Source organism: Sphaerodactylus townsendi, linkage group LG01, assembly GCF_021028975.2.
Source record: "Sphaerodactylus townsendi isolate TG3544 linkage group LG01, MPM_Stown_v2.3, whole genome shotgun sequence".
Taxonomy (NCBI): Eukaryota; Metazoa; Chordata; class Lepidosauria; order Squamata; family Sphaerodactylidae; genus Sphaerodactylus; species Sphaerodactylus townsendi.
The window spans coordinates 100,617,346-100,842,796 of NC_059425.1; the positions used below are offsets into that span (position 1 = coordinate 100,617,346).

A 225,451-nucleotide genomic window follows, 5' to 3' on the forward strand; every position below is an offset into this window, starting at 1 on the left:
CTACTCCATTGCAAGTTATAAGCAAAGATCAACCACCATCCCTCAGACAAGAACAGTCTCAGAAATAAAGGCAGGCTATAAATGGAGTGAAGAAAATAAATTCAAGAGGGAATGTCTGGAGAAGAAATAATTTAATCCTTTTCTGGTACATTACTTCTCTTGCCCTCTAAAGTCAGTATTGTAAAGTACTGGAAAGCAATAACTTAGGCTCCTTATTGGAAAGCAATAACTTAGGCTCCTTCTACACAGTGCAGGGAGAGAGGGTTGAAGGCGGGATAAAGTAGCCTGCTCTCCTGTTTTCCCATTTACATGTCTCCATGCAGGCAGTGACTGGAACCCGCAAAAACAATGAGGGCTGCAGTTGCGCCTTCGCACTGAGGTGCGGTTTCCCCCCCTTACCTCTGTCACTGTGTAGCCATGCAGGCAGGCTGGCATAGACTCTCACAGCCTTGCTGCCATCCCTGCGTCCCCGCATAGCTATGCAGCTGTGAGGCGGGGACCTTGCAAGCAGCTGCTACCTGCATTAAAACAAAAGAATTGCGGAAAGTGCAATTCTTGAAAAAAATGGGTTGGGGTGGGGGGAAACACAGCGCCCGTGCGAAGTTCCCCCCCCCCCCAAAACAGGGTTTTTTCCCGTCCCCAGCCCAGGTTTACTGACCCGTGCGGAAGAGGCCTTAGAGAAACATTTCAGAATCATCTAGACTATGAGTTACCATTGTTTGATGAGGATTATAATATTAACTCCCATTGCTATGAGTATTCCTTCACTTGCAATGCATCATGTAATAAGCTATGAATAGAATTCGCACATGCAGTTGTGGTCTTTTCTTTGTCAATGGTACTATTCAACATGTGCATATGAATGAGCTATATGCCATCACCATGCTTGGGGATGCATATTACTCCCATTCTGCAGACACTCCACTGGCTGCTAATTCTTAATAAGCTCAGTTAACGTTACTATCACAAACAAAGTTCTCCATTGCCTTGGTTCCTCTTATCTGCAGGACTGCCTCCCCCCCCCCCCCACCCCATGGTCCACTTAAACTTTGATATGTCAGCAGGTCATCCTGGAGGTACCAACCTGCAAATGGGCAAAATCAACAACTGTTCTTACGTACGCTTTCTCGACAAGGCCGCTACCTCACAGAATAGCCTGTTCAAGGAGTCAGGCTCCGATTCTCCTGGCTTTCTGCAAACCATGGAAAACAGAATTATTCAATATGATTTTTCTGAACCGGTAATAGGGTTGACGTTGGTCTTTTCTGCTCAGCAGAAATAAAACGTCCTTGAGGCAGTTTTAAAAGATCTGTTTTTTTGGCTTTTTGTGTTTGCTCTGTGTGAACAAAAAACGTGTTGTCAGCCAAAATGATTCTTTTTTCCTGCCTTCCACCCAATGGAGCTCTTGTCAGCTTCGTAGATGCACCTGCCATTTTCTCCTGCTTCTGCTTCTCCATCCTGCCCACCATTTGATAAAGGTTTGCAACAGAGGTTTTCTCTGCTAGCAGCTCATCCACGGGCAATTTCACTATAAAAAAATACATGAATAAATTTTGTTTTGCCTGGAGATTCCGTGCATGTGTGGTTTTTCCTTTTTGTTTTGAGGGAGATGACTGTAAAGCTACAACGACACACATATGAGCATATTTCAGATTCTTGTGTTGTGTCATTGCAGCTTTGCAGACATCTCCCTCAAAACAAAATGGAAAAACCGCACATGCACGGGATCACCAGACAAAACAAACTGTATTCATGTACTTTTTATACTGAAATTGTGCACAGATGAGCTGCAAGCGAAGGAAACCTCCATGGGAAACCTTCACTAAATGGTGGAGGCAGGAGGCTTCTGAAGAGGACAGAAAACAATAGGTGCAACTGCAGCAAACATGAAAGTGAGAGCTGGGAGGCAGGAGAAATAAAGGTCTCCTGCCTACTTTTGTTTGCACAGGCAAGCAGCAGATGTCTTCAAAGAAAAAGATGACTAGTTCAGTGATTTTTAAAAAACTCAGGTTGAGAGAAATAAAACGTCCTGAAGACGTTTTGGGGAAGAATGCTGTGTGAACCTCTCCCCCAAAACGCTTTTTATAACCTCCTCAAGACTTTGTATTTCTGCTGTGTGGAAAATACCATTGTACAAAATGGTTCATGAACTCACTTGGATAAATTATTAGAGACTGAGGTATATTCTACTGTGTAAGTAGGATTCTATTATGTAATTTTTCCACCCCTTAATGTGTCATGTTAATTTATATGCTATGTTTCAGTTCTTTCTGGTTGGTTCTAGATTTCTACAATTCTAATACATTGTTTACTGAACGTGACTTCTGTGCTGGTTGTATTGATTCACTATGTGCTCCTCCTCTGAATTCTTGTGAGAAATGAGGAGTATAAATGATGTAAATAAATACATACATGAATGTGCTCACCAAATTCTCCAAACCGAACCAACATGCATATTTTGCATGAATGTACAACTTCTGCATGCACAAATAAGCTATTGGATTTTTAAGTGTTTTGGTTCATTTATATGGAAGCAAAATATACATGTTCCCCTGTTCAAACAACTTTGTGTCAACAGAAGCATCACAGATACCACCACAGATGCTGGGTTCCTTGTATGCATGGATGCCATGTCTGAAATGGCTTGAATCTTGAGGAGCGGCAAATGGGTTTGGCTCCAAATTGACCATATTAATTTCCCCACATGAATTAATCCTGGTTTCTGATGCTCTGAATTATGGGGAAGCATAGTCTTAACAACCCTGAAATGTTTCTCAACTGCTGTTTTCCAGTACTTTACAACACTGACAAATGTTACAGAATTCACATGCTAAAAACACCACTTCCCTTTTAATGAAAGGGGCATGCTTAAGTGAGTTGAACTTCCTTCAAATGACTTATATCAAGGGGGGAAGGGGAAGAGACCTGGCTCAACGTGAAACAAGCAAGTAGTAAACTATGTCCAGCACGCTGATCAGATTACCACAATACCTTTCATGTTAAGGAATAGCAGGGCTCTGAACTTTGAGGAAGGCAGATAACTGCAGATAAAATCAAAACGTTCTGGCACACAGTCAAAATAGCAAGAGGGGAAGCTAAGCTAAAGAATATGTTCTGCTTAAGCAGTCATCCTTCACGCTAAACAGTCCAGTGCTCTTTGCTGAGCACCAGCTTCATGGGTGGTTCAGTTTGTCTGTGTGCTGTATGTGTGTGTACACACACCCACCCACCCTGTAGTAATGCACTGCTGACCCAGCAGCACCGTGGTAGAACGTTGGGACGCCAACGGACCTACGGCCTTCTGGTCGCACCGCACCCCCACTCCTCATCCCCCTATGAGTCACGGGTCATGAACTGTCTGGCTCAATCACCGGGCGCAGGGACAATGGTCTTGCCCCCAGGTGAGGATTAGGCTCAGACGCTTACGCTCCTCTCCGCACGTAGCCAGGTGAGATCATGCATCACATGATGATCTCCCGACCTCCCGCCTCCCGCTCTCCCGGAACTCCCCCCGGTCCTCCCTCCTACACGCCCCCGATAGAATAACAATAAAAGGTGCCAGGAACCAGCACGCGGTAGACTCGCTAGGAACCATCGGACCTCCGGGCTCCCGCTGCTGGCGACATCTCCACCTGGAGATGTTATCTCCGCGTCTCGCTCCTCGTTCTTACGCTGACCACGTGGGATCGGACCTTCACAAGCTGGTGCGCCGAAACCCGGGAATCCTCGAACTCCTTCCACCCTGCTCACCGTGCGCCTGGGAAGGGCTTCGCTGATACCAAAGTCAAAAGCTGGATCGTAGCGAGATCCCAGGGGACCACCGTTTCGTATTATACATCGCTTCTGTCCTTCTGGATCGGCGCGATCCCAGAGACATCGCTACAGCGTCCCAGGACACTCTCTCGTCCGGGACGGAACACCCGGTGAGTATGCGGGGAGCTTGCAAAGCAGGAGAAACTTTGGTGACAGAAAGCACGTTGATCTAACTGAAAGCGTTAGCGAATGCAATGCTGCAGAGGTCCCCGTAGAAGAGAAGGGAGCTGCGCAAATTGGTTGAGGAGATTGAAGCTCGAAGTGTCCATGGTACCCAGAGGGGGGGGGGACACATTGAATCTTAAGCGACTGGGGAAAACATCGGGCGCACTTCTCTTTTCGCGACAGAGCCTCGCTGGCGCCGATGTCGCTTCTACTGACGTGTAAAGAGACAATGTTTTGTCGCCATCAGCCTGCAGACCTATGGCTCCCTTTGCTGTAGGTCAGCCTTCCTTTCGACATCTTTCACCTTCAATTTCAACCCTCGGAATTTTCTATCCACTAAATTGGACGCCTCGTCCTCCTTCTGCCCCCCTTGCTCCTTCGCTTCATTTCAAACTCTCTCATGTTCAGCCGCCTCCTCCCCTTGCTCCGCCTTCATTTTTTCTCGCCTCGGCCATCTGTGACCTCCGGGCCAGCGCCATTTTAATGGCGCTGGGTTTCAAACTCTCGCGAGAACGTGATAGCCAATTATCTGCAGAAGAAAGAAACCCTGACGGAAGAAGACGATGCCGGATATTCTTTGCATTGTGCCCCTACCATTTTGCACAGATACCGTAGGGAGGGTGGCCATTCGCTGGTTGTCGAAAGTACCGCCTCCTTTAAACTATAACATCCTCACCGAAGCTCCGCGAAAGCGATGCGAGACGAGGGAATCACTAGCCCCACGCGGAGAGGCATGCTGAGGCAATCGCGAGGAATCACCTTAATGGTTCCGGACGACTGGAAAACCACCTTTCGCATGCGTCTTGGAGCTCCCTGCACAATTTGTGATCTGGGAAAGCGAAGTGCTCCGGCCAGCAATGTATCAGTAGGGGAGCGCCTCGGGCGGCGCCTACACAGCCGCCAGCTCTAATACCGGGTTTCATAAGCTGCCAACCCTTCAACGCATCAGATTGTCCTGCCTGAGGCCACCCTTACGGTCAGCCTCTGGAGTGCTTCTATAAGGCATTTATCAAGTCCCCAATGCCGCCAGCCAACCCAGAGTTTCTTCCACCATCCTGCAAAACCCCAAGAGCCCTATGCCGAAGTTTGTGAACAGGCTCCAGGAAGCGCCAAGAGGCAGGTAGATAGCGAAGAGGGGCCCAAAACGCCTCCTCATGCGCCGCGAAAAGAGAACGCTTCCCACGGCAAGTGCCGCGAGGGCAATCACGGGCCTGGGCAAAAATCCTGAATCCTGGCCGACATACTTAAAGCTTGCCAGGACATCGGATCCCTCCGCCCACTGCTAGCTCTCCTCGCCGCAGCACTTCCACCGGGCGGGAGGCAGCCTCAGCAGGATGACTGCTTTAACTGCGGCAGACCCGACATCTCTCCAAGGGGAGTGTAGGCAGCCCGTGGGGGGGCCTCACAATCCCGATGGAGGAGGGTCCCTCCCCCAGGAGGAGAAGGCCACCTCAACCCCGGTGCCCACATTGCCAGAAAGTGAGCTTCCCCCACTGGAGAAATCGACTGCCCGTCGGGAAACTCCCGCCCGGGCGCCTCCCTCAGCCCAGGACCAAGGGAGGAGAATACTAGAGCAGACCCAAAACACCAAGGCCCCTGCCAAAACCACCCCTTCTTCGCGTGGCATCTCGGGCTCGCATGCACTCCAGCCCATCTCCTTTGCAGGTTCCCCCACGCAGTAGTTCTTGTCGCCTCCCCAACTCCAGTATGACGCAGCCCATCCCTACCGGGACTATTGGGCTAGTGCTGCCAAAGGCCTCTGCCGCTGAACAGGGACTGTTCATCGCCCCCGGAGTGATCGCACTCCACGCACCAAGGACCCATCCATCTCCAAGTTCTGGACAAACATCCCAAGCAGGTGAGTTGCCTGCCGGAGCCAAAGCTGGCAGCCAGTTGATTCTCTTGCCCCATGGCGCTGCCCGCTGCCAAGCCACTCCAATAAAGGCTACAAGCCCCAGCAGCCAACATGGCGCAGCCTTTTACACCACCGTCAAGCCAGAAGCGGTGGAGACGCCTATCGGGAGCTCCCGCCCATACCTGGAGCTCTGCCATAGAAGGATGTGGAAGTTCAAGGGCTGCCTGGTGGACACCGGCGCTGATGTTACACTGGCCTATCAGAGCAGCCGAAAGTGGGTTCTCCACCAGTGGCCTAACACCGAGGCTTGCCCGCGACATCTGGGGTGGGGAGACAAACCGAAGGAGACGGAGCAGTCCGGGCCTGCCACACGGTCAACAGCCCAGGACTCGAAAGGCAGCTCACAGTCCGGCTTCCATCATTTTAGACATCCATGTCAATCTCTGGGGAAGGGACCTCATGAGTCAGGGTTAAAACGACTCTTGGCTCTGGGATGGGTAAAGCCGCCACAGATCATTGATCCCAATCGTGCCTTCCAAAAATTACTTTCTAATTTCCGTGAAGAAAACTGTTTCCCTCTCCTCTCCTCTTCTCCTTCTGTTTTTCACCAGTAGAGTAAGCGGAGGGCCAATTGGCTGACTGGGTCTCCCTGGATTAAAATCTGGGCCCATTCTGATACCGGGCAGCACTGTCAGGACAGGCCCCAGGGTTAAAAAGGGGCTGCCGCCTATTATGCCCCCTAATACCCAAACCCGCTTGGGTTATGGAGCTGCTCCAGCCTGGCAACTTTATCAGTACCACGTTAAAGGCCAGGCGCTTAGCCGAAACCGCCTCTTAATGAGCGTGTCTCAGCAGGCGGCAATTCCTCAAGATAATTCGATCACAAAATTTTAGCACCATCCAGCTTCCTGGCGCGTAGCTTCACCAAGGTCACGGTAAGTGCAAACCCCTTGCAAAGAAACCCCCCCTTTTTTTTGTTTGTGTGCGGGGAATCTGCCTTCTAACGCCTCGATTGTATCATTCCTCCTCGATGCACTCCATCCCCCAAAAAAGGCGCTGCCTAAAAGCCCCTTTTGTGTTAAGGCTGATTAAGCATGCATACCCACAATCCCCCCCAGGACCCGCCTGTCCTCTCCTCGAGGCTCGGACCCTCGCCTTGACGCACTCCTTGATGACGCTCTGAAGCCAATTCCTCACCAGGGTCGCCACCTCCTGCCCTCCCTGTCAAACAATTAAAGAAAGAGGGAGTAGGCGGCCCCCCAGGGAGGATTGGCTGTATTAAAGCAACCTTCACAGGCTGCAAAACAAGCCTTCTTATATTAAACTCTAAACTCTAAACCCCAACTCAAACAAAAAAACTCGATCCCCGATCTCCCCGCCATCCACTTTCCTCTAGAACTGAGCTCTTGGCGGGACCTCGCCCCCTCCCATAACCTGGGGAAAGGGGGTGTGTTTCAGTCCTCTTCCTACAGGTCCTTTCGTGGACTCCGCATTCGGCCATGACAGGCCAACCCATGGAATGGCGCCAGGAGGAAAACTAACCCTCATCCCGGAGATGGAACACATCTACCTCTAAAGGATCCCGGCCGCCAGCGCATTCAACAGGGAACGCTTGCCGCCAACGCCCAAAGACCAATGTACCTGGGAGACGCCAAGGCGCACCACCAGCCAAGCTCCTAGAGCTGCTGGGCGCCCAGCAAGCATCTCACCCTCGGTGATCACCTCGAGAACCCTCTGTGCCGCTCTCTTTGTGCAATCATCACCGCCAACTCGGGCGGCCACCATCCTTTTGCCTGCTCTGTTGCCTCCTGCCGATGGCGACGTGGCCACCCCTGACGAAGCCACCAGACCAACATCTGGGAGCAGCGCTTGCTGCCGCTGCCAACGCCTCTATCTTTTTCTGCTCGCTGGGCCAGTACTCTAGGGAGTCGGGAGCCTGCAGCTTCCTGCTCTGCTCCTCGCCTGCAAAGCGCCCGGAGACTTCCTGGCGGAGTCTGGGCTAAGCCTCCCCTTCATGAATGCCTTCCCATCCATCAGGTACTCTATGAGCACCGACTGGGGACCCGCCTGTCCAAACCCTCGCTGGCGCTCTCTCCCTTGTCACCAAGAGACTGGGTCGCTAACCACGGTCTAACACCTGCGCCTCGCATCACCGGGCGCGAGGCCAAACGGGAAACCGTAACCCGGCCCATTCGCCGGCTCGCCAATTGGGAACTGCACACACATGGAGGACATTCCCCCCCCTTGTTCGAAACATCCTGCTCCCCCCCAGGGGCTGGTTCTGGACCCGCGTGGAGGAGAGAACGTTTAATTACATTCCCGCCCGACTCTTCTGCCGGAACTCTTGTTGCCTCAGTCGCCTCACCATCGCCCTACCCCAGGCTCCACCCTCAAGCCCGGGATGCCGCCGCCGCCGCTCCGCTCTGCCTTTCGGACCCCTCCTGTCGGAGCGACGCGGTCGCTCTCTCCTCAAGCGAGAGTTCGCCTCCCTCGCAACTTCCTCTAGTGGGAGTCCCCGACGCTTCTTACAATGCTAAGACTATTGGCCGGGCTGGCCTGTGCCTCATGCTAAGTCCATCAACTCTACCTCCATTGCTCTGGATGCTCTGGCTCCTCGAAAGCAGCAGGAACTTCACGTCAAGTTTACCCCAGTACAATCGTGGCCGCTATTGATTACTTATTGCTATTACATCACCAAGGTTGTGAGAATGTACATAATATGTGTTGTTTTAATCTTTCTGATAATTCCCAATTTATTCATATGAAAGTACGTGTGAGCTGCAAGAAGTTGTATCTAATCTGAAATATGATGTTTTGCTCCTTTCATTGGTGGTCATCAGCCCTCTGGAGCTGGCTGCCGGAGGATGGTTGAGTGCTATTGTGCAGCTCTGCATTGGTTTAACTGTGTGCCTCAAGTTATCGGATCTTGTTTCGCTCAATGTGTGCTCTAATATTGCCTGTAATCGCAGGGTGTAAGAAGCCCCTCGAATTTCCCTTACCCTCAAGCAACTAAGTTCTAATGTTACACAAGCAGCTCGGTCAACTTGACCAGACGGCGGAGACAAATGCTTCCCTTTAAATCGCCCCTTTAGCATTTCCTCTCTCGGGTCCCCTCTTTTCTAAAATGTAAAAAGGGGAGGAGATGTAGTAATGCACTGCTGACCCAGCAGCACCGCGGTAGAACGCTGGGACGCCCAACGGGACCTATCGGCCGCCTCTCTGGTCGCATCAAGCACTCCCTTACCTCATCCCCTATGAGTCACGGGTCATGAACTGTCTGGCTCAATCACCGGGCGCAGGGACAATGGTCTTGCCCCCAGGTGAGGATTAGGCTCAGACGCTTACGCTCCTCTCCGCACGTAGCCAGGTGAGATCATGCATCACATGATGATCTCTCACCTCCCCCGGGCCTCAAGGCTCTCCCGGAACTCCCCCCCCGGGTCCTCCCTCCTACACTGCGAGAATAACAACAATAAAAGGTGCCAGGAACCAGCACGCGGTAGACTCGCTAGGAACACGGACCTCCGGGCTCCCGCTGCTGGCGATCTCCACCAGATGTTATCTCCGCGTCTCGTCTCGTTCTTACGCTGACCACGTGGGTCGACTACACACCCCTCTTTTAGTGAGCTCTCAAACCAGTTTCTGTTTACCCCACCAAGGCCTGCATGGCAAAGGGCTCTCATTCTATGTGTGTAGGCTGTGGTTCCAAGGGCGTGTAAAGCAATGAATAGAAACCTGTTGCCAAAACTATCCGAAACTGCCAGAGTCTTCTGAGTGCTAACTGGAGAGATAAGATTAATCCTACATCCCAAACTCCAGAGAAAACTACAGTACTTGAGATGCCAGCTGTAGGTTGCAAAATACCTAGAGATTTTAAGGTGAAGCCTGGGGAGGGGAGGGACCTCAGCAGTTATTAATTAAATTCTAGCCTTCAAAAAATCCTTTAAAAATCCCCCCAAAGCATAAAAAGCTGAACATATTGAACAGCTTGAAATGAGTCCTCCAAAAATTCTCAGGCTAAAAGCAGACTATAAACATATTAAAATCATTATTTAAAAGCCTAGCGTAATACACAAAGACACAGAGGCCCAACAGGAAAGAGGACTGAGGGCACAGCTTATAGCTTTTCAGCAATTCCTGTCAGGAAACATACGCTGCCACCTTTTTGAGGGAAAATAAAACTCTGAGAGGATTCTTAACAGTCAAACAAACAATAATTTATTTACAGGATTCTTCTCAATTTTATAGTACAGAGTGGTTTTATACTTTTCTTTTTCTTAGGTAGAGAAGACTTAGATGTTACATTCAGATCTTAGTACTTTAGCTGTTTCACAAAAAGGCTGTTTTAGTTAAAAAATATAGCTTCATACACTCAGTTATCTCTTTCAGGGAAAACCTTCCTACACGGTCCTGAACAAAATCCTAAAACACCCACCCTTTACTCCTCAGGGTTTCACACTGGGCTGGGACAGAGCAAGCCTGGGTTTTCTCTAAACCGTCTCTTGACTCTGTCAATTATACTAACACACCCTCAGGAACTCTCTGGTCCCATATCTAGGTGTGGTCTCTTCAGAGACTATACCAAACCCTTCGTGTGGCCTTAGGAATGTCCCCGTGAATAGGTTTCCCTCTGTTCTTTCACCAGCACCTGGCCACCTAGCCTCTGCTGAAATAAGGATCTTTTTCTCTCAGGCCGTTTCCGCACGGGCGGAATATGGCGGCCTGGGGACGACAAAAACGCCGTCCCCAGGCCGCCATTCGCACAGGAGGTCGGAGGGCAGCGTGGGCGGGTCTTAGGAGTCCAGCAGGGCGACAAAGGCAATGAGGTGAGTGGGGGGGGACGGGGAAGAGGCGGCTCCACGCTCCCGTGCGAACGGCCCCCCCTCCACCGGCAAAATTCCTGCCGGTGCAGGGGCACCCTTTCCACAGTGAGGAAAGGGCCAAAGAGAGTGGAAAGTGAAAGTGGGGCTTCAGAAAATGTATCCATACAAGAAATCTTGCTGCCGTGAACATTGGCCTCCATTACACAGTAAAGACCTTGTGCATAATCAGCCTCTCTCTTTCCATGTTTGCCTCTTGCCTCACCTCTAAAGGTTGTAAGGAGGATCTTAGCTTGTGGACATGACTGTATGGGAGGAGGTGGCGTGAAAGCTAAAGCTGACAATGGTTCTATTGACATAGAGGAGACCCAAGTATTCATTTGTAGCCAGGATTTAGCAGCACTTTCAAGCTATAAACCTGTCCCTGGAGTCACTTTGTCATTGGTCAACTATGAAGGATTATTTCAAGTTCTGACCTCCAGGATCCTCAGCCAATCACTTTCAGATGGTGAATTGGAAAGTAGCAAAGAAAAAAAAGGAGTTTGGCAGTTTTACAGCTGGCCAGCTGATAGCTGGATTTTTGTAGGAGAATGGTTAGGAGGTCTGTTGTTTGGCAGGGAGTCCGACTTTAGGTATTTTGAAGGTAGATATGGTTTGGGTACTGTTCCTTTCAAGAACAGTAAAAAATTGTTCTGTTCTGAAACAATCAAACAAGAAACCTACTTTTTAATGGTTATACTTTCTCATCCACCAGCTCTTCAGTAACTTCGTTATTGCAATACTGGGGGTGCTGAAGGGAAAAACAAGAAACAACCATGTCATGAATACCACTGGTGGCGCTAGCTGTTTCTTAATTGTTTTCATCAGGACTACTGTGTGGTTCCTTCAGTTTGTAATTGCCGCAAGTGAATGTTTGTTGTCCGAAAATGGACTAGGGAAAAAGTTGGTCCCAAAAGCCTTAATTATAAAAGTAAAAGTGTAAGAGAGAAAAAGAAATTTGCAGGGTGTGAAACTTGCATGAGGTGTCATGACATCATTAGCCCACTTGTCTTGCCTGAACTGAGCATCAGTTTATTGGCCTTTGTGCATTCTTTTACTGCATGTAAACTCACAAGCCTCTTTGTCCATTCGTTCACCTTCTCCAGGTACCAGTTCAGGACTTCCACTGATACATCTTGCACAGCTTTTTAGGAGCAACAGAGCATTAGAGCGCTTGATTTAACTTTCCACATACTTTGGGGCATTAAATAATTTAACAACTGGTTGTTTACAAGCACCATTTTCACAACAGGTTCTGCCGAAGTGGTGTGAACCTGCTGAATCCCACCACTGCTTTGGGGGATTTCTAAGATCACAGGGACTAATAGTTGTAGGGAATACAGCGAGGCAGCCTATTCTCATGGACTTTTCAACCGGGCAGTACATACAATCAGTGTAAGGGGGGCACTCTCACAATCTCAGAGAACATTCAGCATTGATCAAACGCTTCTTTGAATCACTTCACAGAGTATATTTTAATGCTTCTTTGTCTAACAAACTCTATGTGCATTCGCATGAAGCTGTTTTATACTGTCTACGTTATTAAGCAGCAGCTGAGATTTTAGGAAGAGCTCCTCATGTGGAATTCTGCTCATAGTGCTCTGGATCCAACCCTATACATATTCCATCTCATAGAGTGCCCCAGTGAAGCCAAGTATCATCTTGTATTTTTGTTTGGACTAAATCAATATAGTAAAATAATAGCATGCATTCTTTGACCCAGATTTTTTGCTGGAAAAGCTGGCTGTTTCTAAAAATTCCTTTTATTATTTACATCCACCTCATAAATTGTGTCCCTTTTGTACTCAGCTGACCTAACCATGCTGATCCAGGCTTTTGTGATATCCAGCCTGGATTATAGTGAGGCTTCCCTTGGAGCAACCCACAAGCTACAATATAAAAAGCAGCCACCTATCTTTTAGCGGTTGTTGGATGATATACAATCAATCTTAAACTGATTTCAGTGGTTTCCTATTTACTTCTGGCTTCAATGCAAGGTGCTGGTTCTTATTTATAAAGCCCCATATTGCTTAGGACCAACACAGCTGAAGGACTATCACTCCCCATATGAGGTCACATATCAACATACATCTGTTCTGCAAGTAGAGATGCCAACCGCAGGTTGTAAAATTTCTGGAGATCTGGGGGTGGAGCCTGCAGACTGGAGAGTTTGGGAGGGAACTTCAGTGGCATATGTTATCATATAGTCCACACTATAAAGCAGCCATTTTCTCCAGGCGAACTGATCTCTGTAAACTGGAGACAGAGGCGCAACTCCAAGGGGGCGGGAGGTGCATGATGCACCGGGCGCGCACCCGTGTGGGGGTGTGGCGAGGGCATGGTGGGGGTGTTCCGGGGTGTAGTTTCTGTTGCAGTATCTTATATACCTTGTTAATATGGTGGTCTCATCTAAACGTTAGCAGCCCCATCTACAGGCCTTGCTCATAATGCTTTGCATTTGGTAGATTCAAAGCTCATAATATCTCTGTTGCTGCTCTGGTCTTGTTGAATGGTCTGCTGAAGAAAGTATGCAGGGCAGCCTAATTTATGTTGTTTTATGAAGCTTATAAATCTGACCTGTTTTATGGATTTTGCAATTAATTTTGTGTAGTAACCTGATGAAGAATGTTAAGTTGTTCAAGATTTTCTATTCCTTTCCTGCATCATCAACCAAAAAGGAGACTGCAACCAAGAAATCAGAAGGACATTGAGCATGGGAAAGCAGCTATGAGGGAGCAAGAAAAGATCCTTAAGTGTAAGGATGTGTCACTGGTGACCAAGATCAAGTGAATTTATAGCATACTATTCTCCATTACTATATATGAGTGTGGAAGTTGGACAATGAAGAAAGCCAACAAGAAGAAAATCGATTCCTTTGAAAAGCGATGCTTGAAGAGAGTGTTAGTTTCCATGTGCCGCTAAAAAGACAAGCGTGTCCCAGATCAAATCAAACTGGAACTGTCTGAAGCTAAAATGACTAAACTGAGCTTGTTGTTCTTTGGTCACGTTATGAGAAGACAAGAGTCACTGGGAAAGATGATAATGCTAGAAAAAGATGAAGACAGCAGACAGTGGTGTACTGCCTATAGGGACATGGGTTAACCCATGTCCCCAGTGTACACGTTTTGGTCATGTGGGGGGGGGGACGCCAGCTGGGCCCCCTACACCCAGCCTCTCCAACAGTGCAGTGACTCGACTGGCACCCAGTGGCTCCCCCTGTGCTGGGATGCCACTTGCTGGAGCCCAAGGTCAGGCCCAACCACACGGCAGTGAGGCCTCTTCTGCACCAAGGGATCATGACAGTATGTGAGGCTGGGCCCAGCCATGCAGTGTGGAGGCCTCTCCCCCAACGGGGAATCACACCGGTGTTGTCCAGCTGCACTGGCAGTGCCTGGTGGCCAAATGGCGCTGAGGCTGGGCCCTGCCACGTGGCTGGGAGCCCCCTCCCCCATGCCAATCTGGCTCGGAAGAGCTGGGTTGGCGGGGGGAGGTGCCCTAGCCCTGCCCCTGAGCCGCCTCTTACTGTGGTGTCTGTCCAAGCCTCTTATTTCTCTCCAAAGGTGTGCAGGGGTGGGGCTCAGGGGTGGCTTGGACAGGTACCATGGTAGTAGGCTGGCTCCTGGGCCACCTGCCTCAGCACCCTGCCCTCCTCCTCTCTACAGGCCAGCTTCTGCCTTCCTCAGGGCCTGGGGAGGGCAGGAGGCGGCCTACAAGGAGGTGTGGAGTGGTTTGGATGGGCACCGCCCAGTAGCGGGCCTGCCACTGTGGTGCCCATTCGAGCTCCCCCCACCCCCAACCCTGAGCACCGCCCCCAAGCATGGGGAGGCGGGGGGTGCCCAGAGCAGGTGTTGTTCCCAGCGCAATTTCCCCCCAATACGTCTCCGACAGCAGAAAAAGAGGAAGACCCAACATGAGATGGACTGAGTCACAACCCTCTCTTTGCAAGACCATACCTGAGCAAGTCAGTTAATGATAGGATCTTTTGGACATGATTAATTCATAGGGTCATAATAAGTAGGAAGTGATCTGATGGCATTTAGCACCCACAACAACCTGGGTACTTTTGCTCTTGGATTTATTACAGTGTTAACTGATTGTCTGTTGAGTGCATTGCCTGTATACACTCTGTCCAGTATATCTCAGCCTGATCTTCAGCAAACCCTGATAATAGTTAAAAAGAAACGAACAGTTAAACTGTTGGGAGACCTAGTTTTGGAACCCTACTTTGCCATGGTAATTTGCTGGATGACCTTGGGCCAGTTGCTCCCTCTCTCAACCAAACTTACCTCACAGGGTTATTGTGGGGATATATAGAGCAGGCCACTTTAGGTCCACATTGGAGAGTAAGGCCACTGGTCAGAAGAGAAGAACACCAAGGCAGTCTATACAAGGGCACAGTGATTCAGAGTCAGCTAGATAAGATACAAGGAGAACTGTCATCAAATGTCCCTGTCTGTATAATTTAAGTTAGAAACATCTGTGGGAAGGCCTGCATTGGATAAGGGCCATGGCCCTAAGGGAGAGGAGGAGGAAGTTCAACTGTACAGTTAAAGCAAATTCTGCTCCCAGGCGTGCAATGTGTACCATCACAGAAAAACACACATGTGTAATGTAGTAGAGCATGGATGCCTCTATGACTACAGATACTTGTGTGATGTGGCACTCACAAGGTTCTGGCCAACCTTACCCAGGCCTGGGAAACACCCCATTTTCAGACGGGGCCCATTCAAACTGATAACTAACAATGAAGAGAAACACCAGTGTGGTTGGGATTCCAGGGAGAAACACACTGATGTAATTCCTGTAATCCTAAATATTTCATTTGAGTAGTTCAGAATATTCTTGGTTGATCTGTCAAATAAAATGCATTTCTTTTCTGCCTGAGAGTGCAACCACAACTGCATGTTTATCATCCAGTGTCAGCTACATTGTTGTGATGATGCACACTTGTAAAGCAGCCATTCCAGGACAGATGCTGCAGCCAGAACTTTTAATATTTCACACTATCCCAATACACAATATTTTCCAAAGGCAGCAACTTTTTCCTGCAGATGCAAGCAATCAATGATGTCACTGAATGAAGAGATAATTGAATGATGATCATGCATATCTCTCAGGAAAGTTGAAGACACCAGAAAGTGTATTACAACATGGAGGACTTGGATGTTTGCTGCCAAGTCAGTCCATATCTACATAAAAACATTAAAAACTTGTTATATAATTTTACATGCATCATCTACACAATAGTAATTCTTCATCTACTTGGATGGACCAACCCTTCTCAGTAGTCAACACAAAGTTGGCTTTTGGACTTTTCCCTTATCACCTTTTGTCCTCTTCACCATGCCTCAGGGTAGAGCCCTGGTTTCTGTCTCCTGTTTCACTCTTGACAGAGCTTGGCCCACAAATGGCCCTCAATAGTATAAACTCTCAAAGCAGCTTCTGATAAAGTATGCGAGCGAGTTGATGGAGAAATACTTTTCAAAAACAGAAAAGAATGAAGGCAGTGAAGGAAGTGGAGTTCCTTGTGCAAAGGAGCTTTTCCTTAGCTGGTCGATTGATTATGGCAATGGCCACCTGATTTGCTAATTCTATTAAATACTTAAGTACATCACTATAACAGAAAACTAGATAAAATGATTTTGTAATGCAGACAGAACTGGACAATGTGAATCAAATCTCTATTCCAGCTGGTATTTCTCAGACATCTTTACCAATAAAATAGTGATTTAACTCAAATGAGCTGCTTCAGAGATGTCTGTTTGGTCTTGATTTTTTGCCTTTGTGGTAGAGGACAGATATTTTCCATCACACGACTTCCCAACTATGTTCTTTGACAGCATTTTGTGGTCATTTGCTACTATATGACCATTAATGCTGCCAGAACTTAGCTCTCAAGCAGTGTATATTTAGAGTATAATGTTAGCAGTTTGAAAGCTGTGTGGGCCCTGGAAAAGAGACTTCTAACACTTACCCTACTGGATAACATGGGGATGACTTCTGCAGAGGATGGGCTGCAACTCGCTCCTCCTGTATAGTGTGTATATGAAAAGCGAAAGCTCCTTTTCTGCCTCAGGCATCATTTTGTACAGAGAACAGGCAGAAGAGCTGGGGACTTGCCATCCACATGGCTAGAAAAAAAAGGCTTAATGACCATGAGGGTGTCTGGGAACAGGTAACAATGCTTACTCACATTTAAATTGAGAACCCCAGGACAGATAGACTGAAGAATTCAGAAAGTAATTCAGTTTTGAATGGGGCTTAGCAAACTGAGTTTTTTAAAAAAATTCTGATTTTTAAAAATTTCAAGCCAACTTTTAAATCGAATTTATTTGTTTGTTTATTTTAGATTTATAACCTGCTCTCTGTCAAAGCAGACTCAGAATGACTTCCAACATTTCAGTAAAAACATATATAATATAAACATGGACAAATATGCTGCCTTAAAAAAATCCAACCAGGGTAGGCAATTGAAGTAAAAACATCCCTCTTAGTAACCCTAGTCCACAATACAAAACAGAGGGGAAGGAAGGGGAGGGGGGAGACGAGTCAAGATAGAACAGACCCAATTGCTGCCCTCAACTGTAACCCTGGCAGAATAGCTCTATATTACAGGCTCTGTGAAACAGAGATAAATCTCACGGGGCCCTGGTCTCACTGGACAGAGTGTTCTACCAGGCTGAGGCCAGAGTCAAGAATGTTCTGGCCCTGGTTGAGGACAGCCGGACACTTTTTAGGCTTAGGATAATGTCTCTTTGGAGGACATATAGAGAGAGGCAGTCCAGCAGGTATAATGGTCTGTAAGTACAATTTTGAAGCAATTTTGTAGTACTCTGACATAGTCATGTTACATTTAGTCTTCCATTTCCACCTTGTTGGCTTTGCAGTAGGGGTTTAGTAACTGCAACCAAATGGCCTTCCTTTCCTTGTTTTAGCTGCCAGAACTCTCTTAAGTGCCATGGATCCTTGGCTGTCAGGATCCTTGGAACCAACATGTTCCAGGACATTTTGCACCTAGGCTGCACATCCCCTACACATTCTAATATGTATCATGGGAGGGGGGAATTCTTCTGCAGTACAGAATACAATCCAAGCCAGTGATGAACATAAGAGCCCTGCTGGATCAGACCAGCGGCCTATCCAGTCCAGCATCCTCTCTCACACAGAGGTCAACCAGTTGTCATGGAGGGCCAATGCCATGCAGAGAGGCTTTCCCCTGATGTGTGTTTGTTTATTATTTCCATTTATAGCCCATCTTTCTCACTAGGACCCAAGGAAGATTATATGTATGAGACCACCTTTCAATCAGTCACTGGGCCGTGAGTTTCAGAGGGCTGCAGCCTCTGAACATGGAAGTTTCCATTACTCACAATTTTCCAAGTTCTGCAACAACCCTTTTGGGATATGGTTATCAGAACTGTACACAGTATTTGAAATGTAGCTGCACCATTACTCTGTACAAGGATATTACAATATCGCTTGTTTTATCCTGAATCCTTTTCCTAATAATCTCTAGCATGGAGTTTGCCTTTTTTACCACTGCCTCACACTGAGTATCAAGGTATGCACTATAACCCCAAGATCTTTTTCAATCTTTATCTCACCAGAGTAGGACCTATCAGCATATATTTAAAGTCAGGCTTCCCCCTTCCCTGTGTGCATCGCCTTCCATTTACCTACGTTCATGAACCTCATTTGCCATGGTGCTGCCCAATCTTTCAATGTAACTCTTACAACTTTTAACAAACCTCTTTGGTTTTCATCAATCTGAATTATTTGGTATCATCTTCAGACTTAGCCACTATACTGCTTATCCCCAATTCCAACCTATTTATGAACAAAGTAAATACCTCTGGTTCCCATTTCAACCCTTGTTGGTTCCCACTGCTCATTTCTGTCCATTAAGAGAACTGTCTGTTCATTTGTATTCTCTGCTTCCTATTGGTTAACCAATTTTTTATTCATAAGAAGACCTATCCTCTTATCCCTTGATCATTAAAGCTAACACAAGGTGACAGAATCCTTTTAGATGCCTAAGTATATAATGTCTAATCACCCTTGTTCACATACTTGTCTGTTCAAAGGACTCCAAAAGGTTGGTGTGACAGGACTTCCCACTGCAAAAAGCCATGCTGATTTTTTTAATGACAGGTTTTATTAAATTACCTGGAACAGACATTAGACTAACTAGCCTGTAGTCCTTCGGAACACCTCTGGATTCTCTGTGTCATGATTTTTACAAAGATCAGGTACACAGTATATCTCACTGAAGTTTATAAGCCAAGCATGGTGGATCAATTATTGGTTCTACTTTCTCACTAAAACATTATGCTAAAAGTGACCTTTTTCATCTATTGAAAGTGCTGCTAAAATATCTCCAATTTTTGTTCCATAATGGATATTCCCTGAAGCTGCTGAAAACCTATCTGACCCAAATTCCTCAAATAGCTCAGACTATGTCTGGACTGTCTCTTTTCATTCGTCGTTTGCTTGTTTTTTAAAGGTACCTGTGAAAAGACAGAAGAGAAAAGATTAAGTTACATTGGCAGAAAAAGAGATCATCAAAACAATTCAGAGCTTCATGCACATTCTAATACACATATGCAGCTCACGTGCATATAAAGCTTATTCACACAGTCAGGCTTTCCCATTCACTTCAGTGGAATGAACAGGTCTTTTCATGCCTGAAGATACCTTCTGAATTTTATGTACACAAACTGGTGCAGGCAGAAGCTCCTTGCATGCATCAGGAATGCATAGCTCAGTCAGAGCTGTTATGTACAAGTAAATCCCTGTGTTCTTTCCGTATTCAGTTCCAGCCATTCTTGTATTTAAAAAATGCAAGTACATGAATGCAAGGAGAACCCGGCCTAACCCTAACACCTTCTCTGAAGAAAACATTTCCAGTCAAAATTGTTACTTGCTATGCTAATGTCAATCCCAGACCATAGTTATGTTAACCTGCAGTTGTTTTTGCAGTGTATCTGCAGAATCACAAAATCTTAAAATCCTTTTTGGTTAATCCAGAAAAATCCTATTTTTAGCAAGGGAATTCTTTTAGACCGTGGGGGTGATAAGGAGGGATCATCATCCCAGATACAAATTAGTATACAGTGGAAGAGAATGACTACAGGGCCTCTGACTGTACTCTAATTATGAGTGTCTTGATTTGGCTTTGACTGTACTCTTATTATGAGTCTGTCTTATTATGGGTCCGGCCCTTTGACTGCAGTGGCCCACAGGCAGCATCATATATATAACATTAAAATACATATTGAGGATCCAGCCATGTTGCCTAACTGGTATCACCTTTAGTGTCTCAAGGGTAAGTGGAATGATCAAAACTAAGTTTGTTTTACGTTAAGATGTTTTCATAAAACACAAATTGAAATATGAACTGACTATTAAGCTGCAGACTCCAGCTAACTTGCAGAGAGACATTGTATATAGGCTTGGCTCCACACTGAAAATGTGGATGAAGTTTGGAGAATATCTGCATCGTCAAGTGAACTATTCAGAACATAAAGAGCAATCGACATCTCCAGCACAGATTTCTTGTTCTGCAGTGTGTCCTGCTAAGATCCAGATCTAACTTGTAAGTTACTTAACATTGTACATATGTATAAACACACAAACTGGAAACAGAAGTAATCTGAAAAAGGTTTGAGAGAAACTTTCATACTGTGGTTTATGAACATGCTACTTGGTAAGGAGCGATGGCTCATGGATACAGCATTTTCTTGGCATGCAGAAGGTCCCAGGTGTAATTCCCAGCATTTCCAGTTAAAAAGGATCAGGTACCTGATGTGAAAGATGCTTGCTTGAGTTGAGACCTTGGAGAGCTACTACCAGATTGAGCAGACAGTACTGACTTTGATGGACCAAGGGTCTGATTCAGTATAAAGCAGCTTCATGTGTATTTAAACTTTTGTCTAACTGACAGCTTTGGTCAAATAGGTTTTTTTTTTTTGCAACAATATATCATCTTGCAGGGGAGTGAGCACATACCACAAACAAGTGCGAGGAACTCTCTTGTGTTTTTTCTCTCCACTGTAAAGATTTTCAGGATGTCTGCTGGATTAGTGAGCTTTTGTATACACTACCAGGTATATGCTGCCATGAATTCTCCAGTTACAAACTTTTGCAATAACATCCTACTGTTTGTTTATTATACTGTATCCCATTTTTCTTTTTCAAATGAAAAACCCAAAGCAGCTAATAAAGAAATTATGTACCAGTTAATAAAAGCAACATTCCTGAAGAAGAATCCCTGCATCTTGCTTCCCTTTTTACAAAGCAACTAGCTGCTGTGGCCAAGAGAAAGGGCCTCGTTCTTTCCTCCTCTGCTTCTGCAAATGGGCGGCTAGTAGAACCCAACAGGAAATGTCTAAGTGACAATACAAGAAGATAGTTTACTGGAGCCTGTAAGGCACATCCTACCAACCAATTCTTGATTTTCTCACATCTCGGTTTCTTTCTCAGTAACCTGAGAATTGCCTTCAGATCACTGATCCATTTAGTTCAGCACGCTGTGACTGACAGTAGCCTCCCTAGTGCTCCTTGAAAAGAAGTTCGTAAAGATAACCCTCTGGACATTGCCATGCCAGCGTCTGACAGTGGGATATATACAGCTCTTGAATACAAAGGTTCCATTTTGAGAGATCACAATTAAAATTTTGTAGCTATTCATAGATGATTTATGCTTTTGAAAAGTCATCATTGCTAATGGTCCATTACTCACAGTTACTACTTTTATAGAATAGTGAAAAGACATTCTACTTCCTATAATTGAAAAGGTGTACAACCTTAAGTGAACTACTTCACGTGCATGAAATAAACCAAGCCACAACTGCCACAAATGTGATGCTCAATGAGATTCTTAGCAACATCCTTCTGAAGCACGTTTGGTACCAAGTTACAACCATGAGTGATGCCACAGAGAAAGGCCAAAAGTAGCTGCTCCCATTAGAATGCACAATGAGAGGAAAAACAAGATACTGTAAATATTTATTTAAATACTGATATCCCATCTTTCCATAATCTATATCCAAGACAATTTTCAAAAATCACAATAAAATTTCAAGAAACATAACAAGACAAAATTATAAAACATGTATCGAAACAAAGCAGCTATTATGAATAAAATAACATATTAACAATAAAACCATCATTAGCAACAAATACTAAAAACCTAAAATCACTCACTCAGTACATTACTCTAGTTACCCTTTCAACATAATCTGATTTTTAACTCTTGAGAAATTTTATGATTTTTAACTCTGAGAAATTTTCAAGTGGAGCTACTTTAGAGCTCTATAGTTCTAATATTTAAAATATTCCTCTGACTCTAAGCTGAAATGAATAGTTAACTTGCATTTACAGCTAGTGGCCAATTTGTAGGCATTAGGATTGAGTAATGTGGGTTTTTAAAAGTAAACATTATGCTACTCTTAGTAGTCTCTGGTTCAGTTTTTGTATGCTTTTCCCCATGGTCTTATGGATCGACAGGATACCATACACATTAGAATGTTCATAGTCTGCTTTACTTCTACATTCCTTCTATTTTGCTTTTTTATGCAATAATTTCAGTTCTTTATATGATTAAGCCTGGGCATATTTTTCTGCTTTAGCATTTTCCAATGGTTTGTACACTAAAGTATTGAATTGCTATAAGGGACATTAAATAGAACAGCAATGTTAAAATTGAATGAAGCAATGTAAATAAGGAACAGATTGCTGACAGGGATAAGCAATCACTCTTTGCCGAATCTAACATTCCAGTGCTGTAATTGGTCAGGGGAGTGGGGGTGGGGGGGAATGCTGATAATTTTTCTTGTTCTCTTTAAAACAACATACACATGGACATGAAAGAACTGCCAAGTGCCCCCTTCCCCTGGTGCCATATACATTTTAAAATCAACTCTGTATAATTCTGGTGAAGGAGCATTTCAATGGAGAAGTACAGAATTGCAGGAGTACATAAGTTCACATTCCATACATTTTAGATTTGAAGGTGCTCACTGGAGACAGAAGCTACTCAAAAGGGCATCTGGTTACATTGGCTTAAGATCAACCTAGCCATTCAGTGGCCAAATCAACCATCATTCAATTTTAGTGTATCTTGTAATCTCTAAAGTACATCTTAGAATTCCAGAGAATTGCTGTGGGTGAGACCTTTGAATAGCCACCTCACATTAAATTGTACAGCCAGATAACTTCTAAAGAGGTTAGTGAATTCTACCACTCTGAGAAGACATAGGAATGAAAACAAGAAAATAAATTTTCAGTCTCCAAAGGGAGGTTGAAATACTTAGCTTTATTCATTCCTGCATGAATAAATACATTCTAATCAAGGTTTGAAAACTATAGTCCAGCTCCACCATCTGATTCTTTTACAAGTACTTTCATCTCTGCATCAAAACATTAAGATTTGAGATTTTTATTCAAACAGTCCAAGATGCTTCTTAATTATCCTGAAAACATTTTCGTTTATTTTGTAATTATTTTATTAAACTTAGTACCACACTCTTCCTTGCCAATGACCAGACTCAGACAGGCTAACAAATCAAAAGTGGCTAACAGGATAAAAAAAGTATCTTCCCCTCAAGAGAAAGAAAACCAGACATTCACACAATTAAAGCAGGGTTCATCTGGCTAGGCTGGTAGCTTTTACTTTTATGCTTTCCCATGTCGTCATGGGTACCTACCCTCGAAGTCTAAACAACCTGAATCTTGCAATTTAACTACAGCAGTTTTTCAAGTCCCAAGACAACAGATAGAGGCTGATCAAAGTAAGATGCAACTTAGCTGTAGAATTTTTGGAATTTGACTTGCAAAAGGCTATTGCAACAGTAGTGGTAGACTTTACAGTTTATGCCTTAAGTCTCAGTGAGAAAGGGAGTCTATAAAGTAAATACAAGCATACAATTTTGAGGCAATTCCCTATATTACACAGGGCCTTGCCCTAAGATTAAGTACCTTTGTTCTAGAACCAGGCTTAGTGATCGCTGTTCAAGATGTTTCTGTTGTTTTTCCTGCTTAAGTTGGTTTAGGCTGATCCTTATTCTGATAGGCCTTATCAGAAACAGCACAACTGGCGTCTTTATTACATGGTGAAATGATCCAGGAGAAAACTCTTTCAACTGATTAACAATTGTTAGTATTACTGGTATTCGAAAGAAAAACCTACAGTGCTCTTCTTGGGATCAATCTCTCCATACCCTCCCACCCACTCTGTAGCCAGTTATACAATCTTAAATCATCACAGGTGCACAAAGCAGCTGGGAAGGATTACCTGATAATCTGCAAAGAATGTAGTGTTGTGTCAGCTATCTCAACTCATCTTATTCTTGTCTGCGCAACAAAGTAACAACAGCACAAACAACTGATGTTTGATTTTATGACCGCTGATTTTATAGAAAGACAGGATTTCCTGCAGGAGATCAGACGTCCACCTAAGGTCAGTATGTTTACTTTAAGCTTGTTGGCACCGTGCACCATAAGCATATTAACTTATTCTGAACTCTGTCACTGAACAGGCAGAGTAGTCTTCTTCAAAATTGCCTCAGGGCCAGAACTCAGCTGGAGAGCAAGAGGAAGGGAAGATGATTTGCTGCTGGTGGCCTTGTTTGAGTACACCACTGCAAATCTTTAAAAGAAAATTAACTGATGTTGTTTTCAAACATAATCTGATCCTGAAGAGCCCTAGTATAACCAGTATGTAGGCTGGTGATTGGACATCTGGATGGCCACTTTTTGTGGGTTCTCTGTGGACCTTGACTGCTGGATAGTTGATGAGGTTGACTGTGGTTGCGATAGTCTTCTGAGTCAAACCAAGCAACATCAGAAAGTCTAGATATAGATGGTATTTCCATTTGTTGCACTGGACTTTGGGCAAACCTCTTAAAACTTTGGAGTACTGATGCCTGCAAGACCTTATAGGGATAGAAAACACATGAAACTTCAAGGGACCAGATTAGTCATCATTGCAATAACCACTGGAAAACAAAGCTATAAAAGTCTGCCCACAAATAACAACATGACTTATTCTTTTCTACCCAGGCCAAAGAGGGCCTTTCTAAGCACTCTGAGGGGTAATCACTAGACCATTAAACTCGGTGAGATGTCTGCAGTGTAAATGGCATTCTCCAGGGACTGTGATAACTGCATGTGTGTGTGTGTGCACTATTAGCTACTATTTTCCAAAAAACCTGGGAAGAGGGCTTACTATTTAAGAAACCCACACACACAAAACCTGACTCAGCCAACAGCCTGAACTCCACTATGGAAAGGGGTTTGCACATTCTTCTCTGCTAGTTTTCCTGCCTTTATGTATCTTTAAAAATAAACTCTGGTGTAACATTACATACATACTCATCAAGGCACTTTTTCCATCATTGTCTCTTCCAGTAAAGCATGTCAGTGTAATTTCTTCAGAGACATTTTATCCCTGCTTTGTTTTGTCTGCTCCCCTTTCTCAGTATTTTCACAGCTTCACTCTCTTCCCTAAAAACCCCCACCAAAATAAAAAACCCCGATGTCTTTCACTGCACACCAGCCCTCAACAATCATTAAATTACAACAGCTTATTTCCCATTCTTCCTTATGGCTTTCCATGTCTTCTTATGGGGGAAATGTTAGAACCATATCTTGCTTCTCCTTTTTCTTCTCCTTCTATAGTGAAAGAGGGAAAAACTCTCACTTTCTCTCTTCATGACTGAACTGCTATCCCATTGTAACTTATTATTACAATTAACTATTGCTGACCATTAGCAGAGATCTAATACACAAGTCTGAGGGTCAAATGGAATGAAATTAAATGAGTGTAATTTTCAAAAATTATAAATAATCTTAGTAGATGGGAGCTGATTGTATTGGGGCAAAGGCTCTGGAGCAGGAAGATTTAATTCTTCCCTGTGTACTGTTTTCTCAGTATACTTTGCAGTTCTCCAACACTACTGTTCATTCTCTTGGGGGAGGGCATGCAAACACACACAGATACCATATAGATCTCCAGTACTCTGTCTAGCTTGCGCCCTACACAACAACTATGGAACTTAATGACCTTCCTGATGGGTAACATCTATGACAACTTGTACATGTACTGACATTCATGGCATGGTGCTTTTTCCTCTGACCAAAGTGACAACTAATGATGTGAGGTGAGAAATCAAGCCACAATGCTACAGCACTAAGACAAAGCAAAGCCGTCCTGTTATGGCAGAAGTCTCCAATCTTGTTGACCTTACAAGCACTTTTGGAATTTTGAGAAAATGCAGTGGGTGCCATCACAAAAACGGCTTGATTAGAGGAAAGGGGCTGATTGAAAAAATGGTTCAGCATCATCCTGTCACAGAAACACTTGCTTCTGAATGAGAGCTCCTGTAGCAGACACTAAGGTGATGCCTTCTGGGTTCTTCTAAAGCCCCTCAAGCTCTATGGAAGTGGATGAAAGCTAAGACTGTCCTTTGAAGACTGTCCGCTATTTGATTTTCAGTGTCTGAAGAAAGGGGAGGGAGTCCATGTGGGGTCACAGAAAGAGGTTTGCAAGCCTGGAGATATAAGAAATTATGTTTGTGTTCAGGCTGAGGCTGTTCTTCTATAATGCTGCTACCAGGGCTTTGCTAGTCACTTAGCTGGTAGGGAATGACTCTAAACTGTGTTTCATTTAAGACCCTTTGGATTTATCACCAAGGCTCAATAAGCAACTGGGGCCCAGGAAATTTATCAGTAGACACCATGATATCAACAGACACCAGGTTGATAATAACTGTGTAATGAAGTAGAGCAGGAAGAAAAATCACATACAAAGCAATACAAAACTCTGGCTTCAGAAGAAATCAATTAATATGTTAAATGCTCTTTTGACAAGATCTTATCAGAATATTTGTATTTTTAATACTTGTGCTCAGAATATTTTGGATACTTGCTAAAGATCTAACAGTACACAAACTACTGGAAAGATCCAAGAACTCAACTAAGGTTAAGGCAGAGAAGTCAGGCCTAAAGCTGTTGTACTTCAGACAGAAGAACAAGATGTGATCACAGGAGTCAACATAAGAAGGGCAGTTCTCAATAGTAGAAATGGAGGCTGAGATATTTTTGATTTGCCACTTTAAGCTGTAACTCTGCAGTAACAGTAGAGTGTCTGCACAAAAGAAAAAAAAGAGCAGGGATATTATTTTTCATCACGGAGAACATCCCACCATCTTCAGGAACAATATGTTTTCAGTAGTAGCATATGGAATAAATGCAACTGAAAAGACAAGGGGGGGAAAACCCCAAAATGATGGGGAAGAAAGAGGTGTGCAGAATGATTTCACATGTTTCCAAGACACAAGGACTGACCACTGGGAAAATCTGTGGTAAGCTGTGCATGAAGAAAAGGCCAATAAAGACATTTAACAAGTGCTGACTGGAGAGTTTTAGAGAGTGCTTTAATAATTGTTGTGATCAGGGCTCCCCCTAGTGTCTACAGGAATACACTAGAACTCAAGAAACAATTTAAGGAATTCCCATTGTCAAGACAACTTCCATTTGGTTTGACTCTGTTTAATATACCATTGTATTGCAGTAATCCAAGTGTTTTGCCTCTATGTTACAATTACCACATTTTTTACAAGAAATATTTGCTTTGGACAAAGATTGATAGAAACTGAATTGATCAGTAAACAAACTTCTCTTCCGTTTTCGACCATCTTTGGAAAGGTCCATAGTAGTATGGCAGTTAAAGTATAACTAACAATAAATATTATATTACAATATTGAACTGTCTGTGGTTGACAAAGAAAAGTTTTGTAGAAATCTTTTCAGCATGTCACTATTTCAGCCCCTCTGATTTACACTGGTCAAAATCTTGGTTGATGAAGAGTTCTGTACCATGAATCAGAAGAGACAATGAACTTTAACTTGAATTAATATTATCTAGCAAAAAACTTTAAAATTGGTATGTTATTGAGAAACAATTTCACTACCCTTTCAAAAGTATATTTACAGCAAATTTTCTCCCAGCTAGGTATTCATTTTGGGAAATAGTTCTGCAAATACATGAAAGCAAAACAAAAAGTGAACAGAGACGAATGATCATCTTAGCTTTTTTGCTGAATAAACAATTCTTGTTTCTGTATAACAATTGAAGCTCTTGTGCTGTAAATTCCAGATAATATTTTTTCCTCTAAACAGAATGTTGGTACACCAAGAGGTAGTATAAACAGACACTTTTCTTGAACTGTTGGAAGGCAATTTTATAGAATGAAAACTCTGGCACTTAAATCTAAAAGGGGGGAAGGGTAAAGGGAGTGTTTTTCTAGTGAAAAAAGTAGCACCCTGCCTGCACACAGCTAGGCATGATTTAAAACTATTGGTTGAGAACAGGAGTAGAACCAAGGACAAGCTCAACACCCCATAATCTCTCAACAGGAAGGAGGCAGGTTGAAGAAGCCACCTCTTGGCATCCTTTCATGCCATCACTTAGCCTCTGTTTGCACCTCCAGTAAGAACTGTGCTGGCAAATCTGCCCTTTCCTCTAAAGCTCTCAGAGGTCTCCTCAGCTCTTGTTCTAGACTCAGTCCACATAGATTTGCTGCATAGTTGGAACAGCTGGAACTTGGGTAACTGAATGCCCCTTCTGCAAAAGGTGTGGTGTATACTCAATGGTTATTGGGCAGCATGAAGAGATTTCATATGTGCCCCACCCCAGATTGGCATGCCTATACCATCTGGTCTTTGTGTGGGCTCAGCAGGATGGCTTGTGCTCTGTATCCTTTATCTAAAACATACCTGTTTAGTGATACTCTATTGGCATTTATTTAGTGATAATCTGTATGGTAGAACAGTTACGAGTTTTGTTCTATTAAAATTAAAGAACAAATACAGCACAATCACTTTTATTCAAAGACTCTGAGGGAATAGTGGTAGCGCAGAAATCCAAAAGTAGCCAGACATTCATATAAGGGGAAATGTTGTTTATATATAATAGCAGTACAGACTTGAGCTGCAGGAGTCAAAAAGTGAATTCAGACATGGAACTGGGGCACAGTATTTTTTTCAGAACTGCACATTTATTTTAAAAGGTACACACACACATTTGGGCAGCTGCTGTTTACCAACAACAATATTTATATTATTATGCAGAAAACTGATGCAGAAATACAACACAGATGGATGATGTGAGCATGTGGGCAAAGAGGTCATTTTGCATGCTTTGAATAGAGTTCCTGCCATCTCCTGCCCTTTTGAACAATGTGGTTTCATTCAGTGACTGTCTTCTTTTTACAGAATCTATACCAGGAATCCAAGCATTCAGAGTGCAGAGTACAATTGTCTTGTAACATTCCTACAAAAATTGACCCAGTGTATGTAAAAATGTGACAAAATATCACGATACTTGCGGTATTTGTGATCAAGTGGGTACTGACTGCTAATAATTTCAGAAGACAAAGTGGACATTCCTATTCTTTATGGAAGTAAGGTAAGTAGGCATTTTCCTTTGAGTCAGGGTATTGCTTGAGCGCTGGCTGAACAATTTATTCCTTTTCCTTCCATGATGAAGAGGCATGCACAACGTTGTTTGACACTGTGATATTTATAAGACAAAGTTGGGGTCAAAGTTGCTGAAAACTTTCCAAATTCCATTGCTGTTCTTCTTAAAGAGCTTCACTGCCACTGAATCTCTAGTCAGATCAAGCTTCTGTCTTGCATACATGACACAATCACTCCCTCATATACACACACTCCTTTGCCAGTACAAAAAATGTGCATTATTCAGGGCTTTCACAGAAAGTTTCCAACAAACTATCCCTTTATTTGAAAGGAGCTTTCCATGCCCAGAAGGGACATAACCTCATAACCTTAAACATGTTCCAAGCTTTGCAGGACAAGTACAGAGAAACATTTCAGCCACGTTGAAGATCAAGATTGGCATCCCCACTTCCATTCCTCATCCTCTTATTTTACTCATCAATTGCCCAGTGTTGTCCACTGAGCTTAGAATTAATCAGGCTGGTCCACAAAAGTACATACTTTCCCACAGAGTTACATAGATGCCTTGAAACCTACACTCTGAAGTTTTTATGCCTATATAGGGCTAATATTAGTATTCATAGTATATATTTTTCCAGTTCTGGAAAATGCATTTTCTTAAGGGTTATTTTTGCAGAATCTGTCTGTGCCCTAAAGAATACTGAGAAATCTTTTGTTAGGAAATCTATTAGAGATGTACACAACTTTGAAAAGATGCATTGATTATTTAATTAATGTATTTATTTGATTTATCAACTGCCCTCCCCCTAGGGGCTCAGGGCGGTGAACAATTTTAAAACATGCTTTAAAAACACGGTATAAAATCAATTCAATATATACTCAATAAAACCAGAACCACATAATGCAGATGGCTTATTTCTCTCCCCTCCCCACCCTTGTGCCCACGGGAGGTTAGATGGAATGGTAGATGTACTTAACCAGGCTGGCCAAATACCTGGCGGAACAGGTTCATCTTACAGGCCCAGCAGAAGCTCTGCAAGTCCTGCAAGGCCCTGGTTTTCTTTGGGAGCCTGTTTTACCAGGTGGGAGCCAGGGCTGTAAAGGCCTGGCCCTTGTAGAGGCCAGCCTGATCAATTTTGGGCCAGGGATCATCAGTAGATCCTCCTCCAAGGAGCAGAGGGGCCTAATGGTGCAATTTGGGGAGAGGCAGGTATGCAGGTCCAAGGCCGTGAATGGCTTTAAAGGTCAAAACCAACACTTTAAATATTGGAGTCAAGAATTTTCGATAGGTGGCCAGCACCGAATACAGATGGTAGAGGGACTGGCATAATTGATCCCTGCTCCGAGAGTTCCGGTAAGGAGCCTGACTGCCACATTCTGCATGAGTTTCAATTTCTGGATCATGGCTAAAGGTAACCCTGCATAGACCGAGTTATAGTAATCTAACCTGGAGGTGACCATTGCATGAATCACAGTGGCCAGATCAGAATGGGAGAGGTACGGAGTCAGTTGCTGTGCCTGCCGCAGATGGCAAAAAAGCCGTCTGGGCCATCTGGGTGACCTGGGCCTCCAGTGATAATGCTGGGTCCAGAATCACCCCTAGGCTTTTGGTGGATGAGGTCAGTTTTAAAGCCTCACCATGCAGCATAGGCAGGCCAAAGGACACCGGACACTCCCCCTGACCCAGCCACAGGACCTCCATCTTTGTAGGATTTAACTTCAGCTGACTCGCTCTCAACCAACCAGTGACAGCGTCTAAACAACGCTGGAGAGCATCAGGGGCTGAAGATGGGTGGCCCTCCATCGTGAACATGAGCTGCATGTCATCCACATACTGATGACACTGCAGCCCAAAACTCCAGACCAACCCTGCCAGGGGGTGCATGCAGATGTTAAAAAGCATCGGGGAGAGGTTCACTCTCTGCGGCACCCCACAAGCTATGGTATGTTGCCTGGAGTTCTCTCCCCACAACGCCACCTGCAGTCCCTGGCCTTGAAGAAATGAGGCCAGCCAACCCAAGGCTGACCCTTAAACTCCAATACCGGCGGGGCAGTGGACCAAAAGGTTGTGATCTACAACATCGAATGCTGAGATGAGATCTAACACCAGCAGCACCAAATTGCCTCTGTCCAAGAGGAGCCGGAGTTCATCCACAACAGCAACCAACACCGTCTCAGTTCCATGACCAGTGTGGAAGCCTGACTGGAAGAGATCCAATACATTTGCATCATCCAGGAATCGTTGGAGCCGATCTGCTATCGCTTGCTCAATTACCTTACCCAGAAATGGAAGATTCAAAACTGGGTGATCCATGCTGGCAGGGTTTGATGGGATTTGTAGTCCATGAACATCTGGAGAGCCACAGGTTGCAGACCCCTGGGCTAGTCACAGCTTTTCGGAGCTCTCTCAGCCCCACCCACCTCACAGGGTGTTTGTTGTGAGGGGGGAAGGGCAAGGAGATTTTAAGCCCCTTTGAATCTCCTACTGGAGAGAAAGGGAGGATATAAATCCAAACTCTTCTTCTTCTTCTACTAAATTATTTGAACTTCACTAAGAGTAAAGATCTTTCAATAAAAAAGAAACTCAGCTTTCTTGAGGACAATATTATTATAGGTACTTTGCCAATAGTGTGGGATATTTACAAAACTTATTTTAAAAGTCTATTAAGAGTTACCAGTTTCCAATCTGAATTCAAAATAGCTATTGTGGATTTTCTGAGCTGTATGGCCATGCTCTGATACTTCTAGCTCTTCATGTTTTGCCCGCATCTATGGCTAACATCTTCAGAGGCATGTCACCATAAGATGTGTTTTTCACCATTCCACATTGTGGTGTGTTCCATATAGTTGGGTTTCTATTTTGTCAAAGGGGGATAAAGTCCATGTGCATGTGTCTGGGTGAAGTTCATTTGCAGTTGCATTTGTATGTAGCCTGGTGGTTTGAATGCGTTGACTAATCTCAGAAACCAGAGTGAGGTGAGGTGACTGGGGTGGAGATGGAGTGAAGGAGTTTGTAATATCTGTTTTATGCCTAATAAAGGTTAAAAAAATATCTGGTGGATTGTTGAATGCTGTTTGAAAAGTCCCCTGGCTTTTGGCCTTGGTATTTTTTAATACTGATAGCCAGGTTTTGTTGTTTTCAGATTCTCTTTCTTTTTGTTGAAACTGTCTCAGTATTTGTGAATTTCAATACCTTCCTTGTGTAGTCTGACATAGTAGCTGTCGGAGTTGTAAAAAATGTCTGTATCATCAAATAAGATTCGATGTCCAGAGCATGTTCAGTTACTGCTGATTTATCAGACTGTTTTAGTTTTTCCTGTTTTCATTCTTGTCAGAATGCAAATCCCTATGTATACTTGTTCACAGCTGTTTGGTATGTGTGTCTAGAGAGAATCCATTCTGTTTGCTGAGAGACTTGGTAAAAATCTTTCCCTTTCTCTCATGAACTTGAATGGTTCAAAAAGAAGGTGTCAGTGATTAGAGAGGAACTTGCTTTCCTCCAAGGTCAGTGTGTCAATTAGTTTGCATGAAGTCATCCTCATTGTTTTCACCCAGATGAAACCAGTTTCCTAGAGGGCTAATTAAATAAGTTTCACTTTAGGAAAGAGGGGAAAATTGTGTGCCCTTTCATGAGAATGTTCTCATTAATGGATATCCTGATTGGCTAATTGAAGCTCATTTGGTGTGGTCAGTCAGAGAAACAAATGAGTTACAACAGTGTTAGTAATTACGTTTATCTTGGACTTTGTCTTTACTCTGCTTAAGCTTTTGCTTCCATTTTTGATTGAAGAACTTTGCACATGTTTTACAGCTTTAATAAAATTTTAAAAATACATTTTGTGTTTTGAAGTTCTGGCAGTAAGGCAAGACAGGATAGATATACTGAAGAGCTTAGGCTGATGAAAAGGGAGCTGCGACGTTGGCAGAGAAATCATGACAAAGCTACAAGAACAGCTCATAGGAAAGCCCATGAGATGGCAGTAGAGGTGGCAAATAAGATATTCTTTGCATCCTCAACTGTAACTGCAAGCTCTCACCTAGCACAATTATTTAATGGGATTTGGTCCTTGACATCCCTGCCAATGGGATCTAAAACTAATGAATTGGCACTTGTGAGGCTTTTGCAAGCTTCTTTGCAGAAAAAGATTTGGAGGTACAGCATTACATCCAACCACATCTGTTAAAAGCCTGGGTGTGACTCTGGAGTCCTCCCTATCCATGGAGGTTCAAGTCACAAATGCGGCAAGGATTGCCTTTTATCATCTTCAACTTGCTAAGCAGTTGACCCCTTACTTATCCTGCCCTGACTTAGCCACAGGGATCCATGCAACAGTCACCTCCAGATAAAAGTACTGTAACTTGTTCTATGTGAGTCTGCCCTTGAGACTGACTTGGAAGTTGACACTGATCCAGCATGTGGCAGCGATACTTCTCACTGGAATATCAGTGAGAGAGCACATAACACCAGTGCTGAGACAGCTGCATTGGTGGAATTCCGAATCAGGTTCAAGGTTTTGGTTCTAAACTTTAAGGCCCTGCGTGGTCTGGGATCCTCATATCTGTGGAACTGCATCACCTCATATTGCCCATGGATGACACTTTGATCCGCTGATAAAAATTTACTGGTGGTTCCCAGTCCCAAGGATGTGCAGTTGGCCTCAATTAGAGACAGGACTTTCTCTGCCCTGGTTTCAGCCTGGTGGAAATGTCTGCCAACGACACCAGGGTTTTGTGGAATCTTAAGCAGTTCTGCATCGCCTGTAAGACAGAGATGTTGATTGAGGCCGTGGAAAAATAATCTGCATATAAATCGTTGGGCTTTATTACAGGGCTGCACTGTTGATTGTCCCACTAGACACTTTTAAAAACTGAACAGCATTTATGGCTATTGAAAACCCCCTATACACCCACCATTTTCAACCTGATATTATTAGCAAAGTCAGTCATTTCAATAAAAAATGAATACTAAGATATAGTTGGATTTAAAACTTTGCACTATTGTACTAGACAGCTATATTCTTCTGCTTCCAGTATAGTCTTAACTATCTCACTGAAAGACACAAACTGAAAACACTTTTCTCAGTACCACTCCCACTGATGTTACAATGAACACACACATGGATATTAAAAAAAACTGAAGGGATGATTATACATCACTTAAAGTACAGAAGGATACACGCATGTACACAAAAGACAGAATGTACTCTATATCCTTGAGAATTACAGGCTTTTATTGATTTGTATGGAATTCAATTATTTTCAAAAACCTTTCACAATAAGTTTTCTTGGGTGTGAGAATAAAAGCATTCATTCAGTATAGATTCTCCTAGCAACAGACTCAGAATAATTCCTTTTAAAATGTTGGGAATTAGACTTGATTGCTTTTATCATGAAGAATCTCTATTTCTATACTTAAAAGAACAAATGTGCTTTACTGATCTGGATCATCAAATTCTACCACAATAAGGATGTAAGTCATCACAAAAGCCAGATGACAAAGAATGTTCGTAGAAAGAAAAATATTCCACATGTACTTTTAAGAGCAACAACATTCATGGATTCACAATGATGGGAGTGCATTCTAGATAAACTGCAACACAACTGTACCTCCTAAGAATACAATAAAGTAAACAAATGTACCATTTTTTAATAGCATTTTGAAAATTATAGCCAAGAGGTGGGGGTTTTTTGGCCATTAAAATTTTTATTTTAAGGGTTTTTTTTTAATTTAAGTCTTATAAATTTGCCTGAGAACTGTGGACAAATAGTGCCTACATATGTAGCATACCCTTATCTAAGTTATTTAGTAAAAAGAAGTGAATCAATCAAAGCTGTTCACTGTACCTCAAACATTATGCCACCTAACAGCAATACTGCATGGTGGCAGGGTAGTGCCAAGTGTTCACTGTATTCTTCATACAATTAATAAAAAAGCTTTTTAAATTTTTAAATCTACCCTAACTGGATTAAGAACTGTAGTGCTGTAAAGAATCAGGGTTTAATATTTCCCCCATATGCTGTTTTCCCACTGTAAATTGACACTGGCAAAGCAGTTATTTGTCTTGATAAGAAAAAACAAAGATACCCTTTCCATGGTAAGAAGAAAAGGGAAGACCCTTTATCTGGAGAAGGATGTTCTTTGTTCTGTAAAGAATTGAATTATTACTGAACTAAAATAAAATGTTTAAATGAATTGTTAATTATCTGAAAAAAAACAGTGAATAAGTTAATTAATATTTCATCCAAATATAGGCTGTTTCATTTACAACTAACCTAATGTACACATATACTACCTTATTTTCACATAAGCCAAGAACCCGTTCTCCCCACCCCCACCCTCCCACTAGAGATTTTCAGACAAGCATGGCACGTTTTAAAAGGCTGTCATGGGCTGAAGGCATGTGACAGTGATTTTCATTCTGTAAAACAAAAAACACTGGACCAAAACAATATCATTTAAATGAACTCCTTTCCTGAGCAACTTATAATTTGGAATGTTCTGAAAAGTTACAATAAATAAGTCACACGATTAACAAACGAAAATGTGCTTCTAAATCATTTAAAGTAAACTCTAAAATCTATTCCATGACAGATAAATGGCCTGTTGCACTAGGAGTCTTAAAAGCTTATGTGCCAAATAAATTTATAAAGTACCTTTCAGGGAGTAGAAGACAAGCTGCCGGTACAAAAAAAAAATACACCATTAAAACCTAGCAAGTAAATCAACTGACAGCTGTTGCTTTTAATTTTGCAAAGTATTCATGACAGAAAATAGTATTAAATAGACTGATTAAAATGTATTTAAGTGGCAGTAAAATAGTAGAAAAAGTTAGCATGTTAAATGACCCAAGACTCTTGCAACATGGATAAAAAACTGAGCATTTTTAAAAAGTGTGAATATTAGTTTTCTTCCCAAAATAAAACTAGTCCACAGTGTGTAAACTAATCATTAATCCTCAAATGTAATTTCATAGAAACCACTTAAAATACACAATGCAGCATCTTGGTTTTTATTAACAATTTCCAGCTCCCAGTGTGTTCCTTAAGAGTAGTGCATTGGAAACACAACATTAAAATGTAGCTAGGGATAAGAAAATTTATCCATTGAGTGTTAACCAATTATGAGTGTTTAATTTTGACCTGAAAGTAGCAGAAAATAGAATACAATCAATTGTGGTGGGTTATATTATCACTTGCTTTTGACAGGTTCCAGGACGAGACTCTGCTGGAGATGTGTTGACAAACTGCAATAATAATAGCAGTAACACCAAATGCGACTTCTGAAATACCCTCCCCCACAACTTCCTTGCTCTTAAGAGTAGCTATTTCATGCTATGTACCACACATGGTGACACTGCTACTCAGCACCTTATGAAGTAGACATTTGTTATTCTCATTGCCTTAATGAATATCTGTGACGCCTACACATCTGTTGTTGTTAAAAGAGAAAATGTTCATGGTTCTCTTGATAACTTTAATAAACCTGTTCTGTACCTCCATAACCATTACTGAATGCACCTCCAGGTTTTTTTAAATTAACACCACAGTATTCAGTATCTGCTTTTCATTAGTCCAGAGTACGAGATGTATAGCAGAGGGAGACAATTATCTTCAGCAAGTGCATCCCAAAATTACAATCAGTTAATGAGATAAGCAGCTCAGACAATTAGGACATTACAGAAATGTTCTTTTAACCAAGAACAAGCCACATACCTTTTCCCAGCTACTTCAATATTCTGGCTCTGCCCATTAAAAATGTCTAGCAACAAGTTAAGAATTAAACGATAAAGATTTCTTCCATTTTTATCAAAAAGTAGCACCCATGCATTCTTCAGTCTAGTAACAGAATCTTAAACGAAATATGCTAAACTCCATGAATCATACTATTCTTTCTAGCTTTCCTCCATGTCAAATGTTGCTAGACTTTTCTTCATTATTTTAGCATAACAGTATTTAGAAACTGACACAGATTCGTAATACTATTGTTCCAGGTGCTAAAATAAGAATGCGTACTCATTTAGATAAATACCATCACAGAATGGTATCACGTTTGTAATAAAACAAGAGATGGTATTTTCAGAAATCTACCATAGTCACTAGGATCATATGAAGCCAAGAAAAACAAAAATAACTTTTAAACACATGTAAAACCTCTCAAAATGAGGTCTCTCTCTCTTTCTCTTCAACCTAGGGAGAAAGTGTCTAGATGCTGCTGCACTTCCTTAAGGAATTTCATGATTCGTTTTTGAAAAATCTGGAACTTGTTAACCGTAGGAGAAAGTGATGCTTGCATCACCTTTTATAGATGTCTTCCAACCACTTTTCATCATCTTGCCCCTCATCTTCTGTTACTGGCTCTTCAGTTTCCAGCGGAGAAGGAATGGCAAATTCTGGCCTGGGGAAAGAGTTACTGCTTGAAGATCTCAGTCCAAATTTGCGCTTTAGCAGATGAAACTGCTCCTTGACATAATAGTAAAACTCGTATTCATATTTCATGCGCTGGTACAGGATCTGTATGGCTTCTGGAGAAGGGACGGTCTTTTTCACTGTCACAGTCAGATTGCCAAGTTTCCTGTGCTCTGTAAGAAATTTACACACATATGCAAAGATGACTTTGACCACATCTGTACACTAAATATACCATGTGTAAACAGCATTATGCAGCTAATTAAACAAAATAAACGACAGAAAAGTAACTGCCCTTTTATTCATCACTGTGTTAAATTTGCCAGCAACTGTAACCTTACATTTCTATGTGGGAAACAATGTGTCCTCCTCTTCTAGCAGTTTTCACTTCCCTCCTCCCATCAAAACACAGTGCTTAGACAGCTAAGGCTTCCAAGGCTGCAAACACTTCAAAGAAGAGATCTTGGCTTCCCAATTTGATTTATAACAGAATTCCACAGTCTAACAAGATTCATCTCAGGTTACCTGGGAGTGGGGCACTTAAGGGATCATGATAGAGCCAATCTTCCTGCCTTGTTCCTCCTGAAGTGCTGGTGGGAGGAAATGGGATGGGGGAGACCTGTAACCCCATTGTTGTGCCTAAATCACTTTGACAAATGCTGGTGTGTCTGTCATGTCACTTCCAGTTTTTACCAGAGCTGGCATGAGCATACCAGCATGATGCCTATGCTCCAAGCCCTGCCCTGAATTTCCTCCTGTGGAGCACCAGCTGTGGCCTAGATCATTATTAATACCCCTAGCATTCCACTAATGGTAAAGCAATTTTCAGAGATGAGGGTGAGAATGAGCAATAGTCCTTTTTTAATCCTTCTTGCACAGAATGGCTGTTGAAGGGCCCCAATAGAACTATTCAATCATTAAAAAGTGAGTAATATGCATTGTTCCTGGGGTGAAGAGCAAGAAAACAAATACCCTTCTGAGCGTCCCTTGAACCTTCTGGTTCGAGCATGCATCCTTTTCCTTTGAAGGCCTAATAATTCTAGAAAATAAAGAAGCAAGTGTGCAGCCAATTAGGACATTCTTTTGAATGCAGCAAGCTGGAGGAAGCTGGAATGTGCATCAAGATTCTTGGATATGTGAGATTTCAACACAGACTTTCATGTCGGACATCCAATTGTTCTGTGAAATATCTGTATGGCAAGAAGCAAAATCTGCAAGATGCTTCTCACAATGTCTCATATAGAAACTTCCTCCCTGAACTATTATGACACAATTTGGGCTTTTGTCTTCCCAGTTTTTCATTTTACTTCCCAATAGTAATATCTTTATTTTGACGCATTGCAGTAACCATCTTTTTGAAAACCTAACAGCAAAAAAGAAAACAAACCCAAAGCCTTTGCTCATAATTGTAAACAATGCTCCTTTGCCCTGATATATTTATGCAAAACTGGCAAAGCTTCTAGCCTCAACATTATTGCCTCCTTATTTGTTTACATTATTTTATACTCTTTAAAAGCCTTTTTAAAAATAAAAATCTAAAGTAACTCACAAATTTGCTCCTTGAAGCAAACTACCCCCCCCCCCCCCATTTATCAACTGCACCTAATGGAAAAATGATGCATGCCTGGCTCTGAGCCAGATTAAATACTCTGAAAATGCTGTGTAAACCCAGCTGTTCCACCAGAAGACGGGGACCCACACTTTATGACCTTCCAGACAGTTAGCCATATGGAGGGCAACAAACTGCACTATTTACTTTCAAGACTTTATTTTTGTTTTACAGTGTTTGCTTTGGCTTTCACTTTAGGTTGTTTTTTTAAAGTGTACTATAGTACTGTGACCAGGGGATATTTAAACCAACTGAAGTACAGTTTGTCTTTCTGAAATCTAAGCTGGAATTAAAAGTGGAATGGAATCACGGAAGGTGGGAAAAAACAAATAAGGCAAAATGGTGACAAATATTTGTCAGGCAAAGCCAAAAACAAAATCACTCTCTCACAGCAGTGGAAAAACTACAGGTAACACTGTAATAAATGTTGTATAGCCTTTGTTTCAAAAGGAAAAATCTGTGAGATTGCTTTGGTTAATTAAATGCACCTCTTATTATATGTCGAATCTAAGCAATTCAAAACAAGCAATATTATTAATTATCTGATACAATATCATATTAAGAAAATTAATGGTATTAGTCCTCCATATATATCATTCTTTGTATTCACTAGGGGAACTGTGGGAGCTAGTGAAAGAAAGAAAACAGCTTTTTATGTAAAGATCCCAAACTTTATGCCCAATATCCCAGAAAAGCCTGTTTTTGATAGCAGAGGAAAAATACATTAAAAAACATAAAACAGAAATACATTAATACACTTATAGAAAGGTGGTGTATTGGCAGTGAATCCACATACAGCACATTCAGATTGAATACATCTTCTCATGCTAAGAGTCTGATTAAATATGATGGGGACATTCATGTGTTTTTATTCATGTTGCACATACCACTCCTGTGAGGATAGGAGCTATTTTTTCATTTATAGGTGATATGGGGAACGAAACTCTGTTTCCCTATCCTGTCTTGCCTTACTGCACTTTCTTGTTTGCATTTTTTTTCTCTTGACCCAGTTCTGATACAGGAAGGGAGCTGAGTAAGAAGAAAAACAATTCAAGCAGTGGAGTGTGGCAAGGTAACACACAGGAAAGAGCAAATAGCAGGCCTGTTTCTCTAAAATAGTTCTTCCTGCTTTATATGCAACTGAGTAAAAATGTAAACAAATGCAAAGGGATGTCCTGTCATGTTTCGGTTGGCTGTCAGACACTGGTCTTCATCAGAACTGCAAATCCTGCTTTTCATTATAAAATGTTTGTGGCCAGTTAAATCCCCGTGATCTTGCTTGTTACACATTTCCTCTTGCATTACTGTTACTTCTTGTTGCTTGTTGACATAATCTTTGACTTTGACATAATCAAACATTGACATAACATTTGACTTTTATAAGTAGTAGTATATCTGATCTGTTTTTCTTAAAATAGCAAAACTGTAAATCTAAAGTGCAAGTAGAGCATTCAGCAGTAAAGCACTGTGTTGCATATAAGCATTAGTGATAACTTCTTTTCTTTCTGAAGTTTCTTCTTAACTTTATAAAACACCATGCACCTTTATGATTTTCTTTTTACAATAAACACCTTTTACTTTTGAAGATAAATCTTGATATTTTCATTCTGCAACTACTTAGTCTACCATTCTAGCTTTGGGTTTCTGCTGCTCCTCATTTAAAAAAGGCCAAGAGGAAAAACTTCCAGCAGAGTCACTCAAGACAGAATGATCACAGCTGAGGCACTAGATTAAGATGCAACAACCTGCTTCAAGGATGATCGGCCACATCAGAGGAAGAGAACAGACAGTTCCAATGGTGCTGGGGTTGGAGAAATCCTTGAAGGTGCTACTGGGCAGCAAAATAATAGAGGATGGCACTAGTGGCAGGTCTTTAGTAGACAACAGAAGTGCCACTTCAGCTAACCCTGGTTAGTATTGTGCAGAAGAAGGAAATGATAAGAACTTCTGACCACCATTACCTGAAAATGATGAGACATTGATTGATAGGGTCACCATGAGTCAGAAGTAACTTGAAGACACTTAACACACACAGACACACAATATGGTATTGCTGCTTGACTAAAAAAATCAACTGGTAGTAGCAGTACTAGTGGTTTTATATCTTTTGGGCTTGATTGGCTTGAAGAGAGCAACATTAGTTTATGGATGTAGGGATTTAGTGTGGAATGCCCTTTGTATGTTTCCAGAGATCCAGGTTCTTGACACTGGAAAAGACAGATCTCTATATAAACTTGAGCTTACTTCTGTTTTGCCCCGAACTGTACGATAGATGCAGACAGATAGGAGAGGAACTAACACAGACATAGGGTGAGCATTCCAGTGTGGATTAGACATTTGAGATCTTCAGAACAACATTCCCCACAGAAGCAAATTTTACAAAATAAGGAAAAGCAATTGCAAGAAACTGGTTCAGTGCGGAGGAAGGGGCCGACATTCTCCTGAAAGCTGCAGCCCTTGCATGCATCAGTACCAACTTGTAGCATCAAAAAACATGAGAATGCTCAGGACTTTTTCTTAGTGAAAAATTGTGAGATGCATTATAGTAACATGTTTCCAACTTGTTTTTCAGAGCTACACAGAACAATATTTTTGCAGAACGTAACTGAAGGTTACCCATGGAAACCCTTCTATACCAGTTCCAAGCAAACTTTGCTGAATACGTTTTGCCAGCTCTGGTTTCTTTTGTGGCATGTTGCTCCTTGAGTGAGCTAGACTTATATTTGCGGATATTAGATTATATGTGCAGAAGGTGAACACAAATGAAGCAGCCTTATACTGAAGCAGCTCATTGGTCCATCAAGGCGAGTATAGTCTTCTCAGGGTGCCAATGATTTTCCAGGATCTCAGGCAGAAGTCTTTCACATCACTTATTGCCGATCTTTTAACTGGAGATCCTGGGGTTTGAACCTGGAGCCTTCTACATGCAAAACAAATGCTCTGCCATTGAGTCCCAGACCTTCCCCAACTAGTACAACTATTCTACGTTTTTAACAAAAAATACGATGATATATGAATAAAAGCATATTTCCTATAAACTGATCTAAGACTTCCTATACCAAATAAGAAAAGGTCACAGCTCCTGTGTAACATAGGCGTCATCCCTATGCCAGCAGTAGCTGTGTGGATGCCCCCATACCACTACAGTTCAAATATGGCTAACTTGAGGCCAGTGTGGCAGCAATTAGGCTCCTGTACTATTGCTCATCATGTATGAATTGGGCCAACCCAAGTTATGCAACGGAATCTTTATGTTACATGGCAGTGCAAAAGGTTTTTCTGGAAACAAAACACTGGACAACAAGTAGGCCCCTTAGCTCTCTCAGACACACTTCTACAAAATACTAATAGTAGAGAGAAAGATCCTGATTATCAGCCATCATCATTTCTTCAGACTGGAAGAAGGTTTCATAAAAACAGTCAAAATAAGCAGTGTCAGCAGCAATTCAGAAATTATGGCATTGCAATCTCTGTTACAGTGATCACACGGCTACCAAATCATGGGACTTCTCCCACCTAGTTCTTCTGCCACAGTACCTTCATCACATTGTGACAATACAGCATACTTAAAAGGGGCACTTTAGTGAAGCAGGTTTTGATTAAGAGTAGCACGAATCATTCCTTCCACTACAGTTTGAACATTTGACAGTACTTAGTATAAAGGAAGTATGAGGGTGGTCAAAAACTGGGGACATCTGGCACAAACAAGAAAGCATATCAAAAGGAGAAATGAAGTACTGAATCTTTAAAGAACACCGCTTTTGGCACTGAGCCTGACTGTCCTGGCCAACTGCCAGCAATATAGAAGCAAGGCTCTCCTCACTGAAACCCTGTTAAAACTGAGGAAAGTTGAATTCGGAAAATGAACCAAGTAAACAAAATTGCATGGGAACACTGAGCAGCTCAAAGCTTAAAAATTCTCTAATGCAGGGGTCTGCAAACTGCGGCTCTGGAGAGTCGCAGGTTGCATACTCCTGCTCTAGTGAAGCAAAATGTCTGGGGGTAACACCTCCACCCCCCACACTTACCCTAGGAGACTGCAAGCCCCACCAGATGGTGTAACCCCCATCTCCTATTAGCTAGCATTGGAAACAATGGGAGATGGGGGCATCCCTTTTGGGAGTCCATAACTTTGGACCCCCTGAACCAAACTTCACTTAACTTGGGTGGTATCATCAGGAGGGTCTCCTGAAAAATCCCTGAAATTTTGGTGCTGCTAGCCTAAAAGCTGCGCCCCCTGCAGGCCAAAACCTGAAAAAACACTGAAAAATACAAAAAACACACAAATGAACCTGCAATTTTTGTGGCCCCCACTGTGTGTGTGTGGGGGGGTGCCCGGGGACATAGGGTACCCCATGTCTCCTAGGTAAATATGCCACTGCTTGTTATTGATATGGACTCTAAGTCTATGGGCTCTACAGTTTGCCTTCATTGCCATGCCTGGCTTCATTCATCAACCTTGTCGCAAGATACGAAGTTCTCATGTGTAGGGCCCCTTGGACATAGAACTTCATCCCAAGGAGCTCTAACTTTCCATCCTCCTTATACAGTGGGGAGGTATGTGATACTGACCTCTAGGGGCAGGGTATAGCTCTGGTCACCACAGAATTTGGAGCGAAGAGCTTCAACAGAAATTCACACCCCTGTTCCTGGATCTTATACATATTTTCCACTTTCTCTGTAGAGTCCCATGTAGATGAGGGCTACGACCAGAGGTAAGATTCAGGGGGTTCCGAAGGTTCTGTAGAACCTGTTGTTAAAAATTTTTTTACTTTTTTAATACTGACAATATGTTTTATTAAGTATTAATATTTTTAATACTTAAAATAAAAAAGTGATATTAAAATATTTTTAATACTTTTTAACAGTCATTATTTGAATCCCACCACCATCTGTTAAAATATTTGAATCCCACCACTGGCTACAACCAATTAGAATTTGCAGTGTCCAGAAATGCCTTGGACTTTGGCAGTGAGGGGGTTCTTGTTCAAAGAATAAAGAAGCCTCACAATAAGCTCCAAAGCAGGCACTGCAGTCAAATTGAGTGCATTTGCCAAGTGAATTATCTGTTCAGAGTACATAGTGAGGTCACCTGATAGCGAAACCTCTGTCACCTGACTAAATTCATCCAGGTCTGATGCTATATCTAAGACTTTATCCAAGTATCTTTTAAGGTTGTCCCAGATATGGTCTGGTCACACACTGTCTGGAGAAGCACAACTAATGTGCTGTCAAGAAGAGTACTGGTGAAGAGGAAAGTCTTGGTGTTGAGGAGAATCTCAGCAATGAGGGCAGTCGTGTCGTCTAGGAGAGTCATGGCGTTGAGGGAGTCGTGGAATCAGAGGGAATCACTCCATCACAACAATCTCTGCCAACGAGGGCTGACCGAATTCCAGTGTTGAGGGAGAAAAACTCACAAACTGCCCCTTGATGAGAAAGGGGACTGGCTCCTACTCTGACAACAATAGTACTGAGACAGATGGTATGAACTGGGATAAGACCATGCATCCCAATGCCGATCATCTCTTGACTCTAATCTATAGTGAGAAGACTCTCTGGATTGGAGATGGCATGGGGAAGATTCCCATCTTGGAGGCACTGATGCCGACAGCACTACTTCCCCAACTTCTGTCACCAAGGGAGAATTGTGAGCTCTCGCAGCATCATCAATCTGAGCAGGATGCTGATCCTCCAAGTAGGCAAGTAATTGACTTCAAGAAGACAAGAAGCAAAGGTTGTGTGCGTGTTGGCTGTGAGTTTCTACAGAGTGCAAAATCCTTCGACCGATGGAGGAGTTGTGGCTTTGACATGACCATCGGCATTGCCAACAGCAGGAATGGGATCCATATCAATTATCTCCCCACACTGAATGCTTTTGGTGCCATGATGACAGACATTAGCTGGGGACTCATGGAGTCGGGTCAAAGGATCACTATGATGTGACCCTCCAGTCAAAGACTCTCAGCGTCAGGAGATCCTGAGCTACAAAAGGACTTACCCAACAAGGAATTTAGATGCCTCAGAGGTGAAGGAAAGCTGATTGAAGGATGAAGACTCTAATTTGAAGAGCTGCAGTTGTGAACAGGCAATCTTCTAGAGCCATCCATGCTCTCTCTAACTGGAGGGGGTGACTGATGCTGACCCCATCCAGTGGCCCATGTGTAGAGGAAGAGACAACTTCTCTCCTCTCTGCGTGGGTCAGGACTTTGAGAATACTCACAACTCGGAGACAGAAAATCTTTAAAAATATCTTTTGAAGGTTTTATTGACTATAAAGTCCTTTAATAAACCAAAAATACTGGCAGGCAATTAGTCCTTGGGATGAAGTTCTATGTCCATGGGGCCCTAGGCATGAAAACTTCGTATCTTGCGACAAGGTCAATGAGTGAAGCCAGGCATGGCAATGAAGGCACACTGTAGAGGCCATAGACTCAGAGGCAGTGTACTCAACTTTCAAACCACCCTTATTGTCAGGAAGTTCTTCCTAATGTTTAGGTGGAATCTTTTCTTTTCTCCTGTCCTAGCCTCTGTTCTCCAGAGTCAAGGACAAGGAAGACAAGACTCCTTGTTCTACTCTTTAGGGCAGCACAAAACAAGCTTGCTCCATCTTCAACATGACATCCCTTGAAATATTTAAACATGGCTATCATGTCACTCCTTAACTTTCTCTTCTCCAGACTAATACCCATCTCCCTAAGTCTCTCCTTGTATGGCATGGATTCCAGACCTTTTGCCATTTTGGTCACCCTCCACTGGACCATTTCCAGCTTGTCAATATCCTTTTTGAATTATAGCATCCAGAACGGGACACAATATTCCTGGTGAGGTATGACCAATACAGAATAGAGTGGTACCATTACATACATCAGTCTAGACACAATATTCCTATTGATGCAGCCCAGAATTGCCTTGGCGTTCTTGGCTGCTGCATCACACTGCTGATTCATGTTCAGTTTGTTGTCTACTAAGACTCCCAGATCCATGTCACATGTACTATTGTCAAGCCAGGTGTCACCCATTTTATATCAGTGCATTTCATTTTCTCTGCCTAAGTGCAGTATCTTGCATCTATCTCTATTGACCTTTATTTAGTTAGTTTTGGCCCTGCCTTCTAACCTGTCCAGGTCATTTTCAATTCTGACCTTATCCTCTGGGTTATCAGCTACCCCTCCTAATTTGGTATCAATGTCAAATTTGACTAGTATTCTCTCTATTCCATCATTCAAGTCACTGATAAAAATATTGAATAGCACTGGGCCCAGGACAGAAGCATGTGGCCTCCCACTAGACACTTCTCTCCAGGATGAAGATGAGCCATTGGTGACCACCCTTTGGTTCTGTCAGTCAACCCATTACAAAGCCATCTAACAACAGCCTTGCTAGCCCACGTTTTACTAGCTTGCTTGCAAGAACATCTTGGGGGACCTAGTCAAAGGCCCTACTAAAAGCAATGTATTCTATGTCCATAGAATTCCCAGGTTTGTCACTTTATAAAAAAAAGAGATACGTCTGGCATGACTTGTTTTTGAGAAACCCATGTTGAATTCCAGTGATCACAGAATTCCTTCAGAGTGCTCACAGCTTGTCTATTTAATGATCTGCCCTGGAAGATGGTATCCCATCCAATAATGAGCTCAGCAATCTGAAGATCTGAGCTTCTCTACCTGGAGACTAGAATATGAATTAGTGCTTCCACAAGTCTTATGCAAATAATATAAAGGCACAGGAATAAAACATAACCCAGTGGTTTGAAATCCATTACCCTTTTCGTTGCTATGCCCTCCACTGACTGTATAGGTTGCAGACAGATAGCATATTAAGTAAGCAATCAACAGTGCCGACCTGAATTGGAAGAAAAGGAAAGTAGCCCAGCAGGATGTGCAAAGACCTCCAACTCAGTTGCATAAATAAAGTATCTTGGGACTCTGATTTTAAGTTTCTGTATTACCCGCCTCCCCCAATCTGTTTTGCTTATGGTCCTGTTGAAAGCAAAAGAGATTCCCTTTCTACTTGGCTCTCATCTTCTAGGAAACACGTATGAGGACTTTGGCACTTTGTCATAAAGATTTCCAGACTAAACTCCTTGAGATGACTGTCTCATATGTCTGCAATGTTGCTGACCATGTCAAACTAGGTGAGACAAGAGATGAGTGGCATGACCAGGGGCATCAAGCCAAAGTTTTAAGAAACAGGACCGCCTACACACTGTTGACTGAACACACATATCCATGCTTCTGTACTGCACAATTAACAAAAGGAATAAAATGTCTAAGCCAGCACAAATCAGACTATAAAGCATTAAGTTGTCTCTTGCTGCTAGACATTAGTTAATCAGAGTTCATGCAATGCAGGAGCTAGAGAAAACCAATAGTCAGATGAATACACATATAGCAATAATGACTGTGATTCAAAGGTCCCCACAGGAAAGGATTTCTTAGCAACTGACCATCTAGGACAAGACTTGATTGCCACCTACTGGACATTAAGGTGAATAATTATCCTATATTAATAATGAAGCATATTGTAATATTCCATAGCTTCCCCCCGCAGCAGTATAAATCGAGAATCATATTGTAATCATTTCTGTATAACCAACAACTTCCTGATTCAATCAAAAGCAGTAGAAAAAGACAGATTGTACTATTCTGTATACATAAAATCTTATAATTCAGATTCTTCTTGTCTTTATCTATACAGGCTGACTGCATTCTTGGGTAAGTCATTAAACTAAGTTGTTTAATGTATTCAGGAGTCTGTGTTATAACTCACTGTATTGCCTTTAACTGGCAGATAAATCAAGGAAACTTTAAGTTGATTCATTAAATTGAATTAAGGCCACATGTTTATTTTAAGGATATTTGGCTCTGGTAAATTACAATAAGGAAAAAAGAAAACTTTAACCTTGCTATTCTTTTATAGTTTCGTTGTTTGAATGAAGTCAGTCTCTTCAGACATGCTACATGGAAAGCAGGATACAAACAATTTTTTAAAAAGCCCAATATGCATCCAAAAACATATTGTATTGTAATATTCACAACACCACAGGCTTTCTGAGGAAAATTTAATCCATTGGCAATCTTCCAGAAATAACAATTTTGACCACTATGGATGCAGAGACTCTGTATGCCAATGACCCCGACAAAGATGGTTTATGAGCCATCAGAAACACTATCTCTGACAATACCAAAGTTAACCTTGCCACCAAGCTTGGCCGTTTTGTTCTTCCCCACAATGACATATTTAGTAATGATTTATTCCAAGATTTATTGATGACATTTTAACCTCCTGTATACATAGAAAAGAACCCCTTGGATTCAGGACTGAACTAGTACATCAGATTGTTATCCCACCACAGATGCTATTTTTCTGCATTTCCCACCTGTATTGACATCTTTTTGCTCTAATCAAGAAGCTTATGTTTTGCCTTGTACCTCTCCATCCTATCTCCAACTGGGCCTTCTTTGTAACATCCCTCACATCTTCTGATCTTGATAGAAGGGATGATGGACCTTCATTCTCATTAGTTTCTGATGAAGTAACCTTTGACTCCTGAAAGCTTATATCCAATTTTTGTGTGTTTGTTTTTAAGGTGCAACTGGACTCAGATTTAATTTCTGACTGTCAGACTTCAGTTAAATGTACAGCAGCAAGGCCAATAAAAAAGTGGTGTAACCCTATTTGGCCCCAAATCTGCAGCATAAAACTAAGATTTTTTAAAAATAAAATGTCCTCCCTTTTCTTAAGAAATTACACAAAAGTGCAAAAATATAATTTTAGAATACAGAAAAAACACAAAGCCACTGGCATTTAGAAGTAGGTAGGAAATATTCATTTCTATGGAAATAACATAAGACGATCCTTACAGAAATTTTATTCATTAAATGGTATAGATAACTTTGCTGTTATATTCTTGTTGCTGGAAGTCACCTTAAACAGTAAGGCAATGTATACTTTTAAAAATCAATATAATAATTAAATATTTCTAAGGCATAGAGGGTCCCTCAGAATCCTCGTTCGAATGGGACTCATCTTTGGATAAAGAGGCTGGGAAGTTTGCCTGATCAGAAACCACCAGTGTTTCAGCAGGCCTGGAAAAAGTCACTTTAGAACAAGAAGAGTTTGCAGAAGCATTGTTGTAATGGTACGGTTCCCTGGATGAAAGCCTACAAGAATATTAGTGGCAATTTCATGGTCAAGCTCTGATCTATAGCCTCTGGACCTTTAGGGAGAAGGAAAGTAAATCTCCACAACATCTTTGTCTGAACTGTCTGTCATATCCAATGGAAAGAGAAGGCATGGGATGTCTAGCTGAGTGGCCTGCCAACCAACAATGATGTGGCAATGACCAACATCAATGATCACCTCAGTGTGGGCTGTTAGAATGTCGATAGGGAGACAACCTGCACAGATGTGGAGTAGATTGCCCTGATGAGAATGATCGGTGTCCATGGGAACACTCCTCTGAGGAAAGGGAGTACCTGTCTGATAAACCTCGGCAGCAAATAGGTGAGTGGTGGTGAGCAGGGGAATGACAGACCTCTTACAGCCGTCTGTCTTGGGGAGACCTGCTCCCATGTGGGGATCCACTCCTTTGAGATGTGTTCATTCAAGGCAATTCACTGTTTTGAGAATAGCTGAAAGAGCAGTAGCCGGTGAAGTCCTCAGTGGAGGTACAATCATCATCCCCAATTGAGATGCGTCCGCCAAGACATAGCAAAGGAGCCAGCAGCAACAGTTTGATGAATGACCTCCTGTCTGAGAATGATTGGTCTGGTCAGTGTCGGGGTGAGATGGACTTAGAGAGAGATCACCAGAGAGAGGATCTTGACATCGATCACTGTGGAGAAGAGTGTTTTGGCTTCCTCGGTGGGAAAGTCTGTGGCTTTCCTGCCTTCTTAGAATCTTTACACTTCAGCTTTTTCTTAATATTTTTTGAAGGAGGTTTGGAGCCTGTGGCTCCGCTGAAATAGCGAGAGATGCCTTCACAGGAACAGGGATTGAGACAATTGAGCGTGTTTGTGTGCCCTTAGCTTTGTCTTGGTCAGCCTGAGGAGCCTCCATAGATTTTTCCACAGGGAGGTCTGCAAGTGGGAAAGGCATTCCTGCCTCGCCATGGCATGAGAAGGGAACAGGCATGACACATTGAGAGGATATGTGCTTCCTCCAAGTGGAATAAACACTCTGCACGTTTATCATTCTTCATCATTTTCATGTAGCAATTGATACACTTTTTGAAAAGCGCCATGTCCTTCTCCGTGTTGGCAAAAAAAAAAAAAAAGACAGGTGGAAGAAAAATTGAAAATCTGAAGAGAAATTATCTCTAACAAAAAAAGGAAGACGTCCTCTAACTATGATGGCAGAAAGAGAACTGAGGGAAGGAGTACCTTGACCCTTCTTGGGACTGTTTAGGTGGGAATATGCTCCACTTCCATTTCCAAGGGACAGGGGAGCGCTTCTGGAACCTTGCAAGAACCTGATCTCCGCAGCCGGCCTGCACCTGCGCAGTCCCAATGTGGGGCTGCACAGAGACCATGAAGATAAACGGGTAAACATCTCAAAAACTATCTTTAAAAAATACAGCTTAAGGTCAGTCTATGTATTGTGGGTATTATGGTTATTTTTGGTCTAAGCAGGAGGACTGAAAAGTACGATCCTTTGAAAGCAGTGGTTAGACTTTCACAGAGTGTATACATTGGGAGTCAGAGTGGTGTAGTAGTCAGAATGTTATACTAGGATGTGGAAGACCCATGTTCAAATTCCCACTCTGCCACTGAAGCTTGCTGGGCGAACTTAAACCAATCACATACTTTCAGCCTAATTTATCTCACAGGGCTGTTATGAGGATAAAATGGAGAGGAGGAGAACAACATAAGCTACTTTAGATCCCTTCTAGAGAAAGAAGTGGAGTATGAATAAAACAAATCAATCAATTATAAAATTCAATCCCAGTCAAAAAAATTTCAAGCATCACAGGAAGTCACCAGTTGCATTCTGCATTCTGCATTCAGATGTCCCTGGAATGCCACAATCCCTTCTCACTGAGCTGTGGAAGAATGAAAGGGGCCAGAAAAAGGCTCCACGGAATAATTTCATCCCACTTCATAAAGATGACCACTCTTGGAAGTTTCACTCTACTAAACCTCTGCTCATAACTTAGAAACATCTGGCATCAGGCCTACCATATGAGTTTTAAAGCAAGTAGTTAGATTTTCTATGTAGTTAAAAATCATTGGGGGAGGGAGCATTTTATAATCTGATTCTGTTCTGTCTCTGCCTTCACAAGTCTGTAGTTTATTATAAATATCATCACAACTGCCAAGCCTCTGAAAATATACCAAGTTTGCTGCTAATTGTGTTACACACAGCTGTGAAAGAGGGGTGCATTATTAAAGCAGTTTTTAAGAGTCACCTGAATACAAGTTTGAACTCAAACATCAATGGAAAAATTTAGCTGAAGCCATCAAATTTTGGACTGACTCAAGTTACAACCATGAAAATTTTGCTGAGCATGGTTTCTTGTGAAACACTAATGTCTTTTGGAAGATGTGGATGGGGCTGCTTGTAATTCAGCTCAAATTTGAAGAAAATGGCAAGCTTTTGGTAAGTCAGAACAGAAACTCAGACTTGTGAAAATATTTTAAACCACTGCTTGTACACGTTGGCTAGTTATTTAATAGATTGATGCACATATAAACCAGAGTAACTGCTGGCAGCAATCCCCTCATTTCAATTTAGAATATATCCATTTACTGCTTTCTGAATTCCTGTGGCGGCCACAAGCATCTCCTTGGTGTCCCTAGGACAGAACCACACTGATAGGAAGCAAACAGACCACTTAACCTGTTCCATTTGTACAAATAAGCAAGATCTTCTCTTCAGCAAGACTGAGGAATTTTTCCCCATCTACGGACACACATTTTTTGTGAGTAGAATTGGTGGAACTAACGTGTGAATATCCATCTTTAGCATGTAGGATAACCTAGCTCTATGCACAATATGGCCAATCCACATCATACCATTTCAAATACTAAAATAATCACTGAAGAATCAAGGTGAAGGGCACTGTCAGTATGTGCTGCTTGTTCAACCCTTGCATGTCCGATTCATTACTGCTGCATCTTCTCCATGCATTGGAGAAGACAACAGCAGAGAAATACCACGATTTTCATGGTGTATCTCTGTTCTCCCTGATGGGAGACGGCAGGGTTTTATGTTTTTTTTCCAGCTTCCCACACCATGGGAAACCCTTTGGAGGGGCGGTGCCAGAGATGCACTGTTCCACCTGCCTGTTAGCTCTGGATTGGGCTGTAAAGCATTTTTGCTTCCTGATCTGTCCCTGTTCCCCTGATTATGTGCAGATGACACTTCCTCATGACTGAGTAACTGTGAAGATTCACCCCATGTCAGGGTCAAGAAGATGGATCAGAAGCAATGATTTTCCAGCAGATTTGAGTCCTGGTACTTCCCCACCCCACCCAAGAAATGCAGCGCTGGTTACACTTGTCAATGACTGACAATCTCACTTGCCACCACTGCTGATTTTAAAGTGTCTGCGATATCTGAATTCCATTGAGAAATTAATCCTTGTTTAAGAACAAAAATGGATGAGTATGAAAGAACAGTTGGGAGAATAGTAATCCATGAATTGTGTCTCCAGATAAACAAATATTTAAAGTAAATATAAAACAGATCTGCTTACTGCTGCTTTGGAATTAGACAGAATTAGTTAAGTTTGGCTATAGTCTGAAAGAATTTACACCATTACATTCTGAGGCATATTTCTATCCCAACCCTAATTCCAAATGTTATCTTGGCATAAAAAGGTCCCAAATATCTCAAATATTCAGAGAGTGAACATACACTTTTGCATGATGAGTGATGTTTCCCTTTGAGTAGATCCATCTCTGCTTATTGAATTATTCATATCCATTTGGTTACTTTTTAAAGCTATCATATTTATTTTCAGCATAGAATAGCTGAACTTTGTTTAGGACCTAACATATTAGAAAACCAACAAATGTTTATTAAATTCTGAAAAAAATCTAATATTAGTAATAGTAACTTCTTATGTTGACATCTGGGATATTTTTGAGGTTCCACGGGGAGAATATCAGCACAGCTTTGATGTTCATATGTTATGAATGCTTGAACCTTCGTTGCAAGGCACAGAGGCTAAGATTACTTTCAAGCTAACTTACTATATACACTCACAAGGTTTTAGGAGAAATATGCGCAAACATGTGTACTCTCTCTCACATTGTATCTGCATTTTATATGCATTTGTAATTTCATACTCATACCATTTGCAGCTGGTGAAGCAAACATCATGTGAGTGAGTCCAGAGGAACTCAAAAGACAAGGCACTGATGCTCATATGGAATTTATTTAGAGAAAGGGGAAAGGACTTAAACTGAGCAGCTATGTTATTTTAAAATTGGTTTTATGTTTTATATGTACAAGCCAAAGCTAGAATTTCTTAGTTGGCATTTGCTTGCATTCATCATAAAGTATGTTATATGAGGAGCTGCTGCTGCTGCTGCCGATAGCAAAACAGCTGCTACTTGAAAAGTCAGGGACTAGTGCTCTCAATGTTTTTTTCCGCCCTCTGGAAGTAATGTCTGACAAATGAAATTCAGCATTTTAGTAAAATAATTAACATTGTATTCAATTTTTTCTAGCGCTGCCAGATTTAGCAGGAAATATATTCCAGAAAGTATATGCAAATTAGAGCCAAGTCAACCCAAATAGTCTGACTGAAAACATACATAATTTAAAAAAAGATTTGCTGATCATGCATAAATTGCATTTGGCGATTGCATCATTAGCTGTATAAAATGGTTTCTGTTTTCCAAGAAAGTACTGCCTAGCTGAACAGTCTCTCTGGGTCATGGTCTAAATGCAGAGATAAGTATTTGAGATTCATAACATTTCTCCCTTCTCGTTTGGCAAAACAAGAAGCCACATTTGGCACTAACCCTATTTGGAAATTTGTGTCACAGGTCCAAGCTCTTATTGAGTGGGGAATTATTTTTCAAAACAGAAGCCATCAACAGACCCACCATTCTTTGGCACAGCTCTTCTATGAGTGCACTCAGGCATGCTTCATACAAAGTTTTATTTATTGCACTTGGCTAAGATATCTAACAAAATACGTGCATTACATGTTGGATGTGAAGCACAAATGCATGTACTTTTCACCCCTTGTTTCTATGGAATATATATATCTGTATGCCTAATCCATTTCCAGTAACAGCTTCCATACATTTTACAAAGGACAAATTGTACAAAAACAAGTGCATGTGTACTTTACATATATTGCACAGTATCTGGCTTTATGCTTTGGTTATTGTACCCAAGTCTTCACGAAACTGAAATTCCTTAAAATCTTTGGAGAAAATTGGAGGAGGCATTCGAGCTAAGAATGGGAGGGATTTTTTGCTTTGTTTTGTTTTGCTTTGGATTGTTTGCTTTAAACACACATTCAACTTCAGAGTAACTTTATCGCTGCTACCTCAACTGAAATTCCTACTTGGAGAATACGAGAAAATTCTCCCCAAAGGAAAACACTGCTCAGCACTGGAGCAGATGATGCAGTAGGGGAAATCTAGCACAGAATAGATAAAGAGGTAGTACTGGAATACCTGGCTACTCTAAATGAATTAAAGTCTCCAGGGCCTGATGAACTTAAAAGAACTGGCAGAAGTAATTTAAGAAACACTTTGAGAATTCCTGGAAAACAAATTGGCACAGGGCAAATGTTGGTCCCGTCTTCAAAAAGAGGAAAAAAGAGGTCCCAAACAATTACTGCCCAGTAAGCATGACATCAATACTAGAAACAATTCTAGAGAAGATCATTAAACTGATAGTCTATCTACAAGCACTTAGAAGGGAATGCCAAGATCATTAAAAGCCAACATGAGTTTCTCAAAAACAAATCATGCCAGACTTATCTCTTTTTTTGACAGAGTGGCAAGTTTGGTAGATGAAGAGAATACTGTGGATGTAGCATACCTTAATTTCAGAAAGGCCTCTGACAAGGGCCCCCATGATATTCTTGCAAGAAAGCTAGTAAAATGTGGGCTGGAAAATGCTACTTTTAGATAGATTTTTAATTGGTTGGCTGACCAAACCCAAACGGTGCTCACCAATGGCTCATCTTCATCCTGGAGAGAAATAACTAGTGGGGTGCCTCAGGGATCTGTCCTGGGCTCAGTGTTATTCAATATTTTCATAAATGATTTGGATGATGGAATAGAGGGCATGCTAATCAAATTTGTAGATGATACCAAATTCAAAATGATCTTCACAGAATACAGAGCAGGGGCAAAATTTACAAAATGAATTTCAACAGGGAGAAATGTAAGGTACTACACTTGAGCAGAAAAAAAATGAAATGCACATATATAAGATGGGGGACACCTGGCTTGAAAAAGTACATGTGGAAGGGATCTGGGAGTTTTAGTAGACCACAAACTGAACATGAGTCAACAGTATGATGTGGCAGCTAAAAAAGCAAATGCAATTCTGGGCTGCATCAATAGCAGTATAGTCTCTAGATCAAGGGAAATGTACCACTCTTCATCAGATCTCACCAGGAATACTGTGTCCAGTTTTGGGAGCACCACCACCGACACGCTGGAGCATGTTTAGAGGAGGGCGACCAAAATGGTAAAAGGTCTAGAATCCATGCCCTATAACAGTGGTGGCGAACCTTTGGCACTCCAGATGTTATGGACTACAATTCCCATCAGCCCCTGCCAGCATGGCCAATTGGAGTGCCAAAGGTTCGCCACCACGGCCCTATAAAGAGGGAGACCTAGGGAGCTGGGTATGTTTTGTCTGGAGAAGAGAAGGTTAAGGGATGACATGATTGTCATATTTATATATTTGAAGGGGTGTCCCCATTGAAGATGGAGCAGGCTTGTTTTCTGCTGTTCCGGAGACTACAACACAGAGTAATGGATTCAAAGAATGGGAAAAGAAATTCCACCTAAACATTTGGAAGAACTTTCTGATGGTAAGAACTGCTTGACAGTGAAATATGCTGTCCCAAAGGGTGGTAGATTCTCCTTCTTTGGAGTTTTTAAATGGAGGCTGGATGGCCATCTGTCAGGAGTGTTTTGATTGTATGTTCCAGCATGGCAGGGGATTGGACTTGATAACCCTTGTAGTCTCTTCCAACTCTAGGATTCTATTCTAGTCACAGCCATAGGGATTCTATTCATTATTTTCATATTAAACTGTTGATATACATTAGAAACTAGTAATAAACACTGAAATGCTCAAAACACATTAAAAATTTTTGCTTCTTCCAAACTTTCTTAAGGACCAACAAGGATAATGGAATTTTCATAATTATCACCTTTAGATTGTAAGTGGAACACATTCAAATAGCCTGCACTAAACCTTCATGCACTTTTAATATGCATCTAGACACTTCTTCAAATAGCAGCAAGAAAAATGTAGTTAATACAATTCACATGTATTCTGACTGATGAACAGCTATGGGTCCAGTTCAGCTCTTCCCAAATCTGCTTGCCAGAGGAAAGTACTCCTGACCTTCTGTTGAGGATGCCCAAGTCTTGGAACTGCAGACATCTTAGGGAGGTGGTATTAATGATTAATTAATGGGCAGTAGATAAGTCCTCTGCCTTACCTCAGTTCTCTGACATGCACAGAGGTAATGGGAAAAGGATGAGCAGACAGAAGCAGCTCAGCATATAACACGACAGAAGGAGCCCGCACCCTGAGTCCTCTGACAGACACAGGGGGTAAATGATGACGACAAATTCAGGCAAATATTTTTGGGTCCAAATAGCAGGGAAAGGCTTATACCACATTTCAAGAATACAAGCACTAAAGGTCATCCTTCTCTCTGAAGTCTTTGGTTCCTGTACTCTCCCCTAGCCTCCTGGTGGCATAGCCGTAGCAGGTCCAGCTGTTCTCTTGGCTATATACCAGTCGCAAGGAACATGCTCTCCTTGGATGCTGACAGTTAGAGACAGAGGCCCTTTCCCCACTTACCTTAAGCCCCGCGCTACTCTCCACAAGTAGTGCGGGGTCCCACTGCACTTCCCATGTCAGGGGCGGCAACAGCGCAGCCGCCCTGATGCTGCCGCTCTTGCGCCTGCTCAGCGCGCGGCATCCCTGGCGCTGGCGAAAACGGCGCCTTTGGATGAGGACGCCCAGACGTGTGCCAGGGATGCCGCGCGCTCAGAGCAGCGCGCAGCGACGGCGGCAGCAGGAGAAGTGGGGAAAGGCCCAGATAGGTGTTTCTTACTTGGGCCCAGTTACTGACTAATGATATTTGGTGTCTCCTCTCCTGTACCCTGAAAGCAGAAGAGCAGCTGAATGTGGGGAAGGAAAGGCCAAGAATGATTAAAGCCTGTCTCTAAGTCTCACCCAGCCACTGTTGTCAATCTTTTCAATTATGTGTTGATACAGAAGGAAGTTCTGGACTTGCAGCTATTAAGATCTCAGTAAATGATCGGGGGTGTGTGTGTGTGTGTGTGTGTCAATATTTTGGAAATGCCTGAAATGCAAAGCTGGTGTCTGAGGTAACTCAAATAACTATTCACTTTTACTTTATCGCTCTCTGTGTGTGCGTGCATGCGTGCGTGTGTGTGGCCATCACCTATCAATGGAAAATGGAGCATCATAACCATTACAAACATAAGCAGAAATTTAACACATACCCAATCAAACTGGTATGCTTTGCAGACATGCTTACTTAATTCAAAATTTATAATATCATCCTTCTATGGAATTACAAATCTCAAAGATGCAAGAGGAAGAACAGAAAATGAATTTTAGTTTTATATACCGGTAAGTGTTTTCTTTTTGATGAATAGCATGTAATGAGAGAACCAAATAGTAGGGATATGGAAATCTAAGTGTGCCATTTGATGACAAAAGTTCTGAAATGTTAACAGAAATGTTGGGAGATGATGCCACCTCCTGGTTAAATCAAGTTACTAGTGAGTGAAAGGATCAACACATTTCCACATATCCCACAGATCTGGCTCATCAAAGCTTCTTTATTAACTGTCCTTCAGTTTTTGGAGTTTAGTGCCTACTTTCAAGAAAATGAGTAAGCTTATCTTTAAGAAGAGAATATTTGTACCAGAATATTATAACAATATTTCCAACATTTTTGTAGGGCCATTAGTGTGTGTGTGTGTGTGTGGGGGGGGGGCACACAGGATCCCGCATGCCCTAATTTGTGTTTAAGATAGTACAGAAAAGAGGCTTGTGTTTTCCAAGTTCTCAAGAACTATATAAACCTGCTTCATTTAGCTCATTTTATATCAATAAAATATGTATTTTCACTGTAGAGTAGAAAAGGCTTAGGATGCCACCGAAATATGTCTAACACAGATTCCCTGAAGTTCCTGTCCCTTACCCTTCCACAAAGTATTAAGAATGACGTTACTTAGGATTCAGATAGTTCTGTATCAAATGTAGCTCTGTGCTGTCAGGATGCTGCAACTGTACAGGAGGCTTTGAGACAAAAAGGAAAAACATTCTTCTGGGTTTGGTATCAGGGGAGTCAAGATTAAGTTATCAAATACCCGAAATAAGACAATCCCTTTGGTATGCAAAACCAATTTCCAATGCAGTAATGATGTGGGGATCCTAGAACTGCCAAAGGTAAGCAGAACTCTCTCTACCCAGTGTAATCATTTGGGAAAGATCTCTCACTAAAAAGAGCCCTTAGGTGACAAGCGATCTGCCATTTTGAAATCTATAATAACATTTGTCCTTAATGTTTACACACAGTAAACACATTTTACAAGTCTGCAGTTTTAATTGCCACTGTTCCTCCCCATTGCTGTTTCCATGCATTTTACTTTTTTCTCTCTAATGCTGACCCACAGGGTACAGAGATCTATTTTCTTCTGGAAAGTCTAACAGAGTCTGTATTGTTTAGAGAACATCAGGGTAAGCTGGTCTATTTTAGCTTCAATTAGTTTTCTTTTTTTTTCTTCAAAAATAAGATCTGCAGTTTTAGCAGTCAATTGGGAGAGGTCAATTATTATGTTGTCAGCAACTCTCAGGTATCAACTTTGATTTCTTTATCCCCTTCTTGAACCAAAATACTTAAATCTCCCCTCTCATCTTCACAGTTGGTTTCAGAAGCATAATTAGCTAAGGGAGCACATTAGTTCAAGGTTGGAATGGCATAAGATGGAGAGGAATTGTTTGAAATTTAAAAGTCATCAATTTTTGTCTGTTCGCATATTAGTGATGAAAAAAATCTTGTGCCAGGCAAGTCAGCAAAATAAAAGATAAAAATTCTACTGAGAGCTGAGGTTTGCAAAGTTGACGAGAAGGGTGTTGAGAGATCCGGCCTTATCATTAACAGCTTTAGTGTGCAATCCAAACAGTGGGGGAGAGGAAGTGCTATGGTGGTCAGGGACAGCAAGGTGGAGCCCGACCACATCCACAGGGGTTCCGGGCAGTGCAGGCAGAAGGGAAATCCAAATTCTTCCCACTGCCTGAAGAGCCTCATTGAAGAAACAACTTAAACCACTGTTTTTATGATGTAAGTCTGACGGCCTCGCTGGAAGCATTCCTGGTGCAAAAGTCTGGTGGAAGCCAACTAACACCACCCCCGAATATCCCTAGCCGCACCAGTGTCCTCCTGGCTCTCTTTTGGGTCTGGCACTACAGCCCTCAGCAGGGCCCGCCCGCCTTCCAGTTTACCTTTCCTGCTGGTGCACTTGTTACTTAGACTGGTGGGGTGGGCAAATGGGACTAGTGCAGGTCCTGCAATGGTGCCTAAAGCTGCTTGGTCCCTCTCCAGAATTGGGCTGTTAGTTTTTTAAGCTGACCTGCTTTAACTTGTTTTATTAAATTTTAATTTCTTATTGTATTAATGTAGTATACATATTTGTATGATTATCTATTTGTTTAACCTAATTTGTGATGGCCAATGGCTTTGTACAATAAATTTTACTTGATTTGATTTGCTATATTAGGGCGAAGTTTGCCCAAGGTTCTCATTCTATCTCCTTGACAGTGAAAAGTGGCATCAAATCACAACCAACTTATAGCAACCCCATAGGGTTTTCAAGACAAGAGACAAACAGAGGCTGTTTGCCATTGTTTTCTGGATTTTCTTGGTGGTCACCAATCCAAGTGACTCTTGACTTCACTGATGGTCACCAATCTAAGTATTAACCAGGACCAACCTTGCACAGATTCTGAGATCTGACTAGATCAGTCTAGCTCAGAGGGAAAACTGTAAGGACTAAATTTTATGTGGGCACACACAGCTCAGCTTGGAAATTTTGCTGAGGTGGTATGCTGGAATGTAGTGGTGGTGGGGACGTCCTTTTTTCCAGTAGATCCTACTGAAGAACTGATTAAAGCCTGATGCACTAATGAAAGTCCACTCCCAACAAGTAAAACTGTAACATGTAATCACAAAACCAACTGACAACTGATGGTTGCATTACTAGTTTTGTCTCTCCCTAGATATATACTAGTTTTGTCTCTCCCTAGATATATTGCATTGTTATGCTTTCTGTTTTGTTCATTTTGTTGTCACAACATGATGATGGCATCAGCCCAGGGCCAGATTCCTTTGGGGGAAAATCGGGCTGTAGGCACCTTTCCCCTCAAGCTGGGGATCCTTTTAAGGAGTTTTGATGTGATGATTTGCCAGGGAGAAACTCAATTTGGGGATTGTCAGGGCTCCCTCACCCCAAGTGGCAAAGGAAACCTGGAATCCTACATACTGCCATCCCATGATTCCTTCCAAGCAGGCGGGATGGACGTCATCCAACAGGCATGTTGGATGAAGTCTGGATCCATTGCCCCACACTGCTCAAAGAATCTGTCAGCTGTAACCAATAAAGTTGTGGCCATTTTACTCCAGCAATGTGCCATCTATCTTTCTTGCATGCTGTGAAGGGGCGGGGGGTGGAGGTCAGTGAGAAGGGTGGGGCTTCACTATCCTTCAGCCCCCCCCCCCCCAAGATCCTGGGCCCACAAGCTCTACTGTGATCTGTGTTAAAATCCTGGCTTGGGGACCTTCGTATATTTATTCTCTCTCAAACCTCCTCGCAGGGATGTTGTGAGGATAAAACAGAGAAGGAGAGAGACATGCAACTTTGAGCTACTTGGGAAAGGGCAGGATAAAATATACTGATAAATTGCCTAAGATTGACTAATTTCTTCCTTTCAAAGGCATTTTGTTTAAATAATATTATATCTGTAAAGGTTTCCTAAAACACTGCAAAACTAAACTTCAAGTTATTTATGCACCATTTGTAATAGTATCATTCAAATATATACATATGATAACTATTACTGTATAAATACCATAAAAGCTGTGCAGTCTATGTACTTGATAAATGTTGCATTAAAACAATCCACTTTAATATATCTTGTATTATTAATAATAAATACCAACTACTGCAGCAACTTTCCATTTGCAGTGTGCTGTATTTTAATTACCAAACCCAGGAGATAAGAAAATGTTGCAATTTGCAACTTAACCAATTTGCATGTAGTTTCTTTTTTTAAAATTGAACATTTATGATTTGGTTATTGCTTGTATACCCAGTTACATGTGGTATCTTATAAGCAAAAAACTCACTTCCAAAGAAATAGAAACCCCAAACCTAACAGTGATAATAGCAGATGTCTGAAGAAAAAAAAAATTACCTGGGTTTTTGTAGATGCTAAGCACATCCTTGAAATAATGAGGTAAGAATCTTTCTAGTAAAAGCAGCACGTCCTCCAATTCTTCCAGAATCCCCACGAGTAGAAAGTTTTCATTCACATTCACTTTTGCTCTTTCGAGGGCCCACTCACCAGGCTCCCTTAAAGAATGTTAAATAAAGTCTTCTTTAAATTGAACTTTTCCAAGCCACATTTAAATAGTTTTGAACACCTTGTTAAAAATAACTGATTCTTCTTAACTCTGATCAAGAAATTGTGATCCTGACAACACACAAAGATGCCCAGGCCAAACAACTTATATATTCAGTAAAGAAACAAAGCATTTGAAAGATCAATGCAACAAACAGCAGCCTATTGGTTGGGAACTAGCAACAACTGTATTTTCTGTTGTTATCAAGTCACAATTCAATATTAATTACTGGGCATTACAGGCTAAAAAGCCAATGAAGATTTACTGGGAAACAACAAGAGGAAGCTTGATGGGCTTAGGGAACTGACCACAGTGGCTGCATGCCAACAAAACTCAGGTGCAAGGCTTGGCACTCTTGTTGCAGGCAGATCATGGGGTGTGCCACTGTTAGTTCACTCCCTAATGTTTTTAAACCTGAAAATACCCTTTGTTCTGTGCCAACAAAAAATGCAGTGTACCCCGCAGGCAACCAATGATCAGAAAAAACAGGTGCTCTCCCACTTCAGACATGCCCACAAAGATCCAAGCAGCTCAGGATGCTGAATAAGGCACAACCAAACATCTCCCTTTCCTATGGCAGCCAAGCCCTCTCCTCAACTTACTATCATGCCCCCCAGCCCTTCTAGAACCCCAGGAGATATGCCCCACAACTCACAAGGTAAGATAGGCAGCACAAGATGCTATCTGACAGCTCCCCATTGTGTGGACTTAGAATGAGCCATGAGGCAACTTGGTGGTGGGAAAAGCACAGAGAGGGCACTTAGTCCTCCTGGGTGACCAATTTGCACCAACACCCAACAAGGAGAATAAAGTCCACAATCTTTTGGTGATCTCTCTCTGTTCTGAATCCAAACAGGACCCTCCTCAGCCAGTCACCAGTGAGCAGAGGGAACCTGTGACTGTGCAGATTTCCCATGACTTCTCCCCCTTCCCCTTCCATGGTGTGGATGTCTGCTGCTCCAGGTGGATAGGTAGCTGGCGTGGTGTGTTTATGTGTGGAAGAATGTCATGCCAAAACTTGAAGGTGCTTCAGGTGGCACTTGACCAATTAAGGGATGGTTTGCCACTGACAGCAAGTCAGCATCCCTGGCCACATCCCTTTCTGCCTCTCGTTTCTGACAGGCAATGTGGCTCAACCCATGTGCTGGGCAGTTCTAATTGGTTCTGGCTGCCCTGTCTATCATGGCCTCAGTGCCTTGTCACAACACCTCCAAGGAATGCTGTGGCACAGTTGCTGGGGATGTTGATGCTGTTGCAGCCACTGAAAGCCAGCTACTGACACTTTTTTTGCTGCCATCCACTGTGCAACCAAGCCCATTAGGGAGAAGACTAATGGTGCAATAGTTACTCCAAGAACAGCCAACATTGTGCAAGCACCCCACATAATTGCTCTACCGTCACCTAATTTTTATTTTCAAGGCTCAGCTGATCACTTTGGGGAGAAGAACTTACCAGTCAAATTGTCTGGTGGTATTGAAGATTATATAGGCCCAATAATACATGGATAATATAGCTTGCTTGCTGATGTGATATCACAGATCTTTTGCATGATATTTTGTCCTTCGGAATAACTGTGATATTGGGCACTCCCTTCTAGTTCTAGTAAATGTTAATTCAGCAATAAATAACTTCATAACACCTAGGGTGGAAAGAAAACGGTACAAACCTGCACCTTGGATGCTGTCCACAGAAATATGGAATAATATAAAATAACCTGGGATTGGAACATTCAGGGTAGTTCTCAAGAATACATACATTAATATCCTAAAAAAAGAAAAAGGGAGAGGAAAGAGAATACAGTCAGATGTTTCCTACAGAGCTCTCTGTTGTCTTCCACAGATCTGAGTACAATTCTTAGACTCCAAATCCCAACGACCAATCTTGTCATCAAAACGTTTTTTCCAGAAAACCGTGCTAGTCTCATACTGTATTAACCTTGCTTTAGAGGAATATAAAATACTTAACAAGCTTTTAACAACAAAGCATATGGTTTTAACAGCATGTTTGTCCAAGGATTTAGCACAGGTGCCAAAGCATATTTGATGACTTCAGAAAGTTTTAACTAAAGATTAACCTAAAATCATGGTATGATGAACAACAACAACAACAAAAAGTTATGCTTAATATTAGAAGAAATACCTGTTTGACTTCAGCATAATCTTTATTAATTCTACATTATGTATATTAACATTTTAAAATTCTGTTTTGAGCATAGCCATTTTCTGTGAGTAGATCCATTATTGGGGTCAAACCACTGCCAGAAGAAACTGATGTTCAAAATAACCAGCAGTCAAAACACCAGTTCTTTGCAAAATAAGTTACTGTTCAATGCCTTCTTAATGGTGCTTCCTTTAATAATACAGTTTTTACCGATACATGTAGGCAATCTTGTTAGGCTGAATACTAGAATTTATCCATCACGACGAACACTTTTTTACACTGTCATCAACTGGGTAAACTACATTGCTAAAGAGGAAGTCTAGCATGATATGCAGACTTTTGTTTAACTGTATGCTAACTGTGGTCTTTCTGAAATTGTAGTCTCAGCAACTTCCAAATAAAAAAACCCCAAACCACAGTTGACTGGGGGACCATTTTGTTTCTAAATCCACAGGAATTGAAGTTTGCTTGCATACAAATTAGCAACTTATTTTTAAAGCTAACAAAGGACACATAGCTAGTAAATTAATGATCATTTTCAGATCATAAAAGAGGTATTTCAGCAATACCAGATTTGCTATGAATGTTTATGTTACAGCTGTTTTCTTCGTCTTTGGAACACAGCCACGCACAGTGAACAACTTGCCCAGTACAGAGTGTACTATTTCAGATGTATTATGACTATGAAGGCTATGCCAAATATATACATTTATCTGCAACCATTTATTATAAAAACTTGTATGAATATGGCAACATCTAGAATTTCTGAGATGCATCTGTATAATTTTCTGATGAAATACTGTAAGAGACAAATTTTAACATGAACTTGGAAATATACATAGGCTGGCCCTTAAATTCGGAGTCTTAAATATTTATCTAGTGATCCTTTGTCCATGGCCTGATGGCATACTAATGATTATTGATCACACATATAGCTCTTCTAACCCCCAAATGACAGCTGTTATGCCATGGACCAATTTATTGATGTCACTCCCCAGTATTTTTCTGGAAGGGAAAACACCCTATAAGGTCCCTCCCCTGGTAGTTAGGAAAAATAATTACTTAAATGTATTTGGATAGGAGGCTACCAAGGAATAGTAGGGTCTTGACGCTGAGGAAGGCAATGACAAACCACCTTTGAAAATTTCTTGCCTTGAAAACCCTGCAGGGTCTCTGTAAGTCAGCTGCGCCTTGACGACAAAAACGGTATTTACTTGACCCTTTCTTCTTTTTAGATTCAGCATTAAAAAAAATCTCTTTAAATACCCTCTGTCAGGATTATGCTGACTGTGTTTGATGTTTCCTGTGAGTGAAATGCAAATGTTATTGCTATTGCAATGTCCCTCTCTTCCTTCCTCTCAACAACCTCCGGGCACCGGTCTACCTCTTCAAAGAGGTGCGAAAGGTTCCCAAGTCCTTTGATGTGTTGTAGTATTGTCGCAGTAACCATTTGGTGTGGCCTGCCACGGGGGGAGGGGGGCTAGTGAAATAAAGTAGCGAGATCTGAGCGTCCCGCTCAGATCCAACTTTAGTATGTTACTCTTCGTATCTAGAATAAACGCTGTAGAACCTTTTCACGGTCTCCGTTATTTCTATGCTCGAGAGCCTGACATTAAGTTGGATCTCCCAGTTTGACCCGCACTCGGATCCATGGCTGAAACGGATGGAGCTGCAGGCGGGCCCCTCACTGGCGAGCTGGTTGGAGTGGCTGAGCGAACCCCAGACGAGGACGCAGTGCCCCACGGCTCGAACGAAGTGGACGAGGTAGAGAGTTCCCTCGGTCCCAACAGAAGTAACCCCCGTGCTGGTGCAGCTGGGCACCAACCTTTGCAGCGAAAGTCACGGAGTTGCCGTTACTCTGGGGTCCCCTCTCGAAGCCGCGTGCTGGGGAACCAAGGAAGCGGGGAGACGGGAGTTCCCTTGGCTCCACGCAGTCAATGGACTGGGACATGTACTTTGGAGTGGGATCCGGGCGGCACCGGAAGCGAAAGTGGTCGCGGACCCAGGGTCCGGAACCTGGGGCATGGGCCCCTGAGAGAGGTACAGTTGCCGTCTGCGGGCCGAGAGCGAGCTGAAAGTGCGACTGGGGGAGAGTACAATTCCCACTGGCGCAACATAGAGCTCCTCTTGGCCCGCAAGATAGCCAGCCGCAGAGCGGGATCGTCAGGATCCGGGCCGGGCTGTTGCCGGCCGGGCCAGCTTCTCTTCCAGAGGAGGGGAGCCGGGCCGGTGCCCGGGCCCCAACGCATCGGCGTCCGGGCAGCCGGGCCATCGGGCCCCTCCTGGGTCGCTAGAACCGCCACCGCCCTGCAGCCCGGCAGCCCAGCGCGCTTTGAGAGAGCCAGTTTTGATGGGACGATGGAGAAGCTGGCCCGACTCCACTCGGACCAGTCGAGGTGCATATGGAAAGGCACAGCAGTGACTCACGTGGGATGAGGGGTGAGCAGGTACATGAGGTGCGGGGCTCCTGGAGGGGAGCGGCGGCCCGTCTGTTATGCGCGAGGACTTTACAAGAGCTGGGCGCTTGAATTGGCACGTTCCCTTCCCCGGGCTTCATGTTGCATTACCCTGTGACAGAGGCTGCAGAGTGGGATTGCTGGGAGCCGGCCCATGGCCAGCGGCCGCCACCAGAGGATGGAGGGACTGCCCATGCCCGCACTCCCCCCCAACAACGCAAGCCGCCTGGGTTGCCGGAAGCTTCTAGAGGCTTCACGCCTGGGCCAGAAGGGCACGCCCACCGGACCGGGCCCGGTGGGCGGCGGTTGAAAATCCATCTCGCCCGGGTTGATAGGAGACGCTGCCCAGCACTTCTCGGCGTGCAGGTGGTGAGGGCCCTCCCTGGGAGGGGCGGTGGCCGGGTTGGGACTCTTGGCGCTTTGGTAACGGCCGGGCACTCGAACTCGTCCCCCCACCTCGAAGCTTCGCCTGTTAGCTCTGCAGCGGCGGCTCGAGGAACAGTTTGGGGGGAGGAGGTCCATCCCCAGTCACAGCGGATCTTGAGGGGGCCCCAACCCGTGAGGAAATACGTCGCTGAGTCCCGCCAACTAGCCAGGGTGGTTCAGGGCTGGCCAGAGCCGGTGAAGGCCTCCTTCTTTCACGAGGGGCTTCTCCCCGAAAGATGGCTCCAGTGGGTCCACGATGCCAGTGAAGCAGACATCCCTGGTGGGGGTGGTTCACACAGGCGGGGATGGCAGAGATCCGATCCAGCGCGATGGAGTGCAGCTGCTGGAACAGCAGCCAGCGCCTCAGGCTCGAGACCCACGCCGCCCAGCTTCTCCAGCTTCTCCGGTGTCTGCCGCGAACGGGTGTGTGGCCCGTAAGGTCGGGGGCAAACCAAGGAGCCCTAGGGTGGGGGAAGTCCTCCGTCCCAGATGGGATCGGGCCTACGTAGCAGCACTCCGTGCAAGGCTGTAGGCTCGACTCCGAGGGAGGCGTGTGGCAGGTGGCCCGGATCCCAGCAAAGAGTCGGTTAAGCGGTTAAATCCACAGCCACCTGGCTCTGATGCGCCGCCTCGATGCCAGGCCCCTTTGGAAGGGTGCGAAATCGACGGGTGAGTGAAAACCAGCGTCCTTTCCTTTCTCCCAGGGACTGTGTTGAATCAGACTTGTGGGATTAGTGTGCAGACGCAGGCCCTTGTTAACTCAGGTTGCACCCACCATCTAATGCAGCCGGCCCTTGTAAACCAGTTGGGGCTGCGGCGGGTTCCCCTGCACTGCCCCATTCTGTCTGAGCAGATGGATGGGGCCACCTTGGGGGGTGCACCGGCCACGCATCGGACAGTGTTGGCCCTGACCCAATGCTGGGGACACTGGGAGGAGTGGCAGTTCATCATCGCGAAGGTGGCCAACTATTCCCTGGTGCTGGGGGTGCCTTGGCCCTCCAACTCGTTTCGAGTGGTTGATCCCCCTTGCGGTGACCATATGTCTGGGTCCCCGCAGATGCAGGCGGAGGTCTCCCACGAGCAGGCTGGAAGCGCACTGGTCGTCTCAGCCATCCCCCAGCCCTACCGAGAGCTCCAGAGGGTATTCGAAGAGACGGAGGGCGACAAGCCAAAAACGAACAGAATCCATATTCGGTTTAGACCTGAAGCAAGTGGTGTTCAATGTGTTGGGGTGGAGGGGGAAGGAAATCGCCAGCCCGAAGTGTTTCCGGCATGTGTGACTTCGCAGGAGCCAGCAGTTCAAATGGGCTCCATGGCAGTCATCGGGCAGCAGAGAGTCAGCGGGGAGGATGCCATTCCCCAGGGACAGAGACTCTGGGCTGGGGGTATGGGAGGTAAGCCGTGGAGTCGGGGACAACCCATTCAAGTGGGTGGCTCAATGGGGACGGCATCGGATCTACCCCCCATCGACATGGAACTACGGAAGGGAACCCTATACAAACATTGCGGGCAGATGTATGTTCAATTGCCTTGTGAAGTTGATGTAAAATTAATGGATTTGGTGGGATTACATGTAAGTTTTAAAAAGTGTAATGGGAAAATTCGTGTTTTGACCCGTGAGAAAGGTAATAAGGATTTCACACTTGGTACTGGCTTACTCTTTAGAAATGCTCAAATGAATGTTTCCACTAACCCCCAGGGAAGTGGTTTTTGTGATGGCTCCGCCATGACCTTCCATCCACGTTTGCTACAATTAGCGAACTGGAGACTCCCTTGCCGTCTTCGGGTCCTTGTTTGACCCAGTTTTCCCTGCTCTCTGAAGCCGCTGTTGACAGAGCCTTAGCTGCTGTTAGACCTACTACCTGTCCTCTGGATCCGTGCCCGTCCTGGCTTGTAAAAACCTGCCGGGCGGAGCTACGACCCCATCTGTTGAGTATCATCAATGGTTCTCTTGAGCAAGGAACCTTCCCGGATGGGTTGAAAGAGGCAGTGGTCCACCCACTCTTAAAAAGACCATCGTTAGATCCAGGAGATCTGGCCAACAGTACCGCCCGCTTTGAATCTTCGTTCCTGGGGAAGGTAATTGAGAGAGTGGTGTTGGAGCAGCTTCAAGGTTTTCTGGATGACACATCGGCTTTCGACCCCTTCCAGTCCGGCTTCCGTGCTGGGCATGGGACGGAGACTGTTCTCGTCGCCGTCACAGATACTCTCCGTATTCAGCTTGACCAAGGCGGATCGGCGCTGCTGGTGTTGTTAGATCTCACCGCAGCGTTTGACGTGGTCGACCACGATCTTTTGGCCCACCGCCTGGCCGCCTCCGGAGTGCGGGGCACTGTCCTTCAATGGATAACCTCGTTTCTCCGGGGCCGGAATCAGCAAGTGAGGTGCGGGGACCAAGCCTCCCGGAAGTGCCCGCTCCAATGCGGTGTGCCCCAGGGGGCATTACTGTCCCCGCTGTTATTTAACATCTACATGCGACCCCTTGCTCAGTTGGTACGGAGTTTTGGGCTGATTTGCCACCAGTACGCTGATGACACACAGCTCATTCTGTTGATGGAGGGGGGAGCAGCCGCTCTGCAGCTCTACAGCATTGTTTGAGGCGGTTGCTGGTTGGTTGGGCGACAGAGCAGGTTAAAACTGAATCCTTCGAAGACGGAGATCCTCTGGCTTGGCCGTGAAGGGGGGGAGGGGATTTTCCAGCCGCCGGTGTGGGAGGAGGCCACATTGGCACCGACCCCCTCCGCTTCAAGCAACCTGGGGGTCCACCTGGATTTGTCTCTCTAATGGAGACCCAGGTGGCCCATACAACCCGGGCTGCTTTTTTCCACCTTCGTCAGGCCCAGTCCTGGCTCCCTTCCTCTCCAGAGCGGACCTAGCCTCTGTGATCCATGCAACGGTCATCTCCAGACTTGACTATTGTACCTCGCTCTACGCGGGCCTTCCCTTGCGTTTGATCCGGCGTTTAAAACTGGTCCACCATGCAGCAGCACGTCTGCTTACAGGCAGTGGCTTTCGGGAACATATCCAGCCTGTGCTGCGGCAGCTGCATTGGCTTCCAGTAGAGTTCCGGATCATCTTCAAGGTGTTGGTACTGACCTTTAAGGCCATTCGCGGCCTGGGGCCATCGTATCTTCGAGACCGCATCACCCCATATGTCCCTAGGCGGCCTCTCCGATCGGCGGAGGCCAATTTACTGGTGGTCCCTGGCCCCTCGATAATGCGGCTGGCCTCCACACGGGCCAGGACCTTCACAGCCCTGGCCCCGGCCTGGTGGAACGCTCTCCCTCCAGCTATCCGGGCCCTGCGGGACCTTGCAGAGTTCCGCAGGGCCTGCAAGACGGAGCTGTTCCGCCGGGCCTTCGGAGGATCCAGCCGCCAATAGTGCCCCCGACATTGGCCATTAACATCTGGGCCGCTAATCCATCATTGCGACTCGCCATGCCTCCCTTTATCGTAGGGAGGGAGGGATTTTATTTGACCGGGACACCGGACGACAACCAACTAATTTATATCTTGAATTTTAACTTAATTTTAATCTGGGTTTATATCTGATAAATGTACTAGGAAATTTTATTGCTGCTTTTATATGTTATTTTAATTGTTATTTAACTGTATTGCCGACATGTTGTGCACCGCCCAGAGCCCTCCGGGGATGGGGCGGTATAAAAATCTAATAAAATAATAATAATAAAATAAAAAAGATGACTTATGGGGTGAATGGAGAGGGGAGAAAGGGTCAACTCCGGACGCCAGCCCTCCAGAAGAGCAGCAGGAGGGGGTGTGTGAAACAACTTTGCCAGAAGGGAGTCCTGCACAGAGCGTAGATGCTCTCAGTGAATTGCCTTTGCCCAATTGTAGTGAGCTAGTAGGGGAGGGCAATGTTACTGAAGGGTTAACTTCTCTACTGGACAGTGATTTGCAACAGGAGCCAGAAGTTAGCGAAAAGCCTAGCACAGCAGGATACCTGGAGATGCAAGCAGGCCCCTTGAAGGAGAGTGTGGACTTTCCACAAGGTGATGCAATTGAGACTACACAACCAGTCAAAGCAGTCTGTATTGACTTGGCGGATCCTGTCACTGCCAAAAGCAGCAGCTTTCCACTTCAAGCTAAGGGGGATGGAGGTAAAGTGCACAGAGGTTTCTTTTGGCCGGACATACACAAAGATTTGCTAGAATTTTGCGAAAATTGTGATGTGTGTGAGAAGGGGGATTTTCCACAAGGTGATACAACTGTAATTACTCAACTAGTTGCATCAGTATGTGTAAATGCGGAGGGAGGGAAATTCTCTGTGGATGCAGACTATCGGTATGCTGTGGGTTGGTCTGATGTACGGAAGCTGCAGCAGCATCAGTTCAATGTAATTTGCTCGGATTTCAAAGATGAGGTTTACTTTGACACGGAAAGCAAAGTGATGCAAAGTGTGGGTAGGGACATGTTACGGATGTTGCATCTTGGAGCTACCAGGAAGAAAACTTCGAAATGGAGAGATGCTACTGTGGGTTCTCCAGAGAAGAAGGTATCTGACTATGGTCGAAAGGAGCATAAGTCTTGTAGTTCAATGCTCTTGAGCATTGCATTGTGTAGTAGTCTGAAAGTATGTATTAGTCTGAAAGTGTGTTTTGTATTAACATGATTTTCTTCATTCTGTATTGTGATGCTATCATAAGGACTATGTTATGCATGAAAGGAATTTTAGTTAGCTCAACTCTGTATTAGAGATGACGGAGGTGAATGCAAAACATGTAATCTTGTCTATATGGATGTGTAGTCTTTAGCCTGCAGATTCCCTCTCTGAAAAGGGGGCGTGTGATGGAAAATAGTTAGCTGAACTATGTATTAGCTAGCAACACATGACACCATGCCAACGGTATTATTTGGAAGATGTGGAATGTGATCATGGAGCTTACAGACTTCATCTCACCAAGGGGCAACTCAACTGCCCTTACACAACCAGCCAACGCCATCGATGTGGCCGATCCGGTACCTGTTGAAAGCAGCAGCATCCCGTTTCACGCTAGGGGGCATGGGAAAAGGGCTCTTGGGGAGAGTAAGCTACTCTTGGGGGGTAGCTTGTTTCTTAAACTAGGTAGAGTTTTAGGTTGGTGCAGCCGTTTAGTTTTGATGAGGGGTAGTCTCAGTGATTGTTATTGATTTCATTGCATTGTTTCATGTATGGCTGGTGGAGTTAATGTATCACTGTACTGTCTCAAAATATTGGGGGCGAATTGTTATGCGCTGTTATGCTGATGTTTTGACCATTACTCTGTACTTACGTCTCTCTGCGTTTTATTGACTTATGATTAATGTTGTGGAGATCATGGATTTAGGGACTGTAAGTAGCAGGTCTCTGTATTAAGTAGAACTGACCGTTGGGGGGTAATTTTTGTAATCTCCTCTTCGTCAAATGGGGGGGGGAAGGTCTTAAGGGGGGCGGAATGTCAGGATTATGCTGACTGTGTTTGATGTTTCCTGTGAGTGAAATGCAAATGTTATTGCTATTGCAATGTCCCTCTCTTCCTTCCTCTCAACAACCTCCGGGCACCGGTCTACCTCTTCAAAGAGGTGCGAAAGGTTCCCAAGTCCTTTGATGTGTTGTAGTATTGTCGCAGTAACCATTTGGTGTGGCCTGCCACGGGGGGAGGGGGGCTAGTGAAATAAAGTAGCGAGATCTGAGCGTCCCGCTCAGATCCAACTTTAGTATGTTACTCTTCGTATCTAGAATAAACGCTGTAGAACCTTTTCACGGTCTCCGTTATTTCTATGCTCGAGAGCCTGACACCCTCCTGGTAATTTCTGATTTTTTTTTCTAACAATGCATTTTGTGCATGCCTTTCCTTTTATTATTAAGCTCACTTTACCAAAGATCCTGAGCAGAAAACTAATACAACAGAATAAAATAAAACTTGTGACAGGATAAAAAATAATTCATGGATTTAAGTAATGAAGAGGTAGAATGGACTATATCAGATTCCAGGGGAAGTATCACATTTTGAAAAACTCTCCTATGTTAGGAACTTCCTGCAAAACTCGCTTGTGCAAGAAAAGACAGAGCGCACAGACTTTTCCTATGCTGTGCAAGTTTTCAATTCAAAGGAATATTTGAGTTGGAATACCCTGTATTTGGTCTGCACAGGTAGAGATCATGCCACCACTTCATTCATCTCTGCGAGAACTTTATGACAAAATGACAAGATGGAGTTTACCTCTGGACACACAGGAAGCAATTACACACTCTATTGAGATAGCAGCCATCACTTGGTAGGTTACTGCCACCATTTCACACGGTAACTGGTAACAATTTTGAACATTCAGTTTATGAAATGATAACTAGGGATATCACTTGAATAACAAAATATGTGAACATACTCTCAAGGAGGTAAGTGGAGTAAAAACCACCACGTGAAAGATACGTTGTAAAAGCCTGTGTCTCAATTGTTTTTCAAAGTCATTTTATTCTTAACCACTGTTGTGTAAAACCTGAACAATTAAAACTTTTTTAAATGAGCAAAATATGTTTTCAACTTTTAAAGATTAAATAAGCAATCAGGTTTCTATAAAGTTCATTAGCCAGAAGGAATATTCAAAAAGACTCATAAATCATACTATAAAACAAATCTTGATATGAATAATTTCCTGGTTCAGGGCCTTCAGAAATTGAAGTGGATGTAACTGTGCAATCAAGCTGTGCCATTTTTCAAGGAATAAATTATGACAAAAACAGAACAGCCAAACTCCAAGTGCATAATAAGATTTTGGATTAGTTATCATTCCTTTCCTTACACTGTTTAATGTTAGAACTGAAGAAAAAGGAGACCTGACTCCACTAATGCCGCTAGTGAACTGGTAATCTGCTTGTGTAGAATACTAATTCTTCTGTAGTTTCCCCGATATACATAATACAGAGAAGGATTTTCCTCTAATCCCATTGGTTTTGGTGCAGTAAATAAAAATAAGATAACATCCCTAGGATGTCCTATGGTAAAATTTGAACCTTAGTTATTAAAAAACACAACAACAACAACAACAACAACAACAACAACTACTACTACTACTACTACTACTACTACTACTACTACTACTACTACTACTACTACTACTACTACTACTACTACTACTACTCTCAGCTTTATCCTTCCGTCTAACACTGTCCTCCTGCCAAATCCAGAGTCTGGGTTTCTGAATCCATGTATTTTCTGGTGAGAACCTACTGCAGATTTGAATAGGAATTTCAATTCATGGAAAGACATAGGCAGAAAAGATGAAAATAATTTCCAACAGCAACTTCCACTGATATGGCTGAGGCTAAAAATTAGTCTTTAAAAATTGCGGAAGTCCCAGTACAAATAATTCTGGTTTGGCTGTAGCTTTCACTCTAAGTACATATCTTATCCCATTTTAGAAGAAGAAGAGTTGGATTTATATCCTCCCTTTCTCTCCTATAGGAGACTCAAAGGGACTTACAAACTTTTTTCCCTTCCCCCCTCACAACAAACACCCTGTCAGGTGGGTGGGGCTGAGAGAGCTCCTAGAGCTGTGACTCGCCCAAGGTCACCCAGCTGGCGTGGGTTGGAGTTTGCAGGCTAATCTGAATTCCTCAGATAAGCCTCCACAGCTCAGGCGGCAGAGCGGGGAATCAAACCTGGTTCCTCAAGATTAGAATGCACCTGCTCTTAGCTACTATGCCACTGCTGCATACAATTAGACAGTGTTGATTCACTATTTACAAAACATGTCCCAAATGTTTCTTTTTTATACTGAACAAACCTATAAGAGAGTGTTTGACTTGGACTGGGGAGCCTGTGACAATAAAATGGAGGCATGTATGCCACTCTGGTATCCTTAGAGGCAGGGCAGTCTAAAATGTGATGGAAAGGAAAATGAATTTAAAAATATGGGAAATCAGGGAGCATCTCCTGCTAGCAAGGTGGCTGTTCTTCACATATAGAGTGTGTCATTTCTGACTGATGGAAAATCCTTAAAATCTACTATCACAACTTAAATATTTTTCTCAGAGAAAAAACATTTACAAAACAGGTAAAACCTGACCATACACATAGACAACCATGTATAATATGAATTAATTACAACTGCTTTCTTAAAAACATTACAACCTTCTTCCTTAAGTAGTCAGCATTTTCAAGCTCGATCATCTCTTCCTGCATCTCTCAATCATTTCCGGTCTACATTAGTGAAAACCACTTTCTTGCCTTCTCCTCGATTCTGGCATCACAACATCTTTGTTTATCTTTTTTACATATGTCCCAGAAGCAGGAATCCCAGAGTGTGAGGAATCAGCCATAAATCCCCCCCCCCCGCTTTTCTGCTTCCTTCCCACTACCCTGTTTAACCACTGGGAGCGTGGGGTAAGGCACTTATAAAAACCTGGTTTTGCTTTCTTGAAATGGGGGCGGTGGGAGACACGGGGGACAGATTGCCCCTCACTTCACCCTTTGATTCCCTTGGCAGAGCCTTCTGTATTGCGAAGGATAGCTTGGCTCAGCTATTAAGCTTGAGGCATACAGAAAACTCCCAGTGAGGTTAGAAAAACTTTTAAAAGACACATTACATTTAAAATAGAAAAGATCAAGAAGTACAAAATAACAAGCATTCTCACAGCAAAGACAAATACAAGTTCCTTAACACATGTGAATTTAACTATCCTTGTCTCTCACTAGTGTCTCCCTCAAAGGGGAAAAAAGTTCCCTATTGACCTCATTAAAAACCCTGAGACCTGACAGGGCAGAACTTTTGACAAGATGGGGAAAATGACAACAAACATCTGGTTGCCAGGTCTACAGTTTATTACAACATACTGTCAGTTATTCCATGCTCTGTATACTCTTATCTAGACATCCTGAACCATCTTGGATGTACATCCCTATGGTACTTGCAATGCAAGTTCTAGCCAATTACACATATTCTGATTCTCAGGGATGCTAAGAAGGAGTCTTGGGTAGAGGACAAAATTTCTGAGGCCCAAGTCAGCTGGAGGGCCTCTGAAGCCAGCATCATTCTGCATTCAGTGAATACATTTCAGTGAACACATCTCAATTTATTTTACTTCTAATGCAATTCTGCACTGCAGTTACTAGAGGCGCAGGGAAGGCAGAGCTCTATCCGCTTGCTGTGCTTTTCGACAAAGTTTACTACAAGGAACCAAACACTTGCATATCCTGCTAAACCCATCAACCAAGCCAGAATTGGAGCAAGGCAAGACCAGCCAGCAAAGCTTATGGTTACTATAGTCACTGTCAAACTGAAGCCTCCTGCCAAGACTGTTATTGCCAGCAGTTTGTTTCCCTTTCTTTCATTCCATCCAGCTCCATAGTTTGCTCATTTTGCTACCTGATTTTGAAAGGGAAGCCCTCTTCTTTTCCTCTTTGTCCACACTTTCTTCCTCCTCCATTTTGCTCTTCCTTTCATGATCCATTTTCAGCTTTCTCCTTTCCTATTTTTTCTCCTCCAGCCCCTGCACCTCTCCACTTTATTAGTCTTGGTCTCAATTCCCCATATCCCTACCCTGATTGATAATTTATAACTTACTTTTTCTGCACTTTATAATTCCCGAAGCCTAAAAAAAGCCCAAAATATTCTGAGAGACCCGTCTCATCCAGCACACTCTCTTTTTGAACTGTTACCATCCAGCAGACGATACAGGTCTATCAAAACTAGGACAAAGAGGCTTAGAGACAGCTTCTACTCTAGAGCTGTGGCTATGCTAAACTCTGCGGCTTCGTGTTGATGTGTTTGCGGCTGTGTAGGGATGGGTGGAGGAAGGGGAAAGTGAGAATGGGGTATGAGTCTGAAATTGTGTGCATCGAGGAATGCTGCTGTAAATTTCGTTGTGCGTGCACAATGACAATAAAATGCTTATGCTTATACTTAATAAAAGTATTGTACACAGATGCAGTGGCAGGATTGTGGTGGTTAATATTTCCCCATGATCTATAAAACTAGTAAATGATGCTCCCACACACCTTACATGCACAACAGTGGGATGTTAATCTGTTTTAGAAATTACACATGTGGAACAGAAATTAGAATGTTTAATCAGTGGGTTGTATTGGAAGGACATCTGATATCCCCTTGTAAATGCTACTTTGCTACTGTGGACATTGAAGTGTCAATGTCCTATATTGCTCCACATATATGTGTGTGTACAAATACAAATTCAGACACAGGGAATTTGGCATTCCAAGCTTGATTGGGTGGATATTACCAACTCCTAAAATGATAAAAATAAGGTCACAGCACCTGTATCTTTAACAGTTACATATAAAAGAGATTTCTGCAGCTGCAGCTTTGCCTACTCCTAGCATGCCAAGCTGCACCTGTCAAATTCCCCTGTTCTGCACAATTATTAATAGACACAGTAGTCTTTACATCTTGTCCCTCTAGTAACAGCATGATTTCAAAAGCATTTCTACCCAACACACTAAAAATGGATTAACAGCGGTTCTGTTACCCCACACAGACCGGTAGTTCTGTGTGAGCGGCTACAGCTCTCAAGTGGAGGATTCTCAGCAGTTGGAATACTTTTCGGGATTCTTTGTAAACAGAAGTGACAGTTAAAAATAAATATCAGTATGGGTTTTATGCAGAGTTTCCCAAAAAGCTTCCGTGCCAAAACAAACAAAAAGTTCCCTCTTGAAAGTTTGTACATATTGCATTCCCGCCCAGACAGCAGTCTTTACACTAGGCAACCCACAAGAGTTTCTCTGTATATTACAGGCACTTTACATTTTATTATATTTCTTTCCCCTTCTGCTCTCTTTCCTTGTTGTATATAATTGCTGATTTGTAAACTGTTGCCAAGGTCCTTATTGGATGATCCTGCTCCTTTTGTAAAATTAAGTATTTCATAAACAGCAATTGATACAAAGCTGCCCTGTGTTGTGTTGGAGGGACCAACTGAAGCAGCTGGACTCCCGGTAGCTTGTTTGGTGGCCTCCCCTTTCCCTCCCTTATGTCTGCTGTTAGAATAGAATAGAATAGAATAGAATAGAATAGAATAGAATAGAATCTTTATTGGCCAAGTGTGATTGGACACACAAGGAATTTGTCTCCGGTGCATATGCTCTCAGTGTACATAAAAGAAAATACATTTGTCAAGAATGTTACCGGTAGTCCTACCCCTGATGCTCTGCCCATAGAGCATCCCAAGTCCTCTTGGTGCCTAAGGCAGGCTGGAGTCTCATCTCTATCTCCCCAGGTCTTTTCCATGAGCACCTGCTGGCCTCAAATGCCTCGGAGCTTTGCGTACTAGCATCTTCACCTAGCATCCTGTTGGCCATTCCATATCTTCCCAGGACCTTGCTGGAGCTGGGTACGGATATTTTGTCTTTAATGTCAGCAAAGCATCCTCCCCCACTCCTCCCTGGCCAACACCTCATTCTACACCGCTGGAGCTGATGTCTTTGGAACCTTTCCCACTCCCATGCTAGTCCCTTCGGCCACTGCCTTCCCCCTCCCACCATCTCCCAGAACAGTTTTTAAAGTCCCATTGGCAATGGCTACTGATTGCTGTTATGTCTGACAGAGCAGTGTAAGACCTCTGACTGTTGACTGGGCTCCTCAGGACAAGCCGCCCAGAGACACCAAGTAAGCTACAGTTTAGGACCTGATTATGAGGGGCCCTTAAATATAAATTTCACTGTTAGAATAATATACTATGGGGCTTCTTAAGCTTGACTACAGGTCTAAACTGGATGGTCTTTTTCACCAGTAGAACACTGTCTTTAGAACTTAGGTGAACTATTTATTGTGGCTGAAGACCATATTGTCTTTAGAATATTGTCTTTGAGATGTGTTTGGCTTCTGTTTACTGCCTTTCAGGTGTCATGCCAATACATTTATCTTTAGCTAGGGTTTTAATGGACGGGTTTCTTTCTTTTAAAAGCGATGGTTTGCTTCTGAACTGCAGGTTGTTTTATGTACACTACTTTTGAGTGCTTTGTATTTCTGTCTTAATATTGATAATTCTATGGTTGTTTTTATTATTTTACTGTATTATTTTATGAATTCCCTTGAGCAGGTATCTGGAGAAGAACCAAATACATTTTCTAAATAAATAAATGGCACTTTGCACATTTCTAGGTCAAGATCTAGTCTGCCCTGTGCATGATCAAAAGGATTTATTCTAACTGGAGGAGGGGGAGGAATGGGGTGCTAATTCTTTTTTGTGAGAGCAACAGAGAGAGGCAGACATAAAGACTGCAGTAGGAAAAGAGGCCAAAACAATCGCCTTGATCATCAGCCACACGTCGAGGGAAATTTAAACACTTTCTTAGAAAAGTACATTATTCAACTTTAAAAACAAATTCCATTTTTTAATGTTAATTTAAGCAAGAATTTTGTCTTGCTTACGAATGTAAGGAGATGGCTTAAGGGAGCCATATGGTGAGCAGATGCAGTGTAAGCCTGCATGCATGGCCTGCCAATGCTACTCAAGCCAAACATTTTGCAGCCAGTGCTATTCCACCATGGGTTCCACTTCAAGGAGGTGAACATTCACTGTGCCAAACTGTGTGGGTGTTGTGTGAAATGGCTAAGAGTCCACTGGAGACCAGAATAAGGCTTGCAGCACTATTTTAGTTCCCAAACTAGACTGCTGGGGTATTAGGTGGCTGCTTTCTTTCTACAATCCTTTTATTATAGCCACACTTTTATTGTTCCAACCAAACTTAAACCATTCAAAAAAACAAAACAAAAAAAAACCCATTTCAGTTGTCCAATTCCATAAATTGCTAAAAGTTATCAAAGCAGGAGCACTTCCACAGGGAAGCAATGAGGCTTAGGGTCACAAGTCAGGGCTGGACACGGTTTAGTTGTCAGCCTACGAGAATATCCATAAAATGTGTATTTTAGAGAGGCAGAATGGTGTAGGGGTTAAGAGTGGTGGGCTCTATTTTGGAGAATTTTGATCCCCTGCTCCTCCATATAAGCAGCAGACTCTTATCTTGTGAATTGGATTTATTTTCCACTCCTCCAGATGAAGCCTGCTGGGTGACCTTAGGCTAGTCACAGTTCTTCAGACATTTCTCAGCCTCACCTACCTCACGAGGTTTCTGTTGGGGGGAGAAGAAGGGAAAGGAGTTGGAAATACCCTTTGAGATTTTTTACAGGAGAAAGGTGGAGTATAAATCTAAACTCTTCTTAAGAACATAAGAAAGAGCCTTTTGGATCAGACCAGAATCCATCTAGTCCAGCACTCTGCTACTCGCAGCGGCCCACCAGATACCTTCTTCTAGTGGGGGAAAATATCAGAATTGATAGCATTGATTCAAAAATGTGAAATCAGTGATACTGACATGTTTGCTCCCCCAGGTGCAAGGGCCAGAGTGGATCCAACATTGGGTGGCCCGAATCTAGGAATAAGGGATTATAAAAAGGCTGTGAGATCATTCAGGCCCATGCATTCCCTGGAGCAAATTTAACTGCTAATAGTGGATATATCATCAAGTGCAGTTAATACAAGAGAAGTCAAGTTAGATCACACCTATGTTCCATTTAGTCCAGTACCCTAGTGCAAACAACGGCCAGTCAGAGCCACATGGAATCCTACAACCAGAGCCCATGGACAACAAAACATCACCAGCTAACATTCTAGTATATAAGAGAAACTGTCTTGGGGGGGGGGGGGGCTCTGAGATATATAACTCCACACTCAATTTTACCAGCCATTTACTCCTCACTCAAGCAAGAGCACCGCCTAGAATCTCTGGCAACTAGGACCCTGGAGGTTTACATTAAAATGACCCATTCATTTCCAATCCACATTGGACCATCCTGAGAGAGTTACTTAGCTGATTATCAGGTATTTTCTAGGCTTTCTACCCTGTCATTTCATTATTGCTGTAGCACTATGCTTTAAGGATATCTTCTTGGCAGGTCAGTCTAGATCAGGGGTAGGGAACCTGCGGCTCTCCAGATGTTCAGGAACTACAATTCCCATCAGCCCCTACCAGCATGGCCAATTGGCCATGCTGACAGAGGCTGATGGGAATTGTAGTTCCTGAACATCTGGAGAGCCGCAGGTTCCCTACCCCTGGTCTAGATGTTCTCAGGAGATATTGAATGGGGGATGACTGGTTACCAAGATATTTTCTAGAGAACCCTTGCTCTAAAGGTATTATCCAGCAATGAAGACACACCCACAATGAAGACACACACACAAAAAACTATGCTAACTTATTGCTCACCCCCAGAACCAGGTAACTGATGATCAAAGTAGCACTGGTTCCAAAACAGATTTGTGGGGGACTCTTCCAATCACCTTCCTCCATTATACAAACTGTCCATCTATTTGTCTTTTCTCTCCTTTTTCCAGTCAGTTACTACCTATAAAAAGACACATACTTTTATTCCATAGTTGTCAGGTTTATTTTGAACTTTTTCTGAGGCATGCCATCAAATGAATTTTTGAAAATACGTAATGGCTTCAAAAAACACTTTCCTGGTCACCTTTTTTCATAGCACCATTGGCTAAAACCAGACTCTCTTCTGAGAGTCTGACCTACTTAGAATTGATCCCCCAGTGTCTATCAAATTTCCCAACTTTCCGGCTCCTAACACTGTCAAAGAATTCTAAGAGACTGGTGGGCCAGGACTTTCCACTACAGAATCCCATTTCCACTAGAGAAAGCCTTACTAAATTTTCTCCAGCAAAACTTGATTTAATGAGCTACTTCAAGCAGGTGTCTGAAACAATGACATATAAATTCCTTAAATAAACAAACAAATGTTGTTTTACCCAATGCTTTTTATCAATTTACCTGGGGCATTAATAGGTATATAGTTTTTTAGGTTTGCTCTGGTCCCTTAAAAAACCCCTGATGAGATGCAAATTATTTTTCAGTCTTCCTAGCACAGAAACTGCGGTTAACCACAAGTTCTTAATTAGATCAGCAATTTCATCTTGAGTTTTGTAAGAACTCTTGGCTCTACTCCCTATCCTGGTAATTGTTCGGTTTTAATTTGTCAATTAGTCCTAAAATGTGATCAATTAAGATACTGCATGTCAGAAAGAAAGGAAAGTTATATCTATTACAGTGCACAAGTAATTTCACTGTATGCACATTACCAACACTATGGGTAAAATCTTACTGTTCCTAAATGTATCACTATCCTTTCTAAATACTATCTCACATGACTTTTTATGTTAAATAATGCTGCATAGAGGCTTCAGTCATCTTTGGTTTCCATTATTGTTACTATAATAACTCTATTGTAGCTGGCAAAATGCATTTCTCCAGCTTGTTCAACAGTAACTACCATATAGATTATAAGCCGTAGAAATTTCATAAGAGTTCATTATATAGCAGGGCTGTGATGTGACCAATTACAAATATCATAACTCTCCCAATTTATTGTATAGGAAACCACTCAGATTCTGCCTGCAATTCTGCCATCTAAAGCATAGTCAATTCCCCCCTCAGTCTGGTAACCCTTCAGTAAACAAGTCATTTGAGTATTATGAAGGACATTCAGTTTTTATTTATTTATTTATTTGATTTATATCTGGCCCAATCCCCGCAGGACTCATGGCAGGTCACAATATTAGAGCAATTATACACATTAAAATCATTTCAGTAAAAACAACAACCCAATATTAAACAATTAAAACAATAAAATTAAAACAATAAAACAACATCCAATACAAAACAGTTGGTGGGTGTCAGAAACGGATGGCAGTAGCTAATAAATAATAATTAATAATCCCCACCATCACCTCTTCCCCCTTCCCCCCAAAGGCCAAAAGGAGATGATCTAATTCTATTTGATCTGGCTGCTAGGTGGAAAAGGCCTGGTTGAACAGCCACGTCTTGTAGGCCTGCGGAATTGCGACAACTCCTGCAGGGCTCTGACATCACTTGGTAGCTTGTTCCACCAGGCTGGAGCCAGGGCCGTAAAAGCCCTGGCTCTTGTTGAAGCCAGCCAGATATCTCTCGGACCAGGCATTGTCAGAAGATTCCACTCCGAAGAATGGAGGGGTCTTTGAGGGCAGTGTGGGGAGATGCGGTCTCGAAGATATGTAGGTCTAACATAACTCACGGCCTTAAAGGTCAGCACCAAAACTTTGAAAATGATCTGGAACTTGACTGGCAGCCAGTGCAGCGCTTTAAGGACCAGTGTAACATGGTTTCGACTGGCTGCCCCAGTAAGCAGCCTAGTGGCGGCATTCTACACGAGTTTAAGTTTCCAGACCAAAGACAAAGGTAGGCCAGCGTAGAGCGAGTTACAGAATTTTCTCTAAATTATCCAGCACTTCTCAATTATGTTTTCAGTTTGACCTTCAAGGACCATTTGATGTATTCTGACATGTAATCTCTGAGATTATTTCCTTTATTAAAGTATTGTCAGTTCCAGTTTTTTTAGACAGAAATGATGAGAAACATTCTTCAGTTAATGAGAAACATTCTTCAGTTTTAAATGCATTTCCTTCCCTGCTTTTTCCTCTTTAGACCTGTTGCCTTTATTATGGACTAGCGGTACCCAGCCACGTGTTGCTGTGGGTTATTGTGGTGAAATGGGAAAGGAACAGACGCTGACCCTTCCCTCTCCCTCCGCTAGGGTGGGTTGGTCATATCCAGATGCTGGGCCCCCTCCCTCCCCTCCCTTGCATGCCACCCCTCACTGTCTCCCCTCTCTCACTTCTGTTCCCTTGCATGCCTCCCCCTCCGTCCCTTTCCTCCCACTCCCTCTCTTCCCTTGCATGCCACCCCTCCCTCCCTCTCCCTCCCTTCCCTCTCCCTCTCCCTCGTGTGTATGTGTGTGTATGTGTTTCACTTCCACTCAAGTTACTGCCCATGTACTGTTTCCATTGCTCATATCTGGCCATCTGAGCTGCCTGAGACATTCTAAGGTGACAGTTACACACAGGCAGCTGCATGTCCTTCACCATGGAGCGCCAGGAGAAAGGTGTTTTACCTGGGCCAGGAGTGAAATTTCAGGTATGTGAACATCTATAAACACTCTCACCTGGCTGATTACGGTGGCTGGGAATTTTCAGAGGAATTGGCCCAGCAGTTACTGAGTTATACCATCACTAACAAATACACGGTTTGCTTTATATATATATAGATTAAGACCTTAGTGTTACATACCAGCCAACATTCATTGCCTTGTTTCAAGCACTGAACAGAGATTTTTGCCTTTTGCTGATGGTGACATTGCAATAGCAATAAAAATCAATGTGTACTTGTACCCAGAAAGCTGCCCAAGTGATTGTTACTAAGAATCTGTAGGATCTTTTCCTATAATTTTGGGTTTCTTTGATGAAGATGTTCTAATAGTGGCTCTATCATGAGTTCTGAATGACAACCTGCCAATGTTCCATCAAAATCCATGTTAAAGCTGGGTAATTTGCTTATTTCTAGAAGTAATCGGGAGATCAACATAGATAAGTACACTGAAGACACAAAAAAGATTAGAATGGAGTACATGTGTTGCACACCGGATAGAGGAACATGTTCAACTGGGGAATGGACCATTTTTTTTGTTCAACTGGGGAATGGACCATTTTTGGATCTCCTTGCCTTGCAACCATCTGATTCAAACAGCAAACTGGTAGAGTTTCATTTTCTTCTGCTTTGCAGCTGCCTTTACCTGCACAGTAAAAATCTCCCCCAGGGTCAAATTACGACTCTCATGAGGCTGTGTGAAAATGTGCATGGACAAAGTAAAGCCAATGAGCTCCCTCCTCGTGACCACTTATGGGGCAAACCACTTATGGTGGATGTTTAAGCTTGCCCAGAGTCCTGTTTTCCCTATGGCAGTCCTTCAGCTGCATTTGGCTGTTTTACAGAAGTTTTAGTGAATTCCTTTTAAATTAAGTTAAAAAAATAGGTAACACCAAAAATAGGTAACACCAAACAAACCTCACATTGGGAAAAAAAAAGATGTGTTAGATGTAAAGGTGGAAAAGCAGACGGCTTTGCTTTCACAGCGGGGCATCTACCAGTGCTGGGTGAGGAAAACTGAAACAAAATCTAAAAGTTTCCCTCCCGCTTTGGTTCAAGAGCTTGTATGCCTTCCTTCACAAGAGTAAATTTTAGAAATTTCAGTACTACATGAACACCTGCAGAAAAATGCCAGTGGCGATTTCTTTCTGTTTATTTTTCTTCAGATCGAAACCATGTTTTTCCCTTAGACATTATGACAGATGCAAAATAAATGTAACAGTTCACTATAGTATTGCTTTTCCAGCAGTGTTACTGACAGTGAAAGGGAAATACTTGTAGTACTATATATACTCGCGTACAAGTTGAGTTTTTCAGCACTTTTTTAGGCTGAAGAATGCCCCCCTCGACTTATACACGAGTCAGTGATTCCCCCCCGCGATGCCCCCCCCCCCACACTTACTTTAACAAATGGCTTGAGAAGAGGCCTGCCTGTGTTCCCTTCCAGGCTGCAAACTGGAAAATGTAGTTCCCACCAACTTGTTTGAAGCCTGGAAGGGAACAGGCAGGTCTCTTCTCAAGCCTGCTCCATTTGTTAAAGTAAGTGTGTGTGTGGGGGGGTGCTGCTGGGGGGGCGCCGAGCAGGGAACCCCCTCTGCTCCAGGAAAAGGCGGCTGCCCTCTCCCTGGGGCAGAGGGGGAATGGCGGAGGTGCCCTGCTCTGTGCTGCTGCATTTCCCACCCTTGACATGAGTCAATACGTTTTCCCAGTTTTTTGTGGTAAAACTAGGTGCCTCGACTTATGCTCGTGTCGACTTATACAGGAGAATATATGGTAAGTCAAAAGATCGTAATGGACTGTGTCAAAAGCTGCTGTTAGATTTAATAGTAACAGCAGAACTGACTGGCATTGATCCAGCTGGACCCAAAGCTCATCTGTAAGGACAACCAGGACTCTGTTCCATAGCCAGGCTGGAAGCTGGACTGGAATAGGGTCCAAAGCCACGGTTTCATCCAGAAACACCTGCAGCTGATCCACTACCACTCTCTCAGCTACGTTGCTCAGAAATGATAAGTTTGAACTGAGTGATAGTTGGCCAGATCGAAAGGATCCAGAAATGGCTTTTTAAAAAGAGGTCATACGACTCCCTCTTTCAGCCTTCTGGGGAATAGCCTCGATCTGAGGGAAAGACTGACTATTTCCAGCAGGGAGCACCACAGTGCATCACTGCTGGCCTTAACCAGTCACAATGGGCAGGTCAAGAGGACAAGGGGTAGGCTTCACAGCTGCAAGTATTCTGTCCACATTAGTCTGGGATAGAAAACTGAATTTGTCCAATATAGGACCTGAAAATGGTCGAGGGGCCTCTTTTCCTCTACTGTATCAAGATTTGCTGGGAGGTCACATCAGAGGGTGTTTCCCCACTTACCACGACCCCCCTTATGCCGTGCACTGCTCTCAGCGTGCGTCATTTCTGGCGCACATCATTTCTGGCACTCTGCGCGGGGTCATCAAAAGGCGCCGTTTACAAGAGTGCCAGGGATGCTGCGTGCTGAAGGGAAACGAGAGCGGCAGTGTCGGGGTGGCTGCGTTGTCGCCGCCCCTGTCGTGGGGAGTGCCGGGGGAACCCGCACTACTTGAGGAGAGTAGCGCGGGGCTTAAGGTAAGTGGGGAAAGGCCCAGAGTGACAAGATTTTATTTGCCAAAAAGCTTGCAAAAGTCTCACAACTAATGACCAAATCACTAATCTTATTAGGTACATCAGAAAGGTATGTAAAGGACTGTCAAGTCAGAATCCACTTCATGTGCTAAGGTCTGGAAAAAAAATCATTTTGCCTTCTTTCATGTGTTAGAAAGTTCAAAACTGCGGCTGTCATTAACTGAGGTATTTATCTCAGTGGTGAACAGAACCTAAAATGGTACATAAATTGCGCCTGGGGGCATGACTGGTTCCCCGTGCCTCCCCCCCCCCCCCCGGCTCCTCATGCCCCACTTACGGCAGCCAGCAGGGAGGCCAGGGGGATGGGACTCGAATGGGTGCCACGGCAGCAGGTCAGCTCCTGGTTCTCCGCAAAATGTGTGCTCGTTAGAAGGATAGTGTTACCTCACTAATTAGAACCAGCTGAAATTAGTTGCTTTGAGAATGGTTGAGAAAGTTTCATACAACAGTACACATCTTCTGGGAGAATACTGACAAGAACTCTAAGAACTAATGTGCAAAAATCTTTTTCTACTTCAGGAATATTTGCTGGCCTTGTGGCCGTAATAAAATCATTCATTAACCTTTTCCATGAATCAAGTCTCCCCTGAGCTTCAGCCCAAACATGCTCTTGTTCAGACATTCACTTCAACCTGCTTAACACTGGTAGCTGATTGAGAAGGGCAGTTGTTTAACTTTCCCCAAAGTCAGTGCAAGTAGTGAACTTATGTGACACTTTACAGCAGCTGCTTATGTCAGATCTGGCTTTGGATAAAAAAAAAATCTGCAGGCTTTTGAGTGAAGCCCTGATAAACACAATCATTGAAACACTTAAAATGAGCTTATCCAGCATTTTGTACAAATTGATGTTTTCTCTGGAGCAGAGTCAAAGCTTGAAACTATATTTACACAACAATCCTTACTGGTCAGTGGAATTTTCCAAAATAATTTCAGATATTTAAAAGGCTTTGCACTTTCAGACAAAAGTCTATCACACTTCCTAATACAGCAGATACTGAAAAGTTTAATCTTGGTTTCTGACACAGTAAATTGGACACACATGAGTTGGTGAAGGAAAAATGTTTGAAAAATCAAAAAAAATTAGTTCTAAGCTTTAATTAAATAAGTTTCAGCAAATATGATTAATCTTGAACATGTAGAAGTAACCAACAAGCATTTCACATTTTTTTTCACCATTATAACCAAACAGGTCCCCAGAGTAGCTCTTAAGAACAGAACTGTAAATAATTTCACATAAAACGAATATCAAAACCCCAGACTTAAAATATACAATATACTTTCACAGAGTCCGGATCACTCCACAACGGCCTCCTAAGGAATGGAGATCTTTGCAGCTTCTTAAAATAAAATCACAAGGAAATTTACCTGATGAGCTTTTCTAGGGAAGAAATTTCACAACAAATGTTGTCCCCAGTGAAAAGACCCTGCTGCTCCTTGTCTCTTTTTACTTCAGAAAGATCTGATTGCTCTAGCAAAAGGTTCCATAATCACCTTAGAAATTGAGGGATTCATAAAAGAGGATTGTTCTTTTATGATATTTTTAAAAACTGAGAGGCAGCCATCCCTACACAGGTTTGCCCTTTAGGATATAAGGAGGGGTGATAAAAGTCAGTTTAAGTTCATATTTGTCCATACACTGTGTCAGACTATTAGGCACCTTCCGCACAGGTCAATAAACATGGGTGTAGGACCCTAAATAAACCTTTTGGGGGGGGGGCTTCGCACAGATCCTGCCCCCAAATGAGTCTGCCCTGTGTTATTTCCCCCAACCAGTTTTTTTTTGAAAATTGCTAAACAAGTGAGTCTTTTCAAAAATCTCAGGTTGCAGCTGCTCTCAAGTAAATGACCAAGCAGGAGGCGCTTGATTTGTCTCACTTTTCCTTTTAAATTTTTTTGCGGCTTGCATCTGTGTAGCTATGCAGGTGCAGATGGTCTTATTGTGGGGCATTGCCATGGCTATGGGGTTTCATTTGTGCATGCCTGTGTAGCTACACATGTGAAGGAAGTGATAAAAAAAATTGTCTCTGTGCAAAGGCACGACAGCAACCTGCATTGTTTCTGTGGGCTCCAATTGTTGCCTGCACGGATGCATGTGAATGCAAAAACAGGAATACGGGTTACTTTATCCCGACCAGAACCCATTATACATTTGCTATGTGGAAGGAGTCTCAGTCTGTCAAGCCAGTAGGCCCATGCTGTTCAGGGGGAAATATTTTCAAAAGACGCTTCTCCAATTCCTTTCTCACTTAACAAATCAGTGTCTCTCTCTTTGGCCCTTTCCGCATGGGCGGTTAATGGCGCCCTGGGGACGGCAAAAACGCCGTCCCCAGGGAGCCTCATTATTCGCGACAGGGCGCATGCTACTGCAACTGCGCCGCCCTCGCGCCGCTCGACCGGAAGAATAAGTCGGGCGTTTCCTTAACCTCGCAGCTAAGCCCGTAGGTTGTTGGGAAACGCCGGCTTGGAGCCGCTGCCGTGTGAATGGCAGCGGCTTCCAGGCGCCTTCCCTCCCCCCTCGACCGGGCAACTCACCTGTCCTGCGGCCCTCAGGCGCGTCGCCGAGGCCTGGGGCACGCCCCCTTAGCCCTGCGACCCTGGAGAGGTCGCACAGGGCAGGAGGGCGTGTCCCCTGGCCTTGGAGACGTGCCGGAGGGCCGCAGGACAGGTGAGTCGCTCTGACAACGGCACAGCTCTGCGCCGTCGTCCCTGCCGTTTCTGGGACCGTCCATGCGAACGGTCCCAGAGGGGTTGGGTTGGCGTGGATTGCGCCGACCTGACCCCTTCCGCCTCCGTGCGGAAACGGCCTTTGTTTGTTTCTCTGTCTGTGCCCCTGCAGATGTTAAATTGTATATAGATGTTTTCTGACCAAGCCTAGCAAACTCAGGAACTGAAAAACTCTCCATTGGCATATGTCTGAAGATGATATGTGAGAGGCTGATACAACACATAAACTGTTTTATTTCACTTTTACATTGAAATGGTCGAGTCAGATTTTCAGGGAAGTTTAGTTTTCAACTTGGCAGGTGAAAAGGCAACAGGAATAAGGGAAACTTTGTATAACTATAGATAGTTTGTCACAAAATATACCACTTTTGTTCTACCCACAGATGCTTTAACTTTTGAGAGATATCACTTGGCTGCCACTCCTTAGATGCAGGCATAAACTTAGTTGACACAAAGTTTTAAAGTCTGTGGAGGCAGGAAAGCAAAGGTTCCAATTTTCCTTCTTTAACACTTGATAGGGATTATTCCCCATTAATTGAAACTATTTCCCACACATGTTTCACTTCCCTATTTCAGGATCCTCCTTGATTGTTTACTCTTCTTCTCCACTTACCACGCCTTCCTTCCTAACTGCCACTCTCAACTACCACTCCCTCATGTCAGCAGTAAAAGTATTTTAAACTCCTCTGTCAATTAGGGTTCTCAAAGTGGTATAAGGCATCTGCAGTTAACTGTCCATCACAGCAGCTTTACAGAACACATCCATAGGTCGCTTTAATTTTCTTCAGAACTAGTTGATCAACTGTTCACAATAGGATCTGCTTAAAATATCTCTTTCTGTACCGGGAAGTGTCATGTAACATTTGGATAATGATCATGACTGTCCCAAAAAAAACATCTTTACCATTTACAACAACCAACTTTTGTTACCACAAATTTTACTGGCAGCAGGCCAGTACTTTCCTCAAACAAAAACAACAGTATCCTTTGAGCAGGAGAACTGACAAGCAAAGACTGCCAAAAGGAGGAGGATGACAATCCAAGAAAAAGATCAGGCTTTTGAATACGACATTGGGCACAGTGAGAATTTATACTGAAAAATTGTTCAAATTAATGCAGCAAAATTTAAAACAATAGAGGCTTCTTAAATACTCTGCTCCATAACAAGACTGTCCTGAAGTCTTACATGATGGATTTAAAAATCCGCCTGGCTGCCTTAAGCTTTATGAAGTATTGCCTAGCTTTTCAACTTCAAGAGAATGCTGTTGGGAGGTAGCCAGCACCCTTGAATCTCACTTAACATTAAAGCAGAACGGATCCAGTGTTTTGTAAAGTCTTGAGGTACAAAGTGTACCAGCAACATTTTACTTTTTCTATAGTAAATTTCTGATGACTTTGGCATCAGTATGCTTTTCCAAAACCTTCTGCCTCATGTGCAAACCAAGAAAAAACACACACTCAAATTACACATAACAGAAAGTGGTTAATACGCTTTCCAAAACTCCTATAAATACAAAGTCTCAGGGGCTGTTTTTAAAATATCAAAATATGCAGAAAATGAAATGCTGCTTATATTTTTAATTATAAGGCAGATGAGAAAGTAGTCTAAAGGAAGAAGTATAACACAATCCAACAGAGTATCTACTACAGCTATATAGTCTTGCTTTTCTGTACACAAGTTGAGTTTATTTGACATTTACATAACATTTCTAATAATTGAATTTATTTGATGTTTAGGCCAAGATAGATGTTTCTGGATATATAGAGAAATCTAGAGCAGGATGGTGTTAGCATATTTAAGCTACCCAGCTCCAAACTGTGAATACCAAAATTAATTTGCCCACAGAGGCACTATGGTTTAATTGAATTATAATTATTTCCTCTACTTTCCCAGCTGTCCAGTGGCTAAGACACAACATCCCTAGGTACTAGGAGCTCTAGAAATACAATGCTGAAGTTTCATGGTTAAGAAGCCAGACTATAACAAGTTTAATATCACAAGATGCACCCCCTGCCTTGGATACTCTAAATTGGGTGGAAAGGTAGCACAGAAATGTTTCTTTTAAAATTAAATAAACATAAAAAGAAGCCACTTCCTCTCCCATAAGCTCTGTCCAGAGTCAAGTGGCCCCTATCTTCCCAACAGCAGCTCAAAATCTGTGAATTCTTATATATACCGGTAGCGCAGGACAGATAACAATATTGGTGACTAGGATAAAGGACTCGATCCATCTTAATAAAACATTACAGAAAAAATTCTGTGCATATGGGTGACAGTGCTAATTCCAAATCAAAATAGATACAATAAAACCTGTAAAAATCACATATTTCACATCTTGTTGGAAACCACCCCAGGCAAGCTTGGTTGGAAAATGCAGGCTAAATAAAAAATATTGCAATTTAATCTAGCTAGTCTGGAAAACTATTAGCAAGGAGATGCAAATAAAGAACTATTAACTATAATACCTTGAGCATTCTAGATTGACTACTAGAATAGATCACATTTCAATTTTACACACACACAACATAACTAATCTGTTTTTTTCCAAAAAATTTTTTTCCAAATATGTCTATTGTTATCTCTCACTCATTTGATTATTTTTTAGTTCTGTTTAAGAGACAGTTACATAATAAATCAATGAGATGTTCTGACATCAGTATGTGCCAAAATGTCATCTGCAGGCTGTTGAACCAATTCAAAGGAAGTGCTGCTTTGACCTCCTCCAAGAAATACTGTCATTATCAGGGCAGCAGGGAAAGAAAATGTGAACCCATAAATCAAAAACAACAATGCTCAAAGCAGTTTCCACAGTGATCTGGGTTAATGCACTGAGTGGAACCAATTGTACACAACTGAATGTCAATTTGTCACAGGAAAAAAAATTCAATTTGTAGCCTGAAATGGATTTCTATTAAATACTTATAAATTATGCAAACTGGATAATTTCCTTTTCCAGCATGTTAGACGGTATTTTCCTGGAATATAAAATGCATATAGTGTACTTGGGGGCAAACAGAAAAGCTTGATTTCAAAAGCCAGTGTGGTGAACTCATTAAAATGAGAGACTAGAATATGGGAGACCAAGTTTTGAATCTTAACTCTTTCATGGAGCTCACTTAGACCAGTCATGCTCTCTCAGTCTAAGCTAATTCATAGATTTGTAGTGAGGATACAATGGAAGAAAGGAGAATGCTGTATGTCTGAACATTGATGAATACTTATAGCCCCATCCGGTGGAGGGCGGGGGGGGGGGGGAATGGAAGGGCTGAATCCACTGGTGGAAGTGTTGTGGGATTCTGCTGGTGGAAATGCCCTTCCCAGAGTATTTACCCCAGCAGAGGGACAAAACCACTGGTGTACAGATGCTGCCAGCCTCCCCCAGTGCTGAGATGTGGCATAGGATGCTGCGCCAGCACCCCAGTGCCTTTGCCACCACCAGAGCAGTGGAGGCAGGCCAGGGGAGGAGCTGACATTAGTTGGCTTCCTCCTGGCCATTTGCTGATTTATGCCGGTGGTGGGGAAGCCAGACTTGTGCAACCCTTTTGGCTTGCATAAGTTCATTCAGCCCCATAGAGGCTTCTTGGCAGCGGGGAGGCTGTTTTGTTTTGCTAGCATCCCCATGCCGCTGGGAAGCCTTTCTGGGAGTGGAAGGGTGGTGCGGTTGCCGCAGCAGTGCCCGCTGCACCACTTTGATGGGGCTGAAAATACGTCTTCAGTATGAGTGAAATCTGGCAAAAGCATATCTATATGTTCTGAATTAACTGCTTGAAAAAGCAAGTTTTAAAAACAAAAGCTTACTAAGTATCTCTCCTCTTGTCTCATGCTTGGTGTGCGGATCATGTGGTTCTGCTCTCCCCTCCAGTCTCCAAATCGACGGAAAAAATAGTTAGATAAAAAACGGTTGATGGGATCTCTAATAATATTGATGTATACTGGTTGGTCTCCTCCGAACCTGGTAAATGACAACAAAAAAGATATTAGAAGATTGCAGATATCTGCTTATAACGTTTCAAAACCCACTGTCTGAAGATTTTTTTTTGAAAAGAATAACATTAAAAACATCTGCCACATCAGGAACCTCAGGGACCTGATGAATTGTGATTACACTGAAGCCAAGTCCTTAAGACCTTCTTAAGTCTGAGGGCTATCAAAGCAGAGATTACATAAACTAGACAAATCTTAAAACCCACATGGCAATTAGCTAATTTTATTCCACAGAAGGCACAAGACAGTTGTTCATATAGGGGATAAACGTGTAAATATACTTGTAAATAGAGTTTAATCTAACTTCTGTGTGCCTGTCTGCAAAGCAAATTGTTAACATGTGAGCACAGCGTGATGCTTAACAAAACAATTAATTGAGACGTTGAAAGGGTGTGTGTGTTAAAGCCTATCTTTTCTAAATATACAATTACCATTCATCCATATGTTAAGCATAAGCATAAGCATAAGCATTTTATTGTCATTGTGCACGCACAACGAAATTTACAGCAGCATTCCTCGATGCACACAATTTCAGACTCATACATCATCATCTTCCACCCATCCCTACACAGCCCCAAATACATCAATATGAAGCAGCGGAGTTTAGCATAGCCACAGCTCTAGAGTAGAAGCTGTCTCTAAACCTCTTTGTCCTAGTTCTGAGGGCCCTGTATCGTCTGCCAGATGGTAGCAGTTTAAAAAGAGAGTGTGCTGGATGAGACGGGTCCCTCAGAATATTTTGGGCTTTATTTAGGCTTCGGGCATTATAGATTTCTTCCAAGGAGGGGAGAGGGCAGCCGATAATCCTTTGTGCAGTGGTGATCACCCTTTGGAGCGCCTTCCTATTCGCCACTGTGCAACTGGAGAACCATACACAGATGCAGTAGGTTAGGACACTCTCTATAGCCAACTTTTAGCGGTAAAAAGGGACACCAGGAGTTTTCCATCCAGTTGCTGCTTCCTTAAAAGTCTCAGATAGTACAGTCTTTGCTGGGCTTTCTTAACCACCGCGGCAGTCTGTACTCCCCAGGTCAAATCCTCTTTAATCATAACGCCCAGAAATTTAAAACTAGCCACCCGCTCCACTTGATCTCCATTTATAGTCAAGGGCTGAATTTCTGAGCCTATTCCTTCTATAGTCCACTATGAGCTCCTTTGTCTTGTTAGTGTTAAGAACCAGGTTATTTTCCCTGCACCATGAGAGCAGTCGGTCCACTTCATTCCGATAGGCAGACTCATCCCCTCCAGAGATGAGCCCCACCACCGTTGTGTCATCAGCAAATTTGATAATGGTGTTACTATGATGATAATGGTGTTAATTTTGATAATGGTGTTACTATGTTGGAAGGGTGAAATGTACTCTTCAACATGCGGAAGGGGAACACTGAATTGAAAACATGAATAATTTTTGGCATTCCTTGTTTTGAAACAGGAGGCCACGTATTGAAGGAACAGTAAGAAGTTTTTTTCTTTATCAAGTTAGGGCTGGCTTATGGTGACTCTGTGGGATTTTCAAGGCAAGTGAAGTTCAGAAGTGGTTTGTCATTGGCTGCCTGTACCCTGGTATTCTTTGGTGGTCTCCCTTCCAAATGCTAACTAGGACTATTCCAGCTTATCTTCTAAAATCTGGCAAGATCAGGCTAGTCTGGGCTATCCAGGTCAGGGCTTTGGACAAACACCAGAGCAGTATTAACAATCTACACTTGAAACATCTGCCCAACATGACAATAAATAATCAGAAGCCAAACCGATGTCCAATTCAACAGAATCCTCAGGCTGAGCATAGTTATTCACAAAAGGTTTCACTGGACGTCGTATAACTGCTGTGGGACAAAGACAATGGCTAAGCAATAGAAACAGGAATGCTCATACCAATCACTGTTACATACATGAAAAACTTTGCGGAGGTGAGAGGACAGATTTTTAAAAGGCTTGAAATGTTGAAAACCTAAATGCTAGAACACAAAATTTATCTTCAGCAGCATCAATGGGATAATGCTCTAAAAACTTAAAATGTAGTGGCAGAACTATAAATAAACAAAGCCACTAATTGTGTGTGTGTGTGTGTGTGTGTGTGTGTGTGAAGAGCCGTCAAGTCACCTCCTATTCATAGCAACCCTAGAAATCAATGGTCCATTCCACACAGCACGAAAAAGATGTCTGTGGAACATCTAAAAAAAATGCGACTGTCTTTTTTCACTCCTCACACCCAAAATAAGATGTCTGGGGGATGTCTTAAAAAGAGATGGCTTCTGGTGTGCTTTCTAGACAGCAGAGGCATCAGAGGGGGAAACAGGCTGTTTCCTGCTTGACCATTTTGCTCCCTGGTCAGTTTCACCCTCAACTTTCCCCAACGTTTTCTGTGCACCTGAAGGGATCCCCCCTGCGGCCATTTGCTGAAGTTTGCCCCAGGGTGTTTGCTCTGCAGGTTTCAATCCTGGGTGCTTTTTCAGCCCAAATGGTATATAGTTGTACTCAGCAGGTCCTGGCAATTCTGGCAATATACAGTTTTACCATTTTTTTAAATTTTGGGTGAGCTATCTCCATAGCTATATAGACACAAATACAAGAATCTTAGCCACTTGGAAGACCCGTCTACCTTCTATTGAGAAACACTGGGTACAATTTAAGTCAGTCCGTGAAGGGCAGATCAACCCAATCCTTCTCAATGGGAGGTAGATAGGTCTTCTGAGCAGGTAAGACTCTTGCATTTGTATCTATGTAGATAGCTCATCGAAAATTTTAAAAAGTAAAACTATCTATTGCCAGAATTGACAGGACCAGCTGAATACAACCAGGTACGTTATGGGCACCCAGGATCAGAGCCTGCAGAGCAAATGTCCTTTGAAGCATTCTCAAAAAAAGATGCCTTGAGCTAAAATTAGGTGTCCTGAAAGCTGTGCGGAGTTTCTTCCCAGGATGCCTTTTTTTTGTGTCCCCAGAATGTCTTGTCAAGGCTGTGTCCCCATGATGTCTTGTTAAGGCTGTGTGGAAAGGACCAATGTCTTTCAAAATGTCCTATCATTAACAACCTTGTTCAAATCTTAAAACTGTGGCTTCCTTTACACTTTCTTTATAGTGAAAATCATGCTGGGCCTTCCTCTTTTCCTACTGCCTTCTACCTTTCCAAGCATTATTGTCTTTTCCAGTGACTCCTGACTTCTCATAATGTGACCAAAGTTTGCCAGCCCCCTAACTGATGGTGATTCATCCTTAAAATGGATTTTCTTCCAAGTTTGGTTGTGAGAGTGGCCAGGCTGCTTAAACAGACAGTTTCTTTCTCATTAAGCATCCATTAAACAAAGAAAGGGGGCTGGTTGAAAACAGAGAACCAATACAACACAAAAGAAATCAGTTAGGTAAATCCATTCAAGCATGTTCAATTCCCACTGAATTCAGTGAGATAATGCTGTTATCCTATTTGAACTCACTTGAGAGTAATTGGGCTGTCCAACATTTAAATGCCATGACATTTAAAGTCACCTGGCTTTTTTGGATTGTACCCAATATGTTCAGCATGAATTACATATTAATGAAATATAAAATCATCAAAAATAAATTACAATCTGGGTTTGCAACCTGAAACACTACTTTATTTGCAGATCAGTTGGCTGTGTACTTCTTTCAAACTTTTGCTCTATTTGGCATTTGTACCAGTTTGTAGATTTTCCAGTAGCAGAGCCTGAAATATTATAAACTGTGTTTACATGATTATTCAAAAAGTTCAAGACTGAACAAAAATTTCCATGTGAAATAGCAGCTGTCTGACAAAAAGAATACCAAAGCTTCCAACAATCCAGAGTTCAAACATATTAACAACAACACAGATCAGCAAAGCAAAATTATTCAAACCACCAGGTATGGGAAATAAAATCCTGTAGGTCACATGTATCTCCCAGTCTACAAAGATAGGTAGAGTGCTTTGGTGAATCAGTTATACGAACGAAAAAAAAACCAGGGATTCACTATAAGCTTGTTTATGTTTCACTGAATGCTACCTGCTTTTTAGTGTTGCCTTTTAAGTCCCTCACAGTAAGACAATATAGGGAAAACCTAGAATTTTGGGGAAAAATACAACTGGGCATTAAAACTCTCCAAAATGATTTTAAAAGAGCACCATAGCTTTAAGCAAAGGATTTCCTCAATGGCTGTTGGCAGCAATCACAGTGTTCTAAGGCTCCACCTCAAATTCTCCTTGAATCCTAAGAAGAACTGATCTCTGTAGATGGGATATCTGTTGTGATTCCAGGAATACTCCAGGCTCCACCTGGATGCTGGCAACCTTGAAAAAGAGAAGGAAGCAGGGAAAGAGGAGAAGCTATGTGACCTTTCAGAAAAGGGAAATAGTAAGGGATGGGGAAATGAGATCCCCCCCACCCCAAGTCCTCATGGGATCCCATTTGTAGAAATTTCTGTTTCACAGATTTTCTTTAATGCAGTTCACTGATGTAGCAAAGGGGAATTTGATTAAATCTGGGTAGGAAGAGGTGAATTCAAATTGAGGGAATACCTTACTCCCCCAAGGTGCATGACCCACTATCTCTCTGTCTCCCTCTCTCTTCTTTATGCTGTTTTCTCATTTTTCTTTCTTTCTAAAAAGAGGTCAAGGCTCATAGTTGCTGAGCCAAATGCCCCAAAGCAAGAAATAGTCCAAGGGGTGGTGGAGATGGACTAGGAGGGAAGGGCTTGGAATACTTGCAGACATTTCTGCTCACAGTCTGCCTCCTTGTCCAGATGCAATGGCAGCTTTCCCTAAGCTGGCTGCTGTTCCATGAATAAAACTTATAACCCTTCTCCATTTTTTAGCCAAGGCATTATATTTGAAAATTAAAAGCTCTATTAACAGCTGTTACTTAAAACCACTTAGTAATGCAATGATACTAGTACATGTTATAGATAAATTGATAACCTACTGAACACTACTGAATCTGATTTACATAGAAAGGAAAACTCTGCATGTACAAACCATCTTAAAAGAAATTCTTCATTGCCCAGGTGTGACAAATTATCCTTGGAAAGCAATCCTCCAATGTAATCTAAGAATTCTTATTGATGTGAATGAAAAAAATCTAGCAACAACATCCAAACAACACTGCCAACTAATAGGTGAAGAATAATATGCTGAAGGTTTGTTTGCATTTTCCATGAAGGATGTCTCCTTTAATCACTAAGTAAAGTGGTTTTTCTTCTGGTGAGGTTTGAGGAAGCTAACTAATCCAACATAGGTACATTTAGTATTCATGTCCAAGAACTAAGTTCAAGGAGCATCAAGTTTACTTATTTTAAGCAGACACTTCCTTACAAGAAAGCCAAAGTTTGTATTATAATATATCTAAACAATTGAATCACAATCTGTTAATGAAAAATGTCATCTGCCAAAAAAAAAATTGGAATAGACTCCAAACAAGCAAAAAACCCCAAAACATAGTGATATAGATGTTGCACTTTAAAGGAGGGGCATATTTTTTGTTGCTGTGGCCCCCTGGAGCAGACTGATAAGCTGCAGTTTTGCAGTCAAACCTCTGAGTTTAATCCTGACAAAAGTCAGTTTCAGGTAGCCAGCTCAAGGTTGATTCAGCCTTCCATCCTTCTGAGGTCAGTAAAATGAGAACCTGGCTCACTGGGAGTAAAGTGTACATGACTAGGGAAGGCAAAAGCCAACCCTCCTGTAAAACAAAGCCAACCTAGTAAACATCATGATGTAATGTCACCGATGTTTGCACAGGGGCTACCTTTATCTTTAGTATATGTAACTGATTTTAAAAAATGTTAACAGCATGTTTATTAGAAGGCATTATGGACTGCATGAAACTGAAGTACAGACGCTTACAAGGCAGCTGGAGTAAGGGAGCTGAGAATTTCCTCACATCCACTGACATCAGTAGGTCCTGACATCATGCAGGTCCTGACATCATGCAGGTCCTGTCATGATGAAGCTAAGACAGGTTTGAAGGGATGAACATTTACACCGATAGTCCTAATGCTACGGAATGAGTTTCCAGTAGTAACCCTGAGCAACGCATATATTCATTCTTAAGAATACAGAAGTCGTTCAAAGATACATTCACTGCATCCCAAATGAATTTTTAAGGACAGAGAATGTATAGTGAACAATATCCTAAAGTCACTCCTGATGTTAGAAAAAGGGTAATATCCATATGCTGGGCTTATTTTGGGTTTGCCCACTGCTCTGTTTAAATAATTTTAAGGACTATGTTAGCATTGTAAAAAGCAGTTAAAACTGCATGTTGTCCATGAAATATATATTATATTGTGTTCATATGTTCTTTGATTTATCACACACATAGAAAGATGAGATGTAATTTAAAAACAACAACAACAACCAAGTACAGTCTTGGAATTATGCTACTAGAAATCCTGAAACAGCAGACCAAAGAAAAGCAGTGTTGAATACTAATCTCACTGTCTTTCAATAGTTTGTTTATTTAAAAGGAATTGGTTTTCTTGAGTCAATGGAATTAAAGGAGTAGAACAATGCGATACTAATATATCTATTATATCTATTTCTATATATCTATTTCTCAACCACGCCATAAAGAATATGATTGACTGAGTAGCAAAATGGGGCTAGAGGCAAACCGGGGGGGGGGGGGGGAGGGTTAGGGTTCTCTATAAACGTGAAAGAAGTTTCAGCTTGCAGAAAAATCCCCCAGGGGGTTAAAACTTCCACAAAGAACAGAAAGTACCCATAGCTTTAAAAAAGAATGCCCACAGCGCTTTCAGTCACTGTTGGGAGCTGACAGGGTTTTTTATTTGAAAATTAAAAGCTCTATTAGCAGCTGCAATTTAAAACCACTTAGTAATGCAATGATACCAGTACATGTTATAGATAACCTTGCTTGTACATACACATACACATACACTCATTAAGGATGTACTAGCTGCCCATCTGTTTTCAGGTACAATCCAAAGGCTCTTAGGTACCCTTGAACCAGGGTAATTGAAGGAATGCCTCCACCGGTATAATACAGTCCACTAGATAAGATCCTGTTCTGAAGCCTTGGCTGCATCTTAACTGTTTTGTTTTATTATTTCAATTATACAAAGCCCTGGATAGGTGTCTGGAGAAGTGGCATTTTATAAACAAACAAACAAATAAATAAATTTCCAGACCAAATGCCCAGTCTCAACCTCAATTACCCCAACCAATGAGCTAGGCAAGCTAGCAGCCTACTCATTCCTCTCCCTCATACCCGAGGGAGGCCCCCAATGACAATGAAGCTCCTAGGATAGGGCCTAAGAGACAATCCCTGGAGACAAGAGCACACTCTGATGCCTTCCTTAAGAGCTCCAGACTCACTAGTGACTGCAGGTGATGTCATTACTCAGTGCTGGCCAGGCTGCAGAAGTGTGGAAGATTGAGACTCAGTCAGCAAACATCTGACCTACCACCAGCAGATGTCTCTGTGGCCAAGACAGCTTGGGTCAGGACCATGCCAGTTCTGGGCCCAGGGAAGGTTGGGAATTGGCAGGCCAGCAGAGACTTCCCAGGAGCTGGTCAGTGAGGAGGAGAAGGGCAGGCCAAGTTGAGGCCTGCAGCTGGGAAGGGTAGTGCCCAGATGGTAGGAGCAGATAACAGCAATTAGAAAGGGATGGGGGATTATAAATAACAACTCCAGAACCAAGCTGGGGAGGAGTAGAAAGGACCTTATACCTTAAGTCAAGGAGGAACAGTTTGCCTCAGGTTCTGTCATCCTGATCCCCCTGCTATTCTGAGGCCTGGGGAGCCCCAGAGCAAAAGGACACTGTTGTGAGATGAGGGGTAAGAGACACTGTAAAGGTTGTATTGATGCAAGAATGCATTGATGTCCCTGAGATGAACAGAATATGAGAAAGATGCACTTCTCTGAACAGAAAAGACAGGTTACTAACTAAAGGGAAAGAATCTTTGATTTTGACACCTGTTGATTGGAGAGACCATGTTCCAGAGGGCTTGAATTCCAGAATATGGCAACCAGATTGGCTAAGGCCCAAGGAGTCCAATGAGGGGAGTCTGAAAAGGATGCTGTTTGGGCAGCATCTTGGTTTGTGGTTTTCAAGACAACATGGTAATTCATTGCTATGAGGGATGATAGAGGGGAATGATGCTGGAAGTTGCTTGCCAGTGAGCCCTGAGGTGGGAGAACCATGCAACCAGCAAACACCAGATGTCCAAGGACTATAACTAGCCACTAGTTTTCAATTGCTTTATTTTATCCAGTTGTACCCAGAACCTGTTAGCTACCCTGAGTCTGTGTCTTGTAGTAATTAAGTTATCTGCATACTTCTTTACTCACAGCCTTGCATTAGGCTACACCAGGGGTAGGGAACCTGCGGCTCTCCAGATGTTCAGGAACTACAATTCCCATCAGCCTCTGTCAGCATGGCCAATTGGCCATGCTGGTGAAGCTGATGAGGTAATATGCTAGTTCCTAATTTCATCTGAGCTATCCCTGACCCTGAGCTACAAAACACTCCTTTAGTGTTAATCTTGGGCAACTCTAAGAAGAGGGCACACTGTCAAAGAAGGGCAATTAACAACTTTCTGTACCAGCTCCCTGACTGGACTTTGAGTTGGAAGTGGAAGTCTGGAGAGGAAGTACCCTTGTATTTACCCTTGAGCTTTCTCATACCCTTGAGCTTTCTCATAATAGATACAATAGAGGAGGCTAAGGGGATGGTGCTGACAATGGAAATCTTCATTAAAGAAAGCATAACTGAGACAATGAACAATATTTTACTATTTCTTACATTCTGAAAGAGGCACACAGCTACACATTCACTGATATACAATCCGCCTGGACATCTAAGTTGACCATGATTCCATTTGCTAACCCCACACCACATACATCAGGCCTGATTCAATGTACAAGCAAAGCAAGTAGCTGATTAGGACACCAAATCATAGGGGTGGCATGGAAAGAGGCACATACTCCAATAACCTCTGTCACCCTATTCAAGTATAAACCACTTGGTTCTGCAGCCTGCCCAGCACCTGACAAGTGGCATAGCAGAAGAGTGTTTGGCACAAAAAAATGCATGAAACTGCCATAGCCTTGTTTGTGCTGCATCAGTCATCTACACCCACACCCACACCAAGCTAATGTTGCATGCTAAACCTCCACTGCCAACACAATGTGGCCTGTCTTCAGAACTGGGGAATGTGGGAAGGAAAGACAAGCCTTCATTTTACTGAGAGTTGTTCCTCTCCATTTCCCCTGGCCACTTGTAGTTGCCTTAGCTGAAAAAGGAGCAAGCATGATTTGTGACTACTTCAGTCATGAATTATGAATCCTGTGTACCTCTTACCATGTAGTTTACAATTGATTATGTTTGGCATTGGAGAACACAATAATGTTTAGTGCCTGCTGAACTAGTGTGAGTAAAAACTTTTGACTAATGCCAGACTCACTGTGCAGCACAAGGCTACCATGACAATATACAATGTTGGCTGTGGTACAGTTAGTGGCAAATGTCTCACTGGCATCAAGGGAAGAGGAATTTCATCCACAGTAAGCAAATGAGCTCCAGAGACATCAACATCTTTCCAGAGTATATATTACCTCACCATGACACATGCAGATTATATTATAAGCATCACCACCCTTCCCTTGTTTACATTTGCATAACATGGCAACGAAAACAATTGCATAAGCTAATTTTTTTTTTGCTGTATTCTCCTCCCTGTGAAACAGCTGGAAGAAATTAAGGAAGCCAGAACCCAGTCTCGTATCACCTGTCGGAAGCCTGATGGCATTGTAGCATTCTGAGGATCAAACCCTGTGGGTGCATACACATCTCAGTGAATTGTTTTAAGTCAAATATAAGCCCACACTTAAGGGGAAAAGTATGAAAAGGGTTAAATGCCTTACTTTTAAGTTCTGCCTGATTAAAATATTTTCCTTCTTTCATAACTCCAAATTTTGCTCCTGATTTGCAAATCCCTCTAAAGCTATTTGAGCTAAGAGTAACATTTTATTTTATACAGAAAAGTGACACACACTCTTTTGGCATTTAAAAAAAATTACGTTTGCTGTAGTATATACACATTTCAAATTCTGCAGACTGTTTTTCCAGCTTTTTAGGATTTCAACTGTTACAGCTATTGCTCTGTATACTGTTAAAAGGAAAGTGTAACTGTCTTTACCCTTCTTCCTTCATACAATTAAACCAAACAAACAACCATAGGCTGCTGAGTATGAATAATGGTACATAAGTATACCTCAATACTGTTGACCACATCCTCCAGCTAGGATAATGACATACGAGAAAGTCTAACATAGCATTCAGAGGGTCATTGTAAAGATATCACAAGAATGTCTGACAAATTAGATAAATCACTTAGATAAGGTCACTAAAATCTATTCTGTTTAGCTTTCTTTTATATCATTTTACTTTAGACCAGCGATGCATGCAGGTCAAAGTGCTGAAAACCATAATCTTCCCGGCAAGAACATAAACATTTCAGTTCAGCAAAAGTTGCTGCCAGCACTTAACTACTAAAAGCAGCCTTGGCCAGGGAACGAGTGGACATTTGTTGCTGGCACCTTCTTCTACAATCTGATTGGCATCAACTATTCCTCAGCTCGATGGGTTTTAAACCTATTTAACTCTATAGGGTGGTATCACATTTATCATCATAACCACATGTGATTAGAATTGGAAAGCTTCCTATTCATAGGGTTTATACTTTAATGGGGAGGGAAAGTTAATAGCAAAAACTTTGCAAAGCTGAACATGCTGAGAAAAATAAAAATTAAATGGAAATTTGGCTAGAGTTCTGCTTAATGCAGAATGCAGTTTTCTGTTGGAAAGGTTATGAAACAAAAATGACCTCTACGGAAAAGAATGCTGAGCATACAGGCAACTGCAATTTTTTTAAAAAATGAATGAATATTATTGTATACATGGACTCTACCACCTTTTCCTCCCACCCACCAAATTTTCCAGCCTCTTTCAACCACAGACCTAGCTCTGAACAGCTTAGCCCTTTTGACTAAAACTTTTAAGCACCAAGGGAAGTGCTTTCGTTATATCTGTGGATCGTCCGCCCCTTTATGATGCCCCTGTGTCATCTGAATGTGCCTATTTTGGCTATTTGTTGGTCCCCTCCCAGGGTGTAGGCCAGACGCCATCAAATGCATTAAATATATCAAATGCATTAATTACATTTAATATACAGTATGTATCATGTGGTGCTACATAAATTGCTACCGATTTTAGATAATTTTATTGGATTTTATTATATATTTGCTATGTTTTATATTGATTTGTTGTGCATCGCTCAGAGCCCTCCGGGGATGGAGCGGTTATGAAACTGAATAAACAATCATCATCATCATCATCATCATCATCATCACCACCACCACCACCACCACCACCACCACCACCACCACCACCACCACCCTGGGATATCCTGGAGTCATATGGGCAGGATCAGACATTCAAGAGCCACATCAGTAAGTCTGGCCCAACAAGTTTTGATAATAATACACAACTAGTATTTTTCTGTCAATTTAAATAAAAAATTTTTTTAACTGAAGACATTTCTTACCTTGAGAAGTTGAGGAAATGAACATGCCTAGTGAATAAATAGGGTTGTTCAGCAGTGCTTATATTTTTAATCAGTTCCATCTAAAAAACAGGAACATACAAAATATAATCATAATGTGAAGCTCCAAAACAAAGCTATAAAAGATTTTTTTTCATGCAGTTGATTAGTCAATACCTGAAACCAGAAGAAAGAATGAAACAGATGTCCAAGTTATGCCGGGATTTAGGGGAAGCTGGCCTGCTAAAAATACATGCAAATTCTAAATACAAAATGTTTTGGTTCACCATTTTGATGCAATTTACACCAGTATCTAGTTAATTTCTCTTCCTCCTGATGAATGCTGTGATTGATTTTTTACTTTGGGCAAGTCAAACCATCTTCTCAAGCTGTTGTGTGAAGCAGGATGACAAGTGAGGCAGTGAGAAGTGACAGAACCGTGCAAGAAGAGATGCTCATTGTGTAGACATAAATATCACTGTAGATTATAGTTAAAGACTGCAGAGCATTATTCCTGCTTCATGCTTCAGTGGACAGCCTAACCCTCCCTAGACCTAGATCAACTTATTTGTTTAAACCATCTGTATGCTGCCTTTGGACCTGACCAGGGTTTCTAAGGCATTGCATAAAAACATTTGAGAAGTTAAATACAACATTAGGTCAATAAAACGCATAAATGAATAACATAAGACCCAGCGAGAAGGCCATGCCAAACAAAACAAAAAAGTCTTCACCTACTAGCAGAAGACACCAATACAGGGAAGCAGATGAAACAGTGGCCGTTTCCCCACTTTTAAAATGACGTCGGTTTTGTCTAGTCCCGGACCTTTTTAGCGCGAGGGTCATGTTCCCCGGGCTTTCCCACTGCCCCGCGCTCTGTGCGGGGTCATCGAGAGGCGCCGTTTTGAGCAGCGGCAGAATGATGTGCGCTGAGGGGGTTGCAAGAGCAGCAGAGTCGGGGCAGCTGCATTGTCGCCGCCCCTGTAGTGAGGAGTGCAGCTGGACGCTGCGCTACTTGGCAAGAGTAGTGTGCAGCAAACAGTGAGTGGGGAAAGGGCCACAGTTCCCAATTTTTGGTGCCACAAAAGTTTTGGTGTCTTTCTCAGGTTACTACCTGTCTAGCCTCAAATTGCAGGACCTCCAAAGATGACCAGAGTGAATGGGTAGGTTCATGTGGGATGGTCCTTAAGATATGTTGATCCTAGGCTGTACAGGGCTTTAAAGGTCTATATCAACACCTTGATTGGAACACAGAAGCAAACTGGAAGCCAGTACAGATGAAACAAGTTATATGATTCCTAAGTGATATGGAGTGAGATGATTCCTAGGCCTATGATGGAATTAATAAATGTTGCTCAAAAAGGGACAAAACTTTGTATTTAAGTGTTTAAGACTCCTTTCTAAAAACAAACTGTCAATATTACAACATTATTTATTTATATAGTATGAACAATTCTATGTCAAGTACAAGGAAACCCAACCAATTTAGGCTTTAGTCTATGGTTTGTTTTTCACAGATCTCTTTCTTTCTCCTCCCTATTTAGGCATGGCTATGTTTGTCATTTCATCAAGTGTTATTTGTTTACTTATACATTATAATAAAATTATTATATATTTTATTAAACATTAATACTATTACGCTATGAAAGAGCACAGGTGAAACAAAAATGTGACCATGCTGTTCTTTTAAATCCATGATTGTTCATTTTTGGAGTGTTCTGAAATATGTCAGGCTTCTGAAAGCGCTAAATGAGATGTGTGCAAAACATTCCAGCCATTCTTGCAGCTCTGATTTCCTGACTTCTGCTCTCCTCAGCTTATTCTAATTGGTTATATGAAAGCTTCAAGTTGTATGAAAAATAACTTCTGTTACTGTGCCTTTACTCAGAGGCCACAGTAATTGTGAATGATTGTATATATAGATGAATCCAACAACGCAGGAAAAAAAATAACAAAACCAGAAAAATTAACCAAGCACAACCAGAAATAATTCAAAGTTTATACAAAAACAGTGATTAAATAAATTCTATGCACATTTTAGAATTCCTGAAAAAAATCCAGTAAGATTTGTACAGTAAGAAGTAAATATATTTGTAAAATAGCTCTAATCTGGATATATTTACTAAATACAAGAAAAAGTGTTTAGATGCATTAGTAAACCTGTAAATCTCTGAGAATATATGAGCTTAATTACTGATACTTGAATGGTGAACCTGTAAAAAATTAACATTATGCATACAGATTGTTGTTCTTATAGGCTGGTCTGCTGACACACAGAATACACAAAACATGATATTTAACTTTAAACGTCTTGATGTTCCTTTCAACTGCATCCCATGAGGGATACAGTAAATTTAAGAATCAATACATGAGTGATGAATCTTACCCCATCTGATTCCAAACTTTACCCCCAACTGATTCCAATTCAATAATGAATTGACAGCAAACCCAAAACTTGGATGTGTCTGGGGTGGGGGTTCTGGGGAGGGTGTGCTCAGGGAAGGAGGTCTTTCCATTTCTAGTACTGGTTAGAAACAGCAACTAGACAGCTTTACCAAGGACAACTATAAATCCATAATTTAGTACTCACCAGTAAATTCAAGAGAAATAGGCATTTTTCAAAACATACGTTTTTAAGTCCTTCTGAGCATAATATTGAAAATAAATTAAATACATAAAATTGGGTGTGCTAAATGTCATTCAAATTATGACCTGCCTGTAGGCATATTTCCAGACACTAGCTTGCTATATATGTCCCTGCAACCTTTCTGTATGTGCTTTCCTGTAGTGGCTTGATGATTGGGTTAGCAGATTTTTCTCAGCGTCACAAAGCTACATAATTTATCTATGAAAAAAATGATGCATAGATTTTTATGCGATTATTTACACTTCCAAGAAAATGAAGGGCCACTGAGATGGGAAAAGTTGTGCTTCCTTATAAATCAATAGCAAGCACTGGTGGATAGCAGAAATCAATACAGATCAGTCAAACCAAATACTCGATAAGGTGGCCGGCAGGCATTTGATGGAGGCTCTTCTGTATTGTTGTTGAGTGTTATGGCATCTTAATTTAACAAAAATAAAATGACAGTGCCAAGAGGACTGGCTCATCCCATTCCTCATGCTTACTCTGGTGTGTCTCAGAAGCAGTAGCTTATGTAGGGGGGCAGAAGGGGTCTCAAGTCCCAGGCACCACTTCTGGGGGGCACATTTTGTGGCTGCGCCCTGCCCCCAACTGCACCCCAGTCAGGAACTTCCCATTCAAGAGCACAGTTGAAGACTGGCAAGCGGAGCTCACTCTGTTCTCAATCTCCAGATTGCAAATGGGTCCAGCCGGACTTGCCCTGCCCCCATATCCACATGGAAGCTGGATCTCATCAGATCTAAGAAGCTATGCAGGGTTGACTATGGCAAGTACATTTATGTTTGTTTTTTAAATTATATTTTATTTTATAAATAGAAATTAACAAAACAGAAAAGGGAAACCAAGATCGTCATATTTGCAGTTAGTTCAAAGGCTAAGACTCTATCCGCACATGCAGAATGATGCACTTTCAAACTACTTTGAAGCTGTGCGGAATGGCAAAATCCACTTGCAAACAGTTGTGAAAGTGGTTTGAAAACACATTATTTTGTATGTGCGGAAGGGGCCTAAGAGACAAAGGCATGTTTTACATATTATATCATATAACAATGAACAACAGTTACCAATAATAACTATAGAAATTCTAATATTCTAAAATATAAAGAAGCACTTCTATTACAACTTTCCAAGGCTGTTTCTGCACGGGCAAAAATCAGCGCCCTAGGGATGGTTAAAACACCATCCCTGGGGCGCTGTTCGCACAGCAGGTGCTGCTGCATTGGAGCAGCACTGTGCTGGGCCCGCCTCCCCGAGCGAGGTTTTTTAAAATCGGTGTCTTCCCGCTGGCACGGTGCGAACCGCACAGGCGTGAGGTCGCCACTTTTGGCCCCTCCAGTATCTGCGAGGGACTTACCTTGCCTTCTTCTGCAGCTCTGGGTGGCTGGGAAGACACGCCCATGGTTCCCTGTGACCCCCGAGGGTCGGAGGGCAGTGTGGGCATGTCTTTCCAGCTGCCCAGAGCTGCAGAGGAAGGCAAGGTAAGTCCCTTGCAGACACCCTGGGCGGCTCAGTGTGGAGCTGCCGCTCCGGGCAGCATCAGCGTCAGGACTGCCCATATGGGACCATGCAAATGGTCCCGATGCCCCACCGGCTTCATTTATGCCGGTGGGAAGCCGCTGCCTTTGGCTGTGCGGAAACCGCCCCAGATTTTTTCAATCAAATAAATATTATACTGAAATATTCCTGTTTTTCAAAGCAGGATTAATCATTTGTTTTCCTTCTAACCCTTTTCAATCCAATATATAATATCATCAAGGTTAATTAAAAAATTATATACATAATTTCAACTGTATCTTTCACTTTTCACCATTCTTCTTCTTTTTTTAGCAAGTTTGTATTTGGATGGGAGACCTCCAAGGAATACCAGGGTTGTGACATACAGGCAGGCAATGGCAAACCATCTCTGAACATCTCTTGCCTTGAAAACCCCACCAGGGATTGCTATAAGTACGCTGTGATTTGATGGCAAAAAAGTACTTCGTTTTAAAAGGCTAAATTCCTCTTTTTGAGCTAAGAAATATAGTTGGTAAATTATATGGAGCTACAGGAATGTAATAGCTGGTTTTGAACCATTTCAAAATTGACTTTGAAATTCTAGATCTCAGCTCTATGAACAACAGCAGAATTTTACAACGTTAAAAAATAGGATGGGGGACAGGCTCCTTCTTAAATTCCTGGGATGTCCATGAAAAATTCTATTTGCATTTCTAAGCAAAATATCACTTATTAATTGGAAGTAAAACTGCTACTTAATGTCTTCAGTTAACACTTTTTTATCCTCTTTAAACACCAAGAGAGAATTCTGACTCAGTAACTTGTTTGTGATTTGCTTTCTTACAGGGTTGTAATTCATCAAATTCAGTCTATTTAATTGTCAAAAACAGAGAAAAGTCACTTTAATACTTCCATTAGCTAAATGGCAATAGACAACTGCGGAAAGCAAAATCCAGATAATAACTTAAATTAAATCAAAAGTAGGCAAGACCTATATGCTATTTTGACACGTGCCTGAACGATCAACTTACTTTACTTACCAGCAGAAAATGTAGAAATAATTACAGGCTTTCAGATATTTCTACAAAAGATATTTCAAATTCATGAAGCACTGAGTGTCATAAGCCATGATACTAAATGGAAAATTCATGTCCTGTGGCAATGCATTTAGCTCGGGAAAAGAAATAATGCCCTACCTGGGGGATTCCAGAGGTGTTTGGCTAATTAGTACTTAGAATGATGGACCAGATTTGGATTTTATTTAAGAAGGTCATTCTTATTCTATCTTTGAGAACCTGATCTCACCAATTATACCTTTAAAGCTTTGGAATGGAACTGCTGTAATTTGTTGTACTTTGTGACACTTTATTTATTCTAATTATCTGAAAGGAATTCTACCTTGGCAGACATAAATTCACATATAAGACACTTAGGTACAGTAATAAAACTTCTTTGTAGAATCTTTTTTTAGGTCTATTGTCTTTCACCTAGGGTTAGTTCCAGTTAATTCTTTACCAGTGCTTTCATTTCATTTCATTTATTATTTTTATTTATTTGCATTATTTATAGTCCACTTTCCCCACAGAGTCTTAAAGTCTTAACGCATTTACTGCAATGCATTTTTAATAATACTTATGCGTCTAGCTTATTACCTGTGTAAAATTATAGTATCCTATTTCACAAAGTAAAAATTGATGGCCATTTTTTTTTTGCCATCAAGTCACAGCTAACTTACAGCAGCCCTGCAGGTTTTTAAAGGCAAGAGATATTCAGAGGTGGTTTGCTTTGGCCTCAAGACCCTAATATTCCCTGGAGGTCTCCAACCAAATACCAGCTAGGGTCAGGCTGAGAGTGTGACCAGCCCAAGGTCATTCAGCAAACTTCCATGGTGAAAGTGGGGAGCTGAACCTGGGTTTTCCAGATCCTAGTCCGACACCTTAATCACTACACCGTGCTGGCTCTCAACTGCTAATACACTTCATATATATACATCATCATATCAGGAACCACATACCTGTTCATTCTTGGTCAGTCTGGTTTTGTTATGTATGTCTGATGTAACCAAGTTGAATCCATGTCTCTCAGACAAAATTCTTAACAGCAAAACCACTGTGCGACTTCCACACTTTCCAACTCTGTTGTATACCACTTGGCTAGGGAATGGAAGAACCTAAATTTAACAAGGACATTAGATACTCAGAACCACTTCAGATGCAAAATATCAAAATATGTGAAATATATTTCACTTGTAGTGAAACTAGCTATGAAACTTAAAAGGCTGCAGACCATTCAGTGTTATAACCTTCTGCAGTACACAGAGATGTCCTATTACAGGAAGGTATGCCTGGACAATGAGAATCACTATGCTTGACAAACGAAAGTATTAAGTTGATTCATGGCTTTCGCACATTACCTAAACAAAATGACAAATTCCAGATGCATAGTAGCCATGTTAATATGCTGAAGTCAGCATAACCAAGTCTTGTGGCACCATCAAGACTAATGAATTTAATGTGGTAAACACCTTCTTGAGCCAGAGCTCAAAAAAAAATCATTATATTCCTGTTCTCTGAACAATTTTTCATTTAGTAATAATAGCAAACTTAATTTGAAAATGTATGAGATAACAAACCTCCCAACAAAATTACTAAACTTCAAAGCCAAAAAATACAAGGGGTGTGTGTGTGTGTGTGTGAGAGAGAGAGAGAGAGAGAGAGCATACATTCATGCTTATCCCATCATGATACTTCAGTATATGTTGAATGACCTACCAATTTTATATCTCAGCGCTTTCCAACATAGCCAGATTCACAAATCAAACTCTCAAACATCAACTAAAATATTTATTATTATTATTATTATTATTATTATTATTATTATTATTATTATTATTATTTATATTATTTATATTTATATTTATAAACCGCCCTCCCCCGAAGGGCTCAGGGAGGTGAACAAACAAATAGATAGAGCACAATAAAATCAATAATCATTAAATAACGGCTCGATATATATATTAAAACCAACCCCATTAAAATGCAGCGTTCTAACATCAGGTATATCGATGGTGTCCTACTAATGAATCCCCTGAGAAAAGAGTGGGGAAGAAGAGAAGAGAGACTCAGTGGTTTAAAAGCTGAATTAAATAAATAAATAATCTAGGACACAGCAGGCAGACTTTACGGAAGCAACTTAATTTTTTCGTCCAAGAACCGTGGGAGATGTCCATCACAAAACAGCAGCTCATGGATAGGATTAATCACAAAAAGGTGGCTTGCACAAAATGCACATGTGGGGAGTATCTTCTGCTGTTCTCCAAAAGCAATCCCACACTCAATTCTATCTTGCCCCACACTTCTTAAAGAGAGCCATAATACTATACCCAATTGAAAAGAAAATGCAATTGCAAACATTAACTACAACTGCTAACCACAATGAACAATTCAACAATAATCACTAACACTAATCGCCAAACTTTTCCCTTGGGAAAGAAGCTCCAAACTGAAACATGTCCAACTCCTGTGAGTAAAGACTGAACTGGAGGACGAGTGCTCCCCCACCCTCAGTCATGTGACTCTGAGCAGGAAAACCCATTGTTCAAGTACATGACTGGGGGAGGGGAGAACTTACTAGTCACCTAGAGCTCCAAAACAAGCTGAGAATAAATCTCTGCAGTTGCATGCACAGTCCCATATGTGTCTGTACAGAGGCCACAAAGATGAATATAGTGTTACCGCCCCCCCCCGCCCCCCTTGTTCCCAGCTCCCTCCAGGGAGGCCAGAAGAGACTGCCCTGCCCCAGCCTCCGAGAGCTGCTTTTACAAGAATTGAGGCTGAGGGTGGGGCTTGGGGAGGCGTGGGCCCACCCCAGGGGTGTATGATGGCCACGCCCCCTTAGCCCGGCCTCAGTGCTTATAACAGCAGTTCTTGGAGGCCAGAGACGGCAGTCTCTTCTGCCCTCCCCTCTGGGAGGAACTGCCGGCTGGGAGCTGGGAGCAAGAGTGGTGGCGCGGGGCAGGATGTAGCAGCTGGGCGCCCTCGACCCTGCCCTTGTTGATGATGACATGGGTGGGGTTGACTGTTGGCAGCCGGGAGGGGGACTGCCAGCTGCCGGCTGGGAGCTGGGAGGGAGCAGCAGCCAGGCTAGGGGGTGGTGGGGTGGAGTCCTGCCCTGCTCCTAGGCATGGGGGGGGGGCACCTGGAGACAATTTGTTTCTGGGCGCCATTTCCCCCCCAATAAACCTCTGCTGGTTATCCACAAGTTATCTTCTGTCCTTCTCTGATCTTTTGTATTTGCATGTGTGAACCAACCAAATTTGCAGTGGACACTAACCTCTATTATAACAGTGAAACTCAGAATACAGTACAAAATATAATTCATAACTGTTCAGAAAGATGTACTTTATTGAATAATATATAGTTACAAACTGGCAACAAAATCAAGCCATACGATTAACCATGCTTCCAGGACGGGCAGAGTGTGAAATGGTTTCTATTCCAGTCTTCATCTGTAGCACTGAGCTTTCCAAAGCAACCTTTCCTAGTGTGCCTACCATATCACATGGCTACAGTCTCTAGAGGACAGGCTTGGAAGTTAATAAGTCTTTTCTCATAGAAAGGTGGCCTTTGGAAAATCACAGCTTTCATTTACTTTTCAATTTAATTTTTAATATTTTGAATTGCTACCACCTCATTTGGCCCCCCCTCTGACACTGAAAGTCATCTGGCTGAATCTGAATTATATCTTCATGAGCAGCCAGGGGCAATATCATTTATTCATGAGCAATGTCTTGCATATTGTAAAATACTTTAATAACACTAACCAATAACTATGCTTTATATCATCAAAAATTCTCATCATCTTTAAAGACATGCCTGTAAACAAACTGTACAACTTAAAAATAGCAACAGTAAACTACAAAAGAAAAAAAATTAAAAGCAAATCTTTATTATTTTGGACAAAACCACCAACAGTACTAGTGGAGAAAGCTGGCACAAGCTTTGCAAAAGGAAATTATACTCAAAAGTCAGAAAGAGTCGGATTGGCATCCCTTGTGCACATTTGATCAGTTTTATGTAGTATCTGCTTGTTGGGAATTATTTTGTGAAATTCATTTATTTGCTTTTCAGTTATGCAAGCTGTGGCATATAAGTTTGGGGCAATCCAGAAAAATTAGTATTTTTTATTTTTAAAAAGTATTAGTATTTTTATAAAAAACGCTGTCTTTATGAAGCAATCACCAGGATACCTCCAATGAAAGATTATTATATATTTAATTTCATAGCGCTCTATGAGCACTGAACCACTGAATAAAATTTGATAATCCCCCACCCCACCTTGAGACACATATTTGGATACTTCAAAACCTCATTTTGAGTTCACTCACCATGTCCTAAGTGTTACTGACACTTACTGTATATAAGCAAGCAAAATAACCATTTTAACAACCCCCCCTCTTCCAAGAAAACAATGGGAGTTGGCAGGGTGGGAAAAGAGAGAGGGAAGAAGAGGTGGGAATGCATGAATAGGGCTACATTAGTATTCTGCATGCTGTTTTCTCCATATTGATATATCAATGTTGCACGACACCAAATAACAAATATAAGCTTGCAAATATTATTTGCCCACTCATTTCCATCCTCTGGTAGCAGGGAAGGGAGGCAGTGATGGTGGGCAGACAGCCATGAACTTTGTGAACCGTTGTTTTGCACGCTATTCTGATCCCCAATCCTTTTTCCTTACAGACTGCGATACTGGAATTGTGTTCTGTGGCCCGGACCAGCTTGTCCATATGGAGGTAGCACGAGGGTGGTGGGCTTGCTTCTCTTTGCCTCTCTGGGTAGCCTGGCAGGAGGTGCGGGAATGTTATGGAAGGGGGGTGTCGTGCAAGGGGTTGTGCGGAGAAGGCGGGGGGCAGGGAGCGGGGGTGGAGCACGGGGCCCATGGGGGGGGGGACTCGGAGTCCGCCCTGGACTCCATTTCCACAGCTAAAACTCTGCAGTGAAACATCTGACATAATCCCCACTCTTCCCTCCTGTTCTTAAGAGAAGACTCAAGGTTTTTCCTACATAGCAAAATATCAGACTTGCAAAAGGACGAGGGAGGAACTGAAAATTTCACACTGAAAATATATTGCTACATACCACTAAGATGCTTTAGCTGAAAAGAGGGCTATGAAAGAGAAGAGAGGCAGGATAAGTGTAAGAAATGTTTCTGCAGTGTTGTAAATAGCATCAGCAAATGGCCCTACTGTTGCAACAGCACAATTCTTGTCTCCAGCCATTTTCTTGCCCAATGCAAAAATCCAAATAAGATGTAATTTACTTCCCAGGATTCCAAATTTACACATCTTTATGATACTAAGCTTACTGATAGTCCTCCTCTCAGCAGTAAATAAAGCAAACAAGAAAATAACATGCCAGCTCAGATATTAGTAGTGATTTAGATCACAGCTGTGGCCAGACATGCTTAATACTTCATTCTGTTGACACCACAGAAGTGGCTGTCCGGTGCCTCTACTCAACCAAAAAACTGTTTCTGAGGACATGCAGATAGATGAACATTCAGATGTCACAGGTAGACCTCTGTTTACCTCTGACAACATATGTTATGTTCATGCGCTCTGTTCCATCTCCCCCTACCCCACCTCTCTCATGGCCAAAGCACAACCAGGGTCCCATTTGCCACAGTGTTTGAATGCAGCCACCTGGGCAAGCTGAAAACCATTTTATCTCCACAACCTGGAATTCTAAAACTTGGTTTAACCTCAGTTTAGAAACTTAGTTTTAAGGGGGACAGTTTTGTCTAGCTGCCTGTATTCAGGTGACAAACTGGAGCTTGACTCAAGGCTTTCCAGCCCAGAAAGTCTTCAATCAATTTCAACCTCTATTTTGCCTTAGTTTTTTTCCCTGAAGAAGAGAACAGGCTCATCTAGAGATGGTAGTAGGCAAATCACAGCATCTGTGCTGCTGGTTGACATGGACAGAGAGGTTAAGAGGTACCTGGCTACATTAGATGTGTACAAATCCCCTGGGCTGGACGGTTTGCACCCAGGAGTGCTCAAAGAACTTTCTAGAGGCCTTGCAGGGCCTTTGTCCATCATATTCAAGATCTCTTGGAGGATGGGAGATGTGCTACAAGACTGGAGGAAGGCAAATCTTCAAAAAGGGAGGAAGGATGATCCACAATTTACACCCAGTCTGTCTGACCTCCGTCCCAGGGAAGATACTGGAACAGATTTTAAAGGGGTCACTCTGCAAGCATCTGAAGGGCAAATAGTGACCTGGGAAAGCCAACCTCATTTCCTTCTTTGATCAAGTGATGAGTTTACTAGATCATGGGAATGCTGTTGATGTTGTTTACCTTGATTTCAGTAAAGCTTCTGACAGGGTGCCATCTGATGTTCTAATAGGTAAGCTGGAGCACTGCAGACTAGACTCCAGAATAGTTAGATGGATAGGGAACTGGTTGGAGAACTGAATACAAAGAATAGTTCTCAATGGCATTTCATCTGATTGGACGGAGGTGTCCAATGGGGTGCCACAAAGCTCATTCTAGGCCTGGTACTTTTCAATACTTTTATAAATTATATGGATGAGTGGGTGAAGGGACCACTCAATAAAATTTGCAGATGACACCAAATTGGGAGGAGTAGTAAACACCCTGGAAGACATAGAATTCAGAGAGATTTGAATGCACTGGAAAAGTCAGCAGATGTGAACAAGATGCAGTTCAATAAGGGCAAGTGAACAGTTTTCCATATGGGTAACAAAGTGAAAAGCACACATACTGGGTAACACTGTGTGTGAACAAGATCTAGGGATATGGATGGACTGTATGCAAAATATGAGCAGCCATGTGATGCAGCAACAAAGAAGGATGGGGTACATGAACAGGAGCATAACAGCCAAATTGCAAGATGTCATAGTCCTGCTGTTCACCACATTGGCCAGTTCAGCAATTATTTTGTAATAGGATTTAAAGATAACTATATACACTTATATACATACATCTATATACATTTAGTTTTTAAAGCTTCCCAACTTAAATATACTTCCCATGCTTTCATGGGACACAGGCGGAAACTATCCATGAATTATGCTAGCCTTCCACTGTTACAGCATAAGTTTGGGAAAATAGGCTGGTAGCACTGAAAGAATTTGCAGTACATTCTGTCACAAGCTGAAAAACAGCATTTACAGCCTGTTCTGGTGCTGCAAAATATCAATTTCCACAGTGAAATGGGTTCCATTCAAAACAGTACATACAATAAACTGGAGATGCTTACAAAGAATTTGGCTAGATACAAAAGGCAAAAGCGCCTCACCTTACGAGGAGGTGGACCGTGGTCATCCAAATAAGTGGAATTTCCTAAATGGAAGAAGAAAAAGGTGCAAGGAATTAGTGATAAACACAGGATAATAAGAATGAATCAATGGCTTAGATAAAACCAAGGAAGTACTATTATTATTAACATATAAGTAGAGCTATACTTAGCTCTTAGATTTCTTAAACAATGACTGGATTTAGTAATATCTAAACAATTCATTGTATTTTTATGCTGTCCTTCTCCCAAGGAAATTAGATTAGTAGACGTTGTTATCCCTTCTTCCATTTCATTATTCACAACAATATTCATAACAACCTTGTGGGGTATGTTAGGCTGAGAAAGAGTGTTCAGTGGCTGGCCTAATGACAACAGGTGAGCTTCAAGGGTGAATGCAGACCTACATACTGGCCCCCCTTGGTCTGCATCCAATACCTATACAACACTGCTTAAGGTTCTTCCAACAGAAGTCTTCTTATTCTCTTTTCCTGTTCCCAGCTATTCACTGGATTTTGTAACAAAAACCAAAGCGTACTGTCAGTGCAACTCTACTTTAAAATACTAGGACAGGGGGTACAGGTACAAGCAATCTCAAAACGTATTTTCTTTATAGCAGCAAATAAGAAAATGAAGGGAGAGGCAACCTCCATCCTTCTCCTCTTCATGTAACCAGATGGACATGTAAAGACTGTTGGGAGGAGTAGGGGGAGAACTTTGCACTCTGGTGCGCTTGAGAATCACCACAGTTCCCACATGGGACTGCACAATGATGATAACAATGAACTCATTCCATTTGCATGTCATAAGGGAGAAGGAGACACCCCAATTTGGAATACAAAATCTTCAGAATGACAGGAAGGGCAGAAATACTTTATTAAACTATCCCACCTTCTAATTCAATTTTCAATAAGGTCTACGGAGTGGCACTATGGTTCCTGGGAGTAGCATAAGTGTTATGGGGCAGGAATGACATCCCCTTTCTGGAATTGGAATGACAGCCCCCGGGAGTAATGGATATGGTCTGTGCCTAGAATGACAGTGCCCAGAGCAGAATGACAGACACTTGAAGTATTACAAGTGTTCTGGTCCTGGAATGCCAGCCTCAGAGTGAAATGACAGATCCTAGAGTAGAACAACAGCTTCTGTGATTGAAATCAGTGTAAGGTATTTCATTCCACTCTAAGGTTTATAATTGCCAGTGCAGAACATTGATTTCAGCCACAAGGGCTGTCATTCCACCTTTAGGCCGAAACAGAACCTTTTCATCTTACATTCTCCCTTCCCACTCCACTGAAAGCGTAGATGTCTATCTCATACAGAAGGTGAGACCTTTACAGTTCCTATACAGTGCTGATAATCTAATTGAATGTTTAAATTAATTGTTTATGATAATGCAATTTTTTCAGGATACAGCTCTTTGTCAAAGCTATACAATGTATTAACTATTACTTAAAACAAAGTAATACTCTTTATACTACCCCAATTTCATCAGTAACTGTCCCTGTGCAAGGGGCAATACAATCCAGAGAGAGGGCAGCTACGTTGCAGCCAGGGATGATACAGCAACAGTGCAGCTAAGACATCTGCTAAACATTTTGCTGTGCTCTGGCCAGCTCTGTGATGATACTGAAAAAAATTGCAGGGGAAAACAGATGTTGATGCAGAGGAGCTGGTGTGAAGGGAGCAGGACTGGGTCTATGATTAACAGGTTGGCTGATAGTTGGCGGGGGGGGGGGGCAGAGAAATGGGGAAGGAGCAAGATGCCGAAGTCATCCCAGGGGCAGGGGAGGAGTGGAAAGAGGCAATAGAGGGCTGAGGGGTTCCACCTACATGCATCCCAGAAGAAGGGGCAGCAGGCAGGAGATCCTGCCATGGTTGTGTCAGTGCCCCTGGGTACTGCTCCCACACCATTTCCTACCGCCATCGGAAGTGCCCCTTCACCAGTTTTGATGCCCCTACCGCTGGTGTAAGTGGCATTCACATCGGGATCATGCTGCCTCCACACCACCACCACGCTTTGTGGACTGCACTGTAGTTATTTTAGAATTTCTGTTCTTTGGGCTGGCAGTTTTTTCTGTAGGGAAAAATGTGGTATACATAATTCCAAGCCTGCATTCAACTGAAAAGTCAACATAATTCACTATTTAAAGTCAACATAAAGGTGTTCTATCAAATCTATATAAGAAGACTCACAAAATGGATTGTAAATAAACTATAGGATAATTTCATAATTCCCAAATGGACATATTATGGCAATTATAGAAAAATGTTACACAAAATCTGATGTAAAGCAGAACCATTGTATTTTAAAAGAACCATTAAGCAGTTTGCACCTTGATGTTCTCACAAATATATTTGAGCAACTTTTAAAAAGGTTTCCAGTTTTGAATAGTCAGTATTATGCTTTAAGTTTTATAGCCCAGCTCTTTATTTAATTATTTTGCATTTCTATTTTCCAAGAAAGCAAACCCTTGTCTTTCCTCCAGCCAAATTTCCCCACCTATCATCTTTGTTATAGTTTTTTAATACAGGAGAGAACACAAAACTTTATGGAGGAGAACAGCACAGGAACGTGTAATCTAAAGGTAGATTTAAAAGATACACAGGACAAGGTCAAACAGAAATCAAGGAGTTAATATCAAGAACTGCAATCAAAGGCCCACAACTGAGGGACTCAGAGCAAATTATGACACTACAGGAATAGTCTGGCACTTCTAAAAGGTGGTGAGGAAGGAGGTCATGATGGTGGTGGGGCAGAAGTTATGTTGTCAGCATCTCTCATGGGATCTCCCATTTTCAAATATCCTTTGACAGCGCACTCTGGGAAACAGAAACCATGCTGATGCTCTAATGCAGTGGTTCTCAACCTGGGGTTGGGACCCCTTTGGGGGTCGAACGACCCTTTCAAAGGGGTCGCCTAAGTCTCTCTGCATCCATGTTCTCCATCTGTAAAATGGATAAATGTTAGGGTTGGGGGTCACCACAACATGAGGAACTGTTTTAAAGGGTCGCGGCATTAGGAAGGTTGAGAACTACTGCTCTAATGTAACAAGTCATTATTTATCTCCTCTTATTTATCCACTATTATGAAATGTGAAGAATAAATTTGAAAACTCATATTGGTTTGTGATATTCTTGAAGTAAAAGACAACCACACAACAGGGTCAGGAAGCCTTGAAAAAAGAACAGGAGGCAGATTTATAAGAGCAAAGATCACAGGAGGCAGAAAGACATAAATGTTTGGATAAGAAGATTTAAAAACCCTAGAGGGGTCTATAAAAACATGTCTGAAAGCCCTGAGATGAGGAGTCTTAGTTATCTCAGCAGCAGAGTGATGAACAATAAAAGACTTACAGTGGCAAGCAAAAAAAGTATGCATGTAAAAATAAAGAGTCAGCATAACGCAATAACCAGAGTTTTGGCAACAATATCTATGAGAAAGAAGAAACATTTTCACGTGGCAAAAGAAAAAGCAAATCTTGCTAAAGGTTTAAATTTAAAATGATTAAAGAGGAGAAATGTTTTGAACAGTTCAAACCAAGAAGACTGGATAGACAGCACAAAGATTAACAGGAAATTAATATAGATTCTGTAGTTTAAACAGCCCGGAAAAACCACCACAACCAGCTGAATTCGGCCATGAAAGCCTTCGACAATACATTAAACAGCTAATGTTGAATCTATTTTTTAATTATCTAGGTTTCTAGAGATATGAAGACTGACTTGGGGATGAGTGGGTGAAAGAAGGTCACAAGCACTTTCAGATTACAGCTTGTACAGGAAATACTTTTAAAACTGGTTTTGATGGGTTTTTCAGGCTGTGTGGCTGTGGTCTGGTAGATCTTGTTCCTAACATTTCGCCTGCATCTGCGGCTGGCATCTTCAGAGGTGTATCACAGAGAAAAGTCACAGTTTCTTTCTAAAAAATTTCATCAACCAGTAATCATCAACCAGTAACAGGAGTCCACTAAAACTCTGCCTTCTCCCACTCAGGATCTGGCACCACGACAGCTGCCCAGAAAGGAAAGAAAGCAAACTCTAACACAAAAGGGAGAAATAATAACAATACAAGGACAAGACCACCCTTGTAGACTCTACAAGAGATAGTGTCTCTTGACAGTGCACTGTGCCCTCAGAAGGAATTTTCTATTGCAGACTAACATTTAAACATTTTACATATTTACCAAAAATGCTTACATCAGCATAAGCCTTCACAGAAAGTGAAGGTTAACTGAAAACAAGCCCAGTTAAGTAAAAGGTGAACGAAAAGCAATTTCTTTAAGTCAGTCATGTCTAATTTGATCTTTTTCATGTTACCCCACCACCTTTCCCTAGAAAGGTGCCCATTAATAAGCTAAGGCTACTTCCATTACCTTCCATAGCAAAGAACAAGCTATATAAAACATCTCTTTTGTAGTAATGGTGCTCCCACTATTAATCTAGCTGTTCTGAGGAAAATCCCCTGCACAAAGGGACTACAACAAGTAAAATATTTTAGTATTAGAAATATTTCTTATTTATTCATTCTGCCTAGTTCTTTTTTAAATTTTATACTGGAACTTTTCACATATAAAACCTAAGCCAATTTTTTTTTATTGGGAAATGTCCCAGAAACAAACAAACAAAACCAAAAACTAGCAGTATGTGCCAAAGGGAGGAAAATGAATCTAAAAGAGACATGCAAGATTAAAATTTAAAGAGATGATAATTTCCAAATGTACAGGCCATGGCCTTCTAGGAATTATTACAAAACACAAGTTATCAGTTTCTGATTGTTTTAATAGTTCGGACTAGGGATGGAATGACAAAACCAGCAAAAGAAGTAATCATCAGGTGTGTGCATACGAAGAAAACAGGCTGAAATCCTGCAACTGTGTCAGAAGCAATGCAAGGAGTACATATATCTACTGGAGGTTTTTCAACTGGTACCCAAATCCAAAAGGAGAATTTATGAAATATCTGGGCTTCAGTGTGGTGCAATGGTTAAGAAAGATGGACTCTGATTTGGAAAACTGGGTTTGATTTCCAACTCCCCCACATGAGCAGTGGACTCCAATCTGGAAACCAGATTATATTCCCCACTCTTCCACATGAAGCCTGCTAGGTAACTTTGGGCTAGTCACAGTTCTCTTAGAGCTCACCCAGCCTCACCCAGGTGATTGTAAGCTGCTTTGAAACTCCTTTCGGTAGAGAAAAGAAGGGTATAAAAACCGGCTCTTCTTCTTCACACACTTCTAGCCCCTTTCCAAACGGCTAAAATCCCAATTAGCTGTTTGGTAGACTAAAAATCATAATTAGCTGAAGTCTGCAGCTTGGTCTTCCTCTGATGGTCCCGTTATGGTCAGTATAACTACAAATTTTAATTCTGGATTTCTTACACTTTAAAAGGTGGAAAATTGGAATTCATTTCAAAGATGTCAGTCTAGTGTTTTCCATGATTTCTCTACTTCTTAGTTAGACTCAAGTAGTAGGTTCAATTCAGGCTAAATTGGAAATATCCATATAGATTCCACCCCATTTTTTCCCCATGCCCCACTATCTCCTGTGAGCAGAATGTTGTGGATATCAGCGGGATGGAGTTGGAACATTCTACAACAGGAAAATTTAGTTTGGATTCAACCCAAATAATAATGGAATAACTAGAACAAGAAAATAAGAAAGGCTACATACCTCCCACTTGGCCATAAATTACTTTGTTTTTGACTTTGGGGAGCATGCAAACTACTAGGGAAGGCCACATAGTATTAACTGGAAACATTGAGTCATGTTAGTGACTTAAAACAAATGTGTCCAGGAAGAAAAGAATTTCATTTTATTAGAAAAGCAAAGGCACACTGGATCTGACCCGATACAAAATAACTCCCATCATTATGAATATTTAAACACTGAAACGTTTATATACTGGTATGTGTAAAAAAGAGAAATCTTTCAATTTTCTACATAAAGCTTGGGAGCAGGTAATCCTCATACTCTAGATATGGTTACTTGTATGCACTATAAGTATTTATATTGCAAAGCATTATCAGATTCTGAATTCAAATCAGGGGTCAATCCCCCCCTCAAACTCTGATTTAGTGTGGAGCTACTTTTTAGTTTCTTAATATTACATTTTCAGAGAGGACTTTTTCCAGTTCAGTTTGCCATCTTGCAATAAGGTAGGCAGAGAGAAACCCTGCAAGCCAGACATTACTCCATTCTCTGCAGTCAAAACATTAAACTGAATATTTCCTCTGAACTACACATGTTAATAATCTAAACTGATCCAAATGTTAAAAAGTCATAAATAATTATACTCCACTTTTCTGAGAATGGTATTGCATCATAAGCACTGAGAAGTGCACCTGCTTCTTTCGTTTTGTAGACACATGAGTGAGTAATGAAGTTTTATTAAGAGATTAGAAGCATACCAGATATATTTTGATCTACTCAAGTTTAGCTGCTTGTTGGGTGTATGTCTGGGAACACTGAGACCAGTCTTAAAATTCCACAGTGCAAACAATATAATTACTAGCCATGTTCTTTTTCAGAGTCTTTCCTTGTTTTTTTTTAGTTTGCAGAACCACCGCAATATATTACGACCATACCAGAACACTTTAGAAAACCTCTCACTTTAGAACACCTCTCATGAAGATTCTATTGTATGGACTCAGTTTGTTACACTCACACACTGCTCATAAGTTCTGCCCTTCGTAAGCAACTTCTTCAAATAGACTTCTGAGTATATGTCAAAGAAAACTATCTGCACATTGCAAGAGAGACTTGGGCTCAGAATTGTATACTACAAGGTACATTGTAGGCAGGCATTAAAAACTTACACAATTCATTGCCTTTGAATAACTTGGGTTCTAGTCACATACTGAAGATTTAACTATAGGCTGAAGTGAAAAATGAAGAATGATGTAGCAATATAGGAGTCCTTGACTTACCTTGTTTTCTGTCTAGCACAGGGGTCTGCAACCTGCGGCCCTCCAGATGTTCATGGACTACAATTCCCATCAGCCCCTGCCAGCATGGCCAATGGCCATGCTGGACAATCAGAGGTCTAGCACAGGCTGTCTGTGCATGTCCACTACAGTTAAACAGAAAACAGCGGTAATGGAAAGGGAAACGTATGAGCTGACCTAATACACCTTACAGGTCACTTATTCAGGAACAGAGGTGTAAATATTATCAAAGTTGAAATCTCTGTTATTCAGAAGTAGTAACTAATTTCCTAATCTGCAATAGAAAGTGTAAAAGAACCACTGAGAGGAAGCAAGGTAAAGCAAACTGGCCAATAAAACACACCGGGCAGATTATACTTTAGTGGGAATATAGCATTACTTATTAAATTTGTGTTCTAGCCATCTGCAAACTTGCACATGTAGGTATCATCCCATTCTAGACTTGCACATGTAGGCATCATCCCATTCTAGAATCCCATGAAGCAGTTTACATGAAGAAATTGTAATAGATCCAGGGTCACCCAGTGAGCTTCATGGAATTTGAAGCATGCCTCCCAATCTGATACTATCCCACACTGGCTCTACAGGCTACCATCTAAATATTAATTGCTGTACATAGAACTATATCTAGGGGTCAAACTAAAAGTACTGCACATTAACCTGTCAACGTTAAGTTCTTTAAAGCATCATTGATTTCACTGGTAGAGTTAAACATGTGGAGCTGGATCCTCCCAGCTTTCCCACTCTATCTTGATCAGTCCTTCTATTCATTGCAGTTTCCAATCCATGAGGCTTTTGCTCACGCTGGTCCTACAATCCACTGTCTCTATGGGGATCCTCCTTCTTTCACTAGTGAGAGAGTCAACAGGATTCAACCTATGCTTAATATGTCTGATTAATATCAATGAAGCATCAAAATGATAACTTTGGATGAATTGTGCCCTTCAATCTTAAATGAGTCACAGCAATATTTGATTTTGTAGTATTTAATTTCCTTTTCAAAGACATATATGTGCAGCAATTTTGCTGTCATGAGAAGCATCATGATGACTGCTCTGTTCATTTTTTTTACATAAATTCAGAAATCTGCATACCTTAATAAGACACAGTTTCAGCAGATGCATAATACTTGGATTTTATGGATCTGAATAAGTTAGGTCAATGATCTGCCACTCTGCATACAGCATTTACTCTTCTTGTAAGAATATAAAAAAGCCATCAGTCAAGAAACAGATATACAAGCCTCCCAAGAACAAATAGGATAAGCTGATTGTATGTCTTAAAAACATGCTTGGCTACAGTTTAAAGAGAAGGGGTACCTCAGGGCTAAATGGGCCTGGGTTGTGGGAAGGGGGGTTGTTTTTTGTTTTGATCCAAAGGTAAGGGCTTCAACAGAAGCAAGAAATCTGCCAGACAGAAGACTGACTCTGTGTTAGATCAATCCTAGATAATCAGCTCTGCATTGAACTTCTTAGGTTGGTAAAAAAAACATCCAAACTGAAATATCCAGAGTTAGGGTAGAGCTCAGTTTAGTGGAGTGCAGGTAGGTAAGAGAAAGTGGTTTTGAAGTCAGAAGGATGCTAGAATGACCATGGGCGCAGAATTCTTTAATCCTGAATCCAGTTCATATAGGTGACCTAGAAAGATTCTGGTGGGCAGGACCATCTAATGTTTTCTACAGGTACTACCCATCAATCAGAAAGCCTTGCTCCAGTTCTCTCTGCAATGATTGCCACTCATCTAGGACTATACCGTATATACTCATGTATAAGTCAAATTTTTCAGCACATTTTTAATGCTGAAAAAGGTCCCCTCGACTTATATGCGGGTCATTAAAAATTTTTGTGTGTGATTTACTTTGCCGGCCAGCAGGGGGTGCACTTTTTATGCTAGAGGCACCAAAATTTCAGGGTACCCTCAGAAGACTCTCCTGATGATACCAGCCAAGTTTGGTAAGGTTTGGTTCAGGGGGTCCAAAGTTATGGACCCCCAAAGGAGGTGCCCCCATTCCACATTGTTTTCAATGGGAGCTATTAGTAGATGGGGCTACCCTTTTGAGGGTCCATAACCTTGGACCCTCTGAACCAAACTTCACCAAACCTGGCTGGTCTCATCAGGAGAGTCTCTTTATGATACCAGCCAGGTTTGGTGAAGTTTGGATCAGGGGATCCAAAGTTACTGACCCCCAAAGGGGATGCCCCATCCCCCATTGTTTACAATGGAAGCTAATAGTAGATTTTTCATTTCTGATAATATCCCTCTTAAAATCTAAGTTGGATTACATTTGAACATACAGATGATGATGAGGAATCCAGTTTTGAAGGATTTTAACTCTTGTGTTTTAGCTTGGTTGCTGGTTGAGCTAAGGTTTTTGTACTTTTAAAGTTATTGTTGATACCATATTGTTCTTGTTGACCCTCTTTTCCACTTACAGAGCCAGTTTACTGTTTTTCTTTGAAATAAATATTCAAAAACATTTAACCTACTGATGCCTCAATTGATGCTGCATTTCCCACCCTCGACTTATACGCGAGTCAATAAGTTTTCCCAGTTTTTTGTGGTAAAATTAGGTGCCTCGACTTATATGCGGGTCGACTTATACACGAGTATATACGGTAGCGCTTTTTCTTAGCGATCCTAAGCAGAAGCCACACTATCATAGTACCTTCCTTGTTCCTCTCAAGTACTACAAGGAGAATCCCTTCAGTGCTGGAGGGTGAGACTGAAAGTAGGGAGGCAGCAGAACAAGGTTGGAAAAGGGTTACTGGACGTCATTTTCAAAACAAATTGCTCTGACAACTAGCCAGAGACTCTTTCTAGACCTCCTATATATTCCATATAATGACATTACCCTGCAGGTATACTGGCAGTTCTGCTCTCTTCTGTTAAACAAGGATCCCCTTCCTAACCTCATGCTTTTAAAAAAAGTGTGTGAGAGCTTTAAGATGTACTCCATACATAACAGAAAGGAATCTTCACAAAATAATTATGTTAGGTGATAACACTATCATTTTAAAACATTATCAAGTAGGAGATTTAATTCAGAGGAGTCATCTTCTGCATTTGAAAAATCTTCCCCCCCTTTCTCTCTTCACCTTCGCTGTTGCCCTCAATGCCTGGAAAATGGATGGGAACCTGGCAAGTGACCTTGACCTGGTCCCCCTGGGTTGGCAAGTGAGAAACCAATCTGGATCTAGGGGAATTGGAAGGGCTGGTCAACCTGGGTCTGTGTTCCCCCTCTACCCCCTGCACTGATGATAGCTCTCGACTTCTTTGGCACAGTCTGCCTTAGAAACATAGCAAAGTCCAAGGGAGAGATTCATCAAGATGTCTGCTGAAGGCACAAGAACAACATCAGGCAGAGGTGCCTCTATCCCCCGCCAAGCCAGCAGACTCACATAGTGGGATGCTCCAAGGTTCACCCAACAGATCAAGGGTCAGCTGATAGAGAGCAAGCACTAGACAAGAGAAGAAAAAAGCAGCGCACTGAAGAGCGCTGCCAGTTGGCCCTTCAAGAGTGCTCACACTCCCAGAGCGAGACAATGGCCCGTGCTTTGTCCCCTGCTGCAGCTGCACAGCAGACTGCCTCTAAAGATCCTGTTCTGATCAGGCAAGATCTCCCCAGGGAAGGGGGAAGTGGGAGGGGCACTGAGACGGAACCATCCGCCATCTTAGCTAACGCAAAAAAGTGGGAAAAAAGGAACAGTGTTTGTTGTCCTAGCCCCTATCTTCAAAAAAGCCAGCGTTCTAAGTACCCTGGAGGATACAAATGGGCGCGAAAGGAGGGGAAGATTGGGGGGGAGGGGTAATAACACACACACAATGTGACAAAAACACAAAAAAACCCAACAATTAATGGAGAACAAGCGGAGCCCACTCTAAAGATTCCTCTCCCTTCAGAGGAAAAATACTGGAGCCAAAATGGAGTTGGAGCCCGGGACAGGAGGTAGAAAAAATTTAGTTCCTGCCTCCCTAAGAGAAGGGTATGGAAACACCCTCTCAAGATGGCCTCCGCCTCCAGGAGAAGATCACTGAACAAGCGATCTTTTCCCTGTAATCCGGGTTTCAAACACTTCCTGCTTGCCTATGCAAACTATGACAACAGGAAGCATCCAATTTCCCCGCTTCCATTCATTATTCACTTCCATTCCATTCACAAGTGGCAGCCACCATGTTTAGATGGGGGGTGATTCTCAGTTGCAAGGGGGAATATCTGGCTGCCCACCATTCCAAAGTCCCAAGCATGGGCAGGGGTGGGGGGTGGGGGGAGGAGATACTTGTGCGTTTTTTCTTTTGTTGCCTGAGCACTGTGTGGCCACAGAGGTCCCTAGCTCTACTATACATATATAGTACAGCTCTACTATAGCATGTATAGTATACTATAGCTCCACTATACATGCATCCTGGGAAGGGGGGGGGGAAGCATCCCTGTGCAAAGAAGCTGCAGCATTTTCTGCTGCTTCCTGGACAGGTAAGCTTGTTAATATGAAGGGGGAGAGTGGGAAACGGATTCATTTATAATGAGTTACATGACAGTTATAAGCAAGGTGGTTTTCTGTAAAAGCACTGGAATACAACAGGATTGAGCAAGCCCACCATTAAAGAAATGGAGATTGTTTCTTCTGATGGCTGAGGATCACAGGAATGAAGAAGGTTATATCAGTCCAAATGGTTTCTGGAAAGATTAGGGACCAAAAAAAAATATCTCTTCACACTTTATCCCATTCCAAAAGCTAACAGACATACAAAATTTAATGAGAGAAGTCTGCAAGCCAGGAGAATTAGGTAGCCAATAAACCACAGGCATCAGAAGAGACTAACAGAAATATCACACAACCCTGCTTAAACATCACCAAGATCCAGCAAAGCTGTGGACAAGAGCATCACAAATAAAATAAATGAGCCTTTAAAGTATTAAATTAGCCCAAAAAATGCATCTTGACATGAGTCAAACTGATGCTATTCACCCCAAGATACTTACTGAACAGGAGATAGGGCGGAACAGACAAGATAAAAACAGTACTATATTTAAGTCCTGTCTACTCTCACTTTTCCTTACCCATTTGCTGTACACTTTGTCTTTTTTACCGGGCTGTCATTTTTTTAATTCAACTTTGCAAGACTCTCTCCTTAGGCATGATAAAGACTGTAATAGACTAGAACCTAGTACTGAACACTCATACTTTCAAGACTTGGGTGCATTTCTGACAAAGAAAAAAGCAATACACGTAACATGACTGATGAAAGAATGTGGTGAGAAACATGTAGTCTTATGGCAAAATTCTTTCAGTAAAGCTCTGCCCTATCCTTACTGACAAAAGACAATGAATATCTCTGACTAATAATAGCAACACAGAAAAAAAGCCATGAACAACATAAATGCAATTAAAAAAATTTCTTTACTCCAGACACAAGCAACATTCCTTAGTAAAGTCAGGATTTCTTATTTTTAATTTCCTGTTTGGCATACTCTCTTGCCCCTTTTAGATGGCCACTGTTTCTATAGGGATTATCAACAGCTAGACAAAAACTACAGTCTTAATATTATGCACTACTACATGTAATTATTAAAATAATATTGCTTAGAACACCAGTGGCCTTAAGTGAGCTCATTTGAAACTGAAGCCTCCTCTAAATTTCATATATACCAGGATATTCCTTACCATCTCAACCTCAACAATGTTTCTCACTGCACACAAACTGAAGATTTTTAAGCTACCGGTAAGTACAAAAGTTCTAATGAGGAAACAGATATTGAATGATAGAACAGGAATAGTAAGTACCACTCAGCAATTTCCCACATGGGATAAAAGGGACAGCTTTGTTTAATAATCTTATATTCTAATATCTAAGTCATCAAAAGCATTAAATACTTAAATCAGGGGACTAGAACTGTGAACGGGTAAAACAGATCTTTCTGTAAACCTGTAAAGGGCTCCAGGTTTGCAGAAAAATGTGAAATCTAAATACATTGGAGGACTTAAAAAACCTGAAAATAATAAAAGAAATGCCTCCAGTTTTAAGTAATGGATTCCCTCAGTGGATGCTGCTAGGCAACCACAGTATTCCAGGTTGGGTTTCTGAGGGAGAAAAGGCAAGGGGAGAGGGCAGGGTCCTCTCCAGACCTATTTTGACCTCTGAAGAAAGATTCAATGGGGCCAGTCATGACTAAGATTGCCAACTCCAGAATGGGCAATTCCTGGCGATTGTGTGGTGTAGTCTGGGAAAGGCAGAGTTTAGGTAAGGGAGAAGTCTCAACAGGATATAATGCCATACAGTCCATCCTCCAAAGAAGTCACTTTCTCCAGGGAGACAGATCTGTAGCTGGGAGTTCAATTATAAGTCTCCAATTCCCACTAGGCCTGGCAGCAACCTCTGGATTACTTGATACCACCAGACCTACATGACTCAACCAGGCCTGGTGGCTTGCTGCTATTCAACAATGCCCAGTGTATTGCATAGCTTCTGGGAGACCCAGGCCTGAATTCCCATCTTGCTGTGGAAGCTCACTGGGTGATTTTGGAATAGTCACATACTTTCAGCCTAACCTGTCTCACAGGGTTGCTCTGTGAATAAAAAGGAGATGAGACTGATGAACCCCCCACAGTGCCCTGTGAATGGCCCCACTGCCCCAACAGCCCATGGGGCCACGTTCGCATGGGCACGCTGGCACAGAACCCTTTTACCTTGTCTACTGGCCAGTGTCACACTGGAGAGGCCAAAGGACATGCCCCCGTGGCCATGACAATGCCTCCAGGGCCGGAGGTAAGAGGGATCTGTGGCAGCGCGGGGAAAATGCCAACTTCCACCCAGTGCTGTTCGCTCGACACTGAATGGAAGTCGCCGTTTTCTGAAAACCCCCGTTGGGGAGGGGGAATATCACCGCTGCTGTGCAATTTCCCACACACACAGCGGCATTTTCACCGGCCCCACGCCTGTCTAAATGACCCGTGCAGAAGCGGCCTAATGTAAACTGCTTCATTCCTACTGTGGAGAAAGGTGGGGTAAAAGTGAAATAAATGAATAAAGTAGCTGAAGATGGGAGGTAGATAAAAGGTAGGTTAGTGAATGGTTGAGAAGGAGAGAATGAGGTAGGGAAAGGAGGCTGCTGGGGAAGGATGAGTTGAAATGGTGTGGGGGGAGGGATAAAGGAGAAAGTGAGGCGTAACCCTGCCATTAAACTGGGCCACAGATTACCTGGGTAGAGGTTGCCAGGTGAGGGAACTTAATGCAGAAGGGCAGATAAGGTTGCCAACAGCCAATCTACCTTTATCTCCTTCCCACTCCAGGTTAGGTAACACATGGAGATTTGTGGGCTGGAGATGGAGAGGGTATGGTTTGAGGACAGAGAGACCTCAGAAGGAAAGACAACTGAGAGACTGAAGAGTCTCTCACCATAACCCCTAATCTAGTAACTTTTGATTCAATTAGTAAAACTATTATTCCAGCAAATACTTAAATTTTATACACTGGGTACAGTTCTATAACAATATCAAGAGGATGGACAATTTCAGGTGAATGCTTTTGTTTCAAGAACAAGGCTAGCATCAAAAAAGCATTATGTCCAAAAGCATTAGCATCGTGCTCGCTAATAACAAGGGTAATAAACTTCATCAGCAGTTTAAAATTAGTTGTATACTACTAAGAAAGTGCCTCCTCCCATAATATTATTATGTCTAAAGTCTAAAAATTACCTACTTTCATCACTGTTAACTCACCACACTCTACCATTCTGTATTTCACTGGTTTTTTTAAAAAAAAATCCGTTTTCTTCAGGCAAAACCCTTTTCCCTTGGTTCTTTCATCACTGCCACCCTTGAACTCCTTCTGTGTCCCCCAATCATCTTCCTCTATTGGACATTCCACCACATTTTAGTTTCTTCAAACCACCTTTTTTTCTCACACGGCCATAAGAAATCTAGCTGCTTATACTTCAAAAACAGAACACCCAGAAAACACTTTGGGTGGCCCTAAAAACAATGGCCTCGCCATACCAGGACCAAGGTATTACCATTAATGTAGTTCATAAAATAAATAAATTTATAATTACAGGTTTCAACCTATAACATATCACAAGGAAAATTAAAGGTCCTCCCTCCCCGTCCCCCACAGTTTCTATGTGTTTTATACAATGGGTTGACTCTACAGTCTTTCATCATCCATACTTTAAGTAGGCTAACACTGAAGTATAGAAATGAACAGAGGTAAAAAGGTGAACATTCTTTGAAAAGGTGCAACAATTAGGCAAGTATACTCGCAAGATTTTAAGCATATTATGCTGCATTGTTCAAAAAAGTTGTATGAAATCCTTATACTCTCTCCTCAACATCCAAAATATTCTGCTCAACAGGTAGAATAAAACATTTGCTACAATACTGTTCAGTTCCTTTGTTCTTTTGTTCATTTACTATTAACCATTTAACTATTAACGGGAGTTATTTTTTGCTTTCTACTGCACTCAAAAAGCTGGCTTTCATTAAACTTAAACCATGGTTTAATGGTTTATATGAACAATTTTCCTGGGAGAAGTTTTGCAGTTGGCCATTGAAGTTTTGCAATGCAGTTTATCATTTGGGTTTTCATACTACTATATTAATGCTTCACCCAGGGTAGGAATTAGCAGGTTTCAAAATTCTGCCCTTTCATATGCTTTTATTTATTCCCCACTGGACAGATCCTATGGTGAAATTTAACATACCCATTCTGCCTTTGACAACTTCTGGCTCTCAAGACATTAAACAGCTTGGTTGTGGTGGGTTTTCTGGGCTGTGTGGCCGTGGTCTGGTGGATCTTGTTCCTAACGTTTCACCCTCATCTGTGGCTGGCATCTTCAGAGGTGTATCACAGAGGGAAGTCTGTTACACACTGTGTCCATTGAGAAGGAAATGTTTAGTGGGGTATATACTCTCCATGTCCCAGGGTGGGGAACCAATCAGTAAGTGTTTGGGTAGAACTTGCTATGCAAAGATGTGGTTGATAGTATTGTATTGCGGGTGGGGGTTTTCAGTCCAGGGAGTGATTCACATTTGCATGCCCTGCAGCAGCAGCAGCAGCAGTATTGGACAGTGCAAATCCTGTGTTTGGGTGGAGTCCACTGTTCATGAATTTAGCATGCCCTTGGGGTTTGGATTTGGTGTTTTTAAGTACTGGTAGCCAAGCTTTGTTAATTCTCAGAGTCTCTTCTTTCCTGTTGAAGTTGTCTTGGTGTTTGTGAATTTCAATGGCCTCCCTGTGCAGTCTGACATAGTAACCTTGTGAATTGTCCAGTATTTGTGTTTTCAAATAAAATCTTATGTCCAGTTTTGTTGAAGACATGTTCTGCAACTGCAGATTTTTCAGGATGATTAAGTTGACTGTGTCTTTTGTGCTCCTTAATACGAGTCTGAATGCTGCATTTTGTGGTTCCTATGTAAACCTTTCAACACCTGCAGGGTATGCGACTGACTCCTGCCGAACTGAGGAGGTCTCTCTTGCCCTTTGCTAAGCATAGCATCTGCTGTATTTTCCTGGTAGGTTTGAAGATGGTTTGTAGGTTATGTTTCTTCTTCAGTTTCCCTATTTGATCAGTGATTCCCTTGATGTACAGTAGAAATATTTTTCCTGTCATGGGCTGTTTCTCCTCAGTCCTTTGAGTTTCTCTTGGTCTTAAAGCTCTTCTCATTTCTGTTGTGGAGTAGCCGTTAGCATGCAGAGCCCAGTCTAGATGATTGATTTCATCAGGGAGGAGGTGAGGTTCACAAATTCGTTTTGCACGATCCGTCAGAGTTATACCCCATTTCTGTTGTGGATGGTGGTTGGAGTTTTTATGTAGATTCCAGTCTGTGTGCATTGGTTTTCTGTCTACTGTGTGGCCCAGTTGATGGTTGGGTTTTTCGTTAGGAACAAGATCCACACAGTTGAATCTGGCCGTGAAAGCCTTCAACAATACATTAAACAGTTTGTTAGATTTCTATTCCTACCACTATCAATTCTCTGTGAATTGATAGCTTATTTATATTCACGTGAGCTTCCCACTGTCTCAGGGATCCCTCTCATGGCTACTTTCAGCAACCGAAACATTTATAAATTATTCTTTCTGCTCAGAATCAAGCAGCATCCCATCTAATCTTTCTGAAACCAAAAAATCCCCAAGAAAATCACACTATCATCCAGATCGGCATCCAGTTGTACCACAAAAAACCTTCTCTACATCTTGGTCACAGGAATAGTAAAAAAACTTTCTGGAAAACTAGTTGCCATTGTGAAAGGCTGCAACTGTCCTGCCAAAGGATATTTTTAAAAAAACCATCATAATATATCAGCATTACAAACTGGTATACCAAATACGTCATGCTATCTCCTGATAAACAATTATAGCAACTAGCTTTTAAAACCTAGATCAATGTTTGAAATAGACTGATTGTATAATTAGCTAGGGTAAGTCGTAAGAGGACAGTGCAGCACTTGGAGGACATTCAATACACTGCACTCAAGCAGCACTGGAAAGAAAATTGCACATAGCACTCAATACCCATGGCCTACGGCACTGGAGGCGCAGGTCTTCCCAGGTCCCAGCAGGACAGGTGTCTCTGAGTTTGATTGGGGTAACCTTGCAGGACCCCCACCAGGGGGACCTGTAGCACTAGCTCCTGCTGCGGGAGATGCTAACAATGTTCCCTTTCAGGGCATTTCCAGGACACTATTGCAACTGTCCCAGTACGTGGGACTGATAGGCAGCAGCAGCGGGGGTGCTCAACTAGAACCACTATAACAAGTATCTTTCATGTTCATTTGTGGGCCGGTGCCTGCTCTCCCCTTCTCGATCAGCATGACTGATGAGCTCTGTTCCAAGAACCTGGGCTAGGAATTCTTCTCTAGCTAGAAGTAAATCCCCTCTCTGGTTAGAGTCTGAAACTCCCTCTCTCCCAATACTTACTTCCTACCAAACCACAAGTCTCTCCCAGACACTTTCTTGGGATCTCAGAGTTGAATTTTTTCAATTATTTTCTGAAGCTCTAAATCATTCTAAAACTCCACCCACGCCCAGCCTGTCATTCAGACTCTCAGGCTCTGTGAGGGTTTAATGCTGGCAGTTATGCCTCTGCCTGTTGCTAGATCTGTCACAACAGCACGTACTGTAACTATGGATTTGTGGACCACTTGTATTACTGCAGAGACCCACAGGATGAGAACCACGGTTTTAGATCACAACATGACATTGTTAGCTGGAAACAAATATGCCTAATTTATTTTGAAAAACAGGGAACAACAATACAATGAGAAATGTCCTCTAAATCTCAGAAGATATTCCAAGTTGTTCTAATGACTCTGTGGAAGAATCTCTCTCAACCTGGCTGTATCCTGTTTTAGAATGTAATTCTCAGTAATGCAGAGCAAACAGCTAAAGTACTCATTTTACATAAATTATAGAAGAACACTGTGTACGTATATACACGTTTCTACCTTGGGCTGCAGATTAATGCACTCCTGACCACACTGAGCTATTTTGGGAACAAACAATACAAAAATGTGCATCACTAACATGCATAGCCAGGAGGTGGACCACTGCCAGTCTAGAGATATTCATAAGGTTTTTTAAATGTTTATAATCACATGCATTATGTCAAGAACAGAGCTAACAAATGGGAATAAGGGATTTATCCATCCCACTCCATAGCACCAAGATCAGGATTCCTCAGCTTCCTTTCCAACCGTGAGGCCCCTGCCTCAGTTTCCCCTTGGTTCCCCTCTCCTGGGTTCCACAGGGTAGATTGGAGATCCTGGAGGAAAATGCTGTAATGGCTAAACAAACTCTGTAAACGGTCAATTTGATGAGAAATTTGATGAGAAATAGGAAATTTGAGGCTGAATTGACCATGTAACAACAACAACAACAACAACAACAACAACAACAACAACAACAACAACAACAACAACAACAACAACAACAGAAGAAGAAGAAGAAGAAGAAGAAGAAGAAGAAGAAGAAGAAGAAGAAGAAGAAGACTAATTTGTTAAAGATTAAGATAGAAGAAATTGTTTATTATTGATGCTTTAGAGCCAATAGACAGAAGGTCGTGAATTTTAAAACTGTGTAACATTCTCTCTAATGATGTTAGTTTTGTAATCTTGAGATCCAATGTGCTAGAGTTAATACTCATACAGTTCTTGGGTAGCTGCATTTTTTATTTTCCTTTTTTCTGCTCTATAATTTCTTTTTTGTCTGTTAATTATAACGAGAAAATTAATAATTATTTTTAAAAAATAGCACCAGGGAAAAGGATAACCCCCACACACCAGTCCTGCAGAACTAAACAAAATCAGATCTTCCAACAGGAGTTTTGAAGTGAAAATAAAAACAATGGTTGAACTGATCATGGTGCTATGAAGCGGGATGGACAAATCCCTTATTCCCATTCGTTAGCTCTGTTCTTGACATAATGCATGTGATTATAAACATTTAAAAAACCTTATGAATCCTGATCTTCCCCAGCGGGCAGTCCTCAGATGATCAGGAGGTGGCAGCAGTTTACCCAGAGAGAAAATGCTAGCCCTCCTCAAGAAAAGTTGGCAACCCCTGGGAGAGTGCAGAGAGCGGAATAGGGCCTGCCAAGCAAAGCAAGCCTGTTTCGCCACAGCCTTGAAAAACAAAAACTTTTTTCCTAGTCAGCATAAGCACCAGACGGTGCTAAATAAAACATGAAGCAAGTGGCCTAATAAACACTAACATTTATTCCAGCAAAAGCTTTTGTGAGTCATAGCTCACTTAATCAGATACATTGTGACCCACTACTAGGTCTGTACTTTTACACTAAAAGCTACAAACATTAGAAAAGACCAGGGACAGATATTAGAAAGAGAGGCCCATTTAAAGCAAGATCTGATCAAAAGAATGATTAGACCTCTAAGAATAGGAGAGGAGCACTCACAGTCTTTAAAAGATAGTCATATAGTCACAACAAGTAAATGGAACTTCCACATTCATTGATCTTGCAGAGTTTATGGCATTTAAAAGAAATTCTTTTCCAAGGACAGTCAAGAGTTTGTTTTTAATGTCATGACCTCTGCAAAATTAGTTTTTGCCAGATACTGGAAAAGGAATGTAACTCAAAATAAAGATAAGTGTTGGAGAAACTAAAAGGAATGTGTGCAATTGAGGAAACTGTATGTTGCATGGTAAAAAGTCCAATAAATGGAATGTAATTCTGACTAGCATGGTAAATGAACATAATGTCTGTATGATTTGTTTACAGAATGAGAGATAAATTTGGAAAGTGTTTTTTTATTGAATCAAATTTTTATTTTAAAAAATCTGTGCATTCACGTTTTGCACCTTTGTGGAAGCTGATTTTAGAAACTTTTACTGCCCAAGAAAAGGCCCCCAAATTACCTCCCCATTAGCACAGAGACACATCATGTGTGCTCAAAGGGGAGGAGCTACACCACTCAAGCTCAATTCATTTCAACTGAGGACGTGTTAACAAACCTATCATGACCTGATCCCCTAATTTAGGGTGTTTGTCCATTTGTCCAGGTGAGAATAAAGAGGCAAATTATAAATATGAAAACACTGCCAGTCCTACTGCTACCATCATAGAAGCACATACAAAAAATCCTGTGTTAAGCTAAACCATTTACTCAGTGGAGGAAAAAGCAATAAAGGTGCCCAATTAAGACAGTGTGAACATGCAAAACATACCATTATACAACTGTATACAACACATGTGAGAATCAAAAATCCCTTAGTAACAGTCCTTGCTGCAAAAATAGGGAACTTGAGTAATACTGTACTCCTCTGGAACCCGAAGTATTCAGAGGAAAGACATTCAATAACATCGTTCGCGATAAAGCGTTTTCATAAAAATACTTCTTCAGTAGAATGCTGCTGAATGCTCAGTGTTGTAAATAATCTCTGCACTGTGATAAATAAACCAAAACATTATGCAATTATCCACACAAAAGTATTTTAATTCTTAATATTATGCACATACACTTACAATCAGTGGCATAGTGCCCACGGTGCAGGGCACCGCCGCAAGACGCACGCATGCCCTGGGCGCAGTTCCCCCTCGCTCCACCCCTGCTTACAATGGATAATTCAGTATCACATAAATGTAGCTTGCTTAGCCATTCTCAAGGCAAGAATTCAGGACACGATCAGGTGTAACATACAGGGAATTACCCAAACATCCTTTAAATAGGTTATCTTCCCACAGGTGAATGACATCCAATTAAGGTAAATATCTATGTTATGCGATTAAACAAACTCCATCTTATTATTATACAAAATTATATGTGAAAAACACACAAGACAGATAACATTACAGTCATGATAATACACTTCAGTTTTTTTGTTGTTACAAAAAACAGGATAAATCAAATTCAGTATTTAGTCCATTATTATGAGTCCAATCTACAGATCCTTTTTTCCTCACGCAAAAGTTGTGTTCCAACATCCACTTGAAAGTTCTTCGTATGGTCATATGCATACACAATACAAAATTTGAAGTCTCTAGGACCATGACTGAAATTCAAAAAATGTTTGACCATAGGTTCAGATACACAAGCATGTTTGATCTTACTGCTATGTTCTAAAACACAAGTCCTAATGGGATGACATACAATTCCTACATAAGGTAATTTAAATGGGCAAAAGATCACATATACAGAACATTTGGTGGAACAATTAGTAAATGAGTTCAGTTTCCTTTTTATATTAGGAGTATATTCTATAAGTTCTATAACAGAAGAGAAAAACTGTCTTCCAAGGCAATCCCCCCCCCCCCCCCACACACACACACTGGAACTCAGTGCTCCACTAAAAGGGATTATGAGTTCTAACTCTCAGTCTTTTCTCAATAATTAGGATGATTAGGTCCTGCTGTTGCAGGAGGTAGTGATGCTAACATCATACCTTGAGACCTTTTATGAGGAATGCAACCCTTCAGACTCTGTATCATTACTGACAGACATTGGAAACAACCACAAATCACTAATCCCACAACAGCAAGACAAACTAAAATTACAAATAAATGTCCAAGCCAGTTAAGATCAGGAAGCTAAGAGGTAAGTAGATTCCAACGACCCTGTAGGCTGAAAGTGCTGAGTGGTCTGCCAAATGGATCTCCAGACCGGGGCAATCTGCTTTATTAAAAATTATTTTACCTATTAAAATTTCACCATAAGAATCATTGATAAATTCACAAAATTCTTGCTCAATAAGGGTGCAGCCCCTGCCCTCCTTTGCAGCTAAAATCATATCTAATGCTATTCCATTTTGCAGAGCTAATTGTTGGGTTTGTTTTTGCTGTTGTGCCAATTATATGAAAGTTGAACTCGTTTCATTAGCCAAAATTTCTAAAATCCCTTTTATAAGTAAAAGCTGGGAGCTTGCATCACCTACAGCAGAAAAGAAAGGAAGGTCATGTGAATACACAGAAGGATGACTTGGAGGATATTTTCAGGTAAGCAGCTGTCTTTATTTCTTTGTGGTCTCTGTGGATTTCACAGGTGTAGATTAGCAAAGGGGCCTACCTGGAGGTGAGTGAAGGTTCTATTCAGGAGAAGAGAGATTGACAAATGGCTTGCTCCAAGGGAGCATGTCTGTGTGCTTTTACGCCCAGAAAAGTGGTTGCCCATGCACACGTGGCCACCTGACAGACTTAAGTGTGTGGTTTTTCATGGCAAAAGCATGTGATGCAACAAATCTGACAGAGTGAACCTTAGGTCATCGGGGGTGGGGTGGGGTTTATGTGTCAGCTGGTAACACAGCTTGATGTTACAAGAGATCCATCAAAAGAGCCACTGTGAGAACAAAGGTTGGCTGGAGTGGAGTAGCTACTCATCTCTGAGGACCCAAAGGAGCTTACATTGTTCCCTTCTTACAATGTTAATCCCCACAACTACTTTTTGAGGTACATTAGGCTGCGTGCGTGTGACTGGCCCAAGGTCACCCAACAATTTTCCATGGCAGAGTAGGGATTTGAACCTGGGTCTCCAGCATCCTAGCTCAACACTAACTACTAGACCACACTGGATCTCACATATATTACTTAACAATCCTTACAGAAGCCCATTAATGTAGGCCAATATTGAGATTTGTGCATTGCAGATGCAATGTGATTTCAAAAACAGAGCTTGCCTTAAGCCTTACAGTGACAGCTGAGATACTTTTAAGATTACTCCCTTAGCCACTGTTCTGCTTCAGCTCAGGCTCAGATTTTCAGCCTGGTGTCCAAACATTTAGATGTAACAACTACGCAGCACTCATAGGAGGCTTTGTATCTCACAGTCCACTATGTCCAAGTTAAAAACAGACTATGTAAACTCCAAATTTCGATGATATTACAGAGATAGAGGGGGGTGTTGGCAGAGCAAAGAATGAAGCTTAAAGGCAAGACACTTTAATACCTACATATTTATCCCCCCTTTTTTCCAAGGAGTGCACACCGCACTAGCTTTCATGAAGCAACACAGTCTTCCCCTTTTTAATGTTCTTTAACATGGCCTTGTATAATCTGAATATCAGAGGTTATTTAACAGAATGATTTGCTTTGTAGTGATTAATCAAAATTCTCAGTTTCCAACGCCAAATAATTATTCCCAACCAAGTCCTGCTACTAATCTGAGACAAGATGACCAAAAGCACCCTAATATTTTGTTACAGACCAATAGCTCATGAACAAGCTGTCAGGAGCCACGATTTTTTTTTTAAACCCTCATTACTTATAGAGGGTTTTTTCTCCTCTCAACACACTCTGAAATACTGAGCTTTCCTTTGCCTTAACCATGTAGGTCTACACCTTGCCTACACACCACTTCAGGAAGGTGCAGTCCAAAAGGGTTTCCTTCTAAAAAAATCAAACATAGTGAATGTATACTTTGGCACCAGAATGAAATCTTTGCAGAAAAAAGTCAGACCACCTGTGAGTTATTTTCATTAAACAGGCTCCTAATCCTCTCATGCATGTCAGAAACATTGGACTGCTTTAATAGCTGCTGTTGTACAAGAGGTACACTGATATATTTGCGTAGAACTTAGCCTCTCTAACTTTGCGGACGGAAAGTTCTCTCGATTGCAGTTTCGTTTCGGTTTGGCTTTCTTCAGTCGACAGAATTAGAAATCAATAATACCTACTGGATTACATCAAACATGACAAAAAATATACCTGACAAAGAGAGTTCTGACATATGAACACTTACACCCTGGAAAATTCTTCTGTAGGGTGCTTATTGCACTCACATTTTGCGATGCTGCTAGAGACAAACATAACAACCCACCTGAAACTATCAAATAGAAAGTGATAGAAAGAAAATTATTTTATGCAATACTAACAACAAATCAGGATGGTGTTTATATACAACTTTAATCAGTCAACTGATATCATCCACTTTATCTGTATTGTAACTGGCACATGTGAGAAAGGAAAGTTATGCCACTTATACCAGCACGCAAAAATTATATTTGTGGTGGCTATTCATAAAAGATTCAATAGTTTCATAGAATAACAGCTGCTGCACCAGTCACAAAGATCAATGGGGTCCTTTTAGTGTATTATACCACAGGATATTTTAACCTGCATTATAACCACTGTAAATTATGAATGTATCATAAAATAAGAAGGAAGTCCTATATACTGGTCTAGGCATCTTGAGACTTAAAACACTGTAATTTCACGAGATGGTGCACCACATGCATATTTCTTTCCAAAGTATCTTTTCAAGATGACAGAGAACTTTCCATCATTTCTATGATTAAGTGATAATAAAAATCTATTTCACATGTTCCAGTTTAAATTGTAGGTTAAAAATCTACACTGGGTACCTGGTAAACATGTAATGTTTGAAGCACATGCATATCTCTTTTCTTCACCTCATATACATAATAGAAATATGCACAATGAAGCTGGACCATCCATGGCTTCCTGTATCATGACTTCAAAGTGCACATGAAGCATATGTTTTAGGTGTTATAGTACAAGCATACAATGCAGATCCATAACATGACATGAGGACCAGAGGACAAAACTGCTGACTGAATAAGACATCGCCTTATTGCCTAGTAGCATTTACATTGTCTCTATGTGATACTTGAATTCAAATCTGTTCTCTCAAATATATATAAATATACACTTGGAAAGGAAAACAAACAGAAACTAACTGTAATATCTGGAAAACAATATTTGAAATTGAATAACAAAAACAACTGTGAGTCTAATTTTAGCATTCTCATACCTTTTAAGAAAGCTAAACAAGTTACCGTATATACTCGCGTATAAGTCAACCCGCATATAAGTCGAGGCACCTAATTTTACCACAAAAAACTAGGAAAACTTATTGACTCACATATAAGTCGAGGGTGGGAAATGCAGCAGCTGCTGGTAAATTTCAAAAATAAAAATAGATGCCAATAAAATTACATCAATTGAGGCATTAGTAGGTTAAATGTTTTTGAATATTTATTTCAAAGAAAAACAATAAACTGGCTCTGTAAGTGGAAAAGAGGGTCAACAAGAACAATATGGTATCAACAATAACTTTAAAAGTACAAAAACCTTAGCTCAACCAGCAACCAAGCTAAAACATAAGAGTTAAAATCCTCCAAACTGGATTCCTCATCATCATCTGTATGTCCAAATGTAACCCAACTTAGATTTTAAGAGGGATATTATCAGAAATGGAAAATCTACTATTAGCTTCCATTGTAAACAATGGGGGGGATGGAAAGCACATCCCTTTGGCGGTTAATAACTTTGGAGCCCCTTACTCAAACTTCACCGAGCCTGGCTGGGTATCATATAAAGAGACTCTCACCTGATGAGGACCAGCCAGGTTTGAGCTGAAGTTTGGTTCATCAGAAAAGGCCCAAAGTTATGGACCCTCAAAAGGGTAGTTCCATCTACTAATAGCTCCCATTGAAAACAATGGGGAATGGGGGCACCTCATTTGGGGGCCCATAACTTTGGACCCCCTGAACCAAACTTTCCCAAACTTGGCTGGTATTATCAGGAGTGTCCTGCAATTTTGGTGCCGCTAGCATAAAAACTGCGCCCTTTGCTGGCCGGCAAAGTAAAAACACACAAAAAATGTTAATGACCCACATATAAGTCGAGGGGAGCTTTTTCAGCATTAAAAATGTGCTGAAAAATTCGACTTATACATGAGTATATATGGTATATCCAAGTTTCCTGTTAGCTATTCATACAAGTTGTACTCATTTAACACGTCTACTTCTCATGTCATTTCTGACAGTCAGTCTGATGAAGTAAACAGATATACAGACTTTGATTAAGGAAGCCTGGATTCAAATTTCCATTAGCTCCTGGCTGCTAACAGATTTTTTTAACCTGTTCTGACAAAGCTGCTTGAGTCCATTGGTATTACAGGGCTCTGCTGCTCTTTACGAAAATGGCTTTCTCCTGTTTCCAATTCTTCCTTGCACTTCTGAATTTCTGGGTGAACTGTCTGGAGTGCTTCCCAAAGGACTGCTTTTTTCCTGCCTTTTCCACCCAGCATTCTTTTTCAGTCTTCTAAAATTTTTTCTAAGATTTGTGCTATTGTGTTATCGAAACACCACTGACATGTCAGTCGCTGTAGCTAAAACAGAATGCCATGTGGAAAAAGTCAGGAAACAAAAAGTGGTGCTGTTTGAACTGGCTAGAGTGTTTTAGAATGATTTAGAAATGGTTCGTGGAAGGCTTGGAATAGGTTTTATGAACGTCCATCTCTGTATCGCTTTCCTCGGAAACAGGTCAACAGCAGAAGTCATCCGGTTTAGAATGGTGATCTGAAAGGGACCTAAGTAGTGCAATAAAGGCTTTCCAATTAATCCTGGTTCTTAACTATTTCAGCTGTTTTAATAGCCCTCTTGAATGCCTGCATTAACAACAGCATGTGATGTAAAACTAAATAGAGAGGCTTCAGTTCTAAGCAGTGGGAGTGAAGTTGTACTAAGTAGAGAGAGGCAATTTGCTTGCATTCTCCTTCCCTCTCAGCAGCATTTTGTGACCCACTGAAATTGTGCTTCTGCAGATCAGAGGTGGAGTTAATGAGGAGTGTGAACTAGGAAAGGAGGAATCAGCAAAGATCTCCCAGAAACCCATTCTGGCAGAGAAGCTGCAAAAGCACAAACTTCAGGATCTAACCTGCAGAAAGGTGAGCATTTGTCTGGGCAAAAGTCTAGAATGGGGCCCCAGAGTTTTTAAACATTGTCTCAGAGTGTTATTAGTTTTTAAACATTGGCTCAGAGATGTGTTAGTATATTATTACCAGCCTTGTAAGTGATTTCAGGTTATAAAACTGGCAAAAGAATCATAGCTTAATTTTTCAAGCATTTTTTCTCTGTAATTTACAGTTTACATGCAACATTTAGTTGTCAAATTAAACCAGCATTTTGGCATACCCAAGTATATTTATTTGAATCAAGACACACATTTTGCTGCTTCTCAGTAATTTTTTAAAAAACAGCTAGGAATAACAGAATACCACATATTTTAAAGGATGTTACTGCTGTAAACCAATAGTGCACACGTACATCACCTAATAATACAAATATTACTAATTTAACGCTATTTGTATTACTGATTTATTAAAGGCAGTGGTGATTGATAAGTCTTCTCTCCAGGTTTGACGCTAATGGTGCTGCTCTAATGGTTGTAAAAGTTCCACAATGGCCACAGGGAAACGTCACACCTCAAAAGCGTACAACCTAGTGATCATGGTCAAAGAGCCCCAGGTGTATTGGATTAATGTCAAGAATGGTTACTCAGATACCCTCCTCTTTTCTAAGGTGATGCCTTTCTGTTTTAGGGTCAGGACATTATTTTTTTACTTGTGCTACTACAGAAGTGACTCCTGTCCAGCTCACAGAGTGAGGGTCACCCCAACAGCGGTTGGAGCAGTGACTCTGGGGCCCCCTCCTATACTTTTGCCCAGGGCCCCACAATCACTACAATCACCCCTGTACATGTTCCTGTTAATACAAGATAAAAGGCAGCAATCTGACTTTAACACATCGATGCACCTACCCTTCTTTCAGATTTATTACAAGGAATTGCAGTCATAGTCCAAAAAACACAAAGGTGCTCTTAAGAGCACACTATGAACACTGAAGATATGCTTAAGCAAACTGCCTATCACTTTCCTTATTAAAAGTAAGACATATACATCCAGTTCCTAAATAACATGTATCAAATTAATCCATAATATGAAACTGATTTGCTTTGTTGCTTTAATTCAAATCCTCTCCAAATGGCCTGAGTTTTATCTAGTTTATGTATCAGTTTCACTGCATAAAATCCATTCTGATGAAACAAGTTACAGCAAACATGGGCTGAAAGAGCTCTCTGAAGACCAAGCTAAACAAAAACAGGTAACTGTGGCTCCATTGTGCTTAGCCATCTCCACAACCCTGTAGCATCTCTTAATCATTAAAAATAAACTGATGATAATATCATCTATTTTAATCTATCTAAGCACATATTTCATATTTCCCTGTAATCCTCTCAAGCTTCTGAGTACATCAGCTTTCATTTAAAAGCTTATTTTTACTTATTATTCAATGTCCTCTTTACCCATGAGTGCAACATTTTCTTATTTACCATGTTTTCAGCTCGCTTTTCTCCAAAAAGAACTCAGAGTGGGTATAATGTTATCACAATCTGCTTTTCTAAAACATCAGTTCCAATATTTCCATTTTTAAAAATTGTTTTCATTTGTTACAAGACAACTGGAGAATAATGGAAAAAGCAGTATATATAAATATATATAAACCACAGTCCTCTCTTCCACATAAACATATTTTGGACTGAGCTGTAATGCACCCAAAAATAGGTCTGGGTTGCCACTAAGTTCCTCTACTTTAAAAAAAATCCAAAAATGTACTACTTAAATCATGCAAGTTACATGCACATATGGTAAACAGAATTGCAGCAAGATTCAGCTGTTGTTCCAGGAGTCAAGTACATGATGATGGAAGCACATGTCAATTTGTTTTTACTTTACTAAAAAATTGTACATCTCCCACTTTCCTTAAAATAGAGGTAATTTCTGTGTATTTGGTAGGAACGTTACATTCAGTTATATGCGGAAAAAAATAGTACCAGAAACTTAAACTTTACTCACACTGACAACCAAAAGGCAACAGTAGACACAGCTAAAAGATCACTGAAAGCAGTGATCTTGCTAAATTATTGTGCTGATCAAATTTGTACAATAGCTCGGTTGCCTGGGTATTTGAATACCTAAAGAAACCATAAGAAATGTTCTTATACACACGGTGAAATGTCACAATGGATAAGGGTTTTGAGCATATTGTATACTTAATACAGAGATTCCATTTTTTCTGTGGTAATGATCAACAATAGACTATATTGTTTTGCAGAATTTTTTCTGACAAGCACATTAGAAACTTTGTAATTTTTGTCATCCATTGTTCACACAGGCCTTTATAATCTAATAAAATACGAATATATGGCAAAAGGATATACATTTAGGTTGATACTCCTACTACAACAATCTCCTGTTTAGGAAAAATAAATTCTTACTCTTAACAGGCACCTTGTAAGATAAAACTCCTTTGGGATTAAAGGGAAACTAGAGACGGTGAGTATATTACCCTTGTTAAAAGGGCTGAAACAAAATTCAATAGCCTAAAGACCATTTTATGCGATTGTCCATTGTTACAAAATGCTATTCGTGGTTAATCTCTAAATGAATGAATATAGCCTTGAGTTAAGAAACATTTAAAGCCTGTTTTAGAATGAATGTCACATCACTAAATCTTCTGCAACAAAACTGTGAGAGAAGGGCTGAAAATCTTAGCTCCACAATAGGGAGATTTTCCAAAACATTAGTTCTGAAATTTAAGTAATTATACAGCTGTAATCAAATGTGAAAAACAAATATCTAGCCTTTGTACACTTTACTGAAGGAAGCCAGAAAAGTATTAATAATGGTTCGGAATTCTATAATTAGGGCCTTGTACCCCTGTATACCAACACCTGTATACCAAACAAAGCAAAGCTTAAATACACATTAGATTGCATCAATCAAATATTTATTTGCCTGACATTTTAATTCTATAATTAAGGCTTCCAAAGCATCTGGAATACAGGAGATAAATAATCAGAGTGGCAAGAGGAGATAATGGAATGGATAGCAAAAAGGACCAAAGCATAATCTAGGACCACACAACTCCTGTTCCTGGGTACCAAAAAACCCTTACTGTTTAGACTTCTCAAATACCCATATTTTTGTGGGCAAGGGATTTTCTGAGTAAGTGAAGGTTAGAAATGTTTTTCTTTCTGTAAAACTATTGCAATGAATATTCCAGATTGAATGCAACTGGAAAATTCCTGTGGTTTAGCCCCAGTGTACTTCTTTATAGGGTACACTTTATTGTTCTGCCTTCACCTCAGTAGAGAATAGGAATTTCTATGAATGAACAAGAATGGTTATTTGCATGGAGTTATGAATTTATTTATTTAGTATATTTTTAGACCGCCCTCCCCAGTGGTAAAGGAATTCTCTATGACTGAGGCATTAAAGGATTTTGCCATAGCAGAATTGGACATGATTGCCACATTATATACTTTTTAAGAAGACATGACTATGTGGGGAAGACCTGGGTGTCAATTTACACAACTCTTGGTCTCAGTCATAAAAAAGTGTTATAACTGCAATTTGTAGTCTGGAATCTAAACACTGTATTATTATCTGTATTATTATATCACTTTTGACTACTGAGGAAGGCCAGTTGGCCGAAACACATCTGTTTTTAAGTGTCAAAAAATGTTCCTTAAGACCCTTCTGTGTACTGTAATTGTGATATTGTGTGCATAAAGTAGACTACCGTGGGCCTTTTATAAGTGTAGATTATTTTAATTTGTAATGAATACATATTTATTTTTTATATTTAGCAGTCTTATATTTAGTGGTCCCTTTTAACAATTTCTTGATCTTTCAGGTTCTTAATTCCAGTTTTGTAGGGTTCAGTTTGTTCCCCCTTTTTGTAATGCTAACAAGACAGAAAGGTACAACCCTGTAAGGTCTGTGTGTTTTGATTTGAAGAACATAGGTAAAGAGGGAAAATAACAACTCAATCCAGATCGGGTGGGCAGGCAGGGACGGCACATCTCCAACACCGTCTCAAAAGGGCTTCTCCACAGTGCAGGAAGCCCCCACAACCCCTCCCCCCAGAAACTGATGACAAGAATCTCCCATAGGGGATAAAAAGATACGCCATGAAAAAAGAAGTATGTCTCCGAGGCTGGCTCTGCTGGCACACAGGGACTGAGCAGGCAGTGGAAGTCAACTAAAGTTGACCCCACCTCCTGGCCCACCACCAGAATGCCCACCACCACTCCAGTGCAGTTTTCTGAGTGAACAGGCCTAGGCATGGGTAGCAGTTTCCAAGTTGAATGCTGTGGAGGTGTGCGGTGCCCGCCAGGGTAAATATCCTCTCCACTGGCAATGCCCCTTGCACCAGTGGAGTGGGCACCCACACTGGTGCAGGGCTGCACCACATCCAGAGGTGGGTCTGATCCCCCCTTTGGATTGAGCTACAATAAAGTTATTTTTTATGTTTGTTTATAATATTCAATTGATAAAGCCTGTTTGAGCAATAGCCACACTAACAGAACTATAAAGCTTGCATACTGGCACTTAATTAGGATGTACATATAATATATTTCGGTTTGTGATGTAAGCCATCATTTGAAGATGAATGATCTAAATTCATCACATTAATGCCCTGCAAAAACAAATTAACTGAGAATTAATCCAGAGCTATGTTACATCGGAACACATCCAGCAAAGCAAATTACATTTTTTTACCACACCTCTCATAAATATTAAGCTGATGATCTTAAATTTAGCACTGAACACAGATTAAACATTTAATAGCGATGTTGGCCAAATCTTTAGATACTTGAATCTGGTGATTGGAGCTGAGAACAGGCAAGCCAAAACTTTCTATAAACCTGAAGAGGGCCTCAGATTTGCAAAAAGAAACTCGCAGATTTGTAATTAAGAGTTTGCTGTAATATTCTTAAAGGACCCCCCAGTTTAGAATTAATTAATAATGATAGTTGTTATTGTCCTAAATATTATAATACAGTATAACAACATTGTGCATTTTACAATTAATTAATTTTAATCTTATTGTGTGGCTCAAGATTTCTGGTAGGAGAAGCTTTGCCAATAAAGTAAAAGACCTTGGACTCCAACCTCCAAAGAGGCTATTTCCTCCTGGGGAGATAGGGGGTGTGGGAACAGGCCAGAATGTGTATAAATTTGTTTAATCAAGAATTATGGGAAGTCATAGAACCAAGGATTTGCAAAGAATCAAAATGGGAGCTTCTGTGTAAGTGACCAAGGCCTGCAGTTTTGCAACAGGTCAAAAAGGCATGTTACCAGCTTGCTAGCAGAGATGCAAACAAGCAAGATAACATCTTTGACATCTTGGCACTGAGGGCCTACGTGACAGAAGACAGATGCAATTTTATTACTTTGGTTTTCGGGTTAGAAATGAATGTGATTAGTTAAATTACAAAGTGTTTTACTATATAGTTAAATGAACACATAAATGATAAGTGATTCACATTCACATGTATTAGTATTTGATCATAATTCTATTGTCTTAGAATCATTGTATAATTGTTAGAATCATGTTTTAACATTTCATGCTGGTAAAGAAAGGTTTATGATCTAAAATTATGTTAAGCCAGATGCCTTTTAGGCATAGCTCTCTCTCTCGGAGCCAACCAAGAATAACAAGTTATTCTTGAAGACAACAAGCTATTTTTATTGCTGCCCTCTGTATATGCACAGAGAGACAGCACGCACTAACAGCATGCAGCGTGTGACGTAGAATAAGAGGTTGTCTTACTGTGACCAAAGACAGATCTGACCAATAGGGTTTGAACACACATTGTATCACGTGAAAGAGGTATGAACTATGATAATTGTGTGACGTGTGTATTTTTTTGTGTCTAAAAAACTTGGTCCCTTTGTATCAAAGGGTGTGCCTCTTGACCTTAAGAGGACACCCTGGCCAGATTCTTATGCTGTCCAGTAAACTTATCTTCTGTTTCAAAACTGTTTCTTGGGTGTTTGCTAATTCTAAGTTTTTCTTAAAACTAACTCAGCTGTGTAGGACCAGAGAGCGGCCCTGGCCCCACAGGGGGCTGTGAAGAACGTGTATATATTCCTTTAAATTTACTTAGAGATCATTTATCTTGTATATTGTGTCTTTTATGAGGCAACTATTTGGTCTTGCTAATGTTGTAAACTGCGTTTGTGTTTAGTAAGTAGTGTTATTCTTTAGATAACGGAATTGGCTTTTACAAGGCCACATTCTGAACCGGACAGATAGGACTTAATTGCCAAAAATGCTCAGGTGGTTGCCATCTCCCTCATCGACTCTATTCGACACCCAGTTAAGAACATAAGAACATAAGAACAAGCCAGCTGGATCAGACCAGAGTCCATCTAGTCCAGCTCTCTGCTACTCGCAGTGGCCCACCAGGTGCCTTTGGGAGTTCACATGTAGGATGTGAAAGCAATGGCCTTCTGTGGCTGTTGCTCCCGAGCACCTGGACTGTTAAGGCATTTGCAATCTCAGATCAAAGAGGATCAAGATTGGTAGCCATAAATCGACTTCTCCTCCATAAATCTGTCCAAGCCCCCTCTTTAAATGCTATCCAGGTTGGTGGCCATCACCACCTCCTGTGGCAGCATATTCCAAACACCAATCACCGTTGCGTGAGAAGAAGTGATTTTTTTTCCACTTTTTATTAGTTCTAATTCCTTCCCCAGCATTTTTCAATGAATGCCCCCCCCTGGTTTCTAAGTATTGTGTGAGAAAGAGAGAAAAAAAATTTCTCTCTGTCAACATTTTCTACCCCATGCATAATTTTATAGACTTCAATCATATCCCCCCTCAGACGTCTCCTCTCCAAACTAAAGAGTCCCAAACGCTGCAGCCTTTCCTCATAAGGAAGGTGCTGCAGTCCCTCAATCATCCTCGTCGCCCTTCTCTGCACTTTTTCTATCTCTTCAATATCCTTTTTTTGAGATGTGGCGACCAGAACTGAACACAGTACTCCCAAGTCTTGATGGTCAGCATCTCACAGCTTTATATAAGGGCATGACAATCTTTGCAGTTTTATTCTCAATTCCTTTCCTAATTATCCCCAGCATAGAGTTTGCCTTTTTCACAGCTGCCATACATTGAGTTGACATTCCCATGGAACTATCAACTAAGACGCCCAAATCCCTTTCCTGGTCTGTGACTGATAGCACTGACCCCTGTAGCATGTATGTGAAGTTTGGATTTTTTGGATTTTGGATTTGGTTAATTACTGATCAAATTATCTAGATGAGCCAATTCTATAAAACCCTTGACACCATTTTAGGGAAATTCATTCCAAAAGAGATTCATTCATAAGGATTCTTCTAAAGATTTTCTCATTGTTGTTCTTGCTATTCTTCTGCTTTAGGCTGAATAGCCTTTTGTATTGTTTTTATATTTGAAACTGTCTAGAGCTGAGAGAGAGCTTATTTTATCATTTCTTTTTCTTTCTTTTTAATAAAAAATTTAAAATCTCAGCTGTTTGACAGTATTTGGATAAAGAACCCTGGTTTCGGTATGTTACTGGTAAGGAACCCGGCTTTGGCTAACCTTTTCACAAGGGCCCAATTATGTTTTTATGGTCTATGTAGAATCAACCTCCTATAAGTAAAAAAACTAGAACAGCAGCCAGCAGGGTAGGTTAAATCCACATTTTAAAACACATTTGTTTTTCAACATCTCCATACAAAATCCTTGACAAAATAACTTTTTGATTTGTAGGAACTTTCTGACATGGGAAAGTATTTTAAAAATGGCATTTCCTGCTTGAAGCACTATAGATTGTTCTACTGTTTCTCTCTCTTCATTGTGCTATGTGTACAGTTCAGACTAAAATTGTCCTTTAGATATAAAGGACAGATATGTTATCAAATCAGTGGCTAAAATTGAAGAATGGACATAGCTAGAGTTGCTCTAAAGTTCATGTTGATATACTCTGTTCTAGAGAAAGATGATAGTTCAGTCAGTTGAGGTGCAGTAGTTGAGAAAATTGCATTAGAAGATAATCCCAAACGAATATCAGAATAATCATTCATTTTTATGTGCAGCCTTTGTCAAAACCATTGTTTTGTGCATTATTGAATCTGGTACTTTTATACAGGAACATTTATGCCAAAATGTATTTTTACTTTCAAACGGATGCGGAGAGCATCCGTTAGTAGGTACTAGGACCCAGACAGAGCATTCTACAGCAAAGACAGTCTGGCATGCTTTGTTCTGTGGAGAAGGAATATACAATCCTACGATCATCTTTCTATGGAACAGAGTATACGTAGGAAGCTGAGGTTTCTGATCCTCCCCACCCATAATTATAATTATTTAAAATCAGCTTCTGACCCTTTCGATTGGAAGCTAAATTGTTGCTAATTCAGCTTCACTGCCTTTACATGCAACAAGTCTTTGGTATAGAAATGCAAGTTTTATACAACTGCTATGATCTGCACCAGACCAATGGAACAATTCCATTTTAGTTTTCTTAGAATAAAATTACAGAACATAGCCAGTATTGTTATTTAATCATTTTAATGATGTGCAAAAGGAGCTGATTCCTGTTCTCTAGAGGCTCACCAGTAAATCCTGCTGCTCCTCTCACCCTCCTCATTCTAAAAGAGAGGGATCTCCTTTGCTGGAACAAAATGACTTCCCTCCTACCCTCTTCCAAAGTTAAATGAAAACCAGACTGAAAGCAGCAATTGACATCTTGCTCATGCTCCCACGCTTTGCTTTTTTTACTTTAGTCTCCACTGCAGGGTAGGGGAATAAAGGACAGGGATAACAAATCCCAGGATGTCATTAAGAGAAGAGTCCTTGTGAGTCCAGAGTGAGCCCATGGTTTGCATGCTGTTGACATACTGATACAGTAAAGTAGACATACAAGCAGTCATGGAAAGCTAATGAATATTGACAATGCAGCTTCAGACACTGTATGCACAAACAGGAGCAATAGCTTGCATTTCTTGATCTCTGAAGAGTAACTTTTGCAACACAACCTGGGGAGCTCTACAAGTTGACTGTAGACCAGCTGTATGAGCATCTCATGAAGGGAATGGCAAGGTTCCATTTTGAACGCTATGAAGAAATATGCAGTGCAGGTTGCATAAAGCAACTGAGCTGCTCACCTTTAGCTGGGTGCTATTCTAAAAAACCTTTCCCCCAAAAAGCTGAGCACTGAAACACTAGTGTCTCCTCACAACAAAGTTATTGGAAACCGTGCCTTTGGAAATACACAGCATGATGTGCAATAAAAAAGAGTCCCCCCCTGAACCTATTTTATGATGGGATCATATGGGGAGGGGAGATCCAAGCGTCAACAGTTTTTATTTTTAAATAATGCTTTAAATCCACTGGTAAAATCCCTTCTGTAACAGCATGATGCCTTCCTTTCCCTTTCCAGTCCAAACTGCTCCCCCATCCCCCCAAGGCTTCTCCTGGGAGACAGTATCAAGAAGGAGACAGGGGTCTGCAGAGGGTTAGGGTTTCCAATCTTTGATCTTCAGTTGGATCCTAGTCAATGCCACTTACACATATAAGCAAAATAAAGGCTAATTGGTAAGTATTTCATTCAGCTTTTGCTGACTACCTCTTGACTATTCTGGTATCCAAAATACATCTGAACTCTTAAAATTATTCAAGGCCAAAAGTAATAAGGTGAATATATTTTATCAACAGTCGGTATGCAGAATATTAAAGACAGATGACAACCCCACCTGGCTTGGAGATGTACGGCTGTTTGAAAGGGGATGCCTGAGGGAAAGATACATCCCTTGCCAAGGCTGAAAGTTTGTTTGGACTTGTAACTTTTCCTTTGTTGCTTCCTTGTAGTTCATGTACTTTAAATTAGCCTCAAAGTAAAGGCTTGGAACAGGACGGTTTTGCCCGAGCATGCTGTGCTTCCAAAAGTTTATCACTATGTGGCTTCTTGCTGGGAGGTCTTTATATACATTAGAATACCTGATACAGTGTGTTGTCATCATTACATCACAAGTCCCAGGTTGGATCCAAAAGTTCTGTTCAATTAACCTTAAAAATTCTGCCGTTAGAGCAAATCTCCAGGCACTGGCAGCAGACCAACTGTATTAAGGGCTGAAGAGAATATTTTAATCCAATGTAAAATCTGGTGTAATTCAAACTGCAATTAGGGCTCCACGTTCAGAAATGAATACCCATACCAACAAAAGCTCAATTACTTGACAGCACAATGTATGTGCACCTGCTAATAGATCCCACAGTTTTTGCTCTGTTGTGTACGTAATAGTTCCATCAACTTCAACTTAGAAGGGTGCAACTCTGGCTTCCCAGGATACCTTTACAGTGGTTCAGCTCATTTCTCCAGGGATGGGGACAGATACCATGTTTCCCCAAAAATAAGACAGTGTCTTATATTAAATTTTGCTCCCAAAGATGTGCTATGTTTTATTTTCAGGGGATGTCTTATTTTTCCGCTCCACAGCTGCATGCTCTAGTGTTCTGTTCGACGGGCATGCTTCCAAACAAAAACTTTGCTACGTCTTACTTTCAGGGGATGCTTTATATTTAGCACTTCAGCAAAACCTCTACTACGTCTTATTTTCGGGGAAACAGGGTAGTAGCAGTTGGGGAGAGGTCCTCAACATACAAATCACTGGTGTGCAGGGTTCCACAAGTGGCAATCCTCTTACAGAGCAAATGCAGGTTCACTTATATGGCTGTGTGGTTGTTTTTTTTAAAGTACAACTCACGCATAGTTTCAAAGCCACAAAGACAGGAATCTTTGCAACCATGCCAAATTTTCAGCGATCTGATTGGCTGTTCCTTGTTGCCCACGCTCTGATTGGATCTATTCATTGCTCTCTGTCTCATTTGCTTCTATTGGATCCTGCCCTTTGAAGACTTCTGATTGGTGGTGACTTTCCATAGCAGACTGGAGTGACCCAACAAATACCTCCCCCTCCTTTTTCTCGCGAACAGTACAGCACATCAATGGAAAAAATTCCCCATCCCTTATCCTTCTTAAAATTAATGATATAATCAATAAAACTATGATGGTAAGAAAGGTGAGAATCTTCCCCACCCCCCTCACAAATGCCCTGTCATGGCTACCCTCATGTGCATCATACCTTTGCATTTTCAACAGACAAGGAAGGAAGGAAGGAAGGAAGGAAGGAAGGAAGGAAGGAAGGAAGGAAGGAAGGAAGGAAGGAAGGAAGGAAGGAAGGAAGGAAGGAAGGAAGGAAGGAAGGAAGGAAAAGGGCACTTCATGAAACAGACTATAATGATTATTTCACTGTACTTTGATGAGAGAAATTGTGAACAGCATCGCTGACCAGGGAGGAAACATGCTTGGTGAACTTCACAAATGGCAGGTAGGCAGAGAGTAAGCCTAAAATGGAGGGGCAGCAGTAAAAATTTAAGTAGCAAAGTAGAAGGGGGGAGTGGGAAGCTTCAAATTGTGCGGGAGAAATAAGACCTTTCCTGCTGACTTTGTTTGCACAGGGCAAGCAGGAACGTCTTTATCCTGGCTTGGAGAAAAAAGATCACTAGTTTAGCAATTTTTTAAAAAAACTCGGGTTGAGAAAAATAAAATGACATGAAAACAGTGGGGGGGCGGGGGGGAGAGAGCTGTGCAGAGTTCTTCCCAAAAACACTTCTTGTAACGTTCTCAAGATGTTATATTTGTGCTATGCAGAAAAGACCTTAGGATTACTTTTTACAAAGGTTGTTGTGCTTTAACCAAAAATGAAAGTCCTGTCTTTAAATAACTCTTCTTTGCCTATTAGAAGTTTTAATGTTATGTTTGCAAATTTTACTTCTGGATTTTAATTTGTGTTGAAGTCTGGCTGTGCTTTCTCTTGGTAAATTTACCCACCCATTTTATTAGAAAATATCTGAAGTTGAAATTAAAACATTTGATAGGAGCATTTTAACACTTAAATAGCAAAGTGTCTTTGAGATCTGATTAAGTTCTGCCTCAGTGTTCTTTTGGATGTGCACGCAAATTCTTTTCATATCACTCCCACCAACGGTACGGCTCAAAGTTTCATAGTTGTGCCCTGATTATGAAATGCCCTTCTTGCACCAATCCACACCATGCTGGATTTTTAAAGCTTCTGGTGGCAGAAGAAGAGTTATTCTTTCAATCTTCTTGGAAAAAATTATCGCAAAGCAAATTGAGAATGTAATAGCTATTGAACTAATCCAGAAGCAACAAACAAACAAACAAACAAACAACAAATAAAATCAATAAAAGATAATTCTGAAAGAACCCAGAGGCCTCCTAAGCACAGCTTTAACATAATGCTGAAATACCATCAGGAGAAAAGCAAAGTGATTTTCTTTGGAGCGTTACCGCCTTCGCACTGTGTTGAAAGCCTCGTTCTGTGGCAGGGCTGGTAGCAGGAAGAATGTTTGTAACATTCTGTGTCAGAGGGTTTTATGGTGCAGGTTGGTTCTCATGGATGTAACTGACCTTGAAAGATTATATCAAAACAGATGGTAATCTATTCAGTGCAAAATAGACAACACTCTCAGAATGGGTTTACAAAGAATCAGCTTTTCTTGGAGTGAAGAAGCTTCTGAAATGCTAGTCTTGCTGTTACCATGTTTTTTTCTTTAGCTTTCTCTCCTGTGCCATAATGTCCAGCCACCTGCTAATGTTTTGCTTATGTGCCGAAATGGTGATTCATTGCTAATGACTGACAAGTTGGATCTCATTCTGTTTTCTTCGTCCACCTGCTTGTCTCCCTTTTTTAATCTAAGCTATTTCAACATTTACTTAAAACATGCCTGTAGTCTTAAAGGTAGAGGGCAACTAGGAGAATTGAATGAAATGTGGTTTTATTGTTACCTTCGGCGGAAGAGAGAGTGTGTAGAGAGAGATAGGGTGATTGTCAGAGTTTTGAAAGCAGCTTGTGAACTGCGTGACAAAAATTGTTTTAATCCTCAAAGTCAGTCAGGGGAGATATAGTCTGAAGGCAGAGTGGGCCTTAGACAATGGGAGAACAGCCAAAGGGGCCTGTATTCTTAAAGAGATCTCAGACTGAGAAGAAACAGCCTTGTTTCCCTGGGGGTTGCCATGCATTGCGAGACCCATCCCTCAATGGGTCTCTTGGGAGTACTCTATGGGAACGAAAAGTGCTCCTATTCGAGCCTTGGGGCCGATCCTGTCGGATGAATTTAGGTGTGGCCTAACTCTTTGCTGAAGAGTGCCCCCCCCCCGGTAGGAATAGCCTGCCACTATGTGTTTGGAGTGGAATCTGCTTGCCACGGGCGTAGCCAAGGATTACGTTGAACAACCACTCCGGGTGCCATGGAACAAGGGCGTCATGGAACAAACTACCAAAGTGAGGGCATCGTTGGTGGCATCTGCTAGGAAGGTGTTAGCCAAGAGGACTCATTCTACCCCTTCCCTGGCCACTTGCTCCTCAGGGGGAAGGAAGTCCAGTATCCTTTTGAGCCAGACCATGGTGGCCCTGGCCACCGTGGAGGATGGGGTCAGTGCCTTAATGGCAGACGCCAACTATTCATGGGATTTCCGCAAGACCGAGTCTGACCTTTTGTCTAATGGATCTTTGATATTTCCCTCACCCTCCTTGGTGATCAGGCCACATGAGTGTAAGGCCACAACTGGGGAAACTACCGGGGGGATTTTGAGCAGGCAATGGATATATTGTGGTACAGCATACAGCTTCCTGAATGAGCGTGAGACTCCCTCATGGGAGGCAGGGCTCATCCATTCCCTCCTGATGCGTTTCTCAAAACACTCTGGGATGGGAAAGAAACCCTGATCTAGCTGTTCCTGAGAGAAATAATCAACATGCCCCCAGGGACATCCCTTAATGGGCTTGGACTGGGCCTGAGAGGAAGCAACCTAGGGTCTTCTGCATCCTCGGGGTCCTGGAGATTTATGGCAGTAATAGTTATGGCTGATTCCGCATGGGCCAAAAACAGTGGTGTGAAAATGGTGTGAAAACAGTATAAACCCTTTTGCACCATTTTAAACCCTTTTACACCATTTTCACACCATTTTCACACTGCTGTTTTTGGCCCATGCAGAATCAGCCTTTGTTAATGTGGAACTGTAAATTCTCCTGTTTGAAAAAATGCATAGATTAATCTGAGGATTTCTGTGGAAGCTACTCTGAGTCTGAGAAAGGATCACCATCTTCCCCTTCCTCCATTGAGCTGTCCCCTTCATCCCCTGGGAATTGAAGGGACCCTGTTGTTGATGGGTGCTGGATGGCTCCCTAAGGGTAGTTTGGGAGGCTCTAGCATAAAATTCAGGTAGGGGCTCCTCCTGTTGCTCCCTAAGGATGTTGCTTCCTAAGGAGGGTTTGGCTGGTATTGGACTCAGGAAATTGGGCTCTATAGGTGGCCAAGTAGTATTTAAGAATTTCCTCCAGCATAACAGTCCTAAACCTGTTAATGAGGGCTTCTGTAGAGGCATTCTGCTCAGAGGAAGCATTACTCAAAAGTAACGTGTCAGCCAAAGAGAGGCCCACCATTTCCTCTCTTCCCCCTGGGGACCCGAGATCTTGCCTTGTTCAGAAGGGTGATCGCCTGGGGGATTCCTCGCCTTTTCCAACATCAGGCACTCTGTTGCTCTTGGAAAGCTGGTGGGGCCGGCCTGAGCACAGCCGCTAGACAAAGCGCCCTGGGAAGGTGTTTGACTGGGTTGAGGAGCAACATGGTGCTTCTTGTACTCAGTAGCGGTTATGCTGCCCGTTGGTCAGGCTGCTTGTTTCTTTCGCGGCCGCAAACATTTGCTCTGCGAGGGGGGTGGCTTGGGGCTTCCCAAGTGAGTTTGCGGCTCCTGATCTTGATTCCAAGCTGCCCTGGTCACTTCAGCTGCAGAGTGGGCAAAAATCTCCCTTTCAGGGGAGAAGGAGCTGGTCGCCATATGGAAACTGGCTGAGGAGAAAGACGGCAGTAAAAGAAGGCTGAGTGGCCTTGGGAGCCGGTATAGCTTAGCTTGCTCTAAATGCACAAATGATCTTGCTCCAAAAGAATCTGAGGTGGCCAAGGGCTATAGGCACAACAAACAAAGGGACACACTCACAAAGAAGGCAGACAGAAGGAGTCAAAGATCAGTTTCTTTAAGAGCCTGAAGAAACCATGCAGCCCCTGCAGAGGCAGGAATTAAACTGGGGAGAAGATGGCTTCCCAGGCTCATACAGGAAGTGACGTTAAAGCTTTTCCTGCTTCCTAGCAAAAGGGAAACGAAGACCTACACAAGATGTCCTCCATCTCCATGAGAAAAGAATGCTTTGGCCATACAAAGTGAAGACATGGCGCATGGGAAGGCCTTGGACTCTATAACCTGCTTGTTTGGTCTTCCATGAAACTGCTTGGCCAGTTTGTGAAACAAGCTGTTGGACTAGATGAATCATTGGTTTGATCCAGCAGAGCTCTTATATTTTTAAACATTTCCTACTATGGCAATCTTTACCATGTTACAACAGGGATCAAAACATTATCTTAGTTAGTCTTGACCTTCTAGCTTGATTTCTTCATTGCCCTTTCCCTCCAAAAAGAGATTTCCATATGTTTCTGGCAGCAGGAGGTCTATTCCCTCAATAAGTAGAGTTGCTTTAACAGCTAGTTCTTTACAGTTCTAATCAGCTGACACACTGGTGTTCTGATCCTGCAAAATGTGTAACTGTCATGTGGTCAATAGGATTTGAGCTAGCTGGGAACCCCTTTGCTTCATTTGCCTTCTTACTGGGCTCTGAGACAAATTCAGATTTTACAACAACTAGAACAACAATTATGAATAAAAATAGGACTAGTACATCATTCTCAAGACTGAGAACTGAAGCAAACAGGAACAAAAAGGATAAACACTCATTACAGTAGGAAGACAAGTTCAGAGGACATTTCAGCTTCCTTTAGCAACAAAAATATTCCGTGCAAAACAGTTCAGCTCAGATAAATTAATATTTTTTCTGAAATTCAAGCTAAAAGGATTTTTAAAATATATAATATTCTCTATTACCATTTTTTGTCTGTAAATCACTGTTTAAAATCTACATTGGGGAGGGGGTACAGACTGAAGAATTCCAGGGTCACAGTCTGATCCTCTTACTGCAGAATAGCAATGGAGTAAATTTTTTCAGGATAATTGGTCTCTATCTAAATACATTAATTAGTTCAAAGACTAACCAAAAACTGGAGGGAAAGCCCTACAAAATCAATCAATCAATCATTAAATTATTAATGTAGCCTTTAACAACAAAATATGTATTTTCCAAAGCAGTAATCCCTTCAAGAGATACACCACCTAGAATTATTAGATTATGGGATCAGGGGCAGCACTATCATAAAGAAAATACAGCCAACACTAGCAGTGATCAATGGCCATAAAGAAAAGCAAAGAGGTGGATGTCAAAAGTTCAGCCAGCTAATTAGAGAACCTTAGGGCCGCATGTTATATGGAACATGTGATCAGACCATTTCAGACTCACATTACACTACATTGACAAAACACAGCCAGCTGAACATCCCACAGCGCATAGGTTCTATGGAATTATTTATGGAAACCAAAGCAAACAGTACCACGTGATTCCACAAAGTGAACTACTCTCTGAGAAACACATGAAATTCTGTTTTTCTTCCATGAAGAGAACCCAATCACCATGAACAAGGAGGAAGAAAGAAATCTCAAGCACTGAGATAAATGACAATGTGCTTCTGCTGGTGATTAAAAAAAAGCTTTCTCTGCTGCCATAAATAATAACTCATAGGCCTTTGCGGCAAGACCCTTCACCTTTCTAAACATTTCTGGCAGGTTCAGGCAGCCTCCTAATTATACTGGGCAGGATTTCCTGCCTTTTCTATGATTGAGTTGCTTTGATGATAGCATATGAGGTGTTTTATGATTGTCTGCTCAGCCTTAAGAACTCCAGAAAGGTGAAAGGAGCCAGTTTTTCTCTTATGGCAACCCCCCCCCCCCTTTTCAAGGCACCAGAGAACTCAGGCAAGTTCAACAAACAGAAGTAAATTTTATTAAACAAACAAGATAGGATCAGGAGATATTTCAAATGGATAGAAATCAGACAAGAGGTAACTATTTACAAATATCAGTTTTGGCACAGGCACAGTTCTTACAGTTCTTAATTCAGCTTTTAAAATTTTTTCAGTTGCTTACATGTAATGAGGTGTTCATTACATTAAGATGATTCGGTTAGATGTTACTGGCTAATAAATTCATGATGACTTCAGGTTCTAACAGGATGGTACCCTTTCACATTGTACACATAGAGCCTTGATACTTTTAGCTCCCCTTTCCACATAAATCTCCCTCCTGAAGTAACTTCACCCAGCCACCTTATGTAGAGAAACTGGACAAAATAACATGGAACTGATGGCATGGACAAGAGCTTTTAGATACTGGTCTCGAATTCATTTTGAGACCTGTCCTACCAGGCTCTTATATCAACTTTTGTCAGAATCTGCTTCTGTAAAATTGCTAGTAGACATAGATAAGAAGCTCAACAACATAGGTCTAACAACTGACCACTTTCAAAACATGTCTGCCATAAGAATCTATAATGAAATCAAATCCGCATTAACTGAATGAGAGAAACAGGGAATGATGCGGGGGGCGGGGGGAGTTGCTCCCCACAGTCTTTAGGAATCGCCTGGTCAGATTATTGTGCTAATTATTTTTATATCCTGAGAGATCCCAAAAAACACAGTGCATACCCACTAGCTCGTTTCAATGCTCTGCCTAACGCCATGACATTTGGCAGATATAATAATATCCCCTATGAGAATAGGCTATGCCAGTGTAAAATGGCTGTTGTTGAGACTGTCCGACATGTACTTTTAGAGTGCCCTATCTATGATTCCCTTCGCTCCATGTATATCCATCACTTAATAGAGAGGTTAAATATTGATATGTCATCTATTATGAATTTTCTGCTCAATGGTTCTTCTGACCTCATTTGTGAAAATGTTCCGAGCTTTCTGAAACATTACCTGGCCAAGCGTAATTATTTTTTTACAAAATAGTCATGCTTAATTTATCTCTCATCGTGTTATATATATAGGGGGTTGTATGTGGATACTCAACGTATTCTTAATGTACTTAATGGGTTCAGTTAATGGATAAATGTTCTTTTTTTAAATACTGTAATTTATAATGCCAATAAAGGCGTCTGTCTGTCTGTCTGTCTGTCTGTCTGTCTGTCTGTCTGTCTGTCTGTCTGTCTGTCTGTCACTTCACCCAGGAAATATATTCTCTTCCCTTTTATTTATGGTCACCTGTGGAAAGTCTTAACTACTATTCTACCTTCAGCTTTGACCATTACATAAAACTCTCAGTTCTCCTGTCTGTGTATAGTCTGCTTTCTACACACATTGAACTCAGTATATTTCAAGTCAGTTCAACTCCCTGACTGAAATTCCTTCAGAGTAGATATTTCACACATGCAGTTAAGAGACGTGATGTTAACTCACAAAAATCCAGATCCAAAAGTTCACCAAAGCTTTTTCTCTCACAGAGATACCTCCTCCCTCTATGAGTCAGCTGATCGCTCCCCAATCAGAGCACAGGTCAGCTTACTCAGTCAGGGCGCTTTCCAGTTTCTGGGATGTTTTTCCTCACTCTGGTCCATTCTGCACTGGCGGAAGAAGTGGCTGGCCACCAACATAATTCATGCCAGTGGAGCCACGGGACCAATTGCATGGGATCATGCAAGTGGCCCCGAAGCTGCTGCAGGCTGCAGAGGCGACTCTGCACAGAGCTGCCTCCAGTCTCTTTTGTTTTCCTACCTTTTCTTCCCTCTGAAGCTCCGGAGGGAGGGAGGGACATGCCCACACTGCCCTCCGACCCCTGAAGAGGAAGTGCCTACAACAAACATGCAGCTCCTAAAAGCAGCACCCTCACTCCGGTGCCCTTCAAACGGTGCAGCAGGAAGACGCTACTTTCTAAAAGACTCGCTCAACTAGTGAGTCACAAAAACGCTGTTGTGGGGGGAGAAATAACATTGGTCTTACCTGTGAAGGAGACTTCTCCATTGAGCAATTGAGGACATCTGGGTTCTGTTGATCTCCATTCAGGAAGGCAGGGGTTAAATTAAAATTTCTCCCAGGCTCCTCCGCTTTCTGTAGGTCCGCCTTCTCTCTCTCTCGCTCTCCAGTTCTGGTCTCTCCAAAAAGCAGTACACGACTGAAGAAACAAAGGCTCTGGAGAACAAACTTGTAGATAAAGAAATTCCCAGGCAAACGGCCTCCCATAACAGGGTAAAAGTTAACTAGTCCAGGAAAAAATTACAACAAACTAGAGAACGATAGCACCTAAAAATTCTATCAGTAAAAAACGGAGGGTTGATCCCTGAGAGATAAGATCCTCTGCAGCAGGAAAAGTAACTTACAATGGTATGAAAAATTTTTTTGGAGAGGATGTGTGTCCCTTTGGGTGGGCAGATGTCCTCAATTGCTCAATGGAGAAGTCTCCTTCACAGGTAAGACCAATGTTATTTCTCCATTGAGCAAGAGGACATCTGGGTGACCTCCCCTAGCAGTGTCACAGTACTTTAAAGGGTGGGGTCGAAATCCTCTCCTATGATGTGCTGTAGCACTCTGCGGCCGTAGTCTGCATCGGCCGCACTGTAGATATTCAACCTATAATGTCGAACGAACGTGGAAAGAGAAGACCACGTTGCTGCTCTACATATTTCAGCCACGGGCACGTTATTGTTAAAGGCTGCGTTGGTGGAAGCATTACGGACAGAATGAGCCGTAATCCCAGCCGGAATTGTCATTTTCTGTACTCTATATGCCTCGGCTATACATTCTCTCAGACATTTACTAATGGCGGGGGAGGAGAGTTTTTGACCTCTATTATGGTTAGCTATCGAAATGAACAAGGCCTCTGAGCGTCTGAACTCTTGGGTCCTAATCAGAAAGGCCTTCAAGGCTCTCCTGACGTCAAGCTTATGCCAATATGCCTCCTTAGGGTGTTTTGGATCTGGGCAAAAAGTAGGGAGAAATATCTCCTGTCGTCTATGGAATGTAGAATTAACCTTGGGAATGAGCGCCAGGGGTCCGATGCACGCAAGACCACCTTATCCTTGTGAAATACACATAGTGGGGGTTTTATTGAAAGCGCTGCCAGCTCAGAAACCCTTCTGGCAGAAGTGATGGCAATTAAAAAGACTACCTTCATTCTGAGGTGTTTTAGCGGAATGTCCATGATGGGCTCAAAGGGAGTTGCAGTAAGTGCATGTAAGACAGTGTGTAACCTCCATGTTGGAAAATGGTGGTTGACTGGTCTATCTTTCAAGGAGGCTCCCCTGAGAAACCTGACAATGTGTGGGTGAGAGGTAGGAACAAAACCTTCTAGTCTAGGAAGTACTGATGTCAGTGCTGCCACCTGTCTGCGAAGGGTATTGGTTCACAAGGCCAGATTCCAAAACCCTCCTGTAGGAAGGCTAAGATGTCACTGATCTTGGGTTCCGTAGGCGGGACCTTTTTTCGCCAACACCATCTGACAAAAGCTTTCCACGTGGTGTTATAGATTCTCTTGGTGGAAGGCCTTCTTGAAGCTAGGATAGTGTTTAATACGGCTGTGGAATAACCTCTAGACACTAATTGTCGCCTTTCAATCTCCAGGCGGTCAAGTTCAACCGCTTTGGATCTGGGTGAAAGATGGGACCCTGACTGAGCAAGTCTTGGTGAAGCGGGAGAGCTAAGGGTTTGTGTACTGACATCTGTAAAATGTTGGTGAACCATGAAACGTCTGGGCCACCAGGGTGCCACAAGAATGGCGTCTGCTTGTTCCTCCTTGATCTTCCGTAGAGTCTGGGGATCATGGGAAAAGGAGGAAAGGCATAAAGAATTCCGGGAGGCCACCTGGAGGATAAGGCATCCGTGTTTTCCGCTTCCGGGTGTTGGAACCGAGAGATGAATCTGGGAAGCTGTCTGTTCAGATTGGAGGCAAAGAGATCCAGTACTGGAGCTCCCAATCTTCGAGAGATCCAATGAAAAATCTCCTCCTTCAGGTGCCATTCTCCTGGGTGTATGCACTGCCTGCTCAACCAATCTGCCTGAATATTTAGGTTGCCCTGGATGTGTTAGAAGCTGGATGGAGTATAAAGTGGGTCTCTGCCCATTGGAACAGTAGAGTGGCTTCCCTCTGTAGGTCTGCCGACCTGGAGCCCCCCTGTCTGTTCAGGTGCGATTTGGCTGCTGTGTTGTCCGTCCATTACAAGAGCGTGGAGCTCCTACCAACAGGTGTTGAAAACATTTGAGGGCAAGACGAATCGCTCGTAGTTCCAATACATTGATGTGTAGACGGGTTTCCGCTTTCGACCAAGTGCCTTGAGCTGGAATGCCCTCTAGTGTCGCTCCCCAGCCCTGAAGGCTGGCATCCGAAAACATCTGTTTGGTGGAGGGTATCCAAAACTCTTCCGATGTTTAGGTTGGACTTTCTTGTCCACCATAGGAGACTGATTTTGACTGGTCTTGGGGCGACAACTAATCGATGAATTTTGTTGGAGATGATTTCCTGAAAGGTAGTAGAAATCTCTGGAGTGGTCTGGACCTGAATCGTCCCCACTGAATGGCCTCGGAATAGGCTATCAGTAAGCCCATCAAACTGGCAAGTGTGAGAATCGAGCATTTGTTCTTTTCTTGGCAAGAATCTGATGTATTCTTTCCCTCAGGATCTGTTGTTTTGAAGTGGGACTAGGAGATCTTGCATGACTGGGTATCTATTATGAAACCCAGATGTTCCAGTTGCTGTAGCGGGTTCAAGGAGCTCTTTTCCCTGTTTACTATGAAGCCGTGTTTCTCTAGGCATAGTATGGTCTCCTGAACGTCTGCTAGTGCTTGATCCCGAGAGCTCGACCGGATCAGTATGTCGTCGAGATAAGGATGTAACCTGATGTTTCTTTCCCTGAGTAGGACTACTAGGTTGATGAGAAGTTTGGTGAACACCCTTGGAGCAGTGCAGAGTCCAAGCGGGAGAGCAGCGGAACTGGAAATGATCTTTTCCTACACCAAACCCGGAGGAATTTTCGATGGTTCTTGAATATGGGAACATGTAAGTAAGCGGACAAATCGATTGAGGTGAGGAACTCGCTGGGTTGGAGAGAGTCCGCGATGGAGCGCAGGGTCTCCATTCTGAAAGCGTCTCAGTTTGACAAATTGATTCGACGGTATTTTAGGTTCGCTAAAATTGGACCGCCACTCTCCATTTTTCTTGGGTACAGTAAAGAGGATAGAGTAAACTCCCCTTGCTCCCCTCTGTTCCTAGTGGTACATGTTCTATAAGCCTCTATTTCTAAGAGATGAGAGAGATAGCTTTTCGAGTTTCCTGCTTATCTTTTTTCTGGAAGTTTGGATACTGGAGACATCATGAAAGCGATGGGTAGAGGAAGAGAGAGGAATTCTATAACATAACCGTTTTTTACTATTTCCAGAGACCATGCGTCTGTGTGGGAGGCTTGCCACGTCTGGCAAAACTTTAGGAGTCTTCCCCTCCCTCCCACCTCGTAGTGCTTGGCGTCATGCTTTGGATTGGCGATTGTCTTGGATTGTAGCGCCTTAGAGCCTGTGATTTCTTCTTTATAATTGAAGCCCTTCTTGGAGTTTGCTGTCGAGCTTCTTGGTTCCAGTAAGGACGTCGAGAAAAGCTGTCTGCTTTTGAATTGACTAGATCCCCTGTTGTGGACGAGAAGCTGGAGTAGGATGACTGCTTTTTTCTACTGTCCGAGAAGAGTCTGAAAAAAGCTTTGGCAGATGTTTTGGCTTCTCCCTTGTGGGTCTACTAAGAATTCTTCAAGGTCTTCCCAGTGAACAGCTTCTCACCCTGAAAAGCGCACTCCGAGACCATGGATTTGGACCTCCAATCAGGTTTGCCACGCTCTCCAGCAGCCACTTAACAGTCTACTTCTAAATTGCTTAGCCTCACTGCGGAGGCCCATAGAACGGAGCTGAGAAAGGTGACTGAATCCAAAGGTAGCATCAGCGCAGTGAAGCTGGCAGCTTTTAGCTTATTCTGTTAACTTCCCTCTATGGCTTTGCAGTGCTCGTAGGGGGTAGAAGTTCCAGCACCTTCCTTGCCCAAAGCGATGGATGCTCTGGAAACAATGGAGGCAGTAAAGCAAGAAGCTCTGATAGCCATGGCATGGACTGCTTCATGAGTTCTCTTGCAAAATTGCTCCTGATCTCCCTGTCTTGAAAGTCTTTAATCTGTCCCTCTGCCATCCCTTTGGATACTAGGCTACTGAGCTCTGCAGCGCAGCTACAGGGCCATCTATAATGGGGACTTGCAAAATATTGTTAGCATATACAGGTAAACTCATTATAATCCTATGTAAGAAATTGGGGCCTTACCGCTTGTTGGCTGCTGGTTTTTTTCCCATTGGTTAATGACTTGTGTCTCAAAAAATATTCTGGAAAAGGAAAAAGCTAACTACTTGGCATTAGGGTTGGAAGGAAAAGATTCCCATCCCCTTGTGGAGAGAGATGTGGACTTGCGCTTCGAGGGAGCCCTCCCAGCACTTTGTGCTTCCCCAGGTGGTAAGGGCAGCAACAGCTTTTGCCAATAATGGTATTGGTAATCATCCATCTGGAAAAGGCGAGAGGACGCTGTGCAGTGACTTTCTATATCCTCTGCATCCTCACCCTGATCTGATAAAACTTCCCCTTCCCTCCCTGCTGGGTGGCTCTGAATCTGAAGAATTCCCAGAGGGGCTCAGGAATTAATCTTGGCCTTTTAAGGAGGCTGCTTTTGGTTTGCCAAGAGGGGCCAGCCTCTTTTATTGTCTCTAATTACTTGTTTTAGAAAGAGAGATCCTATGGAGCTGGAAGGGGGAGGGCTGCAGCTGGACAAAGGGACCATTTGAGATCTGTAAAGTTCAATCATCTCCTCCCTCATAACTGCTCTTTCCCTGGTTGTAGAGCCTTCCCCTTAACAAAGTCAAAAAAATAACTCAGACTTTAGTTCTCTCAATGAGAGAAACACTTACAGCTTCCCTCCTGTAGACTCTCCTGTGGACTCACTCACCTACCTGTTGTTGGTGCAGCCATTAGTAGGAGTTCCCTGACCCGGGGACACCCAGGGGTACATTGGAGCTATTAATGCCTTGTGAACCTGTAGCCATGGCTGCCAGCCATTTCTTGCGCCGCTTTTTTGGCGCTTGAAAGAATCAGCCCGGGAGGAGCCCGTCTCGCATGGCTGCGTCTCTCCCCTCTAGAGAAGGCTGGCGGTCAGCGTCTGTTTGGCTGGAATTCTGCATTGCCCGCTCCGTGCTGGGGCGCTTTGCAGAGAATCCTTTCGCTGTCTTCTTCTGAAGACAGCAGAGTCTCTCCCCGTTTCGGCATTGCTGAGCGATCCGGACCCGAGAGGGGGAATGAGGAGGATGAGTCCACCCGCCTTTGAGAGCTTAAAAGGATCAACGACGTGACTGCTGATCAACGCTAGCCGGGAGGAAAAAAGCGCTGAGCCGTTTAAATTCAGAGGAGGCTGCAGCGTGCTGCTCCCAACTCTGTCTCCTGGACGCCTTAGAACAGAAAGAAGAATTTCCCTTAAAGAGAGAGTCAGCGCCCAGTGGCTGCCAGAACAGCCACTGCAGCCTGTCCTTCCTGAGGCAGGGAAACAAAACTGGAGAGCGAGAGAGAGAGAAGGCGGACCTACAGAAAGCGGAGGAGCCTGGGAGAAATTTTAATTTAACCCCTGCCTTCCTGAATGGAGATCAACAGAACCCAGATGTCCTCTTGCTCAATGGAGAACACCACTGCTGCTGCACTCCAGCAGCAGAAGCGGTGCAAAGTCCGTCCCCCCCCCCCCCACAATGGCATTTTTACTGGTCCCACACTGGTCTTTCTGGCCTGTGCGGAACAGGCCACTGTTGTGATAGCCCCTTCCTCAACAGATTAAATTCCACTGTGTTTTTTTGTGCCATCTACCACAGCCTTCAATGGGGCTCTACGACAGTGGCACTGTATCTGATTCAGCTCAAGTCTTCTGCCAGCAGTACTCCAGTCCTCAACATCTCAGATAGTTCAGGATTCCATGCCTCTCCAAGAGCCTCTATAGGAACTCTACTAGGACTTCTGACATTCCCTATAACATTCTGGAACACAAATGGGTCTGTAACAGTGCAATCTGGAGAACGCTTTCCTGGGAGTAAGTCCCATTGAGTAGATTTCAGTTGTATTCTGAGTAGACCTGCTTAGGATTACTCTGCAAGTCTCTGAGTGCAAAATGAGCCCTTTGGGAGTAGGCGGTCTATGAAATATAATAACCACCACCACCACCACCACCACGCTGGGCGCCATTCCAGAAACACTAGGGCAGCACTTGAAACATCTTCAAATTGACAAAATTAACATTGGTCAAATTCAGAAGGCAGCCCTGCTGGGATCCACATGAACACTACGCCGATACATTACAACTTCCTAGGCCTCTGGGTGAGGCTTGAATTGTAATGAAGGCCAACAACCAGCTAAAGATCTGGCAGCTGTGAAATCTACAACAACAACAACAACAACAATTCCAATAGTAGTTGGTGCTCTAGGAGGAATCCCAAGAAACCTTGAAAAGCATCTGAAAAGCCTCAACTTGGACAGAACATTAGTCCACATGCTGCAGAAAGCAGCACTTCTAGGAACTGCACACATTCTACACAAATACCTCTAATATCCTAGATCCTTAGGAAGGACTCAATATTCAGAGATGAATTCCAGACACTTGTGCTGTGTTGTTATGTGTAGTATAATAACAACAACTACAACCACCACCACCACAACCACCACAACCACCACCACAACAACATAAGATCAGCTAAGAACTGGTGGGAACATTGTCCAGAGAAAGTAATGAAAAATGAGAAGGTCAAGATCCTGTGGGACTTTCAAATCCAAATGGACAAAGTGTTGAAACACAATACACCAGACATCACCGTGATCGAGGATAAGAAAGTGACCATCACTGACATAGCAGTCCCGGGTGACAGCAGGGTCATTGAAAAAGAACACAAGAAGGTCACTAGATACCACGATTTGAAAATCAAGCTTCAGCGTCTATGGCACAAACCAGCTGAGGTCATCCCAGTGGTAATCGGCCAGCTGGGTGCCATTCCGAAAACACTAGGGCAGCACTTGAAACATCTTCGAATTGACAAAATTAACATTGGTCAAATTCAGAAGGCAGCCCTGCTGGGATCCGCATGAATACTACGCCGATACATTACAACTTCCTAGGCTTCTGGGTGGGGCTCGAATTGTAATGAGGGCCAACAACCAGCTAAAGATCTGGCAGCTGTGAAATCTACAATAATGATGATGATGATGATAATAATTTTGTATCATCATCATCATCATCATCATCATCATCATCAAGCACACAACACAGGCCTGAAAAAGCTCTTATACAACATTAGGCGATCAGGATTACAGGTTTTTTATGCGTATGAACATTGTACAGCACTCAAATATATGACGTCTTCATGTTATAACCAATTCCCAGAAACAAGCTGGGCTCAAACTATGTAAATATCTGCATGGAAGGGGATCCACTCTATATGGAACTTTGTTATTTTACTAAATTACAGGTGGTTTGGGAGGATTGTTTTTTAAGAACTGTCTTCTGTTTTGCTGTACAAACCTCATAATTACTTCCTCTGAGACAGTCAAACCATTTTGGCAGATCTTATTTTGAAGTAAAATCAATAAGGAAGCTGAAAGAAAAGTTTCTGAAATGATGCTACTTTGTTTTTTATAACAAAAATCCATGTATATTCAATTTCCAACCGGAGGAAACTGTTTGCTTCAACCTTCTAAGCACAGTTTACAAAAACCAATATAATCACAGCAAACATAATCAGATTTATTTCTCAATAAGTTTGGTAAATTAAACTGATGTAACATAAGCATCCTCACATGAGATTGAAGATTTCAAGTTCAACTACTCAAACGCCTTTTGCCTATCTAAAATTTGCTGGGCAAATTCAAAGCCGGCAACAAAATAATTTTGCACAAACCTTAACAATTAAAAAAGATATGACAATTACATATATTCAGACAAAATCACTGGTCTAACTAGTTCAGCACTTTTCCTTTCCAGCACTTGTTACCCAAGATCCCTTAGCCAGCGATGATTGAGACTGATCCTGGGACGTGAAGTATATATATATATATATATTCCATAAGTTATAGTCCCTTCTACTTAATTGCTAGATACAAAAAATTACCGTGTGTGTGTGTGTGTGGTGGGGTTAAAGCATGGTTAGGCATACTAAAAGATCAACATGGAAATATATTAACTGAATATAACAAAATAAAGAAAATATGGGGAACATAAATTGAAGAACTACACAGAAGAGGTGAAAGGATGAAAGAGTCCTTCCAAGACGAATTCTTTAAAGAACCTGCAATTTTAGAAAGTAAAATGAAACTTGCAGTCAAAGCAACTGGAAGAAACAAATCACATGAGTAGGTAGGATATAAATAGAGCTATTTCAATGCACAGAAACATTCCATCAAAATCTTAACAATAATAAGCCAACAAATATGGAAAACAAAACAACGACCCACACATTAGAAACATTCAATCTATATACCAATTCCAAAAAAAGGAGTTGTAAAAACTGCAACAACTATTAGACTATCACCTTAATTTACCAAACAAGTAAAGTGATGCTCAAGAAATCATACAATTAGGATTGTTACCATATAGGTTCAAGATGGATTCAGAAAATGAAGTGGCACTAGATATCCTACTGCATATTTACATGAGTTACTGAACCATATGAGAGAATTTCTGGGGGGGGGGGATCTACTTATGTTTCATAGACGGTGTTAATCAGGAAAAGTTTTTTTAAAAACAGGTGTGCAATAACAACTGATTGTTTTGATGCACAACTCTGGACAAGTGACGACAGTTGGGACAGAATATGGAGAAACAGAATGGTTCCCAATTGGCAACATTGTCAGACAAGAATCCATTTTATCTCCCTATCTGTTCAATAGGGAACTGGCATGGTGCAATGGTTAAGGTAATTGGAACGAATCAGTGTACAATGACAATATGTCAGAAAAGAGAAAGCAACATTGCACACCAAATAACAATACTTATTTAACAATATGATCACTTTGTATGCACTTATATCATTTTCTATAATGTGAACTAACGCCAGAAATTGACTTATTAAATATCTAACTTATCACAAATATCCCATTATAAATATATCATGCATGTGAGGGATATAATGACAATTCCTATTATACACTATGGCAAAAAGGAGTTGTTGCAGTTTTCGATAGGTACATGTGCCAAAGCCTGACCAATCCAGAGATTCTGTCTCAGTTTAATGCAATATATCTTTTAGACAGACTACCGGTATGTGTAAAATCAAAGCCTTTATTTCTTACAATAGGAAACCACATAAGTGAAAAAGGTACCTTTCCTGCAGTTTTTCTGATATGCGAACATGCATATTTTAAAGTCAGCAACCTCCTTCTTATCTATTTAATCTCAGCGAATAGACCACATGAGAAGGGCAACAAGGATGATTGAGGGACTGGAGCACCTTCCCTATGAGGAGAGGCTGCAGCGTTTGGGACTCTTTAGTTTGGAAAGGAGACATCTGAAGGGGGATATGATTGAAGTCTATAAAATTATGCATGGGATAGAAAATGTGGACAGAGAGAAATTTTTCTCTCTTTTTCACAATACCAGAACTAGGGGGCATACATTGAAAATGCTGGGGGGGAAGAATTAGGACTAATAAAAGGAAACACTTCTTCACGCAACGTGTGATTGGTGTTTGGACTATGCTGCCACAGGAGGTGGTGATGGCCACTCACCTGGATAGCTTTAAAAGGGGCTTGGACAGATTTATGGAGGAGAAGTCAATCTCTGGCTACCAATCGTGATCCTTCTTGATCTGAGGTTGCAAATGCCTTAGCAGACCAGGTGCTCGGGAACAGCAGCAGCAGAAGGCCATTGCTTTCACCTCCTGCATGTGAGCTCCCAAAGGCACCTGGTGGGCCACTGCGAGTAGCAGAGTGCTGGACTAGATGGACTCTGGTCTGATCCAGCAGGCTAGTTCTTATGTTCTTATGTTCACGTAACAACAAACAGGATTTCAACTTCTCTTGCCTTGACTAAAAAAAAAAAAAAAGAGGAATTTTCATAGTATGGTAGTGAAAAAACATTACAACTCAAATTTGACATTATTACAACTTCAGATGAACAAAACATACTTCTGCATATTTAGGAAGGAAAATTAAAACAGAAACATATAATCCTATGCATGCAGTTCTAAACAACAGCTTTTTTCATGGGTAAACCCCTAACCCTCCCTCCCCTTCCCTTGCATGCCACCCCTCCCCCTCCCCCCTTCCCTTGCATGCCACCCCTCTCTCCCCTCCCCTTGCATGCCACCCCTCTCTCCCCTCCCCTTGCATGGCACCCCTCCCCCTCCCTCCACTAGGGTGGGTGGGCCATGTCCAGATGCTGGGCCCCCTCCCCACCCTTGCATGCCACCCATCCCTCTCCTCCCCCTGCTAGGGTGGGTGGGCCATGTCCAGATGCTGGGCCCCCTCCCTCCCCTCCCTTGTGTGCCACTCCTCCCTCCCCTCCCTCACTCCCAACTGGTACCATACTGATACCATACACACAGTGTGCAGGCACATAGGACACAACAACATAAAACCTTCCCCCTTCCCCCACCATGGAAGAAATTTGAGATAGGAAACTGGTAACAAAAAAAAACAATTCTTAGATTGCAGGTTTTACTATAAAGACTTCACCAGTAAAGTGAGAAGTCCACATGTTTTGGCTAGGCTTCAAACCAAATCAACAGTATTTTTCTACCAAAGTAAGTTTATACCTAACAACAGATAAGAAGGATGACGTAATGGAAAATCAAAAAGAACTCTTTGTAAACCCCTTTTTAAAGGGCATTACTCCTGGGGCAAAGAATATTGGAAACTTTTCCTGGTGGTCATGAGAATATGGTTTTTGACCTTTCCAGGGGCATGTTCTCTTATGGTCAGCATCCCTTCAGGCAGTCCACTGTGCAGCTACATCCCTTCTCTTCTTCTGAAAACGACATATGCCCATATTCCATGATTAACCAACCGCTTTTAAATTAAATCACAGCTCAAAAACTGAAACAAGCCTCTTTTCTAACTGCCCGAATAAATCTGATCAGTAGCAATTTCAACATTCAGTGGCTTTCCAGGAAATGACCGAGCTTCTCTACTTCCTCGTTTCTTATCTACTGGGGAAAATACTTGTACACTTACATACTAAAATGTATAAGATAATTTACAGTGGCATCCATACAATAATTATGTAACAAGCATAAAGTTTATTTCATCTGCACAAGCAATAGTTTAACAGGGAGGAATAGTTCCTTTATTCCTATCATATTGGTAATTAAAACAAATCGGCAGTTGCTATTCATTACTATGAAACAACAACGGAATTACTATGAAACTGCATCAAGCACCTACATTTAACTCACACAATTACATTTAATATTAATAAAAACAGCACAGTGTCTAGATGGGAAGTTTAATAAAACCAAGTACACTTTCCACATTAGACAATTAGTTTAATGTAATTAAGTGAACTTTCCAAATTAACTTTATTTTCAGAGCAGTTAATGCGGAAGGTGCACTTAACTGCATTAAACCTACCATCTAGACTTCTGATTATCTGACATCAACAAGAAACCCATGCCCCCTTTCTCCTCTCCTCTTATTCTGTTTCTACCATAATTCAAAATGAGGAGAAAAGCAGACTGATATAATTTGTCTCCACAGCAAAATAATACTGTCTACCATGCTGGGAACATGAAAGTGAAAGATCTTTACACAAGCACATGACATTTCACCACGTAGGCAACAAACCTGGCTTTTGAACAGTTGGCTTTCTTTGAGGTACAGTTTTTACCAACATCAGTGACATTGGTTTGTTTATAGTTTTTGAAACAATTCTCAAACCAAAATGTTTTTAAAACAGTGGTGCTGCATTCTAGAATACAATGGTACACACCACACCTAATTATGCCAATGTTCTCCTTTCTGATTTTACTCAATCATTCTTTTCTTGAGAGTCTTCCCTTCATTTCATCAATCGTCAAAGTACACTGCTGGTGCTTGCACAAAATTAAAATTTAATCCTTCACCACACTTCACTTTCAAATATTTCAAAATACCCTCCTTCCTTTTCCTTGTAGTCTTCAAACTGTACATTTGGATTATACTGTTTGGCTTTTGGTGTCACTTATTTCTCCTTCAGGAAACTAGAAGCTCAGATTCTCCAACCCCCCATGGTTTTGCCAGCCACATACTTGAGAGCAGTTCACATTCCTTCAAGGAAACCTTCAGTGTTAAATGAATTCAGTGGTTACAGGGTTAGAAAGTACCAGAATTGACAATGAGATGTTAATGCGGCTTGGAGCAAAAAAAGAGAAAACTTTTAGAAAGAAACCTTTCCTTCTGTTTCACTCAACAAAGACAGATACTCTCTTAAAATATGCATATTTTATTACTCTGAGGAAGACAGGCTATACGTGCAGTGCAGATCATACAGATACACAAACACACACACACACACACCTCTATCCAAGTGTGGATTGGAACTAACACCTGATCCTCCAAACTATCTCAGTCCCCTAAGAAATTGTCTTTTCCAGTACATTACTAAATTTGGTGCAAATCACAGTAAATCTTACAAAATTTGGTGTGCGATTTAAAATAGATACTGAAAGAACTTTAAAATAAAAAGCTCCCTTAAAAACTGGTTAAGATTTAATTTAACCTGTTGAATCATGTTCCATGAAATAGGTCGACCTCTGATGTAGTTCTAACACGAATTGGGAGAGTCGAAGTATTAGACTTTGAGGGTTGTTTTGAGAAATTTAGTTGTCCTTGCTCTTGCCGTTCTTGCAGTAGTAACAGGAGGTTGAGGTTGCAGGTCTCATCTCTGGATTGATTTCATAAGGCATGGCTAAGGAGCCCATAGGCAAGGAACTGTCTCTGGAATAATTTCTATTACTTGGCATCATATAATTAGATTCTCTTAACTTGCTGTTATTATTTGTCTTGCATGTGTTGCTGTCCAAAACATTAGAAGAGAATTATTCAAGCAGGCTATCAAGATTTTAAATTAAACAATCCAATTTCTCAAAGACAAGTTGAAAAGATCGTGCAGAGAGTAAGGATTGATCAGCTAGTTCAAAACATCTCAGTTAGGAGACTCTCTTCAGAGGAAGAGAACTTCACATCTGCATGCTCTGAAGAACTATGATCAACACTAAGGGTTAACTCTGTAGGAGCTTCTGCCGGCTCTGCTGACTCATTATTGCTAGCGCTCTCCTCAAGAGGAGAAAGTGGTTCTGAGTAAAAACAGCAGGGAAAGATAATTCAGGTTGTAAAGGAGACAGCTAAGTAGTTTGCTTCAACTTAGGTTGGTCAGAAGCATTTGATGAGTCTAACCTTTTCTTCTTTCTTCTTTTTTATTAGGCATTAGGTTAATTGCTTAAGAGGCTCCGTGTGATGATAGCAAGCTTTCCAGTAATGTGTTCTGTATAGTTGCCACAGCAAAAGAAGAACTGAAAAACAAAGATAAACCCAATAGGCTAATGGCTGGAGTTGTGATGTGCTGGTGATTTGGGGATGATTTAGTGTAAAAATCATGAGGATCCGTATTTTTCAAGCAGGTTTTTGCGCCACTGCGGTGCTACAGAGCGTGGGATGCTTGATTGTTTTGGTGCTGCCTGTAGACTAAGACATGTTCTAAGGTTTCATGGTGCTTTCATTTCATTCCAATGTAAAAATCATATGAATTCATGAGGATCTGTTTAAAATCATCTGGATCCGGCTTTTACCCAGATTTGTGAGTTGGGGCATGTTCTATGTGATGGTGACTTTGAAATGACCTGCTGCAAAAAAACCTTTCTTTGGTCATGGTGGGGGAGGGCAGCCGCCCATATGAGGGGAGGCCTCCCCGGAAAATTCAGATTTTGCCCTGGGCTCCATTTCCCTAGCTACGCCTCTGGGCCAAACTACACTTCAAAGATCTTGCATTGCATCCTCAATATGTGATTTAGCATCAGTTGGTAGCTTCTGAGAGTGGCGACAGAAAATACTAAGGATCAATTAACTTCTTACACATACTAGAGCTCAAACTATAAGTCAATTAACTGCCCACTGCAAATCTGTGGATCTGATAACTTTTCTTTGGCCGAATCCCCACTGAAAATTAAATACAGATACAACCAGGTTTCAAAAGAAACAGCACCTTTTCATTGAGGTTTTACCCTCCCCACTGCAACGTGTGTGTGATGAGGACATCCATCTCAATCACACTTTCAAACAGTGCAGCAATCCCTACTACCGCGCGATCAAACGTGCGATCTGCTCAGCAGCTCTTCCTTCCTTGTCCTGATTGGCTGTCGTGCTGCGTTAAGGTGGGAACTTGGAGTTTTTTGAATGAAAAAACCATGCTAACGTTGACACGAACATGGTTCTCTCGTGCACACGTTTAAGCGAGTACTGTTCTCTCATGCACACGTTACAACAATAGACTCAGCTGGCATGACATTTGAAACCACATTAGACCCCCTGAACCTTCCCATCAATCTGGATTGGAGACATGATTTTTTAAAAGGTTCACATTTAAGCAGATTCGGGAAAAACACGGGATGGGGGGAGCACCAGAACTTCAATGAATCTGTGTTCGGCAGTTCAGCTGTGGGGAGTTCTTCATGAAACCTGGATATTTTGGGTGAGTATCCCAGGATTAATTGGCAGTGGGGATATCGCCTTCTTCAACAATTAAAAAAAACCACATTCATCACTGCTGGACAGAGCACCTACTAAAACAGAAGATGAAATTGTAAGTGAATAAAGCAGCTACCGGTAGCAGAACTCCAAGGGAAGATAAAGAAGATGAAAGGCAATAGGGGGGCTGGGACTACACATTTATACTAAATCCATCAGGACACTGCATAAGCATGCCACGGAAAAAGGATGCTGGAGGAGGAAAAATGGCAACAGGAAATGAAAAAGTTTGCAAAGGCATGTACATGAGATCACTATATTTCTAATGGCATGTTAGTTTCCTAAAAAATGATGCTTTTGGGTAGGAAAACCACATATACTTTGCTCACCTTCACTGAACTCCTAATGTAGAAAAATATGCACATGTATTCACCCCACAACGATAATGGCAAATAGATGACTTGAATACATAGAAGTAACACTGAAGGCCAAGCTGCCATTCAAGTAATAGTAAGTGTACATGCAGTGACACTACACCTGCTGAAAGAGAAGAGCTAAAACAATTCCAATACGGAAGCAACTGTCCTTGTAACTGTAATTTCTAGTGTCTGTCAACTTTCAAGTGTGCTCTTGTAATGCTCTTCAAAGTTCATTGTAGTCACATTATTGAAGCTTAATGTCAATTAACTTTCTAGCGATCCCTTAACTCCTTATCACTTTGTTTTCTAGCCTTTATTTTACCATTAGAACTAGCCATAAGAACCACAGTGATTTATTTTGCAGTTAGGCTGAGGGTGACCTGCAGGACACCCCCTCCTTCCCTCTCCCTCACACACACTCAGCTGCAAAGTCCTCACATGGATACTAACAACAGTGCAACTGAACAACGGGGCAGCTGCTCTTGCTAAATAAAATGGGTTCATTTAGCCCGAAAAAAATGGGAGGGGGGAGGGAGGGTGACAACTTCCAAGCATCTAAAATCATATAAGGAGGACAGAAGGAAAATAATTAATTTTAACCACCATATAATTAATGCTGAACAGAAAGATGCAGATTTGAATGAGGGACTTATATTAATCATTGGGGTGGGGTGGGGGGTTGTAAATGGAAAAAAGCATCTGACGATATTATGCAGAGTTTCCAGCGAGAGATGGGCCAGGCATGTATAGTGAATATTTTAAGTTTACCAATCAGTATATTTCACACTGTCTTCCCTTCATATATGTTTATGTGTGAACTGCGAATTCCGGAAGATGCTAAGACTCTTAAACAACAGAATGTATCAGCAAATGGTTGAGGAGCATCATGGTCAAATACAAACAATTTACCAATTTGCATTATGGGACACACAACTGCCTTGGTAATTGAAGAAAATAACTTATCCATTGAGGAAGATAACTTGATCGCGCTCTCTGGCCCCTGATAGGGTGCATACAGAGATGTGACAATATTCTTCCCACATTGGCCTGGCCATCAGACCTGCACATGAGTACAATGACTGCATCTGCTATATTCAGGATACTGGAGTCAACTTTTAAGCCCCCCCCCCCCGCCCCCCAGGCATAAAAGCATGTAAAGTGGTTCTCCCCTCCCTCAGAGGAAGCCCCCGCCCCTTGCCATCGGATGAAGGCGGCTCGTGGTTAGGCAGCGCCGGCTTCATGTGCCAGCCTAGAAGGCGCCCCAGGGTGCGCTTTGCTCTCGCGGCCGCCGAAGAAGCGACAGCATCCCGTCTTACCCAGATAGCGTCTCAGGTCCAGCAGAAAGTGAGGAGGGCCCCCGTTGAGCTGGTAGAAGAGGGAGCCGAGGCAGAAGAACAGCAGGACGGCCATGCAGAAGCCGTAGTCGCGGAGGGACAGAAAAGGCAGCAGCGACAGGGGCCGCCTCCGCCGCCAACCCGCTCCCGGCCCGGGACTCCCCGCAGCCGACGGGGGCACATGGAGCCGAGGCGGCGGCGGGGGCAGCAGCTTCTTCTTCATCGTCTGCGCTTCCTCCGCCGCCGCCTCTTGCTCACACAGCCCGCCGGGGAGGAAGCATCCTCCATCCGCCTGCTCCTGCCCGGCGCTCGAGAGGGGAAAAGTTCGCCGGGCGCTCAAACGGCTCCTCTTCTGCCCATCGACGGCCGCCTCTAGGCGCGGCTGGAGGCGGTCACTGTCCCCGCGGCGGCTCCTTGGCGTGGTTGCCTTCCTTTCTTCCCGTCTTCCTCCTCCTTCGCCGCCGCCGCTTTTTCGCTCCCGCGGCTTCGGTGTCGGGTTACAGCTCAGGCGCGGCGGGCCGGTGTTCGCCACTAGCGGCGAAAAGTTGTTTGCGTCTCTCACTCTCGGCCCGCCGCCACCTCCTCCGCCCGCCTCGCCCCGCCCTCCTCGCCTTGCCACACCAGCGACTCCTGGGGGAGGCCTCGCCGGGCCTGCCTCGCTTCGACGTCCCTTGGAGCTGCCCAGGCTGCCAAGCCTGACGCCCCAGACCTCCGGCTGAAGCTTTCGACTTTGACCCCGCTCCCCTCAAGCGGCATTCAGCCAGCAGAGTGCCTTCGGAATCCTCTTGCAGTGTGCAGCGCCCCCCCCCCCCCCCCAGGTTTATGGAAGTGCAGTGCGTTGCCTTGCAGCTCATTTGGGGTTGTTTTCACACATGGCGCTGGGAAACTTGGCTTCTAACAGATACAGAACTGTAGAAAGGTGCAGCTGGATCATGTAGTCCAACCCCCTGCCCTGCACAATGCATCAAAGTCACAACTACTCTCCCCCCTCCATACACACAAACCGAGTGACCTCTGCTGCATCCATAGAAGATGGTAAAACATCTCCACTATCCTTGGGCAATCTGGCCTGAAGGAAAATCCTTTCTTGATCCTAAAGTGGTACTCAGCATTCCCATGGCATGTGAGAAAGTACTATGACAGCTAAGCCATGCCCTGATACAAACCTTTCTGCTCCCCCCATCATGATGTGCCTAAGCTCACAGAATCGGCATTGCTGCCAGATGCCCACCTAGCTTCTGCCCACTGCCTCCTGAGAAAGCCTGTTCTGCTGACCAACTGCTCTGTCAAGAAGTTCTTCCTAATCTTTGGCAGAAAATACTTTCGATTTAATTTTAACCCGTTGGTTCTGTCCAAACTACTGGGGCAACAGAAAACAACTCAGCACCATCCTCATCTATGTGATAGCCCTTTACGTGCTTGATGGTTATCATATCACCTCTCTGTCATCTCTCCAGGTTGAACATACTAGGTTCCTTCAACCTTTCCTCATAGGTCTCCAGATCCCTTACTATCTTCATGTTCCAGCTTGTCTACATCCTTCTTATACTGTGGGGCCCAAAACTAAACACTTGGGGTGGTCTAACCAGAGCAGAGTGATACCATCACTTTGCATGATCTGGATGCTATACTTCTGCTGATACAGCCCAAAATTGCATTTGCCTTTTATGTTTTTTATCTTATCATTTTCAGTGTATAGTCTGCTAAGACCCCTAGATCCTTTTCATACAAACTACTGTCAAGGCAAGTGTCCACCATCCTATAATTACAGATACAATTTAAATATAGGTTTGAATAAACATTGGACAGAGTTTTATAATGTTTCTCAGTCAGGGTTTTAAATACTCATTTCCTTATTTAAGTAATCCTGAATAATTTGCCCCTACAAATACAGATATGAATCTGAGTGTGCTCAGGTTCTAAATATAATGATATTGACAAACATTCTCTATAACCTGCAGAACTTGGATATCAGGAAAAAATGAAATATTCATTTTGACTATATTTTAAAAAAATCTTTCTTCAGTTTTACTATTTCAGTGTTGTGCTCCAAGAAGTTCTTTAGAAATTAGGTAGTAATGAAATAAAAAGGAGCTATTGTCACATATGTCAACCCTTATATTTCAAATATGAACGCAAAACACTAAAGCCTCTCTTCTCCAGTTTTAGCTACAGATATACATCTGGAAGAAAATTTCTAGGAAATTGCCCATTAGATGCTGGAAGCAGTTTCAGAATTATGCAGGAATTCTAAAACAAAACAAGAAGTTATACCAAATTAAAACCCAAAGATGCAATGAAACTAGCATAAACATAAAAGCATGTTTATAATCCAGGAACAGATAAATGCTTTGAAGTGGGAAAACACTGGCATTTTGTTTACCTATAATACTCATTTAATTGTGTTCTCATTCAGCATCTAAGCCTCCATTTGGTCTATTTTATTTTCATATAACCTCTGTCCACAGTCATGTACTTGGAGCAAGAAGTATTACTTGCTTTAAGCATTACCAGATGCTTAACTTGAAAGTTTCAAACTGCAGAACTTCTAAAAATCCAAATCACCCTGTCATCAGGGCCAGGCCTGCACAGTGTAGAATTCTTGTTCTGTTGCATTTGTGCATCTCTGACAGTCCCCACAAGCTCCAATGCATAAATTGTATTTCTGATGCAGTTTATAAAGAGACATGCTTCAACAGACCACTTCATGAATCATAAACATTAATCCATAGCATAACTTGATGCTCAATCCAGGTAAGACTGAGTGCTAAATCAGACATATATTGATCTGTATCTAGATCATACTTCTTGTGAAATGATCAGGCTTTATGTAACCAGGAGAAAATTCAGTTTACAGGCATGTGGGGGCCCAACTTGGATCAGAACAACCATGCAAGGACAATTTAAATTAACCCCTCTCATAACTTTTTGTTGTTGCTGCCACTTCAAATGGATTCAGGAGCCAATTATGCATAGAAGGCTTATCTTGGGGCTCTTCTGAGGCTCTTTAGTGCATAGTGGGCTTGCATTTTTCTGTCAGATGTGACTTGATGTCGCTCTAAACACATATGGTTTTACTTGGTGACTGTTGCTTTAATTGCTGCTGTATTTTTTTCAAGTTGACTTGGTTGGTTGGTTTTACATTTTATTTTAGGTTTTATGGGTTATTGATTATGTGTTTCGTTTTATAATTGCTCTGTGAACTGCTTTGGGACTCTCATACAGAGGTAGTATACGAATATTTAAAATAAATACATACACATCTTTTCATACCCATCAGTCTATGTTCCCTTGCACCATGAGGCCTTAAATGTAATTAATTCATTTGGCATTCTGTTGGTTTAATACATTAATTTTTTTGAATATTAATAGGTTGGACCAGGACAAAAATCTGTATTTCTTGTTCAAATACTAGCTCAGCTGTAGCACAGGTTTTCAAAGGGAGATGCAACACAATGTGTGGTATCTCTTTTCAAGGCTGAGATATTAGAATGAATGTTGGTATCAGTGAGAATGAATTCACGCTCAGGTAGTTAGGTCTGCAACAAAATATGTCAAGCATAATAAGTTAAGCATAATTCGGAAATAAAGATCGAGCATGATAAGACTGTTGTACAAATGATGTACTTTTAACTTATAGAGAGACATGTGCTGTTCCAGTTAGCATATCTGTATCAGACTTTAAACCTGCCAAGTTTACTACAATTGACTTTGAGTTTTATGTAAAATAGAGCTGTAGATTTTGAGGCATTAAAGCATATTGAAACTTTTATATGTTGTCTGGGAAACATTCTAGGACATTCTGTGGTTAACTCAGTATTGTGTTATAATATATCATACGTACTTGATACGTATTTTTGTCTTGTTCAGTCCTTAAAGCTATAATTTCTGAATTATTTTTTCTCCCCAGAAACATTCAGCAGGAAATTTTCCAAAACGAATTTCTCACTCATACTGCAAATCAAATACAGCTTTAAGCATTGGGGTGGCTCAATCAAAATATTAAAATGCCCCAGACCAAAGGATGCTTGTCTAATGCCCAGATAATGTTGTTCCTGCCTAACCTAACTTACTTTGTATAACTTACTGGTATATATTTCCCACAGCCATAACTGGAGTCATCAGATTGCACCTTTCCAAAATTAAACTCAAAAATATGCTAGAGCTCCCTAGTTTAAACAACATAGAAAGTGATGCTGTGGGGTGGGGGAATCCACCCTGAAGCAGCATCACTTTTAATGTAGTTTAGACTAGAGAGCCCAGATTTTCTCTTTAAATCCACACTGAAGTGGGTTGAATCTGGGAGAAATAAAGGGAGAATCTGGGGAAAATTTGGGAGTGCCTGTCAGGGAAGCAGTGTTTAAGCTAGCAGTACCAAAATTTCAGGCTATCTTCAGGAGACTCTCCTGGTGACACCACCCAGTTTTGGTGAAATTTGGTTCAGGGGGTCCAAAGTTGTGGACCCTCAAAAGACCCCATCTACTATTAGCTCCCATTGGAAACAATGGGGGATAAGGGCACCCACTTTTGTGGTCCATAGCTTTGGACCCCCTGAACCAAGCTTCACCAAAACTGGGTGGTATCAGCAGGAGTGTTTCCAGAGGATAGCCTGAAATTGTGGAGTCACTAGCCTAAAGACTGCACCCTTGCTGGCCAAAAAACATCAAAAACGCAGAAAATGCAAAAAAATACAAATGCAAAAAAATACAAACAAATCCAATTTTTTCCACCCCTTGGGTGATCAAATGGTGGGCACCTGGGACATTTGTCCCCACATGTTCCCATGGCATCTATGTCCCTGGTTGGTGGAGTGAATATGTGTTAGCTGTAATGTGTGTGTGTCACTTAGCAAATCACAAAATTCTAGGACCTCTAATTCTTAGCAGAGATTCCCAACAGTTAAACAAACTTTATTTCCTTTCTAAAATATGCTCTCTATAGCTTGCAGTGAGTCATGTTGGTCTGTCAGTTTTTGTATGACTTTTAGTTAGAGTTTCTGTCTTACAGTTTGCTGTGCATTCTCCTGGAAGTTTTGGGGCACAATCTGCAACCACTGTAGTAAAGGTTGATTAGCACTTTTAAACATTTTTACCTGAATTCCAGGATGAAAAATTTGGAACTTTTTATTTACTATCAAGTGGCATTTCCCTGTTATTTAATTATTATATTCCATCATTACAGAGGACTTATTATAGCTGTGGAAATTGAAGGAAGAAGTTGTACTTTATGCTGATATTTTAATCAGAAAGATGTACAACTCTTTTGGACAGTGCTGATTTGTAAAATCTGTGATTACATCATTTGCAAAGCCTGACATCTGGGGATAATTGACTAATTTATTACACATTTCTGGGGAATTGGTTTTCCTATGGAAGAACAAAATTAGACTCAAACTATTATCTGTAATTTTCCTCCAATCATTCATTTTGACTGTCGTAGAAGTATATTCATTTTCTATTTCACTTTTTCTATTCACTTGAGGGTAAGATCTGTAATATATCTCTCAAACTGCCACAGGCCTTTGAGTTTGGGCCCAGGATTATTTTATTGAGTCACATCCTGCAAATTTTATTCCAGAGCATTGGCAAAAATATTGTTCTAATAATGTTTTCTTATTTCTAGCGTATGCATGGTAGGGATGCAGGGGACAGTGGGCTCCAGCCAAATTATTCTTAATTCCAATGTAACCCCTAAATAGGAATAAGATAAGGCAGGAAGGGATGGAGCCTCTAGAGCAGGGGTAGGGAACCTGCGGCTCTCCAGATGTTCAGGAACTACAATTCCCATCAGCCCCTACCAGCATGGCCAATTGGCCACTCTGACAGAGGCTGATGGGGTGTAGTTCCTGGAAAAGCATGTCTTCGTAGAAATAATGCAGGAATGTATGGAAAGAAGAAGAAGTGAGGAAAGATGTCTAGCTGGGAGCTTGAAATTTAATTGTCGACTCTTAACACCTTGTTTTAAGATAACTTTGATATTTGTATGGAAACTAGTAAGGGTAGGAGACATTTGTTCTGAATTGTAAATGTTAGAATTTATGGTTTTTAGCAGTGATTGTCTAGAGCAGTGATGGCCGAACCTTTTGAGACTGAGTGCCCAAATTGCAACCCAACCCCACTTATTTATCATAGAAGTGCTAACCCAACCCCCCCACTTATTTATCGCTTAATTTAACCTAAAAGCTGGGGAGTTTCATTTTAGAAAAAAAGCGGTTGGCTCCCTCTTCCTCCAGCCTGCTCTAGCCTCCAGCAAGTCCCGGCACACTACTCTCTGTGCTCTCTAGCATCTCTGACTCCTCTAAGCTCTCACCCTTTGGGCAGCAGCCACCCAGGAACACACAGGCACCAGGCACTTCAGCCGAGTCCTCCCTGCTCATCGCCCGGTCGTGCATGTTGTGTTCAGTGTGGCCCAGGCCAGCCCTAGATGTGCGTGTGAGGGGGTGATTTTCCACCCCCACATGATGAACTCTGTGTCTTGGCGTGCCCACAGAGAGGGGCTCCAAGTGCCACCTTTGGCACCCGTGCCATAGGTTATGCCATCACTGGTCTAGAGTCCCAGGCAGAGATTTTTCAGATCACCTACTGCCTGTTTCTTTTAAGTAGGCCTGGATGGGAATTGAACCTAGGCCCTTCCACAGAATTATCTCTCTTACAGATGAAATTAGATTAGTTATCAGATTGACAGACTATGCCTTATTCTGCCCTGTTATTATGATGAGTGCCAGATGCCCTCTGACATATCCCTTGGACCTTGGTACAATCATATTATCTAATAGCTCAGAATCCTAATTCAGTGTTATTTTAAAACAGTTATATTTATTTACTTATATGTATTATTTTAAAAACTCAATCGCTAAGCATGATAAAGCATACAACAAAAAGAAAGAATAATAACATTAAATTGCAATATAAAATAGCATATACAAACATTATTCTCATGATGCACCAAGCTAACATCTTGATTAGCCAAGTAATTTAAGTACTGGTTAAAGCCAATTTTGACCCATTGACTCTGTAAATTTAAATCAGCTTCATTTCTAGTAGCCATACATAAAATACAAAAAAGGGATCAAGTTTCCCAAAATGCTTTGTATGGTATTCAAATGGATACTTGGGTTGTTCAAAATTGCTAGTTCATGGGCACAACAGAGAGAAAATAGCTCAAAACAATGAATTAACAAGAACCAATAGGCTAGAAAGGAGGCAGCAACGAAATTTGTTAAACAAAACTGAAAACCATGTGTGTAACAAATTATCTTGAGGAAGTTTCCAATCTGAATATGTCCAAGAACCAATGCATGAAATGGCTTCTCAATGACATTAGAACAGGAAACACATGTTTGCACTCTGTTGGTCTTAGGCTAAACATGGAAGTGTATCCATAACCAATGGTTCTAAAAAGCCCTTATAAAGACAAATTGAACATGATGGAAGAAAGGAAAGGCATTTTTAAGGAACAGTCCAGAAGCAAGCAACAAAAAATCTAGTTTAGGCTAATGAGTAGGCAGTCTGAGTTAATGTGGCCCAAACCAATTAAAGGCGATTTAAAGATGGAAGAACACTGCAATCCTAAATAAGTACACAATTCAACTGTAAATGATCCAGAAATTGTGTCATGTTATAGAAATGAGAAAAAAAATATTGGTCAGGACAACATATAATAATACACTTTTCAAAAGTGTTCAAATATATTCCAAACACCAAAATCTGAATACTACTGTGTTAATAAGATTTAATATTTCAGAACAATAGATCATAGGCTAAAATTGTATTTTGATTTGATTTGATTTACTACATTTATACCCTGTATTTCTCCTCCATGGGGACTCAAAGCTCTTTACGCTGTTCTCTTTTCGTTGATTTTATCCTCATGACATCCCTGTGAGGTAAGTTAGGCAGAGAGTGTATAACAGGCTCAAGGCAGAGATTCAAGGAGATTCAAACATGGGTCTCTCAGATGGTCAGGATGGGGCCTGATATCGATGAATGGGGTTAATGTGCCAGGACTCACACCTGCCTGTGGGGAGGGGGAAGCTGTCTTCACCTCTGATATGTTAATGGACCTTTCCTGCTCTTTTGTTGTCCTTTGATGCTTGCAACTGCATGTGAGCTCCCAAAGGCATCTGGTGGGCCACTGCGAGTAGCAGAGTGCTGGAATAGATGGACTCTGGTCTAATTCAGCAGGCTCTTTCTTATGTTCTTTGTGTTGGGTGAGCTTAATGCAGAACTGTAATGGCATTGGGCCAAAGCTTTACACTGGTAGACTTTTGGTTGCATTCTGTTTGGTTCAGCCTTAAAGATTAGTACCAATACTTTGAAAATGATCCGGAACTCAATTGGTAGCCAATGCAGTTCTTTTAGGACCGGTGTTATCTGGTTTCGACTGGCTGCACCAGCAAGCAGACTAGCAGCTGCATTCTGAACAAGTTTAAGTTTCCGGATCAGAGACAAAGGTAGGCCAGCGTAGAGCTAGTTACAGTAATACATTCTCAAAGTGACAATTGCATAGATTACAGTGGCAAGGTTGAGTTTAGAGAGGTGTGGGGCCAGCTGCCACATCAGTTGGAGGTGAAAAAATACAACCTGAGCTGTCCTAGTGACCTTGTCCTCCAGTGATAGGCTGGAGTCCAGAGTCACACCCAACTTCTTAACTGATGCGAACAGTTGGAGAACCACATTGTCCAGGGTTGGCAGCTGGACTCTCTCCCCTCAACTAGGTCTCTTTCCTCAACCAAGCCACAGAACCCCCATCTTTGCTGGATTCAACTTCAATCTGCTTGCTCTCAGCCAACCAGCCATGGCTTCCATACAGTGATGGAGAGCCTCAGGGGCAGAGGCTGGCCAACCCTCCACTGTGAGGATGACCTGGGTGTCAGCGTACTGATGACACCCTAGCCCAAAACTCCAAACCAGCCGAGCAAGGGGTCACATATAAATGTGAAATAATGTCGGGGAAAAGATGGCAGCCCCATGCGGCACTCCACAATCAGTTTGGTAAATCTTGGAGACCTCACTCCCAGACACCACCCCCTTACCTATGTCCTCGGCATCCTGAAACCACCTCGGGTGCATCAGCCTATGCAGGTGGGTCCAAATAAGCCTGTCTCCTAAGCAGGGGGGTGCAGCAATTTCAACCCAGGCCTTAAGTACGAAGTGATCAAACCATGGCACTCTGTCAGTAGAGGATAAGATCACATTCACGCCAGCCACAAAGATCAGATTCAGAGTGTGGCCAGCTTGATGGGTGGGACTCTTGGTGTTAACAAGGGAGAGGCCTAGCGCCACCAAGGATGGCACTAGCTCTGCAGCCACCAAAGACGAGGTCGAGTTGATGTGGACATTGAAGTCCCCCCAAACCACCAGATTTGGGAACCTCAACACCCATTCCAACACCACCTCGAAGAGCTGCAGGAGGCTACTCTGCAGTGCATTGGGTATAAATAAATAAATAAATAAATAAATCATGCATGTTTTATGGTATCAGTTCTGCCTGAGGTTGCTGCCACACCTGGTCCCAATTTGTCTTCCCTCAGTGGTCAAAATAGCCCTGAAAAGAGCTGTCCCCTTTGCTTTTTACTGACAGAAACCAAGGCTGACAATTCTGTTGTGGTTGCTTAGCAACTCCTACAATTTTCAGTGTAGAAAAAATTCCATTCTAAAAGGAGAGGTACTGCTTCCTTAATCGGGGGGGGGGTTAATCCCCCCCCCCACTAGTTTACAGAATGCCTTGCCTGCCCATGGCCCAAATCTCAGGATGCTGCCATGTCTGCCATGTTGAAAATTAGATATAGTGTTGATTGAATTAAATCTGCAGATGGTAGCCTGGAGATGGCTGATGACACTTCTAGTATTGTGGCTGAATCATCCAGGAGTTGTATTGTGAACCAGATTTTGATTGCTTTGGTTATAGTCCTGCAAACTAGGGGCGGTGTTTGTGGCAAAAAAGTGTGAGGTGCTCTGGAGGTTCAAATAAATGAACCTTAATTTATGTTCTCCTTGAGTATCCAGGCAGTTGGCTACTTCCTGTTGAAAACTCCTATGGGGACTTTTAACCTTGTTCAAAACAGCCTTTTAAAAAAATATCACGCCAGATGCTTCCTTGTGCCTTTGGCATCTGAAGTCCAAGGGCTAGAGACTTTTTGAAATGAAAGCTGGGAATTCAGATGAAAGTCATAGATGGTAGCAATGGTGTGTGTGTGTGTGTGTGTGTGTGTGTGTGTGTGTGTGTGTGTGTGTGTGTGTGTGTAAAATGCTGTCAAGTCGCAGCAGACTTATGGCTCTGTAGGGTTTCAAGGCAAGAGACTAACAGAAGAGGTTGCTACTACCTTCTGCATAGCAATCCTGGAATTCTTTGGTGAACTCGAAGTATTGCTGAAGACAAAAAATAATTCCATGTACATGAACACACCATCCCAGAAAGGTGTCACAAATGTAGTTTTGAGTTCTTTCAGAAATATATTTAATGCATATTATCGTTACAATCAAATCTAATGTTAATGAATACTTTTCATATCTATGTAAATAATTTACTCTTTTTTCTTATTCTTTAATGTTTATACTCAAGTAACAAAATGTATACAATTTTGTATTGAATTTATTGTTCAAATTTTATTGTTAAATAAATTTTTAAAAAGAAAGTGAAACATGTACTACATGAAGTGACTCTTAGCAAGTTGACTTGTTCAAATGTGTAAAATGAAGCATATTCTTTAAAGCCTTTCAAAATCAAAAGAAGAATACACAACACAAAATCTGTAACTTCATTCTACAAATAAATAAACCAAGGGATCTGAATCTCATGGAATCAAATTGAAGGAAAATTTAGTGGGTGTGTGGGTTAAACTTAAGCAAGCAGTTTAAGTCCTGTGATCTTACAAGAAACTGTTCAGACCTTGATACTGTAACTTGCTTATTATTTAAATATTTTCTCTCTTTCTGGATATGAAAGTTGGCAGTCTTTAAACCAGTAATGGTAAGGAAATATTGGTCTTTAAAGGTGATGGTGTGGCTTCTCTCCAGGAAAACAATTCCAGCCATTAAAGAATCTGAAAGATGTAACAGTCAGAAACTGTGTGGTGACTGCAGTTTCTATAGCTGTTTTCAGTGCAAAAGGCACAGGGCATATATTACTTGCTGTTTGCTTGAAAGAACAGCCAAAGCCATAGTAATAAATTCTTAACTGTCAGAAGACAAAATACGAAACATTTAAAGTTAAAGAAGTTAAAATAAGAAAATGGATGAGCAACAACAAGGAGACTGGGATGTGGGAGATGAAGATTTGAATCCCCACTCTGCCATGAAACCTTGTTGGATGATCTTGGGCCTGAAACACATTGTCCCTTTCCGCACAGCACAATAAAACGTCTGAGGCTGTTAAAAGAAACATCTTGGAAAGGAACTTTGACCAGCTTTTCCCCAAAAATGCCTTCAGGATGTGTTATTTCAGCTCAATCCATAGTTTTTTGAAAATGCTATTGGTGGGTCTCTTTTCCCCAAGACAGCTTAAAGACACTTCTCCCATGTCTGGTTTTTTCCCCCACAGGAGTTGAAAGCTTCCACTTTGGTTTTCTCCGCAGCTCACACCTGCCATTTGCTGCACCTTCATGGATTCTCCCTGCTGCCCACCATTTACTGAAGGTTTTCCAGAGGTTTCCTTTGCTTGCATCATGCCCACTCACTTTTGCTGCATATAAAGTACATGAATTGTTGAAAGCTTTCACAACTGGAATCACTGGGGTGTTGTGTGTTTTCTGGGCTGTATGGCCATGTTCTAGTACCATTTTCTCCTGAGGCTTTGCTTGCATCTGTGGCTGGCATCTTCAGAGGATCCTGTGAAGATGCCAGCCACCATTCAAATTAATGTCAGGAAAATGCTACTGGAACTGCGGCCATACAGCCGGGCTCCCTAGCGCGCCCTACAATAACTAAAAGTTAGTTTTTCCTGGTAATCTCAAGAACATGTTGTTTTTCCTTTTTTCCTTTTCAATGCGGTACCATCAAAGCTACACAGACTCGAAATCTGCGCAGTGGCAATTCACATATTGACTCTGTGTAGCTTTGACGGAGTCGCATTGAAAACAACAACAAAAAAGGAAAAATTGCGGGTGTGATACAAGCAGAGAAAACCTAAATGGGAAACCTCCAGTAATGGAGGGAAGCATGGAGGATTCAAGTGACAGAAAGGGTGGGGACCCATTGTCTCTTCTAGCACTTTATTTGTCCGTACTGTTTAGACAAAAAAAAAAATCATCAGATGCTTTTTTTAAGACATCCCCAAGACATCTTAAAAATATTGTGCAGAAAGGGCCAAAATCAGTTTAACTCACAGCAAGGTTGCTTTAAGGATAAAATGGAAAGTAGAACAATGTAAGTCAAAACACAAAGTATACATGAAGTAAATAAAATGCAAACAAATATTTGATTTTCCCATGAGAAATCTCAGGGGCTGGAACATTAAATCGCGTCCCAGGCTTCAGCCTGGGACAACGTTGCAGGGGGGGAGGAAGGAATGCAAACCTCTCCCCCGCCGGCCGGCTGAGCCTGTCACGTGGCCGGGTACCGGCACGTGACAAGGGCTTCAAAGCAGCCTATAAAAGGGCTGCGTCGGCGGGGTCCGGCCTCTTTTCGAGGCCGGCAGGTTTGAAAGGAAGGGAGCTTCTGGACGCTCTTCCTCGCGGGCCTCGGCTAGAGCCTTTAGGATCTTCGGCGTTGAGTCTAGCCAGAGTGAGCTTTTCACGTACCTTTGGCGCCAGCAGCGCCCGTTTAATGAGCCTTTGTTTGGCTCCCTTTTTTTTTAAGGCGCCAGCAGCGCCGTTTAAACGCCGAGAGCTGTTCAGCTCCCGCGCACCAAGCTCCAAAAGCTGATGCCGTTTTACTGCGGCTCCGGGAGGGTCGCGATTGCGACGCTCCCTCAATCACCAGCGCCCCTTCCAGCTTGACCAGGAGGGACTCTCCTCACTGGAACGGGCGTTTCTTCGGCTGCTGACAACACCGGCTGAGCCAGCGGGCGAGGACTCCGCTCTCCGGTCATCGCCTCATCTGGCCGGGCCGGAAGCGGACGTCTTTAGAGAGCCCGGGGGCAGCCACCAGACTTCATTCAGTGAGCCGAGGGCAGCCGCAGCAGACCAAGTGTCTGGCCTGCGCACGAGTGGGGCGGCGGCCATTTTGTCACCTTTTTGACCGGGAACCGTCCACTCCGTCCCAGCACACTTTTAAATGCGGCCTTAGGAGGCTTCACTGCCTCGGAGCTTTCCCTCCTACAGCCCGGGGGGCCTTAGACGGGGCGCTTTGCGAGAAGGTTTTTTCGCTGCCCCCCCCAAAAAAACAATTTTTCTTGTGCACCCCTTATTCTAAGGTGGTGAATTTTTCAGCGGCCATTTTAAGCCAGTTGGGGGAAGAGAACAGCGGCCATTTGGTAGCGCTTTCCCGTGCAGCTGCCGGTCTGTGGCCTATTTAGAGGTGGTAATTTTTGGGAGGCACCACCTTGTGCCACTTGCCTCCCATTAATTTAATTTTAAAAAAAAAGAACAACAACACCTTTATTTACAAGTTTAGTTGTTTAGTGTTAGCAGCATTAAGAATATGGCACCGAAGCCAAAAGGCATAAAGAAAAGGTCCCAAAATAAGGGGACGTCTTCAAACCGGACGCAAGCAGCGCCCACTCCAGGGGTCATGCCAATGGTCATCCAAGGGGCCGAGTTGGGTATGCCCCAGCCTATACGAGAGATGCCTGATACTGGGACGCAGATGGGACCACCTGCCACCTCTTCTGGTGCAGGGAGGCTTGATGCACCCATAATAATTCTGCCTGAACCAGCAGGGATGGGGAGCGAGCTTAACTTGGGGGTGCGGGCTCAAGCAGGGCCTGGCACTCCGGGACCAGCTCGGCCTCCGTCCGCACGGAGTGGGGTCAACAATCCCACAGGGTTCATGGCTCCTCTAGCTCAAAGTGGGTTGCCCATGCCAGCAAGTTCTGCTTTTGTGCCATGTTCTTACCCATATTCTCCATATATGGGCATGAGCATGACTCCAGGTATCGGATGGCCAGGTCAATTTGCTCCCTCCCCTGGTTTTGGCCAGTGGTCTGGTGGCGTTTTTGGGAGCCAGCAGGTGCCCACATACACTTGGCCTCCTCAAGGGCGCAATTCTCCGGTACCCTTTTTTGGAGGGAATCAGGTACAACAGAGCCTGGGCTCCTTTTTACCCCCGTTTGCGGGGACTCAGATGCAACAGGGCAGGGGTTCTTCTGTCCCTTCAGTGGCAGGGACGCAGGCTCAGCAGAGCTTGGGTTCCGCTCTCCCTACTTTGGTGGGGACTCAGGTGCAGCAGAGCTTGGGTAACCAGGCACCTTTGGGAAGTTCGGATCCTTCGGTGGCGGCGGGCCCCTTAGTGCAGGGTCCAGAGCTGGCAGGCCCTCCCAACCAGACGGGGAGGGCACGAGCCAGAGCAAGGCGCAAAGGGAGGAAGGCCTCCTGCGTGCGTTCTCGCCGTTCCCTAGTTCATCCTCATCGGGTGAGTCTACGGATGAGGATTCCGCCCAGGCAGCGGGGGATTACTGGGAGCGAGGGGAAAAGGTGCCAGCTCTTCCTCAGTGGATCATACAAAGGAGGAAAGGGGACCTTGCTGTACAGGACAGTGCTGGTAATCCAGAGATGGCAGCTTTCTGCTCAGCATGGGATCCCGGAGATCCTCCGGGCTCCCGATTTGCGAGCTGAGAGAAAAGAGCCTGGGCCGGGTACTATGTGGACCTCTTCCGCGGTTTTGCGGCGGATGAGGGATCACGAAGAGTCTGTTCCCGTTCGGCCAGAAAGAAAGGCGCGCCGGAGAAAGAGCCGGCGTTCTTTGACAACTGGTCAAAGAGGTTTGCAGAGTATTTGGCACTTATTGGAGCTGCCTACCCTCTCAGAGGCGTGGCACCTGGCTGCTCACTGGGCCAGCGTTGAAAGCCGATCCTCGGGGGATGCAGCAGCCTTGAAGCTATGATGAAGCATTTGGAAAAGTGCTTCACATCGTCCAGGCCGCAGGTGGACATAATCGATCAAGCGTGGATGACTAATGGTCAAGGTCACCCCTACTAGTGGGGAAGGGCTGGCAGAAGAAAAAGGGTTAGCCAGCGAGAGACCATGCGCCATGCCTGCTGAGGCTTTAATCAAGGCTCTTGTAGAAAGAAAAGTGCAGGTTCGAGCACTCTCTTGCTCTAGATGCTTTGGGGCCCCACACCAGGATACAGTGCCCCAACTGGCTCGGCCTCCCTTTGGCGTGGCCGGAACCCTGGCCGGCAGGCTATTTGGGGTGGGGCGGGAGGATCGCTACCGCTGAAGGCCTTCCGGTCCCGGATTGCAGAGTCACCAGCCCTTCCCCAGTGCGTGTGCAGCCTTTAGGCCAGTGACTGGCCAGGTATCCGCGTCGAGGAAGATGCATTATATTTGAAGGAGGGATTTCAATGGGAGACTTTAGCATCATTTTGGGGAGCAGAGGTGGCAAACATCATCCCCAACTTAAAATCAGCCAGGGAATTGCCTGCAGTAGTGGCTGCCAAATTTTGAAAGAATGCCTGGCGGGTGGGAATTGCAGGTCCCCTTCGCTGAGCCTCCGTTGCCCAACCTTGGTTTCCCCATTGGAGTGGTCCCCAAAAGACCCGGGGAGTACAGAATGATACAACACTTGTCCTACCTGCAGGGGGGGGGGTCGTTGAGCGACTTCATTGACGGGCATCTGTTCTGTCCGATACGCCACACTGAATGACAGTGAGTCTCATCCGAGGTGGGAACAGCCTCGATGTTAGTGAAATGTGATAGCGGTGGCAGCTTTCGTGCTGCCTATACACCCGGGGACTTGAACTCCTAGGTTTTCAATTTGAGGGACGGTGGTATGTCGATAAATGCATGCCCATGGGCTGTTCTATAGCTTACAGCCTTTGAAAAAATTTAGCACCTTCTTGGAATGGGCAATCAGAGATCGCCATGCCATCAGCAAAAGTTACTCATTATCTTGATGATTTTTTATTTGTGAAGCAGCCGACACTGATGATGACTGTGCAGGGATGTTGTCGGCATTTCAGGACTTGGCGGCAGAGTTGGGAGTTCGCTTTGGCGGCTGACAAGACTGGAAGGGCCTGCAATACCGCTTAACCTACTTAGGAATTCAGTTGGACACAATAGCAGGAACATCTTCCTGCCCCTTGATAAGCTGGACGTTGCACTGATTAGTGAAATCTCTGCTAAAAGAAGTGCAGGCTCGCGGAAATACAGTCCCTGCTTTCGGGCACCTTAATTTTGCCTGCAGGGTGGTCTCCCGGGAAGGCCTTTTGTGCCCGTCTTGCCAGAACCATGGCAGGTACTCAGTTCCCCACCATCACATCAGGGTGACTTGGGGTTCGTCAAGACCTAAGGGTATGGTTAGGTTTCTGGGGAAAACTATATTAGGGTTTCATTTGGCAAGTGCCGTGGGAGCTTCAAGACAGTTTTCAAGTTCCACACGATGCAGCTGGCTCTATAGGTTTTGGTATTTATTTTAGGGGCCAGTGGTGCGCTGGGGAATGGCCATCGGCATGGACTCAGACCCGAATTTTGCGGGATATGACTTTCTTGGAATCTGTTCCCTCTGGTGGCTGCGGTTCACATCTGGAAGGATGTGTTTAGCGATACGCAGTTAAAGACCTGGTGTGACAACCAGGCTGTTGTTAGGGTGGTAAACCGGCAGTCCAGCGGTCAGAGCTGATGATGATCTTTGACTGAAGTAAAGGGGTATGTAATGGTTTGCCTGTCTAACAACATCTCTTTTTTAAGCTGTTTTCTGCCAGGTATAACTAACAATATAGCTGGCGCTTTGTCTGGAGCGTCATCAGGTCCAGCCGCTTTGCGGCTCCCCAGCTCCCGAAGCCAGCCAGTTTCGGAGAAGTGTCAGACCATCTGTGGCGTCTTGGAGGCAGTCCATAGCCGAAGGTGTCTTGCAGTCACTGGCCCCAGCTACGTCAGCGGCGTATGAAGGGGCCCTGAGCACCTTTGCATTTGCAGCTTCCATCGGCGAACCTGTCAGCGACGGGGAGTTTGCAAAGATTTGGTTCTCCGGTATCTGTGGTGGAATTGAGGGACCGTGGAATGGCTGCCAGGACACCATTAAAAGGTCCATTTGGCTGACCATTTCCTTTTCAGCCAGGCTCTGGGGATCACCGCCACTCGGTCTTTTGAAGCTAGAAGAGCTGTGGCGGGTGGCAGCCTTCCCCAGGCCACAGACGATAAGCGTCCCATCACCAGGGAGCTCTTGGGGACTTTAATTAATGCTACAGACACAGTTTGTGACTCTGCTTATGAGGCTGCACTATTCAAGCCTTATTTACTTTGGCCTTTTATGGGGTCTTTTCGATTGTAGCCAGTGGATTGCTCCGTCCACCACATCGCCGGCCCTAAGGCTTTACAAAGAGTCGATGTGTCTATGGCTGATGGGAGCTTACTTATATGGTTGGCGGGGTCCAAGACGATGGCGGCGTCGAGGAACCAGAGTGACTTTGGCCCCTTCCACCAGGGGCTCCTGCCCGGTGTATGTTTGCATTTTGGCGTTAGGTCGAAGGGCAGGGTCCACTGTTCATCCATAATGATGGATTGGCGGTGTCCAGATACCAATTACAGCGGTTCTCGCGGCATTGCTTACAGTTTGTGGGCCTCAGCTGAACAGTTTGGTTCCCCTCCTTTCGAATCGGGCGGCAACCACAGCCCCTCTCAGGAAAGGACCTCCGCTTAGCTGAGATTCAGGCTTTAGGCGGCTGGAGGTCTCTAACCCTGTCGTGTTTATGTCCGGCCTCACCTTTCACTGCTAACTTTGTTCTCTTTATAGTTCGATTGTGCATTCGTTACCATAAGTTTGGCTGGTTGGCCCACAGTATTGTGCACTGGGCGCTCGCAATCTGGCTGGGGAGAACATCTGGGCCTGGACACCTCTGTGGACGATAAGCTGGCTGGCGAGACGAGGCATGATGTGGCCTGCTCTGTTTCTCGATTGAACTCCGTTCTTCAATTTGGCTTCCCTGATGCAGTTTTGATTCAACTGGGTGAAAATGACATTCCTGCCTCTAAAGGGAGGTGGCGTTGCAGAACTCCATGAGGGATGACTTGATGCTGCTCCACCATAAGATGCGAAGACCAAGCTGTTCTGAGGTAGGTGCTTACTGAAGCGGGGAGGACTTGGAGGAATCGCGGTGGCTCCGGTAGAGTTAATAAAACCAGGTCTAAACTGTGTGGAGTCAGCGGCCCGGTTGGTACTGAGCATGGGAGGAGGATGTTATTCCCCATGTTGATCTATCTCATGCTCTGCCAGCATTGTTTTGCCCGATGGAGTCCACTTATCGGATTGGGGCCAGGTCATCTGGTTGCATGATGTCCACCATGCTCTGCTGCAGTGGCTTCGGCGGCCGCACTGGAGACGGCTGAAATCCGGTATGCTTGGATGCAGTGCTGCGTACGCACTGGCCGGTGGGACTCTGGGCTGCTGAAGCTGGGGCGGGAGCTGTTGGTTTAACAGCTTCGGTGGCCGGAGAGCATAAGAGCATATCCTATTTGGGAAGGCAGTAGCTTGCGTGCGGGGACCTTCCCCACCTCAGGGGCCTCCATATGAGGTCGTGGTGGCGATAGAGCTCCTGGTAAGCAAAGCCTTGGGCAGCTGAGAGCTTCGCTGCCGGCAGAGGGGTGTCACAAATTGGATTTCGTCCATGTGGCATCTAGTAACTTCCTGTTCCAGTTCCCTTGGGGGATGTGCCGGACAGGGGTTCTGTCCGAAGGGCCTAAGGGGTCAGCTTGGGCTGCCCTATAACCAGGTTCAGCGGTTTGCTGCCTGGGGGCCAGGATGTGCTCTGATATGCTCGCCCAGCTTCAAGGTTTTGGTTATGTTAAATAAAATTTGGGCTGCGGCCGATTTATTTCCAACAAGTATGTGTTAGTGTCTTGATTGGAATGAGTCTCCACACATCCCCATGCAATGAAACTTATTTTTGGTTTTGATTATGTACAAATATTTCAGAGATCATGGAAGGGATTAAGCATTCTCCCGCCCTCTGTTCAAAATGACAGTCTCCCAGTGTTTGAACAAGTGCTTTTGCTTATACTTGAGACAAGTGCTTGATGAAATCCTGTTTTTGCTTTCAGTGCATAGGTTATGCTTCAGCAATCATTAATGTTGCATTTCTAAAAGCCTGCAGCAAAGATTTGTCTGGCTATTTCAAATCAGTGTCAGTTCTCATAATATTTGTATCTCCTCTTGTATCTCCCTGTTTTTCTCCCAATTTTTCTTTTACTAGCAGAGCATTTTCTTGGGTCCTCTACTCTAAGCCCTTGCTCTTTCCCCTGACCAGCTGTCCTCCTCTGTCTTTGTTTCCAGGCCTTCCAGTCCAGCTACTGGCAACCAAAGACTCTTAGCACAAGAGTATAGCCAATAGCACTGAAATATATTTCATGCTGCTGGCAACTTTGTGCATTTTAGGACAAGTCAGATGCTTAGAGGTCTTATCATCATTACAAACACACAATTTCTTAGTGCATTACCATATAAGACCATAAGACCAGCCAGCTGGATTAGACCAGTGGTCCTTCTACCCAGAATACTGTTTCATACAGTGACCAACCAGCTGTCCTGGAGAGGCAAAGAAATGAGGCATAGAAGAAGAAAAGAAAAAGAAGAGTTGATTTTTATACCCCAGTTTTTCTACCTTTAAGGAGTCTCAAAGCAGTTTACAATTGTCTTTCCTTCCTGCCTCCATAACAGACACCTTGTGAGGTAATTGGGGGAGAGAGCTCAGAGGGAACTGTCCATGGTCCAGAGGCATACCTAGGGTGGGGCAAACAGAGCTGGTATCCTGGGCTCTCCTTGAAGGGGGTGCCACTGAGCCAGCCCAGACAGTGCTGGGATGGGAAGTCCTGGCAACTCTGCAGGGAGGCTCTGGCGAGTAACAGAGACTGGTGGAGACACCTGGGCCAGTGACAGAAGGCCCCACAGAAAGGGTGCATTCCCAGGAAGCCCCACGTGAAGAGTCAAGGGAGAGGCTTTGGCTGGATCCCTTGGCAGTCCTTGCAGCTGCTTTGATCAAACTGGGAGCCATAGTGTTACTGATCCAATCTGAACAACAGAATGGTGGTATAGTAAGAAACAACCTAGAGTACACTATAGCAGGCTACTCAAAGATTACAAAAAAGGTAAAATATTTATTATTTAACAAAGTTGCAAGGTGAATAACAAACAGGAATAAGACCCTAACTAAAACAAAAATTCAACCAGTACATATAATGATGTGTATACCTGCATCTTTAAGAAGACTGACCAATCTAAATAGAAATGATTTCTGTTCTAGGAGACTTGACAGCCAGAAATTCCAAGGGAACGTACAATATAGTTATTCTGGTCAAGACCGCTTCTGCAGGCAAAGTGTTAATAATGTTATGTAACTCTTTGAGGAAAGATTTTTCCATCACTGTCATGTCATTACAGTTCTATATTGAGAAAGATGGGACTTTGTGTCCCAACAAAACAGGGGTATTGCTATCTGGAATACCTGTCTATGTATTTTCTTGATGAACTGTTTGATGTGATTGAAGAGCTGCTGGTTTCTCATAACTACTTTTCAGAACTGTATTTTGAGAAACTGAGGAGGGGTTGTTTTATCAGGAAAATGGCAAAGAAGGGAAGGTTTAAATCCCTCACATCTCTGCTGCATGGTTTTAATCTAAATCCTCCTCCTCCATGCTTTTTCTTTTGTTGTTGCTAAAGTAAATGTTGAAAGATCTGATTGTAGACTTCCCACATAATATATAGGAACAAAGTTCCTAAGTGCATTAAAGGTTAATGGGGAAAATGAGGGTTTCAAAATAAATTTGCCAATAGTTTATGATTTCCAGAGGTAGTTGTAGACATCGGGGGGGTGGGGGGGGGTTCTGCTGAGAGGACCACTGGTTGGCAAATCAGAAGTGATTGTCAGTCATTCCTTGGGATCCTTCTTAATAATGACTAAAACAATACTGGAAGAGTGGAAATATAAAGATAGTATTGATTCACATAAAACTTCTAGCTTAAATCAAGAGGAAAAATGGAATATAAATGAGGAAAAGTGAGACATATGCCCTGCGGGACTTGATGAGAGTAGCAGAGTTGTTCCACCAGGGTTATGGTAGGGACAGCCATGGTTTGTACCATCTGAATGGCCTGCCTCTTCTCTTCTCCTCTCCTGTTTATATCAACAGGGGGTATTTAATGTATTATTTAATGGAATTTGATTTTATTCACCATTTGGGTTTTTAACTTGTTATTACTTATGGTTCTGTGTCTAGATTCTATTTTAATATGTTGGAAGCTGCCCTGACAATGCAAGGGGAAGGGTAGCATATAAATAAAATAAACACATATATGAAACAAATATTTCAATAAATGAATAAAAAAGGTTCTCTACTAGCAGTGCTTTCTAAAACTGCTAATTGTTTACAACAATATATCTAATAGTGGTGTGTGGTCCATCTGCAGATATCTAATTCCATGGATCAGGGGCACATTGAGACTCAACTGATTTTCCTGCAAACTTTGGGAACCACCCAGGCTTGCAGAAAAATCTGAAATTTACAAAAAATGAACGGTTTTAAATTCCTCCCAAAATAGAACAGTTCTGCCTGTAGACAGTGTCCTTAGCTAGATTCTGCTGTGACAGACTCCAGGAGCCACACCAGACCTGGCTGTGGTAGTGGCAGATGCTAAGAACCATTCCATGTCCAGTGGTAACAGATGCTAGTATCTACCTGGACCCGACCATGGCTGTGGTGGATGCCAGGAGCTGCTCAGATGGGTGGCTCCAGATGTTGCCACTGCTGCAAGCAGGCTCAAAAGTGAGTGGAGGAGCCTGCAGCTGTACTAAGCTCTGGGGATTCACCCACAAGTCTTTCAGGCCTCCCACTTGTAACATCCAAGGCACATGACTAAGTTGCTAAGTTATCATCCATTTTGACAATCTATAGCAAAAATAATGTGTATAAGGCAATACAGCTATTTAAGATGGCAGACCAAGCAATCATCTGCAAACAGGCAAACACTGAGTTAAGTTACCATCAGGCCGCCATTCTCATTGCATCATGAGAAGCTGAGTAGTATCTCTGTGGTTCACTTCAGATCTCTACAGTGGTAGCTTTGCCTTTGTAAATATGCTATTGCTGCTGATATGAAGGAGGTTGGAAGTATGAACAGTAATCTGTTCTTCACCTTTGTTTTTTACATCTACTGTTCACATTCGGATTGTAATGGTAGTTTAGGTTGCTATACACTCTTTTAACTGCAGAAACTTAAAACCAACTTTGAAAGAAAAGTCAAAATGTAAAACATTTTTCAACAGCATACCCTTACTTTGAAGTTGGATTTTGCTTTTATTATGAATCTCACAATATGTTGGAGGTGACCTCCAGCAAAATGCAGAAATTTATGCTTAAATCCAGGTATATGAATAAGGCTTTTTATTTTTATTGAGATTAACCATGTGAGTAAATGTTTGCATTGACTGAAACTAAGCAATGGCAGGACATAAATTTTATTTATAGCTGGGACCCAAGTTATAAGATAGCCATAGAGAAATTATAACCATGCTGCATTTTAAAGTTGATTTTGGCAGAATAGAGCTGAGTACTGAGGGAGGGCAGTGGTAGTGTTAATAGGATTACAAGATGAAAGGGGGCTGGAAGGTCAGATTAAAGACACAAAAATTGCTGCATTCTGGATTTTGGTTCACAACAGTGGCTAGTTGGAAACATAAGCATAGAATGATGGAGAATGCCTGGTTGTACCAGCAACTGGTACAATTGTTCAGTTTTCATATCATGATAGGTATATTCCTTCACAAATCTGTGTGGTCCATGAATAAGGTCACTATAAGTTAATCATTCCTAGAAATCTGAAGATCTCATGTCTATCAGTAAGATGGAGAAACAGGGCCATCCACAGACAAGGTATAGGCTACGTTTCATAAGGATATCAGAATGAATAGTGTCATAAGCTGCTGAGAGACCCAGGAGAATCAATACAGTTGCATTCCTTCTGCCCATCTCCCAAAATAGTCTAGCTACCAGGATGGCCAAGGCTGCTTTAGTCCCATAACTGATGTAATTTTGCACTGGATTTGCCAGAACTTTACAAAGCAATTAAATTGTGGCACATCATTACAATGAAACTATTTTTACTGCTTTAAATTCATCCTCGTTATTTAGAATTTTTACTCTTTACCAATCTTCCCCCTGCTAGCTGCAAAGGATTCAATGGTGTTGATGGTGAAGTAACCTTGAGTGCATTCCCACAGCCGAGGTGATGGGCCAGCTTCATCGGCCGAGGAGACTTTATCTTTCTTGTGGGAGATGAGGACTCCGTTCCATGGGAAGCAGGAAGGGGATGGGGTGAATAAAGTTATAACCTGTGCTTCTGGGGCGGGAAGTGTCAAATTTCCCTGCCACTCGTGTCATAGGCTTTTCTAAGATGTCTGAATAAGCGGTCTTTTCGCCCAAAAGAGCCTTTTATTTCTGTACCTATGATTCCTTACATTGTGGCAGGAATCCTTAATCCCATCTACCTTACTAATTACCGAGTGGACCTCTGGTGATGCGACATGGAGGTTGAATGTTACTTTTCTGCGGAAGATGCGGTAGCTAAAGAGGGCTCGACCTTTCCTTCGGATCTGGAGGAACTGGCAGGAGAACGAGGGCCTGGCTGGTGGCTCTTTCCCGTCCCTGAAATAATCATGCGAAGTCTTCCTTTACTCCGTTGGAGCGAGGGGCGTGAAGCTGACGACCATGGGGACTTACATGAGTAGTTTGGGCTGTCTATGGATCGGCCTGTGGATCGGATCTCTACCCATTTTCGTGTGGATTACAAACCTCAGATGCAACCTGTCATGGAGGAGACAGGCCTGACCACCTTTCATCGCGGCAACCCAGGAATCCATTGAGCGGTTCCTGGACTCGTATTTGATTGATGCTCCCAAAGAACCACCGTGGCACAGCGCACTGGGGCCCGTCAAAGGACACGGGACTAAACCTGGGATTGGGAGGGTGTCGTACTGTTTGCCATATCGGACCCCTGGCCCTCGGTCAGCGACACGCACCTGAGGTGCCTCGGGAGAACCACCGGAGACTACGGTGTCTCCGATGTCTCGCTTCAGACGGCGAAGAGTCGAGGAAAGCCTGCACTCCCAGCCGGATCTGTTCCTCTCCCATCGAAGGAGACCTGGGATGAGGACGTGGGGCGACTGCGCAGATGCCCAAGAAGCATGGACCCGTGAGCGTCAGCTATGGGAGGAGGAACGGGCACAGTTGCAGCAAGAGCGAAACCTGCAGAGGGACCGGGAGCGACAACGCCAAAGAAGTCCAGCTCGAGTTGGACCGTGCAAAGATGCGCTCAAGCGACAATATGCCCAGAATCTGTCAGTCCATGATAAAGTCCTGGAACACTCAGACTGGATTTACAGCGACAGCTAAAGCATTCAGGCCCTGCGCCGCGCATAAAGTGAGGCCTCACTGGAAGCTTTTAAAAGCGGGACGAACTGGCTAAATTGGAACGAGAAAAAGCTGCTCTGCATGCGCGACCAGGATGCGATGACCCGCCAAGGAGGGGAGCTGGCTGGCGTTGGAGAGGGAGCTAAGGAAGGCAGCAGACCAGGAAGCCCCAAGTTTAAGAGTCTATGCTGTTTACTTCGATCATGCGAGCCAGGGGCCACGCATTACCTGGGTCCTGCCACCCAAGCGTAAGCATGCACCGATCACCGCCAGGCGCCCGATTCTGGCTCCCCCCCCCCCCCGTTACAACAGCGCTGCCTGCCCAACCTGCTCAACTCAGCGCTAACCGCCCGCCCCAGCAGGCGCCAAGAGCGATGGAGGCAGGGGCTACTATAGGCCCCGATACCAGCCCAAGCTTCGGGATGGGGACCGCTTCCAAACTTCCTATACTTCATTTTGCAACTCAATGCCCACTTGGAAGACTATGATGATGATTTATACCGGTCTGAGCGAAAAAATCGCGGGACATCGGCTCCCAGTCCTGGATGGGGGGCAGCAACCCGACTGGTTCGTGGGACTCTTTTGGATTTGCGAAGATGAAGAGGCTACTGATGGGCCCGCATTCCTCAGAAAGCCTTTAAGAGTCGCGGCTTCCAAGATCCAGAAGCGCCGAGAATGAAGCTATCCGCACCATCAGAAAAAAAAAACTATCCAGCAAAGGCAACCGCCTAGCTTTGCAGAATTTGCCCGTGAATTTGCGATGCGCTGCTGCTCACGTTGGTCCTATGAGTGGCCTGAACGCGTATGAAATCACCGAATACTTCTCGGATGCTGTGGACGGCAGAAGCCCTGCGTGAAAGCAGGTGTTTTTAATTCGGTTTCTCTCGATACTATTGCAGATTGGATCCAGTTGGGGTCCCCAGGTACGCCTCCTGTTTAGGCTCACGGCTACCGTGCCGGAGGTCAGGCCATGCGCTTAAAACCCACCACTCGCCCGCAAGCCAAGCCCAGCCCAGCCGCTTCCTACCGGTAAACCACCTCTGAAGGCGCCGTCGCCAGAGCTGGGATTGATGTCTTTACTGCGGAGGGGCCAGGTCATCTAGCCGCCAACTGTCCCCCAGAGCAAAACAAAATCCAGCGGCTCAGCTACGGCGCGACTCCATCTGCCAGCCAAGCCACCACGCAGATGGTCGGGCCGCCTCCGGCCGGAAGCTTTCGTCTTAAAGCTGATCACTCGAAGCTGACTCCAGAAGGGAGGGGAAGCAGCTGTTTGCCTTTCTTCAGCCCCCCCCCCCCATGGACATGGGTGTTACCCTAACTCTGTAGCGGTAATTAGAAGGCAAGCAGCTCCATTATTACTGTCCCACAAAGCGTTTCTGGCCAGCCCGGCTGGCTTACTTCGCATTATAGCCTCGTACCTTGTGGGAAGTTCTGGCTGCTCCCACTGCTTAATCGCGGCCCCAGGTGGCAGAGAGCTACTGGGTCTGGACCAAATTCCCCTGGCTAAGCCCATTACCATTCACTCCAAATGGGCGGCAGCCCCTCCGAGGAGCGGTAAGGATCGACCCAGTTCAGAAGCTTTACAGCGGTTCTCCCCTCCGTTCGCGCCCGACCATTGGGGGAGAAAATTGGATTTTATTTGGTGCTTCAGTGGCCAAACACTCCATAGTTTTGGGCATGCCATGGTTATTGGTTACATGAACCAAAGTTCATTTGGAAAGAAGCGGGATCTTAGAATTCACCCTGACCCTCCTCAAGCGTGGTGAACACTACATGAATTGGGGAAAACCCAACTTCTCCTGACACACCCTCCCCTCCTGGCTTCTTCAGCGATTGCTCCGATTCTATTGGCATCCCACCTGCGTGTCATGATCTAGCCAAGAGTTTTTTTTCAGGAGCAAGAATGCGATCAGGATTGCCACCCCACAGAGACACTGACTGCAAAATCGTTATACAACCAGAGGCTTAACTGCCAAAGGTAGAATCTACGCGCATGAGTCCCAATGTGAGGAGAAGGAACTTCGTGCGGTCTTCTTGGACAAGAGACCTTGCTGCAGCGGGTTCATCATGGGCAGTGAATACTCTCAAACACACTACGCTGCTCCGTTTTGTTTGTGAAAAGAAGAAGATGGATAGCTACTTTACGGCTTTGCACACAGGAATTATCGAGGTCTCAATGCGGTCTCCTGTCCAATAAATATCCTTTTTGCCTTTTGATCAAAGGACCCTTTTTTTTTAAGATGCACTTTTCGGCCAAAGGGGAAGCATTTTTTTACTAAATTGGACTTGAGAGAAGCTTACTACAAGGGTCAGAGGGTAAAGCAGGCTATGAACACTTGACTCGTTTAACACAAAGTTTGGACAGTTTGAATACTTGATAATGCCATTAGGGTTAAGTGGGGCCTCCGGGGCTTTTATGGCCCTTATCAACGAAGTTCTCCATGATTTATTGTACAAGGGAGTTGTGGTATACTTAGATGACGTTTTAATTTACTCACAAACCATAGAAGAGCGGTATTGGTTAGGAGGTATTGAAGCGCTTGCTTTCGACAACTCCCTCTTTGCCAAACTCTCCAAATGCTGTTTTCACCAGACCTCCATTGACTATTTGGGTTACGGATCTGCAGCCGAGGGGCTTGAAAATGGATCCTGCTAAAATGGCCCTTGAGTCCTCAATGGCCTGCCCCACCAACCGCCAAAGAACTCCAATCTTTTCTTGGTTTTGCTGGTTTCTCATAAGTGACTTTATACCCCAATTAGCTGAACTGACTCTCCCTCTCACAGACCTCTTACGCACTAAAGGTAAAGATCCAATGTCCGCGTAAAGCCGGGGCCCCTGGTCTGAAGAGTGTCAAACAGCCTTTCAACTCTTAAAGTCTGCTTTTACCACCGAACCTATCCTAAAGCACCCTGACCCAGATCTCCCGTTTGTGGTTCCGTGGATTACCGGACAAAACTTGGGGCAGCCCTGTTGCAGAAAAAATAAAGATGGTAGAGCTGGTTCCGTGTGCACTTATTTGTCTAAGAAATTCTCTGGTGCTGAACTCAACTGGACTGTGGGGATAAAGGAGCTGCGGCCATCAAAGTAGCACTCTCCACTTGGCCACTGGCTGGAGGGGCTAAACACCCCTTTCAGGTTTGGTGGGATCACAAAACCTGGCAGCTCTTTCCACCCCCCCTCAGGATGTCACATGGCTAACTCCGTTGGGCCGATTTCTTTTCTCGTTTCTCTTTCACAGTCCATTTTTTCCCTGGGAAAACCAATAAACTGGCTGGCGGCTCTCGCGCTACGGAGGGTGGAGCTGCCTTCTGAAGACATTCCGCGCACTGTTCTCTCCCCTCCCAGTTGGGGCTGGCTGCCACCCGATCTCAAACGTCCACTCCTCCTCCACCCCATTCCTAGTCGTCTCTCCTTTCCTCGCGGGGCTTCGAGGGAGGCGGGGCTGCACGAAACCTCCAGCAGAAGAAGTGACTCCCAATTGCGTTTGGAGAATGGAGTTTGGCGGAGGGGAATGTTGATATGCGTGCCTCCCCTCGCAGCAGGTTCTTGAAGCCTGCCACGATGCCATTTCGGCTGGACATTTTGGCTTTCTGAAAACTCTGCATTTGGCCGCCAGCGGATTCTGGTGGTGGCGCAATGCTTAAGGACGATGAGGGCATATATTAAAGGGCTGCTTTCGGTTTGTGCAAACCAAAACCATCGGGTAAGCCCCATGGGCTGTTGAAACCTCCCGGTGGCCTCCGCCCTTGGGAAGTCATCTCCATGGATTTTATTACAGATTTGCCGAAAGTCGCTGGCAACCGGTTTTGTGGGTGGTGGTGGACTTATTTTCTAAACAAGCCCATTTTATTCCATGTGCTTCCATCCCCTCGCTCCTAAGTTGGCGCGGCTGTTCATTCAACATGTTTACCGTCTACATTCCGCCCCGATAAGGTGGTCTCGACCCGCGGCCCCAATTCATTTCAAAGTTCTGGAAGGCGTTTTGGGGTTGTTGGGGGAGCCGCCCGGCTTTGTCGCCGCCCCTACCCGTTCAAAGTGGCGGTGGGGAATGGGAGAAACGAACAGAACCCTAGAGCAGTATTTGCGTTGTTACACCAACTACCGTAAAGACAATTGAGTGCGAGCTTATTCCGTTCGCGAATCGCCTATAACAATGCGGTTCATAGCAGTACAAAACCTTTGAAATTGTGTCTGGTCGGCTCCTTCCGCCCGTTGCCACAACTACTTAGCGACAGCTTTGGACCCTCAGAATTTCAACAATGGATTTAGGTCCCTAGCGGTGGAAATGGGTCCCAGACCGCATGCCACAACAGGCTAAGGACTCCCAAAGCTGCAGCGGATAAACACCGCTTCAATTTCCCTCTGCGTGTGGGCGGCAGGTGTATTTGTCCACCAAAAATCTCGAAGGCGATGCATAAATTTTCCAAACTGGGCAAAGATTAAGTGGGACCTTTTCAGATTACTAAAGTGATTAATGATGTCACTGCCGATTGGATTTGCCTAACTCTCTTAGTAACATTCATCCTGTCTTCCATTCAGAAAAACACTCAAGGAGGCTCCCGCTTCGATGCCGCAGCACGACCGGCGGAGGCCCCACCGACTATTATTGATGGCCACAAGCACTCACGAGTGGCGGCTATCCTGGACTCGCTTTACAATGCATGGCGCTTGCAATATTTAGTCTCTTGGGTGGGATATTCCTCTGAGTATAATCAATGGGTTTTATTCGAAAATATTCGCCCCCCACCCTTATTTCTGCTCCACCGCGCCTTTCACTAAACTACGGGAGGGTCGCAAAGACCAATGGTGTTGATGGTGGAAGTAACCTTGAGTGCATTCCACAGCCGGGCGATGGGCCAGCTTCATCGTGGGGCACTTTATCTTTAGCGGGAGATGAGGACTCCGTTCCCATGGGAAGCAGGAAGGGGGATGGGGTGAATAGAGTTATAACCTGTGCTTCTGGTGGGAAGTGTCATTCCTGCCACTGCGTGTACTTGAGCTTTCTAAGATGTCTGAATAAACGGTCTTTTTCGCCAAAGAGCCTTTTATTTCTGCTTCTATGGAATTCCTTACACTAGCTAGCTATTTTGACCCAAGGTTACTTTACAGTGAATTTTATCAATCATTGTTTGCAACCATTCTCCAAAATGAAGCTCACAAACAACATGTGTGAATCAGACTAAGGTTTATTAATTACAAAATGAATTGGCCAACTTACCCCCTGCCCATTATTGGAGTTGCCAAAAGCAATCCATTGAGTTTGCCAGTGGCTTTCCCCACAAAGAACATTTAAAACAACACTTTCACAGGGAAAAGGGCAATAAAATGCTCTAATTGCCACAGAGCAGAGATGAGTTTTATCTGTCCAAGGGGCAAGATGGGGCTATAGCAAAACTGGGCAATAAAACCTGTGATATATGAATTCCATGCTGATTGGGGGAAGGAGTGACAGGATCCCACAAGAGCATCAGTTCACAAACTCAGGATTGGACAAGGAACATTGAGCCAAATAAGTCAGAAATAATTAAAAGTTATGTTAAAGGTGTCCAAGTGTTTGTTCAAATCATCCCCATTCAAGCTTCTTGGACTTCCTGGGAGATAAAGAAACCGTCCTTCTTGTCCCACCCAGATCATTGTTGTTGCCCATGACAGCAAGAACATGGACTACCTGTGGATTACTGGGAAGTTTAATGAGAACTTATGCGTTTCTGAAATATTGTTAGTGTTTGTTTGTGAAAGCCTTCTGTAATATCTCCAGAATAAAACTGATAAAGCCCTTTTTTTAACTTCAAATGTTGTTGTAATTAGCATTTGCTTCAGTTTTGTTTCAGTTGATTAATGATCTCTTTAACTTATTGGTTTTGTTTGTTGTTTTTGAACACATGCACATATTTTACTTTATAATGTACAACTGAGATAAGATAACTGTGTCTCCAGATGTCCCTGGGCCTCAGGCTAGAGCCCGGTCATTTGACCTTAGGGTTTCCCTCTTGGCCTTCAGGTTGTTGCCTAAGCAGGTGTCGTCCTGAGATCCCATGTCCCCTCACCTCCTGAGTGCTCCCTTCACATCTGTGTGCGCTTCTCTGTGTCCCCTAGGTTGCCCAGCCCTGCCAGTAGAGGCTGTTTTCTCAGGACTGTCTGCACAGGCTCTTTCCCTGAGAGTATGCCTCCCACTGCTCCATGGCTTGGAGGCCCTTCCTCCTTCCATTGCCTCTCTCCTGGCAGCTATTCTCTGGCCATTCCTCTGTAAGTCTTCAGGCCCGTGAGGGTTGGAGTCACTCCATGAGGGAACCTCTGGCTTGGGAGTCATCTCTCTCCTGTGGCTCAGGGGCTTTCTCCCAGCCCTCAGTGCCTTGGTCCATCTTGAGACCTCTGAGGGCTGCTTTGTGGGCTGAAACATGTTCAATGCACACTCCCAGACAGCAATAATTGCTCGCTTCCTCCTGTGGATTCTCTGCTGCCCCAAGTACCCACAGAGTCTCTTCCGGCAGAACTTTGGCTATTTCTGTTGACACAAGCAGTCAAAAGTGGTTCCAGTCCAACTTCCCTCCAGCATTGTGGTATTGGCCGATTAATGGCTGTCTGTCTTCCCTTTCCAGCCAAGGACATCCAGGTGTTTTCCCACACTACCCAGTCCCTGCAGGGCCTGCTCAGATAGCTTACATTACATTGGTTTTAATAGGAGAAAAAATTTGGCATTGGAAAGCAGAAACTGTTGAAAAAAAATAACAATATACCACGATTTTTTTTTTTTCTGAAGGGAAGTAAACAAAACTATGAAATGGAGGCATGCAGATTTAAATCATCCTGCTTTAAAAAAACTGGCCTTCTTCCTGATCAGAATTGCCAGCATAGTGCAATCCTGTGCCAAATTAGACCTGTCTCAAGGTTTAGATTGGAGTTAGTACCCGGGGATTTGCATCATTGGGGTCCCCTATCTAGCCATGATCAGGGAGGGATAGATCAGTCTCAGGAGCAGAATAGATATGCCAGATATATCTATCTTGTGTCTGTAGGTCTAGCTATACCTTATGTCTGCATCTATCTGTGATATTTAGATGTGGGGCCGAGGGATGACATCTTCAGGGATCTATGATATAAGAAGTATAAATATAGATATAGAGAAATATATATCTATATAATTGGATACATTATCCGTGCTTACATGGCAGCTATTAATCATGACTCTCTGAAAAGTGACTTTAACCACAGTGTAATAAACCCCATCAAAAAATTCAGAAATGAAAACTATTGAACTACAGAAAGGTATGAGAAAATCCCAATCCTCAGTTTGTATTGATGATGCTCTTCTATTGGCCATAAATAATACTCCAACACATAAAACTTCTGTGACATTTTCAGACCTCTAATAATTTCAGCTTTTTTGCTTTTAAGTGTGGTACTTTTGCCACTTATGAGCTACTGTTCTGTTCCAGTTATTTCCATCCCAAAGAAGGTTTTCCTCAGATGCTAACCCTGAGATCCTGAAAGACCCACTGTGTTCTCTCTAGCATATGTATGCAGACCTATAATCCTGGCTAAGTAAGTTGCCCTACAGATATACTTGAAGTGTACTGTTTGATTTGTGAGCAGGAAATACCGGGGTTTTCATTGGCAGGATGAGATGCTTCCAAAAACCAAATCATCTAAGCCTTTAGCAGCCCAAAAGCCAACTGTAACTTGCATAAGGACCTCAGTATGTGCCATTTTTCAGCAATCCTATACTTGCAGAAAAGCCATACTATGTTTGGGAGTATATAATCCATCTTTCCCTTACAATAAAACTTAGCCTCTCAAACTCAGTGGCATATCTAGAGGGAGGCAGGAGGGGGACAGATGACTCTGGCGCCATTTTTCTGAGTCACAAAGGAGATGCATTTTGGCCACACACCCCTGTGCCCAGTCTCAAGCTGAACTCCCTGTGCTCCCTGCATTATTCGGCATAAAAAAAAATTCAAACCAACTTTTGCAAAGTGCTTGAGGGTCAAAGCAAACACAAAAGGTGGGGGTAAGAGACCAGGGAGGGCACACTCCCTTCCCTGGCCTTGTCTGCACCCTAATTGCTAGTGCTCGAATGCTCAGTCATTTGGTAAAAAACTAACTGGTTGTTTGCTGAAGGGGAGTGAGTATGGAGGGAGTTTGGCTGGGTGCACTAGATGTGAGGGAAGGGGTGTAGCACCTAGGGCAAGCTACAGGTGCTGGGTTTTAAAGGAACATCCCTGCCCAAAGCTGTCCTTAAGATTTGTGGGATTTGGTTCCAAGGAGAATAGAAGTTTCCAGTAGTACAGGTTTACAGTTTTCTGAGAACATCATCTAAATGTACTGAAGTAATAAAGGAAGAAGCAGCAAGTCTCTCTAATTCTCTTGTTTTCATGATTGAGAGACAAGAAGATTCCTATGGACCAAGTGACTGGAGAAATTGAGAAGGCCAGTGGGTGGGAAATGTCTAGTCCTAAGTGACAGCCTAACTTATTACTTGAGGGCTTCCTAATGTGGAGTATGGTCGAGGTCAGGATCACTTCAAATTCATGGCTACATGCAGGCAAGTTATAGGTATGCAATTTATAAATGTGCAATTTATGTGTGGCAGAAAATGAGACTTTTATTACTTCTTTTTCAGTGAAGTAATAGTCATATGAGGAAAACATCAAGGAAGTGCACATTTATCAGTTGCACCACACTGAAGATTACATCTCATGATGCATTCTTACTACAGTTCAAGCTTTGTAAGTGACGAACATGAATGCTGTCCCAACAAGCACAACATTGTGCATAATGGCTGCGTAATACATCAGTGATAATACATTGTGTTGATTAGTATGTAGTATGCACTCTTTTATACCTCTTTACATTGTGGAGAAATGGTTTGCCTACAATTACAGGGATGGCAGTTTTGCCCTGTTTCTCTCCCAGCCACCCTCGAGCGCCGAAGGAATGCACCTCCCACGGGCCAGGCCAGAACGGCGGCAACAACAATGGTGGGCTGACTTATCTTGCTGTCCAAGATGAGCATTCCGTTCCCATGAGATGAGCCTGGATGGCCCAGGAAAGGATTGGAAATGCGTTATAACGCAACCTTGGTTTGGTGGAGGTCTCATTCCTGTCATGCGTTATTGTGTGTGCTTTCTAAGATGTCTGAATAAACGGTCTTACATCCAAAAGCCTTTTATTTCTGCTCTTTGGAATTCCTTACATTATGACAGGAATCATTTTTTTACCTTTACTGTCACATTGAAGTGGATCTCTGGTGTTTTCGACATGCAGGGTGAATGTGCTGACCATGTGGAAGGCCGCGATAGCCCCATGAGGGCTTGGGCCTTCCTTCGGAAATTCCGAGGATCTAGGAGATGGAGATGGCCGATTTCTCTGGTGACTCTCTCCAGACCTAGAGACAGTGATGCGGTTTGCCCCTGTTCCATTGGGATGATCAAGGTGGGACCGGCAGTGGAGATGCATGAAGCGTTTGGTGCGTTGTCCATGGATGAAGCCTGTCGACCCGGTTAGATTTCCCTCCGACAACGAGTGGATTAAACCCCAAATGCAACCAGTCCCTGAGGAACTGGGACTGGCGACCATCCAATGCTGACACCCAGGAATCCATCGAAAGATTCCTAGACAAGTTAACTTTGATGATATCCCCAAGGAGCAGCAGTGGCATAGTACGGTGGCGTCCCAAAACTACGGCTGAGGCTGGAACAATAGCGAGATTAGGATCGATGATCGGTAGAGGTTCCATACTAAACCTGCGCCTCCAGAGCGGGCGGATGAGTGGATGGAAGAGATTAAGTGGAGCAGTCGGAGGAATCGAAAGGAATCGCCTGAGATGGAACTTAATCCCGACCCTGACCGTTCCCAATGCCCTGAAGGAAAGTTGGAGACGATGAAGTGGCTACCATGCTGCGAGAAGCCAAACATGCCTGGGAAGCGGCGAACTCTGGGAAGGAAGGCGAAAATCTGCAACGGACCGGACGTGAACAGCAGCGAAATCCAAATGGAGTTGGATAAGTGAAGAGAAGCGTTGCGTCTACAGTTTCAGCAGAATCTGACGGTTCATGACAAAGTACTGGATCAGTCAAAATGGATTTACAGCATGGCGAAACCATCGGGCCATACAGCGAGATGAGCGAGCTAAATTGGATGCCATTGAAGAGGCTGACCTTGCATCGCGCCAGGATGCTGCGAAGGCAGCGGGCTACACTGGCAGGGCTCGAGCAGCGCCCACACCACTTTCAGCGCCTACAGTTTCCCTCCCGCCCGGTACGGCACCTCGAGGCCCGGTTCCAGCGACCCCTTCAACCCAGAGCCTCACCCTCCTCCCTTCCACCCACTCGCCGCTACCTTGCAGCCACCAGGCCACCTACAACAACAGCCTCAACAGCCACCTCGAGCTGTTGAGGATTTACAGACCTCCCATCCCAGCTTCGTTTTGGCGGGACTGCATCGAAACTTTCCCTACTTCATCTTACAACTCGATGCCCATATGCAGAGTTTGATGATTTATATCGTTCTGAGCGTGAGAAAGTCGAGACATTGGATCAGTACTGGATGGAATAGCGGCTGAATGGTTCGTTACCCTGGAATTACAGGCTGGCGACACTTTCGCGCAGTGAAGTTCCTCCAGGCATTACGCCTCCGTTTCCAAGACCCTGATGCAGAAAGCGATGCTATCGTGCAGTGAAAACCATCCAGCAAAGGTAACCGTTCTTTTCGCTGAATATGCTTTCGAGAATTCGTGCAGCGGCCAATCGCTTCCTCAGACTGGCGGAGCGGCATGAAAATGTGAGTACTTCGAAGGCATGGACATCAAACTGTGCAAAAGCGGTTATCCTCATCGGATCAGCGGACGGCGCCGAATGGATCGAACTGGGATCTACAAGAGTAAGCTGCCGTCTTTGGCGTGCCGGCGCAGATGGCGAATCAGCGCCCAAACCTGCACAACACCAGCGCAAGTACTTTCGCAAATTAACTCCTGCCGTCGCAGCAGAAACCACTTGAATGCCGTCGTGCGGCAGGATTGTGCCTTTACTTTCGCGGGGACCTGGCCACCTGGCTGCAACTGCCGAAGAAGCAGAAACCCCAGGTTCGGCTACACGCACCGTGGCGACCAAGCCTCCACGTAAATCCAGGTCAGCGCTATCGAGCGTCGAAAGCCGCTATCGAGGAAGTTTTGAGGGGCGGAGATGTAGCTCTGCCTGTCAGCAGCACCGAGGACATTAGCCCTACTCCAGATCGCGGTGGTGAGCAGTGCTCTCCCATTACCACTTTTGACCTGGATTAGCCAACCCAAGTAAACATCACGGCATTCTGGCTTCCGCGCTTGTGGACTCGGGCTGTTCCCACTGTCTCATATTAAGGACCACAAGTGGCAGAACTGGTTTAGACCGAGTCCCTTGGTGAAACCCATTCCCTTCACCCAAATGGATGGTAGCCCTCTGGGTGGTGAAGGTCGACCTTTTAAGACCCAACCAGTATTTCTCCGCTGTGCGACCATTGGGAAAATAAGTTTCATCCTTGCTCCTGTTGCTAAGCACTCTATTGTGTTAGGCATGCCTTGGTTGCTCTTACACGAACCAACCATCATATGGAAAGAGCGGGTCCTCAATACCGGATCCCCTGTGGAGATCACATGAGCGGGGAGAGCCCACCACTAACTGAAGCGAACTCATGAGTCCTAAAGCTTTTAAATGTATTGTCTGCTCACATTCCTCTACGAAATCCGCCGGTATCAAGACTTGTCCAGGGTGTTTCAAGAGCAGGAGTCGCGATCAATTACCCCATAGGATGCGTACAAAATCTTACACAACCGGAGCTCAGCTACCTAAAGGTAGAATCTACCGCATGAGCCCCACCGAGGAGAAGAACTCAGCGCCTTCTTAGATAAAAGCTTGGCTCAGCAGTTCATCACGACGAGCCACAACTACCCATACGCCCTGTTCTATTTGTTAAGAAAAAGGGCGGTTCGTTAAGACTTTGTACGCTGATTATCGTGGATTGAATGCTGTGTCCCTATCCAACAAGTACCCTTTGCCCTTAATCAAAGACCTCTTGGATGCATTGGGCAAAGGGATCTTTACCAAATTGGACTTGAGAGGCTTATTATAGAGTCGTATTGGGAAGACTCTGAATTACTTGACAGCTTTCAATACAAAGTTTGGACAATCACGAATGTTTAATAATGCCATTTGGATTAGCTGGAGCTCAGGAGCCTTCATGGCCCTTATCCAGCGAAGTTTTGCAAGATTTGCTATATAAAGGGGTGGTCGTGTATATTTAGATGATGTATTGAATTTACTCACAAACCATTGAAGACATGAGAATCTAATTGCGAAGTCTTACAACGCCTACTAGATAACTCCTCTTTGTCAAGTTGTCAAAGTGCTGTTTCCATCATCCTCCATAGACTATCTGGGGTATCGAATCTCTCATGAGGGCTTGGAAATGGACCCAGCTAAAATAACCGCCAGTGATTGAATGGCCTGCCCCACCAATAGGAAGGAACTGCAATCCTTCCTAGAGCTGCCAATTTCTCATTGACTTTGTCCCGATTTGCTGAAATTGCCTTACAGCTCACCGATCTCTTAACCACGTGCCAAAGAGCAAGGAGCTAGCAGGCTTCTAAACCGGAACCCCTTCTCTGGTCTCAAGAGTGCCAGGCAGCATTCAGCAGCTAAAACAGCTTTACCACAGAACCAATTTTAAGGCATACCCAGACCCAGACCTTCCTTTCGCCGTGCATGTGGATGCTTGGATAAAGCTGAAACTGCTCTCTTACTGAAAAATAAAAATAACAAATTGGTACCCGTGTGCTTACTTGTCCAAAAGTTTTCTTGGGCTGAACAGGTGGACTGTGGGGATAAAGGGAGACCGCTGGCTATCAAAGCTGCATTGAGAGTTTAAGCCATTGGCTGGAAAGGAGCCAAACACCCTTTCCAGGTCTGGTCAGACCACAAAACCTGGCTGCCCTGTCCACTCCATCAAAATGTCTGCAAAACAATTGCGTTGGGCGATTTTTTCTCAGGTTCTCTTTCACAGTCCATTTTTTCCTGGTAAAAGCAATAAACTGGCTGATGTCTCGCCTCCCGAGGGAGGAAACATCGCTTCACGAGACATCCGCGTTCGCTCCCCTCAGCTAGGATTAGCTGTCACCCGTCATAAACTTCGGCTCCTCCCCTCGGCCATCCCTGCCATTGTCTCCCCTTTCTCCAGGGATTCAGGGAGGCGAGGGCTCCTTGAACTGTCAGCGGGAAGGAGATTCACAACTGCGTTTGGAGGGTGGTGTTTGGAAAGCGAGGGAGGTGCTGGTACATCCTCCTCCTCTCGGAAGCAGGTTCTCGTAATGTCGCCGATGCCGATCAGGCAGGACTTGCCGGGTTTAACGTTGCATCTGGCCGCCCGACGGTTCTGGTGGCTCCATGCCTAAAGACATTGAAACTTATATCAAGGGTGTTCCGCGTCTGTGCGGAGGCCAAGTCGATACGGGGGAAGCATGCCAGGTTATTAAAACCCTCCCAGTTGCATCTCGGCCCTGGCAGATCATTTCCGTAAAAGTTTTATAACCCGATTTGCAGGAAAAGCAGCGGGAACACTGTTTTATGGGTGGTGGTGGATCTTTTTCTAAACAAGCATTTCATTCACGCCGCATTTCCGTCGGCACCTAAACTGGCCCGATTTGTTTTATCCAACATATCTATAAGCCTACATGTCCTCTCCGACAAAGGTGGTATCCGACCCAGCGGTCCCCAATTCATATCCTAAGTTTTGGAAGGCTTTCCTGGGCTGTTGGAACCACTCCCAGCGTGTCGCGCCCCTACCACGTTCAAAGTGGCGGCCAATCAGAGCGGACGAACAGAACATTAGAACAGTATTTACGTTGTTATACTAACTATCATCAGGACAATTGGTGCGACTTGTTCCCTTTTGCCAGAGTATCGTATAACAATACCATTCGTATACGCCAAAGACCCGTTTGAGATTGTTTCTGGTCGGTCTTTTTCCCACGTTACCCAGCGCCTGCAGAGGTACTGCAGCACCAGAATTCAACCAATGGATTTCTTCACTAGCGAGGTTGGAATACAGTGCAGTCTACCTTACAGCAGGCCCAAGAATCACAAAAGGTTCGAAGCGGACAAGCATGCATCCAGACTTCCCTTTGCGTGTTGGGGCATGGGTCTATTTGTCCACTAAAAAATAGAGGCGATGCACAAATATTCAAAACTTGGCAAGAAATTTGTGGAGCCCTTTTGGATTACAAAGGTGATCAATGATGTTACTGCTTTCGTTTTGGAACTGCCTGCTCGTGGTAACATTCATCTGTCTTTCATTCCAGCTTGCTCAAGGAGGCTCCGTTCCAGATGCCTGTACACGACCCTCGGAGACACCCGCATGATTATAATTGATGGCCACAAGCACTATGAAATAAGATGCTATTCTGGACTCCCTTCTCCATAGCGTCTACAGTATCTGGTTTTCATGGGTTGGCTATCCCCTCTGGCCATAATCAATGGAGTATATACAGAAAATAGTGATGCCCCCTCCCTCATGTCTGCTTTTCACAAAGCCTCTCCTAATAAGCGAGGAGGTTTTTTGCTGCTGGGGAAGCAGAGTGTAAGGATGGCAGTTTTGCCTGTTTCTCTCCCAGCCACCTGGCCTTGGCGTGAATGCCTCCACCGAGGCGGCAGGCCAGGAGCGGCGGCTTAACAACCTTGGTGGACGGCTTATCTTCCAAGATGAGCATTCGTTCCCATGAGATGAGCCTGGATGGCCCAGGGAGAGGAAGGGGTGAAATGCGATTATAACCTGTAGTTTGGGCGGGAGGTCTCATTCCTGTCATGCCGTGTGTGTGTGCTTTCTAAGATGTCTGAATAAACGGTCTTACATCCAAAAGCCTTTTATTTCTGCTCTTTGGAATTCCTTACAACAATCTTTAAAAAATGGACAGGGAAGTGTCAAATGTATACTTGATGTAAGTCTAAGGCCTCTAAAGATGCCTAAGACACTTACGGAAGCTCCTATGTTTAAGCTTCTAAAGCGATAGCTGATCTACCATTTGTTAGAGATTGTTAATACACCTGACAGGAGAAACCTCTGGTTTCCATGTTCTCCTCTTTTCCATTCTATGCTCACAACAACTCTGGGAGATAGATAAGGCTGAGAATATATGACACACCCAAAGTTAGCCACCAAGCTTCCTTGGTAGAGTGGGGATGCAAACCTGGGTCTTACAAACAGATTTTGGTCCCTTGAACCAACCATACTGGCTGCCATATAGTCACCCAAATAGGTGGTACGACTTCTAATAATTAATTATGGGATTTAGAGGATAGAAAGTGGGTCAGAAAGAGGCAGACAACAGCAGAATTCTTCACCAATGAACACCAGGATCCTTCTTTAAGAGACTAGGCTCAACAATAACAAATAACAAAAATAACAAAAGCAGCTACAACTAAAGAAAAGGGGTTTTATTGAAAAGAAGAAATTACCAACAAACAAGAGTGTTGTAAACATATAGAACCTAAGGAAGTAAAGTGTGGAGCGTGGGTTGCAGAGAGGGAATTGGTTCAAGGTGATACATTATCTATCCAGAGGATAAAGGAACAGAGAGCAATGCCTGACCTGCGTGTCAGGTGCATGGATAAGACCACACACATGAGTGCAGTTTTACTTTCTAATTTAGAGAGTGAAATGTGTCCTGAGGTAATGATGATGAGTGCCTCATGAGAACAATGTGTAGACAAGATTATCAGAGTGTGATGAATGTTCCCAGAGACTTGTGAATGGTAGTTCCCAGTCTTTACAAAAAGACACAATAAGTAACTGGGTATGAATCCAATTCCTAGGTCATGGTTTCAAGGTGAGGTAAAACATTTCAGAGGGGAAAAATGACATTAGTCTTGGTAGGATCAGTAGCATCTGGCAGGAGACCTGCTATTCTACAGCTTGCGTTTCATTAAGGGTGTGGGGAGGAACTATGAGGTTAGCGTTTGAGTCAGTCTTCCTTAGCTGTCAGCTGTCTTCTCTCTGGAATCCATTTTGTCCTTGCTGGAACAATGTTGAGCCAAACATAACACTGTACACATACTTAGGGGGGTGTTAACACTCTCATTACTGCCCGTTTGGATCATGGGAGTAGTCTGACCACTAGTAACATTTTTTCCTGTGATTTTTGCCTTTCAAGGGACTTGTGCATTTTGTTTGGTGTCAAGGTCATAGTTCAGCAACCGCTTGTCTTTGTGTTTTCAGTTGCTTAGCATCTTGTTTTTGGCTCCTCCCAGAAGGCCATAAGTGCATAGGTTTACCATGTCCCCTTGGCAAGCAGCGGTGGGGGGAACTTAACAGCAGTAAGATCTAGCACTTCGTCATCAATCAATGTGGTGGTGCCACTTCTGGCGTGCATCAGAACATCATCATGTTGCTGACAACCATGGGGTGCTCTGGTATCTGGGCATAACTCCACCCACCCACTATTTGTTTTGCAGTATCTAGTTTGATCAAGGGATTTAGGGAACTGAAAAAGTTGCCTGCTATGTTGTGTTGTTTTGGTTGGTATTAACAAAAGGTATTACATGGGTTTTGTATTATAATTTTGAAGGGGCTAGTGCAGCTTCCTGTATTCTTCAATTCTTAACAAGATTATCCTGCCTCACAGCAGACAACTGGATGAGCTAATTGTGAGATCCTGTTGGAATATATGAGTCCTTGATATTGTCTATAAACCTCAGGCATTCATAAATCAATATTTTATTCAGAAAACACGGTGGTAGATCAGGATAATCCTTAAGATCTTTATACAGGCTAGGATCATGAATAAAAATGGCCTCAGCAATTAAACTGAAACAATCAGGAACATATGAGGCCAAAACTTCCCAAGGAGAGCCAAGATCAGTGGGACAACCACTTGATGACTAATGTTAAAAGAGCTCGCAGCTCTTGGGCATCACAGTAATAGATCTTACAGTACTAAATACTTCTGCCAGATGGATTGCTTAATCCTTGGAAAGAACTTGCATTCATAGTCATAATTAATGACTGCAGATGCTATTCAAAGGAAAGCTGTATGGAATTTAGCAAGACAGTTTCTTTTTTTGTCATCCTGTTCTGGGAGGGAATACAAAAAAATCCTTAAATATTCTAAAGTATAAGACTTCACTGGCCTACAAAAGAGTTTTTATTTTCAAAATCCAATGATATATTACATGCAGGATCAGATAATTGATCTGATTTGTGAAACTGGGGTTAGTTAACCCATGTGAACCAGTAGTCTGGTCTTCAAAGACTTGCCAATAATTTTCTTAGTGTTGCTCATGATTTGCTTTCTAGACAAATATCTTGTAGTAGGTAAGAATCTGCTTCAACACAGGCCTGGCCAGCTATTCATGGTCACCCAGGGCCTAGGGATGGAAGGATGTCTGTCGCAGGTAGAAAAATACATTTTGCTCAAGTATGTGATGTGTGAAACATGAAAAATGTGATGTATGAAATCACATATATATGATGTATGTAATGTCCTATGATGTAGGACATCTAAGGAAAATCTATTTAACACATTTATATACTTCATTCTTGATTAATTTTTTAATTTCAGATCCAAAAAACCTTTGAGGCATAAACCAATTATATCAAAATATGTAGTACAGGGATAAGGGAAAAAGTAACATCACTATAGAAGTTCATTCTATGGAAGACTATCCTTGAAGAAACCTGAAAGCTTCAGCTAGCATCAAACCCATTGGGCATAAGCAGGGCAAAGGAAGGCCATCCACTGACCCATGATTGGGAGCTCATTGAGAAAAGGTGTTGCATGTCAGTCACCTTGGAAATGAGGTCTCCAGAGGGCATTCTGAGTTTCCTGCCACCCCTGCAGAGATCTCAAACTGGTACAAGGGTTTTTTTTTGCCACATTCCTGCTGGGGGCAGGGGATTCCCCCACTTCGGGCCATCTCCTCCCAACACCATTCAGCTGGCCAAAGGGAGACCTACCAGTGGTAAACAGAGATCTAGAACCCATATTGTTGGAGACACATCAGCCAGTGCTCACTGGCAGTGATGTCATCACTTCACCAATGATTTGGGGTTGCTGTGGTATTTGGTCAAAAATGCTATGATAGAAATGACTTCTATATATTGCTGATGACATGAGGGCTAGACCTCAGTTTGAAATTGGTAAGTTTCCCCCTCCCTCTTCCCCTCAAAGGTCCATTGTATGGCAATGTTTTGGGACCCTTTTAATCTTTTTAACTTTGCATTAGGAGAACTTTAGATTTTCCAGCAGAACTCTGCAGTCTTGGATTATTTCCACAGTTCTGATTCCATAGGATATGGGATAATTCTTTTCATAACTTTTCTGATAAACACATGATTGTCTTTCCAAAGACAAAAATACTGTGTTAAAAATTCTGAAAAAGCAGTTAGAAAACCACACCTTTCTTACTGCCGGATTGCGGGGTTCTGAAGCAATCAATTGGGGCTTCAAAAAGCATGATAGAAACCATAAATAATTTAAAGTATAATTGCCTTTATACTATCAGTTTATCATATTGTAAAATGGCATTCAGTTATTTTTCAGAGAATGGAGACCAGGATACTGTTCATCTGCTTTTTTTAAACTTAGGATTCCCTGGCGTGCCTATCCACATTACATTGGGTGTAATGCCCATTTTTAATACTGTGGCTGTGGGGTGCTGATAGTATTGATAGTTTTTTAGCAGTCCTGTAAATTCCCAGACAGTTAGGAAGGGGAAGGTCCTTTAGGTGAAAACAGCAACTGTATTTGTACTTTGCTGACTCACATTGCAGCAAAACTTTAAAGCTGTTTGAATATTCAGGAGTACTGTTGTATAGCATTTTGCTATTAAGCATGCTGCTAAATATTTACATAAGGTGCCAGGACTTTCAGCAAGCTCCAGTTCATATTTCCGAGCTGTTGTAAGTATTAGTACGATAATACACATAAAGCACTTGAGCACTCAATATTTATCAGGCACTTTCCCTGACTGATTACTAAATAAACAAATCTATATGTCACTGCATAGTCCAAGGAGTGTGGCTTATTACCTACCCACATTGTCTGTTCCCTGCCCGATCATTTTTATCTTTTTCTTCTTCTTCTTCCCCTTGCAATGTTCTTTGCTTCTTCCTATCTTTTACCATTCTCTCGCTGTCACCCCCTTTCCTAAGATGACACTAATAGAGCCCTGAAATCCTTGGCAATGTTGGTTGGGAGTTACTTGCCAGTATCTCACCATGTAGTATTCTTTTCTTTGTGAACCAAGTATTGCTTCTCTGATTTTAGAGAATTTTAAAAACCAGAATTGTAGAAAAGATGCCTCCTGTCTGACCATTGCCCTAATGTGTGGATTTTTAAATCTACATTCAGAAGCCAGTTTTCAGATTTAGACATAACAAGTGAAGGATCAGCAGCAACTTGTGAAGGGTGTTTCATTTTTCTATTTCCCATAATTTCCTCTTTCCCTGAATTGCAAGGGGCACCCCATTTTCTATATCCCCATGGCTCGCCCCTTTTCCTGCTTCCTTCTCTCCTTCCCACTCATCTGCCAACAGTGGGAAAATTCAGGCCTATGTGTTGGTACTGGTAGTCTGTGCCCAATTGAATTGCAGGTAGAGGCAGAGCTTCCAAGGGGACATATAGGGACTTTTGCACCAGACGGGCCACCGTTTGGTCACGTGGGGGGGGGGAATCACTCCCCACACCCCTCCTTCTTCCCCTCTCGGCCTGCCCCTGCCCCACCGCACCAGGCTGCTCCTTCACATGGTGGAGCCTCTGCTGGTTGAAGCAGCAGCCTGGCAAGGCCTCCACTAGGCACCCCTCCCGGCCCTGCTAGGCTTGGCCCCATCAGGCTGGCCAGGACCACCACTGCCTAAGGTAAGTGGGGCACAGGGGGTGGGGGGCCGTGGGGCTGTGAAGCTTGTGCCAAGCCCTCAGCAGCCCAGCTTGAGCTGGGATTGGAAGGGGTTTCTCCAGGCCTTCTACAGCCTGGGGAGCTTGAAGGGGGGTGGGGTGGAAAAGCTCACGTATCCTAATACAGAGGACAAACCTAAGTGCTACTGTGCTTTTTCTTAAAACATTTCTTTTCTTCTAAAAAACAAATGCCACATTATTTCAACCTCATTCCTGTTACAAAAACCGATATAAAATTAAACCATAAACTAAGTAAATTGGCCCAGTAAACATCATGATTTCAAGTCAGTACATGTAGAAGAACTCTATTTTTCATCTTGTCTGGACAGAAGGCCTTAGTAAAGTGCCAACTAAACTGAAGTTTATTTAGATTTACACATTCTCTAAATCCTTTCATGAATGTCCCTGTCCAAGTCTAAAAATAAACTGCATAGGAGGATTTCAGATGCCACACAGTTAAAGGTGGAAAAACACAACCAAGGGTGGATCATACAGCAAACATACTCAGTGTCAGTCTTCCATTCACACAAGCCAAAGTAAACTAGTCTCTGATCTATCAAAATTACTATGGCACAGTCACTGCTCAGACATCCACTGATGTACAAACCCTTACAAATAATAGGGAAAAAACCTAGGAATGTGAAATAAGTTACAACTTCCATTTTGATGTCTTCTTTCTCTAGCCCTTATCAAGGTTTGTCGTTCAAGGAGAGGTTCAGGCTATAATCCGAGGCTTGTCCCTCAGTATTGTGTGACAAGATTATATAGATACTCAATGTATTGTCATAGAAAGAAACCAGTTCATAAAATTGCTCCCTGCTACCTTTGAATGAAGAGTATATGATACTTACCTTGTGCAAAATCAGAGCAATATCATGTTTGTAGGTTACATACTTAGGAAAAAAAGATTTGCTATAATGAAGCAGATAAGATGCATTGAACAGTCTCAACAATAAGACCAGAAATAGGACAAAAACAATGGAAATTCTATCCCCTCCTATTATTTATTTGGAAATTTGGAAATTTCTTCCTAAAATCTATTTTATATTCT

At 42.8% G+C, this 225,451-nt stretch overlaps 1 protein-coding gene across 1 annotated transcript; it reads right to left on the reverse strand.

Moving 5' to 3' along the window:
* Window positions 1-34,382: 34,382 nt before the first annotated feature.
* On the reverse strand, window positions 34,383-180,562 carry UST (uronyl 2-sulfotransferase). Its single transcript, XM_048489046.1, has 8 exons — window positions 179,971-180,562; window positions 117,456-117,499; window positions 111,144-111,299; window positions 104,995-105,074; window positions 93,255-93,408; window positions 63,736-63,833; window positions 61,862-62,019; window positions 34,383-37,751 (listed from the first exon to the last, which is right to left on the reverse strand). Exons 1-8 carry the CDS (start codon window positions 180,209-180,211, stop codon window positions 37,465-37,467), a joined length of 1,218 nt encoding a protein of 405 aa, XP_048345003.1. The 5' UTR covers window positions 180,212-180,562; the 3' UTR covers window positions 34,383-37,464.
* Between the last annotated feature and the right edge of the window lie 44,889 nt (window positions 180,563-225,451).

Excerpts from the sequence above, each read along its gene's own strand:
- UST (XM_048489046.1), bottom strand. The coding sequence starts at position 180,211 with ATGAAGAAGAAGCTGCTGCCCCCGCCGCCGCCTCGGCTCCATGTGCCC. Across the intron at positions 117,500-179,970 it reads GGACCTGAGACGCTATCTGG|GAAATTCCACTTATTTGGAT; the intron begins GTAAGACGGGAT and ends TCTTCCATTTAG. Across the intron at positions 93,409-104,994 it reads CATTTCCTCAACTTCTCAAG|GTTCGGAGGAGACCAACCAG; the intron begins GTAAGAAATGTC and ends GTCATTTACCAG.